Raw genomic sequence first — 288,358 nt, forward strand, 5'->3', positions numbered from 1 at the left:
ACAATGGATGTGAATAGTTTATACACTTCCATTCCACATTCCGAAGGTATAGAAGCTATGGAGTGGTTCCTATTGACTCACAGAGATGTGAACATCAACAAAGTGTTTGCACTGGAACTGTTACATATCATACTTTACAATAATTACTTCAGGTATAACGGACAATACTATTTCCAAATCTCGGGTACTTCGATGGGGTCTTCAGTAGCCCCATCCTATGATAACATTTTTATGTACCACTTTGAGAAAACACATGTACTGGACAACCCCAGATGGCATGACAAGATACAAACCTGGATAAGATATATCAACGACATATTTGGGATTTGGAAAGGTACAGAAGCAGAACTGCTCGAATTTTGGAATTTCCTAAACAACTGTAACCAAAGAATTGGCTTTACAATGGATATCGGTAAACCTACGGTGAATTTTCTAGACGTCACAGTGGAATATACTGGCATGCACATGAAAACTAAGATCTTCCGTAAACCCACAGATGTGAACAGCTGTCTGCATCATGCAAGTCATCACCCTAAACATCTAAAAGACAATCTACCATACAGTCAGTTATTACGTCTTAAAAGAATTACCTCTGAAACTGACACACTACAAGAAGAATACAATACCGTGAAGAAAAGGTTCTTAGACAGAGGATTTCCGCCAGAGACCATCAATAAAGCCATCATATGCACTGAGACACAGGACAGAAACATATTTTTACAGGCCAATCGTAGGAGAGAAGACAAAAATCTGATACATTCGCTAAAATATTCAAGCCAAAGTTTCCAAATTAAGAGAATCATTCATAAAAACTGGAACCTGATCAAATCAGATGAAACTCTATCAAATTTGTTTCCGGACCCGCCCATGATGGCTTATAAACGTGGAAAGAACTTTAGGGACCAATTAATAAGAGCCGAAAGGAGTAAATCTACAACTCAGAAAACCCTAAGTAAACCAAAATGTGGCACTTTCGCATGCCTGCATTGCCAGCATTGTAACAACCTAATTAAAGGAGACCACATTCGTCACCCACATACGGGTAAAAAAATCATGTTGAAGCATTTTGCGACATGCAACACCAAAAATGTCATTTACGCAATTCGCTGCCCTTGTGGGAAATACTATGTCGGCAAGACAAACAGAAGGGCAAAGGATAGATGGATGGAACACAAATCGTGCATCAGGACACAGAACATTAAATCACCAGTCTTCAGACACTTCCGGGACTCAAGACACAACATCTGCCAAATGCGATTAGTGATTTTGGAAGTTCTAAACCCCCTCAGCAGGGCAGGAAACCTACCTAAACTACTGGCCCAGAGAGAACTGTTCTGGATCAATAAACTTGACGCAATGACCCCACTGGGCCTTAATGAGGACTACTATTTAGGACCCTTTCTGTAAACAGGGGTATTGTTCAAATTTACACAATGCTTGTCTATTATCCCGAAATGTGTCTATAAACTACAACAACTATCTAAGACCCTTTCTGTTAACATGGGTATTGTTCTAAATCACACAATGCTTTTCCAATATCCCGTAATGTGTTTATAAATCATGACAACTGTGAGAAAGGTATTGATATTAGATTGTACACCCTTCCGTTTTGGGTTAGACTACTTGTATACGTGTCTATTCTCTACTTTCTTTTTTGATATGTGGATATGTAAAAGTTTGATATTTTAATCTTCCTGATGGTTAACATTGAGACACAACATTGCCCACCAAACCAGAATCCTGATCTTGCTCACTTATGTAGCTCACTAGAATGGCCTTTAGCCGTAAATATCATTTTGTTGTACTATTAGGTCTTTATACAACATCATAATCTTCGGTACCTCTCCTATACACAGCGTAATAGTGAGTCTTGATTATATTCGTTTTCACAAATTCGAATAGCGCGTTACAAAAGTGACGTCATCATTTCACTTCCAGTCTTGTTTACATTGATTACGCGCGGTAGCGGGGGACGTGTCTCTAACGTCGCCCGCGCACGTGCATCTTGACAATTTCTGACATTTCACCGCTCACGCGTGCGCGAGTGACGTCATAATTGTTGTGACGACGCTCGCGCATGCGCGAGTGACGTCACAGCTCTTAGATTCAGTATAAATAAGCGGTCAACGGCGGATGCGGTAGGTGAGCATTGCTTCCTGACCGCGTACCCGCCGTGGACCGTTCCTGCTTCCTGTATCTAATTGTAAGTCTTTTCTTCCTTACACTTTTAGGCTATCTCTCTAGCCTACACAAATTCTAAGCACTTATGCTCTTATTCTCCCATAGGAGAACTGAGCTTCTTTACCAGACTATCTACAGCAACCAGCTGCTCTCTCCCTGCACTTGAATCCATTTTCCTACTAGAAGAAGGGTGAGCTCTTCCTCTCTCTCTCCCCCCTACCTTATATTAAGGTTTTATTTTTATTTTACGCTTGACTATTCCTAGGCATTTTTTACTCTCAACACAGTTTACTTATGTAAATTAAAGGTTCATGATGGGTTTAAAATCTCGATTAATCCGCATTATTGTCAGATATGACACAATACCTATGTACTAAAATGCACAAGATAAATCAAACTATTGCTCTGTGAAAAAATTACACCACAGTCAAGACAGGTCCATTGAGTTACTTGCAAAGGGATGCGCCTCTTTATAAATTATTTTTCTGACTGCTTGCTAAACAAAGTGATGTAATTTGGTTTGCTATTGATTTCTCTTTACTTTCTTTAAAATAACATTAATAAATGTTGGACTAATTTTTTGTAGATTGAAGTGAAAGAATTGTTGAAATACTTATGCCCCTGATGAAGAGAAAATGAATCTCGAAACGCGTTGGGCCAACCTGAAAATAATAAAAAAGGAGAAGATTTCTCTTACTCTAAACCAACAGAATTGTTGAATGTCATTTTTTGAAAATATTGAATTTATTAACACTGTCACTCTACATTTGTTTACACGGTATATGTGGATAAATATATAAAAAAGCCTTTTCTAAATTATCCAGACCTGTTATTACATCTCTTTAGGCTTATTGCCTCATTGACAGTGTGCAGGGGAGGCAGTTTTCCAAGATTTGGATTCCTTTGTGTTCGCGATTAACAGGTACTTGCCAGTAACCTTTTGTCAGGTGAATCATGGAGAGGAAAACAGTAGCTCCCAATCGGTCAATTAGATCGTCTACGCTTGGCATAGGGTAACTGTCGAATTGGGATACTGTGTTCACCTTCCTGAAACCAATAAAAAAAAACTCCACAATTGATCAGGCTTGACGCGGTGGTCCTTCAGAGAGGACCAAGGACTCTGGGATGGTTCGATAATATCAGAGTTCAACACCTTCTTCACTTCCTGTATGACTATTCCTTTTCTTGCTTCATGGATCCGATATGGTTTTAAATGGACAACCTTCCATGGGGGTGTACGGAGGTAATGAAAAACCTCTTTTACTTTTCCTGGTTCATTTTAAAGACATCTGTAAACTGTTCCAACAAGTCTTGTAGATCTTGTTTCTGAGACTGTGGTAGATGGGAAGGAATCAAAGTATTTTCCTCTGACTTTTCTGTTAAGAGACTAGTCAGCACCACTGTTTTTCTTTTTTTTTAATTTAAACTCTTTATTAATTTTATAACACATAACAACCAACAACAACAAAAAAACATCTCACTACAACTGGCACTTTTTGGTGGATTCCGGCGCTACATCTTCTATCCTAATTGGCACACTGGCCTAGCCTCCTCCATCTCTGTTCGCAATGTTCTGCCCCTCATTGTCCATAGCCCCCAGTCTGGGCCCATCCACCTTGCTCATGGCCTCTAGCTTACCCCCTGCTGGGAGTACCTATCCCCCTTTGCCATCAGAAGTTTTAGTTGTCCTCCGGCTCGCCGGGGATGTTGTCACATGCCTTTCAGTGCCTTCAAACAGATCCTGTACGAGTGAGTTCCATGCAAATAACTTGGCCCCACCTTCTCCCCCCCTCTGCATTGTCCTGGTCCACACTGATGTCTCTGAACACATCCATTTATTCAGGTCAGCCCACCACAGTTCTATTGACGGCCCATGCTTGTGTTCCATGCCATTGCGATACAACGCTTCGCCAGTATACACATCAAGTCTTTCATTTTTGCAGTACGGGTCCTTTGTTTGCTGCCCCTTGGGAACAGCCCCAACAGATAGGACTCCGGAGACCAGGACCGTATTTGCATTCCTCCTGCCTCCGCCCTGTCTTTAACAGTGTCTAAGAAGTTAGTTATCCCCAGACAGGTCCAGAACATGTGTAACATATCCGCCTCCTCATCCGCGCAGCGCGGACATAGTCGGGGTTGCTTGCTTCCCATTAGGGACATTTTCTTGGGCGTGAGATATGCTCTGTTTGTGAGGTAGAGCTGCATTTGCTTAAATCTGGCATTCCTAGAGACCTTCTTTGCGTACCGGAGTATCCTGCACCATTCCTCATCTGTGAACGTTTTTTTTAGTTCACCTTCCCTCGCTTGCAGTTCCCTCTCGTTATTGCTGCGTAGGAGCTGTTCATAAAGCCTGGACACTATGTGTTCTCCTTCTGACACATCATACCATTTGTCCAGTTCTCCCACATTCACCTTCCCCTCGTGCAACTTCCGCCATCTCTTATTGATCTTCCAGACCATGCTGATGTACAATAAAAACTGTCCTCTATGAATTTTTTGCTCTTCCATTAGGGTCTGGAAGTCCAACTATTGTCCAACTCTCCATAAATCCCCAATCTGGGCCACTCCCTTGTCCTCCCACTGTGCATGGTATGTTGTTAGGGACTCCATGCAGGTGTCAACTAATCCTGGGAGGGGGATCTGCCTGGAGCAGGGGTCCCGCATCCCTTGTGTTTTCCACGCCCTATCATATGGTCAGGTCCAGTTTGACCATGTTGGGGAGCGGTTTAGTTGTGGCTTCATCTAGCCATAAGAGTTCCCTTAAGTAGTATTGACGTATTGCCGGTTGGAAGAGCAGTGTGTCTATGGACCTATCATCCTGCAGCCACCACCGTACCACAAATTGGAGTTGGCCTGCCAGGTAGTAATGTTCAAAGTTCGGTAGCCTGATATCCCTGATTCATAATTCCTTTGTAAAGTGTTTAGCGTTATTCTGTTTCTTCCCTTGCCCCACAAGAAATCTCTTGCCATTGTGTGAAGTCGATTAAAGAAGGATCAAGGTAGGTTGTATCGGATATTTTTGAAGTAATATAGTAAGCAGGGCAGCACCGTCATCTTCAGTAAGGACGCTCTACCTATCATCCCCAATGGGAGCGTTTTACAGAACTTCGTCTTCCCTATTTTGTCTAGGGCCGCCTCTGTGTTAGCTGTATGTGTCGTCATGGAGTCATCATATATGTCCACTCCCAACTACCAGCATGTTACTGGCGTCCATGAGAGTCCTGGTTGAGGCAGACTGTCGGGAGCAGCTCTCCTTAAGCCCATCAGGGGGAACATCAATGATTTCTCCCTGTTGATAGTGATTACCGACAGTCTGGCGAAGGCCCCCAGGGCTTCCAGCAAGTCTGGCAAGTGTTCCCTCAGGTTCTCGACATAGAGAAGTATGTTGTCTGCGTATATTGAGAGTTGGTGGGACCGTGAATGGTTCTAGAGCCAATATATATAGCATCGGAGAGAGTGGGCATCCCTGCTTCGTACCCCTGTCAATTGTCCACCCCTCTGAAATTTGTCTACCCGTTTTCACCCTTGCTTTCGGATCCCTGTAGAGGAGTCTTATCCAACAGAGGTAACCCTCCCCTATCCCAAAATGACCGAGCATGCTCAGGAGCCAGTTCCAATTAACAGAATCAAATGCCTTAATGGCGTTGAGCGACGCCACCGTGCATTCCCCTTGTTTATGGTTCGTGCTGTCTATCACATGGTGGAGTCTTTGTAGATTCCACATTGTGTTCCTTCCCGGTACATATCCCGTTCGATCTCTGTGTACTAGTGCAGGTATGACGCGCTGGAGCCGATTCGCCAAGGCTGCAATCAGTATTTTGGAGTCCTGGTTTATTACAGAGCTCTGCCTTGTAGGGGCCACACTCAAGGGGTGGCTTCCCTGGTTTTAATATGGGTATTATGACGGAATCCGACAGGCTCTGCGGTAGCTGTCCCCTCTGGTACGCCTCCTCATACATGTCCAGTAATCGCAGGGGCAGTGTGTCTTTGTATTTCTTGTAAAATTTCCCAGGTAGCCCATCCGGACCTGGGGACTTGCCAGTTGGAAGATCGGCTATGACGGCCGTCAGCTCATCCAGCGTGAGGGGTGCCTCCAATGTCTGTGCTTGCTCTTCTGTTAGTTTGGGAATGCTAATCTCCCCCAGGACATTGGTTATGTCCTCCCCCTCTGCCTCTTGGTTCCGGGAGTATAACCTTTCATAGAATCGGGAGAACACTTCATTTATCCCCTCCTAAATCCTCACTTCCTCCCCCTGCTCGTCCTTGATTAAATGTATGGGCTTGTGCCTGCTTTCCTGCCAGGTGAGCCAGTCCAGGAGTCTACTGGGTGTATCCCCTTCCACGTGCAGCCTCTGTACGTACTTCCTATAATCCAGTCACCCCGATTTCTCCCAAATGGTGCTGCACTTCAGCCTTAACGTGGCGAGTACCCCCAGTTCCACTCCATTCACGCCCACTCGCGTTTCCATCCACTCTATCTTCCTTTCCACTTCCTCCAGCTCCGCCAATATGCTCACTCTGAGTCTACCCACCTTCCCAATCGCCGCAACCCTGACCACTACTTTGAATGCTTCCCAGACCATTCCGGTACTTTCCACGCTCCCTGCATTATGGTAAAAGTAGTCATCAATCCTCTCTCTAATGTGCTCTTGGAAGTCCCCACCCGTCAGTGCATCTGCCCTCAGTCACCATGTAGGTATGGGAGCCCCTCTATATGTGTATGCCCATATTGCTATCAGCAGGGCATGGTCTGATAGTGTTTGTGCCTTAATGTTTATGTCTGTGAACTCCCCAAGACTCACCCTGCCCGTGAATAAGTAATCTATTCGGGTGTATATGCCATGTGGAACACTATAGTGTGTGTATCGCCTGCTGCCGGCATCTACCTTACGCCAGACGTCTTCCAGTTCCAGCTGGTCTAGAATCCTCTGCAGGGCTCTGGCCGGCGGTACTGGCGTTCTTTGTTTGGCATCAGATCTGTCCACCTGCGGGTTCATTGTGCAGTTAAAGTCACCTGCCCAAATGAATGATGCTCCCCTTTATGGAGCCAGCTGGGGTGCAATCATCCTGAAGAATTCTGTTGCATCGTGATTGGGGGCGTACGTGTTGATAGGCAAACCTCCTTGTACTCCAGCATGCCATGTACAATTACCATTCTGCCCCCCATGTCTCTTTCTTGTCTCATGAGCTTGAAGGGTACTACCGGGGCAATCCACGTCAGTACTGGCGTAGTTTGAATAAGTTGAACTGTACATTTGTCCTCCCCATTTCTTAGCAATCTTTGCTTGCTTTTCGGATGTGAAATGTGTTTCCTGCAACATTGCTATTTGGACTTTCTCCCTATTCAACCAGGTGTAGAGCTTCAGTCTTTTAACGTAAGCGGTCAATCCTCTGACATTCCAGGTAACTATAATGGCTCTTTCCTGGCTCCTTTGGTTTCGCGGCCCAACTGTTCCCCTGGGCGCTTGTGCTGTCCTGTGTCTTGCGACAGATCCTGTTGCTTCGACCCTCGTCAATCCCCTTCCACCTGGGGTGGTTTCGAACTTTCTCCTCTTCATTTATTCTCATCTGCGTTGCCTCACTGTGATGCACGGTTTTCAGTCTAGCAGATGTGTCTGCAATGCTGGAGCTCCAATTAAACCAGATAGTAGGGTGTCCTGGGATTGTTAGCTGTTTGTGTGCCACTATTAGGTTGGCAAAGACATCCAAAAAGCTTTCTGTGAATGTGAGTTTCTATGTTGGTGGACTATAAATTAGCAGGAAGCGCATGGAAGCAAAACATGTGGTGCTGCTATGGTGCAGAATGGATTCATGATCAAGAGGTGTTATTCACAGGCTCACCTTTGCAGTTAGGTGGTCCATATGCCTGTTCTTTGCAACAGACTCAGCTGGCAAAACATCCATATCATACAGTGATACTGGACGATTGCCACATTACCTTGTTTATTAAACAGGGAGGAGAGAATCAGAAGAACAGGAAAAACAATACACGATTCACTGGAGCACCTGAGGTGGCCCAAGTAGAAATGAAGCATAACCATTCAGTCATAATCCCAGGTTTGAACTAGCAAGGGAATAACACGTTAGTAGAAACATTGGTTTACAAAGGGGCTCACCACGAGTTGGGCGGTAACCCTCAAATGCAGCAGTAACAGTATTACTGCCACATTTCAGGGCTGGCCCTATCACAAGTCTTGCTTATTTACCCGAGCTCTCAGCTGGGGGTAAATATGCCGGAAAAAAATCACATTTTTTGCTCAATTACCCCCGGCGGGATTACCAATGGGGATTAACAGTTAGTGCCCAACCCGTGATCCAGCGGTAATACTGCCGAACCGGTGGGTGCTAACCTTAATAAAGTTGGGCGGTATCCCAGCCGAGATACAGCCCCAACTCGTGATCAGGCCATTGACAATAAACTAACCAATTAAAAAGACCAGGCTCAGGCAGGGAGCGACAAAAGCAGGCTAACAGCCTTGAGGTGAAGGAGAAGAGAAGGAGGGCCAGAAAGAGAAACAGAGCTTGGGATAGGCGAGCTAAGGCTATATTTTAGACAATGGCAGAGAACAGACCCAGATCGAAAGTCATGTGTCTAAAGAGGGTTAAATCTCCGGTAAAGACCCTGGCCAGACACAAAGAAGGTGGAGAGTAGATACAAAGATTGCTGATGTCTTTACATCAGATACTGGCAATAGCCAAACCAGCAGAAATGTAAGGTGCAAGCCAAAAACCTGCTTCAGCTATTGCTCAGACCTTGCTGGAGAAACAACCCAAGTAATCTAACTCTTTCAATGACAGGATCTCAAAGGCCAACTCCCAAGCAAAAGAATTATTCGCAATCTTCAACAAACCCGTCACACCACCAGCCACCGCTGACGAAAAATAAATAAAGACAAAATCTGGTGCGCGAGCATCCAGTCTGCCATGCTCAACAAAATAAAACTCCTCCAAAATAAAATTCAAAACCATTGCAAAGTCCTCCCGAACCCTAAAACTAACAGCCACACACCTGATAAGGATATTGTTTTCTGCCATGCCCAATTCGCATTCAGAAACATCATGGTGCCAGAGTCCCTTCATCTTATCAAAAACCTCAAACCATCTCTCTGTAAAGCCGACATCTGCCCTCCCAAAATCATCAAGGAATGTGCCAATGACCTAGCACCCCTTATTACTGCCTTCATTAACGCATCATTCCAAACAGGTATTGTGCCAAACAGTCTTAAGGAAGCATGGGTGCGGCCTCTACTAAAAAAGGCCACACTTGACCCAGCACAACCCAACAACTAAAGACCAATAACAACTGTCCCGTTCCTCTTGAAAATCCTGGACAAAGCAGCCCACAACCAGATTCAGTCTTACATAGAAGCAAACTCCATACTAGGCAAAAGGCAATCTGGCTTCCGCATCGTGCACGGAACAGAATCAGCCTTACTAGATCTTAAAAACCAAATTTCACACATCATGGACAAAGGCAAACCCGCCCTGCTCCTTCTTCTTGACCTATCGGCAGCTTTCGACCTGGTAGATCATCAAACACTCACCACCCACTTACTCACGCAGCACACTTCTCTATCCAAGCAGCAACCTGGATCACATCCTTCCTCGAAGGTAGAGCCATGAAGGTCTACTCAGACACTGCAAACGCAGAACCCACCACTATAAACTGCGGTGTCCCCCAAGGCTCGTGTACTGCCCCAACCTTCTATAACCTCTTCACGAAACCCCTCTTCGACCTACTTGATTCCATGGGTGTTGCATATACAAACTATGCAGACGATACTCAAGTACGTATACCCCTATCTGGACTCTACCACCAAGACGCCAAGGCCCTCGACAACATCTATGCCACCATCCAAGTATGGATGGCACTCAATGGTCTCTGCCTAAATGGGGAGAAGACTGAAATTCTCATCCTCGGCCAGAAAAACACGATAACAAAGCTTAACCCCCAGTACGTCAGCTTCATAATAGACGACTCAACCATCCCAGTATCATCTTCCGTCAAGACACTAGGGGTTCAGATTGATGCAAATCTATCTATGAACAGACAAACCAGCGCCATAACCTCTGCATCAACGCTCAGCATCAAAGTCATCAACGCCATCAAACCCTACTTATCCGCGCCCAACCGCCTAGCCATAGCGAGAGCAACCATAGGCGCCAAACTCGACTATTGCAACGCTCTCCTAGCTGGCACCTCCACCAAGAACATTCATAGATTGCAAACTACGCAAAACAATGCCCTAAGAGCCGCGCTGAGCATCCCCGGAAGAGACCATATATCTCATGCCAGACGTGAAGCACGGTGGCTTCAGGTCAAAGACCACATTACCCTGAAAATTCTTACCATCACACATAGATGCATCAACAACACCGCTCCCTCCTACTTAGCCGAAGCTATGTCAAGAACCACTTCCACTCGCACCACCAGAGCTTAGTACAACAACCAGCTACACATACCTCGCATCAAGAGAGTCACAGCTGGAGGGCTAGTCTTCTCTTACATTCCACCTAAACTATGCAACTCACTCCCTGCCACCCTCAGAGCTGAAGCCTCCATCTCCGTTTTCCGGAACAACCTCAAGACCACTCTCCTCTACGAGTAACACAACCTCCTACCCTACCATGTCTTGTATATTGTAACATTAACTCAAATGTAATATAACTATATTATAAACCTGTATATATATACTGCTATCTTAGGTAACATTAATGCTCACTATGTAACATATGTATGACTCCTGACCTGTAACTAAGCTTTGTACTGTCATGATGTCCTCGGACTGCTGTGCCCTATATAAATGTGAATAAAACAAAACAAACAAAAAGAAAACAGGAAAGAGTTTGGCCCAGGAGGGTGCCCTATGGCTGATTAAACACATTGTAAACAAAATAAAGCACATATACAAGGGGAAGTAATACTTGCTGGGAGTGCTTAATCTGTGGAAGTGTTTCACATGGCTGAGCCCTGGGAATTTTTCGGAGCACCAGCACTTTTTGTCTCATAGTTTAATTATGATCTGGTGTTTTCGCAAACCTACTTATAGCAGTGTTGCTGTGCAAGTTATCCATTTCCAAAATGACAATGAGACAGGTGACAGCACTGGGTGTTTGCGCCGGTCATGCCAGCACACTGCTCTATTAGCCACCATGATATTGTTGACCCGCTCCTACTTAAATAACTGACGACACTGCCACTACACGAGGCTGTGGAATAGTAGTCACCAGCCGGGCAATGACGATACCAGGTGTAGTGCACTCATTCGTCAGGAAGACAGGCACCCACACATATAATTGCCTGTGTCAGTGTAACGCTGGCTTTGCTTTCCCTCTGTAGCCAGTGACACTCAGTGGACACATGCAGGTCCTTGTTATGCTGGCCCTGACTTTTCTTCTACTATGAAGCCAGCACCAATAAGCAGACCGATGCAAGGCCGTCAATTTGCTAAATCGTTAACACAAACTGGCACACGATGCAATGAGTACCACGCAGTCACCAGTGCCATTAGTGTGCAGAGGAGAAACCGGTCCATAGAGGACAACAGGAGTGTCTCCAGCCAAAAGAACCACTGGAGGGCAAATCCACGAAAAGGGCCACTGCTAAGGAGGGATGCTGTGTTGCTGAGCGGTAATCATCAGTTGATAGGTGTTTGACAGGTAAGTTAATCAGTTCATCAGTTCAGTAATGATCGTGCTGGCATTTGTCCCTCGCTTTAGTGTTTGCGAAGAAAACGTATTTGCTCTATTTTGGTGGACAAACAGTCAAAATGATCCACTTGTCTCCTACAGAATCAGAGGAAAGTGCTAAACGAGGATGATGAGATGATGTTTTTGAGGAAGCAGTTACATATTTGGTGTTTCATTTCAATATAAACAACAACACGTCCTGATGGGTATTTTTGTCATTCCAACATACCAGCAACATATCATCATCGCCTGCAAGAACAGGGCTAACATACTGAGAGCAAAGAAGGAACACTGCACACAATTAATATGCCAATATGTATCAAAACAAAAGAACGAATTGTTCAAATTACTAAAGGAGTTCCAGAACCCAGAACAGATGCAACACCATTATTTAATAGGTTAACTTCAAAGTCTCGATGATCCTCGGTAGCCAGGACACGAGAACAGGAAACAAGCACAGGCATAGCTGGACAGCATCGTGGTGTTCAGGAAAATCTGGTCAGAACAGGTTCTACGTTAATATAAGGGCAACTAAACATCTAGCACTGCAAGAGAAGTCAGGGATTCTTTTGGTTTAGTAGGGCACTATCGGAAATTCACCTTGCACATCTCAGAAGTAGCTAACTCTCTCACCGAATGCTTAAAGCTTCTATGTACAATGAGATATCCTGCCCTAACACAATGGATCTCACCTTCAAGAGGATAAAGAACACGATTGGCCACCTGTCCCTCCTTATAATAACTTACTTTAGCAATTTGTCCCTTCTCCAGTGGGATGCTTCTAAACTTGGGCTTAACGCAGTTCTGTCAGAAGAACTGAACTCGTATGTACAGCAAATTTTCTATAGCAAGTATAAACTCTTCCCTAGGGAAAGGAACTATGCTGCCCTGGAATGGAGTGTCTGGCAACGAAATAGACCATAGCGTATTACAATAGGATCGTCTGGGGCACAGATTTTACCTAATCAAGTATAAAATGCCCCTTACCTAGCTTACCAGAAACAAGGATACTTATTCCTGGTTTCCTCCTGGTGGCTTGGTTTACAACTCTACCATTCCCCTATAGTTCACAGAAAAGGGTTCCTGTAGACAAACATGTAATCTGGAAAGATCCATTATATGCCCATGGGGAGAGCTTCGAGGAAGGGTGGGGAATTTGTAATAACGTTGCCTGTATGGCCCTTTGGGCTGAAGGAATCGGTTGTCATCACCTGCTTCATGATGTTGCACCTGGTTCAGTAGAGGGTGGATCCCTCACCGATATCCCCACAGTGACCATACATTTGTGTCAGGTGCTTATTAAGTTGAGCAAGAACATTCCCCTGTCCAATTTAGGGAATCCCCAAGTGTGTTTGAAGCATTCAAGGCCAGAGTAAGCTTGGAGAGCAGCTATTCCCCAAAACTATCCCATGCAGTAACCTCAGAACCCTCATCTCCCACAATGTGTGCTTACATGCCATTCACACCTTCTAGCCATGTGATGCTTGGTTGGTGGGAGAAATGTGTTTTTCAAGTCCTGGCTATAAAGATGGAAGTGATATTGGATTACCAGAGTAGAGAGACTGCATCCTACATTCCAACATCCGACATGGGTAAATGAAAACAGCAAACACTGAACTCGGCTGGCTGTCAAATTTGGATGAGCAATGCAACACTAGATCGTTAGACCTGGAGTGCTACAGCACCAGCTCCGCTCCTGGTGTCTACAGCGTGTGATTTCAAAATTGCAGCGGGTTATAGTAAAGGCTTGTACTGCGGCTCTGCACAGAAAGGTGCAGAGCTAGAAGAGGGAAAGGAAGCCACAGACAATCCCAGACTTATCAAGTCTCAAGAACAATGAAAGTACAAACATGAACTAGGTTAAGCCAGGGCAGCCCATAGGGGCGGTACCAGCCCATTTTATAAGCTGTGTGAGTGCCTGGGGGTAGAGGAGGTGCTTTTTGGAGAGTTGGAGAGGAAGGCAGAAGGATATTGAAGTAGAGCAGGAGAAGGAGGTCGAGAAAGGTGGCAAGAAAGGAAATGGAGGAGGTAGTGGAGAAGGGTAAAAAGTGGTTAGTGGAGCATAAGAATGTATTAGGTGAATGGAAAGTAACCTAAAGGAGATAACGGATTATTGAGAAGGTAGGAGATTGGATGTGACATCACGAAGAAAGGAAGAGGATTGGCCTGGAGAAACTGGGCATCTCCCAGCTTAATCTCCATGCTGAATCTGTTGGTAGTCTTCACGACCATCAGTCTGGCTTCAGAGCTGCCAGAAGCACGGAACATGCTCTCCTGAACATCCGTGAGGACCTGCTCTCGAACCATGACTCAAACACACCATGTGTTCTCATTTTGCTTGATCTCTCTTCTGCCTTTGATACTGTCAACCATACCATCCTGGGTATCACTGGTCAGGCTCTGGCGTGGCTGACCTCGTTCCTCTTAATTGACCCTCTCAGGTCCAACTGGGATCCTTCCTCTCTGACATCTTTTTCTCTACCTGTGGTGTCCCCCAGGGATCTAGCCTCTCTCCCTGGCTTTTCAACCAGTACCTGGCACTTCTTGCCCACCGTATCTCTGCTCTCTGCCCTAACTTTCAGTGCTATGCGGAAGACACCCAGCTCATTTTCAGGCTACCCTCGGCCTCCTCCTCTCCTTCCCATATCTCTGACTGTCTTTCTGCTATCCAGGAATGGTATGCCGCCAATGACCTCTGCCTTAATACTAGTAAGACAGATTCTACTCATCGGCACACCCACTCCCTCCTTCCCTGCATCTCTCTGACCGGCCTCTCTTGGCCCTCTTCCTGCTCCCACCGGCATGGCAAAAAACCTCAGGGTCATCTTCGACTCTACACTCTCTTTCTCTCCTCACATATCTGACGTCTCTAAGAAGTCACACTACCAGCTACACCTCCTCAGAGGTATCCTTCCTTTCCTCTCCTTCCCCCGGAAGCTCACTGTCTCTAGAGCCCTGGTTCTCTCGAAGCTGGACTACTGTAACAGCCTCTATTTAAATCTGCCTGCCTCTACTCTCCGCCCTTTGCAACTCATCCACAACAAGACTGCGAGACTTGTCCTTGGGCTCAAGCCCAGGGATCGTATCTCTCCAGGACTGAAATCGCTACACTGGCTCCCAGTGGCTGCGAGGATTAAGTTCAAAACCCTCTGCCTTGTCCATAAGGCCTTCTGGGGCCTTGGGCCAAAATACCTTCAACTCTTTCTTCTTAAATATCTTCCTTCTCGAGCTCTTGGCTCATCCGCCTCCAACTCCCTCAGGGTCAGCCGCTTCTCCAAGCAACAAGTTGGGGGTAGATCTCTCTCTGCAGTAGGGGCCTCCCTCTGGAACAGCCTTCCTGTTTCCCTGAAACTTGAGGAGAACCATCTCTGGTTCTGGAAGCACCTCAAAACATTCCTCTTTGCCTCCGCTTTCTCTCCCCCTCTCCCCTGCTAATATTACTGAAACTGCACAGAATCTGCAACTGGGCCATTCACTGATCTCGGCCCTTGGCCCTGCCACTCTCCCCTGCACTGCCTTCCTGCCAACCCCTGCACTACGGGACTGTCTCTGTATCCCTACAGCCCCACTTCCCAGCACTTGTCTGCACTTACCTTGCACTTGCCACCAGCTGGCCCTTATTATTTATCTTGTTATTCTACTAACCCTGTACTGCACTTCCCCTCTCCCTTCCCCTTTGTACTTTTCCGTTCCCTCTACCCTTGCACTTGCGTGATCTGAATGACACCTGGCCTAGTAGGATCGTTGTCTATCTCCCCCTGTTCCCCCCGCCCCTGCCTCATCGCGCCTTGAAACACTTGTGTATAGGCGCATTATAAATGCCATATCATATCATATCATATCATATTCAGGAGGATATTACAGATGACATCTGAGGAGAGGTGGATGAGTGGGTTAGGTTGAGGTTGGAGAGTATAAAAGTATAAGTGTGTTAAGGAGAGGGAAAAATAGGATGAAGATTTAAGTAGGGGAGGACTACAACAAAAGGCCTGAGGAGAAGACCAGAAGGTAGTAAGAACTGAGCAGGCATACCGTAACAATGAGGGGTGGAAGTATAAGCACATGACAAAGCATCTATGAGAAAGCAATGAGACATGGAGGAGAGGAGAGGACAGGAGGTGCAGGAAAGTTACCGTTATGTAGAAGATCATTGCATCTTGTCATGGAGGTAGATGATGGTGGGATGTTGGTCACTAGAACCAGACCCCAGGCATGGAAAGTGAAGAAGTCACCCTGATCCGATCTGTAGAGCAGCTCAGGTCTCCAGCCTCGCATGGAATATTTGGGTCATCCTTGTACAGCAGAGCCATAATGTCTGCCTTTTGTCCAGGCTTAGTGATTTGAGACAGAGGATCAAATACCCGTAATCTACATAATAAAGAGTCAAGAAAGAAGTGAGAGAACACTCAAATCCCCAAGACAGTGTGTGACTGAGAAGGGATGATATAGCCTGGTAAGAGATGAATGGAATGAGGATTATGGAGCCTAGAGTCTTTGTGTTTGTAGCATGAAGGCTAGAATGTTATTTGTGAAGTTATATTGCGCGCGCACTGCAGAGTGCCTGGAGAGTGCAGACTGTTACCTGCTACGTCTCATTGCTGCCCTCGTCTGATTTACAGCAAAGTTTCTTCGTCCTTGCTTCCATGTTGAAATACTTAAATTGGACTTATTTTAGCTCCACCCACCCACCTTGTCATCTGCTACATAACCAGGCAGTCGCACACACCCACGTGTGCGCACTGCGGAGTACCTGGAGAGTGCAGACTTCTACCTGCTATGTCTTGCTGCTGCCCGCGTCTGATTTCCAGCAAAGTTTCTTCGTCCTCGCTTCCACGTGGATATACTTAAACTGGACTTCTTTTAGGTATTTCAATCTTACCTGACCCAAATATTCAACTCCTTATTCACCACAAGTGAATTACTATGGACTAAATGTACCTTATTGTTTCATTATCTAGCCCCGCCCCCCGCCCTGTCATCTGCTACATAACCTGGTGGCTGTGCGCACTGCAGAGTGCCTGGAGAGTGCAGACTGCAGAGCACAGTGTTGCCCGCCGGGTGCCGGGACCGTCATTCCATTAATCTGCAACACTCAGTAACACCCGGATACAGCACCAATGAAAAATCATATGGCAACTTTCCACAATGCCCTCCAACTAACATATGCAGCATCAGGAAATTATACTGAAATCTCCCGGAGGAACATGTCTTCAATCCAACTGCAACAAACAAAGAAGGTACGGCAACTAAGACTCTTGTGACCCATTTAATGGCAGAACTTTCTCACCGAACGCATACTATAACAGACGCTACAATGGATCTTTGTACCACCCCCACAGCTTTGGATCTAGACCAAGAACATGAACTTTACCACACACTGAATGCACCTATATTCTTTCCCTGCCCTCAAACAGCGCAGGCTAGTAATCATGCTGTGGACTCGACTGTAATGCCGTTGCTATACTCGCAAGTGCTGCTGTCCAAACCATTGAGTGATCCAATTATTCCACCTCTATGCACTAGGCAACAGACACCCAAGCCTAAATATTCTATACCGGAAATACAGATGCCCGTGTCCTCAACCCAAATCAACCCAAGTAATGAACAGCATCCGATACCTGACCCCAAATCACCCAATTATCAACCTCACCTGAGCTTTTTCCTGATGAGGGAGCGGCTGGTGATCGGTCGCAACTCGGGTCGGTGGTAACCTATTTCAACAAACCAGCACCATACCCATCCTTTGGTTTCCTGACTAACACCTCTGTGGATATTGCTTTAAATGCAGTTAACTCAAGCATATACACTCTTACTAAGTTATATGAACTACTAGACCAGAAATACCAGAGCCAGACCGTGCTTATTCAAACCTTAATAAATAAGGTGGATTGGGTCGCGGCCAATTTAATGAGTACTCCGGATTGCTGCCTCCCGGTGGATTTAACGACTACGGCGCAGGTTGTCCCTTTATTGATGGTTGATGATAGATCAATGGCCAACTCTACGTTCAATGAAGACGTAATTGATCTTATTGACCTCAATATTAGAGTAATTCTTGCCCCCATCTGATGCTACAGAATTACCTGATCTAACCCCCTTGGTACCAGAGTCACCCTTACCACAAGCCAACATTACAGATCCACCTGATCTGCTTAATCCTGAAATACCTCTTTACCCTATCTTTGGACTCAGACAACAGGCAAACAAAAGAAAAAGAATGAAACCCCCAAAAAATAGAAAAAATATAGGTGAGAATGTACCAGATGTCTCTAAAAAATTTTAAGAAATGCGGCTCCATCCAAAAGAAAAAACTACAATCAAAAAATGAAAAATTGCATATCTAATCTAACTAGTCCTCAAAACTCTTCCACTGTAGACCCGCTCCGGTCCCGTGATGAACCAACCTGTGAGTTGGTACCACCAGCGTGCAAACCAGTTCGCAGATTGGTGAATCAAATGACTGAGTAAGAGGTTCAACAATCTCTATTGAAAATGATGATATTAACCATCCAATTCATTCTACCACCTCACCTCAAGCTTCAGCTACGCAGACAGATCTAATGAATGTGTCTGTTTATACCACATCCTCCCCACCTATCATTAAAAGTGTTCACAAAAGATTATATTCTCTGCCAGGGCGAATGAAAAACAGTCCTTTTGTGTAAATTTAAATGTGGTACCTACCTATTTTAAAACATTAGCTCAAAAACATGCTGAAAATGAGGAGAAGACCTCCCAGCCTAACTATATGCCTAATGATGCAGAAGAAAACCCTACCTTTATCCCTGAATCCTGCAGTACTGAAAGTATTATTCCTGAAACTGACCCAATTACAATTCTAGATGATGACAACCTATTCAACCTATGACAACCTATTCTTGACAATGCTAGACAAATTACAGATGGATCCATTCCCTCATAGAGCAAACATCCTGACTATTTGTAACTCTACTAGCAAATTGGAATATATTAAATCACAAGACATTGATAGAGTGACCTACTTGGATCCCTCCAATACTGACTGAGTAGAAATACAAATTCCTTCTATAATTGTTAAGAACTTTATTCGGCAGACTAGGGATGAATTATTTAACAGAGAAATTCTGAGAGAAATTAGAGAAGCCCTACCTGTCTGTACTCAAACAGCAGGCCAACCTACAGGGAAATGTTCATGTGGACACTAAAATAGAAAACTACTCCACTCAATGACCATGCTGTAAATGTAAAGAGACACAATTATTTCTCAGCAACAAAAAGCCATGATCCCTCTACTTCAACCGGAATCCAGATGGACCTGGCTACACAACCAACCTCAAAACATTACAAATCAAAACCAAAACCATAATTAGTATCCCATGCCTAACCAGTCGCGACAGACTTTTCTTGTGGTATGGAATTCTAGGGGGTTCACCCATCTCCCTATATCTAAAGCTGAATTTCTTAATATATATAATGTAGTCATGTTTCAGGAAACGTGGCTTACATCGGAACTGGTCTGGCCTAACCACGCTGTAGCTTGGACCTCAGCGATAAAACCAACTCAATGGAGACCATCTGCAGGACTGCTAACTGCAATAACTCTAAATTCCAGCCTTCAAATTGAGAAGTAATTCTCATCTAATCCAGGAATTCACCTTGTAATAATAGCCACCTCTAATTCCTATCATTCTTTTTATCCCAAGACAGCACTTGTTAATATTTATTGGAATGCTATAGCTACAAATGACTCCAAATGTATTAAAATTCTTGAATCAGTTCTCAATTCCATATTGTTGGATTCTAAAATGCAGGCAACAATTATAGCAGGCGTCTTTAACATGAATTGCATAGAACCTCACTCCAAAGACATCAATTCAAAAGTAGTCAAATGGACCACGCTAATGCACATTAGACAATTTGCAATGCTAAATGGAGAATACAGTGATCACTCTCCTCCTAATTACATCTGGTCAAGGGGTTTACACACCTCCATAATAGATTATGTCTATATTTCAACCAATGCGATCAAGAGAATCGATACTTTCAAAGTTTACTGAATACTGCAAGCGATCATAAAGTTTTGATGCTTCCCCATTTTGTAGAAACTCTGAAACTAATCTTGCAGTCTGTAATATTAAACCAGGTGCGGAATAGGCTAGTTTGGAAATCTCATGATTTGGTCAAATTAACAGATAGCCTATCACATACCTTTGGGAATGGAACTACTTCAGGCTCTACAGATTATTCAAATCATATCATGGTTCTTATGCAATGCTCGTCTAGTCTTGCTCGTCCGTATTTTGTTCACAAACATACCTACATTACAAAAATTCAAGATCTTAAAAAGAACTTGCACAAAGCTTTGAGAGCATTCCCTCTAGCATCTCCCAAATCTTGCAGAACTAATCTCAAAACAAAGTATAAAAATAAAATAAAACAGATCATAGCAACATTTAAACAAACCCAGGCAGAACAAATGCTGACCACTATGATGTCAAAATCAGCGGACGAAATTTGGAACTTAATTAATGATTCAAAAATAAACACTCCTCATTCTTTATTACTCAATACAGTTGACCAACAAACCTGGATGACCCACTTTTCTCGACTTTTATATAACCCATCAATACAGCCTTTGAATCCTGCCCTAAACCAATAAACTTGGTTAATATGATTGAATATGATAAAGATGATATTGTCAAAATAATGAAGAAACTAAGTTCGTCTAGAGCCCCAGGTCCGGACCTATTATTTAACCTGACATTAAAATCTAACCCAGACGAATGGGCAGAAATTTTAGATATCATCTTTTGACAAGTGCTAGTGTCAGGCATTTTCCCCTCCTCATGGCGTCAAGCTATTATAATACCGATTTTTAAAAAAGGGATTAGGAATAACCTAGAGAATTATAGGCCTATAGCGCTCCTTGACGCTCCAGGAAAGATTTTTGCCAGGATCATCCTTAAATTATTCCAGACATGGCTTACGGGGTGCCGTAATATAGATAGACATCAATCTGGTTTTATAAAAGGCGTAGGAACTATTTTGAATTTAACAATTTTAGCAGCCATTAAAAAACAAGCGAGTTTAACCAAACAATGCGTGATTTTAGCCTTAATTGATTTTAGACAAACATTTGATACAATCTCACGAGACTTACTCTGGGCTAAATTGTCCAATGCAAATTGCCCGGCCCACATTTTATATTTGATATGTTAATTTTATTCGGAAACCTCGATCAGAGTCAAACTCACAACTGATGGGATACTTTCAAACCCAATTTTAACAAAAATAGGTCTAAACAGGTTTGCCTGTTTGCATCAATCTTATTTAACTTTTATATAAACAACATTGGGAATTCAATGAACTCAGTTTGGGCCTTCAACCGAGACAAGGACAAAAAGAAATGGTTACTATATGCAGATGATCTAGTGCTTTTAGACAAAACGCCTATAGGACTTCAAAGTAAATTACTAGCACTAGAACATTATGCACTTACTAACTCTTTATCATTTAACACAGCCAAGTCTAATATCCTAATTTTCCATCACAAACACCCCAAAACAGGTTTCAAATTCAAATGGAAACTAGGTAGTAAATCGTTGTCACAGTTAACACATTATATATATCTTGGCATCAGTCTAAACACTTATTGCTCTGATCAGCCCTGTACAATTTAATTAAGAAAAGGAATGATGCTACTGGCTACACAGGGGATGTATCATAGAATGAAAGTAATCCCCATAATTACTTACTTACAGAGCCCGCTCCAAACCTCCACTCAACTGCCCAAAATGGGATATCTTAGAGGGTTTGTATTGGAAAACAATACTTAGCCTCCCAAGCAGCACACCATTGCCATAATAAGATTTGAACTTGGAATAACAGCTTTATCGATCATTGTCTCTTGGCAATATCTGGCTGCTTATCGCAAATGCCTAACATCCTGGTGAACTAACCGTCTATATCTACTCAGAAAATGCCAAAGAATTTGAACTATTATCCATCTTTGCTTACTTGATATCAAAGCGAACAATATTCCTTTCTTGATGTTGTTATCTGTGATATTTATATAATATTGAACATGTGAACCACCTTTTTTTCACATTGAAGTATTATAACCTAAGAAATGATGGGAGAGATCTTGAGAGTCAGAAATTGAATTGTAATGTAATTTAATGAGTTAATGTAATCTTGAAAAAGTTGAAATAATCAACTAATACAACTTTCAATAATTACATTTGAAAAGAAGTTATATTTCCCTTATTTGGCCCACTTGTATAACGATCACTAATAAATCTGTATCGTTACAAAAAATGAAACGTCTGTGTACGTCTTATATTGATCCTGCTGAGCTTCATGATAAGTAACACCAGCAGACTCCAGCACACCAGATATCTGAAAAACTAGCCACACATAGAAAGTAACAGGTATCTTGCTAGATCATCGCCTTAACTTACACGTCCATCATGCAATAGCACCCGAAATCTCAAGATGGCTTTCATCAAGTCCCTCATGAAAAATGTCAATGGAAACTCAGAAGAACGAGCCAACTATTACTGTATATTCAACATTCCATCCCATGCTAAACAACTGCTGCAGCTCTGCTTCTCAAGAACATAGAAAGAGATGCTGTGATGGCTGAGTGATCAACAGGGAACTTGAAGCCAATGTAGTAAGGTTCAAGGGTTTTTATTCTAACAACAAAAACCCTAAGGGACTCATTCAGTTCGTTGTACACAGCGGTCTGCCTACCTTTGCTCATGTGCTTTTGGTCCCTCAATGCAATTTTTATCATTTGCACTAAGAACCCACAAAACACTGCTCAGCTTGGGGAAAACAAGTTAAAACCCTTATTTGGGACGTCATAGAGCAACCAGTGTAAACAACTTTTACAATTTATGCTTGGCATTTAGAATTGATCCATTTGAAATATGTCTGCTTTTAGCAGGTGCCAATGTCACGAAGAGTCCATAGAAATCCTATGCAATAATGCCAGAATGGAAATGAAATACTGGCACTACAGCATGTGTTCTTTGGCAGTCAGTGTACATGGACAGGTGGAAACAGTAATAATGTTCAGTGCCCTTGCCTGCAAAAATAATCAAAGTGCCTCAAGTTGTGATAACAGCTGCTTAATCTGGTATAAACTGTTTACTCCAGGTTTGTAAACGAGTATTTTGACTCAGGGGACTTGCAAAAAGAGCCCATAAGAGATTAAGTATAACTAAATACATATGGTGGAGAAACTCAACAAGATCTTTAACTCAAGCTGTCTAGTGGAGTGGAGTCCCTCAGTCTTCCCCTCTCTTCTTTAGTCCCCACCTACTGGTCATCAACATATCACTCACATTCCTAAAGGGATTAAGTTCCCCAGCATTTATTTCTTAGCTCTTGTATTTCGGTGCTTGGATTTTAGTGTAGTTGTTAGGATGTTGTTTTCTTCCAGAGATGTAGCTGGCCTCACAAACCTTGGTGGACTGGTTCATCTGCCATTGGTTTAGACATCAGACTTCTTGAGATCTTGCCAATGGTTGCGTTTGTTGTGGAATTATCAAGTCCAACTCCAATTTTTCAGTTCCTCAGTCTCTCCTAGCATTGAGTTCTTAACTGCCTTTTCAGTGGGCTGCCCCTTGGCTATGGCACCTCTTCCACCACAGCTGCCGTTCTCCTCTTTGGGATTGGTTGTTCCCTCTTTTCCTCCTAACATTTCTCTCTCATTTCCTCCTTGAAGGTGTGCCAAACTCTGCTCCCTTCTTCATCCCATATCCTCTTCTTTTTTACCTTGCCAACCATTCTTCTTTGAAGAAAGACTTCTTCTCAACCACACCTCCTGTTATGGCTTTCTACTACCACCTCCTGCTTCTGGTGGCTCCTCCCTCTCTCCTTTCTTATCCTCCTCCACATCCTTAGTGGTTCTCTCTTACTATTCCCTTTTATAGATCTCCCCTTTCCTCTTTTTCTCGGCCACCTCTTTTCCTCCTCTCTTGTTCTTCACCAGTTACTACCTTCTCGGTTTACTTTTCTCCACTTCCTTTTTGCCTCCCTTGTTCTCCTCACCTCCTCTCACTCTGTGTGCTTTCCTTTGCCTCCTGTCCACCTATCTTGCTCGTCATTACCTGCAGCCTTCTTCCTCTCTATTTCTAGTCTTGTTCACCACACACTCTCCTCACCTCCTCACCTCCAAGTCCTAACTCCCACAATCTTCCCCACAAGTTGCACCCTTTTATAGGTCAATGGGCCCTTCACAGAAAAGGAATTGATCATGCTATATTAAAGTGTTGTTTGTTTCAGGTGAGTCTCCTGATTGGCTGCCTCAGCAAAGAATAATACAAAACGCCCAGCTGCTTCAGTTTCCCTCCCAACAAGGTTCCAAAACCCGATGTGATCCTGGAAGTCTGGCATCTTGCAATATTTAAGTCTGTGACTATGAATGGGTTGCAATGCTGACACTGGCAGCCTGTCTCCTCCATCTGTATCACATGCCGTCCACCCTGCACAAAGCTGTTCCCCAATGAACTTGCAAGGTGAACTTGCAAGTCACTTCACAGGGAGGTGCATGAAACAAACATTGTCTCTGTGTGAGCCAGGAGTGAAGATTTCTGTCATAATGTTCACAGGGATCAGTCCCAATTTTTCAAGTAGATAAAATCATCGGGTCTATTGATGACTCCTGGTGTTTCTGCTTCTGACATTGTCTTTCCACTTTGGTTGTAACACACAGCTGTCAGGATCTCGAAGTACTTTAGTGAGACATGGGTTGCCTTTACAAACAACATAACTTTACACATGAGCTTACTTTGCATCATTATTATCTCAGAGTCTTTATAGGAATATACAGGGTGGTCCCTGTATTGACTAAGGTCTTATAGCACAATAGGCTAAGAAAGTACTGAGGAGCCTCCATCTCCACCATTTAGCAGTGATGGGACAAGTGTCAGATAGTGGGTGATGCTCCCCATTCCCCATCATTCCCCGGTCCCATCCTGTATCCCAAAACATAGAACTTCATCTCACAGCATAATTAATAATTCTCAGGTAGGTTTTAGGGCATTAGTATTATTGACACTGATGCTGCTATTAATCTCAGGGTGACCAGGCCAAAGGTGCATCTGTAGACAACAATTGCACCCTCAACCTTCTTGACATACAACAACCATTTGTTCAAATCATCCACAATTACCTTAACAATCAATTGGAAAATGGTGCCCTGACCATCATAAACTACAACAGATGGCATCTTTCCTCTACGAGAGGAGTGAGACCAGATAGCACCATTGCAAACAGACCCACATGCCGATTGCCAGAAGGATTCAGTCTACTTCTTTCTCACTTTTAAATGGCACTGCTCCTGAAAATCATTCAAGAGCACAACTTTCATTTTCTCACCTACAGAGAAGATGCTCAAATCAAGTTCAACCTTAAACAAGACACCCATGATACACAGAAGTAATTAAGCAATTTGCTCACACAAGCATACTATGACACTAAACAGCCTGAATCTAAAAGTCAGGAAAACATCAGTACTAATACTGTGCACAAAAGAACATAACCTCAAAACCATCACATAGCCAGTGGGCATAAGGCCACAAGCAAGTGTCAAAAGTAGTTATTAACCAGGAAATCCTGAAGAGCACCACATGGCTTTTTAACAAGATATCATATGCATTTCCCTCATCATCTGCCTAGTTCCCTTCAGGAAGGCTGGACTACTGTGGTGGCCTCTAAGGACGACAGGACGCTTAGATGGGTTCTAACCGTCTTTATTAACAAGACAAACTAGTGGGCATAGCTTGTCCTTGAGCAGGGCAGGGGAGTTACTCACAGTTCCAGTCTGGGCCTCCCAGTTACTTCCCTGGAGGCAGGGTGTGCACATGGATGGCACGCTGTAAGCTTCCAGGGCCCCCATGCGGCCTCCTGTGGCATTGGATTTATGCCCTGGAAGCTGGACTGTATAGGCCTCTCTGGGCCTCATCTATGGTGGCTCCTTATCAGGTGCAGCGCTGTCTGCAGACCGCTTGGTCTGGCACTCCGCCAACTCAGGCGGCAACGTTCTCACAACGTTCTCTTGTGGAGCGTGGGCTTGCGAGATCTCGTTGTATCGAGATCTCGTGAGATTGCGCTCCCGCGACCACGTGACTTCCCGCACACCCCCTTGGCTGGAAAAAGGATAGATCGTCATTCCATGACAAAGTCTGCAAACTTGCTGGGTTTCCTTTTCTCTCTCTGAGGTCTGCCTTGATCTGGAAATGGGACAAGGCTGCGGGCGCACTCTTGGGGAGGTGCGGGTGATTCAGGTTCTCCTTGTCTTGCCCTTCGCTGTGACTCACTGAGTGGGGTTGGGGAGTTGCCGCTTGAGAACTCGTCGCCGTAGGGTGACTCCGAGGCATCTCTTCCTGACTGGCGAGGCTTTTCGGATGGCTCTTGTTGGTCTGGGTCTTCTCCAGTTTCCCAGTGTGGTTGCTCAATGGATTCTTTTCTGCGGTACATGGCCACCCTTTCTAGATTCCATTTCCTTCTGTCGCTGGTGCAAATGTGGTTTGACCCTTTCTCAATGACTTCTATGGGACCGCTGTATCTGGAGCCTGTTGAAGTGTCTTTGTGAGGGAGACGTATCTTTACCAGGTCGCCTTTGTTAACTGCTGTCTGGCGAGTGGCTTGACGCATGTCCCCTTGAGCCTTCATGGCTTCTTTATTACGCTGCATACGAAAAACCACGTCTTCCATATCCACCTCTTCGTCAGCCCTCACTTGATGGAGCCAAGATGGTACCAGTGTGGATGCTGCCCTTCTCCCCCTTAGCAGATGGAATGGTGAAATGCCAGTGACGGTGTTGGGGGTGATGCGGTGGGCTGCGACAGCCTCCTTGACCGTCTTGTACGGGTTTAGGCCCGAGGCATCCATTAGTTGCAGCGCCCCTTTGATGAAGCGGTTCGCCCGCTCGACCAGGCATTTGGCCTGTGGGTGGTAGAGACTTGCTCTCCACTGTCGAATGTTGTTGAGCTTGAGGAATTGCTCCATTTCTCGAGAGACCAACTGGACTCCATTGTCCGTCACAATTTCGTCGGGGAGGCCTTCGCGCTGGAATATGGTAGTGAGTGCTTCGATGACTGTGCTTGTGGTGATGTCCGAGGTGAAGTCAACTTCGACCCACTTGGAGAAACAGTCGACCGTGACTATCCCATATTTATGTTCTGGCGGCATGCTGTCCAGAGGCCCGATGAAATCCAACCCTAGGTTGCGCTACACCCCTTTGGGGACTTCGGTTTGCAGCATGGGGGCTTGTCTCACAGCCAGGCGCGTGTCACTATTTGTGCACTCATGGCACCTTTCCACCATTTGTCGTATGTCCTGATCCATGCCTGGCCACCAGTAGGCGTCGCTGTGATGCTGGAAATGCATCGGAGGGACAGGGCCTCCGTATCCTTGTCCTTTACTGCTTTTTATCGTGTTCTATCGTGTTTGTCGCGCAGGGGTTCGTGTGGGACTCCTGGCGGTGCAGCTCTCTCTCTTGGTTTGGTGAACAGACCCATGGGATACCCTTATGGCACCCATGGGTAGGGGTGCAACCCTGTGCCCCTAGTATGTGTTTTTGGGCACCTGTGGGTGGCCCGCAGAGCAGGGTACGGGCTGGTGGCAGCTCTGTGCTGAAATGACTGGCCCTCCATTTTGGGATGCCCAGACCCTGTCATTGGAATCAGTAGATTCCTGATGGAGACAAAATGGCCCCCATGGCCTCTTGCATTCCATCGCATGTTACCTTGATCTTCCCGAAGTCCTGGCAAGCTCTGCCTCTGTCCCTTCCCCCTGACTGGCTGTTGGGTGGAAGTTCCATATATGGCAGTGTGGGGAAGTGCTGACTAGACTGGCTGGAGCCTTCCCAACAACTGTATGTTGTGGGTACGCCTGTGGGTGGGACCTGGGTGAATGGAGTGTGTGACCAATACGCATTCTATGTTGTGGGTTTCTAGTATCTGGTGGTTGACACAATGACTGAGACAGCCCTCCCCGAAACCAGTATGAATGCAGTATGAAGTGTTGAACGGCTCGGTACTTGTCCCAATACACATAACTTGTTGTGAGTGTCTGGAGAGAAGTGAATGGCCTGAATGCGCTGTGTGCCTGATTGGTTGCCTGCCTGCATGAATGCCCTTTGCAGTGATTGGATGCTTCAGTGTGACCCAGCGGAATGAATGGGAGATCAACAGTATATATGGGGACCTCTCACTGCTAGGAAATGTTTTCAGAAGTGTTCAGAGCTGAAGTCCAAACTACGAAGAGTAACTGGAGTGAAACTGATACTTGACCTTGAAGCTGGAAGAGAAGAATTGCTGTTGCTCTCCTTCGCAATCTGAAAGCTGCTGTGTCTCCAAGGACTGACCCAGAGAGGACCTGTTAAGGCGCCCTCTTCCCAAGCTACGAGGGACCATCGTGCAGCAGCAGATCTTTGCCAAAGCTCCCTGGTAGACAGACCTTCGACAGGCTGCCGACCCGATACGGGGACTGCTGCAGAACTCCAAAGAGAAGCACCCGGACTGTTGTCTGCCATTGTCGACGACCGCCGTCGCCGACTGGAGCCGCCGTGCTCCCGCTTGCCTAAGAACTTCATTGATCCAAGGACGGTCTCGTCCGCATCGTCACCGTCGTATCCTGCTGGAGAAGGCCTGACCGTCGATGCGCCATGGCCTCCTGTGGCATTGGACTTATGCCTTGGAAGCTGGACTGTATAGGCCTCTCTGGTCCTCTCTGGGCCTCAGCTATTGTGGCTCCTTATCAGGAGCAGCGCTGTCTGCAGACCGCTTGGTCTGGCGCTCCGCCAACTCTGGCGGCAACATTCTCACAATGTTCTCTCACGGAGCGCGGGCTCGCGAGATCTCGTTGTATCGAAATCTCGCGAGATCATGCTCCCGCGATCACGTGACGTCCCCACAACTACACAAAGGGCATCTGCCTAGGACTTACACAATTACACTTCAGATGGATTCATAGGGTACAGAATCCGCTCCCAAAGTACTATTATTAATTAGTTGGTATCTTAGTATCCATGCCTATTAAGTTGGAATTAGGCATGGATACTAAGATACCAACGAGTGCCACTGGTAATATTTACACTAATCATTAGGGTACAAATATTAAGTGGAACCTAAAAAAATATAAGATAATGTCACACAATTTACCTGGCCTTTTCGAGTCGGTATATAAACATGCCTATTCCCTTAGCGGCAATGAGATTGAATGCATGATTAAAGCCATTACGGACGATGTTGGCTCTATGAAGGGAAGTCCTAAAACTAATAATGGAAACAGGATCAATCAATCTTTTGACGAGGAGCTATTGGTGGTAAAATGTAAATACCGACGCTCTCTTCGGTTCTTGCTAAAATCCAATATGGGGTCCATCGAGATCACTAACGAGAAAAAGCAGTTCAAAAATGTTTTTTCCAATTGGTGTAAACGTAGAAAATGGTCCAAATTAAACACCAAATGGCAGACCATGCTTAACACCCTTCAACAAAATTGAGTCTAGTGAGGTTTGGAAAATCTTGAATAATGTAAGAAATGTGAACAAAGCCTGTATTCTGAACTCGATAGGAGAGAAAATGTGGACTATGCACATTAATAACACCGTGTATAAGAGATTAGATAAGAACTTCCCAAGACCCTTTTGTAGAGAATGACCTCTCTCCTTTTCCATCAACATGATTGAGTCCATTATTATTAAAATGAATAAATCTCGAGCCCCTTGACCAAATGGACTTGCCACCGTTGTATTGAAATATGACCCTGTTACATGGAGCAATGTATTGTTCAAGTTGTTTACCAGTGTCTGTCGTGATCGTTGTATCCCAGATTCGTGGAAGAATGCCATTCTTATTCCGGTGCTTAAAGCAGGCAATAGATCTCTTCCTGAAAATTACCGACTGTTGTCGATCTTAGACTCCACCGGGAAAGTTTTTTCAGCTATTGTTCTAGAATACCTGAATGCTTGGGTTCATACCAACCACCTGCTTCATCCTTTTCAAACCGGGTTTCAATGTGGCACTGGTACTACCCACAATATTCGTGTCCTAGATGCCATAACTTCCAACGCCAAATCAAGCACTGGGTCATCTGTTTATGTAATTTTTGTTGACTTTAGGTCAGCGTTTGATAGTGTTGACCGAACCAAACTGTGGGAAATTTTGCTGAAACTAGCCTGCCCCAGTTGGCTTGTTGATACACATTTTGATCTTCATGATAACAACACTTTGCAAATTCGTTTAGATAACGAGGGCAGCCTGACACAGCCGATTAATGTGAATAGAGGGTCAAACAAGGCTGTTTACTGGCTGCCCTCTTATTCAATCTTTATCTAGCTGACCTTATCAGACGCCTTGTTGCTAAAGCTAAATGCCCTGCTAAATTTGAAAAAGTGTTGATATCTGCTATGCTTTATGCAGATGACTTGGTGGTAATTGATCACACTATAGCCGGTACGAGGGCAATGTTGGAAGAACTTGGCTGTTTTGTAAAAGAACATTTAATTAACAATTAATTTGCAAAAAACCAAGGCCATGTTGTTTTCCCGCAAAAAAGTCAACAGAGTAAAAGTAGAAGTGTTGTGGGGTAATGTAGAATACACTGAGGTATACAAATATCTAGGTGTCTTCTTTAATTGCAAAATATGATACAGGTATCTTATAGAGAATAAAATTAGGAGGGCCAAGCAAATCACTATGATGGTGTTTGAAGTTTGTTAAAGAATATGCTGGGTATTCACTAAAAGGTATTCTTACATTATATCGCCAATGGTGCACCCCGGTTTTGACTTGCGGGTTAGAAGCCATTACTATCTCTGACCTTTCTTTGCTTGACAGGATCGAAGGTTTATTTTGGCGTACCATTCTGAGAGTACCTCGTTCGTGCCCCATCCAATCCAATACATTAGAGTGGAACTCGGCCTACAATCTTTGAGATCCACTGTGAGACAACAACGTGGCCTCCTTAACCTTAAAGCAATGTGACACCCTGAGAGTGAACTGCTACAAATTATCATTAATTCGGCTAAAATAGATGTTCCTACTTCTAGGAGCAAATATTTATCCAGCTGCTGCAAATACTTTGAAGAATTACAGTGGGTGGCAAAAACGAACCCATGTGTTTTTTTCCAGCTATCAAAAAAGCATTCAAAGCCAAAGCAAAGAGAGTTCACTGGGAAATTAATTTTATTTGTATGTATGAACTGAAAAATGTTAAACATATTGAATGGATTGTGCATGAGTATTATATGCCTCAAAGATATTGAATCTGTTGTCCTGACCCACTGGTACGATATTTTAGACTATTAATGCGCACCAATCAACTTCTGGTGAAGTCTACCTTTGGTTCTCAGTGGAAGATTCCTGAAAAAGCGAGATACTGTCGAATGTGTCTGGACATAGATGAATGTGAGACTGTTAGGCATGTACTAACTTCATGCCCAGAAAGACGAAATCACTATGGGCCTCATTAGGACTCCGGCGCTAAACCATGGTGCTATTAGCACCATGGTCCATGCCGGAGTCCGCCATGGCGGAATGGGGAATTACCACCCCATTCCGAGGTTGACGGGGTGGTAATTCCCCATGCCGCCATGGCCCTTCCCCATTCCCATTTTTGCCCCATAGGGCTAAATGGGAATGGGGAAGGCGGCAATTACGGTACCGCGAATTGCGGTACCGTAATTGCCATCAAGGTCCCTTTGCGGGTCCCTACTTTAACGGCTGGTCTGGACCAGCAGTTAAGGTTGGGTCCCGCAAAGGGACCTCGTAATTAGGCACTAAGGGCCTCATTACACGGAAGGCGGTAATGGTTAACGGCCACCGTTAATGGTAATGGTGACCGTTAACCATTACCGCCTTACTACGAGGTCCCTTAGCGGGTTGGTGCTTTAACGCCTGCTTTTTGCAGGCGTTAAAAACCAACCCGCTAAGGGACCTCGGAGCTAATTACGGCACCGCAAAATTGCGGTGCCGTAATTAGCGCCTTCCCCATTCCCATAGAGCCCTATGGGGCAGAAATGGGAATGGGGAAGGGCAATGGCGGAAGGGGGATTTACCGCCCCTCCAACCTTGGAATGGGGCGGTAAATCCCCTTTCCGCCAAGGCGGTGCCGGTATTTTACCGGCATGAGCCATGGCGCTAATAGCGCATGGCTCACCGCCTTCCGTGTAATGAGGCCCTAAGTGTTTAACGGCACCACAGCCTTTTACGACGCCGTTAAACACTTAGCGCCTGGGTCGCAATGAGACCCTACATGTTGAATTATGGCAGTTTAGTCCATAACATGAGTTATATACAGTCGGAGGAATTTTGGGGATGGTGCCTGAATGTGCAATCTGAGGCAGTCTATATAGCGTGATATCGGTAAGGGGTTTACGGCAGCGTAAACAGCGCCGACCCTTACCGCCTGAGTACGAGGTCCCTTAGCGCCATGGCGGATTTAACACCTGCTTTTAGCAGGTGTTAAAATCCATGGCGCTAAGGGACCATGGAGTTAATTACGCCACCGTAATTTACGGTGGCGTAATTAACGCCTTCCCCACTCCCATTATGCCCTATGGGGCAAAAATGGGAATGGGGAAGGGTAAATGGGGATTGGGGATTTACCGCCCCGCCAAGGTCGGAATGGGGCGGTAAGTCCGCCAACCACCATGGCGTAAACGTAGTTTACGCCATGGTGGTAAAGTCACGGCCCAGGCGGTAACTTACCGCCTGGGTCGTAATGAGGCAGATAGAGTATGGAAAACCTTTCCACCTAGAAATAATGAAAATGTCAATGATAAATTGGTGACGACATGTGATAATTATGATTCAAGGTAATTATCACCTCATTGTATTGTATTTATATTTATGCACTGTACTTTTGTACTGCAGTATGAATGAGTGAGTATTTCATATTTATTATGCTCTATTTTGCTAATACTGTATAATGAGTTAATATGTGATTGATATGAAATGTATGTAAAGTTGTAAAGTTTTATAGATTGAAAACAACTTAATAATAAATAAATAAAATAAAATAAAAAATTATTAATTAATCAGTGGGAACACACAAAACCAAAGCTCTGATGTACTATATATACTTGCTACCAGATGCAAGATACAGTTTACAGCATTATGTATATATAGCACAAATTGCAATGCAGGGCAAGCGGCCAGATTGCATCTAGAACAAATCCATTGCAATGAACCTAGTAACATTGAGGTATGCAAATACTGCATTACTCCTGGAACCACCTTACAACCCTAAAGGTCAAGAAAGGCCCTCTTTTGTCCATGTGGTGAATAACTTCTGAAACTCCCTATCCAAAATCATCAGATACCTGCAACACAGGTTTTCATTGAGAAAACCAGTTAAAACATGTCTATTTACAAGGATGGGCAAAAATTAGGATCCTACCAAACTCTATGATGAAACCGCAGTTTTGGGCCTTGAAAACTACAAAGACTCAAAGAATTATCCACATGAATAGGTAGACAAGCAGCAAATTTGTATAGCCTACATCTGTAGGAGATTTAGGTGGTACAGGTTTTCGGTTGGTGCCATTTTCAAATAGCCCAGGAATCACAACTCAGGCCCCTGCAGAAGAGATATGATAGTGTGTATGTGAGACAGCGTTGAGAAAAAACTAATGGAGAGGTAACTTAATATTTGTCCAGCCCGGGCAGTGCAAGGGCAGGTAGTGTTGGGACTAATTTCTAACTTCAAACATAATTAACCTACTCATTCCTAACATGTAATCCATTAATATAATTAGTGTTTAGAATTGGACAGCTGAGTCCATAGCACAGGGTGCAAATCATTGTTGCAAACATAGGGTGCAAACTGGGGGGGTGTAAATGGGGCTGCACGCACAAAGCTGCTTAGAAAATAAATGCAGAAATGAAAACTGGGCACATTGAAGCTCAAAGGCAATGGTGGAAAAGAAGAGAGACTTCTGGAAGGTTTGGGGAGGCTAGGCTGTGCCGGAGGAGGTGTCTGATTGATGTATGACATCAAAGCCAGGGCAGGGAGATCATATACTTTATTTAAGGGGATATACATGAAGTGGGTTGGCACAGAGAGGGTTTAAAAAGAAGACCCAAAGAGCAAGGCAGGGCTTTTGTTTTTTGATTTGCTGTCCAAGGAGAGTGAAGGAAGACTGTAGAGAGAGGAAGTAAATTGGGTGTGATCGGGGACAGACAGCCAAGCTGCACGTTGCTGAGAGGCCTCCTGCAGCAGAGAAAGGAGGGTGCCAGGGTTAATCCGAGCCCAGCATCTGAGGAGAACATTACCTCATGTTTGTATGTGACAAAATATAGTGGGATAGATTCTGTACATGGGAAGTCAGTTGCAGGCTGGAGAAAACATTGAAAATAGATCAAACGTCCACAGATAACTCCATGTTCACATTCCAAATTCTCTTGTAGGAGACTTTGTAAAAAAAAGAGTTTATGAACATTTTTTTGAAAATGTGTGAAATGTAGATTAACATTGCATTCTGCTAATTTTCACTCTCCCTCTGTATTTCTAATGGTGTTTTTGTTAAACTGCATTTTGGGCTGTGACCAGATTTTGAACAGACTGATCAATGCCAAAGTGCGCTATTATAAAAAGAAAGGTGTGTGGCTGATCATTGTCTAAGTGTCCTTCCATGATAAAACGTCATGTGTTCAGTACTGCATCAAGGTCCGAGAATCTCACCATGAGGACCCTGATCGAGCAAGTATTACTAGCTGATTCCCCATGTTATAAATACACATTTTTTCAGGTGACCTGGTAAGTCTACTCCGGGTAATTACCGAGCAATCCAATATAACTATGGCAGAGAAATTGTTAATTTAGTGCAGCACTTGGTCCTGCGTTTGTCTTGGCTAAGGATCCTGGTAAAAAAATAATATCAGTTAGCCTCGTGTTCTTGGCAACCTAGCAATCCTCACAAAAGATATCCTACAAATGTATGGGAGAGAATGCGGGCAGTATCTTGTAAAGCAATTGCTGGGTGTGGCTTTGCATAGCATAGTCATATTGTGTTTTGCTAGGTGCACTTTCAATTTTGTTTACTTTGTTATTTTCCACAAGAAGTATATTGCGTGAGGAAGCAGTAGTGATTGTGCCACACAGGATTTCTCTTCATTGCCTTGCTGGCACTAGGTTCAAATATGATGGAGACTGAAGTTGAATTCACTGATCTATGTAATTATGCAAAGGCGAAAGCATTCGCCTTACCAACGTGGTCATCTGAAACACTGTCAAATTGGTGGGAAAGAATGAATTCTGAAATTAAAAAGGAAGGTTTTAGTGAGAATTATGCTTAAGGGAGCATTCTACAGACATTTCTTGCCCAGCTCTTTCAGGCAGGGGACCGGAAAAAAGATGTTGAATGTCTCACTTGCTTGTCTGCCAAGCTTTGGTTTTCATTCCACGAATGTATTAAGTTGCAAGAAGAATACTTTGATGTGAATGCTGAATTACAGTGTGATTTGGCTGCAAAGCGCAAACGACTGTTACAAATGGAAGCACATTTTAAACAGAAAGAGCTTGATGCACAGCTGCGAGCCACATATGATGATGTCAGTGCACAGTTGATTCAGAAAGAGAAAGGCCCTCATTCCGAAGTTGGTGCTAGTCATAGCGCTATTAGCACCATGACTAGCACCAATACCGGTACCGCCACCTACTTGGTGGTATGGGGACGTACCGGTCTATTCTGACCTATGCCGGACCGGTAAATCCCCATTTGAAAAGCCATTCCCCATTCCCATTTGAGCCCCCATAGTACTTAATGGCAAATTGCGGTACCGTTATTGACCCCGGTATCCCTTTGCGGGTCCCGTCCATAATGCCTGGTAAAACCAGGCGTTAAGGGAGGGACCAGCAAAGAGACCTCGGAATAGGGCGCAAAGGGATTACCGGCACCAGAATCATTACCAGTGCATAGTATCCCTTTGCGCCCAGGTCGTAATGACCCCCAAACAGTTTTCAGAGAGTGAGGAAGAGATAATGCACTTAAAAACTGTTTTGGATGCTGTTCGAAAAGATAGGGATCTAGCAAATACTGATATTCAGACACTCAGAAAGGGTGGTAGTGAAAAAGCAAAGGAATTGCAAGTGATTGACGATGAGATTTTACGACTTATGGATGAGAATGATAGAAGAGTACAAGCGTTTGATCATTACAAAACACAGGTTACTAAAATGCAGGGAGAAGTTGTTCAATTGAGACGAGAGAATTCTGCCCTTTCCAGTAAAACTTAGGATCTCCAAGCCCATTCCAGGGTGGTGAGATGAGAATTCAGTGTTAGGGATGATAAGAGTACAGATCTGTTCTTGAATCCCTGTAAGCAGCAGGACATTACTCTGGGAAGTGAGCAAGCTGTTGTTCAGTTGGCAAGAACTGGCTGCTCTCCAACGCTGGATCCTGAGTCTGCCATCCAAGCACGTAGAAAGGGGGCCCAAAATGACCCATCATGCAGCAATACACAAGACAGTAGATCATGCAATGCACTAAAGATAATTAAGTCTATCAAGCTCCAATCAACCGTTTAAAAGGGTGAGATACCTCAATCAAGGACCACCTAGAGAGTATAATTTACAATTTTCAAATTCCTGAAATTCCCAGGGCCAAATATGGTAGATTATTCTATTTTACCTGCCATTCTGCATCCACTAGTCTTATTCAAGGCCAATATGAGCAGCAGTATCTATTTTAGGAAGATTTTGAAACAGAGATTAGAAGGCATGTCTCACTGTTTGATTCTATTCAAGAAGCAAAGAAGGAAGTGTAATGCATGTCCACCCCGCCAAATGAGTCTCCTTGTCAGTTCCTACAAAACCTAAAAAGGGTTTTCTTCCATCGTTATGTGGCCTATGACCCTCACTTGGCAGAGTGTAAGACTGTTTTCTTTTAGGGATTACAGAGAGACATTGGGCCTCATTACACGGAAGGCGGTGAGCCATGGCGCTATTAGCGCCATGGCTCATGCCGGTAAAATACCGGCACCGCCTTGGCGGAAAGGGGATTTACCGCCCCATTCCAAGGTTGGAGGAGCGGTAAATCCCCCTTCCGCCATTGCCCTTCCCCATTCCCATTTCTGCCCCATAGGGCTTTATGGGAATGGGGAAGGGGCTAATTACGGCACCGCAATTTTGCGGTGCCGTAATTAGCTCCGAGGTCCCTTAGCGGGTTGGTTTTTAACGCCTGCAAAAAGCAGGCGTTAAAGCACCAACCCGCTAAGGGACCTCGTAGTAAGGCGGTAATGGTTAACGGCCACCGTTACCATTAACGGTGGCCGTTAACCATTACCGCCTTCCGTGTAATGAGGCCCATTGTTTCTCTGCTGGTGCATGCATTTAACAGGGACAAATCCTTTGAATGGATCAATGAACAAGACACTCAGAATCTATGAAATGTTCTCCCATGACAATGGAGAGGCTAGGAGTAAGGAACTGAAGCAGAAATCGAAGGAATCTACACCTGCAATTCTAGAGGTGAAATCTGGAAAGATGCCAATAGAGACAGCTCAAACTCAAATAAGGAATAACACTTCACAATCAAAGGGGTGTGGCCTCACAGAGGACACCACTCCAAACACCTGGGTTCCAATCCATAAATCTGAGTGGCAGAAACACATACATTAGTCCTCTGTATCTTGGTAATTCTCCACAAGGCGGGGTTTCTCTGTGATATGCCTAATAACACCCATAATCACATGTATAATGGGCCACTCTAGGCATTGGGGGCCCAGAGAAGGTTTCACCCTGCCACAATGGTATATGGCAATCAAGCGAGACCAAGATATGTAGGTAGATTAATTGAAAATGGAAGTCAACAAAGGGAACAATTCTAGGCACATGAAAGTCAGAAGGTTAACTATGCACCTCTACAATATAGTCAGTCCCCACTACAGGCTGGCCATGGTCAAAGGACAGGCACCCCATGCTCCCCACCTCCTGTGGCGTGGGAATTCAGGGGAAACACAAACATGAGTCAGTCTCCTGAAAGGTACCAGAACATGCATGATCTGGGTGAATTCAAACACTACCAGCCTAGAGCACAGAGGGCTGAGTTCAGGGATATGGACAGATTCCAATGCTTAGAGGCACAAGTTAAAATGTTGTCTGAGCAAATAGGGAAACTATGTGCAGTACAGAAACAACAGTCAAATGAAGGTGCAGAATTTTGCAGGAGTGATCTTGCACTGAGGGACAATAAGTGACTAGTTAGTCATAATTGCCATGATGAGAACACAGATGACCATGACTTACCTTTGAATGACCAGACTGATTTGCTTAGCGATTTGAAACCAAGAAAACAAACAAATGAAAATAAGGTAGGGGACAGTAACACACACAAGAAGAGGGTATGATTCAACTTGGACCGGAACCAGACCATTTAAGTGTGTCAAAATGAGGAAAAGGAAAGGAAAAATGAACAAGCATAACCAAAGAGCGAAGGATTAGAAGGCAATCTAAAAAGAATTGGCAACAACGTGACAATGATGAGGTACATGCCGTCAAACACATGATAGTTTGTGCCAAAGTGGACCATTGCAGGGTTAATCATACACTGAATGGGAAACAAGTGACCATTTATCCTTATTTGATAACCAAAATACTGTACAAACCTCTACAGAAATGAAAATGCCCCAAGAGACAGGTGCAGGTGAGTCACCTGAAGAATATTTCAAGCCTCAGATATATCAAGAGGCAGAAATGACAGGTACCATACAAAATGTAGATAAGTGTCACACACCACCTTAGTGTCACACCACTACCTTAGGCTCCATTTACTTCCTGGCCTTGCGCGCCTTTCCCCTTATCGCCTGACTCTACGTGCACTGTTCTCCTTGCATTCTTAGGGTTTCCTCTTCCAGCTGTTAACTTTACTTATGTTTCTCGTCTTTCTTCTCTATGTCTCTCCCTAGTGGTTACTATTGTATTGTATACTATTGTATTGTGTGCATTTCTCTTCTTACTTCTCTTGTCCCCCGCAAGTGGTTACTTGTGTATTGTATTATTGCTCTGTCTACCTCTCTTTAGGTCCTCCCCTAACTGTATTACTTCTGCTACTGTAATCTGCGGTGAGTGCACCTCGTTCTCCCCCTTTGGTCCCTTTGCAGATGGGGAGCAGGTGCAAGTGGATCTAGGTCACCTGGCCTAAGCCCCGCCCCCTGGTGCCTTCCTGCCTGGTGCTCTTTTTCACCACTTAGCAAGCCCCGCCCACCTGGTGCCTTCCTGCTTGCTGCTCTTTTTCACCACTTAGCAAGCCCCGCCCACCTGGTGCCTTCTTGCATGCCGCTCTATTTCCCTACTTAAGGAGCCCTCCAGCCTCTTTTCCTTTCCAGATGGGGAGCAGGTGCAAGTGGATCTATGTCACCTGGCCTAAGCCCCACCCACCTGGTGCCTTCCTGCCTGCCACTCTTTTTCACCACTTAGCAAGCCTCGCCCACCTGGTGCCTTCCTGCTTGCCGCTCTTTTTCACCACTTAGCAAGCCCCGCCCACCTGGTACCTTCCTGCTTGCTGCTCTGTTTCCCTACTTAAGGAGCCCTCCAGCCTCTTTTCCTTTGCAGATGGGGAGCAGGTGCAAGTGGATCTAGGTCACCTGGCCTAAGCTCCACCCACCTGGTGCCTTCCTGCCTGCTGCTCTTTTTCACCACTTAGCAAGCCCCTCCCACCTGGTGCCTTCCTGCCTGCCGCTCTTTTTCACCACTTCGCAACCCCCGCCCACCTGGTGCCTTCCTGCTTGCTGCTCTTTTTCACCACTTAGCAAGCCCCGGCCACCTGGTGCCTTCCTGCTTGCAGCTCTGTTTCCCTACTTAAGGAGCCCTCCAGCCTCTTTTCCTTTGCAGATGGGGAGCAGGTGCAAGTGGAGCTAGGTCACCTCGTCTAAGCACCACCCACATTATTAGCCCTGCCTCTTCCTTTCTGCTCTGAACTATTAGATCAAGGGCGTCTCTCGCCCGGGCGTCTGCAGTGAAGGGCAGATGAAGAAAAGGGCAATTCCTGTTTGGACCTGTTTGGACCAGGAGGACCCAGGGCCCAACCCCTCTCTCAGACAGCAGGTAAGCATGCACCAACATGTGTTACCCCCTCTGTCCCCACAGGCCATTGCCACCTCCCCTGGTCCCCCTGTGATGTTCCCTTGTGACCCCCCCTTCTCGCACACAGGTGTTGCCTGTTTTGCTTGATTCTTCTAACCTGCTCCCCCTCAACCTCCTCCAGCCTACTTCTGCAGGAGTCTGTCCTGACACATTCTGGTTTCACCATCACCGTCTTGTGGCCAATGCTGGATTTGACTTTATGGACTTCATTCATTCACGATGCGTCACTCTTTCTCAACTCTCATGCTGGACTTTCTTTGCATCTTGTACTCATGGTGGCCCTGAATCATGCTGTTTCCATCTTCATCTTGTATCCTGGCTTACAGCATTATGTGTTTCTACTGACTTCTGCAATTGTATTCGCTCTCCACTCTTGCTTCTCCACTCTTTTTGACTGCTTACTCTCTGTTCTCTCCTCCTTTCCCTTCTCCCTTTTCCTATCTCCTCCACTTACTTTCTTCTATGCGCTTACTCTATCAGAATTGTCCCTGGACCTAATATGATAGCAACCTCGTCTGTTTCCTCCACCCTCCCATTACTGTTTCTTCCTCCCCACCCCACCCAGCACTATCTGAAATGTCGTCAGGCCTAGTATGATAGTTGCTTGTTTTGTTCCTCCCCTCCATTTCTGCACCCCTCTCCCTCACTTTTTGTTTTTCTCCAGCTCTACCAGAAATGTCATCAGGCCTAGTACGGTAGTTGCCTATCTGTTTCCATTTCATTCCCACTCTCCCCCTCCCTTCCTTATCTATGTCTTAGCTCTTGCACTATCTGAAATGTCGTCAGGCCAAGTATGATAGTTAATTTCACATCCTTACTGTTCATGGCCTGTAAGAATGTCATTGGATTTTCCCTTGTTCCCTCCCTTGCCTTGAAGTGCTTTGAAACACATTGTGTATAGGCGCTATATAAATAAACTATCATATCATATCATATCATATCCCTTTGTGTGTCCCTAGTGTGTGAACCCCCACACCCTCTTGCTTGTGCCGCCTCCTCTTCCTACTTCCTCCACACACTCCTCTATGGTGTTTTCAGTCTCCCCTATCTTCTCTAACTGCTACCCTATCTCCTACTCTATCCCTCTCACTAAGTCTGGTATGAAGAGGTTGAAGAGGGACATCCTGGTCTCCAGCCCGGACCTCCCTATCGCTGATACCTACACCACAACAGTGCTTCCCCCAGACAGACCCTTGCCGACATCCTCTTTGTCATTCCAGGCCTATGGACCGCGCATATGGTCTCTGTTCTCTACCCTTTTTCCTCCTCTCCCATTAATGGTGGCACTCAGTGCGATGTCCTCCTGGCCCCCTTCTACTCCTCCAAGACCATCATTAATGTCTATCTGAATGCCACTGTCTTGGTCCAGGGCCCTCAGCCCAATCTTCTTGTTTTCAATAGGTGTTTCCAATGTCTTATGAGCTTCCTTCCTTCTCCTGCTACTGCTTCCTACACCTCTCTGGCTCCTTTGCTACTTCCGTTTTAAGGCACCTCCGCAGGGTGTAGCTCAATCCTGTACCCCTCCATGAAAGTCGTTCAAATGTGTCAATCTGCTCCACGTTGCTACTATCAACTCTTGCTCTGCTGTCAAACACTCTACCAACATCTGTCTATTCCTCAAAGAACTTGACCTGGATGTCCTTGGTCTCACAGAGACATGGTTCACGGCCAGCTATGTCAGGGGTTTTTACACTCTCCTCCCTGATGGCTACAAAATCCACTCTGAACCCACTTAAACTTGGTAAAAAGATCCGAACCATACAAAATGACAAGATCATTCACCGGAGGAAAATACGAGGTTATCTGAAATCATCAGAAGAGGATAAAGAGGGGGAATGACAAGGCAGATCAATTAACCAAAATTGGGGCTGTGACGGGGGAGTAATTTCCGATTAAGCACCTACTTTGTGAAATTCAGGTGGATGCAATAACACCTTCCAAATCTTGGGGGATAGTTGATCCACTGTTGGCACAGTGGAGTTTTGATACTCCTGACCAGGACTTTGTCAAGGCATAAAAAGATGCCCCCATTTTAGACCTATTATATAATCATTTGATAGATACAGAGCAACATCCTCTGACCAAGAAGGACTGCAAAGGGAAAGAAGAACTGGGGGTGTTATTAAAGAACAAAAAGAGAATCCGATTACAAGATGGGCTGATGAATCGGGAATCTGTGTCAGGCCAAATTCAATGGGTGGTACCATTGTCATGTCAGGGACTGGTGCTTCACCATGCCCATGACTGCAGTTTACAGAGTTTCCCAGAATATATTGTAAATCCTAAAAGAATATGCCTGCCGCACATGTCCCATGATGTAGAGTTATATTCAAGGGGATGCTTGGTGTGTGCACAGTTTCAACCTACTTCCCCAACACATAGAGCACCATTAATGAAAACAGATCCAACACTTCCATGGTCAGATCTCCACATTCATTCTATTGGTTGTGTGCAAGGATCAGCACAGGGAAACAGATATATGTTGATGGTCACTTGTTTAATGTCCAAGTGGTTGGAATGAATTCCAGGATAGGACTGCAGTGCGCAAACAGCAACCACCTTTGTGGTGAATAATGTTTTCTCTATGTTTGGTTTACCTTAAAGAATAGAATCAAACCGTGCAAGTCATTTCACCAGCGCAATGATGAAAAAGATGTGGCAAATTCTGGCAGTGAAAAGGAAACCACACATTTCCTATCTGCCTTCTTCTTCTGGGGGTGTGGAACATTGCAACTGATCAATCACTTATATTTTGAAAAAGTTTGTTGCTGAAGAAGGATCCAGTTGGGATTTGCGGCTCCCTCTAGTGCTAATGGCCATTAGGTCCACACTGTCCAAATATACAAACCTCAGTCCACATGAGATTCTAACAGGCAGGAACATGGTCTTGCCACTACATTTGTTAGACCAGACCAAACAACAGGTTCTGACAAATGCAGCCATGATTCACAAATATGTGGAAGAGCTGAGGAAGCACTTGCTGCATGCATTTACGTTTGTACAACATAACTTGGAAAAAGCAGCTGACAGTGGAAAATCATACTGTGATAAAAAGAAATCTGTGAGGGAGTATGAAGTAGGTGATCATGTGTTTAAATTCGATTTTGGGAAAGGTGCAAAAGAATGCATCATTTCTGGCCGATACAAAACTGTTGACATGTTTTCACTGGTTGTCTCCAGAATTTTGATAAAAGAAGGAGAGTTGGCTGTGGAACAATTTGTCCATGTTAACAAAATCAATCCATTTCACCCAAAACACGAGGTGAAATGACTGGAGCAAGCTGAAGAAACCAAAAAGGGATTAAAGGTGTATTGGTTACACTGAAGGCAAAACAGGAACATTGATGGCCTTTGCTCTGGAGGGATTCATCATCGCAGATAAGGTGTGAATGTAAATATAAAGATACGAGTGGAAAAAGGGGGGGATAAAACAGGTGAGTATAGGTGTATGGAAATATGAGTGAAAGGTATGTGAATAGGAGACAAAACAGAGTAAAGGTGGAACTAGACTGGTAGATGATCCAGATTGATGTTGGATTAGACAGATATGTGTTTCAAATTGATGTTCACCTGGTCACACTAAATTATTATAAATCAAAATATTAATGTTCCATGATTAATCCAAAATGTTTATTTCCAGCCAGTTATACAAGGAAATGTTATGGTTTTATATTTCTGTGTTTAACCCATGTTCAACTCATGTGATTCTTTCCAGGTTATTATAAAAACTACACGAATTGTACAAATGTGATTGGGAAATATTGCATATATATATTTTATTTAAACAATTTTTATTATTTCCAACTTAAATAACAACCAAACAAACCATACAATATAACAACAAGTGTGCCTTTCCATCTTCAGTACAGTTTCATGTTGTTTCTCCCATCCCCAATCGCTCCCCCCCTCTCCAGCCTACCCCACATCACGCCTTTCCACTGCTTCTCCTTCTTCTCCCCCTGAAGAGCTATCTTCCTCTGGGCTTGTCTGGTCATGCCCAGATAATGTAGCAATTATATGCCTCCAGGCTGCCAATGTGTCCCCTTCTTCCTCCCCCTTCTGTTCACTGCTTCATTCCACACTACAGTTTCGGCATCTGCCCATTTTCGCAGATCCTGCCACCAGATTTCAACTTTCAGTCCTTTGCTAGCTTTCCAGCTCATAGCTATTCTGCGCTTTGCTAATTTATAAGCCAGATCCTTGAGTTTACTCAGGTGTTTCAGTTTGCGCAGCCTGGGGAACCCCCCCAACATCCACGCCCACAGGGACTCCACATCCAAATTTATCTCTCTCTCCTCCAGAAGGTGGGCTACCTCCCCCCAAAATCTCCATATTTCAGGGCATGCCCAGAACATGCGTATCATACCTGTGTTCCTCTCCCCACATTTTGGACATGTTTGCGTGCCTGCCTTTTTAAACTTGGCTATCTTCCTGGGGGTCATATATGCTCTGTGGGTAACATATAACTGAATCTGTTGTAGTCTCACATTCCTTGATACTTTCTTGTGGTATCCCTGTGCTCTCACCCACAGTCCATCTCCCATTGCTTCCCCGGCTTCTTCCTCCCAATCTCTCCTTGCTTGGGTCACCTCCTTCCCCACTCTAGACATCAGCAGTTCAAATATGCGGAGACCTCGTGCCCTCCTTCAGACACATCCTGAAATGTTTCAATGGCGGTATTGGGCTGTTGGGTCAACACTGTCTCTGGCCATATGCTTTTTATCCTCTTCACCAACCTAGCATATGTAATTTATTGCCCGCGGTGCAAGCCGGTGTCTTCCACTAGTGTGTCAAACTCCACCGCTATCCTATCTAGCCACACATCTCCCAGGGTTGCTATGCCCATCGGTTCCCACTGTCTCCTGATCACCTTTCTCTTTTGCTCATCCTCCTCTATCAATTCCACCAATGGCATCTGTGGAGAACACGGGCATGGGTTCTCCATTACCTGGCAGGCTCTTTGCCACATTTTCCAGCCCAAGTCTAGCAATCGCGTCCCTTCTCTCCACTGCACCTTTGGCATCCATATCCACTTGTTCAGAAAATATGATTTACATCCAGACTTCAGCAGTATAGACTCTGGTGTAGAGTCCTGTGATAGCCACTTCGCTACATATTGGAGTTGGCTAGCAAAATAACATACCTCAACATTGGGTAATCTAATGCCTCCTTGATCATATGGGTTCTGTAATTTACATAATGCTACTCTATTTCTGGAGTTGTGCCAAATGAACCCCCTATATATACTCTGGACTTTGGCAAAGAATCGTTTGAGTATCATGCATGTTATGTTTGCAAACAAGTGTAATAGCCTAGGCAGTACCACCATCTTCAACAGTGCCACTCTTCCCATCATGGTCAAGGGGAGCTTGGCCCAAAACACTATGCTATTTCCAATCCTAGACAATGCCTTCTCTGTGTTTTGCCTGTTTTCAGCCTCAACCTTATGGTGCACATCTATCCCCAAATATCTAAAGGTCTCAGTTTCCATTTAATTTGCAATATCAGCAGTTCTTCCCGCCGTAACCCCACATATCTACCCAGGGGGAATGTGCACGATTTCTTGGGACTCACTGTTATGCCAGACAGTGCAGCGTATCGCTCCATAACTTCCAAAATGTGCTGAGGTTTTCCTCAGGGTACCTCAAGTACAGCAGCATATCATTTGCATACATTGATATCAGATGTTGTCCTCCATTCGTGCTGATCCCTACTTCCCCATACGCTTGCCTCAAGTATATCGCCTGGGGTTTGAGAGCTAGTATAAAAAGCATCAGCGACCAAGGGCATCCTTGTCTAGTGCCCCTACTAAGTTTCCACTGTTCTGACATAGTCGCCCCGGTCCTAACTCGAGCCAACCGACTACTATACAACAGTCGGACCCATTTCAAATATGAGGGCCCGACTCTGTATTCCTTCAAGGCTGCCACTAGCCAGGGCCACTTGACCGAGTCAAAGGCCTTCACTGCATCGAATGAGACTACTGCTACCTCTTGAGAGTTCCTTCTGTCTGTTCTATGACGCAATGGAGTCTCCTAAGTTTGTCGGATATACTCCTGTGCGGAACATACCCCGTCTGATCGGGATGTATAAGTCTATTGATCATAGTCTGTGCTCGGTTTATTGGGTTTAAGTAGCGGAATGATAATCGCCTGCTAAACGCCTCGTTCAACATTGCGAGCATCGGGGGTAGCAAGTCTTACCTGTATGTTTTGTAAAATTCACTTGGGAGCCATCCGCCCCTGTAGCCTTATTAGTGGGCAGTAGCTTAATCACTTGCTCTTATTCCTCTTATGTAACTAGGGCCTCCAAGTTCTCTTTTTCTGCAGCCTTCAGTTTGGGAAGATTAATCTCTGCCAATGTCTCCAGCGCCTTCATCCCCCCCCGGCAGCGTCCGTGTGAAGTTGCTGGTAATACTCCAAGAAACATTTATTCACCCCTTCCTGCGTGTCCGATATCTGCCCATCTATCCCATGCACTGCTCTAATAGTTTGTCGGGGGTCTCACTTTTATATAGCCAGGCTAATAATCTGCCTGGCTTATCTCGTTTCGCATGTTGCCTCTCTACATATTTCTTGTAGTTTAGGTTACATAGTCTCTCCCAGTGATCCCTAAACTTAAGTTGTAGTTGGCATATGGTCCCAGTCTCTTCTAGGGAATTCACCCCCTCCTTCATCTTAGTCTCTATTCTCTTCTGTGCCTCATGCAATTTCTGTGTTATGCCACCCAGCAACCCCTTGGGCTTGGAAATCGCAGCCCCCCTCACTACCACTTTAAATGCCTCCCATAGTCTGGCAGCTGATTCAACGCTCCCAGTATTGTTAGAAATACTCTTGTATTTCTTTCCTCAAGTTTTCCCTGAATCCGGGATCTTTCAGTGCCTTGGCTCTTAATCTCCATGTCGAGATCTTCGCCCTAGGAGCCAGGTACTGCCATGTCACTATCAATGGTGCTAGATCCGAGAGGACTGCATCCTTGTATTCCGCTTTCACCATTTCCCCTGTCAACTCCGAAGCAGCAAATATGTAGTCTAGTCGGGTGTGTAGATTCTGTGGGGCAGAGTAGTGGGAATATTTTCTATTCTGTGGATGGTGCATTCTCCACACATCCAATAATCGGAAATCACTTAATAGGGCTCTCAAGGCCTTAGCCACTGGGGTAGGCCTCTCAATATTCTCACCTGAGCTGTCTAGCTTGGGGTCCAATGTGCAGTTGAAGTCCCTCCCATATAACTGCCCCCTCAATATATGGACTAACCTTGGCGTATAAGGTCCTGAAGTACCCCATGGCATCCTCATTCGGGGCATACACATTGATGATACTCGCCTCCTTGTTTTCTATCATCCCTCTCACAAACACCCCCTCCCATCCAATTATATGGTGGACTGCAACAGCTTAAACGGGACATGTTGCGCTATCCACGTTATTACCCCTATGGCAAATGCTGAATACGTCACTCCTATGGTGGTCCCTTTCCATTTCCTCACTACTACCTCCTGTTTATCTTTGGTCAAGTGAGTTTCTTGTGACAGGGCAATGTCTATTTTCGGTCTCCTCAGGTACATCATGACCTTATTCGGTTTCAAGTAATTATTGAGCCCCCTGACATTGCAGGTCACTATCCTAAAGTCTCCCATTTTATCCATTTCCTACACCTCCCGCTTCCACTCCTGACCTCCTCTTCTTGCCCCGTGCATTGTGGTTGTAGGCTCTCTTTTCAACAACTCCCCAAACCCACTCCCCTCTCATCCCCTTAACTCCCCAAACCCCATCCCCCCCCACCTGAACTAGCCCCATTCTCTTCCCAACTCCCATCCCAACTTCCCCTAACTGTCACCCAGCTCCATCCCTGGATCTCAGGCTATCCCGCAGCTAGCCCTTTCGCAGTATAACCGCTACTCGGAGCTTAGCAGGAGGATACTGTACTACTAGTATATTGACTAAACTACCTAAGGGGGGTGATAGTGTGCCTCTTGGCGCTGCATGTATAATGCCCCACGTGTGTCTCCCACATTGAGCTAACAGTATGTCGCTCAGTCTACTTCTCTATTCATAGCATCTTTCCCAGGCTCGTTAAATATGCTGTACTATAATCAAGTCCCAAAGTCTATTTCTTATACAACATTACAACGCAGGAAAGTACAGATGCACTTATCGGTTCCACTCTCTGTGTCAGATCCTTACTCCTCTTGACAGGCGCAGAGGCAGCACAAACTCCTCCCTCCCCATTGGGTCTTGGCACCTGGGAAATGAAAACCGCAGGCCACCGCAACCCTCTGGGGAAAGAGGGCTAGGGTTCGTTGAATGGATGGGTAGAGGGAGTTCAGGATAACCGGAGAGAGGTTTAGGGTATCACAATGGATGGGAAAGGGGGTTTCGGGGAAATATGCTCCTCGGCTCCAAGGCTCCTCTTGCGGATGGTTATAGGCGTTGACTTCGCACACACACTTTCACACTAACATCACTCTCACTGAAATTCTCCTTGAAGGCCTTTGTACTGGAGCCTCTGACCAGCTTGCACCTAGAACAGTGTTCTCTAGTATTGACTGATTTTCACACTGCCTTCTCAAACATGAACAGTGCCCTCATTACTTCATGAAGGTAAACCCTACCAACCTCACATCATATCGTGGTTGTCTCCCCACCAATATGCAGATTATATGTTCCCCACCACACCCTGTGCAAAGTCGCAACAAACAAATAACATGCACACGAGGTGCTAAAGCACTTAGCTCAATGTTCTGTGGAGTTCTAGGTCCTTCGGCCTTTTCGGGTGGTTGATAGGCGTGATATGTCTCACCGATCCGATCAAGCAAATGAGCTGAAAATAGCAAAACAAAGTCAGTGCACGTGCGTGCGGAATTGCCGTTCCAACGGAACGTTCCCTAAGGGTTAAAGATCTGTTAACGGTGCGGTTGCTTCACCGCCAAGCTAACTCCAACTCTGGGTTAGTATCATGCTTTGCATGCAATAATGTCGTGCCTCCGAAAACGTCAACAGTATAATTCCTCAGTGTGCAACACGTTCACTCCCCACGGGAGAAATCAGCTGTCTAAGTAAAAGACTTGTACTTAGCTCTTTCATGTACGCGGGGCCGGGGGTAGAGCTGGCGGGCGGTGCCCCGCGTAGGCGTGCCTGCAGGAGCTCGAGGGAAACACGTCCTCTCTCGCCGATGGCCAGGATTACGAGCGCTCCTCCCTGGGCGCGGCTCGCGCATGCGCAGTAGCGCGCGTGTGGTCCTTTTCCTCCCAGCAGGCCCGTGAAGCGCATGGCCTGCTGGGCAATGTAGTCTCTGGGCGGTTCTCCTTCCTTGGGCCTTTGTTCTGCAAAATGGAAGGAGAACACGCCTGGACAAGGTGGTTGGACTCCCCAGAGCCCTCTTAACTCCCCCCAAAACCCCCAAAACACTGCCAATTGCCCCAGCCCTGACAGTACTCCCCCTCCCTCCAGCAGGTCCTGGTTTAGTGGGGTGTAACACATGAAATTGGCGGAGGAGCCGAGGAGCATGAACATTACTAGCGGGCTCCCATGAGCGGTCTTCCGGGCCATACCCCTTCCAGTCCACCAAATACCAGAGTGATCCCTGTTTACGGCGTGAGTCTAGGATGTTGTGGACTTCATATTCTGGAATGCCATCTCTCAAGACCGGAGGAGGTTTCTTGGATGTTATAGAAGCTGGGGCTGGTTTGAGTAATGAGATGTGAAACACCGGGTGTATTTTCATGGATGGGGGTAAGATTAACTTCGCTGCCACAGGGCCAACCAGAGCTTTAATCGGAAATGGGCCAATGAAACGAGGGCTAAATTTGCGGGAACCCTGTAGATGAAGATTGCGTGTCGAAAGCCACACTTGATCCCCCACCTGGTATGGTGGACTTGGTCTCCTTTCTTGTCAGCATGGTGTTTGTAAGTGGCTTTAGCGAGATTTAGACTGTGTTGCGCAGCTTGCCAGATGCTTTCCAAATGTTTCTGTCTCTCCCTGACTGCCGGAACTTCAGGCACTGGTTCATGTGGCACAGGCTGAAATCGTGGGTGGTAGCCATAAGCACAATAAAACGGGGTGACCTTAGTTGATGCATGCACGGCGTTGTTGTAAGCCAGTTCGGCCAACCAAATTACTTCTGCCCATTCGTGTGTTCTTTTCCTTGAGTTAGATAACGCAAATATTGTTCCAATGTCTGATTAAGTCTCTCGGTTTGACCATCTGTTGCTGGATGGTAACTGGTGGACAACCGAATCTCAATCCCTGCTGTTTTGCAAAAAGCCTGCCAGAATCGCGAAGTAAACTGAGGTCCACGATCTGAAACTATCCCATACGGTATACCATGAAGCCGTACCACGTTCTGTAAAAACAAGTTTGCTAACATGCTGGCTGTTGGTGTGCCTTTGCACGGTATGAAATGAGCCATTTTGGTTAAGTAGTCCACAACAACCAGTATAGCTGAAAACCCCCGACTTGGTGGCAATTCGACAATTAAGTCCAACGATACCGTGTGCCATGGTGCCGAAGGAGTTGGAAGGGGTTGCAACAGACCTGCAGGTTTTCTGTGCTCAGTTTTGTTTCTCAAACAGGTTTCACATCTTGATATATATTGCTTCACGTCTTTTTGTACACTAGGCCACCAGAAATGACGCATGATTAGCTCCTTGGTTTTCAGTGTTCCCGGATGACCCACGAAAGGGGAGTCGTGGCACCACCTGATGGCTTGTTGTCGAAGCGGTATAGTAGGTAAGTATAGCGCTCATTTGTGAAATGGTAACCCTTCCTTGATAGTTTGCTCTTGATTCCTGCTAGCCCATTGCACCAGATCTTGCGCTGACATGGCTTTTCGGATTTTTTCAAATATGGCGTCTACCACCACACTTCCAATTATTCGTGCCGGGTCCACAATTGGTTTGGGTTCTTCTATGGTCTTTGATAGAGCCGAATTTGCCTCCGGATACCTAGAGAGTATGTCTGCTTTTCGATTTTCTACTCCAGGTCGATATGTGACGACGAAGTCGTATTCTGAGAACTGCATGGCCCACCTGAGTTGTCTTGGACTAAGCGCCCTGGCGGATTTCAAGAATTGTAAATTACGATGGTCGGTATAGATGGTAATGGGATGATGGGCTCCCATGAGGTGATGACGCCACTCATCGAAGGCCACCTTAATAGCCAACAATTCCTTGTCCGCAATAACATAATTTTGTTCTGCCGGTAACAATGTTCGCGAATAGTAAGCGACTGGGTGTAATTGCCCATTGTTGTCACGCTGCGACAAGATAGCACCCACCGCATAACTAGATGCATCGGTCTCTATGACGTAAGGCTTAGCAGGGTCCGGATGCTGCAACACTGGTGCTGTCACGAACGCTTCTTTCAAAGTGCGAAAACTTGCTTCAGCCTTTTCGTTCCATTGAAACGGAACTCCTTTTCGTAGTAGTTGTGTAATGGGTTGGACCTTCTTGGCAAAACCGTCAATAAACCGGCGGTAGAAATTAGCAAATCCTAACACCGTTTGAATGTCCTTCACTGAACTCGGAGAGGGCCAGTTGGCAATGGCCTGCACTTTCTTTTGATCCATTGTGATGCCTTGAGGTGACAGGATAAATCCTAGGAATTCAACTGTGGTTTGATGAAATTGGCACTTCTCAAGCTTGGCATACAACTTATGTTCCCGTAGCCTCTGTAAGACAGCCTTCACATGGCCCTGATGTTCAGCAGCGTTGCGAGAATAGATTAAGATATCATCGATGTACACGATGGCAAAGACATCTAAGTAACCACGTAACACCTCGTCTAAAAAGTGCTGGAATGCTGCTGGGGCGTTACACAGCCCGAAGGGCATGACCTGATATTCATACAGACCAAACTTGGTCCGAAAGGCCGTTTTCCATTCGTCGCCCTCTCTGACGCGCACCAGATGATACGCGCCTCGCAGATCTAACTTCGTGTATACGGTGGATCCTCGTACTTGGTCCAACAACACTGGGATTAAGGGCAACGGGTAACGGTTTTTGATGGTAATAAGATTTATCGCTCTATAATCGATGCACGTCCTCAGGTCTCCCGTCTTTTTTGGTATGAAAAACAAAGGGGAGGATACCGGGGACGTAGAATGTCGTATGAAGCCGTTTGCTAAATTGGTTTCGATGTATTCCTTCAGATGTTCATTCTCGGCTTCTGTGAGTGCGTATATTCTGCTACAAGGTAGCACAGCGCCCGCTTCTAGGTCTATGCGACAGTCAAATGGCCTGTGTTGTGGTAAAGTCTCGGCGGCCACCTTACTGAAGACATCCCGATACTCTACATACTCTTCAGGTAAAACCACTTCTGTGCTGCCTCCTACGTAGTGGGGACGACACTGCCCCACACTGCAATTAGCCTGGCAATGCATTGACGAGAACTGCAGAGTTCCTGCGGCCCAATCCACGGCTGGATTGTGGAGTCTTAGCCAAGTTAGGCCCAAAATGAATCCAAATTGTGGTGCAGAAATCACATCAAACTCAATACTTTCTTGATGTCCCTTCCCACACTTTAATTGCATGGGCTGTGTATGCTGAGTGATTGGGCCTGAAACCAACGGTGATCCATCCACTGATTTCACTTGCTCTGGCTGTTCTTTAGTTACCAATGAAAGTCCTAGTTTTTTAGCTACTTGATCGTCTACAAAATTACCAGTGGCCCCTGAGTCGACCATCAGTGACACTGGTATGCGCCTTCCTTGTACTTCCAGATGGCCAGCCAGCATAATGTGAGCTGACGGAGTGTGATGAACATTTGCTAGCATCTTTGGGGTATCTTCAGATTCGCTCGCCCTCACCCCCCTCACGGACGAGCTGGGGCGTTTCCCAACTGGGTTCCTTTGGTGGATGGTTTATTGGTGCATTCTCGGACGAAGTGGCCCGACTTTCCGCAGTAAAGACATAATTTCTCTCTCCTTCTTCTCTCTTTCTCCTCCTTAGTTAAGGGGCCTCGTATGGTTCCAATCTGCATCGGTTCCTCGGTTCCCTTCTCGGATAACTTGGAGTTTTTCTGTTGGTCTAGCCGAACCATAGGCTTACTGTCCCATTTACGACGGTCTTGGCGACGTTCACTTTGTCTCTGATCTAATCGTAATGCCAGATCAATCATGGTGGAACAGTCTTCTGGTTGGGGGTCTACTTGTGCGATTAAATCCTTCAAATCCTCCCGTAGACCCTGATAGAACAGGGCCATTCTCTTTTCCTGGGGCCAATCAGTTTCCACAGCCAATCGATTGAAAGCCGTGACATACGAAACCAGGTCTCTGCTTCCTTGCCTCAGTGTCAGCAATTCTCGATCTTTAATCAATGTTGCAGCCCTACGGTTGAATATTTTACCGAATTCATCTACAAAGGTGTCCCAGTTGTACAATAAGGCATCGTCTTTGCGAACCAGTGGTGTTGCCCAAGAAGCTGCATCCCCCGTGAGATAGGATATTACGAATGCTGTGCGGGCTTGTGCGGTTCTAAAAATTCCTGGCTTGGTCAAAAAATGCAACTGACACTGCATGATGAACTGGCTAAATTTCTGTGGGTCCCCATGGTATCTTTCAGGTGCAGCAAGGGGCAGGGATGGTTCCGTGGCTACCTGCACTTGTACTGGCACTGGTGGGGGTTGTCTGGGCAAGGGCATTGCTTTGGCCTGAGTCTGGATAGTCAGGGTATGGACTTGACCTGCTAAGTTCTGATAGTCCTGCCTGGTTTCTGCCAATTCAGCCTTGAGGTCCTGGAGAAGGGCTACTACATCTGCCATGATTGTGCTGCCTAGGCGCCGAAGAATACGTGGGCTCGTAATTCTGTCAGATCCTTACTCCTCTTGACAGGCGCAGAGGCAGCACAAACTCCTCCCTCCCCATTGGGTCTTGGCACCTGGGAAATGAAAACCGCAGGCCACCGCAACCCTCTGGGGAAAGAGGGTTAGGGTTCGTTGAATGGATGGGTAGAGGGAGTTCAGGATAACCGGAGAGAGGTTTAGGGTATCACAATGGATGGGAAAGGGGGTTTTGGGGAAACATGGTCCTCGGCTCCAAGGCTCCTCTTGCGGATGGTTATAGGCGTTGACTTCGCACACACACTTTCACACTAACATCACTCTCACTGAAATTCTCCTTGAAGGCCTTTGTACTGGAGCCTCTGACCAGCTTGCACCTAGAACAGTGTTCTCTAGTATTGACTGATTTTCACACTGCCTTCTCAAACATGAACAGTGCCCTCATTACTTCATGAAGGTAAACCCTGCCAACCTCACATCATATCGTGGTTGTCTCCCCACCAATATGCAGATTACATGTTCCCCACCACACCCTGTGCAAAGTCGCAACAAACAAATAACATGCACACGAGGTGCTAAAGCACTTAGCTCAATGTTCTGTGGAGTTCTAGGTCCTTCGGCCTTTTCGGGTGGTTGATAGGCGTGATATGTCTCACCGATCCGATCAAGCAAATGAGCTGAAAATAGCAAAACAAAGTCAGTGCACGTGCGTGCGGAATTGCCGTTCCAACGGAACGTTCCCTAAGGGTTAAAGATCTGTTAACGGTGCGGTTGCTTCACCGCCAAGCTAACTCCAACTCTGGGTTAGTATCATGCTTTGCATGCAATAATGTCGTGCCTCCGAAAACGTCAACAGTATAATTCCTCAGTGTGCAACACGTTCACTCCCCACGGGAGAAATCAGCTGTCTAAGTAAAAGACTTGTACTTAGCTCTTTCATGTACGCGGGGCCGGGGGTAGAGCTGGCGGGCGGTGCCCCGCGTAGGCGTGCCTGCAGGAGCTCGAGGGAAACACGTCCTCTCTCGCCGATGGCCACGATTACGAGCGCTCCTCCCTGGGCGCGGCTCATGCATGCGCAATAGCGCGCGTGTGGTCCTTTTCCTCCCAGCAGGCCCGTGAAGCGCATGGCCTGCTGGGCAATGTAGTCTCTGGGCGGTTCTCCTTCCTTGAGCCTTTGTTCTGCAAAATGGAAGGAGAACACGCCTGGACAAGGTGGTTGGACTCCCCAGAGCCCTCTTAACTCCCCCCAAAACCCCCAAAACACTGCCAATTGCCCCAGCCCTGACACTCTGTCTGTCATCCGCTCCTGCTGGGCAGTTCTGTGCATCCAGCCACTCTGCCGCATCCCCCGGAGTCTAAAAAAATTGCCTTATTCTTGTGGAGCACCTTCAGTTTTGCTGGGTACATCAACATGTATTTGTAGCCTGCGTCACGCAACCTCGTTTTAATCGCCCCATAGTTCAGTCGCCGTCTTTGTACCAGGAAGGTGTAGTCCGGGTACGCTGTGATGGTTGCTAACGCTCTGTTTATTGTTCCCCCTTTTCGAAAATGCTCCAAGATCTTCTTGCTGTCCTTATAATTCAGTATTTCAGTGATAACTGGACGTGGGTGGGCTCCCGATGGCGGCCTCCTGCCCAGGGCTCTATGCACGCTTTCAACCACAAACCCTTGGGTGACAGCACCTCCCCTGATTTCCTGTAGTTGCATGGTCTTGACATAGTCATTCGGGTCCAATCCTTCTTCCCCCTCTGGGAGTCCCACAATTCGTATGTTGTTCCTACGTGCACGCCCTCCGCTTCTTCTGCTCTGTTTTCTAGATTACACACTTGCTGTCGCAGTGTATGTATTTCCGTGGTGTTCGCCGGACAGGTGGTCGTATTTGTCTTTACCTCCGTCTCTAACTCACTTGTGCATTCTACCAGCGTCCTCACGTCCTGTCGTAGGAAATTGACGTCCACCTTCAGAGCGTCAATCTTAATCTCTTCCAGCGAGGCCTTTAGTTCAGCCATTGCAGCATCAAGCTTAGCCTCCCATGATGCCTTGATGCCTTCAGGTCCGCGATTGACTCAAGTATCTGCTGGACATTTCGTGTCAGGATTACCTCGCTCTGCAAATGTTGCCCTTTGTTCTTGCCAACCTCTGTTGTCTGTGGTGAATTGGTAAACTCCTCCATCGTTGGCTGCTTCCCCTTCACATTAGTCAGTTTGGAGGCCATATTGGACCTGGAAGTGGTCTCTCCGTGTGGGACGGCCAAATGGTTTGTATCTCAGTGCTTCACGGCGCCTGGCCCAAATCTTTAGACTTGTGCTCTCAAGTCTGCGTGATTCGCAGTGTGAGAGTGTCTCACTCCATGTTGCCTGAATTCCACTTCTGCCGTGATTGCCTCAGGTGTCCAATGCACTGATCTCAGCCTTCCATTATGTCATCTCTGCGCCCCTGTGCTGAGGTCAGCTCCTTATGTCCCTTGTCAATCTGCCCTCAGTGTGTCCTTATTGTGCTCTTGTGTATACTCAAGGTGCCACTGTGTATGGTTCATGGATCCACCACCACCCTCAAATCCACAAGCTACAGTTCCATGCTCCTGCGTCTGCCGCGCCGTTCGCCCAGTGACTATGAATCTAATCACTTCCAGTGTGGGTTCTGATCATGTGTCTCCCTGCAGCCATTGCTATTAGCACCCGAGCCTCATATCGCTTCTCTTTTGGCTTCCCTCTTCCTTTAGTGGGTTGCCCGTGTTGTGGTTATGTGTATTCCCCACTACGTATGGCCCCACTATGTTACAGCTTTCTGGCAGTCACATTATTCAAGTGGGTCCCAGCACTGCCCCAGCCTTCTGTTATAGTGGCTCTTGTAACGTGAGCTTTCTGACCACGCTTACACGTCGGAAAGTCCTGCTTGTCAGTGTGCCCTTGATGTCATCGGTGCTTAGGTAAGAAAGTGTCTCCCTGCCGCGCGGTTACTTGATTGGGTGAATTAATAAGCTTATCAAGCTCCTCCGTTGCTTGCTCTGTGTTCTGTGTGCTACTGTAGCAGGTGGTTAACTCTCCTCAACGCTCTGTGCGGCACTGGGTTACAGCAATGTATCATGTTCTGTGGGCACTCTTGTCTTTAGTATACCATTTCCTAATCACACCAGGCCCATTACACTTTAAGCACCCTGCTGGCTGGGGGCCGCTTGGCTCATACACAGGGGCTTGTTTGTCAGCAGGCTTGCCTACGCTCCTGAGTCAGGACGCATACCATTACGTGCCTGACCCGTGCCTATGTTGGACAGCTTCTCCGCTTCCTCCTCACGCAGCGTTTGATTTGGCCTCCGAGCTTCTACACACCGGCGGTCCATCTCCAGCAGTCTGCAAACTGCTCCGCTCCACAGTGGCACGCCGCAGGGACCCAGCGTGCCTCACCCGCCAGCCTCTTTTGACCCTTTGCAACGGTGCTCAGCCCTCCAGAAATCTCTGCACTAGTCTCGTTGGGTTGCAGGCGTTCTTGCTCCGTTCCGCTGCAGATCACTGAATGTGATCCTCAGTCCCTTTGTTCTCGGAGAGCAGCCATTTTGTTAAGGCATCTCCGGGACCAGTGTCCAGTTAAAATGTCGAATGAATAATTTCAAATGCATTAATTTCGAAAAAAAAATGTCTAAAAAATGTTTTGAGAATATTTATTTTTTATTTTAGATGTTTTTGTTGGGGTTTGGCTAGAAAAAAAAAGGGTTATTAAAAAAAGGGGGGCTGAGGGGCATCCCCCATTAAAAAAATGTTTACTTTTTTAAAAAAAAAATCGACTTTTTTTCGACATTTTTGATTCGAAATTAATGCATTTGAAATTATTAAATTCGAAAATGTCACTATAAATCGCCGGGAACTTGTCGCCTTCCTGTTGTACATATCTTCCTCTGGCATATCAAATCTGGCACTAATGTTGTGCACTGCCTGCAGCATATGTTCCCACTGCCGTAGGTCTGATTACATGGCCTGTACACCACCTCTTTCTTGCGAGCCTTCCAGGATTATATAAGGATCAGCAGGAGCCACGAAGATTCACAGTTTATCCCATGGCTAGTTAGCCACGCCACCAGGAGCTATTGCATATATAATGTTGTTTAATCCACATTCCTTTTTAGGTAAACTACAAAAAGAATGGAAAATGAATGAGTTTGGTGTACTTGGTACTTAATCTGTCTATTTCGGTTCTAATCTAGATACTAACCGCTTCCCTCACCAGCGCTCCTGGAGCTGAATATTGCGAGATTGGTGGCCCCTGGATGAATGGGAGTTCACTGGACAAAAGCCCATGGACCAAAGAAGGGGAAAAGATGAGCGACTGGCAAGCCTGACGGAAACCCCAAATGCAGTGGATGAAGACTTACTTCCACGTCAAGGAAAGCTGTTAAATGGACCAGTTTAAGGGAGTTATCTTTTTGCACACAAGTTAATATTTCATTGTTCCTCATCTCTATCCATTTCTCACAGAGTCTTTCTTCAACGCAAACACTGATTTTGTCGTATTTAACTCTAAGTTTGGACTATTGCTGAGGTCATTCACTACTAAAATCTACAGGAATCATTAACAGCATGGACAAACTTTTCTGGCCATCCTGGTTCCTGGCAGGAGTTAAATACATCAAGGATCTGATTGTGGAAGAAAGCTGGGTCCCCTTTGCCCATTTGCTACATGATTTTGACTTGAGTGATTGCACCTATGCAGAATATAGACAATTTAGGGGAGTCATTGCTGCCAAAATTGAATCCTAGGCAATTGATGACTCTGAATAGAGCATGGACGGCGCTGGAGCTTTGCAAACGTGCACAACATACTGCTGCCACAATGTATGGCACACTATTATCCGGTCACAGAGGTGTCCCTGAGTTGGCAAATATCTGGGCTGACGAGCTAGGTGAAAGAATAGATCAGGACTGCTGGCGGCGATGCTGCAATGATGTCTGTCTGGTCATTCTGGATTGGGGCCTGAGAGCATCCCAGACTAAGCTTCTCTTCAGAACCTACTGCACTCCGGAATGCATGTTCAAGCGACATCTTATTGATAGTGACCAATGTTGGAAATGCAAAATGGTTAGGGGTTCCTTGGGTCACTTAATCTGGACTTGTCCGAAAACAAGGGACTTTTGGAAAGGCTTTTGTGAAAGACTGAGTCTGGTTTTAAACAGCTCTATTACAATGTGTGCTTCTATTATGATTGAGATGTATCTCCTTCGGTAGATGTGCCATTCTGCAAAAAAGTGTGGCTTCTCTGAGCTTGTATGGTGACCAAAAAAATGATTCTAAAGGTATGGAAGTCAGCGTCCTCACTGTGTATTGATGACTGGATCCACATAAGAGAAGGCCATCTATAATCAGTGAGCTAAAGACTTGATAGAGTCTCTCCCACGGGTTATTCACCCAAGAACAGGTCATTGGGCTGTGTTCGTGCTGGCAGAGAGATTCCCAGAACCCCCTTATGTTTTGCATAAATTAACTTTGGGTCTCACCCTAAGTTACCAGGGCAATCCAGACGTGGACCCCTTGCTCACTGTTCTTAGAGAGGCACAGCTTCACCTCACTGATGATGCCCAACAAGGCTGAAACATGAGTATGTGGTTGCTGTTGGTACTCTTGTTTAGAGGAGAATTGCCTAACATTTCAGTGCTGGACTGCCCTTGGGCAGGACAAAGACTGCTATGAGGGGACATTTCTTCTCTGTGAAAGGGACAGTGAGCTAAAGACTTGGCAGAGTCTCTCCCAGGGGTTATTCACCCAAGAACAGGTCATTGGGCTGTGTTCGTGCTGGTAGAGAGATTTCCAGACCCCCCTTTTGTTTTCCATCTATAGGCAGGCTGACAAAACTGACAGGTTTAGAGACATTTAAGGATCATTTCTTGAGACATATGGTTGGTGTATCTCCTATGTACCATTAATTATATTTGTGTTTTTTTTCTCTCCTCTTTCCATTATCTCTCTTCTTTTTCTTCTTCCTTTGCTTCATTGCTAAGTAGATTTAGTAAGTTCATATTTGATTATCAATTTTGTTTGCTCATCTTTAATTCTGCTTTGATTGTTCGAATCTATTGTTGTCATGTATCATCTGTTGTTTATGATTTATAAAATAAAAAATGTTAAGAGGCAAAAAAACAAAAAGAAAAACAACGTGGACAAACATCACAATGTTTTAAAACTTTTATTTTTTTCTTTTCAGCAAACGGACTTGGTGTTATTTGCGAATATTAATTCACTATTGAGATACAAGATAACGAAATAAACAAAAAAAGAAGAAAAAGAGTTAAAAAGAAGGAAAAGATTTTTTTAAAAATGATCAAAGTGGTTATCAAAAACAAAGATAAAAATACAAAGAAAAAAGAATTCAAAATCAACTCATACTTAAAGATCGTAATTGCAAATTGCATGATAACTAATGACATTAAAACCTGTTATTGATAGATTTTGTGAACAATAACTGATAATTTTAAGTTAAAGGATGAAAAATGATACATTCTTACCAATGCACCCAAGATCACATGGTTGGTGGACTGAAGGCTCCAAAGAAACTAAAATGCAGGAGATATGTAGGAGACTTAGGTAGTGCACATTTTCAGATGGTACAAATTTCGACTAGCCCACAAATCACAACTCAGACTCCTGCAGAAGAGATATGATAATGTGTATGTGAGACAGCAATGGGAAATCATACACACCAATGGAGGGGTAACTTGGGATTTTCCCTGTCAGGGCAGTGCAAGGGCAGGTAGTGTTGGGACTAATTTATAACTTATAACATCATTAACATACTAATTCTTAACATGTAAACCATTAATACAATTAGTGTTTAGAGTGGGACAGCTGAGTCCATAGCACATGCTGCAAAGCATTGGTGCAATCACAGGGTGCAAACCGGGGGGGTGTAAATGGGGCTGCACACAAAGGCTCTGCAATGCTGCTTAGAAAATAAATGCAGGAATTAGAACTGCTTTTGCAATGGGAGACGTGACTGTTAGAGAACATGGAATGTGCAGAAATCATTTGTTTACACAGTCCATTGTGTTGTGAGCTATTAGCACAGAAAGTTAGAATAAAATGTAACATATCAATTCCGGTGCCCATTGAAACAAACCTCTGCTCAAGGTGACGGTGGAAAAGAATAGATTTGTCTGAAAGGTTCCAGGGGGCTTGGCTATGCCACGGGAGGTGTCTGATTGATGTAGTATGCCATCACAGCCAGGTGCAGGGTGATCATATACTTTTTGTAAGGGGATATACATGAAGTGGGTTGGCACAGAGAGAGTTTAAAAAGAAGATGCAGAGAGAAAGGCAGGGCTTTTTAAAAATGTTTTACTGCAGAAGGAGAGAGAAGGAAGATTGTAGAGAGCGGAAGTAAATTGGGTGTGATCGGGGACAGACAGCCCGTTGGTGAGAGGCCTCCTACAGCATAGAAAGGAGGGTGCCAGGGGGAATCTGAGCCCATCTGCCGTGGACACAGAGGCCGTTCCTTGTTAGTGCTGGAAGCACAGATCCTTTCGAGCATTTTGTTAAGCAGGTGAGAATATTACCTCATGTTTTAATGTGACAAAACATAGTGGGATAGTTTATCTACATGGGACGTCAGGTGCAGGCTGGCAAAAACATTGAAAGTAGGTCAAAGGTCCGCAGATAACTCCATGTCCGACGGCCACATTCTCTTGTAGGAGACTTTGTAAAAAAGGGTTTCCAAATATTTTCCACAACGTGTGAAATGGGGATTAACTTTGCATTCTGCCAATGTTCACTCTCTCTCTGTATTTCTAATGGTGTTTTGTTCAACTGCCTTTTGGGCCTTGTCCATATTTGAAAAAAGACTGACAAACACCAAAGAGCGCTATTATAAAAAGAAAGGTGTGTGGCTGATCATTGTTGATAAAAGGACACGAGGGCCCGGATAGAGTGAGTATAAATGCAAGCTGATTACCCATATTATAACTACATCATTTTTCTGGTGACCTGGTTAGTCTACTCTGGGTAATCAACTAGCAATCCAATATGACTATGGCATAGAAATTGTGCATTTAGTGCAGCACTAACTCCTGTCTTTGTCTTGGCTAAGGATTCCAGTATAAAAATAACATCAGCTAGCCCTGTGTTCTTGGCAAATTAGCAATCCTTACAAAAGATACCCTACACACCACAATGCACTCCAACTTCACTTTCACCATACCAACACTATAATGAACCCATAGAGGCAATAGACCACAGCCCATACACTATGGATACCAAAAAAAACATTCTCTGGCTGCCTTATTATACATTGAGGTGATCTACTGAGCCCAAATTTGCCCTATATACCGAGACAAACACTAACACTCAGACCCCACCAAGAGACACCAATGCATAAGACATACCTTAAATGTGCTGTGTGCAGTCATACTTCTCTGCTGGGAAGCACTAGAGGTAGTGCCCATTCCCTTGTTAGGGCCAAAAACCCTAGTATCATCGTGTTGGTGTTTGGACAACCCATGCCTTAGCAATGTCTACTTTCACAGGGATCACTCTTGATTGGACAGGATCATCATCATGTGCCCAAGGGTCATTACTGGACCAAGAGCTTGAAAATGTATCTTTCTCACCATGCTTGTTTATTCTACAGTTGTCATTGTTTGCTGCAACTGTGCACAGTCATGTCACCCTGCTTTGCAATGCTAGTGGCAGGAGCCATTGCGTAGCGGGGTCCACAAACATCCTAGTATCATTGAGTCTGCATACGGACATCAAGCTCAGTGTCCCACCCACTTTCAGTGAGGGCCACTGTTGATTGGACAAGATCCGTTATATAGGTCTGCATCATGTGACCCAGCATCTAGTTCTTGATTAAGTATGGCTGGGTATTCTTTGAAAGTTGTCTTTTAACAGCAATAGTTCTACCCCTGTTTGAAGATCAAAGGGGCAATGAGAGCACTTATATTAGAAGACAATGATGTGCTGTAAATTTGTTATTTTACTTCCACCTGATCCTAATAGCAGCACCTCCCCAGGCACCTCACAATATTCTAATATTCAGCCCTGCTCAGGACCCAGAAGTAACCCCTCCATAGCTATCATAAGTTTTAGAAATGCTGGTACGGATTTTAAAAAGGTGTCTGCACTTTCTATTTGTGGATGAACCTCTTGATCTGGTAGCAGTCACAGAAACTTGGTTTCCCCAAGATAGCACGATTGTTGTGGATGAAATTCAGCTACTACCCAGGTTTTCAACTTTTTGTAAAAATAGGTATGGTAGGGGTGGTTTTTTAAGAACACATGTCTTATATTGGTACATAATTAACCATCAAACTTTGAAGGCCACCTCAATAGTAGACTTGGATAGAAGTCAAATATGATCTCTGGATTCCAGTACTTTTGTGAGTATCAAGTGGCCCAAGCTAAAAGTACCTCCTATAATGAAAGAATAACCAATGCTATTTCTAAAACGAAGGAGCTCTTTGCTATCCTTAGAGAATTAAAGTCACCAGTACCACCAGTGGAGGTCTGCAGCAATGATAAACTGGTGCTTGAACATCCAGAATGCCCTATCCGACAAATAGCACTACTTCAATCTAAAATTGAAGCTAAAAAGATGACTATCCAACCCGCCCAGCCACCCCTTATACCCATCACTACCTCAGGCTCAAGCAGAGTAACCCAATTTTAATTCACAACTGCCACAAACGCAGATGTCCTCAAAATTATCACCAGCCTTAAACCCTTGAGATGCCAAGGTGATGCATGCCAGGCTACAGTCATCATGACTACCCTTGTGAACTCACCCCTTTCATTACAAACCTACTAATGCCTCCTTTGCGAATAACACTGTACCAATCACTCTCAAAAACGCTTGGGTACTTCTGCTACTGAAATTAACCTTTTCTAGATACCAACACATTACCGGCCTATAACAACTGTGCCATTCTTATTGAAAATACTAGACAGAGTAGCCTACCTACAAATACAAAACTACCTGGAGTCTAACAACCTCCTTGGTCTACGACAATCTGGATTCTGCCCAAGACACGGGGCAGAAACCACCCTCTTGGATTTAAAAATCCTAATAGATGAACTAAAAGACAAAGATAAACTAGTTCTATTGCTCCTCCTTGACCTTTCTGCAGTATTCGATCTCGTCAACCACAAGATATTATGTAATCGCCTATTCTTGGATGCTCACTTCTCCCCTAATGCAATTCGATGGATAAAATCATTCTTGTCAGAGAGAACAACAGCGCCAAAGCTCAACCAACCCCGGTCACCTGGGGAGTACCGCAAGGCTCCTGCGTCTCTCCAATGCTACACAATATTTTTACTAAACATCTCTTTGATCGCCTGAATGATTTGTGTGTCACCTACACAAAGTATGCAGATGAAATCCAAATCCTCATCCCCAACACTGGTGACCATGTCACTGACTCTGCCACTCTCAACACCATCTATGTAACCATCTAAGCATGGATGGCTCACCATGGCCTCTGTCTGAATGACGAAAAGAGGAAGTTGCTCCTCAAAAGATCACAACTCCATCTCACCAAACTAAACAACACTTTTAAAACCTGCAACAGTGACAGTAACATTATAAAAGTGGCCAAAGAAGTGAAAACCCTTGGATTCTACTTGGACACATCACTCACTTTAACTAAACAAGTTAATGCCACTGCATCAGCAACAGCATAAACCTGCAAGGTCATCAATGCTTGCAGACACTTCTTGTCAATTGAGAGCTGAATTACATTGGCCAGAGCCCTCATTCTGCCTAGATTGCATTATTGCAATGCTTTCTATGCTGGCACCAAGATCCAAAATATCAAAAAGTTACAAGTACTGAAAACAATGCCCTCAGAGCGGCGCTCAACATCCCCAAAGTCACACACATCTCCACGAGTAGACGAAATGCCTACTGGTTACTGGTTCAAGAATGCATCAAATTTAAAACTCTTATCCTGACACTTAAATGCCTGCACAAAGTAGCACCAACATATATTGCGGAAAAAGTTGCCAGATCTCAATCTAAAAGGCCCACCCGCTCAGCTAATATGAACCTACGAGCCACACCTAGATTAAACCTACAAAAAGCAGGACACAGTAGTTTCCCCACAATAGCTGCTAAACAATGGAACGCCTTACTGACCAAACTGAGAGCAGAAAACTTTTCTGGACCTTTCATAAACGGTATCCAGTCAAAATCTCGAAAAAAAAGTCGAATGACAATAATCTCGAAAAATAAATCTTGAAAAAAAAAAGTCGAACTCCCTCTTTTTTAATTATATATTTATTTTGGGGTTTGGGAATTTAAAAAAAATGGGTAAAAAAAAAAAAGGGGGGGTTGGGGGCCTCCCCATTTCGAATAAAAAACGTCATTACAAATAATTCGACTTTTTTTTTCTCGAGATTTTCCCTATAAACCTTCATAACCAAATGAAAACCCACCTCTTCTCACTAGGACCATGTAACTAACTCATCTAACTGTATGATTCGATTTAATGAAGATGTCAATAACCTGTACTTTGCTTACCTCTAACTAATTATGAAATGCACCTTATACTCGTCTCATGTAAAATAAGCGACCAGATGCCTCTGGGTTAGGCGCGCTGTACAAATGGCAAATAAATCAATAAAATCTGCAAACTTTAGAAGCTAAGAATTCTTTATGGGGATTTTAACTGGTATATCAACTATGTCTATTCTTAAACTTGGTGAATATTTTAAGCATTATGCAAGCTATATCTAGACCCACTCATTCAGCAGGCCATTTTTTAATTGTAATCTTAGATTTTAACAAGGATTTGAATGATCCAGTATGCTTACATTTTTCATGGTCTGAACATGTTTTAGTAACATTTTCTTGTATTGTTAGTCAGCGAATAAGAAGCTGCTCATTCATCTTGAAACCTGATTGCAAAATGTGCCATAAATGTACTTGTATTGCACATAGTACTTTTGATGAATAATATAATGTTCTTCCAACTATCTGGACCTTCGCTAATTAATCCTGATGTTTTACTTTCTCAATTTAATAATGGAAGTACTGGGTAAATATGCACCTCTAACACAATTAGGCCATTCAAACGTAATATAAACCCTTAGTTGTCTAATGATAATCTGTCTTTAAAAAGAGAAAGTCCACATTTGGAGCATGCTTGGAGTCTCAGACCTAATCCGTGTAAACTACATTGTACAAAATCAAATCTGCATATAAAAGGCATTCTTGCAGCTAAGAAAACTCACTATGCTCTTAGAATCTATTAAGCTGATTTGAATAGTTCAGAATTGTTCGAAATTGAGCAGAAACTATCTTTGCTAATATGTGATGGGGTAAAAGCTATCCCAGCACCAAGGTTGCATGATTATTTATCTACATTTGTATGTCTAAAATGACTACTATTCAGAGTTTGATAGCAGCATAGCCTATATTGTCAATTCTGCTATTCAACCATTCAAGATCGCAGAGGAGATGCTCCAGCAAAGATATTGATGGTGCTGCTTACAGAGAGGAAGCTCAATGGACGGGGAGGAAGCAGCCAACTTCCATCCTGAGATGTTTCCCACTTGGGTCCCCGCACAGTTGGTGCTGTAGGCTTGTGGCTCCGTGAGGCAGGGAAAGCTGAAAGGGTGGCAGAGGAAGCCGCAAACATGGCTTAGGCTGATCCCACCTGGCAGTGAGTGTGGACATGGGGCATATGAAGGAGATAAAGAGTGGTGGTGAAACTGCAATCACCACCCACGGCCACAGACAAACACCTCTACCCCCTGATCTCCTCACACTAAGATAGGGCACAGCCTTGTCCCAGTGCCAGTGGATTAGACCTGTTGAGCTCTGGAAGGGCGTGATGAGAAGACAACAAGATCTTATTAACCACGACCCCATGTGTACCTAGTGCAGTCTGCAATATACCCCACTCCATAGATAGGCATGGGGGACAACGTATATTATAGGCCGGTAGATTGCAGGCTCTTTCCATCAGTGTTGGGGCCTGAGTGACCAGAAGTGGAAAATAGACAGTCTCGTTCTCGCCATCTAATAACTGGTCACAGAGGTGAGGCTTTACTCTTGAGAAGGAGGTGGCTTCTGCCGCTGCTTGGAGTCTTGTGGCTGTCCTGCCCACAGACTATTAATTTGTATTCACTGACGTTTACAAGGATCAGGCACCATACATATTCTCCCCCTGGGAAGTCCAACCCCCGAAGCATACCTTGTGGGCCCCCGTTCTTGTTTTCAGAGTTGGGGGGTGTTGGAAGGTTGATGGAAAGGAACTCTAAAGTCCCAACTTGATGAGCTGGAAATTGGCGCTACAGGAGTATCATTATAAAGAGTCCCGTGTGGGGCTAAGTGGAGCAGTTTGCCCCACCTTGGCAGAATCAGCAGGGTACACGATGTTGACCAAAAGAGGCAAGGTGTCTTTATTGGAGGAGGTCAGGGCAATCAAGACTGATAAAGGTCACAGATTGGATAAGTTGAACCGAAGTGTGGACACAATGGAGGACAGACTGTAGAGTATTGAGACTAACCAGTCCTCGGTTGAAATTTTGGAAAAGCAGATTTCTGAACTCGAAATACTAGAGGAGGAAAGGGACCTTGAAATACGAGAGGAGGGAAGGGCCCTCAAAATGGACAATTTTGAGAACTGAGAGAGGAGGAACAACCTCATATTTCATGGATTTCCCGGGTCCGAAGGTGAAACAGAAAATACATTATCCAGGCTATAAAGGAGGTGGTTAGGTTTATATTTGGGAATGAAGTGACCAATTAACCTACCGTGTACAGGGTGCAGAGGGCTGGGGGCAGAGCCAGAGGACTACGATTGATATTGGTTTGTTTTCATTACTACGAAGAGAAGGCCAAAATCCTGGAAGAGGCCAGAAAGGTGAATTTCATAAACGACAATAATGCTACGATCATGATTTTCGAGGACCTCTCCACGTTCACCTTGGCTACAAGGAGGATGTTCTCTCCACCTACGCAATGGCTAAGAGGGAGGGGGATAAGGTATTGATGATGATTCCACTTCTAGATGGCCTTTGAGAGTGGAGGACATAAATATAAAATGGAGTTTGAGGATATCAGAGGGTCTATGGCAGAATTGTTGGACTCGCCTGGAGATCAAGGCTAGGAGTCCAAAGGATGTACCTCAGAGGAGTCTAGGAGAGGGAAGACGAGAGACAGGAGGTGCATCCCTGGTTTGAGGAAATTTAAGAAACTCAATACACCTCTCGCCGATAGACCCTGCGTCGTCTGCTGGTCTAGAGGACAATGGCCCTCATTACAACACCGGCGCTAAACCATGGCGCTATTAGCACCATGGTTGGTGCCGGTGTTGTAACGAATCCACCATGGGGAAATACCGCCCCATTCCAAGGTTGGCAGGGCGGTATTTCCCCATTTCCCCATGGCCCTTCCCCATTCCCATTTTTGCCCCATAGGGCTCAATGGGAATGGGGAAGGCGGCAATTACGGTACCGCAAATTGCGGTACTGTAATTGCCTGCTAGGTCCCTTTGCGGGTCCCTACTTTAACAGCTGGTCCAGACCAGCCGTTCAGGTTGGGTTCCGCAAAGGGACCTCGTAGTAAGGCGCTAAGTGGTTAACGGTGCTGCAGCCTTTTACGGCGCCGTTAACCACTTAGCGCCAGGGTCGTAATGAGGCCCAATATCCTTTGACAACTGTTACTTATTGTTATCCTTACACTTTGCACGCTGGGGGATTCAAAGGCATGGAGGCCCACAAGGTCAAGCAACTCTAAAGTGAATCTGGGGAGCGTGAAGGAGTCTAGAGGCAGTATTGTGTGATTTGGAAGGGTGGGCAACAGGAACCACAGAAGGCGGTTAAGCAGGGGGCTCAGGTAAAGGGGTACTGTGGATAAACACCCCGTGGTACCAAATGCGTTTGGTGGTTTGGTCAGGAGCCAACTCTGGCTGTAGGTCCTGGCTGGATGCTAGGTGAGACAGAGGGGAAAGAGTGTTTTGGTTGGGTAAGGGTGTTGGGATCATTTTGGGGGAATGCTACAGGGGTTGGCATGTGATTTTGTGAACTAAACAGAGTATGGACAGGGTTAACTTGCGTATAGATTGGAGCTCATATAGATTTGATGAGGCACAATATATTGGGGCATCTTGAGTACTGATTGTTTATCTCCAATGGCTAGCAGACTGAGAGTGATGACAATTGGGTCTTAAATGCCAAGGGAATTAACTGACCTAAGAAAAGATTGCTGGTGATTAGAGAGTTTACACGTTCCAAGTTGGACGTGCTGTTCCTCTAGCAGACTTACTAGTGGAAGGAGAAGGAGCACCCCCTATTATCAAAATGTATTGGGGAATTTAATCATACCTCGTTCATGGCAACAGAAAGAGAGGTGGCAATCTTACTGTCCAGTCGTCTGAGTCTGGGGGTGGAGAAAGTGCTCAAGGACCTCAAAGGTCGCTATTTGTTTCTGAGAGGAATGATTCAGGGGAATGTTTTGAATCTGGGCAATGCGTATTGACCGAATGAAGGACAGGTCTTGTTCTGGGACAAACTGAAGGAGAAACTTAAGACCTTTGTGCAGGGCCCCCTAATAGTGGGTGGGGATTATAACACAGTCCTTGAACTGGCTAGGGATAGAAAGAGAATGTTGGCATCAGGGTGACAGAACAGAAATAGGAGGACTCCAAGAAATGTCAGCAGATGAACCGGGAACTGAGCGTAGTGGACTCTCTGATCCCCTTGTCATGCGGTGACCCACCGTGTACGTTATAGTCTCAGGTCCATAACTCTTTTTCAATGATTACCATATAGCAATAGATAGTAGCTTGTGGGACCATATTTCTCTCCTTACCAGAATTAAAGGGAACGTTCACTTTAATGATAATGGAGAGCTGGCACCAGGTACTCTGTGGGAGGCCTTTAATGCAATGATTAGAGGGAAGCTAATTCGGATTGGTTCCCATGAGAAGACAGAAAGAATGAAACAGGATGAAGACCTGAGAAGTAAAATTGCACCAGTTCAATCGGGAGGGGCCCGACAGAGAACAGTAACTCCAGAACAGGCAGAGAAATTGAAAATGTATAAAGCTCAGCTCAAAGATCTAATGTTACTTGACCCATAGAAGAACTTGCTATTTCTCAAGTAAAAGCATTACGAGAAGGGCGACGCAGCGTACAGTCCTCTCTCCCTTTTTTCAGGGTTGAAGATTAATACATGCAAATCTTCCATAATGGTGTTACATAAACTGGATTTGTGCCTGGATCACAGGAGACATACTTAATATAGGGGTGGAGAAAAGCACAATTAGGTACCAGAGTATTTTTCTACTGAGAGATCTATCAAAGCTCTCGGAGTTGAACTTTGACCCTCTCCTAGAGATTTTCAAACAGGACTTACATAGGTGGGGTCCGCTCATATTGTCATGGCATGGTCAGATGACAGCCGAAAAGATTAACGTGCTCTTATATATTTTTAAGGCTCTCCTGATGAAGCTTCCGATAGTTATTTTGTGAACCTAAAATCAGCAGTGAGCAGGTTTGTCTGGCAAAACAAGGGTCCTAGGAATAAGAAGACCACTCTCACCCTTCTGAGAGCATCTAGAGAGTTTGGTTTCCCCGACTTTGTCTTGTATTTCCTAGCGGCCCAATTGAGAGACCTATTAGAGCACATGTGAGACTATCTAGGGACATTTTGGACATATCTAGAGGATATGGATAATCACCCGGAAAAAGTGTGAGATCTATTATGGGCCCCACAAAAGGCCATACCGAGAAAACGGAGGGACCTCCCGACACTGGGGGTGTTGTCATCTTTGTGGAGGTGAAGTGGGTTTAAATTATCCTCATGTCCGTCGCCCATGACATTAGTGTGGGGTCCTTCTGTGGACCTAGAGCGGCTGGGTTATCTGGGTTCACAAGCAAGGGATTATAAAGAGCTGGACAGCTGTTTAAAGATGAGATCCTCTCTGACTACGATTTCGTCAGCAAAGCAGAGAAAATATCACAATTTTAAAGTATCTCTGTCTTAGGGGTATTCTCACAGATCAGAAATGGGGAAACAATTAAAAGCACGCACTCACCCCGTTTGAGACGGTGATAGATTCCTCAGACTCCAGGAGAGGAATTGTATCCAGAATGTATTGGGCTTTGATAACGACAGACGTAGTATATAGACAACATTTCACAAAATGCTGGAACAAGCTCGGAAAAGAGATTTATGAGGAGAAATGGGGCAGAATAATTAGGATTATGTTTCATGGAAACGTCTTTAGAGCAGCAATGGAGCACAATTTCAAGATATTGCAGTGCCGCTACAGTGACCCACTGAAAATGCCTGAAAATATTCATGAGTGCCTCTCTGCTATGTCCAACGGGATGTGGGGGTATGGGTTCCCTCTCTCATATGTGGTGCCATTGCCTAAAAGTGCAGGGATACTGGAGGGACCTCCTGGAGTGGGTGACAGAAGTTACTGCAAACAACGAACTAATGGATATCCTAGAATGTGGTAGGTCATGTTTATGGTGGGAATAGTGGCCCTGGCCCAAAAGTGGAAGAACACTGGCATGCCCGGTCACTCAGACTGGCTGCAGAAACGTAAAGAAATGTTCACAATGGACAAATTGACGTCTATGGTCAATGACTATATAGGCTCCCTTAGGGAGGAATGGGGGCTAGTGATACAGAAATCGTGCTGGGGCGTTCATTAGAGAAGTACTGGGAATACAAGTGGCAATTTTGACCTGGATCCCTACCTGATTCTCATGATGTTGACAAGGAGATGGGACAAGAAGGTTTGAGATTGGGTGAGCGACTTGCTGGATAGCCTTGGGAGGCACTGGAGGAGGCATATAATATTGTGGGGAAAAATCAGAAGGTCTAACGGCATAAGGACCCTGAGGGCATGAGGGGGCTTTAAGGAGGTAGGACAGTTGTACACAACTTATTTTTACAGAAGGTATAGCCTAAAAATGTGTAATAACAATTTTAAATGACTTGTTCCAGTTGTGGAGTGGGGTAATGGGGTGGGGTGGGTTGTTGATGAAGAAACTAACTTTGAGAAATAATTGTAATGGTATGGAATGTTGTTTTTATTTCTGTGGATATCTTCAATAACAACTAAAGTTAAAAAAAGAAGAAAAAAAGGTAGATATTTACTCAGACTCCCAGTCTGGGTTATGCACAGCAAGGAGCACTGAAATGATTGTCTTTCTGACATGTTAAAATCTGCTAAACCTGCAGGATGGGCTAGGCTACTGTCCTTGTTTCATTAAATCTATCAGCAGCTTTTGTCACTGTAAACCAAGAGGTGCGGATACACTACCTGGCCCTCATGCTTACCATGGCAATCAAGGGCTTTGCATGGATTCACTGTTTTTAAGGCGAAGAAACCAGAGAGTTCCTTGCTCGACCCTCAAACCATCTAAAACTCGCCCACCATCAACTCTTTTTTTGACAACAAGATCAAAATGATCCACCAACACAAAGACACCAACGCCACAGCTGACAGTAAACTACACATCCCATCTCACAAAACCACAACTACCTGAAAAACTTTCAAGACACTAACTATGGAAGACCTCACTGCCACCTTAGCATCCTTCAAGGCCACATTGTATGAGGACGACATCCTCCATGCCTCCCTACTCAAGGCCCATCTGACTGAAGCACTCCTCCCTTACTTTATCATCATCCAGTCATTTCTAACTCAAGGCACCTTCCCCACAACTTTCAAGACTGGATAAATCCTTTTGCTTCTTAAGAAAGGAACGCTGGACCCTGATGATCTCATCAACAACAGCTCCATCACCCATCTTCCCATTCTTGGTAAGATCCTTGAGAAAGCAGTAGCCACACAACTCCTCCAACACATTGAAGCCAATAACCTCCTTCATTCCTACCAATCTGGCTTTGGACACAAATGAAGCACAGAAACTGCTTTGATCAAGGTGATCGAAGACACCCTTAAAATCCTTGATGATGGCCATCCATGCCTCCTAGTTCTCCTTAACCTCTCAGCAGCATTTGATACAGTAGACCACCAGACACTCAAGAACAATCTACACCACTGCATGGGGACTGGCGAGATCACCCTCAGCTGGTTCAAATCCTACCTGGTGAATCCCAAACGGTTCATAAAAATGGATTCTTCCAGATCACCAACTCTACCCATCACCTGTGCAGTCCCAAAAGGTTCCATCATGCCCCGCCATGAGCTTTACATAGAACTGCTCTTAACCATCATCGCTCAACACAACATCCACATTCACCGATACAAAGGTCTGCCTCAAGATATCCTCCATTGAAAACATCCACAGGCTCATGACCTGACTCACATTGATCTAGTCCTGGATGGCCAGTGCTTACCTGAAGCACAACCCCTCCACGTCTGAATTCCTCCTGCTGGCCAACAACCCCCAACACCCTAACCTTCAGACCTGACTCTCTACCATGACCACCTGTACCTAGTCCCTTGGGTTCAACATCGGCTGACACCTCACATCCAAACAGCACATAGAAAGGAAGACACAAACAGCCTTATCCCAACTTTCTCTCCTTTGGAAAATCAAGCCCTTCATCCCAGAAAACAACTTCAGATCCCCTGTCCAAGCCTTCGTCCTCTCCCACCTAGATGGTGGCTATGCCCTTTTGGAAGGCCTTCTGGTGACCACCCTGGCACCCCTGAAATGTGTGCTGTATGCTGGAGCAAGACTCATTACCCTGACCCTCATAAAACTGCACTGTCTCCCACTGCAAGGCCATATCATCTTCACATCCTGTTGCAAGATCTACAAGGATATCATCCCAAAGTCCCCAAGCTCCCTCACTGAGAAACTCAGCATCTCCATAGGCCTACGATCCACCACAAGTAAGGAAATGTAAAGACTTGAATTACAACGGTGCAGGAATGAGAGAACCAGAGGACAAGCCTTCTCAGTCTATGCTCCAAGAGTCTGGAACCTGGTCCCTATCAACATTACACTAGCCCATCAATTTTACAGCTCAGGAAAGAGCTCAAGAACTTACTCTTCAATGAATGGCACCTCCTTAACACCTAGGCCCACACACCCTACACTCCCCACCTTACCTGAGACTCTTTGATGTGCTCCCTTCTGTCTCCACACCTAATTGCTTGTTGATCTCTTACTGACAATTGACCACCCTCACACTCCCCTGTTCACTCCTTGCACCTTTTTTCTCTGCATTCCTCACTATGTTCTTTCCCCTGTGATTGTAAAGCGCTCCGTTGCTTCCCAAAGCTTGGTCGGCACTCCATAAATACCATAATAATAATAATAAAGAAAGTGCAGTTAGGCAATTACCTATTCACTTTGTTACCTGTGGTGTTCCTTATGGCTCACACCTCATTCCTCTGTTATGTTTCCCTTGCTCCAGCTGGTAGATTTCTTTGGTCCTCTTTGTCATCTCTATGCTTATGACACCTCGATCCTACTTGCTCTACACAGTGACTCAGGAGAACCTGTGTGTGTGGCTGAATGTCTGGAGGCGGTGCAGCGCTCTATAGAGGGCAACTGGCTTTCCCTAAATGGTGATCACTTTGAGGGTCTACTCCTTGGCTGCGCCCATTTATGCCAAACACAAGTCCTGGTGGAATTGGTTTGAAATCTTGGCGTCATATTTGAGAGCAAGAATTATTTCTGTCCCCCCGTTGATGGAGTAAATGGGGATGCTCATTAGCATATTTATAACATCAGGAAGGTCCGCCCCTTGTTGCACATAAAGCCCTGGGTTTTACTGGTACAGGCAATTTCAATATCCAGACTGCCTGTTACCTGAACATTTGTAAAACATGACAAAAATAAAAACAAAACTGAAGGAGGTGACAAAATCGTGCAATATGTACCATTTTTCATTTACAAAAATCTAATAAAATGTCTCCGGCCTAGCTGCTTCTTGGCTGGCTTTAAATGCATGGTCTTCTGCAATGCTGAGGTCCCATTCCGATGTGGAAGATGCTTAGTCGTTCTGCACTATACTGTTTGTCTGGGATGCCTGAATGGTCATTTCCTGGTTGAACATTGCTGTCGAGAATAGCGTTTTGCCAGAAGGCACGCCTGGAAAACGAGCAGCTTAGAGTACAGGGAAGTCCTCTTTGGAATTTTCTTGCACTTCATATCAGAAAGTGCAATTAATGAATTATCTTCCAAAAATGCATTCCTATATGCAGTAATTACCACATGTGGTAAATGTCGAAGACTAAGGAATACTGTGAGCTAAATGGGGAATAACAGAAAGCATGCAGACCGTGGAGGGCACCCCGTATTTACCAAATACAGTAACACTCAACGAGCTTGACAGTGTTACTGAAGTTAATAGTCAAACTCATAAGCATGCTCGTAAATATTTTATATTTATTTTATTTATTTAGATTTGTTTTTACTTCCTTAAAAACTTTAACAAACATGTTAACAACAAAAAATGTCACTGTCAATTAATTTACTGTAGATTAAATTACAATTTGATTTAAATGTCATCGTTCACTTCAATTCCCATAGTATTATTACTACAAAAATACCAATAAAACCTTCAATCAACCTGGTTAATAAATAATGAAAACATACAAACAGACATTACATTTCATCATTAATGAATTGAGAGGTAACAAAAACGATAAAACCCAGGCAGTTAGTCTAACACAGTCACACTTATATGTATCTGTGACTTTTCATTTAGTGTGACTTACTCCAACACTAAGTCATTCAGGCTTTTAGATATTTCACTGCCTGTAGCCATGCACCTTAACTTGCGACGTGCAAGGAATCCGACCTCGAGTTGAGACAATAATTACAGAAATCTCCAGTCTTTATTGTGTCGTAACTATGTACACATTTTTCAAAAATACACGTGTGCACTGATCCTAGTATCCTGCATTTGGTAAATATGTGTTTCGCTGGTTCCGGTTTATTGAAAGATTTACACATTGGACGGTACCTCAACATTTAAGTTGAAATAGCTGGATGGTTAAAAGGAGAAGCTGGTTTGTACGCAGAAGCAACCGATGGATCTGAGTTTTCATATATCTATGAGTCACGCTTGTGGGATGTTTTTACCCATGCATCCAAGCCCTACCATAAAACTGTGCATTACTGGCATTGAAAACATCATGATGGCCAGAACTCCCCAGAGAGTGCACAGGGAAAACATGAAGAATAGGCTGCCGCCCATTTTTGCCTATGTTGTGAGCACAGGAGGGCACTGCCTAAAACCACCATTGGGCTACACACAAAGTAGCCTGAAACCATTGGGAATGGCAATGCTGATTTTCAAAAGAAACCCAGAACTGTGGGGAATTCATTTTCTTAATGTCAAAAATGGATGCAATACTGGTGCTCACCACTATCAGAAAGCCAGCGTTTTAAAACCACCAGACTTTTGTGTAAAACTGAACAAATGAACCCAAACCAGGCCAAGGAAAGACTTGCTAAGAGGTGGATACAATGTAAAACTATATTCTGAAATTACTTGAAGGAAGTAATTATTTAATGTATATATAAAAAATAGCTGGGGATGTCAGCATCTTAAGTGAATTTGGGTTTAAAGCCACTAAAATCGAAATGTTTAGAATAAATGAGTGACCTACTTGTGAGTGTCACATAGGTTGCAATTGTTTAAATGTCATAGTTTTGAACTTAGAATCAGCATTCTAGCTGCATGTGCAAAAATTGTAAGTTGGATTTGAATGTAGAAAACTGGGAACTAAAGTGACATTTAGCTAAATTCTGCCTGACAACTACCCCCGACAGGAGAAACCTGCTCAGCCACTCTTCCCAGGCCTAGCTGCATCCTGCTGCCCCTGCCAAAAGGAGATGACACCTCTCTGATTGGAGAAGGGGAGGAGCACCTGGGCACTGCAGGAAGTTGAACAAAGCCCTGTCCTGGACTCAGGCAAATGTTATATTGGGGGGGTCATAAAATGGCTTCCTCTTGGGAGAAACTGGGAGGGGCAGTGCCTGTGAGGCCCAGCTGAGCTTGGGGGAAGTGGATAAACCAGAAATTCAACCATGTGCTTTGGAAAACCACACCCCTTTTGGGGCCAGAGCATGATTTTAAAAAGATGGATAATTCACAGTGCGGACTTGTCAAAATTATATAAATAACATCATCATTTTTGTGATTTTTCTGTGCACATTTTAAGAGGTGTTAGGACCCTGTGGTATGTTCCTGGGGATAGTAGCGGAAAAAAGGGTTGTTACTCCAAATGTATGCATGTTAAAAATCTGACACTTTATCATCTGAAACCCATATCCCTGGTGCACATCTGTGTAAAATCTGGAAAGGTTTAGAGGTTGTTATCTGGTTGAAAAGGGGAGAATTCTGTCATAAGTGGACACAACATCGTACAAAGACAGGGATTGGATGGTTTGGTGCTACAGAAAATATGTTAACTGGACCTATAATATTAGAAACATGGTACATAGATAAATATGTATTTGGGTCAGAAATAGATTTGTGTGCAATTTGACAAGTGGAGGTTCCTCTGACCATAAAACCTACAGCATCACTCTGACACTCCATTTCTTTCCCCCAATCATGGGAGAGAGGAAAGCTTGGCCAATGATAAGTGAGAGGGGCAGGCTTAGCTAAGCCCAAGCACACACCCATTTTTCAAAACACCTAAAAGGAACATTGAAACCCAGGTAGAGACATTCACTTTCCACTTTCTTGCGGGACGCTTTGCCGGGAGACTTCAGACTTCACATCCAGAGATCCAGACTTCAAATCCATCAATCTCCAGAGACCAGAAATTAACTCCAGAATTTGTAGCAGAGAGGCCTGAATCCACAAGCTGAATCCTCTTCAGCAGGCCTCAAAACCAACCAAACTATTCAACAGCCGGGCGAGCTGTTTGAATTCTTTGCCAAGAACTTTTGCAAGAACCTGTAGCAGTATCCAGAAAGCAGTGCTGTACCCGGAACCAGAGAGAACCAGAGACCAGATTGCTGTGAAGAACTGCTAACAGAAGTCCAGCCAATCCTGACCCGATCGGTGACGAGGCCCATTCCTGTCCAAAATATAGTGTGAGTACCCAGCTAGCACTGTGCCAAAACCAATCTCCTAGGTAAAATAATCTAATCCAAACTATTTTAGCCTATTAGAACTGCCTCCTAGAATCGTGTCATTCTGTCATCCTTAAACCTGAAAACTGTCATCTGTCATTCTGAGCTTTAAAATTTCAAATCCGAAAAACTACCTTTACTAAATCGGCCGTACCTCTGGAACCAGAGCGAGTTTTGACTGTCATCTTAAAGCTAAGATTCTAAGCTTTCCAACGAGCCTAGAACTGACTTTCTACTCCTTATTGTTCCTCCGTAATTACGCTCGACACACGCGACTAAATATGCCGCGATTTGACATTTTGCTTAATTTCAGCCACGTGTAAAAATATTTGTCCTTGCTTTCCTTTGCTAAAATTCGTTTGCAACCTGACAATCATTCATAGAGCATTGCTAAAGTGATCTTGAACTAATACAAAGTAGCTGTCACACACCCTGAACCTCTAGAGGGAATTAAAATCATTTTAGCATATTTTTCACTTGTTTGCATACGACCTTTAAAGTACATCCCTGTTGCTCTAAGCTTGCTAGGGGGGGGAACTGAATTATATTTGATTGCATTCCTGAGAACTGTGTGCTTATCTTCCATCTCTTTACATTGCATAAGGGGGCGTGGGGGTTAATTGCTACCAGGGGAAAAAGTGATTGCATTGTTTTTGTTGAAGTCATATCAAGTTTATTTTCTGTACCGCATTTTCATTCATCATTGCATTGTCTTTGAAGGCATAAAAGCATTCTCAGCTACTTTATCCTCTCTATATCACTTCTAAGCCATCAAAAGAGTGTACCACTGTAACATTATCCATTGTTGACCACTATCATCTTCACCAGTGTGACATCAAATATCAATTTATTTATAAAAGTGTGATATATAGATATATTGTTTAATTTTCAAATAAACCTTTTAAATTTGCAAAACAAACCTACTTCTTGGCTCAGCGGGGTCGGGGGGATTCTGAGAGAGGGGTGTTATATAAGGGTTGTCATCCAGAGTAAATGAACTGGACATATAAATACATCAATAAGGGCTTCCATCAGCATCCCAGACTAGGCATTGACTTAGCTGTAGTGTTGAATTGAAGTCACTTACAAAGTGGGGGCTCGTCCGGGATATTCTGGATTAGAATTACCACTTGTGCAGCTTAATACAGTGTGTCAACTGACCGGATTCACATATCCGGTTAGATCACCACGCTGTTTTACACTGTGAAAGCACCCCTCAAAGGAACGCTCTAAGGAAACGGTCTGTTTTGCAAAATAAAATACAAACTTCTGTAAGTCAGGAAGGAACTCAAATTCCAGAATGACGACACTGGTATACATCAAAATAGCCAGAGAGCACTTCTTACATAAGCTATTTGTGAGAGGTGAATGGACTGAGCAGGGCCAGGATGCGTGGTTGCAGGCAATCACATGACAGGTCACTGCAACTGGGTTAGATATCTGGAGAGATCAGGTCCCTTACTTGTGGCCCTGAGTGAACTATACATGGCTCCTAAAGCTAAAGATGAACACGACAAGATGGTTAGGATAGCGGCATATTTGTATATATATATGGGAGCCATGCAGGACAAATGTGCTGAAGGCCAAGATCTGGCAAATAGGCAACAGATCGCGTTAGAGAAGGCCCAATCTGACCTGGTCTCTTCTGAGCAGAGGATGCACAGAAGCCAGGAGTCAGAAAATGAGAGCAGACAGTATCTCATTAAAATCAAAGAGGACATGTGTATCCTGCAACAGGAAAAGTCTGACCAGGATACCAGATTTCTGGCCTTGCAGAAGGAGTACCAAGAAGGTTTGGACTCCCTACTGCAGAGCTAGAAAAGGCAGGAGCAACAATTAGATTTCAATAGGGCATGTGCTGAGCAGGTAGTCACCCTGCAAAGCCACCTAGATAGGGAAAAGGCAGAGAGCAATAAACTGATCCTGAAAGACCTGGATACCCAGGCAGAGTTTGATCAGGAGCGCCAGGAAGCTGGTGCCCCTCAAAGGCAAAGGGACGACCTGGCGGCACAGATGCAGACGGTCAGGAAAGGGACACCTTAGGCCAGGAAGACTGCCATTTAAAAAGAAAAAATGAAGAAAATCACTTGGCCCTCCAGGGGCTGGGTGACCTCCAAAAAGAGCATCAGAACATGTTAGAGCACACCAGGAGGGTGGAAGAGGCTCTGACAAGAAAGGAGCAGGCCAGTAGAGATGGGACTCAGGAGATAACCCTCCTGCAGCAAAGACTGGCCCAGTACTCCAGGACCAATCAGGAGGCATAGAGAGAGAATGAGGCTCTCTGCCAGCACAATGATAGGCTCCAGCAACAGGTAGCCATGCAAGAGAGACTGATAGAGTCTAGTAAGGCCTTAACTGGGGAACTGAAAGCGCAGGCTCTTGCATTGCAACAGGCAGCAGGGGCTGATAGAGATGAGGTTGGCTGGGAAAGGGAAACATCTGAGCATAACCTCAGGAGCCCTAGTACCAGAGGCCTTCATCTCTCCCAGTCCCTGGACTCTGCCACCCCCATGTCCCCTGGCGCACATGAGTACAGGGCCATAGGGATGGCAGATTACTATCCAGCTAAAAGGATGGGGCTCATAGGCCAGTACCACCCAGGAATGGATGGGCGGGCATCCTGGTATGGGCACCTAAGTACAGTGCAATTTAGTGGGGAACCCCAGGAAAGTAGACCCACTAAGGGCATCCTGAAAACCTCTGCCCAGTTAGGTCAGTGGGGGGGTACCCATTAAATCCTGGTAGCAAGGAGGGATCTGAAGACTCCTCTGAGCGTCACAGGACACAGGAGACGAGGTCCCAACATTCTGCCAGCTATTCACAGGCTCGCAGAATCCGGGAAAACCTGGAAGATCAGACGGGCACCTCTGGGAGCAGTGCTTCTGAATCAGAGGATGAATGGACCAGGGTTACCCGAACCAAAAAGTCCAATAAGGTGAAAAGGGCCTTGCTTAAGGACCCCTTAAAACAGATTAAGGCAATCAGGAGTGTTATCACGCCTTATCATAAGAACGGCAAGTATTCTGTTTGGGAACACTTGGAGCTCTATGAGCAAATGATGGAGACTTTCCATTTGAAGGACAGCAGTAGCTGCATCAGGTACGTCAAATGGACATTCTCCCCTGAATACTCCAGTTTCTTTGCGGGGCTGGAGGACCAAAACCATTCAAGATGGTCCACATATGGGGCGGCCATCTTGAAACATTTTTCTGTACACAGAAATCCCCAAGAGGCTCGCAAGGCAGCCTACAATTTGCAATGTGGGGAGGATCAGGCCCCACAAGAATGTGTGAAAGAATTGAAGCGTGCCTTTGCGCAGACCACCAGAAGGCTGCGCACGGACAGCAGAGAATTCATCAACACATTTTTCCATGCTCTTCCCAAGTACAAAATGACCCAGCTCGTGAGAGATTTTCACAAGAAAAGATCTTTAGACTGGGTCATTGAGCAAGCCACCCGGATCAATGAGGTGCAGAAGCCCATAGAAAATAAAAGTAATGCGCAGAAAAACCCCAAAACCAACAGCACCCCTGCTGCTGCCAAGGTGGCAGAGGTAAAGGTTGCCCCCGTTTTAGATTTGGAGATGGGGGGCCTAAAAACCTGCCTGCACCAAATAATTCACAGCCCAGAAGGCCCTCGGGCCAGAAACAGACAGGGAGTCGAGGAGGTCGTCCCACAAATGGGGTCCCCTGCTCCCCTGACTATGTAAGTCCCCGCTACAAGGGAAACCGACCAATCCTGGGTTATGTGTGGACTCCTCGAGCCCAAGGGGGGGATCCAGCCAAGCACCTGACCCAGGGAAATTCCCTCCTAACTTCCCACAGGAGGGCAGAAATTCCCCAAACACTGGGCAGAACTTTTTTCCAGGTATTCACAAGGTTTCCAGCCGCAAAACCATTCATCCTTCTTTCCCCAATTGCCTGAGCCCAGACAACCTAATCCGGGAGAGGGGAGGCCAAAGGTGGAGGGGTACCCAAATCTTCCCAACCTGGGGTATTACCAGAGAAGCGATAGCTACCCTTCCCGGGAACAGCCCAGGGGAGAAAACAGTACCCCGTATCAACCTGAGCGGGTTTCCCAACTTGAGCGCCAGGTCCAAAATATGGCACTGGATCTTGGTCACATACTGAGGGCTCAACAGAACCCTCAGATGAGCATGCCACCGCAAAATGCCCAAAACTCTGGACCTGGTGCTCCATAACAATGACGGGGGCAGCACCCCAATAACCCACCGGTTCCCAGGGAGGAGGCACAAGGGGAAGAGGGGTGTAAAGCCTTGGAGGAAGCTTCCTTCCCAACTTGTAAACAGCCCCTGGAAAACCAGGAACCGGAAACAAAATCTTCTGCCCCTGAAAGCCTGCCTCCGAAGGAGCAGAGGGGGGGCTAGGAGAAACAAAGGACCCAAACAGACCCACTTTGTGGAGGAGGTACAGGTCTTCCAATTTGAGGGAGAGGGATGCTCAGAAGATCCTGGGAAAAGGATCTTCTCCTTCAGAGATGGGGGAACTCCTCCCAAGGAAAAATGGGTCCCAAGAGATTCCAATCCAGACTGGGTAGATGTGGGGAGTGAGCTGTCGCCGCCCATCATCCTATCCCAGAAGCAACAATACCAAAAACCCCTGGTTCAAACCCATCCAGGTGACTGCCTCCAAAAAGGCAGGGGCGGCCCAGAACCGGAACCAGGGAAACCTAAAACCGAATCACAGACTGGGTAGATGTGGGGATTGAGCTGTCGCCGCCCATCATTCTATCCCAGAACCAACAATACCAAAATCCCATGGGTCAAACCCATCCTGATGACTGCCTCCAAAAAGGGGGGGCACGGCCCAGAACCCAAAACCATTTCCAGTTGCCAACTTTTTCTTTCAGATTCCCCAGGCTCTTCACAGAATTCTGCCCAAATCTCTTCTCTCGCCATGTCCAAAACCAGAAAGTTAGCCCACCAGTTGTCCAAAAATGTGCATTATCTGTGCCCCCTTGAGGAGAAGGAGGGAAGATACTATGCCCCGGTACAAGTACAGGGGCAGGGTACAATTGTGGCACTGGTGGACACTGGATCCCAAGCTACCCTTCTGTCCAAAAGGGCCTTTGATGAACTAAATGCAGCAAGGGGGGAGAATTACCGTATTCCTCTCACCTCTCTTCCTGGACAACTGCAGAACTTTGACGGAAAGGAAATTCCCGTCAAGGGGACTGCAGATTTGGACATCAAAATTGGGCGACACAAGGTGAAACACCCGGTCATAATAGTAACTCCAGAGGGCACCCCTTGTTTACTAGGGAATGACCTCCTGAGAAGGCTGTCACCCCTAATAGATTGTGTAAACAAGGTCCTCTGGACCCAGACTAGCCGACCAATAAAATTAAAACAGAGTGTCAACCATGTTAGTTTAAACGCCACGTGCCACATGGTTGAACAAAAATCTGACCAAGTAGAATTTCACTTCCAGAACCACCAAATTCCAGATGTGACAGTAATAGCAGTAGGACAACAGACTGGTGATGGTGGGTCCTTGCTATTTCTGAAAATCAACCTTCCTTCCAGTTTAGGGTGGTATTCCACACTGGAAGGAAATACTCTGAAATTCTTTACCAATCCACAATCAGACACTCCCACTCCTATAGTACAGAAAGATGTGAAATCAGCTCAGAGCCTGGCTGATATTCAGCAAATTGGAGAGCAGTTGTTCATCCCTGTTCAGTTAAATGATGGGAAGGTCTCTGTTCTCGCCCGAGTGTGTGTGAAAAACGGTAAGAGCTTCATCAGCGAAGCCATGTTCCGCCAACTCCCAAAAGATCCAGCCATTCCCACATTCAAACTGATAGACAAATGGGAAATGGACCTGGAAGCACCCAATTCCAAACATCTCCTGCCAAGCAGGTGTATGCTCAAAATCTCCATTAGCAACAAGAGCATAGTCCATAATTGTTGGGTCGTGTGAGACGTCACTGCCGCCTTTTACTTAGGCAGTGACATTCTCAATCGCTTTGCCATTAGTTTGGACCTAATAAACTTCAAAGCTTGGTCCCGATGAGTGGATAATCCCATAGGCTTTGATGATCCAGAAAAAGCATTTAGGTCAGCTCAATTGCTACCTTATGCAGTTGATATTCAGCTTAAAGAGGAAGTCACCATCCCGGAAAGGACCCGACAATTCTCCCTGGAAGTGAAAGTTAAAAGAGGACAAAAATTGAAAAACCCTGATGCTTATATTCATCTAAATGCTTCTCTCCAACAACAATGGTTAGGGGTAAACCCAACACCATTAGTCAACATAGAACATGACACCATTCCAATAGAGGTGGATAACAGTGACTTAAAGAGTATTACTCTAGCCGCAGGCACCATTATTGGAATGGCGGTTGATGACCGACATTTCTCCATTGATTTAGGAAATTAACTGTTAGGACCAATCCCCAAGGACTGTTTTGACAGTGACAGTGATGACAATACAACACCAGACAGGATTTTCACCCGGCATTGGGGAAACATCCTGGTGTACACTTCTTGCCCTTATGGTAAGGAAGATGTGACTTGTGACTTCAGGAGGGATGAGGTGATTTTCCAGGTTAATTAGGGCTGCCTTTCCCACCTGAAGCCTCTAGTCCAAATCAGCACTCTGACCAGGGACTTCTCCACCCAGCTGGAGGAGGCCGCTGAGATAGCTAAGACAGAAGTCTTTCCAGGCTTCAGGCAGATGGTGGAAGAGAGAGTCAACCTAGCTGATGCCTGTGTGACTCTGGAACAGAAGCAAAAGTTGAAACAAGTTTTCTTGGATTTCCAAGATCTCTTTGCGGTAGACTCACATGACTGTGGTTGCACCGACATCCACACCACAACAATTCCCACGGACCCTGGAATGACTCCAGTGTTTGTGAAGCAATATCGTAGGCCTCTCGCATCCATGGAGTCTCTTACTGAAATAATTAAGAACCTTGAGTCCCGGGGAATAATCCGTCCAGTACACAGCACCTTCAATAATCCGGTGCTGGGAATATTGAAGCCAAACCGCCAGTGGAGACTCTGCGCCGACCTTAGGGAGCTCAACAAACGGGTCCATACTTCCCGATGGCCTCTGCCCTACATTGACCAAGGGCTGGCCCAGATTCAGGGGTCACAGGTATTCACAGCAATAGACCTGACCAATGGATACTGGACCGTGCCTGTCAGTAGGGAGGACCAATACAAACTGGCTTTTACCTTTGGGGGAAAGCAGTACACATGGACCCGGACTCCCTTCGGATACCTCAACTCCGGCAATGAATTCAACATTTTCCTACATAAGGCCATGCCCGACCTGGGTGCGAGGGGTTACCTGGCTTATGTAGATGATGTCCTCATCAAAAGTTCATCTTTGGAGGAACACATAGCAGAGATCCGTTATGTTCTGACGCAGTTGAGGGCCGCCGGAGCAAAACTTTCCTTTCAGAAAGCACAGTGGTGTAGAACCCGTGTTAATTTCTTGGGGCATGAGATTACTCCTCAGGGTCTCTGTCCCCAGGAAAAGAAAGTGGAAGCACTTCAGAAACTGAAGGATCCCACAACTCTGCGGGAACTAAGGAGCCTCCTTGGACTGACTAATTACAGCAGAAAGTTCATTGAAGGCTACGCAGAGATCACTAGACCCCTGATTCATCTCTTGAAGGGGGTGGGTCAAATGGGAATGGGTTCCAGAACAATCCGAGGCAGTAATACAACTCAAAAGAAGCCTCTCACAAGCAGCTTGCCTAGCTTACCCTGTCAGAAACAAGGAGTTTTTCCTGGAGACAGGGTTCTCTAATACGTGCTTGATGTCAGTATTATACCAAACGCATGACAAGGTCAACAAAGTAATCTCCTATGCGAGCAAAACTTTATCCTCTGTGGAGGAAAAATTCAATGATTGTGAGAAGGCACTCCTGGCAACGGTGTGGGCATTGAAGAATTACTGCCCGTTCATCCAGGGGGAACACATCATAGTGGAAACTCCACACCAGCCTCTGCAATATCTCCAAAGTGACAGAATCCGGGCCGGAAATGTGAGTAATTCCCGAATTACTTCCTGGATTCTTTCAATGCAAGGCTTTCCTGTGGAGGTCAGATATGGCCAAAACAAGAAGAGTCCCCTCGTGCAAGGTCTGGCTGACTTGCATGATTGTGCCAGAGAAAACTGTCTCGAGGACGAAAGTCTAAAAATCAAGGACAACATGGAGGCATACTTTAATTCCCCACACAAAGTCTTTAAAGAAGACAAGTGCGAGGGAATGCCCACTGTGTATGTAGATGGATGCTCTTACCATGTTGACAACAACAGGGAGAAAGAACTGGTGGCCGGCGTAGGGAATGCATGGGTAAAGAAGTTTCCAGAACCCTCCGCTGGATACAAAATTGGTCCCCGAAGTAGTCAGGTGGCAGAGTTGATGGCTGTGCATCAGGCCATCCTCACTGCTGTCCAACATCAACTCCACCAACTGGTCATAATCACAGATTCGGATTATGTATGGAACGGGTTCGTGGAGCACCTGGTTAATTGGAAAACCAGAGGCATGTTATGTGCTAATAACAAACCCCTGAAACATGGGAAGTTAATCCAAAATATTGATGATCTGGTCACATTGAATGGGATGACCATCTACTGGAAAAAGATCAAGGGTCATTCCAAAGTAGAGGGATCAGACAGAACTGGAAATGACTTAGCTGATCAGCTGGCCAAAACCGGGGCCATCCAAGGGGATCTAATAGAAATAGAGTCCCTGTTGGGGGAAATCCAGGTCACTGCTATGACTAGGTCCCAGACAAATGCTCACAATGACCTTTCAACTGCACAATAGAGTAAGGAGACCCCTGATGCTGATTTGATTACGGCCCAGAAGGGGGATCCAATAATTGGTAAGTTTTACCAACACATTGAGGACCCTGAGAACTTTCCCCTGACGGATACCGATTACATTGGAAAGGAGGACCTTAGAGTGTTGATGAAATGTCCAAAGATGTTCCGAATCCAAGACGGTTTGTTGGTAAGGAAATCCCAAGCTGGCCATGATCAGTGGGTGGTTCCTACCTCATTCCGAAGCCTGATGTTAAGTCACGCCCATGATGCGGCCACCGCCGGTCATAGGGGGTTTCACACAACACTTGAGATCTTAAGAGAGGTTGCATACTGGCCACACATGGGGCAGGACTTTGACCAATACTTGAAGGGGTGTCTTGTGTGTGCACAATTTCAGCCATCATCCCTCACAAACCGTGCACCTCTCCAAAAGAGGGCGATGACACTGCCATGGTCAGATTTGCAAATCGACTTCGTAGGCCCATAAATTCGCTCATCTAGAGGAAACAAGTACATGTTGACCATCACATGCTTGTTTACCAAGTGGGTGGAATGTCTCCCGGCCCCAAATTGCAAGGCAGAAACAGCAGCTGCCTTGATGATTAACCACATCTTTTCCCGTTTTGGTCTACCTCAAAGGATTGAGTCAGACAGGGATAGCCACTTCACCAGTGAAGTAATGACAAAGATGTGGGAGATATTGGGGGTCAAAAGGAAGCTACATATTGCTTACAGGCCAGCTTTTCCTGGGGCAGTGGAGAGATACAACAGAACCATTGTGAGCATCTTAAAAATGTTTGTGGCAGATTCTGGGCCAAGTTGGGATATCCGACTACCTCTGTTCCTAATGGCCATCAGATCTACCCCTTCATCTGCTACTAAAATGTCACCATTTGAGTTGATGACCGGATGCAAGATGATGCTTCCCCAGCATTTGCTCTACAGGACCCAAGAGCAGACACTGATAAATGCCTCCACAACTCATGAGTATGTGGAGAATTTAAGGAAACACCTTCAGCATGCTTTTGCCTATGCTCAGCGGAATCTAGAAAGATCAGCTGGTAGCATGAAAACCCACTACGACCTGAAGACCACCAGGAAGGAATATACTGTGGGAGACCGGGTCTATCTATACAATTTCCAAAGGAACCAGGCCAAACAGCGAGCATTTTTGCCTACATGGAAGGGACCGTTTGAAATTATAGACAAAATCTCCCCTGTAGCTTACAAGATCCGCATCCCCAAAGGCAGTTCGGCAGAGGGGGAAGACAAGTGGGTCCATATAAATCAGCTAACGTGTTGCCATCCTAGGCACACTCTGCAACAACTGGAGGAGTCCTCTGCAATACCAGAGGGGGCCGCTCCAGATTAATTCAGTTCCCATCCTAAAATATCCCACATATAGTCTCTAAAATATTATGATTTGAAAAAAAAAATGTTCATGTTATATCTTGTTTTTTAAAACAAGACTGAAAAATGTAACCGGATGTATAAAATTTATGTGTTCGCCACACCATTGATAGTGGTGGAGAAATGTCTACGAATAGGTATTGCCGCTTTTGCTTTATCATCCTAGGAGAGATGAAACTATGGAGACTGACCAGGGAAGGTGACCTGGGGACCAGGAGCGAAGATCCGAGTGGCCAGGGGTACAGCCCAATCCTCCCATCAGGACCAGCAAGGAGAACTGATTGATCGACTGGAGGGAGGAAAAGATGCTGAACTGTGCCATCTACGGAATTGGAAGAAGATGAGGCGAACATCCCAGATCTTGCGAGTTCCATCAGTGAAAGATCAGAATGGCCATCGCAAGAGGGGGGGCTTTTGGGATGTTTTTACCCATGCATCCAAGCCCAACATAAAACTGTGCATTACTGGCATTGAAAACATCTTGATGGCCAGAACTCCCCAGAGAGTGCACAGGGAAAACATGAAGAATAGGCTGCCACCCATTTTTGCCTGTGTTGTGAGCACAGGAGGGCACTGCCTAAAACCACCATTGGGCTACACACAAAGTAGCCTGAAACCATTGGAAATGGCAATGCTGATTGCCAAAAGCAACCCAGAACTGTGGGGAATTCATTTTCTTAATGTCAAAAATGGATACAATATTGGTGCTCACCACTATCAGAAAGCCGGCGTTTTAAAACCACCAGACTTTTGTGTAAAACTGAACAAATGAACCCAAACCAGGCCAAGGAAAGCCTTGCTAAGAGGTGGATACAATGTAAAACTATATTCTGAAATGACTTGAAGGAAGTAATTATTTAATGTATATATAAAAAATAGCTGGGGATGTCAGCAGCTTAAGTGAATTTGGGTTTAAAGCCACTAAAATTGAAATGTTTAGAATAAATGAGTGACCTACTTGTGATTGTCACATAGGTTGCAATTGTTTAAATGTCATAGTTTTGAACTTAGAATCAGCATTCTAGCTGCATATGCAAAAATTGTAAGTTGGATTTGAATGTAGAAAACTGGGAACTAAAGTGACATTGAGCTGAATTCTGCCTGACAACTACCCCCGACAGGAGAAACCTGCTCAGCCACTCTTCCCAGGCATAGCTGCATCCTGCTTCCCCTGCCAAAAGGAGATGACACCTCTCTGATTGGAAAAGGGGAGGAGCACCTCGGGACTGCAGGAAGTTGAACAAAGCCCTGTCCTGGACTCAGGCAAATGTTATATTGGGGGGGTCGTAAAATGGCTTCCTCTTGGGAGAAACTGGGAGGGGCAGTGCCTGTGAGACCCAGCTGAGCTTGGGGGAAGTGGATAAACCAGAAATTCAACCATGTGCTTTGGAAAACCACACCCCTTTTGGGGCCAGAGCATGATTTTAAAAAGATGGATAATTCACAGTGCGGACTTGTCAAAATTATATAAATAACATCATCATTTTTGTGATTTTTCTGTGCACATTTTAAGAGGTGTTAGGACCCTGTGGTATGTTCTTGGGGATAGTAGCGGAAAAAGGGTTGTTACTCCAAATGAATGCATGTTAAAAATCTGACACTTTATCATCTGAAACCCATATCCCTGGTGCACATCTGAGTAAAATCTGGAAAGGTTTAGAGGTCGTTATCTGGATGAAAAGGGGAGAATTCTGTCATAAGTGGACACGACATCGTACAAAGACAGGGATTGGATGGTTTGGTGCTACAGAAAATATGTTAACTGGACCTATAATATTAGAAAAATGGTACATAGATAAATATGTATTTGGGTCAGAAATAGATTTGTGTGCAATTTGACAAGGGGAGGTTCCTCTGACCATAAAACCTACAGCATCACTCTGACACTCCATTTCTTTCCCCCAATCATGGGAGAGAGGAAAGCTTGGCCAATGATAAGTGAGAGGGGCAGGCTTAGCTAGGCCCAGGCACACACCCATTTTTCAAAACACATAAAAGGAACATTGAAACCCAGGTAGAGACATTCACTTTCCACTATCTTGCGGGACGCTTTGCCGGGAGACTTCAGACTTCACATCCAGAGATCCAGACTTCAAATCCATCAATCTCCAGAGACCAGAAATTAACTCCAGAATTTGTAGCAGAGAGGCCTGAATCCACAAGCTGAATCCTCTTCAGCAGGCCTCAAAACCAACCAAACTATTCAACAGCCGGGCGAGCTGTTTGAATTCTTTGCCAAGAACTTTTGCAAGAACCTGTAGCAGTATCCAGAAAGCAGTGCTGTACCCGGAACCAGAGAGAACCAGAGACCAGATCGCTGTGAAGAACTGCTAGCAGAAGTCCAGCCAAGCCTGACCCGGTCGGTGACGAGGCCCATTCCTGTCCAAAATCTAGTGTGAGTACCCAGCTAGCACTGTGCCAAAACCAATCTCTTAGTTAAAATAATCTAATTCAAACTATTTTAGCCTATTAGAACTGCCTCCTAGAATAGTGTCATTCTGTCATCCTTAACCTGAAAACTGCCATCTGTCATTCAGAGCTTTAAAATTTAAAATCCGAAAAACTACCTTTACTAAATCGGCCGTATCTCCTGAACCGTTTGTGCTAGGAGCGAGTTTTAACTGTCATCTTAAAGCTAAGATTCTAAGCTTTCAAACGAGCCTCGACCCGACTCCTTATACTGCCTCCCTAATTGCGCTCGATGCACGCTGCTAAATTTGCTGCGATTTGACATTTTGCTTAATTTCAGCCACGTGTAAAAATATTTGTCCTTGCTTTCCTTTGCTAAAAAATCATTTGCAACCTGACAATCATTCATAGAGGATTGCTAAAGTGATCCTGAACTAATGCAAAGTAGCTGTCACCCACCCTGAACCTCTAGAGGGAATTAAAATCATTTTAGCATGTTTTTCACTTCTTTGCATACCACCTTTAAAGTACTTTGCCTGTGTTTAAAATCAGCCCTGTTGCTCTAAGCTTGCTAGGGGGGGAACTGAATTATATTTGATTGTATTCCTGAGAACTGTGTGCTTTTCTTCCATCTCTTTACATTGCATAAGGGGGGGGGGGATCGCTACCAGGGGGAAAAGTGATTGCATTGTTTTTGTTGAAGTCATATCAAGTTTATTTTCTGTACCGCATTTTCATTCATCATTGCATTGTCCTTGAAGCCATAAAAGCATTCTCAGCTACTTTATCCTCTCTATATCACTTCTAAGCCATCAAAAGAGTGTACCACTGTAACATTATCCATTGTTAACCACTATCATCTTCACCAGTGTGCCATCAAATATCAATGTATTTATAAAAGTGTGATATATAGATATATTGTTTAATTTTCAAATAAACCTTTTAAATTTGCAAAACAAACCTACTTCTTGGCTCAGCGGGGTCGGGAGGATTCTGAGAGAGGGGTGTTATATAAGGGTTGTCATCCAGAGTAAATGAACTGGACATAAAAATACATCAATAAGGGCTTCCATCAGCATCCCAGACTAGGCATTGACTTAGCTGTAGTGTTGAATTGAAGTCGCTTACACATCCAACACGTTTGTATAGGTCCGCAGGTCCGATACAGGTACATGTATACAATTATTATTCCAGGCCCACAGATCAGCCATTCTTTGTAAGTATTTTTTGAGTACCTCATAGTTTATGCAAATTCAAAGTCTGGGGGCAATTTATACACTTAAAGAACTCCACATTCAGATCTTCAAAGTTTCTACCAAAGCTTCTAAATTTAGTGTCTTAGCTTTCCCCTATTGCCACCAAGAGAGGTCATACCAGGGCAGTCTTCATTTGATATAGAGTTGTCTCTTTCTCAGCAGTTGATTGCTGAAGGAGACCAGTCCCAACTCCAACCTCAGGTACTCCATTGGTGCCAAAAGAAGCCCTCCAATCGGTAGAAGCCGGCTATGCCCCCCTTTGTCATTGCCTCTATACCATAGAGCACAGTCAGGCAAAAATACTGTGTATAGACAGTCAAAACGCCCTCAACAGTATACCCCGCCATCTGTTTAGCAAATTTGGAGAAAAGATGGGTACACTGCTGGGCCTTTCTGCTTTTTGCCTAAATTGGTTATCAACCTTTTCACTCTTTTCCAGGCCCAAATATATATGGCTGTCAACATACTCAATACTGCCCATAGCTGTGATCATTTCTAGTCCATGTACTTTACTTCCCATCATCAACATACTCTTCGGGCTTCATTATAAGATTGCCAGTAACCCACTGGTGTTACCGGGGGGTTACCGGCAGTCTCGCCTTACCATTACTGGTGCCTGATATCCTTGTGTTATGGGACTCAATGGAATGGGAATCCCTGAATCACAGGCACTGCTGCTAACATTGTAGGTGATTCAGTGACTTCACTGCTGGAAGGGGCCTGAACAACCGGCAGGTCACGTCTGCCGGTTGTTCAGTGCCCCTACCGGCAGACTCAGAGAATGTTGGTCTGGAAAATGTGCCAGTGCATGTTGTTGCTGGCACCTTATTTCCTGACCGGCATGCTTGTAATGACCCTGTTATTCTTGCTTACGTTTATTACCAGTTTATTTTCTACTGCAAAGACCTCCAGTTCAATTAGCCTACTTTTCATGCCCCTTTAGGTATGCTCAACGATCACCAGATTGTCCGCATATAACATGCTGGAAAATCGGGCTATACCCACCTTTAGGGGACAATTGACCTTTGCCAGTAATAGAGATGGCAAGTCTGCCAAGTATAGATCAAACATCTGTAGAGCCAGCACACAATCTTGCTTAACTCCACCGTTTACTGCAATCTGTGCAGACATACTGCCTTCATTGTCTAAACGTGCTGGGGCATATCTGTTGGTCTGTAGGAGTTTCATTACATATAATAACCAGCCTGGACATCCCATATACGGTGATTTGTGCCATAATATGCCTACATCCACCATGGACAACATTCTATAGTTGCCTGGTGAACGTCTATCCCATTCTTAAAGACAGGTACCAATACAGACTGCTGCCATGCTATGGGGATGGAATGTTCTACACAAACTCTTTCAAATAGCAGCTCTAGTATCTTTGCCCACCCCTTTGGGTCCTTTTTGAGTACTAGGTTTGCCAGGCCATTTGGTCATGAAGCCTTGGAACACTTTAGCTTCTCAATGGGCAAAACTATGGGCCTCATTACACGGTAGGCGGTAACCATGGCGCTATTAGCGCCATGGTTGCCGCCGGTACCGTACCGAGTCCGCCTTGGTGGATGGCGGAATTACCGCCCTACTCCAAGGTGAGCGGGGGCGGTAATTCCCCAATCCCCATTTACCCTTCCCCATTCCCATTTTTGCCCCATAGGGCTCAATGGGACTGGGGAAGGTGCTAATTACGGTACCGCAAATTGCGGTACCGTAATTAGCTCTGAGGTCCCTTTGCGGGTCCCGTCCTTAACGCCTGGAAAAACCAGGCGTTAAGGGAGGACCCGCAAAGGGACCTCGTAGTAAGGCGGTAAGGGTTTACCAGTACCGGTGCCCTTACCGGTACCGGTAAACCCTTACCGCCTACCGTGTAATGAGGCCCTATATCCTCATACGTCGGTGCAATTAGTAATCACTCTACTATGTGTGGGTTGAATGGACGAGGTTGTTCGACAAAGTCCTTGGTCTTTCTCACATGTCTTATCCAAACCTCCTCTTTGATAGGATTGATTATCATGTTCGATGTATTACCCTTTGCATCGGATATGTGCCAAATCGACCGTGTGTTCCTACTCCTAAGCACTCTATGCATGCACTGCCACTGCACTTTCTTCATAGACAGCTTTCAATTCCTGAGCTATCCTAGCATTTTGCTGTCCTTGCCCGTACTAACTTCTCTTTCATAGAGCCAGTCGTATTTCTCAATTTCCTTAGTTCTCTCCTACGTTTTCGCTTGGCATCATTGATTACTACATCAAATACATCTGTGAGTTCTTTATGCGTTGTGTCAAGATGCTTCCCTTTGCATGCCCCCGCCCACTGGCCACTTGCTTTAACAATCTTTCACGACTGAGCATGCGAATTTTGTGACGAGTAGCATAAGAAACAGTGGTTGTAGCCTTATTTATATAGTCTAATGGCCAATATATGCGATTTTACGCATGGTTGGACTCCAGTCGTCCATTACAGGTAGGATCAAATTATTTGTCTCTCATTCCCAGAGTCAAAGAAAGTATTGCATAATCGGTACTATCGCTGGGTATAATGTCAAGCTCTAGCACTCTTTCTAGAACTGCATCTTTCAGCATCTTTCCACCCACATCTCTGTTGCTAAATTGGATCTCCACTGCTAGAACATCAGCATTGCTTTCCTTTGATGGGATTGCAAAATATTTTAAATCAGGCTTAGCCACAATAAAAAGTCCCCCATAGGGCCATCCACGAGGATATAACTGGAAACCATTGCTATAAATATCAGACACCGACCACGTTTCTTGTAGTAAAAAGTCATTGTATTTTGGAGAGGGCCTAAGGATCCAGCTTCGGATAAAACATGTGCATGGCCTCTAGTATTCCAACAAGCCACTTTAACAGTTAATTTCAATTCCTTTTAGGCCAAAAGCGTTTTAGCCATTCCCGTCCTGCGCTTTTGCTCTTAAATTCGCTGGGCCTCTCTTTTAAACTGCCCTGGCATAAGTGAGAGTAGCCTGCAACTAGGATAATTGGTACTTCCCTATCCAGCACATATCCTGAATTAGTTCATGTGGATTGATGTGCACATATCAAATAAGCAATTTCCAGCAAAAAACAATGGATATGAGAGATACTACCATTATTGTAATCTAGCAGCTTGACAAAATCGAAGTCACTTGAATTTAGCACTCTCAAGGAGGGAATTTTATGGAGACTATGTAATAATTCAGAACGGTTGACCCTCTTCTTTGTTAAATCTGTCGGGTTTATTTCAATCATAAAATCCCTGCATCCAAAGACTTCTTTACCTTCCCTGACCTTACTGTGTTCACCCTATTTGAGGAAGACGCTTGTATCTGTCGTCTACCCTCTCCAGTCTTCTCATATCTGGTTGTTTCTGTGGGGGATCTCATTGGGTTACCCTGAGATGAGTCACAGTAGGTTGAGTTGTTGTCTTCTCCCAGTTCTTCTATGAGCTCCGTATGCTTGTCCTTTACAAGCCAGCTTGTCAACGTTCCTGTAGCCTTTTGGATCCTTTTTTTGCGTCTAGACTTTGGGCCTCATCACGAGTTGGGCGGTAACGCCGGCGGTATTACCGCTGGTGTTATTAGCCCTACTGCCAACCCCCCCGGTGCTATTAGCACCGAATGGCAGAGCGGTTAGTGCCCATTCCCCATCGGGCCCATTTGGGAATTCTTCATTCCCCATTGGGCCCAATGGGGAAAATGTGCGCTATTACCACTGGCGGATTTCCTGCCGGCGGTAATAGCACCAAAAATCAGCAATTTTGCCGTGGATTTCCCCCCAGATCCCCCCAGCTCATAGCTGGGGGGAAATCCACCGAGGCCATGATCTAGCAGACCCTTAAATGCAGCGGTAATAGCGTTACCGCCACATTTAAGGGTTATCGCCAAACTCGTGATGAGGCCCCTTATATTTGATTTGTGGTCTTCCTTGATTTGGGGCGGGTGCAGGTAATGATAGTAGAATTGAATTGTTATGAGATGTGCTGTCAAGAGGATTAATAGTATGGCTGGGTTCACCCCTCTAAACTGTAGAAGTCCTGAACTCACGTTGGAGTCTGTGTGGCTTACATTACTGTTTGCCGTGTAGTTAGATTGCCCAGGTTCCCCCACACCCCACCCACTTCTGATTCCGGGTATAACACTGGTAACGCTGATATACATTGTGTATACTCCTGCACAATAGGTAAGAAGGGAGGGGAAGGGTCACCGGTGGGGTCACTGGTTCGGATGCTATTAATAACGCCGGCCCCTCATGAATAGTCTCATTTTGTGAGCGTGACTGAATTTTGCATTGGAGCAGTAAATAGATATTTTTCTGTTCTGCCATTAAAAAAAGGGGAAGTAACTGTGACAGTATATCTTAACCTGGTTGTTTTGTAGAGATTTTTCATTAAATAATAAAATAATAAATATCTTATTGATGCACACAGGCCTGGTTCCTAGTCCATTGTAACATGGGGTGTTTGTGGAGGTTGAGTGTTAGACTGGTTGGAGGCCGTAGTATACTAAAGAAATAAAAAGAGTTTCTTGTGCGCCACATTCATTGCATTCATTGCAGGGGAAGGAGTTCCCTGGCTTGCGTGTGCTGTGTAATAAACTGTGACAATGGCTGTGTACAACTCATACACCTGCTTCAACGCACAATTAAAAAACAAACCCCTAAACTAATTAGATGCCAAATAACTTAACCTGGCACATGGATCAAGGGTGAACATTACTCCCTGAGAGCAGCAATGATATGTTATTTTATGTTATGTTATGTTATGTTATTGTACAGGGTATCACTATAGCATGGCTTTAGCATTTGCCCCGGGTCTTCCAAGTGAAAAGGTTGGGTTCTGAATGGGTTAGAGGGGACAGGGTTGTGCATGACAGTTCAGCTGTTGCAGTTGTATATGTGTGAGTGTGTGGGTGTTGCTGAGGTTGGTGTGTAGTAAGCTGGCGCCCATTGTCTGTGTTTCTGTACGGTTATGCTGAACTGAAAAAGTGTTGGTGATAGCATTTGCTCAGTAGGTAGATTTTAAAGTCTGTGATGTATGAACACAGGAACGAAAGTGGGGAGTGCTGAAAAGAGTTGCATGTGTGCGGGAAGGAGACAGGAGATTGAGAGAGTTGAATGTTAGTTAGAGATTACCGGGGTCACACTGGGCCATAAAATTGTCTCGGGCACCAATGAAAAAGTGGCCCACAGTTGCAAATGGCTATTCATTCCTAGTGCGACACGGTTTGAATAGTACGCAAAGGGTGAATTATTTTATGAAATGTGGTGCAAATTGTGCCTTTTAAAGAATATTTATTCAGCAACACTAGTGAAAACTGCTAACCGCATAATGAAGTATCTCGTCAAACTGGACCACATTTGCCACAAAAGTGGTTCAATTTGATGAAAAAAAACAACTGGCCCAAACCAGTATTCTGCGTTTTTGGTTCGGCCATGGGCCTATTGCCCTATAGTCCAGTCCGAGCCTGGAGATTACTATAGCATACCTTTCAAGGTGCTCCATTGATCTCTGCCATCATACCGATCGCCAGCCATTGGGTCAGTGCTCAATTACACATCATTCATCAGTTCACCCCCAGCATAGTGCAGTGTAGTGCATAACAATGGAGCTTGACAATGCACTTCAATTACATCCAAACCCGAATCCAGTTAGCATTTTCGGGCATATTGTAATGAGGTGCACTACATGGATTCTTGCAGAGTTGAACGGAGTCTAACGCAGGGTGAAGCATTACAGAGTAGCTGACCTACAGTGATATACTCTCCACAACAAATTGGGTGCCGAAAGGTCAGAGTGGGTTGTCCGTTGGGTTTGGATATGTGGGAAGACTGAGGGGATTGCCTTGTAGTGTAGCTTCTGTGGCATGCTGCAGCATAAGATAACATAGGAGGTAGCAGTGCAGTATGAAACAGTAGCTTGACCTTGTGATTTTATTGTATCAGGTCTTGTTGGGGTGTGTCAAGTGAGCAATGCCTTCTCATCCCACCACGTAGTAGGGGGGTGGGGCAATACATTCAACAGAAATGCTTTGTGCACCTGCCTTGTTGGGTTGTTTTACACTATAACATTTCTGAGCCACGAATAGCAGCATACGGGGGCGTGTCATATTTGGAAGAAGTGACTGGTGAAGGGAGAATGTTATATAACCTGAACCATCATAATGTGTGCATTGAATCCTTTAATGGTTTGTGAATTGCTGTGCCTGCATTTGTGGGCAAACGATATTCCAGTGCTTGCGTGCATGTGCCTGTTTGTGTGTGGTATGTTCTCACACGTACACTTGTCCTCACCTAGCAGCAGCTGGTGCCCTTCCCTGATTTAATTTGTTAGTTGGCAAAGGGTTACCTTTGGTTGAATGAGTGAGTGCATGCTTGCGTGAGTGCGTGAATGTGAGCCTTTACAGAATGCGCAATTAGTATTCCTGGTTGTCTGTGTATTAGTGAAGTTGGCTCCTGTTTTATGTTATGTTATTTGTCGCTTACACTGTGCACATCACCACTGTAGTAGACTTAAAGCCCCAAAGGTTTTCTGTGTATAGGTAATTCTGATCCTGCCTAAGGTGGCAGCCAGACCGTGGCTTTACCAGAAACCCCTCCAGCCATCAGCAAGACAGGATCCGATATTATAATGTAGTCAGTAGGCCTCACCGTTACTAGGAACGTGACCACATCTACAGGCCACCATGCGTCCTCAACGTGACTTAATGTAATGGCACCACCACCATGGTAATGGCCTTCATGATAATGATGATAATGATGTGTTATTTATATAGCGCCTTAATCCAAAGCGCTTTGCAGTGCACATATTTACATACAATATCACCCAACCGAAATTGGTACTCCTTTATCGACCTCGGAAGTATGAAAGGCTGAGTTGGCCTTGCCGGGATTCGAACCTGCGACCTGCAGATCACGCTCAGATCGCAGCAGCGAGCGCTCAACCCGCTGAGCTATCTTACCGGCATCATGCAAGTTCTGTAAGCCAATAAGGGATGATCTCATCAGTTGTTTTGATTCATTTCCTTCAAAACCCTGAAAACTATACAACCATCATAATGACTGCTATCACTCACCCTTATGTTTTAATGCACCTGCATGTTGTGGGTTAAATCTGTACGTGTCTGTCTACCTGACCTTTCCCGCTTGTCCCCTTTGCCTCTCTCCTGTGCGAGTGATGTGTCGACAAATCCATTAGGTGCCTGAACTCGGTAGGCTGGACTGCTTTACCTGAATATTGGTGGGGTCAAGTGGTGTGTTTGATGTGTGTTCATGTTGTGCGTGATAGGAGAGGTTTACTGGATGAAACAGTTGCCTGTGAGCAGGCTGGTGTTAAGGATTGGGAGGGGATGAGTGTAAGGTTTTCAGCAGAGAATTTGGCGAGTGAAGTTGCTTGTGAGCAGGTTGGTCTTAGGGATTGGCAGGGGAGGAGTGTAAGGTTTTCAGCAGAAGATTTGGCGAGTGAAGTTGCCTGTGAGCAGGCTGGTATTAGGGATTGGCAGGGGAGGAGTGTAAGGTTTTCAGCAGAGGATTTGGTTGCTTGTGAGCAGGCTGGTTTTAGGGATTGGCAGGGGAGGAGTGTAAGGTTTTCAACAGAGGATTTGGCGAGTGAAGTTGCCTGTGAGCAGGCTGGTTTTAGGGATTGGCAGGGGAGGAGTGTAAGGTTTTCAGCAGAGGATTTGGCGAGTGAAGTTGCTCGTGAGCAGGTTGGTCTTAGGGATTGGCAGGGGAGGAGTGTAAGGTTTTCAGCAGAAGATTTGGCGAGTGAAGTTGCCTGTGAGCAGGCTGGTGTTAGGGATTGGGAGGGGAGAAGTGTAGGGTTTTCAGCAGAGATTTGGCGAGTGAAGTTGCCTGTGAGCAGGCTGGTGTTAGGGATTGGGAGGGGAGAAGTGTAGGGTTTTCAGCCGAGGATTTGATGAGTGAGTGATTATAGCGATGACGGGAGATTATTGACATGGTTGGTGGGTTCCCCGGCCTGCTACTAATAGTGGTAGAAGTAGTACAAAATATAAGTGCAGGCCCTGTCATGGTAATACAAATCCAAAATCAATACCAAAACTACAAGGTAGTAAAAAAAACAGAATACAACCAAAATAAACAAAAAATAGACAACCAGACAGAATAAAGAAAAAATTGTATACAGCAGTGTTTTTTCAGTCGCTACTGAAAATTAGGTGGAGCCACGGAGCTGCAAGTGACTATACTCATTAATCAGAACAGTTTACGGTTACTTGGCTTCAGCACAAAGGGAGCAATGAGTCTTATTTTATTTGGATTTATTTTTTTCATTTATAAAGCAGATTGTTGAACATACATAGTTACGAAAAGCAGTCAGGTTATACATAGGTTACGATATGTAGTCAGAGTAGGTGTAGGTACATTACATCACAGGTGCAGGTAAGGGTCGGAGCGGATGTAGTTTAGTTGTAGTGCCAGGTTTTCAGAGCTTTGAAAAATGGCCAGTATGATGGTTCTGCTCTGAGGGAGGGTGCAGTGAGTTCCACTGTTTGGCTGCAGTGAAGGGAAAGCTTGCACCTCTGGCTTTTTCATGCCTAACTTTGGGATGTCTGAGGCGGTGGGCGTATTGGGTTCTTATGAGTGTGGAGGAGGAGGCTCTCCTGATCTTTTGGGAAAGGTAAGAGGGAGCAGTGTTGGAGAGGTATTTATGGGTGATGGCCAGAGATTTTAACTGGACGCGATCCTTCATGGGCAGCCAGTGGGCTGCTCTTCTGGCTGCAGGTGTGTTCTCTTTTAGGTATGCTAAGGGTCACTCGTAGTGCGTTATTTTGATTGACTTGAAGTTTCTAGAGGTTTTTGATGGAGGTGCCGGCGATAAGGACATTGCAGTAATCTAGCCTTGACCCTATGATTGCCCTGGCGATGGTGAGAGGAGAGGAAGGGTTTGGCTGCGTTCAGTAGGATGCTATGGAGTTAGACTGGTGAGAGTGTGTCATCGAGGTTAACCTCCAGGGTCTTGACTGATGAGGAGACCGGTATTCGGATGTTGTCTAAGGCTGAAACATGTTTGGGGATGCTTGTGGTCTTGTGCAGAAGGGATGTGACTTAGCAGTTAGGGCTGGACTGCTCCTTTTGGGGGTGGGACCAAGCCTGATTAGCATATGATCTTTCCCCTTCTGTAATGGCTTGGCAGGCACAGGCTGGTGGTCTGGAGGGTTGCCTAGAGCAATGCCAGTGGTTAAGATTGATTCTAAACCTTCCAGCCATCATCGCTTGTGTTTTGCTAAAGTCACCCTGAGTGAGACGGGTATGCCTAGAAGTGGGTCCCGTGCCTGTTGAGCCTAGAGACCCAAGCTACTCCTCACTGATGAGGCCCAACAAAGCTGAAACATGTTTGGGGATGCTTGTGGTCTCGTGCAGAAGGGATGTGACTTAGCAGTTCAGACTGAACTGCTCCTTTTGGGTGGGACCAAGCCTGATTTGCATATGGCCTTTCCCCTTCTGTCATGGCTTGGCAGGTGAAGAGCAGTGGTCTGGAGGGTTGCCCAGAGCAATGCCAGTGGTTAAGATTGATTCTAAACCTTCCAGCCATCATCGCTTGTGTTTTGCTAAAGTCACCCTGAGTGGGACGGGTATGCCTAGATGTGGGTCCCGTGCCTGTTGAGCCTAGAGACCCAAGCTACTCCTCACTGATGAGGCCCAACAAAGCTGAAACACATTTGGGGATGCTTGTGGTCTCGTGCAGAAGGGATGTGACTTAGCTGTTCAGACTGGACTGCTCCTTTTGGGTGGGACCAAGCCTGATTTGCATATGGCCTTTCCCCTTCTGTCATGGCTTGGCAGGTGAAGAGCGATGGTCTGGAGGGTTGCCCAGAGCAATGCCAGTGGTTAAGATTGTTTCTAAACCTTCCAGCCATCAACTCTTGTGTTTTGCTAAAGTCTATATAGAAGGCCGCCTATGGGTCATTATGTTTTTTAAGTATTGCAGGGATACTACCAGCAGGATTTCGGTCTTGTTCCCATTTAGACAAAGCCTGTTAGCTTCCATCCAGGTTTGGATAGTGGAGTATACTGTGTTGAGGTTTTTAGAGTCTTGTACATAGTCACCGGAAAAGGGGAGGAGGACTTGGGTGGCATTGGCGTAGTTGATGTGGGCTATGCCGATGGCATCCAAGATGTCGAAGAGCAGTTGCGCGAATATGTTATTAAGTGCGGGGGGGATGCAGAAGCCTTGCACATTCCTCCAGGGATACGGATGGGGGCCGCACTAGCGTGTTCTAAGAACTTTCATTACTCTGCTTCAAGAAACGAGGTGATCCATTTAGTCGCGTCAGGCGGGATGTGGGCCACGGTGGTGAGGTGGTGGCAAAGGATTTTATGGTCCGCTAAGTCAAAGGCAGCTGACGGGTCCAGGAGGAGGAGTAGCACCGGTTTGCCACTGTCCCTGATCTCATCCATCTGTTTTTTTAATTCTAGCAGCATGGATTTGTTGCCATGGCCGCGGCGGAAACCGGATTGGCGTAATCATAGTATGTGGTGGTTTTCAAGGAAGTGTTGGACCTGCAGATATGCTGCTCTATCTAGGATTTTCAACGGAATGGGACTGTCGTTATGGGTCTGTAGTAACTGAGAGCGAAGGGGTCCAGGGAGAGTTTTTTGAGGATGGGACGTACCCATGCTTCCTTGAGGCTGGAAGGGACCACTCATGAGTCGAAGGAGGCATTTATGAAGTTGGTAATGAGGGGTGTTAGTGCATCCGAGCAATCCTTTATGATTGAAGGTGGGCAGATGTCCCCTTTGCACTTGGAGGGTTTCAAGTTTTCTATGATTGTGTGTACTTCTAGTTCTGAGATCTCTTTGAAGTGGAACAGAGGGATCTCAAGTGCCTGCAGGCTTACCCCTGGGGTTGAGATTGTGGCTGGGTGGGGTGTGATCAGGTGTTAAGGATTTGAATTAGGCGACACACACCTTAGTCTCGACCCAGTATGTAGTGTACGATTGAAATGCTTATGTTTATGTAAGATTCAATATTGAGATGATGCATCGCTCATATCACACCCCGTTTTCAAATTCCCTGGGTCACAATGGACCATGAACCAGGCTGGTTGGTAAAATATAATATTTTATTTTTTTATTGGAAAATTATAAGATATCAAATGATTTTCAATACGGGGGAGCAATCACCAATGCGGTGATAATAACAATATGAATGTAAGCAATGCACTTAGTTAACCTTCTACTGACACCTCTACAAAACACCAGGGAATAGGAGCACGTTTGGATTTTAGGCAAGTTAGAATTTCCCCCTGCAAGGTTCCCTCAACCCACAAATAATCAATACTGAGTGGATCAACAGAAGCAGCAGGTAATCAGGAATGACGAATTGAAAACAGAATTGAGATCCGACTTTCCCTCCCCAAACAAGAAAAAAACATACTTTAAACCCTGGCAATGCTAAAAATGACACTCGGAAATGGATGAATAAATGAATGAAGGTGTGTAAAAACCTTGAAACAAATGTTATCCTCACAACAGCAACCATGTAGAAGTACAAACAATCACAAGCAATGCATAACTAAGAGCATACAGTTAAAAAATGAGTGACAGGTTTTAAAACATGTTTGCAGCAGATAACACATTGGAAAATTAGCAAACTTTGCAATTTCTGCCTGAAATTACCCAAACGGTTTTTAATAAAAACAGTTGAAATACTGTATGCGGTTTTTATGTTGGAGTGTAGCTATATATCCTAGGTATACGATGGAGGTGAAATTAGGTCTCTAGCTGGTAAATTGAGTGAGTTATGCATATTAGAGTGAGGTGCGTTTTGAGTAAAATAAAGCAGAGAAAAACCGAAAAGCGGCTTTAAAATGGATTACACATTTTTCTTAAACTGGATTTAATGACTAAGAAAAAGAGAATGCCACCAGTGAATCTCCACAGTTACGCAGCCGTTATAACCCTTCACGTGATGTACCCATTTCCTTTATGGAAAATTAATTTATTTAATCACAATCGCTAATGGCTTATGTTCTAGCAAAACAAAAATGAAGGGAAAATTGGCGCTAACACTAGGAATCAAAGGCAGGATTTCACAGATAATACTGACAATTTTAACAAGATATCGGTTTCAGAATAGGATAGCTTAGAGATTGGGATAGGACAAAGCGAGGCAAGCTATACTTTGAATTTCTATGGGTTCTTATTGATACTAACAGTCCACTTTTTAGTTTTGGTATATTGGACAGTCAACGCTCTGGTCACCACACGGATCTAGTCTAACAAATGACAGGTGGACAAAATCAGCGGGACAGGATCAGCTGGGCATAAACTGGTTACCGGGTAGTACTTCTGGTCACTGGATAAGATAGGGCATCCGGTTAGCAGGCTGGCAGCAGCATGCAGTGAGTGGCAGCAAGCCAATCTGGATCCGGATGCCAAAAGTACCACTGTTTTCTCCTTATTAATGGGAGATTAGTGGGTTTTGAATATTATAGGCCTTGCTGGAGCAGGATCAGCAATGCTTGGGTTTTGCAATGGGCCCTGGAGTAAGATCAGCTATGCTTGGCCTTGTAGTTGGGATCTGGAGTCTGGATAGATGATACAGGAACTGGACGCCGGTGCAGGAAAATCAGGAAGAGTGTTTGTCTAGAATCTTGTCTGGAACCCTTATTTATAGTGCAAAATGACATCATCAAGGAAGAGGCTGGGCAGGGTTAACTGTGCATGCCCCTAAACGACTTGGATTGGGCAGGGGTGCCAGCCTCTGCCTTACTCTCAGCTGGTTGGATTTCTAAGGGAAGGATGTCAGGTTTATAAGGTGAGGTTGACAAGGTCCAGAAACTCCCACATTTACTTTACTGAAAATCCGATTTTGCCAAAAACATACATCTATACACTTCCAATCTCTTGGCAAATTATACACACAGGTTCCATGTGATGTGCAGCACAGATCAGTCCAATCCTCAAGTCTGTGCGACCTCGTTTCGCCTCGTTTTGAATATATTTTGGTAATTTTACACATGGAAGATTTGGCCTAAAATTCCACAATTTTACACACGGATGCAAATTATCCCCAGGGATGTATGTACAAAATGTTATGTTTGCGACATTAATACTTTCCTTGGAATCGGTCATATTTTGTAACTTCTGTTCCCCATGCAGCAATGAGTCCTACCAAGTTTTAAAAGAAAGCCAATAAAATTAGATTTGAAATTGCGAACATTTAACATTTGTACTAATTCTTGCTGCAGTGATAAAAAGTCTTTAAAGTCTCTTTATAAATAGTCTTTGTAACCAAAAGAGAGTCCCTTTGTTGGGTCATTTTTTTTTTCGTTAACTCAACTTCAACTGCAACCAAATGTTATTTCCTTCCAGGCAAGGTAGGGGATTCTCATCTAAATTGAAGGTTTTATTGCCCCTTACACTTGACAGGTTAGTGTCCCAGGACTTCTATTGTCCCAGCCTGAAGCGCAGACGAATGTCTGACGAGTGTGTGAACTTTCATTGTCCTAGCCCATACAAAGTTTTTCAAGCTGGCAATTTTCACGTACGCGTACGTCCTGGATTTATGGTGTGTCTCCCTTCCTTGGGGAAGTTTCAAGGCTGGCAACTGGAAAGACTGGTTTTTCTGAGAGCTTGCAAATCCAGCCCATGTGTTTTAAACTCTTTAATTTCTTCTTTTGGGTCTTGATTTAAAGCAACCTGATGTGTGTATTATCACCACTAACATAAACCCTTTACATTGCTAAGTAAGCAGGCTTTCATTAACAATTTACTTTTCAACAGGCCAATTTTTCTTCAGTCAGCAAAGCCCATTTTTCCACATATCTTAAAACTGCTAGCATTTCTTCCTTTAATATCAGTTTGGCATCTGTCTTTCCAATATGGTTTACACAACAGTCTGGACAAGGAAAAGTTCTCCATAGAATTGACACGTGTACCTAAAGCTCTGATTCCTTTTCAAACAGTGATGTTGAATCTTTTTTAGTCAAAGTTAAGTGCTTTTCTGTGTTTGATGCAGTACAGCTTTTGTTGGTTTTCAGGATTTGGTTGGCACAGCCTGCCATTCTGGAATAACGCTTAGTTTTGCTGAGGGACAGTGAGGATATGCATGGGCAAGGCAGGGCCTTATTAATCACAGTGGTTGGAGGAAGCACAGATGGAAATAGTGTCAGAACAGCATTTTTAAAGGATGAAAATGTTTCATTTTGAAGGGGAATTTTGGGTTTCCCGCCAAACAGTGCTGCCTTTTCACTTGATTCCTTTAATGTGTTTCAGAACACACTGGCATACTCTTTCAGTGTGTCCCCTTGTTTCATCTTGTCTGAAGTGTGCTAGGCAGGATGATGCAGCCATCTTTTTGTTGCTTTCAAAACACATTATTAAGGTCCTGGTGCACACAGCAGCCAGTGCAGCCAGGTTTCTGTTTCTTGCGCAAATGCAGCATACTGATGTGGGGCAATGCCGTTGAGTGTGTCACTATATCCCACACATCCCCCTCCCGACTTCTCCTGGGCTTTCCAAGTCAAGGGGGGTCGGGCAAGTAGGATTTCTCCATGGGACCCAGCAGGATCAGGCAGGTATGAGTCCCTCTTCCATCAGAGAATGGTGCATCCTGCTCCTCTTGTTGTCTCTGGATGGAACGTGAACGATACCCACTTCTTTCCCTGGGATCTTCCTTTCATTGTGTGGAGCGACACATCCGGATCTCTTTTGGTTTCTCCCTTCCAGGTTGCCAGGGAGGGCCTCCTTGGTTGCTAGATAGGCGCAACAGTACAAATCTATGAGAGAGAACACAAACCAGTTATGACAATTTCCCACTAACTGCCAAATTGGGTTGACAGCAGTGGGATACACAGGCATTTAATAATAACAATTGATAGTGAAGGAAATGCTCACTGTTACACGATCATATTTATAAATCCTATTGGCTCCCTTCTGGTTTTTTTTCCTTATTCTCGGGTTTCCGATGTCTCCTCTGTTGGATTCTCTCTGGGCTCCTCAATTTGTTGCGAAGTGTGCCTAGGGTGACAACTCTTTAGCTGATTAATGTGGACCCATTTCTCTTCTGTCAATTCGCCTTTGGGGATGCAGATTCTGTAGGCGGCAGGTGAGAGTTTGTCTACAATTTCAAAAGGTCCTCACGAGCTTGGCAAGAATTTGCACTCTTTCATCTAGTTCCTTTGGAAATTGTACAAGTAGACCATGTCTCCTACTTGGTATTCCTTTTTAGTTGTTTTTAGATCATACTGAGTCTTCACCCCTCTGTCGATCTTTCTAGATTCCGCTGAACGTACGCAAAAGCATGTTGAAGGTGATTTCTTAGGTTCTCAACATACTCATGAGTTGTGAAGGCGTTAATCAGTGTCTGCTCCTGTGTTCAATAGAGCAGATGCTGAGGTAGCACCATCCTTCGTCCACGCCACGCTCACCTGGGTCTCTGCAGGAACAATGGATTCCTCCGGTCGCTTCCTCGCATTACCCCTGGGCTGGAAAGCTGACCTGCCAAGAGAATGTGTGTTTTAGTGTATTGTCTGGGAAAAAGGTGCTCCAACCCTACCTCCACCTACCCTGTGTCTTAAGTGCAGAGTATACCCTTGTTTTGGGCGTGGCTCACCTTTTGCTTTAGTGTAGCGCGCTCTCCATCCTGCATATACAGGGACACAGTAGTCTGGGGGTCTGGTGCTAGTTGCTTCACTGGGTTCAGGTTGAGGGTGAAACACACTCTTTACAGTATTTGCCCAGTTACTGCACTGGGAATTGATTGCAAGTTCAGATGCAGGTAAGTTCAACTGCGAGTGGAAGTTAAGTTCTATGATGGCCAGTTACTTCACTGACTATGCATTTGTAGCGTTAATGAAAGTTCTTTGTCTTTGGAGGTTTCAGAAATGGAGCAGCTACTGGATGCGGCCGTGGTGAGGAGTACTCTGCTCAGCTTGCACACGGAGGTACGTTAGAATGGAGCGCTGGTGAGACACGCAGATGAGGAGCTTGCTTTGATCGCGAAGAACAAACAGGTGAGGAATCCACTGGAAATCTGGGCTGCGGTGAAGCGGAAAACAGGTAAGGAGCCGATGGAAGTCTGGGCTGTGGTGATGCGGAAAACAGGTAAGGATCCAATGGAAAATCTGTGCTGCAGTGAAGCACGAAACATGTAAGGACCAATGGAAGTCTGGGCTGTGGTGAACGTGTGTTCAATGCTACAGAGTGCACATGAAGCAGGGGCTAGTTCTTGGACGTGGCTTATATAGGCAGCCACGCCCATACACTAGCATGTGCTACACAGTTCCACACAGTTCCTGGATGTTACACCGGCATCCATGTTGGAGGTACAGGAAGTAGCTGAATAATAAAGGCTATGCTAAAACAAGGCTATGTGAGTGAGGTACACTCTATGACGGCCTCAATGAGTCTTTTGCTTGCCAGGCCTTTACCCATTTAGCCCCTATGTGTGCTTTCTGCCTTCCCCCATGTGTTTGTGATAGCGTGGAGTGGGCCCCTATGCTGGTTCCCATGACAGTCCTCCCCCTCAAGGCCCTACCCAACGGTGCTCTTCCTGGTCCGGGTTTGGTGGGATTATCCTGATGAAATGTACGTAATAACCGGGGGCGTGGATGTTCTCACTCGGTTCCCATGACCTATCCTGCGGCCCATATCCTTTCCAGTCTACCAGATAGTATAGGGTATTTCTTGTTACCCTAGCGTGTAGAATACTTTTGACTTTGTATTCTTGCTCGTCACCCTCTACCACTATTGGAGCCAGGGGTATTTATACTCGTGTCCCAGGATGCACAGGTTTTAACAGTAAACATGGAACAACGGATGTATGTGCATGCAAGATGGCAAGGCTAGTTTCATGGCTACTGGAGAGATTACAGCTTTGATTGTAAAAGGGCCTAAGAATTTAGGTTGAAATTTCCTTGGTCCCTTAAGTGCTATATATTTTGATGCCAGCCACACAAAGTCTCCTGCCTGATAGCTTGGGGCCTTCTTTTGGTGTTGATCAGTGAATCATTTCTGTGTTTCCTTAGCGGTTTGTAAATTTGTTACTGCCTCCTTAGCTGCCCTGGTGATATGTTCATGTAAGGTCTTGACTGCTGGCATTTCAATTGTTTCGGGTGGATCGTATATGTAAGTCCATGGGTTCCGGCCATATATGGTATAGAATGGAGTCAGTTGAGTAAACATGAGTTGAGTTGTTGTACTCGTATTCTGCCATCCACAAGATTTTCATCCAAGCATGGTTTGTTTGGTGCAAAAGACAGAGGAAATATTGCTCCAGGGTTTGGTTTGTGCGTTCATTATGTCCGTCGGTTTGCGGATGGTGGCTGGTGGACAACCAGACTTCTACTCCTGCTAGAATACAGCATTTATTCCAAAACTGTGACACAAATTGACTCCCTCTGTCAGATATTACTACAGATGGAACCCGTGTAATTTCACTATGCGCTCTAGGAAGATCTGGGCTAAAACCTGAGCTGAAGGTATTCCTTTCAATGGTATGAAGTGGGCCATTTTGGAAAAGAAGATCAACCACCACCAAGATGGTGGTGTACCCGGAACAGGAGGGCAGATATGTGACAAAATCTATTGACACAGTGTGCCAAAGAGCGGGGGATATAGTCAGGGGTTGTAGCAGACCGGCTGGTCTTCACCTTAATGCCTTGTTCTGAGTGCAGATATCACACGAGTTTACGAAGTTGATGGTATCATTCTGCCAAGTTGGCCACCAGTACTATCTCCTTATCTTGGCAAGAGTTTTAGCCCCTCCAGGGTGACCTTCCAAGGATGAACTATGATAACTGGTGAGAACAGCCTCCCTAAGAGTATGCGTGGGTAGGTACAGACGTTCCTGGAAATAGGGGAGGTCATCTTGTACGGAAAAGTGCTCTCCTTTCTGGTTCCAAGTCCTCAACTCTTCTTCAGGAATGCTGATCTTTACCTCTACGTTGAGCGTATCCATTGGTGAGAGAGAGCTTCCGCAAACATCTAAAATGTTATCACTACTACATTATGTCTTCTGGATCTGGATTGCAGTAGGCCTTTTCTCCTTTGCCGAGGCGAGATAACGCCTCTACTTTGCCGTTTTTGACTCCTGGTCAATAAGTGATTAAAAAGTCATACTCAGTTAAGAACAATGTCCAGCGAAGCTGTCACAATGATTGGGCTTTGGCTGAGCATAAGTATTGTACATTTCGATGATCTGTTATGATTGTGATAGTATGCTTGGCTCAGAGTAAATAGTGTCTCTACTCCTTAAGGGCATTTTTGATTGCTAGTAGCTCTTTATCCGTAATTGCGTAGTTTAATTCTGCTGGGAAAAAATTTCCTTGACCAGAACGCCACAGGATGTAAGTGGCCAGTTTCAGGATTCCGTTGGTATAGGACTGCCCCCATGGCTACACTGGAAGCATCAGTCTCCACGATGTAAGGGAATTTGGGTTGTGGATGCTGTAATACAGGAGCTGATGTGAACCTGTCTTTCAGTGCTCGGAATGCTTCTTCTGCAGCAGGCGTCCATTCAAACCTTCGATGTTTATGGAGGAGAGAGGTAATTGGGTGTACCAAGTGTGAAAAACCAGGTATGACGTGCCGGTAGAAATTTGAAAAGCCTAAAAAGCTTTGTACCCCTTTTAGTGATGTGGGTGAAGGGCAAGTGAGTATAGCCTCTACCTTTCTGTTGTCCATTTTGATGCCTTGCAGAGACAGCACAAACCCCAAAAACTCCACCTCAGTGACATGGAATGAGCATTTTTCGAGCTTAGTGTATAGATGGTTTTCGCGTAGCTTGCGGAGTACAGCGCACACATGTGTAACATGTTCTTGTAGGTTAGACAAGTAGATGAGGATATCATCGATGTACACTATTGCATACACGTCAACCTGATTCAGTGCCCGGTAGTCAATACATGTTCGGAGATCACCCTCCTTCTTGGGAACAAAGAATAGGGGGGAAGCTGCAGGTGATTTTGAGGGACGGATGAAGCCATCTGCTAGGTATTGGTCCAGATACTTCCTTAAGTGGGTATTCTCTCCCTCTGTCAAAGCGTAGATCCGGCTGCATGGTACTTGGGCCCGAGAAGTAAATCGATTTGGCAGTCGTAAGTACGATGAGGGGGAAGTGTATTAGCTTGTTCCTTAGCAAAGACGTCTTGCTATTCCTGGTATTTGGCAAGTAGGGCTCCTATTGTTCCTAGCACAGGTATCGACTTGGGTGACCGGAGTAACTGGTGTACAGAGGGATGATGCTTCTCGTAACAGTGATTGCATTGCTTCGAGAAAACTAGTGTTTTAGTTCGACAATTTATTTGAGGGTTATGAGCCTCCAGCCAGGGCATGCCGAGAATCACCTGGAAATGTGGGGCCGCGATGAGATCAAACTAGATTTCTTCTTTATGACCGTCTTGACAGAGCAGTGTGACATTAGCAGTACAGTGAGTAATGGGGCCGGAAAGTAGTTGGGAACCATCTACCGCTATCACGTTGTCGGCTGTTGTCTTTGGGCAAACCGGTAACCCAAATCCGGCCAGCAGTTTTGTGGTCCATGTAGTTGCCAATGTCCCCACTGTCCACAAAAGCCTCAATTGCATGCATCTTGGACGAGTGTTGTGGGTTGATGATGATAACTGGAATAGCAAAGTGGGAGGTCTGTGGGGTCTTCACTGCACTCGACAAACCAACCTCTATGTCTACCGGGCATTGAAGTTTTCCGTCTCCTCTGTAACTTTGTTGCCATCAATTGACCCTACTGTCTTCCGAGGCGGTTTTGCTGGACAATTACAAATAAAATTATCTGATTGGCCACAATGCAGGCATAGTTTTTCTTGCCGCCTCCTGTCTCGCTCTGACTTAGTGAGGGGACCTCATACTACACCTAACTGCATAGGCTCGGGATGCACTTCTGCTGAGGGGCGGGCTGATGTCTCTTTGGGCCGTACATAGAACGTTCTGCCTTCAGAATGGCACGATCAGTCTTCCGGTTTGTAACCGGTGATCAAGCTGGAATGCTAGGTCGATGTACTCTGCACAGCCATCTGGAGGATTCACTACTTGCGCCAATACATCTTTTAGTTCTCCGCGTAAGCCTCTGTAAAACAAGGTGATTCATTTTTCTTCAACCCAATTTGCCTCAGCCACGAGCCAATTAAACGTGGCCACATATGCCAGGAGGTCATGACTACCCTGTCGGAGAGATAACAACTCATCGTCTAAGGCTTGACCTTGTGTGTGACAAGCGAAGAGCATTTCTAACTCATGATGGAAACCGGCATAATCGCATAGCAAGGGGACATCCCTGTTTACTAACGGGACAGACCAATCCGATGCATGGCCCCCTAGATATAATAGCACAAAGCCACCTTAGACTGGTCTGTAGGGAACAATCCTGGTTTACACAAAAAGTGTAAATGACACTGATTCATACATTTTCCAAATCTCTTTGGGTCTCCCACGAATCTCTGGTGGTGCTAGTGGAATATTACCTGGGATTACCACCTGTATGGGGGTTACGGATTGAGACTGTGGTATTGGGGCTGATGTAGCGCCCCCTGGTAGTGGTGACAGACCTGCCTGGGTTTGGAGTAGCTGCCAGGCTATCTCGTCAGTTTTGTCTCTATTGAACAACCAACTCATGCCTCAAAGCGTTGGTTTTGGCGTGATCTGCATGTACCTCCACCCGCAACTCCCCCAGAAACTGGGACAACTGATCTACTTCCGAAGTTTCCATTGCTCAGGCAGAGTGGTTTACGGTAGGCTTTGTGTTCTGTCATGCTCACCTGGGTCTCTGCGGGAGAAATGGATTCCTCCGGTCTCTTCCTCTCGTTACCCCTGGTCTGGAAAGCTGACCTGCCAAGAGAATGGGTGTTTTAGTGGGTTTTCTGTGAAGAAGGTGCTCCAACCCTCCCTCCACCCTCCCTGTGTCCCAAGTGCAGTGTATACACTTGTTTTGTGTGTGGCTCACCTTTTGCTTTAGTGTAGCAGTGTAGCGCGCTCTCCATCCTGCATCTACAGGGGCGCAGTAGTCTGGGTGTCTAGTGCTAGTTGCTTCACTAGGTTCAGGTTGGGGGTGTCCTTCCGGTGAAACACGCTCTTTACAGTATTTGCCTAGTTACTGCACTGGGAATTGTTTGCAAGTTCAGCTGCAGGTAAGTTCAACTGCGAGTGGAAGGTAAATTCTATGATGGCCAGTTACGTCACTGGCTATGCGTACGTAGCATTAATGAAAGTTGTTTGTTTTTGCAGGTTTAAAAAATGGAGCAGCTACTGGATGCAGCCGCGGTGAGGAATACTCTGCTCAGCCTGCTCCCGGAGGTAAGTTAGAATGGATGCATCTTTGGTTGCACGGGAGTCAGCGCTTACTGATACTAACTTGTTCCTTTTCTTTTGCAGGTCGGGTCCGGAGCGCTGGTGAGACGTGCAAATGAGGAGCTTGCTTCGATCGTGAAGAACAAACGGGTGAGAAATCCACTGAAAGTCCGGGCTGCAGTGAAGAGAAAACAGGTAAGGAGCCGATGGAAGTCCGGGCTGCAGTGATGCAGAAAACAGATAAGGATCCAATGGAAAGTCCGGGCTGCGGTGAACATGTGCTCAAGGCTACAGAGTTTACACGAAGCACGGGCTAATTCTTGGCCGTGGTTTATATAGGCAGCCACGCCCAGACACTAGAGTGTGCTGCACAGTTCCACACAGTTCCTGGATGTTACACCGGCTCCATGTTGGAGGTACAGGAAGTAGCTGGATAATAAAGGCTATGCTAAAACAAGGCTATTTGAGTGAGGTGCGATCTATGACTGCCTCAATGAGTGTTTTGCTTGCCAGGCCTTTAGCCATTTATCCCATGTTTGTCCTTTCTGCCTTCCCCCATGTGTTTGTGTTAGCGAGGAGTGTGCCCCTATGCTGGTTCCCATGACAGTCCAGTCATCAGCGGTTTATAGTGATAAAATCGAAAACAAAAAGGTTTATTCGAAATGGGGGGTTCCCCCCAAACCTCCTTTTTTTGTTTTACTCATTTTTTTATTATTCCCGGACCCCAAAATAAATATATAATTTTAAAAAAGGAATTCAACTTTTTTTTTTCGACTTTTTGTTTTTCAATATTATGACTTTCGGCATTTTTGTTTCGAAATTTTGACTGCACACTGTCATCAGCTCAAATGGAGAAATCTTAGTTGCAGAAGACCGTGCAGATCTGATGGCCATCAGGACAAGTGGTAATCGGATGTCCCAACTTGGCCCAGAATCTGCCACAAACTTTATTTAAATACTCACAATGATTTTATTGTACCTCTCAACTCCACCACTAAAGGGCCGATGGCATGCAATGTGAAGTTTCCTTTTTACCCCAAGTATCTCCCACATCTTTGTCATCACTTCTCTGGTGAAGGACTACCTCAGTCTAGCTCAATCCTTTCGGGTAGGCCAAAACACGAGAAGATGTGATTGATCATCAGGGCAGCTGCTGTTTCTGCCTTGCAATTTGGGGCTGGGAGACATTCCACCCCTTTGGTACACAAGCATGTTACGGTTAACATGTACTTGTTCCCCCCTAGAGGAGCGAATCACGGGCCCGATAAAACTTACCAATAATCAAATCCCCTTTTTGTGCCGTGCTTAAATCAGAATCTGTGGTCTCCTTACTCCATTGGGCAGTTGAGGGTTCATTATGAGCATTTGTCTGGGATCTAGTGATAGCAGCGACCTGGATTTCCCCCAACAGGGACTCGATCTCGAGGAGGTCTCCCTGGATGTCTCTGCTTTTAGCAAGCTGATCAGCTAGGTCATTTCCTAGCTGACCTACGGCTGTTGCTCCTTTTGGTCTCTAGAGACTTGCTTACTCTATCTCATATGAACTTTATACACTTTTATTTGACCAGCAGTTTGGCTCTCACAGATGTTTTCGTCTTCTTCCATCTAAGAAGAATGTCCCACCTTCAGAGCTTATCCATGTATTCCCTTTGTGCTTTGTGCTTATCCTTTTAAAAATAACATCTGAACTTTGGGCCAATCTTAACTCATCGTCGGCTCTGCACACAAAACTGTTTTCCTTTGTCTCCTAATTCCTGCAGCCTCGGCCTGTCTCGAGGTAGCTTGGTTAATTTCAACATGAGCCAGTGTCCATTTTCCCAATACGGCCATCCTTGCCACGTTATATATTCCACTATAGCAAGTTTTTATACATTATCTTTCTACCTTGCGTTACTGCTTATTTACAGTTATTGGTCAGTTAGTTACTCCATCTTCTTTAGATCCATGATTAGTTTAACTTTAGGTTAATTTTACTCTTAATGCTCCAGTTAAATTGTTACTTTGGGGTTTCATATAGTTTCAACATAGATCCATGTCTCTTCTTCATGACACCACTTTTCTTTGTTAGATTTCACTTGAACGTCCAGCCATGATATTCATTGCTGCATTCTGACTTCTTGGCAAGCAACATTCTTTCTCGCAGATTTCTTCCATGTGACATCCTTCCACACTTTCAGTGCAAGTGTACATTCTGTATAGTTGACTGAGTGCATAACGTCGATGCGGTATAGGAGTGATGCAGTGGTCCCCATTTATGGCTCGTCTTTAACTGTTCCAATATTACAGCAGTGAGTCACGGAAACTGGCAAGAAAGTGTTTACCTGCTCCTCTACAGCAGTAAACTACCTATCCCCTACCTATACACTGATGATATGTCAATGCTTGTTTTTACCAATACTTCAGTGCTTATGACTCAAGTGGCTGAAGGCACATTTGGATAAGACAGTTTATTGCACCAGTGACTTATTTCTAGCTATTATTAAGCCATTTACTCTCAGAAGACTTTTTTGAAAATAACACTGGCAGGCCTTACATCGCACACACTTTGATGTTACTACTTGATAGAGCCAGGGTACGACTGGGGCATATCATTAGTTCGAAATGAAAAAGTGTTGCAAAGCTGCAAATGGAAATCCATTCCATCTGTGATAGATTGTTTGAGTAGTACCCAAGGGGGAGTTTGTGTTGTATAATGTGCCACAAATTGCACATTTTAAAGATTATTTGTTCAGTAATACTGCTCAAAACTACAAGCTGCACAGTGAAGTACCTCATCAAACTGATCAAACTGACCCAGTTTGGTAAAAACAATGGTCCACTTTGACCAATATAAGTGTCCCACGCTGGCAGGTTGGGCCTGCACTTAAAGTATTTCCCTATTGGCCAGTGCAAGCCGGGATAGAGCTAGCTCAAAGTGATACCAGGAAGATGTGTTTTGGGCAGGAAGGGGCAGATGATTGGTGGCAATGGCTGTGGGCATTAGCAGGGCCATGGGCAGTCAATGGATGGGTAAACAACCAAACAACATCCACAGGCTGTGCGCCCCTCTTCACATCACCTCAACCATCAATCTGTACTCCAATACAATAGTTGCAGTTTATAGATGGCAGCACAATGTAGGAGCCAAAACTAAAATGGACACCCGGGGCCAGATTACAGAAACTTTGCACCAGTGCAAGTGCAAAGTTTGCACGGTATTAGTACTAGGGCAACATTTGCACTATTTTTTAAAAACACTGTGACACATTAAAAACCATTGCACCTCGCCAAGTGCAGTTTGGCATATTAAAAGCACCAGGGCTAAAATTGCCCTAGTGCTAAAAAGATACATTTTTTATGATATGATATGATAGTTTATTTATATAGCGCCTATACACAATGTGTTTCAAAGCGCTTCAAGGCAAGGGAGGGAACAAGGGAAAAAACAATGACATTCTTAAAAGCCATGAACAGTAAGGATGTGAAATTAACTATCGTACTCGGCCTGACGACATTTCAGATAGTGCAAGAGCTAAGACATAGATAAGGAAGGGAGGGGGAGAGTGGGAAGGAAATGGAAACAGACAGGCGACTACCGTACTAGGCCTGACGACATTTCTGGTAGAGCCAGAAAAAAAACAAGAGGTGAGGGAGAGGGGTGCAGAAAGGTAGGGGAGAAACAAAACAAGCGACTATCATATTAGTCCTGACGACATTTCAGATAGTGCTGGAGGGGGGTTGGGAGTCAAAAACCAGTAAGGGGAGGGAGAAGTTTGCCCTAGTGCTAATACGGAGGCAAACTTTGCCCTGATGCAAACATATAGTGAAAATGCATCTTTTTTGCATTCGGGCAGTTTGAGCTAATATGCCAAACTGCTCTGGCCGAGTTGCAATGTTTTTTTAATGTGTCCCAGTGTTTTTTAAAATATGGCAAACTTTGCCCTAGTGGTAATACCTTGCAGACCGTGCACTTGCATCGGTGCAACGTTTCTTTAATATGGCCCCAGGATGGAATCAGAGGAATGTAATATCAGAGTAGGGCATGGAATTCTCCTTTGAAGAACTCAGTGTAATTCGTTTTGTACCCAGGGAGTGTGTGAGCATTATTTGTGGTCTGTCTGGGGACTCTGTTTTTGTTACATGTGCATGGCACAGCTGCAGCTAATCCCTTCGGCTCATGGCCCAATCTCTATAGCTGGAGATGAGAGCCAAGCTGCGCAAAGAGAGAATCCAATGGTGGGAGGCGCTTTGCTTCAGAAAAAAAGGCAAGTGCAGCCTCCATAGCCTTTAATCCCGGATGGTTATGGGCGCCGACTAAAAAGTGAATATATTTACGGCTCCGAATCCCAATTCTGTACATTCATCCCCACTCGCTGCATTGCGTATCCTGTAACAGCTGTTTAATTAATTGCTTGAGCAGCTGCCTAATACATCTTATTTACATATAGAATTACAGAATAATGGTTTTCCCTTTGCGTCAAGTGAGGTTTTAATGTCTTCCTGCCACGCCTCACGGAACCCGGGTGCTCAACAAGAGCCAGAGTTCAGCGGGCTGGTGGCGGAGTCTAATTTTTCGAGGAGGCTGTTTTTGTCTGCTGCTGCCTCGCGTAAGACAGGGACCACGAACAAGTTACTCCCTAGCCCACATCAGGAACTCTAAGGAAGCGCTTTAGTGACACAACAAGCCATTTTAGTAACGATATGTCTATTTTTTAATGACTCCCACTCCCACCCGCCCAAGCTTTGCGTGCGCATTGTCATGATAGCTGTGGATTCGTCATTGACAAGGAACGCCGCGCAGCGAATCCTGCCAGGGAGCAGTCAGGCAGTTGATTACAAAATACACCGCGAACCGGTCGCCTGTGCGCATGGGTGATCCGGCCCCACTAAGCCTAATTGTGGTGGCAGATTTCATTTTCGAAGATTGCATCCTTGAAGAGCCTACAGGTGGTGCAGCATGGCACTTCCCTCTGTGTGTGCGACGCAGGATGTGCGTGCAACGCGCGGCTAAGCTCAAAAGTCCCAGCCGAGGGAGACTCCAACAATAACGGCCAACTGACTACTTTGGCAAAGCGACCCTGGGAGTTCATGCACCGAAGGAGAGGTGGTGTGCTTCTTTTGAATCACGGAGACCCAAAAGTAAAGGCAGAGAGTTGTTTGCTTTGCAATTCAAGGGCAAACAAGGTTACTGTGAAAAGGCAAGACTGTTTATTTCTTCAGAATCAGAAGAATGTAACAGTTGGGTACTTTCTGAAGGTGTGGTAAGTCCTCTTATCACTGCACATTTGTGGTGACGTTATCATCAGCTTAGACCTACCCTGAAGTCTCAGAAATGTGCCTTTCGTCTGCCTTGTCCTAGGGAATGCCAAAGTTGGATGGGCTTTTTTAGAGTCCCCAGCCCAACTGAGCAGAGGCACCATCCATTGGACTGATCTATGGGTCGATACTCTTTAGCATTCAAACAGCATGCCCAATGACTCATGCCAGGCTGCATGCCTAGGAGATAGTTCCAGGCATGGGGACGTCATGGTGCAGCACACATCTGTGCTGCCCAACCCTGCCAATCTTACTCCATGCCGAGGTGTCCTCAGTGTGATCTTCTGTAGACAAACACTGGTCTTGAGCTTTGACAAGTAACAGTGGGCTTAAGGTGAGAGGCAGAAAGACATCACTGCTCTTGCCTGCTTCAATGCTCACGTGGGGGATGTCGCATACAGAGTGAAAATGTGACTGCTTGGATTGTTTTATGTATACTGGATGCAATTTTTCAGTGATTCTTTTACTCTGCCAGTTGAAGTGAATGTTACTATGGCCGTTTCCTTTTTTCTTTGATGTATGTTTCATGGGTATCCTTTAATCCTTTTATCTGGTTCTCCTCCCTTTGTGTATTTATATTTGTGTTGATTTCACAATCCTCAGGAGTCTGAATTACAACAAAATTACAAACGTCTCTTCAAAGCACCCGGTGCCAGGATGTCATCTGCGTACGATGTGGCCTTGAGGGATGCTATGGTGGCAGTGAGGTCTTCTATAGTGAGTGTCTTGAGAGTTGTCCAAGTAGTTGTGATTTTGCGGGATGAGTTATGTAGATTGCTGTGGCGTTAATACCCAATCGGGTTGGCTGGATTGGGTGTTATCGGCCCTGGGGTCGAGTTAAAGGTCTGTGCAGAGTGAGGGCCTTTTGAGGAGGGCCCCAGGCCGATAAAATCTGATCCAGCACGCTGGAATGGGTGTTAAGGACATTTGCACCCGGGATACCAAAGCGGTAACCATGGTTGTTAAAAAAAAAGCCATTTTTATGCATTTGATGGGACGCTGCGCACATCCCGTTCAATGAATGGAAATACTGTCCCATGATGGCCACCATGGATTTAGAAGGCGGGGCTCCATACAGAACCCCTCCTCCATTTCCATGGCAGCCACAGATCTAGAGCAGAAGCGCAGCAGTGGCGGCGGCAGAGGGGCCATCACTGACAAAGAAAACAGGTAAGTGGGATGGGAGTGGAGGAACAAAAACAAATTTAAGATAATGGAGGGTGGGGGAAAGATGGCACTGTGGGTAGGAGAAGCAGCCTCCTAGTTCCATGAAACGTGGGCTGTGATTAGCAGTTTGAGCCTGCGAGCCAATCTTCCCTGCATAGGAAATTAGTGTCTTGTCCATCGGAGAGAAAGGTTGAACGTAGAAAGGGTAGACCCTGCTCAGACTTTAACTCGCTTACCACTTGACCCAGCAGCCAGTTCTTCCCTGGTCACACCAGAACCTATGAAGATTGGGGCAGCCCGGGGTCCCCTTTCTGACGAAAAAGAGCCCGCCGAAGAAATAAAGGGTTATGTATATTTTGTGGGTCAGCTACATGTTTACTGTGACAATGTCCCTCAGCCCATCCTAGATGGCAGGGAAATGCCAGCTCCTACTCCTAATGGGGAAAGTGGTTCAGGAGTCATCAGAAATTCCATCAATGCGATTATTTTCCACAGTTCGCCCTACACAGTCACATAGGACCCCCCTGTTGAAAATCAGGATCTCCCTCTGGTACACAGAGACCTTTTCCTGGGAAGTACCTGCCATGGTCGATTCAGGTGCCACCAGAGTCTTTATAGATCACTCCTGGGCTTGTATTGAGAATCCTGTGGCTCTCCCTGTAGAGGGCGTGGATGGTAGATTCTTGGAAGAAGGTACGGTCAAGGAAACACCATTGACTTTCAAATGCAGATTGCCCAGCAGCACGAAATTGTAGCCTTCGATTTGATCAAGGTAGCTCATTATCCTATCATATTAGGAATTCCATGGCTTACTCAACATAATCCCTAAATCAACTGTATAGCTCGTACCCTTTTCCTAGCTTCAGAACATTGTTCCGCTAATTGCTATACTGTTACTAGTCCACCCAAGGCAAGCTGCGGTGGGCAATAAGCTAGATAAGAACAATGTTTCTCCCCTATCTGCCATTCCCATGAAGTACTCTAGGCACGAATATGGGTTCCAGAAATAAGCATCCAAAACTCTACCACCACATTGAGTGGAAGACCTCCTTCCAAATGCTACTCCTCCCTTCAGTAGAATGTATATTCTCTCATCTTCTGAAAAAATAGCCTTAAAGGCTTATCTCGATGAAAACTTAGAATATTCTCTCATTCTGGAATCTACTTCCCCTGGAGGAGCTTCTTTGTTTTTACCACAGAGTTACGGCCCTGTATTGACTACAGAGGACTAAATCAGATCGCCCACAAGGATAAGTATCCTCTACCCTTGATCCCTTTGATCCCTGACATCTTAGAAGCTGTTAGAGGTGCCTGCATTTTTATGAAATAGATCTATGTGGTGTCTGTCATCTTTCAAGAATCCAGAATGGTGATGAGTGGAAGACAGCTTTTAGAAAGCTCTTTGGGCATTATTAATTTTCTGTAATACCCTTTGGCCTTGCTAACGGCCCTGCCGTGTTCCAACGATTTATGAACCTCTTGTCCACTGACTTACTAGAGCACTCAGTCATCATCTATCTAGATGATATTTTGGTCTACTCTAAGCCATGTGAGGAACATCAAAGGCATGTTGAAGAAGTGTTACTCAGACTAGAAAGTAATCATCTATGAGCGAAGCAGAAGAGTATCTTTGATGCTACTTCAGTACCACATTTAGGCTACATTTTGTCACCTAATGGCATAGCAATGGATCCTGTAAAGTGAAAGCTATACTGGAATGGTAAGCTCCTTCTAAACATAAGGATGTGCAACTATTGTTGGGTCTAGCTAATTTTCATCACAGGTTTATACAAACATTTTCCAAAAAAGTGTTGCCTTTAACTACCTTATTGAAGAATGGACATTGGTTCTCCTGGGATAAGTCGGCTGAGGAGACATTGACTGTTCTCAAAGAATGCCTCACTAAAGTTCACATTCTGGTCCAACCTGATAACAAGAAACCATTTATATTAGAGACCGATGCCTCATGTAAAGCAGTGGCAGCGGTCCTTAAGCAGCTGCAGAATGATCTGATGGAACATCCTTTTCCTTCTTTTCAAAATCCCTTGAAAAGGAGCTGCTTGCCATAAAGTTGGCATGCACTGAATGGTATAATCCTTTGCTAGGCACGCTGGAAGTTATCAAAGTAAGAACTGACCATTGGAATCTGCAGATATCACAATCGTTTGACGGGCAGAACAGCAGACAAGCCAGTAACTCTTTTCTCCCAGTTTCACTTTCTTTTGACGTACCTTCCAGGTTCTAAGAATATAGTGGCTGATATGTTGTCACAATGGGTCAGGGCCACAGTAATGCGATTTCACAGGGAGAGAAAATGCTTCCTTCCTCTACTTTCATCATGATGATCGATTCGACTTTACAAAAGATTTGCTCAGAACTTCTCAACAGCCCTACAACTCATGTCTTTTGTGACAAGTGGACTTCTAAGTACAAAGATGGCTTGTTTAAAGGCTCCCAATTTTGTATACCCCTATTGCCAGTTAATTCACATCTTTTGTCACTGTTTCAAGACACTACCATTGAAGGTAATCGTGTAGAGGGTACCACCTACAAAGTGTTGGCCTGCTAGTTTTGGTGATCAGGTATGGACATGGATGTTGAACAATATATTACCACCTGCTCCCTCTGTGCTCAAACAAAGGTTCCAAGACAACAACCTGGGGATAAACCTCTGCAGCCTAAATTACCCTCTAAAAAATGTCAAATAATATCTACAGATTTTACTGTTGACCTTCCTCCTTCTGAGGGTAAAACTGTCATAATGGTATCCTTGGATACCTTCACTAAGACGGCTCATTTTACATCTTTGGAGAAACTCTTTTCGACCTCTCAAACGAGTAACACCTTCCATAGCGACATTTTCACACTGCACAGCCTGCCCGAACAGATCATCTCAGAAACAGGGACTCAGTACACCTCCAGGTTTTGGTCTGAAGTTACCATCCACAAACCAATGGCCATACAGAGTTAGTCAACCAAACACTCAAACAGTACCTTAGATTTATTGTCACAGCAACACAAAACAGTTGTGTTTCTTTGCTACCCACAGCAGAATTATCTTACAACAACTGCTTTAATTCTTCGATAGGGATGAATCCTTTTTTTGAACCTTTGGCTTTTATCCCTCATGGATTCCTGTCAGTCTTCCCTCCAGTCTCTTGTATCTGCTCTAGACTAGCTTCTTGCCAATCATCTAAAGATCCAACAGCAAGCAAAGTATAAACTCCAAAAAGCTAGAGAAGATGCAAAGAAATATGCCGATCTCAAACATAAAGATGTGATCCCGTACAAGAAAGGGGACAAAGTATGTTGTCGGCTCGCCATCTGCTTACCCACTGGACACTGGGGACATTTTCACCCACATAGTTTGGTCCTTTTTCTATTGAAAGGGTTATTAACCTTCCGTTTATATCGGTGTTCATCTTGAAAGCGCACTATCTCAGTTTTTCACAGCTATTTGTTGAAGCCTTAGAAATATGATTCACCTCTTTGTGTCAGTGCAACAATCCCTCCTCCTGTTTTATGTCAACAACAACTTGAGTAAAAATTCCAACAGATTTACGATTCCAGGTACCATTTTTGCATCTCTAATACTTCATTGATTGTAGAGTGCTTACCTTGTGAAAGAACCTGGCAAGATGCATCTCATGTCCATGCTCCTGTTTTGATTAAACATTTTCATCTTTGTACCCCTTGGAAATCTGGTCCATTGTGAGCTGGACGCAGGCAGGATGCCAGACTACCTCCTCGTCATTCTTCATGGTTGCGGTGGCGATGGATAGCACCCATTTCAATATGGCAGCCGCTCGTTTCCATGTTGACCTTCCCAAAATGGCTGACATCACACAGCGTCAATGGAAACACGATGCAGACCAGCAGGAGAGCTCAAGTAAGCAGTTCACTGGTACAAGATTCTGGGGCACCAACGCATCTCAAATTCTTATCCATTGCAGTGACGCTTTGTTCCTTGACTCAGTCTCCTTGTCCCCATCTTCGTTGTTTTCCTGCCTTCGCTGCCCATTTTCCTTCCTCCTGATTACTCCTGGCTTCTGCTATTGCAACCCCTGGTTTCCTCCTATCTGGACTCCACTGAAGCCTCCAGATATTCCTGTGAACTTGCTGCTTCCACTATCATCTCATCATCAGGGTTTTTGTCCTTAGTGGGGTATTTACCCTGGGCTTGGATCTGTCCATAGGAGCAGCCTTTTTCTCTCCCTGTTCTATCAGGGGACAAGGTGGCTCCCTGAATGGACAGTCCCTTTCTCCTCACTGATCGGACCAGGAGGTTGAATCTAGTAAGGCGTACAACTGACACTATCAGCCCCAGGAGATGATAAAACCATCAGGCTGTCATTGAAGCTCTGTACAGCAAATGAGCAGCAGCTCCACATGGTAAAAGCCTCTCTTGCATCTTTCTCTAGGCAATTTCTTAAGGGGGCAGCTTGGGTCTGAACTCGACTCTGTAATATTTGTAAGAATGCTGTCTAATTTAGCCTGAGGGAAGTATTGCTGCTCTTGCAGTAGGTATATTTTTAAAGTAAAGACAAAACACATACAATTATGAAAACAAATGCACATACACACTACTACACAGATAGTAAATGATGTTTATGTCCATTCTGGTAGTTGCAGCAAAGTGCTGCTTTTCTGTCACAAATAGAGAGAATTAGAGACATCACACTCTGTGTGGTGAAATTGGTGGAGGAAAAAGAAATCCGTTAAAATATTTAGGAGCTGAGGAATCTGTGCAGTATTTTCAGTGTAGTTTAACATATGACATTTGAAATTAACACTTAATTTTGGGGGAAGTAGGGTGGTTTAGATGTGTTATACCACAGGCCACAGAAGTGCTTGTACAGTGGTAGGTGCACAAACACGAACATTAACAGGTTAAGAAAAAAATGCAAAATTGAAAGCTGAATGGCAGCACTTAGCAAGGAAAGAATCAGAGCATGCAATGTATCGGAAGCGATCATTGTATCATAGCTTATGCAGGGCAGGAGTGAAGGAAGGAAAGATCGAGAGAAGTGTAACATTTTCTCGGGGCCATAAGATGCTGTGCTAAGCAAAATACTGTCCAAAGGTCACTAAAGCCAGGGGCTGTAAAATTACATGAGCTGACACGAGGGGTGTTGACAGATGATACCATGAAAGAGTCTGAGAGATATTAGAGAAAATGTACAGAAGCATTTGAAGATGACAGGGGCGTGGCCAGCAGCCATGTTGTGAGGATGATGAATTTGCAAGCTCCTGCTTGGTTCTCTAAAAGATACGCCTGACACTGCTTAAAATCGATGCCTGAAAAAAAGATTGGTGAACCGGAATGGTGTGGGCACAGGAATATTGTTGTGCCGCTGCGTGAATCTTTCATTTGGTGCTGAAAAGGCACACATTAGGAAGCTGGTCGTGGTGGGCAAGATGCCAGTCGCCATGTCGGGAGGGGCCAAGTGAAGTTCTGATGTGCCCAGTGGACGAAGGGGAGAACGACTCCAGGCATGGGTGAGTGCCTGAGAGCGGAGTAAGGACTGGAGTTGTTGGGAAATTGGAAAGGTTTGAACTTCACGCGCCATACCCATGACCAGGGGATGGACACATCTTCATTGAAATTTCTGTCGCGTTCACAAATTGCTACAAATATTACAATATTTATGGTAAATGGGATACGTGTTACATTTAGGTGACTTTGGGCCTCATTACGACCCAGGCGTTAAGGGTTAACGCCGTCGTTAACCCTTAACGCCTATTCTGATTTTAACGGCTGCTTTTAGCATACGTTAAAATCCATGGCGCTAACCTGCCATGATGCTAATTACGCCACCGTAATTTACGGTGGCGTAATTAGCGCCTTCCCCACTCCCATTATGCCCTATGGGGCAAAAATGGGACTGGGGAAGGGAAAATGGGAAATGGGGATTTACCGCCCCACTCACTTGGAATGGGGCGGTAAATCCGCCATACACCATGGTGTAAATGTAGTTTACACCATGGTGGTAATGATGGCGCAATTAGCGCCTGGGTCGTAATGACCCCCTTTGTGTTATTTTGTGTAGAGGCGATACATTTGTAGATTTGCATGTACGCAGAAACATAACGATGAAACATTGTGACACAGAGGGCCCCTCCACACTCAGGTGAAGCAGGCGATCAATATGTGCATGTGGAGTTTAGCTGTATGAATGGCGGTCATAAGAGGAGATCATAACAGGTATAAAATACACACATAATGGTATATATGTATGGGAAGTATTTTTTCGAATTTAGTAAATGATATTAAATATATGAGGTGTGGTTGCTCTATGTATCAATGGGAGTTTTCGCAATCATGGCAAAGGCCTGTCAACAGTCAGGGAACAGGTTCTGTAAGCTGGTCAATGGGATGGTTGTGGTCCGTTTGCAGATGGCTCAAGTGCTGGAGGGTGAATGGAGGATATGATCTCTGGTAAACAGGAGAGTTCATTTTTGTTAGGGATAGGCATTTATGAAACCCGGTGGGTTGTTTGAACAGATGGCTTCACCCAGGACACTTACAGAGATCAGTAGTAATACATTTCAGAAGAGCGATTGTTTTATCAGAGACTGGGCGGAACTCATGTGAATAGGAAGGGTCAAAATTGGACACTGGACAAGTTTGGGCAATGTGGTTAGCAAACACGCATGGGTTAAAGGGAATCTACGTGTCTTTCTCCCATCTTCATGTGCTTAGGTATTTTTAGGGCAGGTCTGTGTGCATCATTAACAAGAATTTTGCTATTTTGTAACTAAGAGGCAAGGCTGTCACCAAATATGGAGAGGTTTTTGGGAAGGGGTGTGTTGAAAATGCAAACCTTTTAATTATACGTTTTAGGGGATTGTGTTATAATGTCTGTGTCCAATGAACTGTGTGGGTTTTAGATTTCTCTGTACAGGGAAATCAATAATGTTTGTGGGATGCCTTTCTAACGGTATCTGGGGGAGTGTATTAACTGTTGCAAACTGTATATGATATGTGTTCTTAGTGTGGTTCAGAGAGACCAGGGCTAGTTTGACTGTTAGATGTCATCTAGGCCCCCTCCCGGCCATTGTACAATAAACCTTCCTTATGGACAAAAGGCACATTTACTAATTTTAGAGGTGGGCCTAATTTGGGTAAAGGGGTGGAGCTAAAGGTCCAAGCCTACAGAGTGGAGGGGATGACCAATGCAGTGGTGGTGTGCGGAATGAAGACAGAGGAGAAGAGGCCTGCGCCCCTGTGACTGCTGTGTGTAGGTGAGGGGCCTGTGGTAGTGCACTGAGGGTGCTGCATTAACAAAAAGCTACTTGATGGCACAGTGAGTCAGGGAGGAGATCTGTGTGGTGTCCGTGTAGTTGCAGAGCTCGGTGACTGTTGTCCCTAGACCTGGCATTGATTGTGCACCCCCACTGAGGCACTTAAGGTAGCGTCACCCACGGTAAGCCCAGCTCCAGCATTTTGAGATCCATGCGGGCACCATTGGAGGTCAGACACATTCTTAGAGACAGTGGTCTGCTTTCTGGCACCCAGTGCGTAGCAATTCCTTCCCGATAATCACAGCAAAGAGAAGACTGAGGGAGTGTGGACGCCGGCAAGAAAAAACCTCAGGTTGATGTCCATAGAGTAGCCTTAATGTCTAGCCCGGCAGAGGGGAAACGCAGTGTTAAATATAAAACAAAATAAACGGCATAACACTGGAAAACAGAGCAACACCCTGGTATGAGATACTTGGCAAAGGCATGGATGTTAAGCCCTACCCTCCCCAGCTGTGAAGTTAAGTGCCAGGGAGAGACATGCTGGAGCATCCTACAGCAGGGGCGGTGGGCATACTACAGGTCCTGCAGAGTCATAGACGTTGGAGACCAACAGTGGGGTATGCACGGTACCTGGAAGCGAGACAAAATCACATTGGGAACAGCTGGTGCTTAGTGACGTAGTACCAGCATACAGTTCCTTGCGGCCCTGGGTACCTGCTGGGGGCAGTTGGTGTGTGCCTTCCAGCTGTGGTGCTCTGGGGCAGTTGCTGAGTATATAGAGCATTGGCCAACACCTGATGACATTGACAGAACACATGCCTGGCCGGTCTGGAAGTGGTAAGGCCAAACAGACCACAATGGAGTCCTATGACTGTGGTGCAGACAATAAGATGGCACCTCAGGTCAGACACAAGGAGGCACTGATACCTGAGTTATCAACACAGCAGGGCAGAGGTGATCAGCAGATCCTGCCTGCCATTGCTGCCTTGCAGGCATGCCTAGAAACTAAAATTGATGCTGTCATGATAGATGTGGGTCTATTCCGACAGGACGTATGCACCTTAGCTGATAGAACTGGAAAGATTAATGCACAGGTACAAGACAATACATCTAGTATCCAGACTATACAATCTGAAGTCAAGGAGTTGAAGCAGAAATTCAAAGTTCTGGAAAACAACTGGGCTAGATGAAATAATGTGCAGATACTTGGCCTGCCGCAGGGGGCGCCGGGTGCTGGCCCTACGAAGTATGTGGAGAACATGCTCCTACAAGAGTTGGGTCCCTGGGCGTGCACACAGGGCTTTACAGTAGAGCAAACATATCGATCCCTAACTAAGAAACCCCCACTTGGGGTGCCCACAAGACCAATTATCACTAAGAGCATTAACTATATAGACATGGAAAAGATCCCACCATTCTCCATGGAGGCATGATCCAAAGAGCATCCGCTACATGAACCATATACCCTGATTACACACTCCAGGTCCAAAGGCAAAGGGCTCAGTACAGCCCCACCAAAGAAAGGCTCCGGTGGGCTGGATTGAAGTACATGCTGGTCTACCCGGCTCATCTCAAAGTACTGCACAAAGGCAGGCCCCCTTTCTTTGACACTCCCGAAGAGGAGCACGCATGGATGAACATGAAGAAAATGGCCCTGATAGCAACCATGTAGATATGGAGATGGGAGGAGATGCAGTCCTACCTGGAAGATGCGCCCCTGGCATGGCGGACCACAATAGAGATAAAACAGCACTCTAGGTCGGAGATTACAGGTAGAGGCGTGACACATAGAAGTGGCCCAGGGGGAGCGACTGAGGTGCCATTTGGAACGTTGTATTGCAAGGCAACAGGAAGTTCTTCAAAGCAGGAGGGTGTACGTTGGTGGAACATTGCACCTCACCATTGTGTGTCCCCCACAGAGGTTAATTGCTGAGACCCCCCCAGTTGAAATTACACTTTAGGATACGAGTTTGACAGCATCCAACCACTGCGCCCTAACTTGTGCAGCTGGGTTGGTGCTTGCGGGTTTATTACGAGGAGCAGATATGCCTCTGCAGGCTATGCATTGCTGGGTGATTGTTAGGAGGAGTTTGGGGTGGAGGGGAGTTTAGGAGTTTGTTTGTTTTGCCTTCAGAAATGTCTGTGTAGTTCACAAAGGGGGTAGATAATAAAAGGACTATGGGTTAGCACTACCCCTACTGTAGGGATGGCATACTCATGTTATGTGAAAGGGAAGAGAAAAGTATCATCCCGACCTGGCTTCCATTAGTGGCTCCCAGAACTCACAGAGTATGGCGGGTGGCCTGAGATTAGTAACCCAGAACGTAAGAGGCCTCAACAGCTTCATTAAAAGAAATAGAGTGCTGTCATACTTGCCTAGACACAGAATTGAGATTGCAGTATTACAAGAGGCGCAGAATACGTTGGCCAGGAAATGGAGAGGATACACCTTGGGCTCTACTTACTCAGCATATGCTAGGGGAGTCCTGATATGGATGGTACTGTCAGTGGTTAAGGTTTTGCAAACTAAAACGGATGATGAGGGCAGAATGGCCCTAGGGAATGGCTACATTAAAAACAGAGAAACATGTATAGCCAATATGTTTCGCCTAACAATGATGCCACTACCTTTTTCTGCTCGCTATACCCTTGGCTCAGTCCCTACAGTGGGTGTGTCTGGATATGGGGTGGCGATTTCAATTTCACCATCGGTTCCACCCTGGACAAATCTGATAGCAAGTATCTGAGGCCGTGCCCACATACTAAAGCATTGAATACTCTCTTAGGGTCTTTCCAGTTGACTGACATCTGGCGGGTGATACACTGGGAGGCCTGGGGTTACTCACACTATTCTGCCCCACCCTCATTACACACCTGGCTAGACAATGTGTTTACAGTAGAGGTCTACAAACTGTGGAGTACGCCCCCCAGGGGGGATCTCCCACATCCCGCGGGGCGCGAGGACCCAGCATGAAATGTAAAATAAAACAAAAAAAAATAAAACAAACATTTTCTATTTTTTTAATGGAGGAAATGGGGCAGCTCACATGGTCAGATTGGAGCATAACAGTGTCTCAGGCACCAATGAAAAAGTGCCCCGCAGTTGTAAATAGATATTCATTCCTTTAGTCACAGACTGTTTTAATAGTACACAAAGGGGTGTTTTTTGTTAAAATGTAAGCACATTGTGATATTTAAAGAATATTTATTCAGCAACAATGGTCAAAACTACTAGCTGCTTAGTGAAGTAACTCATCAAACTGGCCCACATTGGCCAAAAAAGTGTCCTATTTTGACTAGCCCACACTAGCATTTTGCATTTTTTGTACGGGCATTACCCTATTGCCCTATCGGCCAGTCTGAGCCTGATGGCTCATCCATAATGGACGAGGGGGTGTGCATCCAGTGGTCCCCTCACTCATTATGGAGGAGCCGAGTAGTCAGCTCAGTGAAACATTGAGCAACATAAACATAAACATAAACATTCCCTGCATTTTCCAAGCTGAGGGAGTGCTACTGGGCTGGCTGAACTGTCAAAGGGAAGCACTGTTTCCCTTTAATGGTTCAGTTCAGTTTCCCAGCCGCACATGCTCACTGAGCCATTGGAAATGCTGGCTGGGGCAGTGCATGTCTGTATGTGCGAGGGGGAGCTCCTGCGCTTCCTCGCACATAAAGACAAAGCAGTCTGGAGAGGGGGGTTTTCAGCACCCGCGCTCTGGCCCCTGCAGAAGGTACATTTATGTTAATTTATTTTTTATTTCAATATGTGTATGGCTGCGTTTATGCTTGTGTAATGAGTGAGTGTATTGTGATGGGTGCTCATGTGAAAGATAGAGTGATTGGTGTGTGAATGTGTGTGTGTGTTTGTTTTGGTACGTTGAGCTTATTTTGGCGAGTGAGGAGTAGATTGGGGAAGGAGGGTTGTACAACAAAGGCATTTTTAAAATGCCTTTGTTGCACAATCCTCCTACCCACCTGCCAAACTCAGCTCTGCTTCTGAGGCACTGTGGATCCCAGGGGACAGGCATGGTATTTTTTACTGGATATCTATCATAGATGGCCACTCACAAATATAATGCTTTCCCCTTGGCTCTCCAGCGCATTGGATACACACATAATCATGCTGGTTGTGTTGGGAACTGTGGGGCCCTCTGGACAGGGATGGTATCTTTTTACTGAACATCTATCATAGATGTCCAGTAAAAAATATCATGCCTGCCTCCTGGTCCCCCCAGCTCCAATTGCAAACTGTTTGGCTTTTTACCCATTTTCTTTTAAACGTATGCTCTGAAATGCAACATTTTAACCCATTCTTTAAAAAGAATTCATTGGGAAATCCCCACCAACCCCCCTTGATTGGTTCTGGCTCCCTCACTGCGAACGGTTGCTATGGTATATCTGGTGGAAGTATTTATGCCTCTCCACCAAAGAAATTATTCAGCCACCACTGGCCCTGGGAATGTGCTGGGAGCAGGGTGAGGGAGCCCAGTGACTGTGGTGGGAGCAGGATGGGCGGGAGTATTGCAATAGGGGTGGGAGCAAGGTTTGGAGAGCACAGGGTCAGGGGTGGGTTTGGGAGAGCACAGGGACTGGGCTAGGAGTGGGATGAGGGAGTCCTGCGACTGTGAAGGGAGCAGCTGGGGGAGCCCTGAGGGACTATACTGGTAGTAGAGTGCGGTGATGGCGTGCGATAGTTCATAGCCATTTGGATCTACTGTCCATTTGGCATTTTTGAAGGGGCCTGGCCTGCCCACATTTTGCTTGGGAGGGCCCAGGCCTAAAAAATGTAAAGACCACTGGTTTATAGGAAGAGAATATGTTGCGGAATTTATCAAGGCTGATTAGATGGCCCGTGTCCTGTCTGATCATCCACCACGTCTTCTCACGAGGCAGAATGTGCCACCCAGGCCACTGACACCGATGTGGAGACTGAGAAGAGAAGCGCTGCAGGATGATACTTTCAGGGAGCATGTACGGAAAGTAATTAAACATTATTAAGAGGCCTTCAAGATTATGTTTAGGAGGGAGGCTATTAGTAAAATAGGTGGCATACAAAAAGACATAATGCTTGACCTACCTAGGGCGGAGGCTGATCTGGAGGCGGCAGAGCGAGAAAACATGGGTGCGGCAGTTGCGGTCCGAGACCTGACAGAGCGAGACAGAAATGTATAGCAGGTTGGGAAAGGCTGGGCAGGTTTAATTATGCCAAATACACCGAAAAACTACATGAAGGGGGAGACAAATTGGCTTTGTCGGAGCAAGGTTAAACGGGAAATGATTTGCTCTTTGAGGATGAAAAAGGTGCCACCCGGAGTACTCAAAGTGAAATTAACAATACTTTCTTTAGATATGATAGCTCTCTGTACTCATAGAATGCCCCTGCCCAAAACTCTGACCCTGAGGAGGCTTTGTCCTTCATTAAACTGCCCCGCCTGAGCATAGAAGTGACGGAGGAGTTAGACGCCCTGGTCACTGTTGAAGAACTACAAGCTATGATTAGGACACTTGCATAGGATTTATGGCTTTGTAGGCACAATCTGTCAAGGTGACAGAGATAGGTTTTGCAAATAGTGATTTAAAGCAAGGTGATGGAAGATAAGTCACGTCTCAACTGAATGGTGATTACAAAAAAGCCATTTAAACCACTGGTTCAGTATAGAATTTAAAAATACTCAGATTGAAGACAGTGCCAGATATACTTTTGTAAAAAGTATTTATTTCATGTAGCTCTTTGTATGACACGGGTTTCGGCTAAAATTATTAGCCTTTTTCAAATACGGGCTGAATGGCTGTATATTTTCGAAACATAGGGCCTCATTACGACCCAGGCGGTAAGTTACCGCCTGGGCCGTGACTTTACCACCATGGCGTAAACTACGTTTACGCCATGGTGGTTGGCGGACTTACCGCCCCATTCCGACCTTGGCGGGGCGGTAAGTCCCCAATCCCCATTTACCCTTCCCCATTCCCATTTTTGCCCCATAGGGCATAATGGGAGTGGGGAAGGCGTTAAGTACGCCACCGTAAATTACGGTGGCGTAATTAACTCCATGGTCCCTTAGCGCCATGGATTTTAACACCCGCCAAAAGCGGGTGTTAAAACCTCCATGGCGCTAAGGGACCTCGTAATTGGCGGTAAGGGGTCGGCGCAGCTAACGCTGGCGTAAACCCCTTACCGCCAGGGTCGTAATGAGGCCCATAGTATTTGTTGTGTTCTTGAGTAACTGGGTTCAATCCCTGGAAGAATATCTTGCAGTGCCCTTGCGCTCGGCTTCATTCGGTGATGATTAGGACACTGCCTACTGGCAAAGCCCGCGGGCAGATGGCCTGCCAAGTGAATTCTACAAGGAGTTTGCCGACGAACCAGCCCCTCCGCTCTTTGAGATGCTATTAGAGGCATATGAAATGGGTTTGCTTCCCTTAAGCTTGAGAGAATCAGTTATAATACTTATCCCCAAGCCACACAAGCATCAAAACGAGTGTGGCTCTTATAGACCCCTGTCCAAGGTAAACCAAGATAGTCAAATACTTACTGCTTTGCTGACAAGTAGACTGAGACAAGTGATTGGAAGTCTGAAACACTCGGATCAGAAGGCTACATCTCAGGTAGGAATACCTCCCCGAATTTGAGGTGCTTACACTATATAATTGACAGAGCTATGTCTCTGAAGTAGCACTATGCTGTTGCGTCACAAGACATTACCAAAGCAGTTGACTCTGTCAGATGGGACTGGCTATGTGCCACCTTTTGACGGTTTGGCGTTGGGCACAGATACCTGAGGTGGGTTAGGTTGGTGTATACGGCACCCAGAGTCAGAGTAAAACTGGACGTTGCATCTCAGTAGGATGGGAACTTTACATGGGCACCAGTGCTCTTTATTCTTGCAATAGAATCAATTGCGGCATTCTTCAGGGAGGAACATGCAGATGCAGGTATACAGGTAGACGGAGTGACACACTTGATCTCCATGTGTGCAGATGATAACCTACAATATATGCTAGAATTCTGGACCGTTTTGCTGAACTCTCAGGCATTACCATCAGCCGGGAGAAATCATGTCTGTTTCCATTGGCAGGTCTTAGATGGATAGAAGAGAATAGAGCAACTCCCGGCGCTGGAATTAAGCTGGGCCGCTAACTCCTTCTGATCCCTGGGCATAGACGTGTATCAGGATGTCAGGGTTGAACCTGAGCACAACAGGCAAAGCCCCCTCGACGAACTGACAAAATCAATAGACTTTTAGGGCAGGTTGCCTTTATTGATGATGGGCAGAGTGGCCTTCTTAAAGATGGTTGCCCTGCCCCGGCTATTATACTTCTTCATGAACGTACCATATAAAAAACCTAAACAGTTCTTTTGCAAATTTGACATTATGCTTAAGGGATTTCTATGGAGAGGGAACAGACACAGGATGGCTTTAAGTACACTACAGAGAACTTATGAAGCAGGAGGAATCAGGGTGCCACAGTTTGATTTATATTTTTAAGCTGGTCAGCTGCAGTTTGTTGTCGGCTGGTTGTCAGATGACCCAATGCTGGGTACTGTGCTCCTACAACCTACCACAGGGCACTAGTATCTGAAGGTCTTGTAGGTGCACGAGTTGCATCTTGGGAATGCCCCACGCCTTATACTGTTGGGTAAAATGTTACGGTGCAGGGCTTGTAAGGTGCCGGGCACGGCGGACCCCTTTACCCCACAGATCCCCCTGGTTGCCATTCTAGCTGGGAAGCCACAGGGTGTGCCATGTATCTGTAGGCACTGGGAAAGCAGTGGAGTCATTATGGTGTATGACTTGCTCCATGAGGGGAAGTTGATAGGCGTTGAGACACTCTGAGAGCAATCCGGTATGCATAGGTGACCATTTCTGATGTATCTGAAGCTGATGATGAATAGCTAAGGTCCCAAAGTATAATAAAAGTGATAGAAAGGAAGAGCCAGGCTATTTCTTCCAACAGAACCCATTAAGTTTGCATTGTCATCTTCACTGTACACTTCTTGCAGGTCTACAGTCTAATAGGATCCGTATATCTGAATCTCCCTACACCAGAACCCTGGTTCAAGCAATATTCTTTTGTGATGGTGGGCAGAGCAGTATACCATATCTGTAAACTTTCAGGAATTACAAGGACTCATAGAAGAACCCATTTATTGAACCCAAGGACTTGGCATCTTCGCTTCTCTTTATCCCAGAGTAGTCTACAGCTGTCCCATGGAGAACTTTGAAAGGTAGGAATAATCATTGTGATATTGACAACACCAACTATGCCACCATCCTATCATGCAGCATCTCGGTGTGGGTTACCCTTGGCTGGCAAGTAACAAACATACAAAGCACCTTTCAAAAAGCAGTCATACCTTAGGCTATTTTCTCAGCACTGAAAATGGACTCATTGCACATAGTTGCAAAGCAAGTACTAAGCACATGTAGTGGTTTGATTTTGCACGAATGCCATCTAGTGTGGTAGGGAGTCTTGCATTAAGTCTAGAGGGGCCTAGCAGTCTTCACATGAGAACCTACTCACCGAGCATCTGGAGTCTTGTTTTGGAGGTTCCAGTAAATACTTCAAATCAAAATTCTCAAATGCACTGCTATTTCATTCCTTCTCAAGCAGTGTATGATAACATGCTCTACTTTAAACCAGTGCAGCACCCTTCACACTTACGCAGAGGATAAGAATGAAGCACACACATATACGTCCGTGTACTTCTCAATAACCCATACCATAACTTTGAAAGCGAAAACACAGGAAGAGTTAAGGGGGGCCATCCCAGGTGGATGCAACAAACCTATAAAGTCCATTGTATCTAGTGACAAAGAGCATGGTGTGGCCAGTAGTAGGTTATCTAAGCCAATTCTTAACGATGGGGCTGGTTTGATTGACTCCTTGATTTTATTTTGTGGCCCACCTTTACTGATAGAGGTCTTTGAGCACTGGTTATTTCACTGCCCAAAATTAATATGATTCAAAGAATAATTGATTTCAGACACATGATTTCATCTCATTTGGCACCAGAGAAGGCACACAACAACTTTCTGGGCTCTCTTTAAAATTACCAAGAACACCAGGGTCTGGAGTTAATGCTTGTGCTAACTATCAGATAATTTGGTCTCAGTCAAAGAAGGGGAGTGACCTTCCGCAGTATTCTCAGGTGTGCAAACCAACAATGTATTACAAAATTAAATGTAGGCTTCATTTAAAGTAAACTACTTCTTTTTTAGTGGGAGTTCCTTCATTTTGTGGCAGCAAAGAGGATTCTTTCTGTTTTTAAACTTTTTTCAGTTAGGGTCAGTAAACAAAAAAAAAACCTTCCCCAGCAGGACCTTTGGGAAAGCAGGCATGACCTTTTTTCAGAAAATCGGCATAACCTTTTTCAGAAAGCAAGCAATACTTTTCCTTCAGACTGTCCACATGAAGCCCTTTTTTTCTTCATGCGTCACAATACGAAAAGATAGGGGATGTAGATGGAGGACAAGAAGAAACAAGAGACCTCAATAATGGTGTCTTAGATCAGGGACATTGATAGGCCAAAGAGGCCAGGTGTAGCTGAAGTGACATTGATTCGCAAAGAGGCCAGGTGTAGCTGAAGTGAGCGCATAGGTCCCGTCACTACCCCTTCATCCAAGCTTGAGGTGGCAAGTCAGGTTGGAGTAAGAACTGTAACAAGATAAAGGAGATCATTTTGATTTCCTTATTCATGGGTCTTCTGTCCCTAGTGGTGGTGTATTCACCAGCTATGTAAAAGGGAAAGGTTAAAGGAGCCCTAACCTTCAATACCTACCACTTTCAAGACCAGTTCATTTCCAGCCACTAATGTATGGCAGATTTTCTGGATAGACAAACTAGAATAATCTGTGAATCATTTACATTAAGGGGCGGGGCTTTATCTCATTTTTTTTCTTGCTACCGTTCCAATGTATTTCATAAAAAATGCCAAGCTTGAAAACATTCTTTCAAAGATAAGACCAATTTGAGGACAGACTGTTCACAGGGACGTCATTTCACCAAAATGCCAGGGGTAGTGGAAGTGACATCATATGGCCCTGGGCCCCTGTTGACATCAGAGGAATTGATGTCACTTGAGCCCACCCTCAAGTGACATCACAGGAAGTCATGGCAGACCTTCATATTAATTTGTACTTGTATTTTGCATTGTATTTTATTTGAGTTTTTTATAGCGCTTTACACCAAAGCGCAGCGCATAAGGACATAAGGTCAGAAAACGGTATAATAAAATGAAAAATTAGGAAACACAATCTGTATTGGTAACATGAATGAAGTAGGTGAGACCTCAGGGAGTCGCGAAATAAGGAAAAGACATGATATAGAAGAGGGAGGAAGAGGAGACAGAATAGTATTAGTCCGAAACAGGACGGAAATTAGAAACAATTGAAAGATCAGCAGAAGGTTTCTTTAAAATCGGGATAATGGAAGCGTGTTTGAAAGAGGATGGAAAGGTTGAGGTAGATAGACAAATGTTAAACAAAGAAGTGATGTAAGAAATAAGAGAGGGATGGACTTTAGGAATAAGTGCCGGTGGAATGGGAACCATTGGGGAGGTGGTTGGGTGGGCCAGGCCCAACAAGAGAGAGGTCTCATTGGAGATTGAAATGTAAACAGGTAATTGACTCCTGTGGGGTACATTTAAGGCCTTTGCAGAAATTCCCTTAAAACAAAAAAACTGCATGGAAATAATGCAGAAAAACAGGAGACCTTTTCTTTCCATGGCACATATGTGTGGTGAGCACTAAACACAAGAATGCCACCAAAACAAGTGCTCTCCATTGTTTTACCTCCATCTGAAATCATCTGAAAATGACCTGCATGCAGACCGGCACCACATTTGCTGTTCTGTTTTCTGAATACTAAAGCTGCACACATGACGTCCAAGACGGCTTTGCGATTTGCTCTTGCGTTCATTTTAAAACATCACAAAGTTGTGCCCTTCATGGAAACACACCCTGGCATGCTTTACTTCAGCTGAGTACCAAGAAGTGAGGCAACACATTTCCAGAACAGCTGATGTACTGGGAAATCTCTTGAAAGGCAAATAATTCGGTTTTAAATGCAAACACGGCTTGTGTTTTCTTTTTATATAAACCATGGCACACAAACTGCAGTAAATGAAATAAATAACACAGTGTTTCTTTTTCTCCTGTAAATTTCAAAGAAATGCGTGGCAGTATATATCTCTGTGTCCAGAAGCTGACCAGATCTGTAAAAGCACTCCAGAAGGTTAATTAACAAAAAACTGTGTGTTGTCGACACCACATTGGTAAAGTCAAAATGAACTGAAATTAACACACGTGTGAATTTACTCTTCTGAAAAGAAGGAAAATGCTGTTTAAAAATGAACTGACAAATGACAGTGTTGCTCGCACAGAAACAGTATTTTATATGTGGGGTGGGCTTGCAGTGACATGGCTAACTAAAATGTACATTATATTTATTCAAAAAAATATTTGGTTACTGTTAAAAGAAAGAAAAAAAACAACTTTGAAACCAGCAGAACAGGGCTGGCCCAGTCACTTACTTCAAAGGTGCCCTGCCTTCCATGACAAAAGAATTACCTCCACATGTGAACCAGCCCACATGGGCACATGAAAGGGCAGAAGTGTGGGAGTTTGCAGCCTCGTCAGACTGCCCAGCATTCCTACCAAAAGGAACAAAGGACCTAAGGGGAACTAGCATTTTCACCAAGAGGTGTGAATTCCTTTGACACCCCTCCCCATCCCAACTGCCTATCTTCAAAGGGCGTCATGAAAACCATTTGTTCAAACTGAACCAGGGGAAGACAATTTGGCTTTGGGGGTTGGAAAGACCACCCACACATGTGGCTAATCCAGCCCATTGAATTTAATAGAATTATTGTACATTACAACATTTGTTTCAGCACCCTAAATAAGCAATAAGTCTATATTATGCCAGTATTTTATGGGATTTGTAAACAAGCAAAATAAGACCCAGTGCATGTTGCTAGCTCCTGAGGAACTGGAACGGCAGGAAAAATTCATTTCTGGGTGAAGTATAAATGATACCGATATAAAACTAGGTGAACATATGCAAACTCATTGTGGGCATATGTGTAGGCATTTGTAGTATTTTAAATATTATGTGTCTCCTGAAAATGTCAAAATTGTGCAAAAAAGCAATGCTATCTTGCACAGAGTTGGCGATCAGACTGTCCTATTCCCTGTGAAACATGGAATATGCATATCTGTTTCTTATGATGGTGACAAGGATGGATTTGAGGTTTTGCTCCATAACTTATTTTTGTTAAAAGTCACTTTTGGGAGACAAAGGAAGTCATAAAATCACACACATAAAATTATGTCAGTTCCCCTTAACCAATCAGCCCTGAGGGAGGAGGGAACTCCAGTAGCCTGTCCTATCCCAGATGAGGGGTAAGTCCAGAGTACTTTCGCCTAGATTGTAAAATTTTATGATGTCACTCTGGCCATATAAACAGGAGACAGCGAAACACAGAATATTCAAAGAAATCAAAAACCCGATCTAGAGGCATCTGATTCCATCCAGGCAGGAACATCCAGATCCAGGCAGAACTATCCCTCCAGATCCAGCCATACCCAATAATCCAGGGAGAAAAGAGGAAAGGCAGCTGACCCATCCCACTGTCCACAGTAACCAGACCTTGAACAGCTGATCCTATCCATGAGAGCCCTGCTGTCTCAGTGACCAGATCTCTTGACCCTGCTGTCCCAGTCACCAGATCCCTTGGCCCGCTGTCCAGAGACCTCACTGCCTGTCCAAAGTCCCAAACGCACTTTACCTTGTAAGTATCAGCTCACCCAGTCCAAAAAAGCTGTATATCCTACTCTCTTAATTTTGCATCCTACAGAAAATACCATTGAAATTCCCATATTGCATACCCCTCTCTTTTGTATCCTGCATCTCTTATTCAAATTCAATTGAAATCCTATTTCAAATCCCAGATTGCTAGTATAATCTGTTCACCTTTTCCATATAAGCATCTGTGTTATTTTCTGTCTGCTAACATATTCCTTATGATAATTATTTCAGTTATCTGTGTAAGTCCTTAGTAACATTTTAAAATAAAATATTTAATTCCCGAAGAAGGAGGTACATGGTGCATGCTGGTTAAAATTCAATACTAACCCCCTTGCACACAGTGTCTTTCCTTAATAATATAATCATTAAAATATAGCTTCAGTAAAACCTGTCATTGTACAACCAAAACCGAATTTGCATGTGTATTTTGCTCTTCTTTCAATTCCGATTTGCACTTTTCCCATAAAACCCAAACATAATCCCATTAAGAAGATTCCCTTTCCCTCAATGTCCTGTCTGTTATGTGCCTTTGTTTCTCATCCCAAAAATCCGATTTCTGATTTTGACAGCTAAGCCCCTTTTCTCAGCTGCTTGTCATTTTAAAGCCTGTGCAAAATAAGAAGTTGCAATTAAGCCATGTGTGTTTTCTTTCTGCATTGTTTTCTTCCCCAAATGATTTTCTTACCTGTGTCAAGTTGCTATGGTGCCTTGTTCAGTAGTCTGTAAGCTTCCTTATCATTTAAGTGCAGCCACACAAACCTCTGTCGTAGCTATCATACCGCAATTGTAAATTGAGATACAAGTAACAAGTAAAATCTGAGTATATCATTTTGCTCCTTGTGAAGCTTTTCAATTAGTTTCTGGTCTCCCATCTTGGGGTGGTGGGTTGAATTTAAAGCTCGATTTGTAGGTGTTTGGTGGAAGTGTTGCAAGGGCAGCGCATAATCTGTGTGCCATCTGTCATTTTGAAGAGTGATTTTGCTTCTTTTTTTATCATTTATTTGTAATTTCGACAAAACAGCAAAGAATGATTTTCCTTCTGATTTCAATTAAAGGTTTATATAGATGATGTTAGGAATTCTAATTAATTGTGTAGTAGTCTTGTTGCATTGTATACTGCCACACAGCGGTGGCTGCTGTCCTAATTTTGATTTGCTTGTTTTTCTTTGAATTCAAAAAATTAATAAATATATCATTATTACACACCGGCCTGGCTCATAGTCCATTGTGACACAGGTTATTTGTAAAAATGGGTGTGAGAGGGTTGGGTGCCTTTCCGAAGTAGAATCCGAGGATAAAAAAAGATAAAAAGCATTTTTGTTTCAGTGGAAAGGGTCCCTGGCTGGAGTGTGCTGTGTTCTAAATGTGTTACACTCCATAGGAGGTGAAATAGGGAGAATAGAAGTTGGTTGCAAGATAGAGGAGTCAATGGCATAGCGAAAGGAAGACACCTTAGAGGAGAAATATAAAGCAAAGTTTGAGGCTGATAAAGTAGAATTAATAGAGTGATCAGGAGTAGGGGGATAGAGAAGGTGAGAAAGAGTTTGAAAAAGACATCTAGGGTGAGATGACTGAGTGTGCAAGAGGTCAGAAAAATAAGACTGTTTACCCGAAAGCAGACAATCATCGTAAAGAGCATGGTAGGAAGAATAGGAGCTGAAGTCAGCAGCAGTCTTAGACTTCAGCCAGCATCTTTGAAGACGACTGTCAAATGGCATAGATGTGAGGAGAAAGCCAGGGTTGTGGAGGTTTACGTGAAGGATAGAACACAGAGACAGGATAGAATGTATCAATTGATATATGTATGTATTTTTGTTGAGGAACAGTGAGGAACAGCGCGAAGAAGAGGGGTTAGATACAGCCTTGTCGGCGGACAGGGTTGCAAAGGATGAATTGGGGGGCTGAAATACAAGATGAGACAAAGTGAGGAGTATTAATATTGCATAAGTTACGCCAGGATTATGACAAAGGAGATGAAGAAGGGGAAACAACAGAAAAGAAGGTTGGAAAAATTAAAACGGAGAGAAGATGGTGATCAGAGAGATGGACTTGAAGTGAGGATACAGAGGATTTAGAAAGAGGGGAGGTAAATATAAGGTCTAAACAAGAACTTGAGCTATGAGAGGGAGGAGTGGAAAGAGGAGCAATACAAAGAATTGAAAGTAGTGGAAGAGTAGAGTATTCCTGAAGAAAGGTGCAGATTAAAGTCTCCCAGGATATCAAAGAGGTATTAGAAGGTCAAACGTAGGACAAAAGAGTATCAATGTCCTCGCAGAATGAACCAACCTGCCCAGGTGGGCGATAGATAAGCAAAAATGAAAGGGAATAAAGCACAGAAAAAACAGTATATGAAAATTCAAAGGAAGAAAAAGATGCAAGAGTTAGGATTGTAGGACTAAGTATAAAAAATGATGATACCAGTGTCTCTACCGCAGGCATATAGAATTGGGGTATTGCAAAAGAGGTAAGAAAAGTAAAATAAGTGGCAGGAATCGTGGTATTATAGGTATTGTAGGTGGTACTATAGGATGGTATTCATGTCCCAGAGAAAATGAAGCTTTTGTTGCAAAAATAAATCAAGGATGAGGAAGATTTGTTACAGAGGGATCTAGCATTCCATGGTCCCAAATTGATGGGGATAATGTTAGAGGTACAGGAGCGATAGATCAGGTTAGCAAAGTTCTGAATAGAAATAGGTTGCTTATTACCCGGAAAACATGAAGGCATCATGCGCTCTGGGCAAAGAGTACCCGTGAATATGGAAAAAATGGATATGTAGTGGACCATGCACAAGGATGGAACAATGATAGTAACTAGATAATGAACAAACTTGGTGTGCTGGCGATGGAAGAAAAGGTAAAATAGTCAAGTCCTGCATCTGAGAGGATAACAAATGGACATGGCGAGGGGATGAAAATTCCTGCATCAGGCTGCACCCTTCCGTGGACAGCCACAGACAGTGTGGTCTTGACTTATCCTGACTTCGTCTGTGCTCCACCCAGGCCGGATGCTATAACAAAGCCAGTCCGCTGGATTGGCGAGTGCTGGGGGTGTGATTACACATGTCACTTGGCAACAGGAGATGCTGGTATTATCACCAGAGGATCGGGCAGGCAAGTCTACTTGATAGCTGTACGCCGGCACAGCTGATGGAAATGGAATGCTTGCACACACACTCCAACCAGGCAGATGGAAGCCACACAAGTCCTGCAATCCAGCAGAGGGTAAGTGATGTGAGCAACTGACCCTGCAGACAGTGAGGTCTTGACTTATCGTGACATTGCCTGGGCTTCGCCCAGGCCAGATGTTATTACGGAGCCAGCTCCCGTGGATTGGCTGGGGCTGAGGGAGTGATCACACATGTCACTTGGTAACAGGAGATGCTGGTATTAGCACTGTAGCAGCGGGCGGGCAAGTCTACTTGATAGCTGTAGGCCCGCAAAGATGTTTCTAACACCCATGTTTCCAGGCACTGCAATTTCAGCCAGATATAAGAACCAAGGAACAGAGGGAGGCGAGATTCGGCCACAATCACACATTTGGGGAATGTCATTTTTCAGATCCGACGTGGATTCTATATGTGAAACATACATAATGCAGCACTTGTGACAGGGTAACCAAAATCTCTAACACAGATAGTGTATGAAACATCTATGATATGATATGGCATTTATAACGCACCTATACACAAGTGTTTGAAGGCGCAACAAGGCAAGGGAGGGTAACAGAGGGAAGACAGAGACAACGATCTTACTAAACCAGGTGACATTGAGATTGCGCAAGTTCAAGGGAGGGGTGAAGGGGAAAAGTGCGAGGGGTAAGGGGGAGAGGAAGTGCAGTACATAGGATAACAGTAAATAAATAGAAACAATAAATAGGAACAATAAATAAGTGCTTCCAGCTGGTGGCAGGTGCAAGGGTAAGTGCAGGCATCCGGTACTGGTAGGGGGCTGTAGAGATACAGAAACAGCCCCAAAGTGCAGGGTTGCCAGGGGGGCAGTGCAGTAGTGCAACTGGTGGGGAGGGGACCTGGGCCCGAGATCAGAGGGTGGCCAGGTGACCAGTGCAGTTTAAGCCAGGAGTTCAGCAGGAGAGAGGAGGAGAGAAAACACAGGACGGTCTTGAGGTGCTTCCGGAAACAGAGATGGTTTTCCTCAATTTTCAGAGAGGTAGGGAGGGGGTTCCAGAGGGAGGCCAAAGCCGAAGAAGGAGATCTACCACCAACTCGTTGCTTGGAGTAGCGACTGACCTTGAGGGAGTTGGAGGCGGATGAGCGAAGAGTTCGAGAATGAAAATATTTAGGAAGAGAGAGTTGAAGTTATTCAGCCCCCCGGCCCCAGAAGGCCTTGAGGACAATGTAGGGGGTTTTGAACATAATCCTCGCAGCCACTGGAAGCCAGTGTAGAGATTTCCATCCTGGAGGGATACAATCCCTAGGCTTCAGGCCAATGACAAGCCTTGGAGTCATGCTCTGGATGAGTTGCAGAGGGCGGAGAGTAGAGGCAGGCAGATTTAAAAAGAGGCTGATGCAGTAGTACAGCCTAGAGAGAACCAGAGCTCTGGAGACAGTGAGCCTCTGGGGGAAGGAGAGGAAATGAAGAGTACCTCTGAGGAGATGCAGCTGGTAGTGCGACTTCTTAGTTAGAGATGTGAGGAGAGAAAGAGAGCGTGGAGTCGAAGATGACCCCAAGGTTTTTAGCCTCACTAGTGGGAGCAGGAAGAGGGCCAAGAGAGTCCAGCCAGAGAGACCTTAAAGGAGGGAACTGGTGTGCCGATGAGGAGAATCTCAGTCTTACTGGCATTAAGGCAGAGATCATTGGCAGCACACCCATGAGAAAATGTTTTTGAATAGTGTGCAGTGTGTTTTTGAGAGCCTGAGTCTGCCAGGGCCCTTTCAACTGACACACGTCTTTGCCGGAGTCTGTTTTCCACTGCCATTGCTGCTTCCGGGAGGAAGCAGCTTAAAACACCCAGCACACGCGGAGCGCGCGGTGTGCACAGTGTGTTTTGGTGTTTGGGTGCGAGGATGCCTGACACGGGAAGGACGTTGCCAAAATCCGGCCCTCACTATGATTGCTCCCCTCCCCCGCACACCAGACTACAGACGCGCTGTTGGAATTCTGTGTCTACAGTAAAACAACTGAGCACGACGACTGCTCCTGAAATCACGATGTTGACATCTGCACACTTAAGTACCAGCTACGCAAGTAAGAATGAAATTGTTAATGGGCCCAATTGTGCCATTGCCAACACAGAAGATGATAAATGTTTGGCATTAAGCCCTGTACTGAGCCCCGCACAACAACTGACATTTGGCTCTGATTCGTTTTCGCTTCCGGAAGAGCCTCTAAACATTGTTGCTGGCCCTTCCTCTCCATGCTCTCACAAAAGCCTCACAAGCCCCCCCGCACAATCTACACAGCCTGTAATATTGATGCTACCTGGTGGGGAGGTGGTGAGCTTGGGAGTGAGTGGAGAGGTGGGCAGCGGTCCATTGGTGCTGCCGGGGGCCCCGGTGGTGGAGGGGCAGTTGGCAGGTGGGGCCCCACCCAGGGGGAGTTGCACTTCTGATGGCGCTGCTCCCACTGATGGCCTGGGGAACACAGTGGTCGCCTGGATGAATGAGACAGAGGGTAAGCTGTTGTGTGGTGAGGTGGTTGAAGGACGCAGGGTGGATCCTGCTGGCTCCGCCTACCTGAACGTCTTTCTCCCCCTCCGAGACTCTTCCCACGCGTGTGAATGTACCGCCGTCCACACCAGCTGTGCAGACCTCAAAGCAAATCCCAACACTGCGAATCTCACGCAAACTCTTGAAGCTATAGCGGAGATTGAGACTGAGCCCCTTGCAACTCTTGTGCCTCAATTGCGAGTTTTAGCATGGCGCTCGCACAAAAAGGCGAACGCAAATCAGAACCCAATAGAGAGCTTTACATCTGTTGAATGCACAGCACCATCTGACGCTCCACAGAACTTGGAAATTGCTCTCAGTGAATTTGAATGAAACTATGATAAAAGAGCTACAACCGTTGTTGATGTCCTCAATGTCAATCAGGATTGCCCCTTTTTTAAAGTTGTATGAGCAAATCAACGACAATGTCAAAGACTTAACAACTCTGGTGGCATTAATGAATTCAAAACTTGTATACTTGGAAAAAGACTTCATTCTTTCAAAAAAAAATCCAATGGTGATTCAGAAAATAAATTTGAGGCACTACTTGCCACAATTAACAACCAAAAGGAAAACAACAGAATGGACAGAAAACTACTTGCTGAGATTGCAAGAGAAGTGTTGAGCCTATTTCAACCCAAACCGCGATGTGATCAAGAAAAAAGTTGGCCTAAGACCACAGGAGCTGATGTCCAACACACTGCCAGAACTTGCACACACACCAGCTGGCGAGTAGAAACTGTAACCTCGCAAGCTGTATCGAGAAAGTTAAAAACAACAACTTGGACGAAGAAACAGTACAACCATCATCAACAAGATACAGGCAAGTTGACAACTCGCCCCCTTGCTGCTCCGTCACCTCTCAAAAGCCATCAGAAAGACATAAAACAAGTCTTAATGATGTGATAAAATCCGCTAATATAACGATTCCACAATCCCCTGCGTGTGGGATCCCCATGAACGAACAAGTAGACTTAACAATAACAAATGATCAAGATATTTTTTTAAAAGTGCATCTTTTGCAAGTATTTTGGAAAGCAGTAAAGGAATTGATAATCTTGCAAGCTTGGATCCTCAAAATCCAACAACTTCGACGATGACACCAAGGATAACCATTGATCAAGTGTGTCCTCAATCGCCCATGATAAAACCTATTGAAAAACACAGTCAAATATTTTCTATACTCAAAGGAATCTCTGAACAAAAAGCTGACGACAGCATTAAAAAACGCCCTCAAATAGAAAAAAAAGAAAAACCAACGAGTAATAAAACAATGCAGATGCAATGACTCCAAGGTTGCAAGAAAGCAAACGCAGTCCTAGAATGCAGGGAACACATGCGGCCCCAGTAGAGAGGGCATAAAATGAGAGGGGGCAAGCGCATCTTAGGGTGCGAGTGACTGCACGTTATCAGGTGCAAGTCACCAAAAGTGCACAAGCACATTTCCCAATTCATTGTCATGCTGGTCCCTTCAATATATGCCAGTATAAAAAAGATTGTCACGCTGGTTGTGCCCATACATTTCTGTGCTGGCTCCACCAAAATATGCTAGTATTCCCATATAAGAACATACTCATTTTCGCTCTGAGGTGTTTTTCATAGTATAGTTAATGGCACTAGGGCCAATGCGGGCTCTGCCAATATATGCCATTACTCCTATGTAAGAAAATACTCCCTTTGGTATGGCCATCGAAAGTGGCATATCACAATAAGAAAACACGTCCGAGCTGGTTCCAATGTAAGCCAGTCTAGACCCATAAGAACACTTAACATCCTTGCTTCATCATAGATGTTCATGTAGAGGAGGAGCTAAGTATCCCTACCAGAATCTCCGCCCCCATGTTGCCTATATTTTGGGAACCAGAAATTGCAACATGTGCAGTCCCAGTGAGAAAGCCTGTACCGCAAAGAATTCTTGAAGCAAGGTATCCATTGAGAAAGCCCTATATGCATGTACAAAGAAATAAAGTTCTTTTGGAAGAAGTATGAGAGTGAGCAAGAAAGAAGATTGGTGACATCATGCGAAGCAGAACTGACACACCCTGAAAAGATAGATAAGACAGAAGAACATAAACTTTCTATAAGATCTGAAGAGGTTGTGTCGAAGATGAGCAACATTTCGGGGTTGCGATAAAGATGCTCATGCAAAGAAATACTGAAGAAAATGCAAAGTCATTTGTACACTTGTACAGATGCAGTAATGCAAGTTGACAAAGTGACCTTAAGGCTGGCTATGTAGTGAATAGTTTGTGGCGATGCGCCAATGTATATACACAGGAATGTATAAAACCTGGATGTTCCACGATGCACTTTAGCAAAGCTTGAAACACTCTGCATGGAAAGGATTTTAGTGTAGCACAATTGGAAAACAGCTAATGGCAAAGTAGAAATTCAAGAAAGCCTTTGCTGGCCCAGCACCAAGAGTCGAGGCCACCATGAGCCTGGTTGTCCATCAAGTAGTTAAAATGAACGTGAGAAAGCAACACACTTCTGTTTGAGGTGAAATGGAAAAACACTGAAGGTGCCAAGAGTTCATCATTTAATAGTATTATATTCAGCAAAGAGCTCAAAAACATGGTCTCCAGACACATGGTTTTATGAAAATACACATTGGGTAGAGCTACACCGAAACCAGAAGATAAGACCATGCCATACTTCGTTTAATTCTGCAAGGCCAAGTTCAAAGCCTTATTTTAATGGCAGACCGCAAGAGTGATGATAGATGTTGGGCTAATTGGGTGGGGAGTCATGACCACGGCGACCCTCCCAACACCTGGAGTGGTCGCCTGCATGCTGCTAGCATGTGGAGAATTCCAGAAGGGTACAAGCGTGCCAACCAATTGTAGAGGGCCACGTATCAAAGAGCCCTATAGTTTGTGTAACCAATGAATTGTTGTGTATTTTATGACGATGAAGATGACTTGCACCAGAGGAGGGCTTAGTGGTCCACCTGATGTTAGAGACCCAATCTCTACACCGTTATTATGCAACATATACTTAGATGTTCCCTGTAAGACTATCACATCCCCAGGTTTTTGTAGTTTGCCACGTAGTGTGACATCAATGATGACGAATTTTGACTATAAAAGATATGTTTTTCTGAAATGTATTGAGAGCTTGAGAGAGCGTCGGATGATGTCCGTTGTAACCTCCCTGTTTTAGATAATTGCAAATAAAACAGAACAAAGTTTAGCTAACATCCTGAGTCGGTTTTGATTATAGATGTTTGAGTAAATTCTGCATCCCCATACATCTCTAAGTATTGCTACCTCGTCTTAAAGGGCCAAGTCTAAGCGTTCACTCAGTTAATAAAAAGTCATGCTATAGTAAGACATATACAGGCCACCGCACCAAAATGTCAGTCGAGTGAGGCAATACTGCTTATCACGCTTGCTTTATCAAAAATGATGTGTAATACATGTCATGCCACAGTAAGCAATGGCTAGACTGGCTGTACCAAAATGCCAGTCTAGCCAGGTAATGACAGACATGAATTGACTTTGCCCGAAAATACTAGGAAATCGTGCAAAGTTAATAAAAGATTTGTTCTTTCACCCACCCATACCTCTCCTCTCACATTCATTTGGTTCCATGTCTTAAAATCGCAGCAAAGATGGCAGTGAAAACAAAATATTGCGGCAATAATGCAGTGGTTTTGCCGCCACAATCCTGTAAAGGAAGCGGGGGACACCCCCGCAACCCTAGGACCCATTATACCATTTAAGGGGAGCGGGGGACACCCCTGCAACCCCTGCTCCCCTTAAAAGGTATAATGGGGTACACCTTTACTGGGTCAAACCGCAGCATTTTTGCCGCAATTTGTTTTAGCGGCAACATTTTTGCAGTGATTTTATTACCTGATACCATTCATTCACACTGCATTCACCACACAGGCATGCACCCACCCACCCACCCAGATCATTCACACACACAATCACATTCATACCCATTCACCCATCTGTCCCTCAGCCATATACCTTCTGTGGTAGCTAAAGTGGCCCCTCCCCAAGGGACGCTTTGGCCTCAGCTTTGGCCAAATAAGGAGATTAGACACAGACTGATGGGTAAACCAAGCTTCTTGTATTAGATAGAAAATACACAGCATACAGGGTGATTAGCTGATAAGCAGGCAAATGCAGCAGAACAAGTGGTAGGCAGTCAAAACTCTGAACTCTCAAGGTACAGCCCTTACAGTGCAGGTTACATAGCATATCCTATGCAATCACTAATATATTATAGCATTTGCCCAATGGTGGGAGATACTTAGCATGAAATTGAAGACATTTGGCAATAGCTGTCAACATCCTACTTGTGACATTTTAATGAAGCCTTGCGTGGACATGGGCTGGGTACATTGTGTTGTCATATGGATAAGCAGTATTCGCATATACACTATTGTTATCTACCATATATGGTGCTCATGCTATTCTTGTAGAGAGAAAACAGAAGAGACAGAGTCTGACATGTCCCTCTGCTTGTTACAGGGTCTTGGTCCAATCAGTATCAGGAGAGGTTTGGGCATGCCATAGGAGCGGAGTGCAGAGGTATGCAGAGTGAAACAGAGGGAAAGGCAAAATTGAGGATCTGAGGGCTAAATGTATGAGAGACCCTCATAGAGTACAGTAGAGTACCGTACAATAGCATAGCATAACAATCCTGCCAAATCAACCCCCATCTGGTCATCCCTGAGACAGGGTGTAGACCTCAGGGAGCAGGATTGGGGCATAGCATCAATCACAGATGCCCAGGTACACGGGTGACCTAGGGATAGGGTGGATAGGGACAGGGATAGCCACAGAAAGAATCTGGCTTCAGAGACATAGATCGTCAGCCTCTAAGGTCCCAATTCAAATATTCATACAATTCGGCGCCTGATATTTGTCCTAACACATCTACCATTTCCTGTTCATTGGAGGTGTCTTTGGAGTCGTCCTCATTAATTTGAGGTGACTCTATTTCAAATGGCAGCAGCCTGACCTTAGCGGGCAAGTGAGACACCTGTTTAGCACAGCATGACAGAGGGTAGACAGGAGAGATGATGATGCAAAAGTTCAGAATCCCTGTAAGAATAACGATGACATATGCATAGAGTTGGAAGAAATCAGGTGAGGCACTGGCACATTCAGCTGGCCCCCAGACCCCTTGGACTGGAGGACTTATGCACCTAGACTCTAGATGCACAGCATTATTGTAGCTGCTTGGTGACAAAATGTTGGAGCGTGAAGGGCAACCCGTAGGAGGCAAGTGTAACAAAGTTTTGAGCATGACGGGTCACCGGTAGGAGACAGGTGTAGCAAACATTTGAGAGCGATGGGTCACCCGTACGAGACATGTGTAGAAAACTTTTGAGAGAGATCGGCCACCCGAAGGAGACAGGTGTAGCAGTGGTGTGATTCTGGTAGACGTGGTTCTCCTACTGATGTCAGGTGAGATAGTGGCCACACTGCTTAAGTTGTACCTCAAGACCGATAGTGGAACTTCATCGTCAAGGACTGCTGAATGCAGAATTACCAGGGTTTTAGTTACTGGGACTCCAGTGGGCAGCTGAAGAGAGGTGTTGTTATCCTGTACCCCTGCAAATTGCAGTTTTGCTGTGTCTTTGGTGCTGTCAGACGGGGGGGTTGTCTTTGTCCTGGATCTCTTGCTGTTCTTCGTCCTCAATTGGAGGTGCTGTTTTCACACACTGGCTGGCGTGGACCCAGGAGTCATGGTTTTTACAGCGTACTGTGGTGTGGGTTGTCAACAGGATCTGGAAAGGACCCTTCCAGCGAGAATGCTGGGATGATTTTTGCTGATGCACTTTCAGTACTATCCAGTCTCCTGGCAGGGGGCTGTGGCACAGCGTTTCAGGTGGTCGAGGCAGAGCGTCATGGATTTGCTGGAAATGAGAACTGACAACAAGCATATGTGTTTTGCAATATGAAACAAGATCCTCATTCAGTTGTCAATCACATAGTTCAGGAGAAGGTGGTGGAGTAACTGGTATTGGCCTCCCCATGGCCTCCCCATGGTTATCTCGTGGGGGGAGAGGATGTGTACTCTATTTACATTGTTTCTTATGTTCATGAGTACAAGATGGAGGGTACCAGGCCACTATAGGCCTGTTTCCTGGCAGACCTTCGCAAGGTAGAGCTTCATATCGAAGTTTTGGCATTCCACTGGCAAAGGCTGTTTCTTAGACACTGTAATGGAATCAGCATATTTACAGGGGTAAGCCTCAGTCCATCCAGAAAATGTGTCTATCATTACAAGCACATAGTCGAAGGAGGCACACCTTGACGTGCAAATGAAATCGATTTGGAGATTCACGAAGGTGCCATAAGGTACTTCATGTGCCCCTGGAGTGGTTTCATAGGCTTTCCAGGTTGAGTGTGAGACATGTTGGACAGTGAGCACAGTATTTTTAAGCATTTGAGGGGAATTTAGGAGCAAACTAATATGTCTGAACCTCTGAGGTCATTTTTCCCTTGATGCAATGGGACAGAAAGTGAGCAACATATGCTAGATGCGGTAATAATGAGAGTGGGGCCACCAACTGGCCCGAGTTATCACACCATACGGGGGCCCTCAAATGAGAGGAGAACAGGGGCACCTAATCAGGAGCCTGAGGGCCATGGAGGGACACATTTTCTGCATTGCTGTCAGCCAGCATGTTACCCTGCAAGGTGCTGTCAGAAAATCAAGTGCAGGCCTTACATTTCACAATGTCCAACTCGGTCGGTAGAAGAATGGCATTAAGCAGTGCTTTAACATAAGGTGCATTAAGAATAGGAGTAGCTCGGCCAGTCAGGTAAACTCTCTGTTTCCAGAGGGTCCTGCAGTTGTGTGAGATACGAAAGGCGCACTGTGAATCAGTGTATATAGTGACTGTGCGTTGTGTGGCGATCGTGCAAGCCTGTGTGAGGGCAATGAAATCTTCTAACACTCCAAAGGATGTGCAAACGGCAAAACCTGCCTGTGTAGTACCTGTTGAATCTCTAAAACAAGAACTGGCAACAAAGAGAATGAGATCTGTAATGGGGTTGGGAATATACTTGAGGTCAGTTCTTGGTGATGATACAAAGTCAACTGCTGCAAGGCAGTTGCGTAGGTGACCATCATAAGGTTTAGGTAGGAGGGAGACCGGATTGAGTGGGGCACATCTGATGAGAGTGATGTTGGTGGCAGAGAGGAGCACATTTTGATGTTTGGTGAGACATGCATCAGATAGGTGTTGTGTTTTTAGCCTTGAGGATGAGTGCTAATGCAGTTTGGTACTGCTACGTTTATGTGGTGTGCTAGGGCTATGATGTTAGCTTTTGCAAGGAGAAGGGCAGCGGAAGCTACCACTCTGAGACATTTTGGAAAGGCAGAGGCTACAGGGTCTACCTGCAAGATAACTAGGTTCCCGGGGAATGTAGGTCCCTGTGCTTCTGTGTGAGCATGCCGAAGGCATACCCCTCTTTCTCATCACAGAACAGGGTGCATGATTCAGAGTAGTCAGGAAGGGAGAGGGCCAGGACAATGGTGAATATCTATTTATTGGATCATAGTGGAGCTGGGAAGGCAACATCCCGGAGGATACATTAGCTAGCATATTTCATAGAACTAGTCAACGTCACAAACATAACGAATCGCATAGCAATACAAGTAGTGACATTATTAAAAGCACCCTGGGAGCATTTAGGAAGTCATAAAGCACAATATTCACAATGGATCGACAAAGAACAAGAAAAGCTCATCAATTACAATGAATTCAAGTATAAATAACTGTATCACACTCATCAGATCCCGGCACAACGTAATCAATAAAAAGAAAACACGGAATCCTACTCCTTAGATGTCATGATCAAATACAGTCTATCTACTAATCCATGGACCATGTAGAGACTGGGCCACAGCAAGGATACAAGCTTCATTAATGTGTTGCTCTACATGCCATCAAGGTAACCAACAGGTTATGAATACCAAGATCATTACTCCTGTGTTTCAAATACAATGTTCTCAGGCTGGCATACATCCAACATACTAACATACCATGCATGCTCATCTCGCACACCTCCGAAAAGTGGGGAATATGGTAAGGTGGTGCACTGCAACATTGCTAAGTGCCCTCAGACATGGTAAGATGTCACACCTGAGCATAAGGTAAAGAGTCTGTGCCAGTTTAGGTGTCAAGCAGTCTAACGGTCATTCGTAACCTATTACTTATATGCAATCCCATTAGCTTTTACACAGAGGGGAACTCAAGCTCTTATTATAGCCAAGGTAGGAGAATACATCTTTACCATGTTTGCACCAAGGCAAGGTACTTCCCCTAACCTGATTTAGCACGTCTTGTACAGCAAATAACATTTGCATTAAGAATATTTACACTGACGTGACACCAGTGTGTAATTATTTTTTTTTATGTGGAGAAGTGAAGGTTGTCTGAGTGGTGGGTGGTTTACGGGAGAAGGCATTTTTTCTTATACTCTCCTCCAGGCACAAAAACACACCTTCGTGCATTCGCAAGAACACTTTGTCATCATGAGGTGCTGGATGAGTTTTCTTACTCATGGTGGATCATGTAACATTGCTATTGAGTTGGGTGTTTGTCGGACTTGACCTTTTGCTTCCAATCTCACCTTCCAAGTTGCTCATTGCCAACATCATTGTCATTGCTAAAGACTCCTTTAAGTTCCACCTTCAAATACATTGGCACGTCTACTGATGAAAAATGTACATCATTAGAGCTGCTTTGATGTTGATTGTACATTGTTCCAGATTAGCTGTCCTCATTGCCACCTCTGCCTTTGTCACAAGGTTTGTCTAAGCCTTGTAAAGTACAAACAGTTATTTATTTATTGGATATTTGTAAGGTGCCTATACAACAAATGGTGTTTCAAGGTGCAACAAAACAAAAAAGGGGAAGGGGGACAAGGGAGAAAATAACAATAACGGTCCAACTAGGCCTTGTGACATTCGGATCATGCAAGTTCAGTAACAAGAAGTGTGAGGGAGAGGGGGGAGTGTAGGTCAGCACGAATGCAAAGTACTAGGTTGGGAACAGAAGTGCAGGGTAAAGAGGAGAGAGTACAAGTGAAAAGGGAGGGTGGAAGAGAGGGCCACGGGGGCTATGCTACAGGGGATAGGCGAGGGGGGAAGAGGGCCACAGGGCTAGGTGAGTGTTGAGGGAAGGGCAGGAGGGCAACTGACAGACAGTGATTGCATGGGATGCAGGGGGAGAGAGGTCCACATGCTAAGTGCAAGGTGGGGGTGGACTGGGTGGGGGGGCTGGTGCCCTGTAGAACCCAGAAGGAACCAGACAGCCAGTCACTGCAGCAGATGAGGATGCTAGCAGGGGAGTGGGAGAGGGAAGCAGAAGAGAAAAGGATGGTCTTGAGTGACTTCTGGGACATAAGGATATCAGGCTCAAGCCTGGCAAGGGCAGGGAGACCATTCCAGAGGGAGGCTCCTGCGGAAGAGAGTGATCTCCCTTAACTCTCTGCTTGGAGAAGCATCTGATCTGAAAAGAGTTGGAGCTAGAAGACTAAAAGGGCTCTAGCAGGGAGGTATTTAGGGCGAGAGAGTTGGATTTAGAGGGGTCCCAGGCCCCAGAAAGCCTTGTGGATGATGCAGAGGGTCTTGATCTTGATCCTAGCAGCAATGGGGAGCCAGTGGAGAGATTTTAGGGCTGGAGAGATGCAGTCCATGTGCTTAAGGCCAAGGATAAGTCTTGCAGCCCTATTCTGGATTAGTTGAAGGGGGCGAAGGGAGGATAAAGGCAGATTGAGTAAGTGGCTTTTGCAGAAGTCGAGTCTAGAGAGTACCAGAGCTCTGGAGACATTGCGTTTATGTGCAAAGGTGAGGAAAGGAAGAATGCCTCTGAGGAGGTGCAGCTGATAGTGGGCCTTCTTGGCAAGGTCTGCAATGTGAGGAGAGAAGGAGAGAGAGGAGTGAAAGATGACACCAATATTTCTTGCCTCACAAGAGGGTGAGGGGAGGGGGCCCATAGAGTGCAACCAGAGTGTAAGAGAGAAGGAGGAGGCTGGGGACCCAATGAGAAGGATCTCAGTCTTACTGGCATTAAGGCAGAGATCATTGGCAGCACACCGGGCCTGAATAGCAGTCAAACAATCAGGGATGAGAGAGGAGGAAGAGAAGGAAGTAGAGAGTAGCTTGAAGGAGTGTTGTGTGTCGTCTGCATAACACTGGAAGTAAGGAGAGAAGGAGGAGATCAGGTGGGACAGAGGGGCGAGGTAGATGTTGAAAATCCATGGCGAGAGGATAGAGCCTTGAGGGATGCCGCATTTGTAGAGTGTGATAGGTGAGAGAAAAGGGCCCAGTTGATCCTCGGAAGGTCGGTTGGCCGGTCATTTAATATCTTCATGATTATCTCTCACACGCATTTACACTGGCTCCATATAGTATTTTGTATTAGTTGAGAAAACAAAACTCTATCTGGGTCTGTAGTTTCACATCTATTGAGAACTATATTTCTAAAACAGGAACAGAATAATATAACAAGTCTAAGCAACAAAATGGAGAATACGATTGATGATATACTTGAAAAATAAAGCAATTAGTAAAATGAACCATCAGTTAAAAAACAATACAGAGAATAAAGCAGGCTAACTAGAGTTTAACAGAAATATTTAAAAAATTAGTATCGTTTTAAGCATTTTCAGAATTACATCACAGTTGGGAGAGATTTTATGCTATCTGTAATAGCATTCCAGCATTATGGCTTCAGTACCTGGAAAGCTGGCTGTAAAGTGCACCTTTAGTTAAACCCAGTAGTCTCTGATAGAAGTAATGATTTACATCTCCAATTTAGAAAGCCATCATAAATGTAAACCCTTTCCCATAGGTATAGGAGAGACACTAATGAAACCAGATTTAAAGGTCAGTTGTTATTTATAAAAGCATTTTGTGTAGGCATGGGAAAGTCACTTGCGAGGCACCGCCATAGTGGTATTAACCACCCATTGATGGTAGCAGATGCAAAATGGTGTGAGTAACTGAGTATCTAATAGCAGTGCCTGGAAAAAGTTTAGAACATATGCACAACCCAAAGAATGTGTTAAACAGGACTTCAGTGGCTTTGCTAATGTTTGTTTTTAACATAACTTCAGTAGCATGTTTACTACTCAAATTAAGTAATTGGGCTTCATTACGAGTGTGCCGGCCCGGATTCCATTCCACCGGTAAGCTTGCCTGTACCATTGTATCCGGGTTGTGCTCGCGGGTGCCTTTCTTTCTGTCAGGTCTCAGCTGGCGGAATGAAAGGCATGAGCGAGCACAGCATGCCTGTAGCACAGGCACCGTAATGATTGGTGCCGGTGCTACAGGCATCCCCATTCCCATTGAGCCCTATGGGGCTCCAATGGGAATGGGAATTACCAGGCGCAGAAGCCTTAAGTAGTACTGCACATTTATCATAACATTCACAACTTGGGCATCTGCATTAAGTGATGCCTCAATTGTGACGTCGTGTTTTTACTTTTCTCACTGTTTTTATAGAGTGTTGGTCTATGCAAAAATGTGCACAGGCAGTTCCTAGTTTTTCTCTCACTTGGGTTGATCCAAAGACAAGGAGTTCAGTCTTCTCAGTATTAAGACATAGCCCATTTTCTGCCATCCATGTTCATATTTTTTCATATATACGGACACAATGAAGCAGGCATCTTTTGCATAATCTCCACTGAGCCTAAAGATAAGCTGAGTGTTGTCAGCATAATTAGTAAAGTGGAGCCCAATAGAAACTAAGAGGTCACACAACGGATGACAAAAAACATTAAATAGGGCGGGGGATAAACATGCCCCTTGAGGAGTTACACATGTGATGGTCGCAGGTTTTGAGAAAGCATTTCCCCAGACAATGTTGGACATCCTGCTGCTAAGAAATGCCAGAAACCATTCAACTGTGTTGGCAGAAGAGTTGCCGATTTCCTCGATTCTCATTAAGAGTTTAGAATGATCTACAGATCAAAGGCATCTGAGCGATCTAAAAGCATCAGCAGACCCGATTTGCTTTCGTCCATGATGTCTAACATTTCCGTTTGCAGATCAAGCATCAAGTTCTTCATCCCATGTGAAGTCCGAAAGCCTGATTGTCACTGGTGTAATATGTCTGACCTCTCCAAATGTCTCTGGAATTGGGTAGCAGCAACTTTGTCAACTACTTTCAACAAAAAAGGAACATTAGTGATGAGTCTAAGATTGGAGAATTTTGCAGGATCTAGGTTAGGTTTTTTTAGTAGTTGGGTGAGAGTTAAATTTCTTAAATTGTCGGGCACATCGTTATCAGAGAATGAGGCATTTATAAAACAAGTCAGCAAAGGTGCAAAAGTATCTGGATGTTCTAAAACAATTTTACAAGGGAGTTAATCTGTTTGACAGGTTGTAGGGTGCATTTCTTTAAGGGGTTGACGAGGGACTCCACAGTAATAGCTTCAAACGAAGAAGGAGGCATTTTTGAAGCTTTGCATTCAAAAACAAAACTTTGGGAGGTCGATTTTTCATTAACTTTTTTCCTTTTATAGATGCTACACTGTGCTTTATAAACTTTGTCAGCTAAAGCTTTCTAGACTGCCTCGCAGTCCAGATTGTTAGGATTAAATTGTTTTGTCTGAGCTTTAGGTTTTTCGAATGTCCTGATGATCTCAAAAAGATTCTTAGTTTTATTTGCAAAACTCGAGATTTGAGAGTTGAAGAAGCCCTTTTTAGTGTGAAAGATTTCCATCCAGTAGTTTTTCTCATTGGCTTTCCATTTCTCTTTGCTCTCTTGAGTTTGCGTTTTTATCCATAAGCGTTCAGCTTTCCTCTTTTCTTGCTTCAGAAAGGTGAGTTGAGGAGTATACCATTTCTGGATATTTTCTATTTCCCTGAATTTCTTCTCTTTCAGAGGTGCTATCTGGTTTAGCATTTTGTGAGTACATTGAATATAACTTAATGCCACTGAAAAGGATGAATCTTTATTAGAGGTAGAGGTCATCAGTTGATTAATGTATTTCTACAAGTCATTTAATTACATTTTTATTAAAATTTCTACTTGTTACTTGTTGTAGGTTATTAATCCTAGGGGCATCTCTTTTTGGGAGAATAATGTCAAAGGTCACAGTGTAGTGATCTGACCAAATACATGGTTTGATGTGGAGCATTTGTAGGTGTAGGTTTCTAGCAGCAACCCAGTCGAGGGCATGTGTGGGCCCCTCTAATTTGCATAAATAGTGACTGTGATATCACAGAATGAGTCTTTAGTACACAAAAGTGCCATGTGAAGTTAGACTAAAAACATGTTGCCATGCGTAAGGTAGTAGAGAAATACACTGTATCGTCCAGTATATGAATTATGACTATTAATATGTACCTATGTGGCAACATCAGAGGTGAGGCTTTTTTGAAGCAGCAATGTGAGCTGAATATCTTGTACAGACTTCTAATTTTAGCGGATAAGGCATAGTGTGATCAAATGGTTTGCCCGGGAACAAACTCACTTTGTTTAAATTGCAAAGTCGGCATTTGAGAGCAGTATGCAAGTCAGGAACTTGGGTCCATCTCTTCCCAGATGTAATTGGTAGAAAAAGTTTGCAGCAGTATTTTTCAAACTTTGGTTTGGAAACACTGCCTGACTGTGAAAAGCATTGCAAAAATATGGTGACTGTGTTTTGTTAACTGAAACTAACTGCTGTTTTTGCAGAGGTTTCACAATTGTTTTTATTTTTATGGTATGGATATTTGTTCATATTGTCCAAATTAGCAATATGCTTTTATTTCAGAAGCTACAGATAAATATGTTTTTACTGTCAAAAAAGAAATAATATGCAAGCAAATAATAACTACGTTTATCAAGTGCTGCACACTACAAATTGAGAAGGGAGTTTCATTAATACACTCCCTTGGCCTTGAGTGGAGGGAGTGAGCAGGCCCAAACTGTATTCTGGGTTCAGGAATAGCAGGGGACCCTATAGCAGAATATTGCAAAGGCAACTCAACAGTTTAGGAGATGTTATATGTGTATACCTTTCTGTAAATCATATGACATTTTTCCTATTCATGCTGCAAAATGTGCTGGAAAAAAATGTTGTTCTGACCCGTGGATGAGTACAGGTTCCTTGCTTCACTCAGTGTGGGATCTGTTGCCTCCATAGCGAAAATCAAAAGCAAGGACCCATTAATACACACTTTGTCCAATGGGCCTTACCCTTTGAAAGAAAGTTCACAAGAAAAAAGAGCATTGGCCTTTCAGAAAAAGTAATCAACACCAAAAAAATAACCTGTGAGAGGAAATGTTCCAATAAGTACGCTGGGAAAGTATATAAGGTGTCCATCTTTTAAACCCCACAACCTGTAGTGAAATGGTCCCTGGAAAACAAAACCCCACAACCTGTAGTGAAATATTCCCTGGAAAACAAAATCCCAAAATGAGACGTGTTTTTTTTTTATAAATGGGCATTTCTCCCAACAAAGTAAGATCGTTAGTTACTGCACAATGTCACACCAATGGCTGGATATTAATTGCCATTATGCACTGGTTGGTACAACTGACCAGTGGTCTCCACTAGAAAAAAAATCCCACCAGAGGAGCTTGCCACTTTGATAAAATTAGCATTGCAAAGCGCATTTAGATGGGGGCTTCACCCATGCAATTGTGTCAAACATCTTGACACATTGAATTCTAAGTCAATATGGCTTTACAGAAGCAGCAGAACCAGGCAACACACCACACAAATTATAGTCTGCGTCTAGTAGGGCTCTGGCACCCCCTGGGCAGTGAAACCAAAAAAGTGATGATTGGAAGGTTTTGAATTAATCTGAACCACTGGCGTTGCTCTGGGCAACCTTCCACACCACCGTTTTTTAGCCCGTCTGCGCCATTGCAAACGGGGTCCAGCCATATGCAAATCAGTCAGGTACGGCCACCAATGGGAACAGCCCTGCCCGAACTGCTAGGGCAGGTCCCCTCTGCACGGAAACACAAGCAACCCCAGACATGTTTCGGCCTTGTTGGGCCTCCTCAGTGAGGTGCAGCTTGGTTCCCTATGGCACAATGAGCAAGGGACCCACATCTGGGCATACCCTCTCTCACATAGGGAGACAAACTGAAACGAAAAAAGTGATGGGTGGAAGGTTTTGAATTAATCTGAAATACTGGTATTGCTCTGGGCAACCTTCCACATTACTGTTTTTTAGCCTGTCTGCGCCATTGCAAAAGGGGTCCAGCCATATGCAAATCAATCAGGTACTGCCACCAATGGGAGCAGCCCTTCCCGAACTGCTAGGCCAGGTCCCCTCTGCACGGAAACACAAGCAACCCCAGACATGTTTCGGGCTTGTTGGGCCTCCTCCGTGAGCTTGGTTCCTTATGGCGCAGCGAGCAAGGGCTTGGCAGGCTGAAAAACAATGGTCTGGAGGGTTGCCCAGAGCGTTGCCCGTGGTTATGATTAATTCAAAACCTTCCAGCCATCAACTTTCTGTTTTGCCAAAGTCACCCCAAGTGGGACGGGCATGCCTAGACGTGGGTCCCGAGTCTGCCGGACCTAGAGACCCATGCTACTCCTCACTGATGACACCCAACAAGCCTGAAACATGTCTGGGTATGCTTGTGGTCTCGTGCAGAAGGGATGTGACCTAGCAGTTCGGGCTGGACTGCCCCTTTTGGGGTAGGACCAAGTCTGATTTGGATATGGTTTTTCCCCTTCTGTAATGGCTTGGCGCGCTGAAAAACGATGGTCTGGAGGGTTGCCCAGAGCTTTGCCCGTGGTTATGATTAATTCAAAACCTTCCAGCCATCACCTTTCTGTTTTGCCAAAGTCACCCCAAGTAGGAGGAGTATGCCCAGCCATGGGTCCCGAGTCTGCCGGGCCTAGAGACCCAAGCTACTCCTCACTGATGACGCCCAAAATGGCTGAAACATGTCTGGGTATGCTTGTGGTCTCGTGCAGAAGGGATGTGACCTTAGCAGTTCGGGCTGGACTGCCCCTTTTGGGGTAGGACCAAGCCTGATATGCATATGGTTTTTCCCCTTCTGTAATGGCTAGGCAGGCTAAAAAACGATGGTCTGGAGGGTTGCCCAGAGCTTTGCCCGTGGTTATGATTAATTCAAAACCTTCCATCCATCACCTTTCTGTTTTGCCAAAGTCACCTCGAGTGGGACGAGTATGCCCAGACGTGGGTCCCGAGTCTGCCGGGCCTAGAGACCCAAGCTACTCCTCACTGATGACGCCCAACAAAGCTGAAACATGTCTGGGTATGCTTGTGGTCACGTGCAGAAGGGATGTGACCTAGCAGTTCGGGCTGGACACCCCCTTTTGCGGTAGGACCAAGCCTGATTTGCATATGGTTTTTCCCCTTCTGTAATGGCTTGGCAGGCTGAAAAACGAGCTTTGCCCATGGTTATGATTAATTCAAAACCTTCCAGCCATCACCTTTCTGTTTTACCCCCCTGGGCAGTGGCATGTTATATGGGTTCTAAGCTTCTCACATCCATATTGCTCCCAGAAGCGGATGCCAAAAAGTCTCACTTCCTGAGAGTAGCTACACACAGCCACCCTCCTTCATCTTACATCTTTTCCATGCAGAACCTCTCAGAAGCTCTAGGTGGAAATAACATTTGATTGCTTAGACAGGCTGTTATTGCTGAGTGCCTATATTTACCTACTGAGAAGTCAGCTTTTATAGCATGCTAGCTGGGGTACCTGGTGTTGCCCGTGTCCTGATCGAGCGGTGTCTCATGTGCCCTGGAGGATGTTGCTCTTGCCCTCTCGTCGGCAAGTCTTGCTTCAGTTTGCTCTGGTGTCTCATGTGCCCTGGAGGATGTTGCTCTTGCCCTCTCGTCGGCAAGCCTTGCTTCAGTTTGCTCTGGTGTCTCATTGTCCCTGAAGGATGTTGCTCTTTTCCTCATGTCAGCAAGTCTTGCTTCAGTTTGCTCTGGTATCTCATTTGCCCTATAGAAAGTTGCTCTTGTCGTCTGGTCAGCAAGTCGTGCTGCTGTTTGTTGTTGTGTTTCAGAAGCTCTTGATATTGATTTGCGCTTTGCATCAGAGGAAGCTTTTCCAAGTGATGTTTGTTTTATATGTGGCATGTTTCAGTAGCTTAATGGCTTCAGCACATTTGAGAAAATGTCCAAGAAAGATTGATTGATTGTGCTCTCTTCTTGTGAATGAACTTAAGTAAACTGTAACCTTGCCATTTTGCAAATTTGGAGAGGTGTGATAAAAAAAAATATATATTTTTTTTTTATTCCCGTTAAAATGCTTTAATAAACAGCTTCAAACTGTATACAGTAGTAATACATTTTAAAGGAATAACCAACATACCAACATATTGAACATTTTGCTTCAGACACTTTTCCAAATTTTGCCTCCTTCTAGTACCTGCTGTAGCGAATCGGGGTGAGCATCAGTAAATTAGGGTGTCTACAGAGTGAATTATTGGCATCCAAACATAGACTACAATCTTGCCCCAGACAAAAGAGGAATCCATGCAAAATTTGGTAGACGTGGGTTCAACAGTATGGATTTGTATAGCCGGACAAACATACACACACACATACATACATTCAACTTTATATATACAAATATTGAAAAATTTAACACGTAGGAAGCCTAAGGGTTGTGAAGTCCTCCAATTCGCTCAGGATTCTCGTAGTACATCCCAGCAAGCATTCTTTCTAAGGCATTCACAATACATTTTGGTTGTGAGTTCCCTGCTCCCTTTCCTCTCCAGCATTTTGGCTTTGCCCTTTTCACCGAATTCCAGCCGGAGATTGTGCCAGCATTTCTTGAGGTCATTGACCTCCCTCATGTTAACAGCCGCATAGTTCCCTTCCTTCCTGCAGGCTCTCATGCCAAAAAACACCAGTGATCCAAGTAACTTTGACTTATTGACGATGATCTCGTTCATGAGTATTTCAATGCATTCCTCCAAGGGTCTACCATTCTGCTTTAAAATAAATCCATTGATGTTTCTGAGGCCGAATTAAAGACTCAGATGTGTCCTTTCATATTGTTCTTGTAATGTTGGATGACATCCTTAACACTGGCTTCATGTATGTGCAGACGTTTAGATGAAAACCTAAACGCTGGCTTGATGAATGTGAATTATTTTGTATTCTATTTGAAATGAAAGCTGCATACATTACTTGTGAATTAGGCAGATTAGAAACTATTGTTTTTCAGGTATGTTCACGGGTTGGGAGCAATATTGAATAAACGATCAAATACGATCATCACATATCAGTTGCCATAGCTTCAATTACTAGGAAAATCCGGTTCCATGTGTTAATAATCCCACAAAAATGGCGCCATATTTTTGTTGCAATATTAACCCATTAAACCTGCGGGGGAAACCCCTGCAACCCCCATATTATTTTAAAAGGAGCGGGGGACACACCCGCCACCCCTGCTCCCATTTAGCCCAAAAATTATCCCCACTAATAATATCGCCTATGGCTGTTCCCAACGACCATATATATGGCAATATTATTGGTTGGGATAATAGTACCTGATACCAAAAATCTTTGTCAAAGCAAGTCTTGAATTTCATCTTGCAGGTGTGTTGTTCAGTCTGCAGCTGTTTTTGCCCCAGATGATATTTCCCGAATGTGGGATCAAATTTGAGGCAGGAGAAACCTGAATAGAAACTCCTGTCCTGTTTCTGAGTAATTATCACACCTAATTAACTTCCTGGTGAACCTCATTCTCATTTATTTATTTATTTATTCACATTTGTTAAGCGCACAGCAGCCCGTGGGCATTGTGGCGCTGGTTACAGTAGAAGTTCATATCTTAGTTACAGTAGTCACGTAAACACATACAGTATGAGGTGGCATTATGGCGCTTGTACAATAGGTGCAGAAGGCATAGCTGTGAGCAAGTACATACGGTGAGCTAACAGTTAATTGAAGAGTGTCATTTTTAGATTTTTGCGGAAGGCATGGAGAGAGGTTTCAGCTCTGAGGGCTGTGGGTAGCGTGTTCCAGAGCTTAGGTGCCAGGTAGGGGAATCCTATTCCTCCTGCTTTGGCCCTTGTAATTCGTGGCACTGTGAGTTGGTTGGTGTACTCTAGTCTGGTGGGTCTGGTAGAATGTGTTCTGACTAGAGTGTCTGATAAGTAAGGGGGTGCGGTAAGGTTAATGCATTTGTGTGCGGTGGAGAGAATCTTGAAAGTGATTCGGTCTTTAACTGGTAGCCAGTGAGCATTTTTTCATGCTTGAGAAATGTGATCTCTTTTAGGAATACTGAGAGCTGCTCTGAGGGAGTTGTTTTGAGTGGTTTGGAGTCTGGCTAGGTTTTCTTTTGATTTTCCAGCTAGGAGTGAGTTGCAATAGTCCAGTTTGACTCCTATGCTGGCTCTCGCAATGGAGAGGCAGTTATCTTTTGTTAGAAACGGTTTTATGGCGTTGATCAATTTGGTACTCAAAGCAGAGGCCGATACAATGGCGCTAACTTGTTTATCCATAGATAGAGTAGCATCAATGTGGACTCCGAGCATTTTAACTGAGGATAGGACTGGGATGACACAGTTGTCAATGCAAAAGTTTTGATAGGTCGGACCCAATTTGGCTAGTGTGGATTTTTGACCTAGGATGAGGATTTCAGTGTTATCCCTGTTGAGGCATAAGCCATTCGTGGCCATCCAGGCTTGGATTGTGGAATAAATTTGTTGAAGGGTAAAGGTGTCTTGGAGATAGCTCCCGGTGAGGAGAAGGAGCACCTGCGTATCATCAGCATAGTTTGTGTATCTGATCCCAAGTGCATCCAGTTTATCAAAGAGTGGCTTTGTGAATAGATTGTAAAGCGTTGGGGCAGTACAAGATCCCTGGGGAACACCACAGTGTATGAAAGTGGGTTCAGCGTTTGCTATATTGGAGAACACTTTCATGGCTCTGCCTTCTAGGAAGGAAGTGATCCACGTTGCTGCGTGCTTGGAGAAGTGCGCTGCATGCATGAGGTGGTTGGTGAGGGTGTTATGGTCGACGAGATCAAACGCTGCTGAAAGGTCTAGGAGCAGGAGTAAGGCAGGTTTACCCGTATCAAGGATGGAGGTGATTTGGTTTTTCAGATCTAGTAAGGCGGTTTCCGTTCTGTGTCCTTTGCGGAACCCTGATTGTCTCTTTCCAAGGATTGAGTTGGATTCAAGGTACAATTGGATTTGCCTGTGGGCAGCCTTATCTAATATTTTATGAAGAAATGGGACGGTTGTAATTGGTCTGTAGTTATTAGGTTGAGAAGGGTCTAGTGTAGGTTATTTATGAGTGGACGTACCCAATCCTCTTTGAGGCAGTTGGGGACTATACCTGTTTTGAATGAGGCGTTTATGAAGGTGGTAATTAGAGGAGCGAGTTGCGCAGCACATTCTTTGATGATTTTTGGGGGGCATACATCGCCCTTGCATAGCGATGGTTTGAGATGTTTTAGGATGTCTAAGACATCTATCTATGATATTTCAGCAAAGGAGAATTTAGGAGGGTTATTACCTGTGCGCTTAGGGTGGGTTTGCTTCTGGATCTTCTGTTTAGGTAGTGCTTTGTAGTGGTCAGAGATTTTGTTCTGGAGGAGGTCTATTTTTTTTAGCATGGCAGCTTGTATGCTAGCGTACCAGGCTGCATCTTTAATGATTTCGTCAGCGCAGGTGGGAGGTACTGTTAATTCTTTAAAGATGGTAAAGAGTTCTTTGGATTGTGAATTGGCCAAGGAGATTCTATTGTTGTAGGATTTTGATTTGGCTTTGAATATGGAGTCTTTGTATTTTTTTGCGATGTTTCGGAAGATATCTTTGGTGGTGTCACAGGTGTTAGCCTGCCAGGTTTTTAGCGCCTGACATTTGGAGTTGCGCAGATTTAGGAGCTCTTCTGTGAACCACGAGTTAGAGTGGAATGATTTCTTTTCTTTTTTGTTTTCTAACGGTGCTACTGTGTTGATGGCGCTGGTTAATGTGTCTCTGAATAATTCTGCTAGTATGATGGGGTCAGGTGAGAATGGTGGCGCTAGGCATGGGAGATTGAGATAGGCACTGATGTTCTCTGCAGTGAGTTTCTTTGCACTTCTGGCTTCTGTAGTCGGTGCTGGAGTGGTGGGCTTGGCGCATGGTGTTATGGGGATGGTGAATTGTAGGCAGTTTTGGTCTGTCCATGGGAGGGCAGCATTGGAAACCATGTTTGTGTCGCAGTTATGGTCTATAATCCAATCTAAGATGCGACCTTTTGTGTGTGTGTGAGATGTGACTTTCTGAGAGAAGCCAAGGTCACTAAGGTATTTTGTGAAGGATGTGGCAGTAGAAAGCTGTGGCCCAGGTGTTACTAAACTAGAGTGGTTACTAAAACCCCCAGCTCAGAGAAGTGTCTGCACATATAACAGATCATATCTGTCATATAGGAAGTTTTGGGTCGGTATGAATAAAACACACATCATGTCAAGAAATGTTATCCTGCTGGGATAGTCAAAGTATGCTCTCACTACTCTTCTCAAAGAAAGATTGTAGTGCTTGCCTGTGAGATACTTACAGTTTCCCTTCTAAAGGTGCCCATACATCAACCACAAGTGGTTGAAACGTTTATACTTGTGTGTGAAGAAGGGTTCCTGTAGTACCAATTACTTATGTGGTGGAAAGACAGATTTCTGAAGGTGGAGTCAAGGCAATCCCTCAACAATTGACTATTTCTTTGAGTAGATGTTTACTCACTGAAACGCAAGGACCAGTCCCTCATCTCGATTAACTTCAGCCTGCCTACACAAGCCATCTGATTCTCTGATGTCTGTGTACTTGATTGGGGTAGGAATTCCCATCTCTTTTCACTCCCCTTCATGTGCTGTCACTTAGACTTTTCCTAGAGATTGATGAATCTGTCATATCTTTTCTGTGTAGAGGCGTACATGTCGTTTGTCTCCTGTTTTCTCTTTATCATTATCGTTTTCCTCTCTTCAACTGGCAGTTACCTATGATGAGCTCTTGTGCGATTTGCTCTCATTGGATGGCACATTTGTGATAAAGATGGACCTGTTGCCTTGATGGTTAACATCAGGAACACATCAAGCGGTGCATAGTGCTTGGTGGCTAAGCCTGAGCATCAGAACCCTCCCAGTGAATGACAAGCTGCAATGAATGCCATTTGGACTCAGAGCAACTTGTGTCCCTAGGAGAACCTTTAGAGCCTTGTGGATAGCCCATGGTAATTTGTTTTTTTATGAAGACTGCTTTTGATTGATTGTTTTTGATTTTGATAAATCACTGTTAAATCCATCAAAGGCCCTAAAAATGGGTATGTGAATGCTTGTTATTTTTGCAGACTCTCACAAAATCCTGAGACATTGGGCTTCATTATGAGACTGGCGGTAGCCGTGCCGCTGCCGCCGGTATCAATTTTTGTGGCGCACTGGAATGGGCAATTACTGGGTCATTACGGGCCTGCCAGACCCGGTAAATGCTCATTCCCAGGCACCAGAAAAAATGACTCCCCATTCCCATTTGAGTCCCATTGGACTCAATGGGAATGGGGAGGCCGGATGCACCGGCACCATTAGTGAATGGTGCCGGTGTATCCGACATGGTCTGTTTGCGGGTGCTGGTCCGCCCACCAGGTCAGACCTAGTGGGCATAAAGGCACCCGCGAGCAGACCTCATAGTTTTCTGGTCCGGTAACAACGCTACCAACAAGTTTACCGGTACCAGTGTTATTTTATCAGCAAACTCATAATGAGGCCCATTGAACTCTGACACCCCATCTTAGAATAAGACTAAGCCAACTCACTGTGCAAGGACCCAATGCTGAAGCTCAACTGCCTTTTGGATCTTTAGTCTCCAACTTTACTAGAGACTAGTTTGGTATTTATAATTGTGCATGATGTTCAGAGACGTTATTTTAAGCAATGGCTTTCCTAGGTTTTATGGACCAACTCCCAATTTCACGGTGTATGAAAAGCACCATAGTACTGATACAGATATCACGTCTGTTCCAAAGGTGCTGGGTGTGTGCATTGTAAAATTCTACAGTCTATATTTGAAATGCCTGCACTTTGTTTTTATCATCTATTCTTCAAGAATAGTGCAGTTGTGAAAACTCTGGTTGTAAGTCAACACTCAAAAACGCAACAGCATATCATGATACAAAATACTGGCATGCACTTACGTTTTGCACTGAGCAAGAACTGTGGGTGAAACAAAGAAAAAGCTACAGAACATGAGGATAAAATTCTAGACTGTCTAAACGAAGCACTGCTCATAATACGTGTGAGGAATTTGGCCATCCGCAGAGGGAGTGAGCGCTCACCTGGAATATATGGGGTATATTTTGGGATTATAGCTAACTTTGTGGTATTGTTATTATAGTGGTAGTACCTCCTGTGGTAATCTGTGGGTGTATCTCTTTTACATTGGTGATACTGACTTCAAAATATTACCTAATCACTGTTTTTACCAGGGTTACTTCTTTCAACAAAATACTGGACATAGTACACCTAGGCCAACTGTTTAAATTCCCTGTGAGATTTTATGTACAACCCCACCAATATGCCCTTTCGGCTGATCTTCACAATTGTAAATAACTTTGAAATAATGCACACTCATACACATTCTAACTGGAGAGTTCCCAGCAGATATTTCCTCTGTAGCATTTATTATTGCACATTTGTCCCCCTGTGCTCTTCAAATAAAATGCCTGACTGCCACAAAAATGCACCAGAACACCAGGTAATTTGTGATGTGTTTTTTGTCGTAACAAATAAGCTTACCAAGTCTACATAGCAACAATTATGCATATGACAGATGTGTCAGTGCAAGTATTTTATAATGAGAAATGGCACATTTCAGAAATAGAATGAGCTGTGACCAGTCTTATCAATCCAACCTTGTAAGTGAGGAACTTGGTGAGAAAAAGAAAAGAACAAAATCACAAAGACGTTCATGTAAATTTGAAATTGCATGCACTTTTATCATTGCCGGCACCTACAGTGACATGACCTATTTCTTTGACTAACTGATCGCCAGGCACTTTAACCCCCGTCACCTTTCACCTATATTTACCCTGAAGTTGGTGATATATCTTTCTCATCTGAAGGGGGGAATCCCCTCAGGGCTAGACACAGATAAGAACTGCCATGGCACCAGGAAGCCTGCCAGCATCGAACTCTGTCCTGCAATTCATGGTCCCTCTCAGCACAGTGTCCAAGGATGTCGGCCTGCCAGCTCGTTTTAGCCCAACATTCGAGAGATGTCTGCTGCAGCTACACCAACACAAGTCCTTTTATTAGTCCTTGCTGCCACTCAAAAACGATACCTCCCATCTAGATCCACCCACATCACCCGATCTGCTCAATGTATTTTCCCCATTGAAATAACTGCATTGCTGACCAACACATTTTACATCTCTTCCCTTGCTTCTTGGCTCCACAACGATTCTTTTCAGCCGACCAGAATTTCATATTGTCATCACGCACCATAAAACTAGCTTGCATGTTTATTTTTCCATTGAAACAGATCCCCATGCATTTCAAATTTGGATTCAGTATATTTCCATATAAACTAATTTGCACTTAATGTTAAGGACATGGCACATGTTACTGGGTTTGGATTAATTATATTAATGTATGTTAGTTATTATGTTAAATGCAATTCAGTCAATTGATATATCGTCCTGAAATAAAAAAAATGTTAATCATATACTTTGCATTTCTGAACTCTGTGCAATTTCCATTATGCGCGCACCAGTTGCATTGGCAACATATGCCTTGCCTATTTCTGCATTTCTATTTGAAACCCCCACTACAGCTACATATGCTACATGTGCAAGCCCCTGTAATTCAAAGCCCCTGTAATCAAAATTCCTTTAACCCATTAATTCCTACAGCTGTTTGTTTTATTTGATAAATGAAAATGAATGATGGAAGAATAGCCTCTGGAAATGTGTGAGGCTATTCCACACATATTTCCTCTGCTCACCGCACAAAACACATAGGGCCTCATTACACGGACGGCGGTAAGGGTTTACTGGTACCAGTAAGGGCACCGGTACCGGTAAACCCTTACCGCCTTATTACGAGGTCCCTTTGCGGGTAGGTACTTTAACGCCTGCTGTTTAGCAGGCGTTAAAAACCAACCTGCAAAGGGACCAGGTTGCTAATTACGGTACCGCAATTTGCGGCACCGTAATTAGCGCCTTCCCCATTCCCATAGAGCCCTATGGGGCAAAAATGGGAATGGGGAAGGGCAATGGGGGAAGGGGGAATTACTGCCCCGCCAACCTTGGAATAGGGCGGTAATTCCCCTTTCCACCAAGGCGGTGCCGGTATTTTACCGGCATGGACCAAGGTGCTAATAGCACCTTGGTCCTCCGCCTACCGTGTAATGAGGCCCATAGTCTTGTGTACTCCGGGAGGACACCGCCTAAAGGTGCTGTCCTCACCTGTCATGTCCAACAGGAATGTGACAGCCACAGGTACATCAAAGCATCTCAAGAAGAAGGAAGGCACACTTTCCTGCAGCCATGGACAGCCTAATTTAAATATGACAGGCTCTATGGATCTACTTTCTCTTTGTCTAATCCGGCTGGTGACAGTGCATACTAATGAGAGATAATTGAGGCATGCCTTGAAGTGGCTTGGTGGCCAGAACACACCACAGGAAAAGCGGGGCTAAAACCAGGGACAAGTCCTAAAAATTAAAGTGGGTGGACTCATCAACAAATGCAATGGGATGTGATGTCACAAGAAATTAGCATATCAAGGTGAAATATGCACATTTCTTTAAATTGGCTTTGCATAACCACCCAAATTGCACAGGACGAGTGACATTTTCCTCTCATAAAATCAACACATACACACAACCAAGAGAGGATATTTTCTTCTAATAGTGTTTTTGAAAACATTAAAAGGTGCACATGTTTTAAATTCCAAGAACCAATACAGCTGTTTTCTGTGGAATTTGGAGTACGGAAATGACACATTTCACCTTCAGTTTTTTGTCATTTTTTATCAGGTTATAAAGTGCAGTGGTGAAGTGTCCGGCCTGCAAACTTGATGACTTTGGCTTGATCCTGATGGTCGGCTTTAATACATATATTCAAAGAGGACATTCAATGTTTCTCATTTTAGCTGGGGGGACTGAGTCCACCCTCTAAAAAAAGTGGGTGGACTCCGTCCCCCCACGTGTACCCTCGACTTGAGCCCTGGCTAACACCCCTTTGTTATGCAATGTGTCAGCTTGAAGCTAGTTCCCACCTCTCAGTATGAAAGGCAGTGAATGGCCTGTCTGGGTCCATCAGTTACGGCAGTTGTCCCTGCAGAGCGGAACTCTTTTAGATGGGAGAAGTATGTGATTTGAGGGGGACAGGAAGTCTGCTCTCATTACAAATTTCAAGGGAGACCTGTGTTTTAATCATGAGTCACAGAGGACTCAGTGAAACATAGAGACACTTTGATCTACAACAGACAGGAAGATGGGTGGGACTTAAGTATATGTTGTCACCCCTTCCCTCTCCTGTTGCAGAGCACTCTGGTCCTGACCTCATGCATAATAGAAGATTGTTGGTAGGGACCCAGGATTGGTTCATTAAGGTAGATTTAGCCTGCACCAATCACTGCGGCCCATTTGGCTTTGAAAGAGGGTTGAACCCCTCTAATAGAAGATCATTCGATGACTTTGAAAGGAGTAGGAAGAAGGACTCATTTGGACCCAGGCTGAAGGTACAGTCTACCTTACATCTTCCGCCAGTGAAGGAAGGCCAGGATTTCCCAGCGGGAAGAAATATCCCACCCCTAAACATCTCACAGGGAGCAAAGGGAGATATCAGATTCAGAGGACCAGACTCAGAGCGTACCCCTTTAGGTTCTGCCAGAAAGCTTCCTAGGTGGGAAGTGCCAGAGAGTATCTGAACAAAGGACAAGGCTGTTGCCTGCAACCTCTCTCCAGAGCTTGGAGCCAACTGCCATGAAAGGATGACACGAGCCCTGCAAAGAAGCTAGGGTGAGTGCGACTCAAGCATCAACCAGCATCCATCTTTTAAGGACATTTTTGAGACAGTTGAGCCCTTGAACCGGACACGGCTGCTCCGCTGACTGTTGTCATGCCGCAGTCACCGGAGCCATCTAAGATGCCTCGGCCAGCGCTGCAGATCCGCCAAGCAGGCCAAAGCCAACGATTCTTGGCCCTGAGCGCTGCGCTGGCCAGCCTGCAGCCATCCATTCAGCCTCGCTTGCTGAACTGCCTGCCACCTAATACCCGCAGCTGTCTCCTGCCACAAACTCTGTATTAGGAGCTGAAAAGCATTCTGGAACCGCATTGATGCTGTTGAGCATCAAGAACTTCTTAAGCACCAGGTACGTTGTGGTTTTGGCCCCTGGTCCTTCTCCGAAGGCCCCTAGTTACAATTACGACACTTTGCCCCTTGGTGTAGAAACCATATAACCTTGAACAGTTAAGACTGATTGCTTTACCGATTACCCTCCTGTCAGTATCCAGAGTGCATCCCTTTCCTTCGTGAAACTGTCTTTCCTCTGTGTTCCTTTACACTGTGGGTTGTATTGTGTAGTGTGCTAGAACTGTCTGTTGTAATAATAATAAAGTAGATATTTGTATACAACCTTGACCTGACGGTCCCTTATATCATTGGGTAATAATTGTACTTTCGCTGTGTTGCAACTAACCAACGATCCACGACCTTGCGGAGATAAGCCTGCCGTTCCGTCCATGTTACCAAAATTGGACAAGGAGCTTTATAATTGACTTGTGTTTCCAATCTGTTTGGGTAGCTTCTGGTGTACTGGAGGGGTGGGGCTGATTGAAGGTTTAGAACCGATATTCATCCCTGGGCACTGGTGCCCCAAAAGTTGATTCATCATAATAGGCTACCAAGGAAATGGATTAGACTCATAGCATAGTTCACAAAAATATAGGAGCCCATCTAGTGGGAATGGGCATGGCTCAAACAGCCTGTATTTTGGGATGTATCCCACTCAGGAGGGCCTACAACCATTCTTTAGCTCACTGCACCTTTCACAGAGGAGCAATGCCAATCAGCATCTTGGTCTGGCCCCACCCACAAGGGCAATCCATCACATAAATCCTAGTCATTTGTCCTATGAACAGGAATACCAACGCCACCACAGAAACACGTTTCAGCCTTGTTGGGCATCATCCTATCAGCTCATAGCCCAACCAATCTTGCTGAGTGGGGCAGCAATCTGCCATGTGAAGCGCTGCCCCACTATCAGTCTCTCCGCCACAGCGGGGACTTATTAGAAATAGTTAAGGGTCCAGATTAGGTTAAATAGAGCTAAATTCAGGATCCTGAAACGTGTTTAAAAAAACCTCAAGGGACTGTATTCACTAGAGTAGCAATCTTCATGATGCTACCCTGACATATCCTGCAATACACCCCTGCTTTGACGACCCTGTTGGGGTTCACCCTCATATTTGGTTTTGCTGGAAGTGTGAAGCATGTATGTGTTGCTCTTGGGTTGCATGTATTTTGCTGTGTGCCTGCGTGAATGTACAGAATCAAGTTGCACTCCATGGCGTGGTGTCTCTGTGCACAAAGTATACATACATGTTTTGCTAATGGTGTCCTTGTATGTTTGAAAACTTTCAGCCATCCCTGCACTGTGCACTTATGTTTGAAATAACGTGAGTTCATCTCTCCAGGCATTCCAAGCACAATGGGGGTCATTACGACCTGGGCGGTAAGGGATACTGGGCACCGGTAAGGAGACCGGTTCCGCTAATCCCTTACCGTCCTATTTCAAGGTCCCTTGGCGGGGACCGTAAGGAACGTCTGGTCTGACCACACGTCCCTTACGGGACCCGCTAAGGGACCAGGGCGCTAATAACGGGCTTGCAAGTCGCGAGCCCGTTATTAGCGCCCTCCCCATTCCCATTGAGCCCTATGGGGGCTCAAATGGGAATGGGGAATGGTTTGTTCAACGGGGACTTACCGGTCCCGCCAGGGTCGGAATGCACCGGTAAATCCCCATTGAACAACACTGGTGCCGGACCCGTTATTAGAGGCAGCCATGGCGCAAATAGCGCCATGACTACCACCAATCTCAAAACGAGGCCCAATGTCTACAGAAATAAAGCGTGTTCTGACAACACTATATTTCCAGAGACACATTTTGTATCCCTTCTCATTAGATCGAATTCAAGTTCACTCTTATTTCAGATAGAAATCAATTCCACAAAAGCAACATAAAATCATGACAGATTTAAACATATTAATCAAATTTCACAATTACAACAAATCTACCTAAGTACTTCATATTATTCTCTGATTCTTAAAGCATTATTTCAAAATGACTCCGTGGCGTAGCTTTATATCTGCACTGCTGGGGAAGATTACTCCTCTTTGGCTTGGAGGTAAGAGGTATGTACATGTTGTTGCTGAATGATGCATATTTTACTGTGTGTGCATGGGTGCATAATCAGAGATAACCTGTACTCCTTGGCACGGTGTCGTGGCACCCAAAATTTGACTACACTCTGTGCCAATTGCAGACTTTTTTATGCCAGCAACACATACACGTTGTGCGAGTGGGAGCGCTATTCAAACTGAATATATTAGGGGTTGTTATGTGCTTGTGTATTCATAATCCACAACATTTGTCCAAACGGTAGCCATCTTCGTGTTAGACTCGGGTTGTTAATTCAACTCAGCCAATTAGCAGTAATAGAGTTTGCATGGGGAGGGAGGCGAGGTGCTATTGAGGACTGGAATGATGCTGTGAACAGGAATCGGGATGGATGCTCTTGATTGATGATTGGATAGCAACTGTGTGGAGCTGTCTGGTTGAGGTGCTTAGGAGTGCACACAAGAGGTGCAGAGAATTCAGGTCTGGAGAAGACAAGGAGGAGGGGTTTGATAGAAAGCATTATGGACTCGTAAGGGAAGCAGGCTAGTATGCAAAGCAGAGGCCATCGGGATGTCTACTGTGCTTCTTTTGGCCCCCTAACCAAGGTTATTTGTTCTGGTATCTCTCTAAAACCATCTTTCAAGCTGGCTGAGGGCCGTAGATGCATGCACACTTATGCACTAAAGCATGCAGGCAGAGATACACGCTGTGACACTTCGGGTACCCATGCATTTCCAGCGTGCACGTAGGTATGGCCTCCGCCACCCGGCAGTCATCGCACGCTAGCAACGCCACCTCCCCCTCCTTCCACTCTTGCGCATATTTATGTTATGATTTACAAAGCCGCCTTCAGACTGCCTGCTCTTTCTGTGGATATTGATCAGGCGCCGGTGCGCATGCATGATTCAAACTTTCTGGGCAGCTCCTTGTGCCAGATATTGATCTGCCTGGCATTATTTGTCAATTACAAAGGTGTCTTCCCTGCAAGGTTCTCCATCGTGAAATCCAGACGTTTATTTCAAGGCATGATGTATTGACATTTCGTGGAATACTGATTTTTGTGCATTTGTCAAACCTCAGGAAATGTCACCGTGTCTATTTGGCCCGTGGAAAGGGAAACAGTAAGCCCGAGTATCCCTGTCGCCAGCCTTCAGCACATAATGCGAGAGACGCATGTTTCTCTCATACTATGCGCTCACACGCCCTATTGGGGCCCAGTCCTTTTTTTATTGCCACCACACAAGTGTCTGGATGTTCATGCCATGCAGTGCCCCAATACTCAATTTTGAAACCTCTGATATTCGAGAAAAGCCTCGTTGAAATGTTCTTTTTTTGCTTAATATTCCAGAGAGTAGATTGTATAGTTTTCACTGTAATCCTAGAGCATTATGCTTGAACAGCTGTAAATAAAATGTTAGAGACAGTGAGAAATTAGTAGAGAGCAGGGACTTTGGGTAGTGGGAATTAAAGTAATGGATAATTGAAGAAATTAACAGATTTCTACATAAACGAATCAATTGTTACACAAACACATTGGCCCTCATTACGACCCTTGCGGAAATCGGAAAACGATGGCGGAAATGCAATACCGCCATCGAATAGCGCTCGGTGCGACTATGACCCGTCACCGCAAAGTACGAAGCCATTAGCGACACCGTAGTGAACGCCAACGCTAACTGCACCAAGCACGCGCGCGCGCGCCATGCGAAACCGCAAACACCACCATGGCGCAAGGGTACGCCAATTCCGACCCTAGCGGACATGTACCTAACGCCATCAGGCATGGCGTAATGTACCATTCCGCCATGGTGAGAAGTACGGCATCGCGAATCAACCGTAAACGGCCCCACTGAGTGCCTGTACACCGCTCCCTGCCCACAAAGTACAACTCCCCGTAGGTGCAATGAAGTCACAATGCAACCATTGAAATGTACAAGTCACCCATGCATGGCAACGAACAAAAGAAACACAAGAGGGGCCAATGGGAGCTGCAGGGCACAGATGGCACGAATACAGAAGCCATCCCAATGGACATGACCACAGTCCCCTACCAAGAAACGCACGCAAACACAGGCACCTGTGACCAGCAATATTCCTAGAATCACATCATTCCACCAGTCCACCTGGCTGACCGGCATCTGTTACACAAAACCCAATCCCCCGCCCCTGAGCATGACAACATTCAAACTGTCATATTGGCAGCCCCCATCCCTGACCTCACGGGCTTAGTAGGCAAACGCGCCCAGTACAGTACCACGCAACTAAACTCCGAAGCTGGAACCCAATGCAGATCTCCTCACAATACATCGCCCCCCAAATAGGCATATGCCACATCACTTGCAAAGAAAAACGCTACACGGGCCAAATCAGAATAGAAATTTTATGCACATCAAAGTCACCAAGCCCATACAGCCATCAGGCCATGAACTCCAAAACACTAATCACCATTGTGGGCTGCATCCGCAAGAAATGACCAGCCACTACTTGTGTGTCGCCCTGTTCCCCCATGGTACACAGAGCCACATTCACGTACGAAAAGGCAACATGGAAGCGCACAGAACCGCAGGGCCGTCCCAATGGGGAGGCACTAGTCCAGCTGAAAGGCCGAAATGTTGCTCCGAGCCACCAGTACTGCGTAAGGGCATGTGGGCCATTGGCGATCGTCCCATAAGATCGTAATGCTGCTCCACTGATTAACACGAAGCAGCAGGTGTCGGGAGTAAAACCCATCTGCAGGAGTGGCATACAGATGGCAGTGGCAAAAGGGGAGGAGATACCTGTCAACCAAAAGAAAAGAAAAAGAACAGAATGGCCATCAGAACTACATTCCAACAACTCACTTCAATGATCACACGAAATCCACAGCCATATGCATGCTAGCCCACTCCAAAGGATCATCACCACCCCAAAACCACTTGCGACTCATAACCATCTATATCGAGGTGCAAACACCATCACAAACGAGTGTACCTGTGCATGCGTCTGTCAAAACAGAATCCATCAGATGGGAATGTTAACGTGCATGGACACAAGTGTCTGAGGGCGCGTCGAGACAGGGAGGGCTCAACAAGGCCAGATAGACGATGGTCCCACTATGGCAGCCCTGCATCACATAGCGTAGGGGAGGCGGATAGATCCCAAGAAGCCCTGTACATGGCAAACTCTGTATCAAATCACCTGCCCATGCATCCATTCATCATTCCCTCATCCCGGGATCAAAACGCCTGAATAATTACTCACATAACATTAGAAACATCCATTGAGTCTGTGCGTTATGCAGCCTGCAAAATCCACAGTGCCCCAGCCCGTAATTCCAGTGTTGTGAAGTAACATGTATTTGGGAACGGCCGGCCTCATCGCCCACGTAGCTATTGCGCATCCCAAACTATTCATATCAATCATTGCTTCCTCGCCATGGGCCCTGTCTCAAGGACATTGAACAATAGAACGTTATATTTGCAGTCAGACCTGTGGGCATCTCCTCGCCGCTAGCTGGAAACCGAAAGCGTCGCCCTTCGAATTCCTCATTTGCAACATCACGTCGAAAAGGCATCTGTGGCCGTTTGAAATCACTAATTATTCCATCGAGTGCGGCTGTGTGTGAAAATGGCAACTGCCTTCACCCACAAATGGGACGCCCCGCCCGTCGTTGCAACTCGGTACAGTGATGCATGAGGGCCCACCGTTACTCGAGTACTACGTTCCACTGACCCTTCACAAGTCTGTTCGCGACTGCACAGATAGTATGTGAAACAATGGGACCACAGCAGAATGAACATATCAACCAATCTTACACGGCCATCGGGTACAAATACATGATTGCAATAGCAAGATGCCATTCCCCAAATTGCAGCGTTGTGCACGGGACGTGCTCGGCCAAAGGGGAGAGCAGTTTGCACAGGTGGAATTAATCACCACAGGTGGAGGCCATACAGCCTGAAAACACATAAATTGCACAGCCAGTCTCCTCCCACAACCACACCGAAATGCTACCGGCAGGACTCGCGATGTTGGCCCTGGGGGACCTGATAGCACTGCAAGTGCTCCAACTCCAAGAAGAAGACGAACACCAACTACAACCAGCCGCACGGAGGAGACGCAGGAGGAGGAGGAGGCCAAGGCAGGGCCAGCAAGGCCCACCAGCACAGCCACTACCACCACGCAGGCAGCCCGCAATCCCACGCCTCCGAGCACATCCGTTCAACCTCACTGATGAGCAGATCCACACCCTCTACCGTCTGGACCGGGACACCATAGCCGCCATTGTGGACATGACACAGGCTGACCTTGTCAGCATGATAGATAGCCCAACCGCCATCCCACCCCTACTGAAGGTGGTGTCTGTACTCCACTTCCTGGCCACAGGCACCTACCAGCACACAGTCGGACAGTTGCATGGCATTTCTCAGCCACTGTTCTCACGGACACTATTTCAAGTGCTCGATGCCCTCCTGCAGCACGCAGACGACTACATCTCTCTACCACGCTCGGAGCAGGAAATTACCAACACAAAAGTGGGATTCCATGCACTTGCCGGCATACCGGGTTGCATTGGTGCCATCGACTGCACCCATGTGGAATTGGTCGTCCCACATGCCATGGAGGCCCAGTACCGCAACCGAAATCAATTTCATTCCCTGAATGTACAAATGGTGTGTGACTCCAACAGGATCATTACACATTGTTGTGCCCGATTCCCTGGATCAACCCATGATTCTATGGTCTTGAGGAACTCTACAATACCACGCTACATGGAGCGACACGCAGGGAACAGATCCTGGCTACTCGGTGAGTCTCATTACATGCATGATTATGTGGGGTATGTGAATTGGCAATGACCTGGCAGGAAGGGGGGGGGGGGTGCGTACGTATCAATGGCATTCCACATCATACGTTTCTCGTCCACATACAGGTGATGCTGGATATCCACTGAAGAGATGGCTCCTCACACCAGTCCGGAACCCACGGGAGCAGCATGAGGAGGACTACAACCATGCCCACTCACGTACCCGTGTAGTCATTGAACAGGCATTCGGCCTACTGAAGACTCGTTTCCGCTGCCTCAGCAGGTCTGGCGGGGCACTCCTGTACCGCCATGAGAAGGTTGCAAGGATGGTCATGGCATGTGTCATGCTCCACAACATGTGCGTACGTAGAAATGTGCCCATGCCCCCTGACGCAGAACTGCAAGCACCTGATGATGGTCATGATGAGGGTGGGGATGTGGCAGCACCTCATGGAGTCTGCGAGGCACCGGAGGCCCGTGACATTCGTCAGCATCTCATTGATGTATGCTTCTAGCACTCACGCCTGGTGGCTGATACATGGACACGGGACTCGTGGCACTGCGTGTGTCTGGGACATGCACAATATGGACTGTACGCCTATGATGGCCTAGTACACACAGATCAATGTCCACACATCTCATTGGTTGATCATGCACTTTTTATGGCATATGTGATGTCATGTTGAACACCCTATCGACCCGCCACCCAAGTGAGCCCAACACACCCCCTCCACCCTCCTACCTCCCCCCCGAACACCAGTGTCCAAAGATGCTCATTGTCAGTGGGCTGTCGCTATTGCAAGCCCCCTCTGCGGGTATCAGGGGCACCCCTGCCTGTGGAGCGCAGGTTCCTTCCAGATCTACGTTGGGGGCTGCCCTGGACGGAACTTGCAACGGATGATGTGTCTGCCTGCTCACGTCCATGCATGTCCCTAAGGGTTTGCGAGAGCTCAGTGAGCACACGGCGCACTGCGGCAAGTTCAGCACATACGTCTTTGGACGTCGCATGCAGTTCCCCCCTCAGGCTCTCGGTGCTTCTCTCCATTTGGACTCTCAGGCTCTCGGTGCTACTCTCCATTTGGACTCTCAGGCTCTCGGTGCTACTCTCCATTTGTGCCCTTAGCGTCTCTGTACCTCTCTCCATTTCTGCCCTAAGTGTCTCAGTTGATGTTTCTATGTCTGCCTTAGTGCCCCCACATTCATCGGCATGGTCCTTGAGGAGTGTGGCCAGTTGCTGCTGTTGTACGATTAACTGGTCGAGGGACTGTTGCCTCTGCTGGGCCATGGCCATTTGCGGGGGTGCCACAGAGGGGCTGTTGTCCTCATGTTGCCTTGCCACAGGGCTTGTGGGGGATGGCCAGTCGTCGTCTTGTGGGTGCCCCTGCGTGGTATCCTCATGTTGTACGGGATGGGACAGACAGGGGGATTGGGACAGGTCATGGATGGATCTGACTTCGACATCCCCGTTTTCTGTGTCCGAGCATGCTGCCATCAATGGGGTGTCACCTATGGTGCTGCTGCCACCAGAGGCAGTGCCTTCTGTGGCATCCATTGGGGGGACCTGTGGTGGTGGTGTTGTGGGCATGCTGGCTGCTGGGGTGCCTGTTGATGTTCCCTCCTCTGTGCTGCCACCTGATTTGTGCTGCTGCCGTGTCTTGATGCGTGCAGCTGAGGTGGAGGGTCTCTGGCCGTTGGTCTTGGCCCTCTTTGCAGGTGTGCTGGTAGGGGTGTCCTGTAGCTCGTCGTTTGGATCGGACCCTGTGGTGGAGTAAAGGAGGGCGAGGGTTATTGATGGGTCTGTGGGAATTGGAATGGCATTGTATCACATGCTTTGGGGTGGTACCTGAGGGTGATTTGGGTCGGGGCCTTGGAGGTGCTTTAATTTGTGTGTGGAGTGAGGGTGCAGTTGTTTGGCAGCCTGCAGTTAGGGTGTGCCTGCTGCACGTGTAGTGCGTGTATTAGGGGTTTTTAATTATTTATGTATTTATTGTGGGTTTTAACGTGCGCTATCAGGCCGATGTGTGTGGACGTTCTCCTGGACATGTGTTTCTGTTGCACTATGTGGACGCATGGTACTTCACATGGATGGACTGTGTGGATTTGGCATTGTTTTATCGGGCCCACCTACCTGAATCTTCGGATGTCTGCACTCCTTTCTCCATCCCTCCGACTCCCTCTATGCTCTCCATTCCGATGGTGGAGGCACAGATTTCTTCCCAGGGGGTCAACTTGATGGGTGATTCAGGACCTCCCCCGGTGGCTGTGGCAATGTTGCGGTTGGCAGAGAGTATGCTGCGGACGCGTATCCGCAGGTCGTCCCATCGCTTGCGGCATTGCTGTGGGGTGCGGGGTGCGGTCCCCACCGCACTTACCCGCTGTGCCACCAGAGCCCATATGGTCTTCTTGTTTGCAAGTGCCGTTCTGGTCATTTGCGTGGAGAAGACGACGGCAGCATTCTCCTGGAGGGTCTCTGTTAGCACGGTGAGTTCCTCACGGGAGAAGTGGACCTGCCGCTTGCGGTCGCACGCTTTCTTCGCTACTTTTCCCATTTTTCTTGGTTTCGCTAGGGTGGGTGACGGGTTGGGGTGTGTTTCAGGGTAGTGATTTTAGTGGTTGTGTGGTTTTAGTGGTTTTATAGGTGTACGGCGGGATGTTTCCCGTTCCGGGCCCATGTTTTTACTTCCGTTTCCGTATATTTCCGGTCACCGTACTTTCCGGTAGGCGCACACTGCGGTGACCGCTAAGAGGGGTGGCGGTATGGCACCTAGGGCGCCGTACGGCGGCGGTGTGGGCCGTTTTGGGGTCATTTCCGCCATCGCGGACTTTGCACTTCCGCCGTGGCGTGGTGCTCGTGCCCGATGGGTCGGAATGGGCCGCACTTTGCTCCTTCGTGCAATGGCGGAAACGCTATTTACGCTGTGGCGCTCCGGTCAGTCACTTTCCGCCAGGGTCGTAATGAGGGCCATTAAGTTGTAACAAAAAGTAGTGATTTCCTAAACAAAATGTTATATGGAAATCAGAATTTTGTGAATGAGAACTTTTTTGGTGTTTATTGACCCTGATTTTGTAATGCTGCTTGACAAACAAACAGCCCGAAGTGCAGAAAAATGTAACCACGAGACCACTGGTACTAAAAGGGTAAATGTAATCATCTAGAGTGTTTCAACACCAGACAATACTTGGCTGACCCTAAATGTCAGTGTTAAACAAAATTGAAAGCTCTGCCTTTTGGGTAGTTCTGATATCAGAACTATTTCCTTGATATTGACGATCGCATGATGGACCAAGACTGTGCTACAGAGTCACAGCCCAATGCCCCCGAACAGGAAGCTACTAAATAAACTTAAGAAACAACCCTAAAATATAAAAGGCCCAAACGCGATAGGCACGTCTTATAAAAAAGGTTTACACATCATATTTTGTTTCCTGTTCTCTCCTTTTTTATTCCAATGTATCTAATTATAGAATTAATACAGACAAAAAGCTTTCAACAAGAAACATGCAAGTTCAATTTGAAAAAATGCTATTTCTGAAATAACTCTATCAGCAATTGACAAATAACAGCTTTATCTATTTGGAGTATTTCGACTGAAATTCGTCCGAATACCAACTGAAAGCTGAACTTTTTTGAAGCCCTAGTTTTGACTTTGACAAGGCACCCTTGGTGGAAGCTTCTCAAGGATCCCCCATGGTGGAAGCCTGAGGTCCGATCTATGGAGGGGACTAGGTGGTGGCAGTTGTTCAATTCCAAACCCAGATGAGGTTCTCTGTGGCCCAACATAGAGGCTCTGCACATCTCCACAGTCCAGACATTCACATATGTTCACACACTACATACACCCATACATACAACTCAATGTTTTGCACAATCTTTCCCTAGGCTACACCTATTATATATGTTTGTATTATCCACCTTAACATTCCTTCAATGCTTAGACCGTAAGGGCACTTCCCATTGCATTTGTTTCAACTGCTCAATGTTCACCCATTTTCTCCTTGCAGCCTTAGGTGAAATCTCCCCATTAGAACATGTGGCCTAGCATGTTCTCTTTCCCTTTCCCAATGATGTGGACCTGGCTGCATGCATGCAGAAGACATCCTTCCCGATGCTGCTCTCTCTCACCCACAAGGTTTTCTGATGGCTGAACTCTTCGACTCGTCACCAGCAATAGAGGCTAATCCTCGATTTGACCAGGAAGAACCGCCGGCAGGCGGATCGCCGGCCAACCGAAGGCCATACTAAGGCCCTGTTTTGCCCCAGGTCCCCCACTTCCAGCATCCACCTCGAGGGGCGAGGGCAGGAGCCCCCCCAGCCCCACAGCCCGCAGAGGATCCTGTCGAGGAGCGAAGCGTGCATCGGACCAGGGCCTGCCTGACCCTGTCCATATAAGTGCCTGACTCGCCCATGCCGGGTGCATCGCGGCACGAAATCGAGGCTAATCCTCGATTTGACCAGGAAGAACCGCCGGCAGGCGGATCGCCGGCCAACCGAAGGCCATACTAAGGCCCTGTTTTGCCCCTGTTTGGCGCATGTGAGCGTAACACCCACTCTACATCCCACCATAAGATTCTGCTGTATTGAGGCCTCCTGACAGACCCACTGAAAGAGTCTAGTCTAACCGTGGGACAGCCTCCGTGATGCCGAGGAGGAAGCAGTACTTTCTAATTGCACTATCTGGACTCAACCCAATGTGAGTAAGCATAACACTTTTAGCTGCTTAGTCTACCCACGATGCGCATGTGAATGTCTACTGCCTACTGCTAGAATATACACACACCTTGGTGAATTTACTCTTGCTAACTATTTGTTACTCATGTGCATCAGCCTATTGCTACTGTTCTCGTGCAACACATCGCGCCACGCCTACTAGTGCCGCTGTAATCATGTTGTACCCTCTGGTCGCTCATTGACCACAGTAATTGTGTTGTGCCCCTGGTCGCTCATTGACCACAGTAATCATGTTGTGCCCTTTGGTCGATCATTGACCACAGTAATTGTGTTGTGCCCTCTGGTCGCCCATTGACCACAGTAATCATGTTGTGCCCTTTGGTCGCTCATTGACCACAGTAATTGTGTTGTGCCCTCTGGTCGCCCATTGACCACAGTAATCATGTTGTACCCTTTGGTCGCTCATTGACGACAGTAATTGTGTTGTGCCCTTTGGTCGCTCATTGACCACAGTAATCATGTTGTGCCCTTTGGTCGCTCATTGACCACATTAACTGTGTTGTGCCCTCTGGTCGCCCATTGACCACAGTAATCATGTTGTGCCCTTTGGTCGCTCATTGACCACAGTAACTGTGTTGTGCCCTCTGGTCGCTCATTGACCACAGTAATCATGTTGTGCCCTTTGGTCGCTCATTGACCACAGTAATTGTGTTGTGCCCTTTGGTCGCTCATAGACTATAGCAATTGTGTTGCCCATGGTCATATATTCACCACACTGCCATCTGTACGAGCCCTATGATTACTGCAACTTAACACTATGTGCCTGACCTCATTTTCTAGATAACAACATAGCAGACTTAGCAGTTACTTTGCCTGCACTACACCATAACTAAAACTCTAGCCATCTATCCAGACACAGGACGCTTACACATTACACAATGCTCCTTATACTATCCTACCTAGTATACCTGGCCTCCTCACTCGCCCCATGGGAACATCTCACCATGTCGCCTCTTATAGCAACTACAATACAACACTCCACTACACAATATAACATAGCTGACAGAAACCTAAGATTACGAGCAAGACTACCCAGAATCTTTGATCCGCTCATCAAATACGAAACTAACACTACTCGAACCAAAAAAGAACCTACTCGCAAACCATTCACCCATAACCACGTTAAGCTCAACAACTACCAAACTAATAAAGAAACAATTGCCACTCCCAATGCTGCAAAAAATACTGCTACACATCTTAACCGCACACCTAAACTCAAAGGAGCCTTAATAAACGCTAGATCCTTAGTCGCCCACGCCATAGAAATATCGGAAGTTATCCTGACAGAAGATTACGACTTCCTAGCCATTACAGAAACTTGGCTACATGAGACATCAGGCCCAGCACTATCCCTAGCTGTGCCCAATAATTACACTATCCTCAGATCAGATAGGTGCGGAGCTCGAGGTGGAGGACTAGCCATCATCGTCAAAACTAAACTCCAGATGAGACTCACCCCCTCACCAACCATTGAATCTTGTGAGATAATGTCCACCAAGACACCTACAGCTAACTCACAAACCCTTAACATTCATTTGATATACAGACCTCCAGGTCCAATCAAGAATTTCATAGAAGACTTAACTACCATCCTATCAGAAAACCTTAAAGATACTACTCAATCAATATTACTAGGCGACCTCAATATTGGCTTCAATGATATCAACGACTTACAAGCCACAGCAGCCTCCAACACCCTAACAGAACTGGGCTACACACAAAGAGTGCTTGAGCCCACCCATATCAAAGGGAGAACCCTTGATTGGATTGCTGACCACAATTGCAATATAGCCACTCTCACCATCTCACCCCAAATCTGGTCAGATCACCATCTAATCTCATTCTCCTTGGACACTGCCACCCCCAAACTGCAACAACCATGTGCACCTCCTGCACTTACCAGAAATAAAAAAAACATGACACTAGACAAACTACTCCCCGGCATCATGCCCACTTTGGTCGCTCTACCTGACAACCTTAACCCTAACAGCCTAGTGGAAGAATTTAACAATATCATGAACAAAACTCTTGACAACATCGCACCACTCAAGCTCAGAAACAGCAAGCCAAAGAACCACCTGAACAACTGGTTCACCCCTCTCTTAAAAAATCTGAGATTAGAAAAAGGAAATGGGAAAATACATGGAAAATTAACCCCAGCCCAGAAAATAAACTGAAACTAGCTAAAATCTCTTCTCATTACAAAAAAGAAATCATCTTAGCTAAACAAGAGACCTACAATAACAGAATCACACAAGCCAAATCAAGTACTAAAGAACTGTTCGCCATACTCAGAGAACTGGAAAACCCAATAACACCTCAAGACAACTGTCTTAAAGATAAAAAGTGGTGCTCCGAAATCCAGCAAGCCCTCTCTAACAAAGTCCGAAACCTCCAAAAGAAAATAGAACTAAAACGTGAGACCCTAGCACCCAACATATTACCGCCTATCAAGACACTTCCTAACTCCAAACCCACTACGCAATTCCACTTCTCCAAAGTCTCCATACTAGAAGTAGAGAAAGTAATACTCGGTCTAAAACCGTCCAACTGCAAAGGAGACTTATGTCCAGCACAACTCATCAAAGATGCCGCACGAGATCTAGCACCATTTATCACCAAGTTAATTAATGCCTCCTTTACCACAGGCATTATCCCCAGTAACTTAAAAGAGTCCTGGGTGCTCCCACTCTTAAAAAAGGCTACTCTAGACCCCACCATACCCACTAACTATAGACCTATTACTACGGTACCATTCCTTCTGAAGATACTGGATAAAGTGGCATATATACAAATCCAGAGTTTCCTGGAACAAAACCAACTACTAGGCTCCCGACAATCTGGCTTCCGCCCTCTCCACGGCACAGAAACTGCATTGATTGACCTGAAAGCCCAAATAGACAAAGTAAGAGACTCTGGAAAACCAGCACTCCTCCTGCTACTAGACCTATCGGCCGCTTTTGATTTAGTGGACCATAAAGTCCTATGTAACCACCTAGATTCAGCAGCACACTTCTCCACTGAGGCTATAGCATGGATACAATCCTTCCTCAGTGACCGCACCATGAGGGTCTTCTCACCTATAGCAGCTGCAGACCCCATCCCTATTACCTGCGGCGTGCCACAGGGATCATGCGTTTCACCAACGCTATATAACATATTCACTAAGCCTCTGTTTGATGATTTGGACCTTCTGGGTATCACGTATACCAACTACGCTGACGATACCCAGATCCTCCTCCCACTCACAGGGGTTTACGAAAAAGATCTAGCAATGGTGAACAAAATATACAGCATCGTTCAGGCATGGATGGCAACCCATGGCCTATGCCTGAACGATGATAAAACTGAGCTTCTTATCCTAGGCACCGCACCCCTCATCAAAAAACTAAGCACAAACTACTCTTCCTTTATCATAGATGGGAACTGCATACAAGTTGCCAAAGAAGTTAAAACATTAGGGATCTACCTTGATTCTACCCTATCATTTTCCAAACAGGTAAACTCCCTAGCTTCCTCGACAGCCTACACATGTAAGCTCATTAGAGCAGGAAAACAATTCCTTTCCCAGCACAGCTGTCTAACTTTAGCCAGAGCCCTTATCATCTCCAAACTAGATTATTGTAACGCACTGTACATAGGAGCCAATAAATCTATCATAAACAAAATCCAGATACAGCAAAACAAGGCCCTCCGAGCGGCATTGAACATCCCCAGGAGAGAACACATTACAGTAATAAGAAGGAAACACAAATGGCTCTCCACCCACGAGAAAATTAGACTCAAAACGGCATCTCTCACATACAAATCTCTACACAACAAAGCCCCCCAATACCTTAAGGACAGATTCACCAGAACACACCCCACAAGACAAACCAGACTTGCCTACACCAATCGCCTACAAGTACCACGCTTTAAACTGACCACCATAGGCGGAGCTAGCTTCCCAGTCAAAGCTGCTCAATTGTGGAACGAATTACCCACTACTGCGAGGCTAGAACACTCCTTTTCCAAATTCAGGCAAATTGTAATTAACTGGCTAACGACAGCAACTGCTAATTGAACCCATGATAATGCTCACGCCTGTTTGCTACACAGTATCTGCATCATACGATTGTAAACCTGTATTGTAAACTTGCACCTGTAACTGGTAATTTCTGTAACTGGTAATGTCTGTAACTTGTAACTGTAACCTGTAACCTATGCTCTAAGCTGTACATATTCTTACTTTTTGCGCCCTTATACTTCAGGGTCCGGTGCGCACAATAAATTCTAAACAAACAAACAAAACAAACAAATAGGAGACAAGGGCATATTCTCTGTGTTAGAAATGCAATCTCTGCTTGTCTCGAATGCCGAAGTGACATGCTCCGAGATGGAAATGGCTGCTGCAACTTGAGTCAGGCTGTCTTTTAGCATGCAATTTATGATTTCCTCTAGGTCTTTAGGACGCTGTCCATGATAGAAAAAAGAAGAATGGAATGTACTGTAAGAAAGGTGGTTCATATATAAACAGGGTGCTAGTTAATGGAAAAGAGAACAAAGTTATGGCTGGAACAAGAAATGTCCTCAGAGGTGGGGGGTGGGCTGTATCATAAAACGGGGAAAGTAGGTGTGTCATTGATGTGTAGTAGAGTAATGCTGTTTATGTGGGATGTTGTCGCTCCCGCTACAGTTTGTTCCATGTTGCGAACAAGGAGAAGAAGGTGGTGCACACAAACACTGGATAGAGACAGCAAAGACGTTAAAGACATGCCGTTGCATCATGAAACATCCATCACGCCTAAATGCTTTAACAGGATGGCATTTCGGGCATTACGAAAGAGAGGGCACTTGCACATTTAGCCTAAGCTGAAAGAGTCAGTGAAAGTCCATGCCTGGACGGCATCACCAAACTTTGCCCAGCTCCCAAAGTTGAAGGGATATTGAACACAACCTTCATCATGGAAAACATTGTCTGCAGGGCATTGGATGCACTTGTGTGAAAAGGCGTTGTGCCCAAGGTACCTGTACACTCTAGATAATTATGGACAACAGACCAACACATTTGTCAGTTGCTTCATTCTTGGAGTGTCAGTAGCTCCATTTGGTTAGGGCTTCTCTGGAGTCCCCATGTTAGTTGAATCTTGCTAACAAACCCATCCACAAGGACACGCTGTTGGCATATGAAAGCGATAGGCACATGTACCTTTGTACGACATTTTCTGTAGGACGAGTTGTATGGTAAAAAGGTGATACCTGTGGTCATTAATCAGAATGTGGCTATAACAATCTTTTGAGCCTGCACCCCATAATCCTCATGATTGGTTTTATCTCCCCACCACTATGTTTTTGACCAAGACAACTGCTATCATTTATTTGACCTGTCGCCATTTAAATTTGAGTCACATTTTGCCAAGTAATTATGAAATAAATAGAAAAACTTAATATTAAGAATTCAGTTGTTGATAATTCATTCACCAGACAATGCTTGCCGCCAAACATACCTTGCACCACATACTGAACAGCAAGCATTACGGCCGCCTTGATTACGCAAGCCGGGCATCCTGATGGCTTTGAACAGCAGCATCTCCAGGAGATTCTGGTGCCAAAATGGCGGGGAAATGCGTTGATAAAAAGGCTGGATTGTGAAACAAAAAAGAGTAGCATGTCAAATGTTGCTCTTAATAACAGTAGAAGGTGGTGACCTGGTAAAGGGGGATATTATACATTAGAGGATAATCACAGTTGGTAAACTGCAAAAGGGGATATACATTAGAGGATAATCACAGTTGGTACACTGCACAAGGGGATGTACATTAGGGCTAATCACAGTTGGTACACTGCACAAGGGGATGTACATTAGGGATAATCACAGTTGGTACACTGCATAAGGGGATGTACATTAGAGGATAATCACAGTTGGTACACTGCACAAGGGGATGTACATTAGGGATAATCACAGTTGGTACACTGCACAAGGGGCTATACATTAGAGGATAATCACAGTTGATACACTGCACAAGGGGATATACATTAGAGGATAATCACAGTTGGTACACTGCACCAGGGGATATGCATTGGAGGATAATCACAGTTGGTACAATTCACAAGGGGATAGGATATTCACAGTTGGTACACTTCACAAGGGGATATACATCAGAGGATAATCACAGTTGGTACACTGCACAAGGCTGTCGCTCCAATGTATTGATTGAAATGGCATGCGTTTCCCAATAAACAAGTGCTATCTTAAACTCATTGTTTGTGGTGTCAATGAAACAATGCTACTGTGTTCATTGTGCAGTGATTGCCGGGTGGTTGTCATTCTGCAGTCTTGGCTTGAACTATGCACATTCATTTTGTTTACCTCAAGAACACTTCAGAGCGAAATTACCTTTCAACCCTGGCACAGTTTCTAAGTAAAAGATATGCACGGTGTCCTTGTTGATTCCCTGCATGTGAACTATCCATTTCACACGCCCTTCGGTCATAAAAATTGCTGCGCTGTCCAGTGCTGCACTTTTACTTTTGTGTTCAGGTATGTACTTTTCTACTTGGAATCGTGCTGTAGAAACCACTTATGCAGTGCATGCACTTTTCACAATACGCACTGCTTTTTTGCCGATGTTGGTGCATTTTCCAACAGTGATAGCTGTACAAATCCTGATCAGATACACAGTAATAATCCTTACAATGAAAGGACAGAGACCAATGTGCCTATGAGGTCATTTTCACAATATATTTACATTTAAAGGCGTGATATGTTTTTCACAATGAAGAGATTGCATGTCCGTGGCACTGTTGTACAATACTTTGGATCAGTGGGCTTTCATTCTGGAGGTTCCTGTAAGTGCTACATCAGTAATGCCAGTGGGGGCATTGAAGAATCATGTTGGATGTGGTTGGATTAGGCAGCTCTTTAATGCACTTAGGCATAAGGAGGGCTGCTGATGAGGCCTGGTTCAGTGGCTTAAAGGATTCTGTCTTTCCATCCTCAATAATTTATTTTTCTTATTTTTGCAATGTGAAAATAATCATTTATGAACCCTGAGTTGACAAAGGCCACATCGTTGCCCTCAGATTAAGAGGGGTGGATCCATTGTTGTCTGACCCATCGAAGTAAGCTATTTTTAATCATTGCTGATCGCCAAATGTTTGAATATAATATAGATCATTTAATCTGGATAGTGTTTGAAAGTGCTATTAAAAACCTACTTACATCCCACAGTAATGGTTTTCAGTAGGTTGTTCGGGAACAAGGTTTAGAGGAGCAGGTAGGCGCTATCTTGCCAGCTCCCGCCCGCTCCCCACTGTTGTACTAGAACAGTCGGAGAAAAGCAATAAATGGGACCTCGTGTATTCCTATACCACATCACATGTATGAGAGATGTTATGCACTCGGACAGCCATACAGAATGTACCCTGGCACTGAAAGTGTGGAAGGATTTCGCCTGCCAAGATGTCAGAATGCATCAATGAATACTATGGACGGACATTAAATTGAAATCTGACGAGGAAAATGTGATGTCATAAAGAAGATACATGAAACTCTGCTGAAAAGATATGAAAATACTTAAAAGTAACTATGTAACTGAAGCACTAAAAGTAACGTGCCTAAAGCTAAAGTAATCATGGATCTAAAGAAGATGAAGGAACCTACTGACCAATAACTGTAAATACAAAGTAACGCAAAGTAGAAAGAAAACGTATAGAAGCTTGCTATGGAGGAATATATAACGTGGCAAGGACGGCCATAGTAGGAAAATAAATGCTGGCTCACGTTGAACTTAATCAAGCTATCTCAGAAACATGCCAAGGTTGTAGAATAAGGAGATGCAGAAAAACAGCTCTGTCTGCAGAACTGATGATGAGTCAAGGTTTGCCCAGAGTTAAGAATGCTATTTTTAAAGGATAAGCACAGAGCACAAAGGGAATACGCGGATAAGATCTGAATGTGGGACATTCTTCATAGATGGAAGAAGAAGAAAACATCTGCGAGAGCCAAACTGCTGGTCGATTAAAAGTCTACACAGTTCATGTGAGATAGAGTAAGCAAGTCTTTAGTCTCTAGAGGCCAAGAGGAGCAATAGCATCCTGCATAATTAAATCAAATAGCAGAAAAAGAAGGCTTAAATGGACACATTTGTGGTCTCTTCACACGTGACTAGAAGTCGAAAACAAAGGCTATTCATTAGAGGCTTAAACTAAGATAGTGGTGTGCTCAGACTCCCTTGAATGTTCCAGGACAGTCAACAAGCACCAAGGTAAACTACAAACGGAAGACTTTGGCTTATGGCCTACCGATGAGAGATGATGAACTAATTGGGAAAATGGGTAGTGGTCTGATGGGATTCAAACACCTAAGCTTTGTTTCACGTACTTGCTTCTAAAGAGCCAAACGTCCAAGGTTGGTATACTATGCCAACCAATCAGTGGGGTTGGGCGACAGCCTAAAGTGTAATGTAGCAATGATCAATCCACTGTTGTTTTGTCCCATAATCAGTATGATACATATTTAGTGGTAGATCAATGCGTGCCCTACAGATAAGGGGCAGCCAATGAGGTACTAATCCTTATATGTTGTATAAGTAGATATGTTCCCCTTAACCAATCCCTTCCCTTGATAGGTTTTGTATTTTGGCCCCTAGAATGACATCATAGCTGACACATATTGGTGTATAAGACCTCTATGTAATCAAGCTGATGTGTGAATGTGCATGCATCAGTCCGATGTCTGCCAGTTTGCCCTGCTTTATTACACTGATAATAAAATAGTACTTTGCCATATTCTTTGAGTCTGTCCAATTATCTGGTCTGAAATCATTATTTGTAATTCCATCTAGCACAAAAGACGGTTCAAGGTGCTAGAGCACAAAGGCATCTATATTCTCTTTCTGTAGAAACTTGGGGGTGGCTGTCCCATTAAAGGCAGCAACCTGGGTGGGTGTGCTAGAATGGGTCAGAGTTAAAGGCATTCACATATGTGATACCCATGGAAGTTGTGTTCTGGGTGAAGCCATAGTGGGCAGGCCAGTCAAGCCTATTAGACAGGGTGTCAAAGGGAGGGTGCATCGAAGCCACTGAAAGGATTGCATCTGAATGTGTGGTGAAGAATGCAATCTGAGGAGCACTGCCAGTCATTTTTAAGGGTGCTGGAATGCTGTGGTTTAAGGCATGCTGCAGAAGGCATGAGTTATCGCTCAACTGGTTCTTCTTTGATAATAATAAACTTGATGTCAAAATGGCTTTGCCCCGCTACTTGATCTGTGGAGTGTAGCATGTTTGTCTTATTGGGGTAAATTTGGGGTTCGGCAGTATTTTCTTACTGTAAAAATGTTGGCGGTAATTTGGTGGTAAATTAGTCTTGCGTTTACATTGGGGATCTAGTGATGAGCATAGCTTTCTTCCTTATATTATAATATCTCCCAGTGGTCAATAGAGAGCCTTGGACCTATGCATCGTTATACCCCACTCATTTTATATAGGGCGCCATCTACAGTTTGTGGCTGGTATCACTGGTTTATCTACATCCAGCGATCTATGCTTCCTCAGGTATCACTGGCTTATCTACATCCAGTGATCTATATATTATATCAGATTCGTTCCAAACAACATGCAAGGAAGGTACACACACACACAAACCTGCTTTATCACTGAATATTATCAGCTTATTCTGGGTTGTTATTTTACCTGCGGGGGCAAATTGACAAATTTACTACTGAAGAGAAATGGACCTCCCCTGTACTGTATACTTTATAGGTATATAAATAAGTTCATAGATGCAAAGATGACACTAAACCATTGGTTTTTATATATTCTCATTATATTATATACAAATACAATTCACAATTATTAGTTCTTACCATGAATACATTGCATCATCATCTGGAAAACAAAAGAAAGAGAATACAGAAAAAACAAGCCTTTTAAAACCTGGGTTCACTTTCCCACATTCTGAACATGACGAAATAAAGATGCAGGGATTTCCTATCCTGTCTACACTGCACTACAGCTCAGTCATCCATGCGACTTTACACAGTGACCTCACTTGTACATATCTCCTTACCAAAAGTGTTTCTTTGAAGTCCCTCCATGTGACCTTGTTTCACTCGCCTCACAAAGACAGGCTCAGTCAGCACGAACGGCTCCTGTAATCTTGTGTGTCTGGGAAGCGCAGCGAGAAACTCTCTAGCCAGCGCACTGTGACACCTTGGACTTGTGTCTTCACAGCCCAGTCAGCCCGCACTAACTCTCCTCCTCCGTTTTTGCCATTAGCAAAACTCGGATCATTTCCATATTGACGTGGCATAACTTCAGACACTTTCCTCCAATCAGGTTAAAAGCATGTTTTCAACACCACCCTTCAGTTTTCTAACAATAAGCACCTTGCTCTCTGAGCAACTGTTTCAATTTGTTTCCTGCTGCACATACTTTCTGATTTCTGCAAACTACACAGAAAGAGAAAAGAACAAAACATGCCAGTGTACATTTAAAAACAAATTATAGCAGTGCTACCAAAATATGTATTTTCACCTCATTTTGCACATGAGACTACATTATAATGTTAGGGAGTTAGAATTAGTGTTTAGTAAATGTTAATGAAGTTAGTAAGTTATATGATGAATGTAGTCTCATATATAAGGCATCACAGAAAAATGGGTGCACTTTATTCTCTGCAGTTTCAAGCTTGGCTTTGCTGTGTTATAAATTCTATACCATGCATGCCACCAGCAACATATTTACATGTTATACTGGTAACACAAAAATAACTATATGTGTGTGCCATATTACTGCTGGCAATAACAACAAAAACTTGCCACTGCATTTGCAATAAAAAGTATGTAAAAGGCTATATATTATTTTCTTACATTTCCCTCCTTTTCCAACAATTATTGCTACCCAAATCCACAATTGGAGGAAACCCAAATTGTACTTCTCTTTTTCCATTATATGAATCACAGTTAAAATAATAGCAACTTAATAAAATGAACATTGAAATATTTCATAAGAAACCACTGTTTGATCATAATAACAGTAAAACATTTCCCAAATGGGTCCATGAGTCCTCATACACGTGTGCATATGTAACTTTTTTTTTTTACGAAGTGTCCATGTGTATTCAAATGTCTTTGTTCAATTGTGACATCAATATTTTAAGTTAAAATAATACAATAATATACTAAAATATATAAATAAAACAAATAACTAACACAACTAATTAAAATAATTAAATAAAACAATAAAGTTGTGGGACTCCATCGCCCATACTTCCAGTCACATTAGATAATCTTCTTCATCTCCAAGGCTGCGCAATTACGTTTAAATCATCATTGTTCCATTAATGATGTTCGCTATCTTTATGATCGCACCTCCAAGATGTCCTGATCATCAATTCTTCATCATTTGGTTTATTCCATGAAACTCTTTCACCGTGGCAATCTTGGATTCTTTTCCAAAGAAGTCATCTCTTAGGGCGTCCAGGTTACTTTGTCTTCACTTCCATATTTCAGTCGAGAGGCATTACTTGAGCTTCATTGTATTTTTTAATTTTTTTATTTTATTTATATATGTATAATGCGCCGAAAGCCTGCAGGCATCAGGGCGCGACAAAGACACAAGGACGGAAAGGTGACAGGACAGAACAATAAGGAAGAGAGGAACCAGGCTCTACATGAGCTCAAAGTATTAAGGGGTTTCTTATTTGAAAAGCGTGGTTTTCAACTGTTTTCTAAAAGATATACAAATTGCTTTCGAGCCTAAGGTTCCGAGGAAACTCATTCCAGTGGGAAATGGCCTTCATCCCGTGGACTTCAGGACTCCATCATCTCCTGTGTCCTCCGGTCCTGTGACCTCCGACCAAAAGTGTTAATTAGTCGTTCTAAATTAAACAGAAAAGAGACAGATTAAGTACATATATCAATTTCACCCTTTCTACCATAAAAAAAATAGTCCAAAACATTCCGCTTCATTCTGAAACTAAACACACGTTAGAGAGAAAACAAACATACACAAAACACCATTATACATTAAAATATATTTCAACATTGTATCATAATAATTCAATCTGCTTCAGCCCCTTTTTTCAATGTTTACCATCTATGGTGTTTTCATCTACCTTTATCTCTCTAATCTCTATAATAAGGACCGCATTAATTTTATTATTTCTATGATGTGGGATACCATGCAAACAATCACTGTGTCTTCCCGTCCATGACTTCAGGGTACGTAAGCTGTTTCTACTTGCTCAAGTCTCCTGATTTCATGTTTGGGATGACGGGGCTTAATTTTATTAACATGAACAAATTGCTCTGTTACCATTTCACCCTCTGTCTTCAATATTTTGTAGTCTACTGGAGATACCGTATCCACAATTTGAAAAGGCCCTTGCCAGGCCACCAGAAATTTAGAATTTTTATGTTTACCTTTTCCAAAATGAAATTTACATACCTAATCTTGTACGTTATTCTCTTTCATAGATGTCTTTCTATCATAATATGATTTTGCACTGTCAGCTGCTCTTTCCAAATATCGCTGCATAACAGCAAATGCATGTTGTAAATGCTTCCTGATGTTCTTCTACATATTCGTGAACTGTAGATGCACTTACAAGGGTCTGTTCATGTGTGCTGTATAATAAATGTTGTGGCAGTACCATTTTCCTTCCTGTCAACACCTCATGAGGGCTGATACCTGTTGCTTTGGCAGGAGTCGATCTGATTGCCATCAAAACCAGGGGCAATCGTAAATCCCAGCTGGAACCTGCCTCTGCTACACATTTCTTTAATATCTCGACAACAGACCTGTTGCAACGTTCACCATTCCCAGAAGAGGCCTGTCGGTATGCAATATGAAGTTTTATTTTCACCCCCAGTAGCTGCCACACATTACTCATTAAAGTGCTTGTGAAATGACTTCCTCTGTCTGATTCTATTCTTTGTGGTAACCCAAATCTTGAAAATATATGATTTACCCATAACATAGCTTCGGTTTGAGCACTGCAATCTTGTGCAGGAATACACTCTATCCATTTTGACATCAAACAAACCACGCTCAAAATCTAACGGTTCCCTCTACTCGACCTTTTTACAGGCCCTACATAATCTATTTGCAAATCGGACCATGGCAGGGTTAAGCTTCTTTTCATCAGTGGAGCTCTATGCGCAGTGAAGCGAGTTTAAATTGGGCACATAATAGGCACCCCCTAGTATATAATTCCACGTCTTGGGACATTTGTGGCCAATAAGCATAATCCTTTAGGATCTCTACCATTTTTTGTGAACCTCTGTGTCCTGCAGGTATTGCATCATGTGCATGGTGTAGCATTAGCCCTCTGAATGGTAGGGGTACCAGCCACTGTATTTGTCCTGTTATGGATTCCCTGATCATGAGTTCATCCTGTAGTCTAATTCGTTTTTTATTCTTTAACAATACCCTCAACTCTTCTTTTCCTGTACAATCATTCTCAGTTAAAGTATGTTGTTCGGGGTCCATCAAATGATTATAATAGATCCCCAAAATTGGATCATCTTTTTGTGCCTTAATCAGATCTTGATCTGGTGTATCATGACTCCATTGCACTAATGGTTGTTCTACCTCTTTTGGAGCCTTAGAGCGTGTAACTGCACCTATCTGTATTTCACCAATTAAGTGTTCAATGGGTAGCAGCTCTCCCATCACAGCCCTCAATTTTAGCTAAATGGTCTGCTTTATCATTTCCCTCCTTATCTTCTCCTAGAGTTTTTAAATGTCTATGATTTTTCCTCCAATATATTGTTAAATCATTCTCTGAGACTAATTTGTCTATAGCCTGTATCATTTTTCCATGTTTGAGGAACTTTCTATTGTATGTAAGCGTGCCTCTTGCTTTCCAGCCAGGCAAATATTCCACAAAGCTATTTTGTGCATAATCAGAATCAGTCACCAGGACAATTTCACTGAATTTATTATCAACTGCAGTAGTAATTGCTTTATAAATGGCTGCCAATTCTGCTACCTGACTACTCCTAGCTCCAATTCTCATCCCTATACTAGGAATCCCTTCACATTTCAACCAGACATTTCCTATTCCTGATACCAACTGTTTTTTACTACCATTTTCAATTTGAAAGGCACAACCGTCAACATATACAGTTGGTAAATTCTTGCATGTCTTTTCATCAAAAGCTGTGTGTGGTGATTGTTCAAACTCCTGCAAACTAGATTCTACCTCTATTTTGCTTGATGCACATTCAGCTGCACAGTCATGTAAATCCGCTAAACCTTGAGCAACTGGGCTCTTTTTATTTTGGCCATACCTCACTTCTACAGGAAAGCCTTGCAATGCCAATGTCCATGAAGTAATTCTGAACTGTGCTAGGGTGCCTGACCTAATCCTTTTACTCTGTAAAAACTGCAATGGCTGATGATTTGCCTCAATGATTACCTTTTCTCCTTGAAGAATGAGGCAGAAATGTTGCAACGCTCACACAGTGGTCAAAAGGGCCTTTTCACATGCACTGAATTTAACCTCAACCTGAGAAAATGCCTTACTTGCATAAGCAATGGTTTTGTGGTTCAAATCATGTTTTTGAGATAACACTGCTGACATACATTGTTCAGTGAAACTTATTTCTATAAAGAAATCCCTGTTTTTATGGGGTATGCTAAACATGGTGCCTTAATGAGACATTCCTTTAATTTAGCAACTGCCTCAGATTGCTCCTTTTCCCATTTCCAGGGCGTATTCAGCTTCAATAGTTTAGTTAATGGTTGAGTAATTTCAGCATCATTTTCAATACATTTCCTGTTATATCCTGTCATTCCTAATAAACCTTTTTAACTTTTCACATTTCTAGGATCTTTTAATTTCTGTATGGCCTCCTCCTTTTTCTTTTGTGGATTTACTCCATGTTCACTTACTTCATGGCCTAGGAAATCCACCTTTTTCTTGCACCATTGTGCTTTCTGTAAATATACTCTGGCACCCGCCTTTTGTAATTGGCCAAGTACATGTCTAATTTCATCAAAATAGCTTTTTAAGTTTTCATTTCTTATCAGGACATCATCCACATAAACTATAGTTCCTCTTTCCGCTGCTTCAGGCATAGCCTTTCTAAAAAATTTGCCAAATTCACTCCCACTATTGACGTACCCGAATGGTGTTCTAGCCCATGCGTATTGCATTTTATCAAATGAAAATGAAAACAAATTCTGAATATCCTCTGTCAGTGGCACACACCAATATCCAGATGTGAGATCTAAAGTAGTAAATACCTTTGGCCATGCACCTGAGCAAGACCTTGATCAATGAATGGCAGTGGCCATCTGGACACTGGCACTCTTTTATTTAACCCTCTCAAATCTGCACACAGACACCATGGACCATTTGGCTTTAACACACCCAAAATAGGAGTGTTGGATGTGCTATGAATGGGTCTGATAATTCCCAGAGACTCCAAGTTTTTAATTATTTATGCCAATGACTCTAAACATGCCAGTGGTAATCTATATTGGCGCACAAACAGTGGATTTCTACCACACCCCTACGGTAATGTGGCAACATATAAATTAGTTAGGCCGCAATCATATGCATCTTTAGCAAAAACATCTTTAAATTCCATAAATATTTTCCTCAATTAATGTGTATCCTTATCACTATCACATGCATCTGCTAACAAAATCTGCTCCTCTACCATTTTTGAAAATTCTGGGAAATCCTCCCCTCCAGTGGAGCAATCTCTGTGCTTTCTTCCAACTGTGGGGCTGTGTCTCTTTTTAAAGCTGCCACTTTTCAATATTTTGGCTTATTAGCCTCCACTTCAATGTGCTGATTTTCTATTTCATTTTGATTTAAGTCAAATACTATACAATTCTCTTGGTGACAGCACACTGTCTCATTTGAATCATAAGGATACACAGATTGAATTTTAAAGATCCCTTTGGGCTGAGAATCCAGATATTCTGGCAACACATCCTGTGCATCTACATATCTCTCAGGAATATTTCCAATCACCATGTTATTGAAATCTGCAGTATAATGTGATTTTTGTATGGCCATTCCTAATAAAGAATTTTCCTCTAAATGAATACCCTGACACCCTTTATTGTTCACCATAATTTTAGCAGATCCTTCCCCAACATCTATCAATGGGGTGTATTCATAATCCAGGCCTTGTTGCTTCATTGATTCATTCAAGCACACAAATACATCAGAATCTTTAATTTGCTGTCCATTCTTACACTTTATTGTTATAGTAGCCTGCTTGGTGAATGCAGGAATGGTAACATCCTTCTTCACCTGTAATTCAATTGCACATGGGACCAGTTGTGCGCAATGATAAGCCTTTCTCTTTCTTCAAATTCAGGTGCAGGCCCACCTAGTCGGGACCATATTTTTTGATTAAGGAAATCTAACACCATACACATTATGTGCATGTTATCATTGCCCATGTAAACATCATTTTGTGTTCCACTCACTATCCACACATTGTGGTAAATGGTTTTTTGTCCAATATTATTCTTTAGCATGCTTATTCCTGCAATTTGGTTTTCAAAGTCTGGATTGTCCAAACCAGAAACATATTGATTTCTAAATCTAACTTTTGGGATGTCCTCCTTCTCCATTATTTTCTGCAGTAATTTCTCATTAATAAAGCTCCTTTACTGTTCAAGCGCCAAAGTAGCTTTTATCACTCTAGAATGTTCATTTATACCAATGTGAACCCATGGCTGCTCATTTTCCATGTGTATTTCTGCAAGGGTGGTAATGTTTTTATCTGTGTCTGTTTTAGGAATAGTATTCGGTTTGCATTTCTTTTCTGTTAAATAGAAACGCAATGTGTGTTCATCTATTTCAGTTTGCCATTTCTTCCTGGGATCCAAATAAATCTGCACAGATTGTTTTTCTTTTTCATCTTCCATTTTATCCTGACACATCAAAATGACAGTGACGCTAGGTACACAGCTATTCTGGAGGTATACCTCCACTGCATCATTCGTTTTGGCAATGTTGTGGCATTCATTTATACTGCTGTTTTGTGATTTTATTTTCTTAGGTCTTAATGGTTTTTTGGTTAAGGACCACTGTACTCCATTTACCCCATCTATGAGAGGAGACCATCTTTTCAGGCAATGTGCCCCCATCAAAAATGGAAGTTCACAAATAGATGTGATCAATACTTCTTGTTTCATTCTATGTTTTCCTATCTTTATGTCAACCTCAGTGACACTCACAATAGGCACCTCCTCACCATTAAGGTTATGCACTGGGCCATCGCTCTGCCTCACTGTGATCTCATTCTGTGGAGATCTCCCTTCATTGATACTTTTTACCAATTCTTTGGACATAATTGTGGCCTGTGCGCCTGTGTCAATCATTGCAAATGTATTGCACTTCTCTTCCACAATAATGGGAGCATAATACCTGTCTTCAACTTCCTCTAATACACACAAAAAGTGTGAATTCTTACTGATGTCAGGACTCACCTTTCTCAGCCCCTTCTCACTTTTGGCTAAACACATTGGTAAACGAAAGGACATTTTTCACTCCTTTTTGTCCATTTTCGTTTGAGAAGCCTTACTCATTTCCCCATACTCAGAGGTGCTTTGGAGTGTGGCCACTGTTTGCCCTTCCACCCGGGGATCATCAGAGTTCACACTACAATTCTACAACTGAATATGCATAGAAACATTACTTGGCAATTTGTCATTTTCTAATTTTGGGCATTTGTGGATATTTGACATGGAATCACTCTTTTTAACTTCCTCAAAAATCTGAGGCTCAAAGAACTCTTCAGGTGATTGATCTGTACCCTCCTTTTGAGTACTTATTATTTCTGCCTGTATTTGGTTAGTGTTTTGATTGCCTAGGAAAAGCGTTCTAGCATCCCCACTTACTCCCTGTTCAACTGCATTACTAATGCATGAGTTGTCTTTCTTAAATCTGTCCCTTTGTTCTTTTGGAATTTCATGTTTTCCTTTTTCATTTGTGCAAATCTCCAACGTTTGATTTAACTCCAGGTTAAACCCAACTTCTTTTCTAGATCTATTTGCAATTTCTGTCACATGTTCATTTGCCGGTATTTTCCTTTTAAAATCATTAAGCATCTCAGAGTCATTATGCAGAACTATATCAGGGCAATCTGTCTTTTCAGCATTACAGGTATCATTAATTTTTAGTCACTTATCAGAAGTCACCCGATCATTACTATGGCCTTCTGCCCATTCCTTTGATGACTATTTTTGTGCCGTACAGAGCTTTCCTATTTGTTCAGCCAACATTTTCACTTGGACCTCGAGACACTGGAATCTTTCCATCTCTCTACAATCTTCTTTCTGTGGCCTAGGTCGATATTGGTTGTTTTCCCCCCTGATTGAATCTATTCTGATATCTCTCAGGAGAATAATTTCTATTGGGGTTGTTTCTGAACTCTTGATTCATATTTGTAGGTGAGTGGGGTGCAACCATTCTTTGGTTGTAGTCCCCTGGTGATGGTGATTCATTGTATTGACGTGGGGCATAATTCATACTCTGCCTCATGTCCTGTCTCTCATTTTGTGAGTATTGTCCTCTATGCTGAGTCCCATTTTCAGTTAATCGATCCACATATCAGGGTTTATTCTGGTTACCATATATCATGGTGTTAGGGTCAAATCTGCTTTGTGTCCCCAATGTCTGGTAGGGACCATTATTTCTTTGATCCTGACTTTGCCTCTGGTTATTGTTCATACCTGACATATCAGGCCGATATCCTGCTCAGGGTCTGTCTCCTAGGTACCTAGGGCTAATATAGCTCTCCCTATTACTAGGATCATGTGGTTGAAACATTGGTGCAGGGAGTTATAACCTCTGTTGATTACCCCCTTGTTCAGGTGTCATATTATTATTTCCTGGACTTTGAGCGGACTCAAGGAACATTTAGGCTGACCTGATCTCCATCACTGTTGCTGAGGATTCTTTAGATTGTGGTCTAGTGTCTTTCATTTTATCACTCTCTTTACTCTCTGTACTTTGGTGTACAATCCATTCAAGAGACTTGTCACGGTCAAATTCACGGACTAACTGTGATATGATGTCTTTCTGTAGCCCATAAAAGTAGGCATTTTTAAATTCATTGGAATTGGGGTCAAAAGATACATCAAAGCAAGCAAAAGCTCTTTTTAAGTATTGCAAAAATTGGTGAGAGGACGTATTAGGCCCAGCTGTAATTGTGTAAGCAACTTTCTTCACCTCCTGTAATGATTGGAAAGGAGAGAAATGACGTCTAATTTCTTTTTCAAACTCTGCCCATGTCCTATTCTGCTGTTCATTTACTCCCCTAATGATACTGGCTGTGGGAGTGTCCAGAGTTGAATGAAAGTATTGTCTTTATTGTTCTTTAGGTATCTGGAGGGCTTTAAAGATGTCATGCACCGCTTCTAAGTGGTCCTCTATACAGCACTCCCCTCCTTTTTTAAATGGTTTGATCAGAGCCTTGATTGATTTCATTATTTTAACAGGGCTACTCGTTACTATGCATGGAATTGCACTACTTTGTGATTCAACCCTTGTTTTAGGTGTATGGGATTGATGGCGGCCCCCAATGGGTGTTTCAAATCCCCGAAGGGCGCTGCAACCAGGTTCAGTCACCGGCCCAGCCACTGGGGCACTAGTTCTCTGTGCAGAAATAGAATTCACCTCAACTCCATTGAATGGGGTGCCCTGTCGTCTGTCCTGGGACCTGGAAATGCATATTTGCTGTTCCAAATCCTTTTTAATGAGCCTATCTGCCTCCTTACGCAAATAGTTGTTTTCATAACTCATCTTATTAATTACCACTTGCATATTGCTCATTTGTATTTGGCATTCATTGTATTCTTTGTCTCTCTTGTCTCTTTCTTGAAAAATTTGAACCATTTCCTGTTCAGCATTTTGAAGATCACTTTCTTTCTCAAAATGTTCTTTTTGTAAAATCTGCATTTCCAAAACAACTTCATTTTTATCTTGTCTAATATGATCTACCAACGCTTTCAAGTGTTTTAATTCTTGTTCACTATCCTCAAACTGTTTCTTTCTATGGGACAATCGAATGTCGAGATCTTTACATTTTGACTGCATGTCCTTTTGACATACCTCTAGCTCTGCTCTTTATTTTTCCTCTTGTGTACTAGCTCCATCTAGTTCAATCTTTAGCCTGCTAATCAGTTTGGCATCATGTTCTTGCATTTGCAGCGACCTATTTAAAATGAACCATGTCTTGGCACATAGCCGTATCAGACAATCTTTCTCTGCATGTTTATCAGCAATATTTAATAATCTCAAAAGACAGACCTGAATTATGCTACCTTCTGCAAAAATGCTGTCTAATGGTTCTTTCTGCACTTCACCATAAATGCGGTCATGCCATTCTGTGGCATTATTTGATGACCATGTTCCATGTACATATAGCTTTGCTTCCAGATATTGCACTAACTCTGGGAATGTGGCCTCCATTTGAGACATTCTGAAATTCACTTCTAGTGTCACACTGCTCTCATAAAATGGGTTCTCTTTAATGCACGTATAGTAGTGTGAGACAGACTTGCCACGCCCAGTAGGTGCTCTACAGCCACTTTCCCGGCCAACTCACCATATATGTAGGCTATTTGTCTTATTGGGGTAAATTTAGGGTTTGGCAGTATTTTCTTATTGTAAAAATGTCGACGGTAATTTGGTGGTAAATTAGTCTTGCGTTTACATTGGGTATCTAGTGATGAGCATAGCTTTCTTCCGTATATTATAATACCTCCCAGTGGTCTATAGAGATCCTTGGACCTATGCATCGTTATACCCCACTCATTTTATATACTGGCCGAGTCTCAAGTTGAGAAGCTAAACAGGGTGCAGCGTGGACATGTCACTCGGGTGCCAATGGGTGTTGCTACTGTCTCACCACCTCTCCTGCATGGCAAGTCTGCCAAGATCCGAATGTTGTTTGTGACTCTTGGCAGTGTATCACTCTGCTCACATGTCAGTGAAGAACGCAGCCACCTGAGAGAATTTGTGTGAATAGAAGGACATACTGATCATTGACAAATCGAATGGCCTCAGGTGCCTCCAATGGTTACATCTGTCTTAGGGTCACTTGAACATAAATCACCCTGAGAATCCTCCAGGCCCTGGCTGGGGTTGTCACAGTTGCCTGTTCCCTTCAGAGCCCTAAGATCGGACCCCAATCAGAACCATTGCAGGATCCCTGGATGTGGCATGAGGTTTGTTGTCAGTCCATCTTGGCACCCCCACCCACCCCCGCCCTTCTTTGGGAGGGCAGGAACCCTGCATGCTCTAGGGTAGCCTAAAAAGACTCTACCTGCAGAAGCCGACTATGCCATATGTGGCTGTCTATGGTGTCATAAGGCAGCTTGGGCAGAGTGGCCCTAGAGCCTAGGACTGGTGACCACAGCTAGACACAACCCCTGTCCCTGTTGGCTCCCATCCACTAGGGATCTGGTGTACATTAAGACTAATTGTTGCTATAGGAAAGTCCCATTAATGTTTTCCTTTCAATTTCATATCATTCTTTCAGGAATCCTAATGGCTTATGTGAAAGGGTAAAGAGGGTGCCAGGATGTAAGGGTATCATGGACTGCCTGGGATGCTGTTGTACTCTAATATTCTTACATATGTAGGGGAGGAGTGGTCCAAAAGACCCCCCCCGGCCTACATCTCCACCCCAGGTGAGGGCCATGGCTCATCGGGCGTCCCCTCCTTACCACCTGGGCCCAGGTGGTGGATGGCTCACCTGCTGAAGACATTGCCCACACGTATTGATTTTAGCTAAGCCTCTGAAACCATTTTGTCTAATGAAGACGGTGTGAGCGTAGCGCACTGTAGCGCGGCCCCCACCCTAGGAGAGTTTCAATTATCCCTGTTGCCGCAGCACCCTGGCAGATCCGCTGTGAGCACGTTCCCACAAACAGGACGGACATGAGCTAGCATAAGATACTAACACTGTAACATTTCACCGTCCGCAGTGTATCACTGCTCCCAGAATGACCCGGTCAGCAAGGCCTGGGTGATGGGACGATCTGTAGAATGGTCATCTGATGAAGGCAGAAAGGTACCCAAATATGAATGTCAAAAACCACTTCTAACACATGTATCCTTTCCATACAACCACTTTTACCAAAGAAAACTGTAAAATTGTGTAATTATTGTACATGACCCCAGCCATGAAGGACCCGCACCCCTGCAGGGGTGTGCAAATAATAAAAGCATTCCGGGGGAGTGTTCCTTATATGTATCATTGAAAACCGTACACCCCGCGGTCCTGCGCCATAACTGAACTAATGCTGCTAGAGTACACAAGAAAACAAATGTAACCATACAGGGGGCCCCTGTGAAGGGTGTGCGAGAATGCACTCGTCACGCGTGTATGTTCAAAGCCCCTTGCGTGCCACCACCACACATACGGTGGCGGTTCATTTTCTATGTACTACACCAACCGCAATGCTACCTCACTTACTGCAAGATGTATATGCATATAGCTAAATACGGTAGTTGCCAAAACATAGTGAATGAATAAGGTGCTCAGACTGAATCAGCGAAGTGAAATGTATGTTCTTCAAACAGATATTATAAAGTATTCTAATGATTGTGATGTTTTCGCCTCCAAAAACCGGCAACACGCGAGGAAGATACCTTTGTAAATATGTGCAAGGCCATTTCCCCTGCCACCCTCCGGAGACTGCCAAACATGAGAGCAGAGGCCCGCGCCACGCTGCCCCGCCTCCCCCAACTAGACTGGAGCCGCTTCAAAGATGTGTAGCCCCCTCTGCAGCACCCAAGGCCACGGGCCGCCACCTGCATTATTTACAGCCCAGCAGTAAACCTCTGCCTGAACCCACACTTCCAAAGGCACCCCCTCGTAAACCCCACAACCCACCAGATCATCTCAGACTTATGGCCCTGTGCAATCAGGACACCCAACACTGTGGCAACACACAAGCGGCACATTTATAACTACATCTAACAAGACAGGGAGGCTTGTACCGTCCGTCCCATGCCCTGAAGCTTAGCCCCTCAACCTATGGCTCCGGTCAACAGGACGCTGGTAACCATGCCCTGACGAATGACCATTAGACCCCTCACAAGGTGCATTCCTCCTGTGTTGCATTAACCTGTAGAATAACCTATTGGAAGATTTACTAAAGGAGATAATATTGCAATGACTGAATGACTGCGGTGTGCATGGCCTAGGGCAAATAAGTCAGGAAAAGACATTCATCTCTGACACTGGCCGCGATGGCACAACAACACCGTCCGGATGAACTCTGCCAACCTGCCAGGCCCAGCCCAACCCACGAGGCTGACCAGTGACGTTCTCCAGCCACGGCCAACCACATCGCAGAGGCACCTATAGTTAGTCATCGCCACCCAATACCATTGAACTTGTGCCCCCTATAGTATGTAGGTTCTTATGACGTTTTTTGTAAATATATACGCCTGTCTTTGCTATTGTCAGACAGAGCGCTCTCGGAGTTTGCAGAGTTCTTTGCATGCCATATTCTGATTGATAAACTCCCATTTAAGCTCACCCGCACTCTGTCTTGGCCTTATTCCCTACTTGGGAGAGTCCTTCATTGTCTCTCATTGCGGGGAGGATTGTGCTGGCTGGGGACGCTTGCCATCAGTGGTGACCCCGAAAGCGTGATTATTACTATTATTTTTTCCCGATCTAACATTACCGTCCCCTTTTGGCACGAGAATCTCTGGTCGAAAAGGTATACGCACGGTGAGCCGGCTCCGGGAGGCTGGCCGCCAACGGCGACCAGTACACTAAGAAGTGCGCACTCAAAACAGAGAGGGTACGGGATCCCAGTTGAAAAATCCCCTTTCAGTACCGCTCGCCGGAGCCGGGGCTGACTGTTGAGCTGACGGCAACACTGCCTGGACGGACCCAGTTTCGGAGACTATCGGTTCAAGACGGGCACGTGAGTATTGAGTGCGAGCGATTGTAAAGGGAGTGGGGGAAGAAGTGTAGGACAGGGAACGAAGAGATCTACTAAGGATCATCCTAAAATTTTCCTTGCTTTTTCTTTGCATATGGCCATTAGGATTAAGAGGTGAATAAGAGATAAAAGTGACGGGAACCTAGCTCCGAAAGGGGGTGGAAGGCGGCGCCGCATAGTGCTATCTTGACTAGTACTGGGAATATATGAAGAAGTGGAATATAAGAGAAAAAGTGTCCAGCAAAAGGGGGCACTGAGAATATATTAGTGACCGCTATTACTTCTTTCTTTTCTTTTTCTAGGGTTAGGGGGAAAATAAAAGAGAGATTAGTACAAAACTCAGGGAGAAAGTAAGAGGGAAAGAGTCCTACTATAAGAGGGAAGAGCAGACCAATATATATATATATATGCGCATCCATACATCCGAATAAGAAGGTTAGGGACAGCCGGCTAGGGAGGAAAGGGAGGGCAGCTTGAATTGTGAACAGAGTGTTACCGGGAGGTGTGTGCGCCTCGTATGTGTCAGACGACAAGTTGATGTTGCAAGTGTGTAAAATGGCTATAAATGTATAGAAATGGAATGGTCATGGTAAGTGTGACCGGATAGAACTTTTCCAAGAGAAAAACGACAAGGTGGAGTGAGTGTGTACCTATTTGATTTCTGGGTTAATGTTGTCGAAATAACTGATGGTTTTGCTCTTGTATGTGCCCCCCCGAAGAGAATTGAGAGTGTGTACAGTCAGTTTTGTATTGCGCAGGTAGGGGGGAGAGCACAAAGGAGCCCATTATTGAATGTGAGGTAAAAGACGAAACACATATTGGTAAGAGGTTTATATTGTAATTGTGGACACACAGAAAGAAACAAGTACTAGGGAAAATACACAAGATGGGGGCCGAAACACCCTTATCACATATTTGTAAGAATTTACCAGGCTACGCGGAGCGAATCAAGAAATATCATGACCAATGGGTAACCGAGTTGAAGGGGGAGGGGTTACCCCAGATATGGCCCGAGGGAGGGTAATTTGATAAAAGTGTTCTGGATATGGTGGCCACATGCATTTGTTTGAAGTACAAGGGGAAGCAGTTGCAAAATAGGAGAGAAGTGTTAGATCTCTGGAGGTTATTTGAAGAGATACCACCGCCTAAAGCACCAGCATTAAATGCTGACCACCCGTCCACCACCGACAATCCTCTGATGATACAGAAAGATATTAAAGAATTATCAAGTGTAGCGCCACCAATAGAGGTAATAAGTTTGTACCCGATATTAAACAAGCCTGTGCCCGCAGAAGGGTACAGTGACCCCACTTACGTGCCTCCCCCGACAACTACTACACCCTGCCGGCCCACGGCACCCCCGCCATATGAAAGCACAAGGGAGCGAGCCCAGGCAGGTACACAAAGGGTGGACATAGAGAAGCTCACAGATGATTTGCAATCAAGACTTTCAATAGCAAAAGATGAGCTCTCGAGGATAAAAGACATATGCGAACAAACCGCACTTAATGCAGCTAGATCAGGGCGCACGTCTAGAGCGCCAGGTGAGAATAGAAAACCTGAAGACGGGTGGAAAAAGGGCGAGATACTGTTCAGGATTGAAGAAGAACCGACACGAATAATAGAAGTAGGGACACGAGAGGGAGATATTGAGAATGAAGAAAGGCCTATGGGGGACAGAGAGGAATTACTATGTGATATAAGGGACGATTTAGAAGAAAGCGACAGGTTGAGCATGGCGATGGGAGGGGGAAGCGAAGGAGGGGATGGTACATGTTCAATGAGAACACTGGATGATGAATGGACAGGGCGATTAAGGAACAGGGTGGGGAAAATGGCATCACTGGGGACGTCAGCAGCCAAAACGGGTCCGGATGCAATGACAAAAGGAAGGCTACAGCTCCCATTGATACATAGGGGAGGAGGGAGGCCGAATTATATCCCATGTGCTCAGATGGATAAAGCCAATTTATTAAAGCTATTGCCCCCGCTATCAGGAGGGGCAAGTAAGTGGATATACGCCTTTGAGAAGCACACTGCCGGGGTACCCCTAGCAATAGGAGATGTGAAAAGCTTGCTTGTATCAGCAGTGGGGGATCAGGCTGAGAGAGTATGGGTCAAGGCTGGTTTCCCGGGAGTAACATTAGAGTGCGACCGCCATGATGGAGCCTCCTTTAACACAGTGCGTGCAAGGGTGTGGGATGCCTTGCGAGAAACGTTTCCAGATACACCAGACTTACAGTCAGTAATGCAGTGTACAATGAATGATGGGGAGGAGGCCATGGATTACATTTTTTGGGTCCAAGAGATGTGGAGAGCAGAAACGGGCACGCCCTGGTATCAATCGACATCTTTATTTTATTTCATTATAAAAAGAGGGCTCCCCAAAGAAGTGCAAAAGGCGCTCGACAAGATAGCAGGTATTGAAGCGAAGGGATGGCCTGAGATTCAGAGCATAATAGTACACCATTGTAAGAGAATAAAGGAAAGGGAGAAGGAGGTGGCACAGAGGAGATTGGCGGACGAAGCAAAGCTAGTGCAGACAAAGTATGTGAAGGTCGCAGCGGCTGTAGCCGTGCTCCCACACAGCAGGGAGGGAGATGAGGAAGAGGAGGGGCTGATAGCAATACAAGGAAGGGTGGCAACTAATTGGGCTGGAGCAGGACAGCGGCAGTGGAACGGGCAGGAGAAAGGCGGAGGTCCGCAGTGGCAAGAGTGGACCCCTCGAGGGGGACAAGGTGCGTACAGGGGCCGAAGAGGAGGTGGACCGGGATGAGGGGGAATGGGAGGAAATGGATGGCAGGGCCCTAGAGGTGCACAAGGGAGTTGCTGGAACTGCGGAAGATGGGGGCATTACTCTAAGGAGTGCAGAGCCAGACCCAGCAACGGGTTCCAAGAGGTAGAACAGTATGGCCACCCCCACCCGGGGAGCCCATATGGCCTTCCTATGGGACAGCAACAACTAAGAAACCCAGGCCAAGGTAATGCTGAGCAGCAACAGGGGCACCAGAATAGAACACAGAACCGCCCACAAAATAATGACAATATGCAGTACACGCCAGGCAACCCTTTCGCGACAACGGCAAACGGGGCCCCCGCACCAGCACCCTACAATGGCATGTCAGTGGTTTCAGGAAGTATCTTTAATGAGGGGGGGCGATGAGACACCCCGCATAGGACAGCCCACAGAGAACACTTGCGTGTCCAGTTCTATCTACCACCTACAATGCAGCAGAGGAACCATTGGTAGGGGCGCAGATAGGAGACAAGCAGTTCATATTCATGGTTGATTCGGGAGCGGAGAAATCATGTATCCGGGAGGGCCGCTTCCCGTTATCTAACAGGAAGTTAGAGACGCAGGGGTTCTCTGGGGCTGTAATTGAAGTTCCTTACACAGAAGCTTTGGATGTAACAGTGGGAGGTAAAACTGTAAAGACACCCTTACTGTATTATGAACACTCACCAATAAATTTATTAGGGAGGGATCTCCTGAGTAGACTTAACATGACCATATCATTTACTGAGAGAGGAATAGTGTGTTCTACACCCGGGATATGCCCCTTGCGTGCAATGTTGGTAGTGCAAGCCTACACAACTACACTGGAAGTACGAGGGGTGCCGGAAAATGAGGAAATGTTTATTGAAGGGCTAAAGACATTGGCCCTCATTATCCCAGAGCTAAGAAAAATGGACTGGAGGATCCCAGCAGAGTTCCTCTTCCGCCCCATAGTGTGCCCCGACACCGCACCAGGATCAGTGGTATCATTAGACTTGCACGCTGTATAGGTATCAGCGAAAAGGATCGCTGTGATTGGAGTGGATAGGGAAGGATGTGAGTGGCGTACAGTGCTGTGTACAAATGCCAACATCGCCCTACGAGAATTAACAGATGAGGACCTCTTTTCAGACACAGAAGGGGATGGTGAGATAGTAATGGAAATAGCGATGCCCTGTGACATTTTGATTCAAGCCAGAGAAATCCCCGTCCAACTAATGGCAGTGGTAGGAGCACCGCCGTCCTTTTTTGATGATGACATGAGGCTCGTACCAAATAATTTGTGGACGACAGGCCCCCATGATGTAGGGCTGTTGCATGGAGTCCAACCTGTGGTAATAAAGCTAAAGCAAGGGGCAATTTTACCCCGAGTGAAACAGTATCCATTGTCCCGTGAGGCTGAAGAAGGGATAAAAGAGACCATAAATGCACTACTAGCGCAAGGGATAATAGTGCCTTCAACCTCCCCATGTAACACATGTATTTATCCAATCAAAAAAGCAAAAGAAGGGTCTTGGAGGATGATACAGGACTTACGCCCCCTAAATGATGTAATTCAGAAAGAGTTCCCTTTGGTCCCGAACCCTGCATCCATATTATGCAGCATCCCGAAACTAGCATCACATTTCACAGTAGTGGATTTGAAAAACGCATTTTTCTCAATACCCCTCGCTGAAGAGAGTAGATACCTTACAGCATTCACACTGGGGGGTAAAAGGTATGAACACTGCAGACTACCACAGGGATACTGTGAGAGCCCGAGCATATTCAACCGCATATTGCATGAAGACTTGGGGAACCTATCAGTTAAGAGTACAATCATTCAGTACGTAGACGATTTGCTAGTGTGTGCACAAAACGAAGAAACATGTAGAAAGGATTCAACAACGCTCCTGACACTATTGGCCAATAAGGGGTACAAGGTGGACAAGGAGAAATTGCAGTACTGCCTGATAGAGGTCTTATACCTGGGACAGCTGATATCAAAAGATGGAAAAAGAATAATTCCCGACAGGGTAGAAGCGATAAGATCAGTAGCGGAACCCACAACAGTGAAAGAGATGCAGAAATTTTTGGGAATGTGCAACTATTGCCGAGCATGGATATTAGATTATGCAGCATACACAAGACCCCTACTACAAGCACTCAAAGAAGCACAACAGGAAAATAAAAAGATCGAATGGTCAGAAGAAATGAGCAAGTCATTCAAATCATTAAAAAGGTTAATTTCAAGCGCTCCAGTGCTAGCCAACCCTGATTATGGACGCAAATTTTACCTATTCTCACACTGCAAGGGAACACTCATGACAGCTGTCCTGACACAAAAGACGTCCCTAGGACACAAGCCCTTGGCTTACTATAGTGGTACTTTGGATGCCGTAATGCAAGGCCATTTCGCGTGCGAGCAATCGCTCGCTGCAGCCGCATTCGCGATTGAGAAAAGTGCCACAATAGTAATGGGTTGCCCTGTAACATTGTTTGTGGAACATTCGTTATTTGCAATACTGGAGAGGTCAAAAAGCACACTGACAACACAGCGGGCAACAGCTTATGAAATAATATTGTCCAGCACCAACATCCATGTGGTGAGATGCAAAACAGTAAACCCTGCGACATTCATTACAGAAGCATGCACACTAGAGGACATGCAGGACCACGATTGCGCAACATAAACAGGAGAAAAAGGGGAGGACACAGTGGTGTGTGAAAACGCTGTAAGCGAGGGGGAAGTGTACTTCGTGGATGGGTCTGCATCGATTGATGTGGACACGGGAGAAAAGCATGTTGGTATGGCGGTGGTAAGATTGGAAGACGGTGAGTATGAAACATTAGTACAGTACCGCCTCCCGTCACATTACTCTGCACAAGCAGCAGAACTGATTGCGCTCATAGAAGCACTACATGCAGCAAAGGGCAAAGTGACAATATACACAGACTCAGCTTACATGACGACGACAGTACATGGAGGTCTAGCGAGATGGGGGCGGAGGGGATTTCGGCGGGCAGACGGAACACCAGTACAGCATGCAGAATTGTTGACAGAATTAATTGAGGCCCTACAAAACCCTACTGCAGTAGCAATAGTTAAGTGCCAAGCACATACATCCAACACAGACGTTGTGTCTTTGGGGAACGCGGCAGCGGACGCTGCCGCCAAGGAGGCTTCCTATTTTCAGAAATATGAAGCAGGTGAGCACATGCTGCAGCACAAGACAAATGAAGAGCCCCCAGAAGGGTACAATATGATGCCCATATCACAAATACTAGAACTACAGGAAGGAGCTAGTGAAGACGAAAAATTGATGTGGACAAAACGAGGGTGCAGCAAGTCGGGAACAGACTTACTGTGGCGGCAAAATAACTCAGGAAAAGTGGTAATGCCAATCCAGTTACTAGAAATTGCGTTTCAACAGCTACACCTCCCTGCACATAATACCAAACAGCATATTGCAGCAGAAATAAAGGAAGAGTGGTTTGTGCCCTGTCTCCAGGAGCACGTATCTCGATTAGCAATGGAATGCACAACATGTCAGATCTACAATTCAGGAATGACATTACGCACGCTCCGGGGAACAATTCCTAGACCCATTGGCCCATTCAGAGAACTGCATATTGATTACGCGGACATGGGGGAAAGGTGTAATTGCGCACGGTACATGATCGTGGTTGTGTGCCCATTCTCAAGGTGGGTGGAAGCAGGTCTGTGTGCACGACCTGATGCCAAAAGTGCTGCAAAGTTCCTAGTGAGGGAAGTTTTCCCGCGCTGGGGAATTTGTGACGTGATTCGCTCAGACAACGGTACTCACTTTGTGAACGAACTTTTCAAGGAGGTCACTACATTATTGGGAATAAAACATAAATTGTGTTCAATTTATCATCCTCAAAGTAATGGCGTAGTAGAAAAGATGAACGGACTGTTAAAGGGCAGGTTATCAAAACTATGCTTTTCATTGAAGAAGAATTGGATCTACTGTCTGCCCCTTGGGCTATTTGAACTGAGAAATCAGCCAAGTAAAGATCACCATTTGTCCCCGCACGAAATCGTGACTGGGAGACGAATGCACACAGCACACTCTCCGCTGCGCGAACACTCAGATGCACACAGGAGCGCCGCGATATTGGGAGAAGAATTCACAGACTATTTGAAAAAATTAACAAGGGCAGCACGCGCAATATCAAAGCAGCTCTCCCCACCCTTCACTAGAGAGGAGGGGAACATAACAGGGCCTGCCACAGAGCCCGAGCAACAGCTACAGCTAATGCCGGGCGAGTTAATTTATGTCAGGAGTTTTGTGCGTCGATGGAATGCACCACGGTTCCACGGCCCATACGAGGTAGTGTTCAGCACGCCCACAGCTGTAAAAGTGAAGGGCTTGAGGTACTGGGTACACCTGAAAGATGTACGAAGAGCATATAGTAATGTGCAAGAGGAGACAGATGAGGAGGCACAGACAACAGCAACCGATTCAACTGAACAGAATGTCTGAATATTAACTTGTGTTTGTGCGTCAGCAATGAACGTGAATGGGAAAGTGACTGATGAAGTATTCCTGCATTCTCTTTTTATATATTACTGAAGAAAAAAAAAAAAGTTTTTTTTTGTTGGACTTATATGTAATTAATGAAGTGATAAAAATTATGACATGTTTACACCCTTGTCTGTGAATACCCTTCCCTACAACCCTACCCGCTTCCATTACCCGTCAATATATATATTGGCACTAATGGTGCCAACAAAATGTTTACATGCATGCACTTAATGCACTTTTATATCTCAAACAGGAACTACCATGGCATCTAACAGGCAGCCTGCAACGGATAGAATTAGTAGAATGAGATAATTATTAAATGAGAGATGCAGATATTCGTATGAGTGCGGATTATCTGTGTGCATTACGATGTTTTTTATGCTAATGTTTGGTCTGGTTACATATTGGTTTGTAGCGTTCATCTCTATCGAGATGAATGAGGAGGGAGGGATTAACAGCACTGGGATTAACAACACCACTGGGACCAATGTAACTGCAAGTGTCAATATGAGGGAAGGTGATTTTCTGGTATGGGACGGAACTAAACTTGTATGGGGTTATCACACCACACCATCCAATGCTGTCATATCAGAAAAGAAAGAGCCACAGGGTGGAATGCAAAACAACACAGTGTCTCCACCAGTGATGTATAGGTATAATGCTCGCAGTTTAAATGACCGAAACCCGTCTGCCATATCGTGGTTGTATGATACCCCCACCAGCCAACCTGCCCCTGTCTTAAAAAACAACCTGCAAGATAAACTCAGGGACGAAGAGGAAAAGATGCTGGCAGCACATGAAGTCTTATACGATGAATGGGCAAAGGGGGGCGGGAATGAGAAAGGGGGGTCTATTTTTTCCCTCGCCCAGGAGGCTGGGAAGTACATGAGGAATAAAAACAACAGACGGAAAAGGGACACCGGGAGGAGGAAATATGATGAGTATTATGGGTTAGGATTAGATAAAATGGAAGACCCCCGACACCCCCACCAGACAAATAAGTGGTATGCAGATATGAGTGCCACCGCAAAACAAACAACAAATGAAAGCTGCTATGTCTGCTCCCTTATTCCTCATGCTTCAGGTACACCCAAAGTATTGCTACCCAAAGAGTTGCCAAGTATAGATGCCCAATGTCTCCTTCATCTCACGTTATGCAGGATTAAGAACACCTTCCAGGCACATGAAGTTATTTTTAAAATGCTGCAGAACGAGAAAACTTGCTACCCAAAAACGGCAGGAGTGGTATGTCTGGAGGAACCATTTTTTGTAATACAAGGGACACTTTTTTCAGACAACAAGTGGAAGGATGAAGAAGTAATGTGTAAAGCTGAAGCACTGAGAGGTGTGGCACCAGAGAAACTGCAGTGGATAGAAGAAACATGCACACCAGTATGGAAGAAACACATTTCAAAACTAACTTGGGTAACCGCCATTGAAAAACCCTTCAAACTACAGAGCGAAATAGACTATGAACTATGTTTCAAAAGAGAGGGGAAAACTACCATGGGAACAAACAAGAACTGTAACAAGACCCTCACCATCCCAGATCTGAGAAAAGTGACAGCGGCCCTAATGGACACGTAATGGGTATGCGGCAATCAAGCATACCTGCACCTTCCCCCGTCCTGGAGTGGCAGCTGCTCAATGGCCATTCTGCACTCAGCCCTAATGGTAATACCAGAAAGCCACATCGATGGAAGCAAAAGGACACAGGAACGCATACAACAGAGTGCAGCCCAGCCGACTGCGGAGTCACAGATGTATGTCCTGTCTTCCGGAAACAAGGGAGAGGTGCTGACCCGTAACAGAAGAGCATCAAATTACATATCAAAGGCGTCATCAGAACTGTTGGCTCAGATCCCAGACAGATATCGATTGTTCAGCTCAGCAGAAACATTCTTCGCCTCACTCATCTCAAGTGTCCAAGCAAGGGCAAACGCAAAATGGCTCCAGATATGACACTGAAGAAGGGTTCAACGTAATCAAAGTGGAACTAAGGGCTTTACGGCTGATGACAATGCAAAACAGGTATGTCTTGGACCTATTGACGGCGATGGATGGAGGTGTTTGCCGGAAAATTGGAAGTGCCTGTTGCACTTTCGTACCTTCCGAAGATACAGAAAACGGCTCCCTGTCCCATGAGATCGAAGCAGTACACAACCTAGGAGAAAAAATGCAAATGGAGGGTGGAGCAGAAGACAGTACGTGGTTCGACAACATTTTCTCCTGGGTCCCCTCATGGCTTGGAACAACTGTGAAATTTTTTATGCCAGCTGTGGTGTTCCTCCTTTTTATTTTTTGCCTGTGCCAGGTGGGTCTTCGATGTTGTGCTAACGCAGTACCTAATGGTGCAATGATGATGGTGACAATGGGCAACACCCGTGGGACAATGCATAACATGCAGGAAGTGCAGGTACAAACAGGAACAGATAACACACCAAGATATCAGCTGGTGCCTATCTATCACGACAAAGATATTGTAGATAAAGCATGGCACACCACCATTAGAGAGCCCCGTGTACTAGAATGGTACCAAGAGGTGTGGGTAGATCTGGCGGGAGATGGCGGATGTATATACCTGACTTGTACCCCCAGATGAATATGCCAGAAGAGGGGAAAGCTTACGGGGGGTGTGTAGAGCATGGATGCCCATAAAAGGCACACCTGCATGGGATGAGGCAGTGATGGACGAAGCAGAATGCAGAAGGCTGGAGGAGTTAAAGTATTCGTTACTTAAGTAACGAAAGGGGGGAAATGTAGGGGAGGAGTGGTCCAAAAGACCCCCCCCGGCCTACATCTCCACCCCAGGTGAGGGCCATGGCTCATCCGGCGTCCCCTCCTTACCACCCGGGCCCAGGTGGTGGATGGCTCACCTGCTGAAGACATTGCCCACACGTATTGATTTTAGCTAAGCCTCTGAAACCATTTTGTCTAATGAAGACGGTGTGAGCGTAGCGCACTGTAGCGCGGCCCCCACCCTCGGAGAGTTTCAATTATCCCTGTTGCCGCAGCACCCTGGCAGATCCGCTGTGAGCACGTTCCCACGAACAGGACGGACATGAGCTAGCATAAGATACTAACACTGTAACATTTCACCGTCCGCAGTGTATCACTGCTCCCAGAATGACCCGGTCAGCAAGGCCTGGGTGATGGGAAGATCTGTAGAATGGTCATCTGATGAAGGCAGAAAGGTACCCAAATATGAATGTCAAAAACCACTTCTAACACATGTATCCTTTCCATACAACCACTTTTACCAAAGAAACCTGTAAAATTGTGTAATTATTGTACATGACCCCAGCCATGAAGGACCCGCACCCCTGCAGGGGTGTGCAAATAATAAAAGCATTCCGGGGGAGTGTTCCTTATATGTATCATTGAAAGCCGTACACCCCGCGGTCCTGCGCCATAACTGAACTAATGGTGCTAGAGTACACAAGAAAACGAATGTAACCATACAGGGGGCCCCTGTGAAGGGTGTGCGAGAATGCACTCGTCACGCGTGTATGTTCAAAGCCCCTTGCGTGCCACCACCGTCACATACGGTGGCGGTTTATTTTCTATGTACTACACCAACCGCAATGCTACCTCACTTACTGCAAGATGTATATGCATATAGCTAAATACGGTAGTTGCCAAAACATAGTGTACGAATAAGGTGCTCAGACTGAATCAGCGAAGTGAAATGTATGTTCTTCAAACAGATATTATAAAGTATTCTAATGATTGTGATGTTTTCGCCTCCAAAAACCGGCAACACGCGAGGAAGATACCTTTGTAAATATGTGCAAGGCCATTTCCCCTCCCACCCTCCGGAGACTGCCAAACATGAGAGCAGAGGCCCGCGCCGCGCTGCCCTGCCTCCCCCAACTAGACTGGAGCCGCTTCAAAGATGTGTAGCCCCCTCTGCAGCACCCAAGGCCACGGGCCGCCACCTGCATTATTTACAGCCCAGCAGTAAACCTCTGCCTCAACCCACACTTCCAAAGGCACCCCCTCGTAAACCCCACAACCCACCAGATCATCTCAGACTTATGGCCCTGTGCAATCAGGACACCCAACACTGTGGCAACACACAAGCGGCACATTTATAACTACATCTAACAAGACAGGGAGGCTTGTACCATCCGTCCCATGCCCTGAAGCTTAGCCCCTCAACCTATGGCTCCGGTCAACAGGACGCTGGTAACCATGCCCTGACGAATGACCATTAGACCCCTCACAAGGTGCATTCCTCCTGTGTTGCATTAACCTGTAGAATAACCTATTGGAAGATTTACTAAAGGAGATAATATTGCAATGACTGAATGACTGCGGTGTGCATGGCCTAGGGCAAATAAGTCAGGAAAAGACATTCATCTCTAACACTGGCCGCGATGGCACAACAACACCGTCCGGATGAACTCTGCCAACCTGCCAGGCCCAGCCCAACCCACGAGGCTGACCAGTGACGTTCTCCAGCCACGGCCAACCACATCGCAGAGGCACCTATAGTTAGTCATCGCCACCCAATCACATTGAACTTGTGCCCCCTATAGTATGTAGGTTCTTATGACTTTTTTTGTAAATATATACGCCTGTCTTTGCTATTGTCAGACAGAGCGCTCTTGGAGTTTGCAGAGTTCTTTGCATGCCATATTCTGATTGATAAACTCCCATTTAAGCTCACCCGCACTCTGTCTTGGCCTTATTCCCTACTTGGGAGAGTCCTTCATTGTCTCTCATTGCGGGGAGGATCGTGCTGGCTGGGGACGCTTGCCATCACATACATACCCAAATTAAACCCATAAACCTCTCTTAGAATCCATATCAGTTACATCCTTTTTAAGTGCACACTACTGTACTTAACACGTGACAGGCTTAAATCCTGAACATGCTGACTCAGCCTTTCATCCATAGGAGGTTGATACACTGAGTACCATTACATTGTGTAACAGTAACACCTGTCTTTAGAGGACTATGAAACTGCAACAGCGTTTGTAGCAGGAGCTGTAGCAAAATCAATTGCATACAGCTAACAAGATAATTTAGCAAGTTATGAGCTCAGCTATGACTTCTGTGTTCAGCCTGTCAGACATGGGTTTGAATTAGGTACCAGGAATGATATCAGCCACTGGATGCAATATCGGCTCAAAAGTGTATTGATGAAGACAGCCATCTTAGTGGAGTACAGACATGGTTTGAACAACTGAATGTTAATGAACACTGGTGATTGAATGGGATCTTAAACAGTATGAATGAAATATTATCCCCTAGGAGACGGCAAATTAAACCAGGAGTCAAGTCATGATGAAGAATGATCATATAAGGCCACCTGCATGTTTGAAAGTCTGTAAGTTCAAATTCAGTCATCAAAATGCTCTTGCAATCCCTTTCAATCTTGATGCCACTGAGTTTGAATTCAGTGCCGTAAGGCCAGTGTAATCCCTCAGTTGCATCACCTGCCATTATTTCCAAACCAATGAAAACAAGCAACAGGACCGCCTGGTTTGGTTGGGAACTGTTTAAAACCTGAGGGCATCCTCACATATAATCCCCTTGAGACTTCTTCTCAGGTGGCCAGGTAAGGGCCATCACTCTTGGATCCCAACCCTGGGGGTGGAGAAGTGAGGGAGGATCACCTGAGTGGAGAGTCCTTAGGGTTTGGGGCTGAGATGTCCTCATCCTCAGGCGAGACACAGTATTCCTCACTCCCTTCACTCAAAGAATTCCCTATCCCAAACGCAATCATGGGATATTGTTACCCCTGTCCCATTGATAAAGAAAATGATAAGAGATCTCCCTGGTTATCGAGGTAGCAGAAGGAGGGGGAAAACGAGAAGGATTAAAAGTTGGGTACACACAGGTAAGACATGGTATCCCCCTCTCCCTGTGTAAGACCAAACTAACCCTCCCCTGACCTTTATAAATTACTATAAAGCTGTTCCCTTCATTTCCCCACATGTGACACTTGACAGTACTGGGACAAGGAAGATGTGACTGAGTGTAGTGAACACTATACCATTTCACCACTCTAGTACTGGGACAAAAAAGATGCCATCAGAGGGTTGTAAGTGTCAGGCATGTCCCCTTAATCAAAGTCAGGCAGCCTCATTTTAGAGGGCACACCTGCAACCTGTTAATTGGCTGCAGATGTATAACATAAGAGACAGAGAACACCAAACGGAGGAACAGGGAAGCCTGTTAGGGAGAGACCAACAGGGGACACTTGTTAATATGAGGCGGCATTGTGGGACAGGAAAAGGAGACAGGACACTGGCATATATCCTAGAGGACTTGCGGCACCAAAAGCAAGTGAGCTGTGTCATTGCTGCAGAACTGGGAGCCTCTGTAATAGAGGGCAGGCAGCAGGAGCTGCGAGGAAACCATGAAAAGAAAGGACACAACCCGCATCCATGAAGAAGCATTCCGGTTGCTGGCATGTTGAGGAGAACACACGGCAGATGAGCTGGACTCGTAGCGGTGGATTTCCTGACTCCAGAAATGCAGAGGAAGCAGCGGGAGCCACTGAGAGGAGGTGCCTGAAGCAGATGAGTGTTGTGGCGGGCACTTGAGCACCATGGCACTCATATTGGACAGAAATTAAGTAACAGCCTGCGAAACAAATTGGGCAAGGCGAGCAACAGAGAACCGCCTAAGTGCCCATGTGAAAGTGAATGACAGAAAAGGGTGCAAGTGTGAGAGAGCGCCATGATAGTGCGGCAAGGCCAAAGACTGGCAAGAAGTGTGTGACATATGATGGCAGAGCCACAAGGCTGACAAAGGGAAGTCGAAGAGTGTAAAGCAGCAGCAAGAGCCGAGAGGCCAATAAATAGGAACTAAGTCAAGGTGATTTTGTTCACAGGAACTAGTGCCAATGAACCTCTGTGGGCTGAAGATCCCAGGCACCCTGGTTGCGTGACCTGTGATGGGTGGATCATGTGGTCTGACAACAGCGCCTAGAATGCTGAAACCAGAGATATTGTGCAAAAAAAACAATACGAGCACTGTAAGTGAACTGGTGAGGCAAACCAGAAGGAGGGCCAAGTGGACCCTGAGTTGTGTGAAACCCCTTAGAAAAGACTGAATCAAGTAGAAGTGGTGAAGATACAGTCTTGGGGAAGGGCAGCCTGAGACTTGGAAACTGCATGCGTTGTCTTGAGACTTTTTGCAGAATGTTCTTATACTTGGGGAAGGGGAGCTGAAAGCGAGCTGGGAGCTGGAAAAAGCACAGAATTTTGAGTTGAACACGTTTTCCTTTATTACTAACATACCTACACACTTGTTAGCTTCAGTTGTGAGGGCAAGTATAGTTTTTGGACACAGAAAGACTCTCTGACACCGACTTCCTTATTTTTATTCAGGTAGGGAAACCCCACCTTAGCATAGAGCAAGTTAGGCCTTCTACCATCCTGACATTTAAGTTAATAAAGTATTTTATTTTGAACTTTAACTCTGTTGTCTGTGTCTTGCTTTATGATGCCTTCACAGTACCATTTATGGAGGTTTATTGAAATTAAGCAAAAGTTGGTTTAAAGGGCTTGTATCGAATATTCTCAGTCAAACAGGTAACATGATGCAGGTTTATTAAGTATAATCTACAAGCCCTGCTCCAGGTAACCTCTTGCTGATCTCACCTCCAATAGTTCTCTCTCTCCATGTACACTCTGTGACACTCTCTAACATGCTTTCTAAACATTCGAGTAACCATGGTGCAGGAATAAACACAACACCACATAAGCATAAAACTTTAAAGATACAACACATCTCCCTTCCCTATGCTACACATTTCTACATGGTAACTTTCTTCATATAATAGGTAAACTATGTACACACACATGTTCTTGATGATTTACATTCTAACATTCTACAAAGGTACAGAAAAGGCAGAATTGCCTAATCCTTGCATGCACCCCATGATGATTCACGCACGCTTTCACAACCCTTATGTTGCACAAATATCCATTCTCCAATCTTACTGCACCTCCCAACACATCCCTTACTCTTTCTGGAGGCCCATACATGACCCATTGTTTTAACCTTCATCTTCCCAACCTTCACCCTCACCACATCACCCCTCTCAATCTCTGCTCTCATGACACACTTTATCTTGTCATACCTTTCCATTGCCATCCCTTTCACAAAAATCTCTCTGTCTCCTACTTGACTCCAGATACATAGATAGCTGCTGCTACTAATAGGTTTCCAAATGAGCGTCTTTTAGTTTGCTCATTACCAATCCAACAAAATGTTGAAACACTAGGTGTTACCTTCAACTCCACTCTCTCTATGATCCAGCGTATCAATGCAGTATTCAATTCAACTAAATACCATCTAATGCTGCTAGGAGAGCTGTGCCCATTACTATCAGGGCCACATTGTGCTAAAATTGCTGGAGCTATAATCGGCCCTACACAAGACTACTGCAATGCTTCACAAGCCGGCTCTCTGAATCATGTAGTCAAATCTCTCCAGGTTTTCCACAACACCACAGCACGTACTAATGCTCCTGGGCACGCATACATAACCACGATTTGGATGATTAGTACATTGGCTTCCGATCAGGGCCAGGATCATATTCAAACTCTTTATTGCATATGGCTTTCCATGGAGCTGCCTACTATCTTTCAAGAAGCAAACGTTTAAATACATTCCTGCTCAAGCTCTTAGATCCGGTGCTTCTTTACCGTTCGCACTCCACGTTTCAGCCCACCCTTGGGTGCGGCCATGTCTGTTCTACCCATGGCAGCAAGCACTGGAATCTACTTCCTCTTGATGCTCGATGTACTGTGAAGCTCTGGGCTTTTCGACAAAAGATCAAAACGATCCTGTTCTGACCCCAATTTATACTTAAATTGCATGGTTGTTGACAGTGCTCTTGGATGCCTGTACTCTGTAGTGCCTTATCAGTAAATGAAACCAAAATAAAAAAGTTGTTGGGTGAAAGGTGTTGAATCAATCAAAGTCATTGCCATTGCTCTGGGCAACCTCCCAAATCCACTGTTTTTCAGCATGCCATGCAATTACAGAAATGGAAAAAATACATAGTAAACATAAATCTCCCCTTTCTTACAGCTGACTGCAGTCATTTCTACTTCATAATTGGAATTTGAATAATGATACATGGTTATTTGTATTGCATTGTTTTCTTAGTTTCCTTGGAAGCCTTGTTTTTCTGCTCAACTGGGCGATTTCACCTGGGCACATCCCGTTCTCTTCCTATGCTTATGCTTGTCTATCTCCAACACCGAGGTAAAGTTCCTAACAATGTATTGATAGAGCCTGCCACTCTCATGGAGACACATTCCTTGAATTTCCAGGTCCCTAACTAGGACTAGTATGCAGAAAGATACTGGCCAGTTCGTTTATCTAGGGAGACTGAAATCATGAGGGGTTTGGCTCAATGGGCCCTTTCTCTGTTTGGAAATGCTAACACAGAAACCAGCATCAACATCAGAAATGGTATTCTGCGGACGATATATTATACCCTTGGTGAGCTGTCTACTACTGCAAATGGAAGGCTTGTTGCAGAATTGAACATCAGGAATTGAAGGCTTGAATAGAACTTCCGAGTGGATATCACATTGGTTAAGGGCCCACTGCTAAAGTGAGGCAAGACTGCACTTCACACATTTAAATCCCTGCTAAGCTACCTAAGTCCTTCATCCTTTCCAAGGTCGATACATTGCTTTCCATTTATTTGAGTAATAAGAGACATTGTTGCAGAACTTTTTAGCAGGAAGAATCCAACATGAAGCGCTAAATACAAAAAAAAGTATTCTTTTCCTGAATTTCGTAGGGCCTTTCTCAGAGATGTGGTGGAATTCTTCCAGAGCTTAAGTTCGATGATTATAAAGGTCGTGCCCCAAAACAGACAAGGTTTCTGTTGGATGCTGATCACCGGTAACGCCCTGATTGAGTCTTATGAAGACCATTTAGCAGGTATAAGGGTCTTTGATGACAAAAGTCTTCATGTGAAAACCAAAGCTTTTTAATCAATTCTGTTTCCATCTCAGAAGCAATTACAGGCAATGGGGCTCCTGGTTAGATTGCCGTTTGTGCGAGAGCCCGGTCTAACAGCTCTATTACAGAGAAGTTGTAGCTGCTATGTCCCATAATTAAATAAAGCACTTGCAATAGTAGGGCCTAGCGGGGATTAGGCTTCTGGCCAATTAAATCCTGCTGGACATGTGCTGGGACGGCGCACCTGAGAATATGACATTGGAGGTGAGTCTTACAGCTAAGCCCACAGATAAATGACACGGAAGACCCAGAATCCATTTTCATTCTGGAGTTCCTCGCTTCAACCACTGGGGACGGTCAATGCCAAGAGCAGGTGACCACAAGAAGGGCAGGGATTTCATTACATCTATGCCACTGAAGACGATTTCTATCGTGAAGGCATTTTAACAAAGCAGATCATATTTCATCCTATCCTCATTGATGTTTAGGGCTTCAAACATGTGCTATTCGTCTGAAGGCTGTGGGCGACTGCTGAAGAATATTTACCAATCACTGGAGATGAAAGGAGGTAGCCCTTTGCCTCAATGAAAGAGGTAATTGGTGTCCTGTTGGAGTTAAACAGCCAAGGTGAATAAGTTTAACTTTGTGGGATCCAACAAGTAGTGAAGTGAGTATGGGAACAGAAAATACCTCCATTGGCAACTGTTGTTCTTCCCTCCAGGAATGGGGATATCCAGGTGAAGGTTGGGCTGTGCATTGCCATTATATATTTGGGGTCAGTAGGCTTCTGCCCAGCATATCCTATGCAACAATTCAACAGAATGAAGACCACAGCGCTTTTCAGATTTTCTGCCTTGAAGATTAGCTCTCCCATAAAAAAAGAGGGTTGATTAATTGCCACTAGTGCTCTGAATCCTGATTAGGACCTGTGTATTATAATTGCCTATGCTCACTGCAGCTTTAGAGTTCATTGACCAATTTTCATTTTTGTTTTATCATTTCATTCTGAACTCCTGCTTAGATAAGTTAACTGTTAGAAATGTGACCAGAGTCAGCAGGAAATGCAGGGACCGTTTTGAGTCTGGAGCTGTACCGTATCTCTGGATACATTTAGGATATTTATTGAAGGTTGACCTAGGGTTTCTATGTCATCCTTGATAAGGTTTGCAGGGCACAGGAAACATGGCTCTGTCAAAGGTTGGTGATGCTGACAGATGCAGATTCAAGGTAGCTCCCTGGGGTCACTGATTCTAAGAAGCTTTAAGTATTCCATCTGTCGTAATGACTGCTGATGATCTTGTCTTGGAAGAAAGTGACAAGCACAGTATCGACTTCTGAGTGGGAATTAATTGTTAGTTGTAGGTTTGCTGGATTTACTGTAGCTCCCGGAGGCCTCCTTAACTTTATGAGGAGTCTCAGTGATACCAGTTTGGTAAACGTTCAGTATTTCTGTCAAGTATCTACTATGAAATCTTGGCAACCATGAGTATGGATTTTTCCAGCAAGATTGCCTAGTGCAGAATGCATTGTATTTTCTTTTTTCACTCTACATTTACTGTACGTAAGTGTATGTACGTAATTACTGTGAAGAATGTATACCATGTCGTGTTCCTTCTACTTTTTCTGTAGGCCTGTAGAGGTTACATGCATGCAATAATTGCTTATAGCTGTAAGAGTTCTTTCAAAGAAGCATCTACTACCAGCATGCCAATAAGGGATGCAGAAGATAACAGACGTCTAAAGTTACTGGTAGACATGTAACAGTGCTCACTCACTGCTGTGCAGAGCATTGTTATTATGGACTTACTTCCCGATCATGTACACATTTGTTTGTCTGGTGAAGACAAAACTGGGAATGGTGGCAGGAGATTTGTGCAACAATTCATTTTTTTCTCCCTATTGGATTTGAATTCTTGCAAACCTTGCACATGTCTTATGCTCTTCAATGATCGCCCTAATTCTGACATTGGAAGGTGCGGATTAAAAAGGTGCTTGGTGATGCACATAATTGCATAGTCAAGCACAACTATCAACCAAGGCCTTGTTTCATATAATAAACAGATGTGAATAGATAGACTTCAATAGATGCATCACTTATCACACCAGAAACCGATCTGCAATTTCTAAAATGGAATCTATCATCAATACCTTGAAATGTCTGGCTTAGAAGTATTTGATGTCCATGAAAGACTATATTTGGTGTGTAGAATTGTGAAAATATGAGACAGCATGATCACAACGAGACCCCTTTACTCAGAACCTTTTGGATCCTGCTCTCCAAAATCCAGTCCTCTTCCCTTGATATGTGGTTCCACTTTATTTTGTCCAAGAAGAATCTATTTGATAGGCTTTCAATTGGATAAACTTATCGATAGTTCCAAATGATAACTCTGATAAGATAAGCACTCCCCAAGCATGGAATGTACCCTCGAGAATGGAAATAGTTGCACCTGTTTTGTGTAGCGCAGAAATTCTTAAGACCATTTTGGAGCCTGTGGTGTGTTCCAAAATGAATATCTGGGGCTCTGAAAAAGGAATTTCCAACGAGTTTTTACAGAGTAAATTAAGTTTATAATTTTACATTTCTGTAGATAATGGCAATCAATACTTTGCTGACAAACGGGAACCTTTTGCCTATATGTCTTCCTTTTCTGATCCCCCAGACAGAAAGCGGCTCAGGGATCATGAAATCCCAATCTGTTACTATTAAGATGAGTCTTGCTTTGGATTTTGGAATGCACACCTAAATTAAAGCCATAGCCATCTCTTAACTTCCATTTTATTTTTGAGTTCTAATCTGCTTTTCAAATCATTTTTAATTTGTTTTTAGTTTTGGCAACGGTGGTCCCCCTTACACACCACCTCCCTTGCATTTAAAAAAAAATGTATTGTTTCTGCTATCAATAACCATTCATTTCTATCCCTTTCTTTCCAGTACGTTGAACAGGAGAAACTAATGTGACTAGCATAATTATCCCTAATAAGGAACACCACTTTTTTACTTGATGACCCTCCCAACATCACCCATTCGACTGAGCAAAGGAGAACTTCCAGGGTCATGGGTCCCAATGGTCTGTGTGGAAGGATTCAGTGTGAACACAGGCTGCATCCTGTGTGTATGCGATACCATTGTTGATATATGTGATGACATCAGCGATGTTATGTACGTTTTTGCCACTAGACAAATAATGTGTACCCAATTGCCAGGTTTTTTTTAGTGCAGGACTGAGGTGACAGTGTCAGCAATCTCTTGGCAAACTCACACCAAATGTGTGTATTCTGTTCTCATATCCTTACAAAATGAACATTACATCTACACTGCCAAAGGTTTTCTCCACTAGATCTTCCACCTGGTCTAGCTGTGGACTCTAGAAGCAACCTCTGTTTACCAGATGACTCATCAGAGCGTGCGCGCTCACACACACACGCACACATACACACACACACGTATTCCTCTTTCACGGCAGGTTGATTTGTGACCCAGATCACCCATTCTGTAAGGCTTGATAGAAAGAGGTCGATGCCTGCTAATGTGCCAGGATATGAAAGACCCACCTTGAAACCACTCACCTGGCTACCAGTGAAGCAAAGGATGCACTTCAAAGTATTTTGTAACATGCAGTCGTCCCCTGTGTCTGCAGCCCAACTACTTCTAGAAACCTTCCCTCCAGATGTTCCCGCCTGGACTCATAATTTCAAACGCAAATTGTAAGGATGAAGGAAACAGAGGTCATGGAGGGACATGGTACAAACATGACAACTTTCTATGGTCTCACAACCAAACAAAAACCTGAAAGATGCCCTGTTTAGACAATGGTTTGACTGTTAGAAGACAAAGAGGAATCATCCACCCTCCCAGAGGGTGAGTGGCCTACCTGCCTCAGTGCTTACCATCTTCGGGCTCAGCAAGTATTTCAGAGCAGATTCTGGCAATGGAGGACACGAGTTTTACAACCAAAGCTGTGAAGCGAAAGTCAAATCTTGCCCTCCATCTCTGCTTACACTACGATGAAAACAGGCGTCAGCTATAGCTTTCAAATGGCCACATGAATGGTCCTCTTCAAAACTCCTAAAAACGTTGCTTTGATCAATCCACGAATAGTGCTGGATTTCCCTGGATCCAAAATCAGACAGAAATGGATGGTTCCAGGGAAACCGAAAGCCCACGGTGGGCCGCTATACCACACTGCACGTGTAGAGATCAACCGTTTCCAGGGCTCAGAGACTCTGTTCTAACGTGTCTTTAGTTTGAATCACGATTAACTTACGATGACTGCAGACATATAAGTAAAAGGGTAATTGAAAGGGACTATGGTTTGTGCAATCTCCCTTCAGAAACATGAATGTTGAACCAATAGAAATGGGAGTCGTGACTAAAGCTACATGCTGCGTTAAGCAATGACCGTAAGCAGGGGATCATATCATGCAATTTCCTTCACTGAGTTTATTTCAGGCTGATATTACTGTTGTAAAACCCTGTGTACATGCTTTTTATGCTCACATGACTCTGCATATTGGCATTTGCAATATACAAAATACTATTGTTTTTTTTTTTGCTACCTCCGTTATTTGTCACCCACTCCAAACATTACCATGTATCAAATATTCATATTCAGTGTTTATTATTGATATTCACCCATAAGCAAATAGTAGGATTATCTATCATTAATGCATCTCCTAAATCAGTAAAAACATCATAAAATACTTGTGTCTGAACAACCCCTATATACACAACATTGATAACAACACATTTTAAAAGGACACCTTGTACACACCTGATGCTGCAATATTTATCTACTGAACCAGACAAATCTCTAATTGCATAATAGACAGAGACTTTAAGATTGTGCATTTTTGAGGGCATGCAATAGGAGGATCAGTGGTGACAATGCAGCATTAGCTACACATATGAGTAGGCATAATATGAGTCCCATTGTCTTTATGCTGATCAATTTGAGTACATGATCAAGAGCTCTGCAACTGCACATTATGAAAAGGGACCAATCCTAACAATGCACCTTAAGCCGCAGAAACATAAATACACAACATTGCACTATGGGAATGTGTTATTAGACAGAACTAGTAACCAGCAATAGATTTGGTGGAGCAATTTCAACAATGTTTTGATAATAACAGAAATCTGCAGGCGCATATTAAGTGCCCTTGAACTGGTTATGGAAAAACTAGAGAGGAATATGTGCTTAATTTGGAATCTCTGTGGTAATATTGCAATCGTTAACCCATTTGTAACTAAGATAGGTAAAGAGGCAATTGTTAAGGTTATTAAAAAGCAAGGATGGCAATATATGGAAAAATATAAAGCATTGTGCGCTTTGAATATAAAAAAAAAAACAATGAAATAAATCCATCATTGAAGATGGACGCCGCCATAAAGAACAGCCGTCCAGGAGCAGCACACGAGTAGCAATCGACCTGATTGGTCGGAATGGCCCCCAATTACAGCTGATCCAGTTCGCCAGATGGCGCAGTCAGGAGCATCCAAAGGCAGCATCACAAGGCTCCAGCAGCTCTCTGCTGCGATCCGCCCATGCACAGATCGTGTCTCCTAGGTGCAAGCATCTCAGCAGGTATGCCGGTTACCGCATCGGACTCAATTTGCCATACTGCTTCTAGTGTGAGCAAAGTCACCCGGCTGTATTGTGCCCACGATATACTTCTACCGCTGCCCACCGCGTTCCTCGCTGCTGCCTGCACACCACTTGGCAGCTGTAGATCTGCTCTCACTGTCCATATACAACCCACAATATGCAATGCCCCAGTGATTCTGAGCCTCCCTCCTCTTTCTCCGAGCCATGATGCGGACAACCATTGTCGACCACCACTCTTAATTAACCGAGTTGTATTCGCTCGGTCATGCGCAGCGAGTATGACTGCCTTGGGCAACAAGATCCCAGTACCTAAGGCCCATGCCCCCTCAAAATGTGGGCCGTGAAACAGCTGGTCCCACCTTGCATGCAACCAGAACATGGTGCTAGGCCTCGCCTGCTGTCAGACTGCATTATACCCGTTATGCATCATAGACCCGCCTGAAACTATATCACCTTGACACTCCAGGAACCAGCAAGGCTTGCAACCCTCCCCACCTTCTGCCAAGCAAGCACATTCACCAATAATCAAGAACTCTCCCGCACAATCTTCATTCCACCCATGACCAGCAGAACAGCCCACCTACTGAGACTTGCCACAAGAAATAGAAGGCTGTGTTATTAAACATGCCAAACCAGCCTCTTCAACAGCCCTCCCCTACTAAGTGGAGAAATAGGAGTCTATGTACCAGAACCCACTGTTTTGCTTCACACAGGCTACCCTTAAGGAACTTGAATACTGCCCTCAGACTGAAAAACAGGAGCATACCTATAGACCTAGATAAGCCCCATAAGACCCCTCACCCTGCACTAAGCATGTTCCATGGGGCTAGTGCCCTGTTTATCATCAGTGCCCGCCACCCTACCTCAACCAAGAGCCACTCACACGCGGCATCAACCTCCAGGACACCTTGCACTTTACCATCCAAGCCACCCAAAGAACATATCTCCAGCCCTCCATGTTCGCAGACATTAGGAGGCTCACCACCCCCAAACCCCTCATCAACACGGCCCTTATAAATGCTATATTGATACATGCGCATGCCCTCGACATCCATGACCTCATCGCAGTCAAAAATCTTGACCTACTGGCTGTGAGAGAAACTTGGCTGCACCAAGCATCTGGCCCTGTCCTATCCCCAGCTATACCCATTGGCTTCACAATCCTGAGTACTGATAGACTTGATGCTAGACTCCCTACACATAAGGCCCATTGCCCTACCTAAGGTGGACAACGTTGAACTGCTCTCTGTCAAGCACTCAGCCTTGTCTTCTGACTTCCTTCCATACCATGTACCGCCCTGACCCTATTGGATCCTTCAAAGAAGACATTCAACAAACTATGGGAGCCAACATCCAGCCCACTTCCAGAGGTAGCAGACTTGAACCTGGGACTTAATGACCCGTCGGGCCATCATGCCACTTCATTGGCCAATTCCCTGTCTGACATATGGTTCAAGCATTGCATCAACTCACCCGCCCATAACAAAGAGAGGACACTGAACTCGGTGGCTGACCGTAACAGTCAGATCATCACCTTAGACAACACGCCATTTCCATGGTCTGATCTTCATATACTTTCCTTCACCTTCTCTCCATCTAAGTCACACCAGCACACACCACAGGCCTTCCCCCCACCTGGAGTCGCAGTGACTGAAAAACAAGTAAAGAACTCCTATGCCCACACTTCACACCACTCCTGCGAGAGAACATTGTCACCACAGACCAGTACGCGCCAATCAGGCTTCAGACCTGGACACAGAATTGAGTCAGCATTGTTAGATCTAAAAAAACAGATTGACAGTTTTAGGAAAAACAGCTATCCTCGTCCGCCATGAGCTATCGGCCACCTTCAACCTAATAGACCATAAAACCTTATGCAACCATCGTACTGCAGCGGCTAACTTCCCCCAAGAAGCCATGTCCTGTGTTGCTTCCTTCCTTTAGGGTAGATCCATGAGAGTCTTCTCAGACTTGGCCAATGACCCCCCCCCCCCCCGACAACAATCGCTTGTGGTATCCTGCAAGGGTCCTGTGTCTCTCCTGTGTCTCTCCTACCTTCTATAATTTCTTCACCAAGCCCCTCTTTGACTTCCTGGATGGGCTTGACATAGCCTACACCAACTATGCCAATGACATCCAAATCCTCCTCCCCCTATCAGGATCCTATGAAGATGACTCTCTGACCATGAACAAAATGTACTCAACCATTCAAAAATGGATGACTGAGAACCATCCCTGCCTAAACGACAACAAGACAGAGATCCCAGTGGTAGGATCACCAGCGATGCAAAAGAAACTCTCCCCCAATACTCAATATCTTGATCGACGGTATCAAAATCCAACTGCAGTGTCTATGAAAACCTTGTGAGTCCATTTAGATTCCACTCTCTCCTTCACTAAACAAGTCAATGCAATTACATCCTCAGTAGCTGTTAAAATGGATTTCTGAACTCTGACCTGGAGGGGCAGAGGTTCAGAAGGCCAGCCTAGTTTCTTGGAACAGGGTAACCTCTGGACAAGCCAGACCAATCAGGGTAGCGATGGCGGCAGTCAAGACTAAGTCTCACGAGGGGTGAGGGTGACGGAAAGACCTCAATGTGCACACAAAGCAAGGACACTTACAAATTACTCCAGACAGGTGTTATATTAAAAATATAGACACATTTATTACAGGGCCTTTGTAACATCGACCATAGCAAAGAATCACAATAATACTAATGTAAACCAACACATCACAATCAATACAATATATATACAAGACCGAGGGGTCTAAGGAGTACATAATATGTAGACCACCTAGATGGGGAGGAAAACAGGCAGTGCAAGTAATCATTAGGCCCAGTTCGACATCTGAAATACACCTAACTAGGAGGAAGTCCGAGCCCTACGAAGAGAGGAGGCTTATGCTCAAAAGTACCTGCACGCGCTGGTGCTAATGGACAAAAGAGGGCCTCTTCGAATATATCAGGCAGTTCAGGAAGGTGAATGAAGTGATGCAGAACAAGTCCCCACTACTCAAGCAAGGCCTCCACTTGTGGGCAGAGGCAGGGTGAGAGTGCGGGATAGAGTCACTATTTCGCAACAGCGGTAGAAAAGAAATGGGCTCCTGTGTGAGGGGCCACCGGTTGGGGTATGGACTACTCACCGGTCCACGACACAGGCAGACCCAGACTTCTCCAGTTCAGTTCACGTTGCTGGCAGGTTCAGCTGCGATGATCAGGACGTCTTGACACCGTGTAGATTCTGTGCAGCAGGATGCAGGGTCGAGGGTGTCCCAAATGCAGCGGACGTGCTCAGGTTGTTACCACAGCAGGGCAACACGGCAACAGCGTTTACTCTGGTCCGGGCACACTCGTCTCACTTCAGACCTGGGAATGCCAAGTGTACGAAATTTGGTGTGAGGGTGCCGTGGGCGCAGAGCAAGCAGTAAACCAAGTTTGGACGGCTTCCCCGAAACGGCAGCATTGACAGAACAAAGCGTCCTGTGTAAGCTGGTCAGCCCACTTGTTGGCCCAGGGACACTTCGAATGGGTCGGAGCGCCTTCGCAGACCTTCTAGGACGATCAGATGCAGAGGGGTCTCGCAGGACGACAGCGGCTCAGGGTGCCAAACCTTCCGCGGGTCACCAGCGGTTCCTCGACTCAGCTTCTTGTTGCAGGATACTTGGCTCCTTATCCCTTGTTCGGTGTGAACTCAGGAGATCGACATGGTAGTGGTGTTTTCAGCCTCCTCTTATCCAAAGTTCCCTTCGTGCCAAAACGGAGAGGACCCAATGGGAGATCTGCTCACAAATACTCACACCATACGTGGACCTATCACGGACCACGATGGTCCCAGGCATTCAGGACACTCCAGACTCTCTGGCACCCAGGATGTGTATTGGGACCAGACATTCCAGCCCACATCCTGGAGGCACACACAAGGCATGCGGAAGCCCGCAAAAGCTTTGGGGTTTCGCGGGAAAGTGCCTGACCAAATAAGGACTGCCCCGGGTTGGCTCGACCTGGGGAAGGTGAAGGGGCAAGATGGTCAGCAGACAGGACAAAGAACCTCGTGGCATGGCCATTTTGGAGCCAGGCCACTCATTTGTGCCAAACGCGGTAAGAGCGGATAACATGGCGAAAAAGGGTTCAAAACACAAGAGAAACGATAGCTGCCACCAGTCCCGTCCGTGACACACTTGCACAGTTCATAATAAGTCCAGCGAGAGTGTCTAGGGCCTTTGGAATGACTAGAGACCCAAGAGAGCGGTAATGTAAGTTAGGGTGCACTCTTGTTTTATGTTGCACAAAAGCTGCAACATGAGGAAAGGACTAAGGGAAATGAAGTCTCCCAGTACTGACTGTCTTAAGGGCATGTCAGTTTCCCCATAAGAATTGAGCGAAAGCCCAGAGGAGTGTGGCGGAAGGCTGCGCTTCTCTGGCAAAGTCTAGATCAGGGTGTAAAACAACAGAAAAAAGTTTGGGGGTTGCCACATGGAGGGAAAATTGCATACAATCATGAAATCTTGCCTAACAGTAGCATACATGGCCAAACTACTAAACACAGTCAGACAATTCTTGACCCCATCCAGCTGCCTCACCATAGCTCACTCAATACCTGGAGCAAGACTTGACTATTTTAATGCCCTCTTTGAAGGCACATCTAAGAGGAATGTATGCAAATTGCAGATAATACAAAATAATGTGCTCCGTGCAACACTAACCATTTCCAAGATAGATCATATATCTGCTGCTAGAAAGGAGGCACACTGGCTGCCAATCCAGGAAAGTATCAATTTCAAAATCCTCACCATCACAAATGCCTTCTGAACACAGCTCCCAAATATCTGGCCCAGAAAATCATCAGAACTGACCAGTCTAGACCAGCTAGGTCCACACATCTACACTGCATTGCACTGCCAAAGATCAAGCACACATGAGGAAGAGGTGCCAGTTTCGCGGACGTGGCAGCATCTCACTGGAACTCCCTCCCACACACACTAAGAGCAGAAGTCTCTCAGAAGCTTTCAGGAAAGCTCTTAAAACCGGCCTTTGTGCCTTACTGTTGCCCAGCTGAACTCAGACTTGCGTAGCTAAGAATCTGTTACTGTATCCACAGTGTGTCTGTTTTTTTGTTGGTTGTCTGCTATTTTCTCCCAAAATATGTACCGTGTAACTGGTTCGCAACTGTGCCTTGATGCCTCCAGGCTTAGGCACTTTACAAATGCAAATAAATATATTAAAAAAAATAAGGCACTTTATACAACAGAATTGTGTTTCAAAGCTCCAATGTGCTTGTGGTTTTTAAAGAGTGTCACACAAAATGTACACGGGTGCTATGTACATCATTGTGAACATCTCACTTAATTTTACATGAAGTGAGATTGCACTATTTATTTCCATTTAAATCAATGCTTTTTGATAACACTGTAACAAATCAGCCCCTTTGTGGGTGTTTGCAGGACAATAGATATAATTTCTATTGGAAACTCTCAAACTCGCTAATCAGAAGATGCATTCAGTTTAAGGAACAGCCTGGACCCTTCAGAATGAAAATCTCCCAGTCAGTAGGCCCATCCAGATCTGCTTCTATGAAGTTTGCAGGCTCACTTGTGGACAGGACCCATCCCATGAAACTGGCATCTTCCTTTCTGCAGCCCTTAAAGTTGTCTCTCTCTAATTCACCCATACATAATCAGAATCTCAGGTGGTGTTCTTTCCTGCAGCTTTTCCAATGTCAGAACTTCTATCCCCTCTCTGGTCGCACTTTAAAATAATCCAATATGGCCATGTTAATGGCATACTTACTTCATACTATGCAAGTGGGTAATCTTTCCAATGGCCTGCCTTTTAGTCCAACACTCCTATCGAATACACACCCCCAATCTTCATTGAATGATTATGATTTCTCTACTTGCAACAGACAAAGGGGGGGCCAATCTACATTTAGTATTCTTGACTGCAGAATGGTTTTTGTTCTATCATTTTTGGTAGCACTCTGCAATAATAATAATATTAGAATTGCTGTACTTTGCTTTCTGAGGCACATGTCTGCATATGCTGCATACATCTGTGCTTAAAATAATAATAATTGTATTCATTATTAAAAATAACAGAGGATGCAAGTTTTGTGTCAAATCGAGGGGTATCAGGCAATAATATCCCCATATATATGTTCATCGTGTATAATGTCACCGGGAAAAGGTCATGGCGATGTTATATGGTGCAAATTAACAAGGGGGGTCCTGGGAGTCCCTCTGCCAGACATTAGTCCTGGTTACCAGGGCAGGACAAAGACTGATATGTTTGGGATATTTTTTCTATGTGAAAGATAGTGAGCTAAAGACTCTGGGTAAGTCTCTCATAACAAGGAATAATGTCTGGCAGAGGGACTCCCAGGACCCCTTTTGTTAATTTGACACTATATGGTGACCATATATATAGGGACAGGGGCAGGCAGGGGTTGCAGGGTTGTCCCTCGCTCCCCATGAAAAATAAAAAGGGTTTGGGGTTGCGGGGGATTATTACATGCTCCATGTAATAATGTCCCCACAGAAAATGGCAATTTTTCCGCAATTTTTGCATGGTGATATTTTTGAGGGGTCATTATTACATGGAACCAATTGAGGAGGAGACAAAAAACACCCAGTTCCATGTTTGAACCTGGAAAGGTTACAGAGCTATGAGACAACATTGTTTCCATATGCAAGTGCTATGTCAATTGTATATGGTGCATGGATCCCTAGGGATTGCCAGTCTAAATTTTGTTTCTGGGTTAATTTAATGTATGATGCCAGCAGGCCTCTCAGCAAATGATTGATTCGGTTATTGTGACAGGTTCCTTTGTTCACATTCCATTTGGTATCAAATCGAAGAGGAGAATCTGAACTTCAAAACACACCTAGTCCTAGGTGTCTACCTGGAGAAGTTCCACAGCTATGAGAAAAAATCAATTTCCATATGCGTGTGTCATGTAAGTTTTAAATGGTGCTTAGTTTCCTAGGGATTCCCAGCGTTAGCTTAATTTCTGGAGTATTGAAACTCATGATGCCAGCGGTTTCTCAGCCAATGACAGATTTGGGTCATGTAACAGGTCCATTTGTTGAGATTTCATTAGAACAATCATTTGTTCTATCTAATGGAACACAGTGTCAAAAGGTAAGCACTCTAAGTGCAATACTATATTCTTTGAAGTCCAACCAGAGCCCTAATTCTCTGGTCACTTGACATGTTAATCTCTGTGAACACCATGACATGAATCTACTTACTATTGATATGTTAGCCTATATTTATAACAAGATCTTGTCCTTAAATGGGCTTGTAAAGTTGAGGGTTGCTCATTACTCAGAATGTCTGTTACCAAGTCTGTATGTCCTGAGATTTTATGGGTTTTCATGATTAAAACACACAATAAATATTTGCAACCTGAGAGGCTATAGCTAGTTCCCTGGGAGTTGTAACCTCCCACTGGTGGAAACCTGCATACAAGACTGAAGTACAGTGTGTTGATCAGTGATTCACTATTTGCATTGCCCCAAGTTAACTCAGGTCTATGAAAGGCCCACTCAATTCTATTGCAATGACATGTTAACTAGTACATAACACTGTACTTTGCCATGCTTTGTAACTCTGAGCACATCCACAATTGACAATTTAAATAAATCATCATCTTTTGAATAGAATTTCTCTGTTGTATAGTGTAGAATGTCCTATAACATCACAGGAGTTTTTATTTGAGTATGCTCATGTTAAAGTTTATTTATGCAATGCATGTTGTGTTCTTCTGTTATTACATTTCTGACACATTTGGGCCTTGGTATATTTGGATTTGCCATTCCATTGCTGCAGACACAGTTTTCCATTAACACTATTCAGAATTAGTATTTGGGGTGAAATATACTCAATGCCCAATATTGCTCCTGGGATGATTGTATTTGGAACACTATCTACATCATGTTTAGGGTGCTTCTCTCAAGAAAGCATGTGACTGGTAAAATTGTGAATGAAAAAAAATGATGCCTTCTTTTTCTGCCTCTAACTCTACTTTGAGGCAGTCTCAATGTCTTGTATCAGGTGCTGTCCATTGCCGTCCGTGTGTCAGCACAATATTGCTCAACAGTTGAATTGATTCTGCAATGTTCACCGGAGCAGCAACAACTTGAGCAGACAACTCCTGCCCACCACCCTGGCTGACCATTAGGCCTCTAGTAACATACTACAATGTAAGGCAAAAAGAAGTTTGAAACCCCAGACAACCCTTCCGCCAAAAAACCTAAACAACCCCTAGAAGAATTGGATGCTACAGCTGGGGATGCGTCCAGCACTTCAGATGTTGTTGCCCTCCTGAAGCAAGTTGCCAGTAATTTAGTGGACATTAAAGCTACCCTCTCTGACCTGTCTGGTAAGGTCCATAACCTGGAGCAATGAGTATTGGATGCTTAGGAGAAAACTTCGAAATTTGGAGGGGGAGGCCTCTGGCAGCTATAGAGCCTACACAGATCTGAATGATGAATTGTGTAGACTGCACCTGAGAAATACGCAGGTTGAAAAGATGGCGAGAAATAACAACCTGCACCTTCTGGGGGTTCCTGAAAAACCAGATGATGACCTGGTTGAACTCACTTTCCAAGTACTGAAAGACTGCCTGCCTGATGGTGATCTGCGGAAAAGTGATATAGATGTGGTGTTCAGGGCTGGCAGAATGGATACCAGCATGCCAAGACAAATCATCATTACTTTTGTCCAGACTTCAGTTAAAGAGGCCCTCCTACAGAGATATAGATGCACAGGATCCCTGACCTGGTGTAGTGATGTGGTTCTACTATACCCTGATTTCCCCAAAGAAGAAGCAGCTAAAAGGAGAGCCTTTGGTGAGGCAAAACACTTGGCAAGAGAACGTGGCATTAGGGGTTCCCTCATGAAACCTGCATCGTTAAAGCTACAACTTTCTGAATTCATCTGACTGTTCTAGCCATGAACTGATCTCCTCACTCTGCTTCAATCATCATCACAGGAGCCGTTCAATACGTACATTTTGAGATCCGTTTCTAATTGTTAACTTTTTTTCCCCTGGATGTATTATCAATGTTTTACAGCACACCAAGAGTTAAAATGGCATCCTTTCCTGATGGCCCTTAATGGCTTTCCTTGGTCCCACCCTACCCCAGCCTCTGGGTTCCAGTGCACATTTTTCAACATGAGTATCACTCTGAACTCAGTTGACAACGCGTAATACGGGCACTGTGCTCTGTGACATGCATCATTTTTTGATTGTCTCACCGGCATGTTCTCCTGTGTGGTTGCCAGACTATGCTGTGTCAATGAGCAGAGGCCATTTCCTGTTTTAGGAGGTGCTGGGATTGGCTCTTCAAGGGGCTGGCTCAGCTGAGGTCACAGGACTTCTATTTCCAGGTAATTTCCTAGGGCTTTTAACGTGTGTTGAGACGAGTCCCGAGTTGCATTGCGTCCGGGTTCCCTCCTTATGCGGGCAAGATTCCGGCTTTGGGGATTATCTGTGTATTTCTTTCTGTATTTTGAGACGGCCCACACTGTGCTTACCCTGGGCATGCTTTACAATTATCCACATGGAACTTAGGTGGTATGTGCTTCCCTTCATTGAGTGTGCTCTCTGCCCTACTGTGTTTGTATCTCACATGAGAAAAGCGTTTTGATTCAACACACAATCAACATTGTATATTCCACGAATTGTATGGTGCCTGTTCCGCATTTACCTTCATGAAGGCATTGGTGTACTCCGGGGCTCTTATAGCAAATACATCTTGCTGTTATGCATTGTCAGGTGATTTGATTTTTGAGTATGTATTCTCTGCACTGACTGCCTTGGATCACAATAGATAATTTTTTGATTGTGGGTTTGGTGACATGAATGTACCGTTGCTACTGGAAGTGCTAAACACATTTAAATGTCCCTTAAGGACAAGCTTTTCTAATATGGATGGGTAGAGAGCATGTTCTTAGTGCGCAGACCATATCACCCTGATGTTGTCGTCTAGGTGGTGGGGGAACGCAACTGAGTATGGTGTGATGTGATGTTTTTCTTTTAAATGCGTACATATGATAAAGGGTCAAATGGGTGGGAAAACTTGTGGAATGTATTTTTAATTGGTTACTTTGGGTAAGTGTAGAGTTATCTGATGTCGATATCTATAATGCACAAAATCCTAGAATTGACATAGTATGTGCTAACTGTTTGGTGGTGGAAACATGTTATAAGTGTTTTTAACATTTCTTTTCTTTTTCCTGCTTCTTACATTGTTGCTGTGCCTCCTGGTGATTCATCCACTTGTGTTGGCTAGCAGGTTTTTCCTTTTCACCCGTACCCTTTGGATTTTGGGTTTTATTTTTCATGAATTATTGTTTTTGGTTTTTTTGTCCTTTTGAATATTTTTGCAAAGATGCCATCTTTGAACACAACAAAAACTGACCATTTGAATGTTATCTCATGGAATGTAAATGGTTTAAACAATCCAGTTAAACATACAACGGCATTGTCCTATGTGAAATCAATGTCATGTGATATAGCCATGCTTCAGGAAACCCATCTTGAGATGCCGAAGGGGGTAATTTAGGGAAGGTTGGTTGAACAAACATATTTCTCAACATTCATAGAAATAAGAGAGGGATTTCTATATTGTTTAGGAAGAACTTGCCTCTACAGGTCCTCTCTAATAGTTTGGATGCAGAAGGTAGGATTGTATCTGTGAAGGTCCAAATCCAAGAAACTGTAATTCCACTATGCTGTGTGTATGCCCCTAATGCTGTTTACCACCTGTTTTTTCATGAAGTGGCACAACACTTTCAAAACAACCAGGTGTCCTCCCTCATTTTGGGGCAAGACTTTAATCTTGTAATGGATTCAATGCTTGACTGATCAAATGGTGCAAGGTGTAGAATACCAATGCAGAGGCGACAGTCTAGGAGCAATATGATTGATGAGTTTCACATATCACACATTGTGCCTAGAACATCCAATAGAAAGGGCTTATGCTTTTCCTCCGTAAGCCATGATGTTTATTCAAGAATTGATTTCTTTCTTACTTGCTATGACTCTGACATTGGTCTCATTGGAATCACTGACCATGCACCTGTGTTTTTCCGCCTCTTGATGCATTATACGCTGACTAAGACCTTATTGTGGTGGATGAATATCTCTTTCTTACATAATGAGCAGACAAAGGAAGAGGTTGTAAAAGAAATTGATAGTTTTATTGAAATAAACAAAACTGATGAAGTCTCTATTTTCTCTGTCTGGGAAGCACTGAAATGCTATATGCAGCAATACCAGATGTCAAAGACTGGTCGGTTCAGGAAGGAGCAATAGGAAGTGATCAATAGGCTTTCCATGGAGGCGAAGCTTCTTGAACGGGACTATGTGGACAGCAGAGACCAAGAAGTACGATCAGAACTGAGAAGGAAGAAATATGATTTGAATAAGATCATTTCTGACAGAGCACAGTATATATTGTTCAGGCGTAGGATCAATTACTTTGGAAATGGAGAAAAGACTGGGAGGCTACTAGCACACAGGTTAAATGTGGCAGAAAGCGAGAGGACAATTGTGGCAGTAAGAGATGACCGCGATAACCTACTGTTAGCACACAAGGAAATTAATATTGAGTTCAAAGAATTTTATGAGCATTTATATGAATCTGAATCACGGTGTGGGCCCGAGACAATTGCCTCTTTTTGAAGTCAGATTCAAGTTCCCAGACTACCAGAACATCTTGTGTCCCCATTAGAAGCCCCAATCTCTGTGGAGGACATCCGGTTCACAATCTTAGGACGAAGGGGTAACCAAACACCCCGGGTAGATGGTCTCCTGGCTGGGTTCTACCGGATAATGCCCGAAAGTGCACTTGAACTGCTACGTGATGTGTACTCTGCAGCACTTGTGAAAGGAATGTTACCGACCTCCATGAGACTTGCACTGGTGACTGCCTTGGTGAAGAAGGATAAGTCTCCCACGAGGTGTACAAGTTACAGACAAATTAGTCTGATAAATACTGATTGTAAATTGATAGCAAACATACTAGCTAAAGGATTGGAGACTGTTGTGCCAATACTGATACATGAGAATCAAGTTGGTTTTGTAACTGGGAGATCTGTGGGGAAAAACATGCAGAACTTACTTTTCACCAACGACGAAGGCAATAAGATGGAGGCTCTGGTGGTGGCAATCTCACTTGATGAAGAGAAGGTCTTCGACAGGATAGAATCCTGTACCTACTTGAAAGTCTGAAGGCGATGGGATTAGAACCAACCTTTCTGTGTTGGGTATGACTACTGTACACGAATCCAACTGCAAGTGTGCTCACTAATGTATTAGTCTGCGAGTCGATTTAGCTGTAAAGTGGGAGAAGGCAAGGTTGCCAGCTTTCTCCATTGTTTTTTATCCTAGCAATGGAACCACTGGTGATAATGCTATGGGCAAACTGGGGCATATGTGAAATTGGTAGTGTTGAAGGTTCTGGCAAGCTATGGCTTTCTGCAGATGATCTGTTGGTGGTGGTGCGTGACCCTGAATCAAGTATGTCCTAACTGATGGATGATATCTGGATCTTCTCCGATGTTTCCGGATACAGGAATAATTAGAACAAGTCCGAGATTCTTCCAATCACCGGGTCATGCATGCATCAAGTTTGACAACATGGATTTTACTTGGTGTGCAGAATGGATAAAGTACCTAGGAGGCTGGATTAGCCCTGAGGTGAAATCTTTGCCTAGAATCAACTTTGTCTGCTTAATATCGGAACTCACAATGTATACTGATTAATGGTCACTTCTGAAACTATCCCTGTGGGGCAAGGTAAATTGCATCAAGATCAACACTGGACCAAGAGTCAATTATGCCCATCCATGCTTCCGCTGAAAACATCCAAACAGATATTTAAGGAGCTTGATGCACTAATGCAGACATTTTTGTCAGATGGCAAACATTCTAGACTTGAACTGAGGAAGATGCAGCTACCATTGAAGCAGGGTGGTATGAATTTACCAAATTGTTTTGAATAGCATCTAGCTTAATGTTTTGTTTATTTTTCCTTTCTAGGACCGAATACCTGCTCTGGGTGTGTCTACTTAGCTCTGTTCTTAAAAATTGCATATAATTGAAGTGAGCCACTATCTGTGGCTGTTGTCCACAAGGTAGCATTTCGTCCTGAGGAAGACGGGCATCAACTGGAAATGCGGCTAGATGTTTCCACGCCGTCGAAACTACTAAAACAATCTTTTTCTAAGTGTTAGGTTGACTTTAGAAACATTCCATTTGTCCAACACTAGGCTAGTTGAAGAATGGCACCTCTATTCAATTGTTTGCATATACTGTTTTACCAAAATTAATATTGCCAACATTTGTGACTGTATATTTTATAGGTACTGCGCAGACATGTGTGGACACCGTTTTCCTTCTTTGAGTGATCTCCTTCACTCACCTTGGGTTTTCAGGTGCCTTGCACGCTCGCATGCGGTGTGGACCCTTTTAGTGGGCTCGCCTCTATGATGTAATAAATGTATTCCTATTACTATGTACTTTTTGTAAAATATATTGATCCAATACTTGGTATAGGCCTATATAGCCTGAATATGAATTTTATCTAATTTGTTATACAATAATAAAATGACTATGTATTTTACACTCATGTATTAGATTCCAATTTTGTTCTGCTTGACAATACTTTTGTTTGATTATTGCCACTGTTTCCCCTTGGCCGGCGACAACGGGGACACTCATCCTTTGTTTCAATAAACTACTTTTTAGAGCATATTGGTCACTCGAAAGAATGTTTAAAATGGGTCTCTCATATAATGACCAGTGCTGGAAGTGTAATCCATCAGTAGGCACTTTGAGCCAATTACTTTGGTTTTGCACAAAAACAGAGAATTCTGGGAGGGAGTACATGAGCGGATGGGACTTGTGCAGCAGTGTTCAATCCCTAGAAAGGCTTCATTTCTGATACTTGGGGCTGTTACCCTATTAAAAGGCATGTCTTTTCCTAAAAAAATGTGGGTAGTAAGAGGTTGTATGCTTTCATAAAAAATGATCCTGTGTGCGTGGAAATCCCCCAACTGCTTTACCATGTATGATTGGGTGGAGAAACTGTTGACTGGGTCCACGATCAAAAAGGCAATTTCTAAATATAGAGGAAAATCAGATAAATTCAATGATCTCTGGGGCCATTTCCTGGATACCTATGGTTAAATGTTGTGTTAATTCATTGCTTCATGACATATGTACAATTTGAATGTCTACTAAGTGTATTGTCATTGTGATCTGGTTTCATTGCTCTTGGGTGGGCAGTAGGCATTTCTTTGAAACAAGATAGTAAATGATTGATGGGTGTTTTCTTTTCCCTTTGTGTCCACAAAGATTTCTGATATGAATAACTTAACCTGTAGGTTTACATTGTACTATTGTTTATATGCTTTGCTTGCTTACATATGTATGTATTGTCGGGGTGATTATCCCGTGGTCGGCAGATCGGTCCGTGGACCTCTGGGCTGGGGAGGCCCCAACTCCTCCGTGTCCCCAAAAATGAGTATGAGACACACACAAGGAGCAAGGCTGAGACTGCTGTTTATTTCAACGGCAGGGATGTGTTTCTCGTATGCATCCGAGAAAGTGCACCTAACCTCTCAGATGGGCTCGCAGGCCCTTTTTACTACAGTATGACGCGCTACCCGTGTCACTTGGGAAAGTTAGTACAAAAACCTATTGCCACTCAGGATTGGTTCTTCGAGCGGTAGGGTTAGTATGGTTAGCATATAGAGAAGTAGGTAATTGGAAGGAACCAGATCAGGTGGTATACTTGGGCTGTCCCTAACATTTGTTACTTCAGAATTGCAACAAGGGGACCCTCGATGATTGGCTATGAGTAATGGCGTCTGTAGTGAGCCTCCCTGTGTTCTGATTGGTTCTCCCGCGAGCCCCCAAGCCTGGGACCATCGTTTTTCCCAGCTTGTGGTGTACCTGTCTTTAGCAACAATGTGCAACTATGTGTTTGTGCAGACAACGGACAGGTCTGCTCATAGGCTCATAAGTGAGTCGTTCCCATCACTGTAGGTGTCCATCTTGCCGGTTCGTTGTTGCAACCTGTGAGACCCTGGCGGCTTCTCTGTCTCGTAGGCTTGGCACCTTGTCAGTTTAGCTTGGTCACGTGTAGAGAGACCATAGCTGGAGCAGAATTATAGGCATTTGATTTTATATTCGATGTCTGGAGGCTTGGCATTTGCAGGTGTAACCTTGGCGCTGGGCTCTCGGCATGCGGGTTGCAACATCGTGGCTTTGGCTGCAGGCCCTCGTTAGGGGCTTGTGCTGCATGTCAGCACTTGTATTTCGTTCTAAGAGGGTTTTCGTTTGCGAGGCCTCGGCCTGGGGACTCTTGCTCACGGCCTACTCGGGCCTAGTTCATGGGTAGCGCTACATAATCCATAGTACGGTGGTAGTGGAATGACAAATCATCATATATAGCACTAGATATACATGATAGCGTCTCATAGAGATAGGTGGCGAGGAAGCATCAGCAAGCATAAACACAATCTCTTCTGGCGTCTTGCGTTTCTGCAGTGCTGTAGAAGACCTATGTGAAAAATAAAAACGATGCACGTCCGTGGGTGTGACGTCATAGCACTGAGGATTTTCTTCATGTGGATCGGTGTGTGATTGGTCAGTGTGCATGGTGGCACGTGTGCTATTGTCTGTTAGCTATGTCGTCATGGCATCTCTAACGATGTGTATACTTGAAGCCGTTGTTCTAGTCGAGTTCATCCATGCAGCAGATGTCGTCATCAGCCGTGCAGGCTGGTGTTGGTCGTACTGGTGGGCATACTCCTCTTATGTCTAAGTTCCTGAACCAGGGTATTTTGTCATCTGGCAGGTAGGTAAATTCGTCTTGTGGAGGGTGTCTGGGCCATGATACCCTAGGCCATGGTCTGGATGAGATTGGGTATTATCCCATTCTCCCACTTCAGTCCCCCCTCTGGTTGACTTGTCGACCACAAACTCATCCTTTTCCTTATCTCCTTTTACTCTCCATATTTTAGTTATTCCAGCCAAGTGTCCATAGTGGTTTACAAGATCTTCAAATGACCAGGGTTCTCCACCTTCACAGATGATGGATGTTTGTGATTGTCGATAGTCTGTTTGCGCAGCCACTCTCTTTCTTGTATTATCATATCTGTGTGTTGGACGTCATCAGCCGGAAATAAGGCGTGCATGCCGGCCATTTCTATCATTTCATCCACTGAGCGTGCTTTTCTAGCCTTCCAAAACTTTATCACAATCAACACTGCGGCACTCAATATTATTAAACCTACTAGTAGTTTTAGCCCATCTAACAGCCACAAAGGCATCCATGACCAAAGAAAGGAAAACCAGCTGTTGTCCTTTTTCACTCATTTACTCTCTTCCTCCATTTTAGAGTGCATCAGGGCAAGTTGGGATACTGCCTCAGTAAGTGTTCCATTATCCGCGTCATTAGTTGGGATTAACGTGCAACATGATTGTCCAATATTCACGCAAACCCCTCCTTCCATTGCCGTGAGGAGATCCAGCACATACCTGTTCTGTAGTGCTACCATTCTTATTGCTCAAGCTCTTCTTTGATTGCGTTGAATCTGTTGACTGTCAAATATATTGTCATCATCATCATCTCCCACCATGTTATCTGAAGCCATTTTGCATTTGCGTATGCCTGTAGTACGGGGTGAATTATTGATGAGAAGAACGTTGCCGCTCTACTGAATAGTCTATGTTCTGGTGGGATGGAGGTGAGTGCTGTGAGCTTTTCCCCCTGTCTTTTTGCTCTTGAAAAGACATTATTGTTGTTGTTCTCGTCAGCTACTGCAACCTTCAGTGACCTCTTCTTCCTCTTGTTCCCTTCGTCCATCTTGGGGAAACTAGCCAAGTTTACGTGTTTCTGAGGCACAACTTGTGATGGGATGTTGATGTGCACCATGGTGCATACTCCATTCCATGGGGAGGGCAATGTATGGTATGCCTTGTCACCGCAGGCCCAATAGTGATCCATTATAACCGCTGTGCCCGCGCCCCCCTCAGGTATCACCACTATGTCTTTACAGTTAGTGTTATACCGTACATCCACATCTTGTCATGATGCCTACCCCCGGTGACCCAGACCAAGTCCAGCAACCCCGGAAGCAGGCATCAAGTTATTCTAAGCAAGCCCAACAACCCCTGCTAGGGGCTATTTGGGTGCAGTCCTGGCGCCTATGGCGCCAGGCTCATATGGAGAGTCAGTCCTGGCGACATAGGCGCCAGGCTCATAGATTAAAACTTACCTGATGCAGACCATGCTGCAAACTCACCTGATGCAGACCATGCTTCAAGAGCTCCAAGCCAAAAGAGGCTTGGAAGGGACTACTTTACATAGGGACTATTTTTTTTTTACTTGGGTGGGGCTGGGGAGGAATACTTACCTGGGACTACTTTGGAGGCTATTTAAACCACGCCCGAAGAGCAGCACAAGCTTTGTGTTATTCTGCATCCAGCAGCGTAACGCTCACCGTGCCTGCAAGTCTGCATCCAGTCTTCTGCCACACCCGCCTCGAATCTGGAGCTCCTAGAAAAAGGGAGAAAGAAGGAGAAAAGGTTAGAACAAGAGCAATACCTTTGATCCTTACCTGAATTCCCGATCCATCGCGCCTTCGAGCTGGAAGAAAGAAGTTATTTTATGCGCGTCGCCTCGCCTGCTGCAGCGCCGTGCTGAACTCACCGACCTTCGCAGCATCTTCACATTCCACTGCATCCTTCTGCATGTTCCTGCCGCACTAAGGGGAAGACAAGAACAGCAAGGTGAGCCAAGGGAATACACAGAGGAAATATTCCTCTTCACGGATCGGCGCAGCTTCCACAGCATCCTCGCCGAACCCCAGCCCCTAAGGGGAAACAAAAGGACAGCAAGGTGAAACAAAGGGACAAACAAGGGGAAACCTCCTCACCACAATAGACTTACCTGATTTTACCACCAGAGGCATTATTCCCCGAGACTTCATACTTTCTCTCAGTGCCTGAATAAGGTGGAAAGCAACAGGTTACATATGGACATTATTTTATCGAACTGTGTTGGATAATACAAATCCTTACCTGAATATTACCGGTTGCCACGAGGAACTCTTCGCTAGGGTCAAGCTGCAACCTGCAAGGAATCGGACAGAGTGAAAGTCAGACATTTGAACTCTTACGAACTACATACTTATGGCGTCTTGCCGGGACTCTCAGAGTCAATATTGTTCTGGAACTCACCAATTCCGAGCCGGTGAAGCAACTGGTTATCTACGCGGACCTGCGCTCAATGCAGGATGGAGAGCTCATCTTTCCAAACCATCAGGTGAGACTCTAAGAGGGGACATCAAAGGTGATCAGTGGAGAGATCAGCGGGAGTGGGGGGGTTAGCGCTCAACTCCACGGGTGGTTAATTCCCTTTCTCCATTTGCAGAAGTATATTCCTATGGACCAAGCAAACGAAGCTAGGTGGGCCAGTCCAGTTGCGTCACATTGGTGGAGACTGCAGCTGTCAAGTTCAGATCGATGCCCCTGTGGGAGCCAGGTGAGCGTAACACAACTCCTTTGTGTTGATAGCACAATGTGGGTGCAGTCAGTGGTAGTATTCTTACTGGGTCTTCATCCATCTCCATCCACGTCAACATTGGAACATACGTACCCCACGTCGTCCAACATCTGTCATTGTGTTCTTGTATGGTGGTAGTATTTTCTCTTGTTACCATGCTGCTCCCTACTACTCCTATCTCCCATTCATTGTTCATATATACTTTTCCAGTTATTATTATGAGAGGCCTTTACCAACACCCTTGTTCTCCTGGAGTTTCAGTTGCATACCAATCGCATGGCAGGTAGTCCAACATAACCTTCTTTGTTTCTCCTTTATCGGGGCCGTCCGTCATGTACCTGAAGGCTTCAGTATGTAGGCTTCTCTTGTGGTAGGCCAAATATGTTTTGAGAAAATTATTTTCGTATGGATACGTGTCCCTCGTTTTCCATTCAATTCTCACCACCATCCCTTGGCAACGTCCTCTTCGGTGGGTACAAATGTTCTTGATGCACTCATGGCGTACGGAATTAATGAGCAGACGTAGCAGTTGTCCTCCGTTGTCTGCTTACCAATTTTGGTCATGGGCTTAGTGCTGAATCTGTAAAATATGTGTTAATTTCCCTCTCCTCTGCATATGTTCTGCGTTTAACTCTACTACCCTTACTTCTAGTACTACTTGTACCACCTGATACTGTACCTGTTGCAGCCGTAGGAGGGGGTATGTTAGTTCTGGGTACAGCCATAGTTTGCAAAGCATAGGTGTTCTGCCAGACAGAGGCAGCCAATAGCCCAATGATCACCAACACACCTAAGATCTTTATTACAGTCGCTAATTTCACTGGAAATTTGCTCTTACATTTGCTGCAGTCCTGCAGCTTATTCTTGCGACATTAAAGTTGCCCGCCTGAACATTCTGAAGGTATGCGTTATCGTGGTTAGTACCGTTAATTAAGAACTCCCTATCAGGTAATCGTTCATTGGCCAGGCGAAAAGCTGTTCCCACATTAATCTCAGAGACCTATCCCTCAGAGCTGGTAGGTGCTCGTGAAGATGGGGAAATGATTGTCCCATGGCCAAAACGAATGCTCTGTAATACACACGTACCCTCCTTCTTTTCAGATACTTTGTTCTCCTTATGTGGTATAAAAATTGATGTGATAGGGCTTCAGGGTTATTATCATCTGTGGGTAGCATTTACTCCTGGGCAGAACACCACGTTAGTTATTGCACTTTCTAGATAATACAGTAATATACTGTACCTGCATGTGCGAGACAAAAGAGGGAGAGAACTTACAAGTGTTCATAGTAGTGTTTGCCACATTCTACTTCATTACATAATGTCCTTTACTCAGTGGTGGAATGGGCAAGGCGGGGCTGAGCAGATGTTTGTTTTGTTTGGGACCTTGTAACCATGGGATGGGCTAGGGGTGATTGTTGAAAATCTATTGGTGTGTCCGTGGCTAGGGGAAGGTCAGGGGTATAGTCACAATAGTCCTCCTTGGCTGTTGCTGTGTCTTTGTCTGCCGATGGTGCTGCAGAAGGTGTCGTCTTTGCGGTGGCCCTCCTATCAACGCAAGGGTGGGTCTGGCCGTTGTAGGGCTTAACGTCGTGAAGATGGGTCCATGTGTTTTTGTTAGCCAACTTAACTGCTCGAGGAGCTACTGCTTCTGCTAAGTGGGGCCCAGTGAGACGTGTGTCGTTCGTTTTACGATTAAAGTTGCGGAGGAGTACACTATCGCCTTTTGCTATGTTACACGGTCCTTGCTGTTCTTGTTCTTCAGTTGCTTCTTCTAGTTGGGTGTTCTTCGACCCGCCCCGCGTGCACTCGAGCTGTTGAGAAATAAAGGTGACACTAGTAATCAAAGAAGACACATATTGATGCATTTCATCACCAAAAACAGTTGCAGTACTTTCACAATCAGTTAGTACCCTTGAAGTCATTAATGGAGGCGCATTTGACGACCAGTTACCACCTCGTGGGGAGTGAGGTGGTGGTCGGACCCTGGTCTGTTCCTCAGTGCAAATAGTGCCAAGCGGAGACAGTACAACCAGCTCTTCTTGGTTGTCTGCTGAATCTTCGCTATTTCTTCCTTCAGGAGGCCATTCAGGCGTTCACTTATGCCATTGGCTTGAGGATGATATGAACATGCAAACTTGTGCTTAATTCCTAGGAGGGCAGTGATGTGCCAAAATATTTAGTTTGCAAAGTGTGGGCCGTTATCTGACCGTAGTACTTCGCAGACGCCCCACCTAGGGAAAACCTCCCTCACTAAAAATTTGGCAACTCTGAAAGCATCCGCGTGCGTACAGGGCCCACCTTCGATCCACCTCGAAAATGGGCATACCACAACTATCATCTACCTGTGTCCTTGACATACATTGATCATGTCAACGTAGTCAATGTGGAGATGTAGGAAGGGTCCTTCTGGCCGGGGTACAGTACCTTTTATCACTTGCATCATGTGACCGGCTGTAAACTGTTGGCATGTTAATCAGTTGCTGATGAAATTGGTAACATGGGAATATAAATCAGGACAAAACCAGTCTTCCTTAATTTGTGCTGCAATCATTTCCTTTCCTGCATGTGCTGGATAATGTAACTGAGTAAATGCTGTTTTTAACAGTGCTAGCGGCATAACTACCTTTCCAGTGTTATTTTGACGCCATAGTGCATCTGTGGGAGATATTGTGCACCCTCTTTTTACCCACAGCTCCTTTTCTGCCATTGGTGCAGCTGCCTGCAACTCTGTGTTGCAGGGAGATGGGTGTACCCATCCTTTAACAACATTTGCCTTGCTATAGACCTCCCTCTGCCTCTTCCTGATTCTGGGGGAATCCGCATCTCACCAAAATATGCAGCATGTTTTGCATGTGCGTCTGCTACTTCATTACCTTTCATTACCTTAACTTTCACTTAACCAATGCTACTTCTTGGGGGTCGTTAATTACTTCTATTAATTCGGCTAGTAGGAGGGCACGTTGTATGGGGGTACCATCAGCTCTTCTAAAACCCCTCCTTTGCCACTTAATTAATCCCGAGTGCACAGTTGATGTTACATATGCACTATCAGAGTATATAGTAACTTTCTTGTCAGAACTTTCTTTCAGTGCCAAAATCAGCACCACCAACTCTGCTGCCTGGGCCGAATAATGTTGTGGTAGTTGGACACATTTCACCAGGACATATAGCAAATCCTCCGTCATTCTAACCACTGCTGCTCCCGTCCTCCTTACCCCGTCAGTCTGGTCGATAGTTGATGACCCATCGGTGTACAGTATCTCACCCTCTTTTAGGGCATCCTCCTCAACCTTCCTTGTGCAAGAGTACATTTCTATTGTCTGTGTGCAATCATGGGCATAATCGCCCTCTTCAATTACTTCTGCTATGAACCTGGCTGGATTTACAGTACTACACCTGACAATGGTCAATTCTGGTCTGGATAGGATTATTTCGTAACCCGAAGCTCTTTGCATGGTCAGTGTAGATTTGGGCTTGTTCAAATTTGCGAATAGTGCATGCTCAAAAAATGAGGTGGTGGGGCACCCCATTGTTATTGATGACTATTTTTCCACCGCAAATGCTGCCGCGGTGAGACCTTTTTGGCATGGGAAGTGACCTAACATTACAGGGTCCAAGTGGCCACCGTAAAATGCTATTGGTTTGTGCCCCATGCTCGTTTTCTGAGTCAGTACTGCCTTCGTCACTGCTGAGTAGCAATGTGAAAAGATGAAAAATTGTTGCTCATAGTTTGGAGTGGCTAGTACGGGTGCTGAGGATATGGCATGTTTCAGCTCATCGAATGCTTCTGTCATTTCCCTTGTCCACTTTAACCTTTTGTCCCCTTTCTGTGCTTCCCTCAGTGCTTCGAGCAGGGGTCCTATGTATGAACTGTAATCAAAAACCCATGTTCTGCAATAGTTACTTAAACCCAGGAATTGTTGCAGTTCTCGCACCGTTTGTGGTTGTGGTGTGTTTCTTATCGCTTGTGCTCTCTGTGGTGCTTTGTGCCTTCCATGCTGGGCAATGAGTTGGCCAATATATAGTACTTGTTCCTGGCAGTACTGTAACTTTTCCTTGTCCACCTTGTATCCCTTTTCAGCAAACACTGTGAGCATTGTTATTGAATCTTCCCTGCATCTCTCTTCAGTGGTGCTGAAAATCATTATGTCATCAACATACTGCAGCTCTGTACTTTCCATTTCAATGTTGCCTAAGTCCATCCGTATAACCCTGTTAAAAATTGAGGGTGATTCACATTACCCCTTGGGCAACCTAGTATGCGTCCACTTTGAGTTCCTATAAATGAAGCTTGTGAGATCCTGTGAGTCTGGGTGCAGAGGTATGGAGAAAAAGGCGTTGTTTTAGGTCAAACACAGTGAACCGTCATGCCTCAGGTGGTATTCCACATAGTATTGTGGCCGGGTTTGCTGCTATAGGGTACTCTGCCTCTACAATGTGGTTCCAAGGGCCTAAGGTCCTGGATGAAACGCCCAGACCCTCCTTTCACCTTGCGTACTGGGTAAACAACCGTTTATTCTGATGGTACCAATATGCCGTTGTTTATCAGGGCTGTTATCGTCTTGTATTTGCCCTCATCTGCTTCCTTTGATAATGGGTACTGCTTCACTCCTGGTAGTATTGCTCCCCTTTTCAATTTTATTTTAACTCCCCCAATGCTCTTTATGCAGCCCACGTCATATGGACTGGTGGTCCACAAAGATGCTGGAACCTTCGCCATGTCTTCCTCATAGAATGGTACTTTGGTAGAAGTAGGCTCTTATAGTGCCATTGCCATTTTTAGCGCTACTTGCTTATATGCTACTCTTAGCCAGATGTCGATACTCATCATGAACACCATCTCCCCTTCTCCTCTGTCGTCTGAGAAAAGCTCTTCGTCAGACACCTGCGTGAGCCTGCACCCCTCAGCCAGTGCTATTACTGTTCTCCATGCCCTGCCTTCCCTGTCTTGGGCATGTGCCGCGATGTATTCTGCAGTTGCCATGATACTCTCAATTCTCACTGAAATCACCTTCCCTTCGGGTTCATCTGCTGGCGTCTCGGACCTGAACAAATACGCTGCTGGTCTCCTCCAAATCTTGCCCTCAATCCCTGGCATCCATGCAAATGCCATATCTGTTCCGTATTGAAACATTTTTCCGTCTATTGGGTCAGCCCGAACTACTGTTTTACCACAGTAAGCAAACAATATTTGTCGTGCCGTGAGCATGTTTATTCCTGGTGTGGATCAAATTATGCCGTTCTCCATGAAAGATATAGGGCCTGATCACGACTTTGGCGGTAACCCTTACATCCAGCGGTAGCGCTATTACCGCCAGATTTAAGGGTCTGCCATATCAGGACTTTGGCGGATTTCGCCCCAGCTCTTAGCTGGGGGCAAATCCGCTGAAAATTTACGCTATTACCACCGGCAGGAAATCCGCCGGCGGTAAGAGCATGAATTTTCCCCATTGAGCTGTAAGTGACTCCAATCAAGCAATCCCACTAAGTCAGTGCCTTGGCTGGGATGCCCAAGGGAAGCCCTTATTTATATATTTTTATGGCAAGTTATAATCTGGATATTGAACCCTTGTATAACACCCCTCTCTTAGAATCCCCCTGACCCCACTGAGCCAAGAATTAGATTTGTTTTGCAAATTTAAAAGGTTTATTTGAAAAATTAAACAATATATATCTATCACACTTTTACAGTAAATTAACATTTGATAGCACACTTGTGTGGATGATAGTGATCAACAATGGATAATGTTACAGTGGTACACTCTTTTTGATGGCTTAGAAGTGATATAGAGAGGATGAAGTAGCTGCAAATGCTTTTATGGCTTCAAGGACAATGCAATGATGAATAAAATGCAGTACAGAAATAACTTGATATGATTTAGCAAAAGATAATATAATCACTTTTTCTCTGGCAATGCACTCCCCCCCTTTATGCAATATAAGGAGTTGGAAAGGAGAGCACACAGTTCTCAGGAATCTAATCAAATACAATGCGAAATTCAGTTCCCCCCAGCAAGCTTAGAGGAAAACATGTATAAATTGGAGACACAGGCCCAAAATGCTTTGAATGTGATGACAATGAAGTGAAATGATGCTAAAAATGCTTTTAATTCCCTCTAGAGGTTCAGGGTGGGTGATATCTAGTTAATATTAGTTCAGGCTCACTTTAGCAATGCTCTATGAGTAACTAGCAGGTTAAAATAAATTTTAGCAAAGGAAAGCAAGGAGCTGCTGATTTTTACACGTGGCTGAAATTGTGCAAAATGTCAAATCGCGGCAAATTTAGTCGCGTCCGTCGAGCACGATTACAGAGGCTATAAGGAGTAGGAACTCGGCTCTATGCTTCTTGGAAAGCTAAAAATCTTAGCTTTAAGATGACAGTTAAAACTCGCTCCTAGCACAAACGGTTCCGGAGATACGGCCAATTTAATAAAGGTAGTTTTTCAGATTTTAAATTTTAAAGCTCAGAATGACAGATGACAGTTTTCAGTTTTAAAGATGACAGAATGACACAATTCTAGGAGGCAGTTCTAATAGGCTAAAATAGTTTGGATTAAATTATTTTAAACTAAGAGATTGGTTTTGCAGAGTGAGTACTCACACTATATTTTTTAAATAAGCCGTCAAGGTCTGGTCAGGTTGGACGGAACTTCCGGCGGGTGGTTCTGAAGTCCCGGCTATCTGGGTCAGCTCTGCTCTCTGGGTCTGTCAAGCACCGGTTCTGCTCACAACGGTCTGGTTTGTGGTTCTCTCTGGTTCCGGATACAGCACTGCTTTCTGGATACTGCTACAGGTTCTTGCAAATGTTCTTGGCAAAAAATTCAAACAGCTCGCCCGGCTGTTGAATAGTTTGTTTGGTTTTGAGGCCTGCTGAAGGGGATTCAGCTTGTGGATTCAGGCCTCTCTGCTACAAATTCTGGAGTTAATTTCTGCTCTCTGGAGATTGATGGATTTGAAGTCTGGATCTCTGGATGCGAAGTTTGAAGTCTCCCGGCAAAGCGTCCCGCAAGAAAGTGGAAAGTGAATGTCTACCTGGGTTTCAATGTTCCTTTTATGTGTTTTGAAAATGGGTGTGTGCCTGGGCCTAGCTAAGCCTGCCCCTTTCACTTATCATTGGCCCATTTCTCCCCTCTCCCATGATTGGGGGAAGGAAATGGATTGTCATCATGATGAGGTCTGTTTATGGGTCAGAGGATCCTCCCCTGGTCAATTTGCCCACAAATCTATATTTGATTCAAATACATATTTCCCAGATACATAAGTGGTTGACATTACATGTACATATTACAGATGAATTAAGACAGGTCTCTGTTCAAGCCCCATGTTCCTGCAAGCTGCGATTCAGAAATGACAACATTTTGCGCTTTTTGGTCGGTTTACCAATATCGGACATTTACCAAAATTACACAAATGTGCGCAAGGAGTATGGACATTAATTGATGAAGTGTCAGATTTTTAATATGCAGACATTTGGAGTAACAACCTTATTTCTGCTACTACTCCCTAGAACATACCACAGGGTCCCAAGACCTCATAAAATGTGCACCGAAAAATCACAAGAATAATGGTATTAATTATATAATTTTGACAGGTCCGTACTATGAATTATCCATCTTTTTAAAATTATGCTCTGGCCCAGATGGGTGTGGTTTAGGTTCCAAAGCACGTGGGGGAAGCTTCTGTCTGTCCCCGCCTCCAGCTCAGGTGGCTCCCAGAAGCACCGCCCCTCCCAGTTTCTCCCAAGAGGAAGCCATTTTACGACCCCCCCAATATAACATTTGCCTGAGTCCAGGACAAAGCTTTGTTCAACTTCCTGCAGTCCCCAGGTGCCCCTCCCCTAACCCAATCAGAGAGGTGTCATCTCCTTTTGGCAGGGGCAGCAGGGTGCAGCTAGGCCTGGGAAGAGTGGCTGAGCAGGTTTCTCCTGTCGGGGGTAGTTGTCAGGCAGAATTCAGCTAAATGTCACTTTAATTCCCAGTTTTCTACATTCAAATCCAACTTACATGCAGCTATTTTTTATATATACATTAAATAATTACTTCCTTCAAGTCATTTCAGAATATAGTTTTACATTGTATCCACCTCTTAGCAAGTCTTTCCTTGGCCTGGTTTGGGTTCATTTGTTCAGTGTTACACAAAAGTCTGGTGGTTTTAAAATGCCGGCTTTCTGATAGTGGTGAGCACCGGTATTGCATCCATTTTTGACATTAAGAAAATGAATTCCCCACAGTTCTGGGTTGCTTTTGGCAATCAGCATTGCCATTCCCAATGGTTTCAGGCTACTGTGTGTGTAGCCCAATGGTGGTTTTAGGCAGTGCCCTCCTGTGCTCACAACATAGGCAAAAATGGGTGGCAGCCTATTCTTCATGTTTTCCCTGTGCACTCTCTGGGGAGTTCTGGCCATCATGATGTTTTCAATGCCAGTAACGCACAGTTTTATGGTAGGGCTTGGATGCATGAGTAAAAACATCCCACAAGTCCTCCCTCTTGTGATGGCCATTCTGAACTTTCACTGATGGAACTCGCAAGATCTGGGATGTTCGCCTCATCTTCTTCCAATTCCTTCGATGGCACAGTTCAGCATCTTTTCCTCCCTCCAGTCGATCAATCAGTTCTCCTTGCTGGTCCTGATGGGAGGATTGGGCAGTACCCCGGGCCCCTCGGATCTTTGCTCCCGGTCCCCGGTCGTCCTCCTTGGTCAGTCTCCATGGTTTCATCTCTCCTAGGATGATAAAGCAAAGCGGCAATACACATTCCTAGACATTTTTCCACCACTATTAATGGTGTGGCGAACATATACATTTTATAAATCAGAAGATATGAACATATACATTTTTTTTAAAAATTAGGAGACAAGAACATATATATTCAAGAATCACAGAATTGTATATGCTATATGTGGAATATTTTAGGGTTGGAACTGAATTACTCTGGAGCGGCCCCCTCTGGGATTCCAGTGGATTCCTCCAGTTGTTGCAGAGTGTGCCTGGGATGGCAACACTTCAGCTGATTAATATGGACCCACTTATCTTCCCCTTGTGCCAAATTACCTTTGGGGATGCAGATTTTGTAGGCAACAGGGGAGATCCTGTCTATAATTTCAAAGGGTCCCTTCCATATAGGCAAACATGTTCGCTGTTTGGCCTGGTTCCTTTGGAAATTGTATAGATAGACCCGGTCTCCCACATCATATTCCTTCCTGGTGGTTTTCAATTTATAGTGCGTTTTCATACTCTCAGCTAATCTTTCTAGATTCCGCTGAGCATAGGCAAAAACATGTTGGAGGTGTTTCCTTAAATTCTCCACATACTCATGAGTTGTGGAGGCATTTATCAACGTTTGCTCTTGGGTTCTGTAGAGCAAATGCTGGGGAAGCACCATCTTGCGTCCAGTCATCAACTCAAATGGTGACATTTTAGTTGCAGATGAAGGGGTAGATCTGATGGCCATTAGGACCAGAGGTAGTCAGATATCCCAACTTAGCCCAGAATCTGCCACAAACTTTTTTAATATGCTCACAATTGTCCGGTTGTAGCATTCTACTGCCCCTGAAGAAACTGGCCTGTAAGCAATATGTAGCTTCCTTTTTACCCCCAGTATCTCCCACATCTTTTTCATTACTTCACTGGTGCAGTGGCTACCCCTGTCTGACTCAATCCTTTGAGGTAGACCAAAACGGGAAAAGATGTGGTTAATCATCAGGGCAGCTGCTGTTTCTGCCTTGCAGTTTAGGGCTGGGAGACATTCCACCCACTTGGTAAACAAGCATGTAACGGTCAACATGTACTTGTTTCCTCTAGATGAGCGAATTACAGGGCCTACAATGTCGATTTGCAAATCTGACCATGGCAGTGTCATCCCCCTCTTTTGGAGAGGTGCACGGTGCGTGAGGGATGAAGGCTGAAATTGTCTACACACAAGACACCCCTTCAAGTATTGGTCGAGGTCCTGCCCCATGTGTGGCCAGTATGCAACCTCTCTTAAGATTTCAAGTGTTGCATGAAATCCCCTATGACCGGCAGTGGCCGTATCATGGGCGTGACTTAACATCAGGCTTCGGAATGAGGTAGGAACCACCCACTGATCATGGCCAGCTTGGGATTTCCTTACCAACAAACCGTCTTGGATTCGGAACATTTTTGGACATTTCATCAACACTCTTAGGTCCTCTTTTCCAATGTAATCGGTGTCCGTCAGGGGAAAGTTCTCAGGGTCCTCAATGTGTTGGTAAAATTTACCAATTTTTGGATCCCTCTTCTCAGCTGTAATCAAATCAGCATCAGGGGTCTCCTTACTCCATTGTGCAGTTGAACGATCATTGTGAGCATTTGTCTGGGACCTAGTGATAGCAGTGACCTGGATTTCCCCCAACAGGGACTCTATTTCTATTAGATCCCCTTGGATGGCCCTGGTTTTGGCCAGCTGATCAGCTAAGTCATTTCCAGTTCGGTCTGGTCCCTCTACTTTGGAATGACCCTTGATCTTTTTCCAGTAGATGGTCATCCCATTCGATGTGACCAGATCATCAATATTTTGGATTAGCTTCCCATGTTTCAGGGGTTTGTTATTAGCACATAACATACCTCTGGTTTTCCAATTGACCAGGTGCCGTACATAATCTGAATCTGTGATTATGACCAGTTTGTGGAGTTGATGTTGGACAGCAGTGAGGATGGCCTGATGCACAGCCATCAATTCCACCACCTGACTACTTCGGGGACCAATTTTGTATCCAGCGGAGGGTTCTGGAAACTCATTCACCCATGTGTTCCCTACGCCGGCCACGAGTTCTTTTTCCCTGTTGTTGTCAACATGGTAAGAGCATCCGTCCACATAGACAGTGGGCATTCCCTCGCACTTGTCTTCTTCAAAGACTTTGTGTGGGGAATTAAGGTATGCCTACATGTTGTCCTTGATTTTTAGACTTTCGTCCTCGAGACAGTTTTCTCTGGCACAATCATGCAAGTCAGCCAGACCTTGCGCGAGGGGACTCTTCTTGTTTTGGCCATATCTGACCTCCACAGGAAAGCCTTACATTGACAGAATCCAGGAAGTAATTCGGGAATTACTCACATTTCCAACCTGGATTCTGTCACTTTGGAGATATTGCAGAGGCTGGTGTGGAGTCTCCACTATGATGTGTTCCCCCTGGATAAACGGTCGGTAATTCTTCAATGCCACACCGTTGCCAGGAGTGCCTTCTCACAATCGTTGAATTTTTCCTCCACAGAGGATAAAGTTTTGCTCGCATAGGAGATTACTTTATTGACCTTGTCATGCTTTTGGTATAATACTGCCGTCAAGCACGTATTAGAAAACCCTGTCCTTGTTTCTGACAGGGTAAGCTGGGCAAGGCGCTTGAGAGAGGCTTCTCTTGAGTTGTCTTACTGCCTCGGATTGTTCTGGACCCCATTCCCACTTGACCCCCCTTCAAGAGATGAATCAGGGGTCTGGTGATCTCTGCGTAGCCCTCAATGAACTTTCTGCTGTAATTAGTTAGTCCAAGGAGGCTCCTTAGTTCCCGCAGAGTGGTGGGGTCTTTCAGTTTCTGAAGTGCTTCCACTTTCTTTTCCTGGGGACAGAGACCCTGAGGAGTAATCTCATGCCCCAAGAAATTAACACGGGTTCTACACCACTGTGCTTTCTGAAAGGAAAGTTTTGCTCCTGCGGCCCTCAACTGTGTCAGAACATAACGGATCTCCGCTATGTGTTCTTCCACAGATGAACTTTTGATGAGGACACCATCTACATAAGCAAGGTTACCCCTCGCACCCAGGTCGGGCATGGCCTTATGTAGGAAAATGTTGAATTCATTGCCGGAGTTGAGGTATCCGAAGGGAGTCTGGGTCCATGTGTACTGCTGGCCCCCAAAGGTAAAAGCCAGTTTGTATTGGTCCTCCCTACTGACAGGCATGGTCCAGTATCCATTGGTCAGGTCTATTGCAGTGAATACCTGTGACCCCTGGATCTGGGCTAGCCCTTGTTAAATGTAGGGCAGAGGCCATCGAGAAGTATGGACCCGTTTGTTGAGCTCCCTAAGGTTGGTGCAGAGTCTCCACTGGCCGTTTGGCTTCAATATTCCCAGCACCGGATTATTGAAAGTGCTGTGGACTGGACGGATTATTCCCCGGGACTCAAGGTTCTTAATTATTTCAGTAAGGGACTCCATGGATGCGAGAGGCAAACGATATTGCTTCACAAACACTGGAGTCATGCCAGGGTCCGTGGGAATTGTTGTGGTGTGGATGTCGGTGCGACCACAGTCATATGAGTCTACCGCAAAGAGATCTTGGAAATCCAAGAAAACTTGTTTCAATTTTTGCTTCTGTTCCAGAGTCACACAGGCATCAGCTAGGTTGACTCTTTCTTCCACCATCTGCCTGAAGCCTGGAAAGACTTCTGGTTTGGCTATCTCAGCGGCCTCCTCCAGTTGGGTGGAGAAGTCCCTGGTCAGAGTGCTGATTTGGACTGAAGGCTTCATGTGGGAAAGGCAGCCCTCATGGACCCGGAAAATCACCTCATCCCTCCTGAAGTCACAAGTCACATCTTCCTTACCATAAGGGCAAGAAGTGTACACCAAGAAGTTCCCCCCATGCTGGGTTAAAATCCTGTCTGGTGTTGTGTTGTCATTACTGTCACTGTCAAAACAGCCCTTGGGGATTGGTCCTAACAGTTAATTTCCTAGATCAATGGAAAAATGTTGGTCATCAACCGCCATTCCAATAATGGTGCCTGCGGCTAGAGCAGTGGTCTTCAAACTTTTTTGGCTCGGGCCCCCCCTGAGCCAAGTTTAGGCAGGCCGGGCCCCCCTAAAAGTGCTGGATGGACAGTATGTAGAAATCGCTATGAACTTTTGCGTGCCGTCACCGCACCCTACTCCCAGTACAGACTATGGGCTCTCCCACACCCTACTCCCACCACTATCCCAGTGCTGCTGCCCATCCTGCTCCCACCACAGTCCCATAACACAAACATACACACATCCATACACATTTAAATAAAAAATAAATCGCCATAAACGTACCTTCTGCAGGGGCCTGCGTGTGATTGCTATAATGCCCCGCTCCAGGTTGCTCTGCCCATATGTGCGAGGAGGCGCAGGAGCACCCCCTCGCACATACATACATGCACTGCCCCAGCCAGCATTTCCAATGAGCTATGCAAGGCTGGCAAAGCAAAACACCCCCAACGTTGCATGGTTCAGTGGTCATGTGCGGCTGGGGAAATTAACTGTCAAAGGCAAACAGTGTTTCCCTTTGACAGTTCAGCTGGTCCAGGAGCACTCCCTCAGCTGGATAAAGCAGCTGAGGGAGTGCTCAGTGTTTCACTGCGCTGGCTCATCGGCTCCTCCATAATGGGTGAGGTGGCCAGTGGGTGGATGCCTCATCACCCATTATGGATGAGTCGGGAGGCTTGGACTGGCCTATAGGGCAATAGGGCGATGACTGTACCAAAAATGCAAAATGCTAGTGTAGGCCAATCAAAATGGGCGACTTTTTTGGCCAATGTGGGCCAGTTTGAGGAGTTGCTTCACTATGCAGCTAGTAGTTTTGACCATTGTTGCTGAATAAATATTCTTTAAATATCACAATTTGTTTACATTTGAATAAAAAACAACCCCTTGGGTACTATTCAGTCTATGACTAAAGGACTGAATATCCATTTGCAACTGCTGGCCATGTTTTCATTGGTGCCTAAGACCATTTTATGGTCCATGTGATCTGCCCCCTCCCAGTCCTCCAATCTAAAAAAAAAAAAAAAAAAAAAATTTTTTTTTTTTTACACATTTCATGCTGGGCTCTGGCGCCCCCCCTAGGAGGTGGCTGCGCCCCCCTGGGGTGGCGCGCCCCACAGTTTGAAGACCTCTGGGCTAGAGTAATACTCTTTAATTCGCTGTTATCCACCTCTATTGTAATGGTGTCATGTTCTATGTTGACTAATGGAGTTGGGTTTACCCCCAACCCTTGCTGTTGGTGAGAAGCATTTAGATGTATGTAAGCATCAGGGTTTTTCAATTTTTGTCCTCTTTTAACTTTCACTTCCAGGGAGAATTGTCGGGTCCTTTCTGGGATGGTGACTTCCTCTTTAACCTGAATTTCAACTGCATAAGGTAGCAATTGAGCTGACCTAAATGCTTTCTCTTGATCATCAAAGCCCATGGGATTATCCGCTAATCGGGACTAAGCTTTGAAGTTTATTAGGTCCAAATGAATGGCAAAGCAATTGAGAATGTCACTGCCTAAGTAAAAGGCGGCAGTGACGTCTCGCACGACCCAACAATTATGGACTATGCTCTTGTTGCCAATGGAGATTTTGAGCATACACCTGCTTGGCAGGAGATGTTTGGAATTGGGTGTTTCCAGATCCATTTCCCATTTGTCTATCAGTTTGAATGTGGGAATGGCTGGATCTTTTGGGAGTTGGCGGAACATGGCTTCGCTGATGAAGCTCTTACCGTTGTTCACACACACTCGAGCGAGAACAGAGTCCTTCCCATCATTTAACTGAGCAGGGATGAACAACTGCTCTCCAATTTGCTGAATATCAACCAGGCTCTGAGCTGATTTCACATCTTTCTGGACTATAGAAGTGGGAGTGTCTGATTGTGGATTGGTAAAGAATTTCAGAGTGTTTCCTTCCAGTGTGGAATACCACCTTAAACTGGAAGGGAGGTTGATTTTCAGAAATAGAGAGGACCCCCCATCACCAGTCTGTTGTCCTACTGCTATGACTGTCACGTCTGGAATTTGGTTGTTCTGGAAGTGAAATTCTACTTCTGATTTTTGTTCAACCATGTGGCAGGTGCCGTTTAAACTAACATGGTTGACACTCTGTTTTAATTTTATTGGTCGGCTAGTCTGGGTCCTTAGGACCTTGTTCACGCAATCTATTAGGGGGTGACAACCTTATCAGGAGGTCATTCCCTAGGGGTGCCCTCTGGAGTCACTACTATGACCGGGTGTTTCACCTTGTGTCGCCCAATTGTGATGTCCAAATCTGCAGTCCCCTTGACAGGAATTTCCTTCCTGTCAAAGTTCTGCAGTTGTCCAGGAAGAGAGGTGAGAGGAATACAGTAATTCTCCCCCCTCCCTGCATTTAGTTCATCAAAGGCCCTTTTGGACAGAAGGGTAGCTTGGGATCCAGTGTCCACCAGCGCCAAGATTGTACCCTGCCCCTGTACTTGTACCGTGGCATAGTATCTTCCCTCCTTCTCCTCAAGGGGGCACAGATAATGCACATTTTTGGACAACTGGTAGGCTAACTTTCTGGTTTTGGACATGGCGAGAGAAGAGATTTGGCCAGAATTCTGTGGAGAGCCTGGGGAATCAGGATGGGTTTGACCCATGGGATTTTGGTATTGTTGGTTCTGGGATAGAATGATGGGCGGCGACAGCTCAATCCCCACATCTACCCAGTCTGTTGATTTGGTTTTAGGTTCCCCTGGTTCCGGTTCTGGGCCACCCCTGCCTTTTGGGAGGCAGTCACCAGGATGGGTTTGAACCAGGTGTTTTTGGTTTTGTTGTTTCTGGGATAGGATGATGGGCGGCAAAAGCTCAATCCCCACATCCACCCAGTCTGGATTGGAATCTCTTGGGACCCATTTTTCCTTGGGAGGAGTTCCCCCATCTCTGAAGGAGAAGATCCTTTTCCCAGCATCCTCTGAGGATCCCTCTCCCTCAAATTGGAAGACCTGTACCTCCTCCACAAAGTGGGTCTGTTTGGGTCCTTTGTTTCTCCTACCTCCTCTCTGCTCCTTGGGTGGCAGACTTTCAGGGGTAGGAGATTTTGTTTCCGGTTCCTGGTTTTCCAGAGGCTGTTTACCAGTTGGGAAGGAAGCTTCCTCCAAGGCTTAACACCCCCCTTCCCCTTGTGCCTCCTCCCTGGGAATCGGTGGGTTATCGGGCTGCTGCCCCCGTCATTGTTCTGGAGCACCAGGCCCAGAGTTTTGGGCATTCTGCGGTGGCATGCGCATCTGAGGGTTCTGCTGAGCCCTCAGTATGTGACCCAGATCCCGTGCCATATTTTGGAGCTGGCGCTCAAGTTGTGAAACCCGCTCAGGCTGATAAGGGGCTCTATTTTCTCCCCTGGGCTGATCCCGGGAAGGGTAGCTATCCCTTCTCTGGTAATACCCCAGATTGGGAAGATTTGGGTACCCCTCCACCCTTGGCCTCCCCTCTCCCGGATTAGGTTGTCTGGGCTCAGGGAATTGGGGAAAGAAGGATGGATAGTTTTGGGGTTGGAAATTGGGTGGATACCTGGGAAAAAAAGTTCTGCCCAGTGTTTGGGGAATTTCTGCCCTCCTGTGGGAAGTTGGGAGGGCAGTTCCCTGGGTCAGGTGCTTGGCTGGATCCCCCCCCTTGGGCTGGAGGAGTCCACACATGACCCAGGATTGGTCGGTGTCCCTTGTAGCGGGGACTTACATAGTCAGGGGAGCGGGGGACCCATTTGTGGGACTACCTCTTCGACTCCCTGTCTGTGACTGGCCCGAGGGCCTTCTGGGCTGTGAATTATTTGGTGCAGGCAGGTTTTTAGGCCCCCCCATCTCCAAATCTAAAACGGGGACAACCTTTACCTCCGCCACCTTGGCAGCAGCAGGGGTGCTGTTGGTTTTGGGGTTTTTCTGCGCATTACTTTTATTTTCTATGTGCTTCTGCACCTCATAGATCCGGGTAGCCTGTTCAATGACCCAGTCTAGTGACCTCTTCTCGTGAAAATGTCTCACTAGCTGGGTCATGATGTATTTGGGCAAGGCATGGAAAAAAGTATTGACAAATTCTCCGCATTCTCTTCTTCTCCTGTTAGTGACCCCTGCAGCTTCAAGAGCACCTGCGCTGCTACCCATTCGTCTGGCTCTCTGGTCGTGATGTGTCCCTCACTTCTTTTCCCTCCTTTTTTGCCCATCTCTGAGGAACCGGAGCCTACTCTGCTCGTCGCCTCCCCCCTCTGGTAGCTACCTGTAGCGGTATGTGGTGGAGGGCTGTCTGTGGTGGTGTTTGAGTACCCCTCGGCTGCCATTAATTGTTGCCTCGCTGCTTCTCATAACTCCATCACTGGATCCAGCCCACATTCCTCTTTTTTCACCACCTTCGCTAAAGGCATTTCTTCGATCCTTTCTTTCTTCACTTCCACATCCCGTGTGGTGCCAGGCCCTTCGCCCTCCCCTTTGTTCTTCCCACTGCACTGTGTGTTGCTAACCGCCGTTCCCACGCTCCTTTCTTCTTCCTTAACTCCTTTGCCCTCTCTTGTTTCCTTGCTCCCCTTCTCGTCTGCTGTTCCTTCCATGGTAAACATGCCTGTTGGTCCTGGCCTGGACCCCTGGAACATCCTCCACAAGTTAAACATTTCCACATGATGAGCTAACTTCTTCCCTTTATATGTGTTGTGTATGTGCGACAATAGCGAGTGTTGGACGTATGGGTCAAAACTGCCATTAGGCGGCTATGGTTTTGTCATTTTGTTGTCTGTTCCTTGTGTCCATGCTGTGCTGTATTTGATAGGTTTCTCCCTGTGTGGTGGTAGCGTCTTACAAATATGTTTGAGCGGGGTAGTTAGAGTATTTCCCCACCCTCCGGATCCTGACTCACAAGACATGGTTGTACTTTATGTTATCACTCTTTAATTGCAATTTTCTTTACCTGGCCCCGTAATTTGGGGACTTCCGACTGTCTGCTGAAAGGCAATTCAGTTCACAAACATACAGTCTCTCTTTTTTTTTCTTGATATCACTTGTACGGCCCCCTGCGGCCGCGGTACACGAAGCCCACTGCGGCTGCATGCCTTGTGTGATGTGCTTGTACAGCCGCACCACCTTTCACTCTCTACCTTTTTACCACTGCGCTCAGCGTGACCGGCGTTCTTTGTTCTTGGCCACCTCTCCCCTTTTTCGCCCCTCCCTTATCAGGGGGTGCCGGCATTCTCTGTGCTCGGCCTCCCCACCTCTTTTATAATGCCCCTCTCACTGTTGTTTTACTCCCGGTCACCCCTGGGCCGAGCGAAACAGCAGGCAACCACGGTGTCCTATGGTATCTTACAGGTGACGTCACCAGCCTCGTTACCCTATTACCGGTAAGAACTTTTACACTACTAAAATGCGCAATATACTTTAATTCTTTGACCCCGTCAACCCCACAGATGTCTTCTTGTTACGGCCGGAACAAGGGAACCAACAATGCAACTCTTATAATCGTACTGCGGACGCAGCGTCGCCTCGCGTGTGACACGCCCCTCACCTGGGGATCTTAACCAGCCAATTATCTTCCGTACTCGGCAACACTCTAGCTACCTCCTTGGAGAAAAAGTCATCTACTTAACAAGCTTCAATACCCAATTAGTAGGTATCCACATCTACTCATTGACCTAAAATGCCAATTCTTAGGAAATCCACACCCCTTTCCCTACAAGTGCGCTCGATCTGAACAAATCAGTGCCTTCTAACAATCACATGTGGCGCCTTTCGGCTCCACCCACCTTCCTGCGTGACGCAGTGGGAGACGGCTCTCGTGCCTGTCTGGCCACCGCTCGCTCACCTGTCGTCACTTACTTTTCAAATCCTTAGCACACACTGTAAATACCTCCCGCCACCCTTATCGCAATTCCTCCCCCCTCCCTCACAACATCACGTTGCTTGTTGGGTGTGTCATACTCACCAAGTTCCCTTGATGCGGGGCCGCTCGACTGCGCTCACCCCTCCAAGCGGCTCACCACCTCCCCTCGTCTGGAATCGTCCGGACACTCGCCAACCGCGGGGGGGGGTACTTCTCAATCGTCTCCCGAGGGCCAATATCCGGATTGCGCCGTCCGGTCTTCTCGCAGTTCCGCGATGGTCCTGTAGTCCTCAAAAGGGGGCAGCGGCAGAGGGGGCCGCGCTGCCGGGCCGCCACGTAACGAGAGGCATTGGAATAAAAATGCAAGAGGTAGACCTCAAAAATATCTCAGCAGTGCCTCCAACATGTCGTGGTGATTATCCTGGGGTCGGCATAGCCATCCGCGGACCTCTGAGCAGGGGAGGACCCAACTCCTACCGTGTCCCCAAAAATGAGTATGAGACACACACAAGGAGCAAGGCTGAGACTGCTGTTTATTTCAACGGCAGGTATGGGTTTCTCGTATGCATCCGAGAAAGCGCACCTAACCTCTCAGATGGGCTCGCAGGCCCTTTTTATTACAGCTACCCGCGTCACCTGGGAAAGTTAGTACAAAAACCTATTGCCACTCAGGATTGGTTCTTCGAGTGGTAGGGTTAGTATGGTTAGCATATAGAGACATAGGTTATTGGAAGGAACCAGATCAGGTGGTATACTTGGGCTGTCCCTAACATTTGTTACTTCGGAATTGCAACAAGAGGACCCTCAATGATTGGCTATGAGTAATGGTGTCTGTAGTGAGCCCCCCTGTGTTCTGATTGGTTCTCCCGTGAGCCCCCAAGCCTGGGACCATCGTTGTTCCCAGCTTGCGGTGTACCTGTCATTAGCAACAATGTGCAAATATGTGTTTGTGCAGACAATGGACAGGTCTGCTCATAGGCTCATAAGCGAGTCGTTCCCATCACTGTAGGTGTCCATCTTGCCACTTCGTTGTTGCAACCTGTGAGACCCTGGCAGCTTCTCCGTCTCGTAGGCTTGGCACCTTGTCAGATCGCCTTGGTCACGTGTAGAGAGACCGTAGCTGGAGCAGAATTATAGGCATTTGTTTTTGTATTCGATGTCTGGAGGCTTGGCGTTTGCAGGTGTAACCTTGGCGCTGGGCTCTCGGCATGTGGGTTGCAACATCGTGGCTTTGGCTGCAGGCCCTTGTTAGGGGCTTGTTCTGCATGTCAGCACTTGTATTTCGTTCTGAGAGGGTTTTCGTTTGCGAGGCCTCGGCCTGGGGACTCTTCCTTGCGGCCTACTCGGGCCTAGTTCAAGGGTGGCAGTACATAATCCATAGTACGGTGGTAGTGGAATGACAAATCATCATATCTAGCACTAGATATACATAATAGCGTCTCATAGAGATAGGTGGCGAGGAAGCATCAGCAAGCATATACACGATCTCTTCAAGCGTCTCGCGTTTCTGCGGTGCTGTAGAAGCCTATGTGAAAAATAAAAACGATGCACGTCCGTGGGTGTGACAGTCCGCTACGTCATAGCACTGAGTATGTTCTTCGTGTAGATTGGTGTGTGAGTGGCCAGTGTGCATGGTGGCACGTGCGCTATTGTCTGTTAGCTATGTCGTCATGGCATCTCTAACGATGTGGATACTTGTAGTCGTTGTTATAGTCGAGTTCATCCATGCCGCAGATGTCGTCATGAGCCTTGCGTGCTGGTGTTGGTCGTACTGGTGGGCATACTCCTCTTATGTGTAAGTTCCTGAACCAGGGTATTTTGTCATCTGGCAGGTAGGCGAATTTGTCTTGTGGAGGGTGTCTGGCCCGCGATTCCCTAGGCCATTGTCTGGATGAGATTGGGGGGAGGGTATTATCCCATTCTCCCACTTCAGTATATGTGCTCTTACCTTTCTGTGTTAAAAATAAAAATATTAAATCCTCAAAACAGTTGAATCATATGTGTCACACTTGAAGAAGTAGCAAACTTTTCATTGCCTCTCGCTTTCAATTCAGGCAGTTGTCATTTGCCTGTAAGTCCCCCCACATTGCTTGCCTCCGCCAACAGTGGTTTAGAAGTAGTTGAGCCTGATAAGGTAGCTGCTCCCATAACTATTTAATTATTCAAACTTGCACCGCTGAATTTTCTGCTGTGGTGCATATCTGTGCAACTATTTCTAATGAGACAATTGAAAATTCTGTATTTATGGGGATCATAGTTCACTTATAGGAGAATAGACAATTTGTCAATGGTTCATTGAATAAGATGCCGTTCTTTGAAAATATGAAATCTACTAATTTACTAACAAAATGTAGCCGTTCCAATGAAGCAAGATATAATATTGACATATCGATGTTTGATGATAATATTGATCATACAAGCTCTGTACTTGAGGTCCATTCCTCTGCAAGTGGCATTAAGAGTGAACGTGGTGCATGTAGATCCTATATGATAGACCTCTATTGAAGATAGTCAAAAGAAATGCGCTCTATAATATAAAGATAGGGTGAAGTGGTCGAAATATAGTCACAAATTACAATATAATGATTGCCTGGTAAAAAATTAATTGAAGCAGCATAAGAAATCTAATCATGTCCACAAGGGGCACCCTGATGAGAGTCTGTACGACCTGATTAACAACAAGATTAAAGGAAAGGCAGGTTCTATGAAGGAAGTTAAAGGACATTGTATGCTCTAGATGCAACTTGCTGGAATCAAATGATATTAGAAGATTGTGGGCCCTTCAAAATTAAACTGGTCAAATTCCAAGGGTGCAAAAGGCAAAATTCACAGCATAACGATAACATTCTATCTCACACAGAACCATCTTTCATTGATGCTAGTATTCGTTAATAATTAGCACCTGTATGTTACAAGGATATTGAAGTTGAGACCGACAATGGAAGGTCAAGTACCAAGTCCAAAGCTAATAATGTGTGTAAAGGCTCTGACAGGACAATTATGAACATTTTAAGTTTATTTCTAAATTGTAGTTAGTCTCAATAAACTCTCACTCATCCTGTTCCATCTTATACTTCAGCTGCGAGTGATAGTGCAGTTTTTGAGTATGTGCAATTATCGGAAAAGCACCACATCATGTTCTTCATTGGTCCATTTTAGTTCCCATGTAAATTCTTCCTTAGATATAAAATTGTTTAAGCTGGGTTTTGGGTGCAAAAATTATTCCTATGAAAATAGATCATGTGCAATGTGAGAACGGCTAGTTAAGACTATTAACAGGGATGGAGAACCACATTAAATAGCACAGTAAACAGACTTAGCCCAATCCATTATCATAGAGTGTCACCAGGACATGGCACAGTTTGACAGAGCTCAGGCACCTGGCATGTATACTGCCAATGCCCAGCCCTCGTGCGTAAAATTATGAAGGACATGTGCAGACTTGAACTCCGCTGGTGCAGGAAGGAAAGAACCAGAAGACACGCCTTCTCTGTCTACAGCCAAGACTCTGGAACCTCCTCCCTGTCAACATCAGACTCGCTGCCTTGCTTCTACTGTTCAGGACAGAGCCCAAGAGACTTCAAGTAATGGCTCCTCCCTAACACCTAGCTCCACACACCTTCCACTCCCACACTACCAGCAACTGGGTCATGTGATCCCCACTGCTTTCTCCCCTGGTTGCTTGTAGATCCCTTGCTGACTAATTGCCCACTTTTCCCTCACCGTGTTCTTCCCCCTATTATTGTAAAGTGTTACGTTGCATCCCAAAGCCAGGTGCACGCTCAATACATCCCCTAATAACAATAATAATAATAGTAATAATAAGCATTATTATAATAATACAAAGAACTTAAGTCACAAGCTCCACGGCTGGCAGAAACACTGGGGTCCCTGACAGAAAGAATAGAGAGTGGTAATCTCCTAACACACAGGGCTATGTTGTTTAAATGGGTGGCACGCATCACCCACCCACCCCCATCCCCAACCCTGGCAGTGGCAGTCGAGGTTTTCGCCACCAGTGTATGGGGAGTATTTCAAAGCAAGTAAAGCCTAGCCAAAAACATAAACTGGAAGAGCTTAGCCACTGACACACAGCCTTTCTGATAGTTGTTGCTAGGTCTGGAAAAGATCAGGGGCTAAGCTAATGTCGGGGCTGGGAGGCTCGGGGCTAGCTAGCATTTTGGTTGTAGCACCTGAGCGTCTATCCAGGGCTACAACCAAAAGACCTCTGGCTATAGCCCCTTCATCCCCCCTAGCAACGCCTAAGCCGCTGGGAAAAAAAGACTGCTAGAGTTCAGCCTCTGGCAAGTACACAGACTAAGCCCAGAACAGGACGCATGGGCCCGACATAGGTGATTACATACGTTCAACCCATGGAATCTGCGTCGATAGTTTTCGGCTCTTATAACACAGTCAGACAATACTAGCGATGGCAGTATGTAGTACCTCCCACTATGAGCAAACACATTCTACGGAGTAGGCGAAGCATATCATAAGAAACGCTCTGTGGTTCACGCCATAGAAATGTATAGCTCCCAGGCCCCTCAAACATGAATTGACAAGTCCTGGTCTGCTCACTGCTGACAGAACTCACAGGTACTGTATACACAATATTTAAGGGCCTAAGTGGCACTCACGAGCCCCATTATTATGGCAGCTCCGTGTTACTGACTGCCTTTGTGTGTCATTTCTGTATAAAAGTTGAATTTTGTGTCCAAAGTTTCCATAGTTACAAGGAATTTAGCAATGCAAGAAAAAAAGCCTTTACCTGAGACCTAACAGAAAAACATGAAACTATGAAAAAGTGGGCGAGGAGAACAAAGCGAGTCGAACCACATCCATTTTGAGCCGCGCTCTTCTGCACTGCTTTCGTTTTGTTGACACAGAGAAATGAAATACACAAAGCTGACAAGAAGTGAACAAACAAACTCAGAAACATGCCGTCTGCTCATCTCAGGAATTTCCCCCAGGAGCTGAGTGTAAGAAGCGAAGATGCAGACAAATTAAGGGAAGAGCGAGCGAGAGGCTCAGGGGCCCGACATGACTTCGGCGTCATCCTTTAATGCTAAGACGAAACTGACGCTGGGCTGCTGATCCCAGCCTCTCAGATCCCAGGCGCGCAGCGGGGGAGGGAGGGGATTATGTCTGTGCACAAGATGCAAAGGAAGGCGTAGATCGTGCATTAAGGCGAACGTACGTGTAAAATCAAAGCCCACACTCCATGCGTCAATTTGTTCATCAACAAATGCAGGCGTTTGGGCGGGTGGGGGGGTGGTTCGGTGGGAGCCTTGTCTGCAATGGATACACAGTGAGGAGAAATGGAGTGGGGACAGATGCAGGGCTTTAAGTGGGATGAGAAATCGAAAGAGGGCCCTCTTTTGGGAGCTGGCTTGCGGGATGGGCGCGACCTAAAAAAGTGCACAAATCACAGTAAGGTACACAAGCAAATATATAAATGATGCATGTAAGCATTTATATATGTTTATGCGTGCCTTACTATGGTTTGTGTACTATGCAAGCCATCTTTTATAAACATAGAAACATGTTACATATTTCTGTGTTTATAAAAGATGGCTTGCATAGTACACAAACCATAGTAAGGTACGCACATACATTTATAAATGCTTACATTTATATATTTGTTTGCGTGCCTTACTATGGTTTGTGTACTTCAAGATGGCTTGAAAAATACACAAACCATAGTAAGGTACGCACACAAATATATAACATTTATATATTTGAGTGCATATTTTAGGTTTTGCATACTTTTCAAGCCATCTTTTTTAAAATATTTCTATGTTTATAAAAGATGGCTTTTAAAGTACACAATTCAAACTATCTTTTATAAAGCTTTGACAACGGACAAAGTCTGATTCGTCTTTGTCTCGGGAGGATAACACAGGTTCAACGTGCTTGCCGTGGAAGCAAAACAATGCTGAGCTACACATGTTCAATCCCCGGGTCCGTGCTTAGAAACCTCTGGGATTTAAGCACGTTATAAATAACCAATTATAATTATAAGGCTTCATAAAAGATGGCTTGAATTGTGTACTTTTCAAGCCATCTTTTATAAACATAGAAATTAACACAGGGTCCTCAGGTTTGCTGAGGGTCAAAAACGCCTCGCTGACCTGCGGCAAACGAAAGGACAGTGACTTCCTATTGTGAACCCTTGCATGAGGGGTCACAGGAGGAAGGTACAGTGAGTGACAGAATTGCCAGCCAGCCACATCTGTGGCTGGCTGGCACTTCTGTCAGCTTGCCTGACTCGAAAATGGCGGGCGCATATCCCGTTGCGGCTGTGGCTGCAGCAGAATAATGTGTCCCGCCAATGTTGTGGTGGCACCCGGGGGCCCTATCTCAACCCCACTTTTTGGAGACTGGCCATGGCCCACTTAAAGCAGTGGACAGATGTAGTCATGTGTGATGCATGCTGGGATAGAGAAGATAGAGAGAGAAGGTGCAAGTAGTGAAAGAGGGCAGTGGGTAGGAAATGCTTGTCAAAATGAGAAGGGGTGCAAGCAACAGGTGGTCTGGAGAGAATGCAGGTATTACCTTCTCATCTGTCTTCCTCGTCACAGTTCTTGACATAAAGCAACAACTCTGACGAGGATGACTGAATTTATAAAAATTAAGATTACTTTTAATAATATGTCTATTACCTCCATGTCTCTCTTCCTCGTCACAGTACTTACCTAACAGGATCTGCCTCCCATTCAGGAACTTTTCTCTCTTTGGAGGTATATACCTACTACATACCCACAATCCTTAGTGCAACAGGGACTGGCTTCTCTTTGGACCGGGGCTCTGGGGACCGACATCCAGTGCTATTCTGGGTGGCTTATACAGCGGGGCGACGGCAGTCGTTCTGCAATGAGATGGCTTCCAGACTCCCAGCAGAGCTTGGGGTTCTGGTTGAGCCAGGGATACCACTGCACTCCTCAAACCTCTGGCAGGGCTTCTTAGTTCCTTGCCCTGATATTTTTCCATGGTCCTTGCTGTGGGTCTCGGTTACCCACAGAGACCCGCTGTCGGCGCAGAGTGGTCTGCTATGGCTGGAAAGGGGCTAGTAACACCCTGCCATCTTGGTCTGGGGCCGATGGTGCTTCGGCCCAGCTCAAGTGGCCATTCTTGAATAGAGGTGGACCTCCTTCTTTGTACTCCTTCAGTTTATGCAACACATCAGGTGCAGATTGGTGGCTGCCATTTGTCCTCCTAGGAGATGGGGATTGGCTGGGAGAACATTTTGGGCCATATTGGTTGCTGGGTAACCATGTTGGGTGTCTCCTTAAGGGTTTGTCATACACTATGGGATGTGGCTCTCGTGTTCTCCCCTTTTTGTTACCTGCCCTGTAAACATACAAGGGGAAACATACTGAGAGTCCAGAACGGTGTCATGGGAACAAGCTCAAGAAAAAAAAGATGTAATTAAAGTTTTCCTTTATCTGAAAGAGATTAAATGCCTCATAAAGAAGGCCATTGAGGAGTATGAATGTTCCAAGAAAAAATGGAGTCCACAGTCCAGTTCCTTTTCTTCTTCTTCTTCCTCCTCTTCCTCCTCCAAGTCTGCTCCTTCTTCCTTGGATCCTTCTCACTCTAATGATGAAGCTGAGGGGAAGTACCTGGCCAGAGATCAGGTGGAAGCAGTTATCTCTTAGGTTTGGGACTCCATGGGCTTCTCTGATCCTGTTGATGGAGACCGTTTCTCCAATCCCATGATCCGGCAGTGTAATCACACCCCAACATTGAGCCTTCCCCTGATCTCTGACATCAAGGCCATTACTAGTTTTTGCGCTTTCCTTGCCTCTTCTTAAGGACTCTAGGCCAGCTCAATGCAGACAGCACTGAGTAGGCTGCCGGTCACATGACCAGACCCCTCCACTAATTTTCACTGGCAACCACCAGCTTTCGTGCCTTCCAAGCCTCTATTTAAGGACTTTAGGCCAGCACCAGGCAGAAAGCATTGAATAGGCTGCTGGTCACGTGACCAGACCCTGCCACTCATTTGCTCCACCTATCTTCAATGTCCACCTATTTGATCAGTCCTCCTTAGGCATCCTCATCACTGGTGTCCTCAGAAAAGGACTGGAAATGACAAGGACCTCACCTGTTTGTGTCTGTTCGGGCCTGATAGGGCCAAGGACTTGACCTGCTATCATGCATTTCACCTACAAACTACTTGCTACTACTGCTATTCTGCAAAAGACATCACAACGTTTCTCCTCTCTCCACAGCTGATCCCCACTTTTGCTAGGGTTCAAATCGCCAAGTGCCATCGGCAGCCCTGGCAGGCTGCCCTAGCTAACCTCCTCGATGTTGCCCTTGCGCCCATCCTACTCCCACGGACCACATGCACATGCCCTCTCATGTTGATCAATGCTCGCCCAGCAGTTGCTCACGCTGCGATTGCTGACGTCATCTCGTACAACACGCTGGATGCCCTGTTCATCAGTGAAACATGGTTTACCCCATACTCCCCACATGTTTTCAACATCCTCCTACCCCAAGACTACTGCATCCAAAATGCCAACTGGCCAGGAAGGGTTAGGAAGCGGAAAGGCAATCATTCACAGGATCAATTGGCAATGCTCCATCATCCCCCCTCCCAGAACAAGCTCATTTGAATCACTTGCCTGCCGGTTCCCTCTGTCGCACAAGGAATCCATGACCTTCCACATCATCTACAAACCACCTCACAGTAATGACTTTCAATACAGGCATCTACAACTTTCTCTTCTCTGCAAAATTAGCACATTCTAGTAATGTCTTTCACTTTGATAATAACATCCCGAGTCACAGGTTGACGACCACACTTGAAGCATGCTTTTCGCACTGACCACTTCCATGGTCATTAAGCAAATTGTGCTCTCCCCCATGCACAATAAAGGCAACACCCTAGACTTACAGCCTCATTACATGGATGGCGGAGATCCATGGCGCTATTAGCGCCATGGTTCATGCCGGTAAAATACCGGCACCGCCTTGGCGGAAAGGGGAATTACCGCCCCATTCCAAGGTTGGCGGGGCGGTAATTCCCCCTTCCACCATTGCCCTTCCCCATTCTCATTTTTGCCCCATAGGGCATAATGGGAATGGGGAAGGCGCTAATTACGGTACCGCAAATTGCGGTACCGTAATTAGCTCCCTGGGTCCCTTTGCGGGTTGGTTTTTAACGCCTGCAAAAATCAGGGGTTAAATTCCCCAACCCGCAAAGGGACCTCGTAGTAAGGCGGTAAGGATTTACCGGTACCGGTAAAATACCGGTACCGGTAAACCCTTACCGTCATCCGTGTAATGAGGCCCTTAGTCTTTACATCATCCCCCTCATCACCTGTGCATAGCCTATCCCACTTGACTGTTCTTACCATGCCTCCATCCCATTATCAGTCACCCACTCGACTGCAGCTCACAAAAGTCAGGATACATACCTCCTTACTCAATGCTGCTCATTCAAAATTTTCCCAGTGAATGAGCTAGAAGCAAACTTTGGAGACTTCTACACCACAAGGAATACCTCGGGCCTCCTGGAATTACTCTGAAACTGTTGGACACTAATGCCCCCTTAAAATCCAGCAGGGCTAAAACCAAACCATCCACCCCATGTACACCCCTGAGCTAGCCTGCAGCAAAAGCTCAATCAGAGCACTATAAAAATGGTGGTGCAATAACCATAATTCGGGAGACCTCACACACCTCAAATCTCTGGTCAAATCGTGGCATTCTGATTACGAAGGCCAAATCTTTACTACTCCACCACCAATGGAGCAGCCTCTAATAGGAGCAAAGCCCTCTTTGTAATAGTACAGATTTGTACCAAACCCTCACCCGACCGTGAGGTACCAGTAACTCAGGAAAATTGTGACAGAATCAACATAAGACAATACCAGACAAAACCAGAGAGACCATCGAATCAGCCTCTCACTGCATTAGCATCCCCTGCACTGAGGCATGCACACTGCCGACTCTAGTCTGAATTTGCTCATCTCTTTTGCCTGGATATCCTAAAAATGATGGCCTCCTTCAAACCTACTTCTTACTCCAACAATATACTTCCAGCTTCCACACCATTAAGCACTGGGCAGGCCCGGCACTTAATGCGCTCCTCAGAATCATCAATGCCTCCCTCATGGAAGGATTAAGACCATCAAGACTGGTCTCATATGAGTTCTTTTGAAAAAGAAACTTAAATCCACATGGAGTCTCTGCGCACTCTCCTCAAAGATCCCAATATAGCCATCCACCAATACACAGATGATATTCAGTTGTACACAACAGTAAATAGCGCACAGGACATCATCATGAATGTGGTGTGCAGCATGCATGTGTCCAATGTTAGGTTTGTTGGAAGCTGATATGCTATATATTTTGGATTATATTCTGTGAAAGTGGGAGTTGATTGTGTTGAATGAGTTCTGAGAGTGGAAGGAGCGCGATCTATGTATCACTCCTGCAAATGTTGTCTGTTGTGGCAACACCCCTCTCCTGTATGTTAGTGTGTTTGGACTTTCTCAGACGAAAGTTTCCCGTTTGGCTCTGCTTCAAGGTTCTGTTGCACCCGGGTCCATTAGGAGGCAATCTGTGGTTCCCCTCCTATTTCCCCACCAGTATGGTTGATATGTTTTTCTGATGGTTTGGTTTACGTCAGAGTGTGGAGGCTCTGTATCTGGATGTGGCGGGTCCATATGGAAGGATGTTGTTAGTTGTAAGGCTTTGGGGTGTAAAAGCGAGATGTGTTTTGTGTCTGGATACGAAAGGGAGATGTTGTGATGAAGTGTGGTATGTGTCAGGGTATGAAAGGGAGATGGTGTGGTTTGTGTCTGGGTATGAACGGGTATGAAAGGGAGATGTTGTGATGAAGTGTGGTTTGTGTCAGGGTATGAAAGATTGTAATGTAGTCTTGTGATGTGATGCCACTGGCCAGGAGTGCTTGCTGTCAGAATGTTGATGCATGAATGCAGCTCAGGAGAATGTTAAGTTGATCTGTGAGTGAATGTTCTGAGAGTGTCAATTGGGGGCCTGAGCTGGGGTGATAGGATGGCCGGCGGGTTTGTTCTCCTATTATGTAACTCTAATACCTTCCCTAGTCACTATCCTGTCCTACAGTCACTGTACATACCAACATTTCCCTTTCATACCCAGACACAAACCACAACTTCTCCCTTTCATACCCTGACACAAACCACACTTCATCACAACACTCAGTTTACCATAAATGGTGAATTTCTGGGGGGTTTCGGTTTTACTTGTAACCATAACATCCCTTTAAACACGTTTTTGCACTAAATTTCATAGGTTTTATTTAGAGAAAATTAACCCTAAAGTCCCTTTAACAATGAGTTTTCACTGAATCTCATAGGTTTTTATTAGTGTAACTTAACCATAACATTCCTTTAACAAAGTTTGTTCACTGAATTTCGGGGGTTTTTACCAGTGCACCCTAATTTGCTACAACTTCCTAATATTATACTTACCCCCAATATGACAGCATTTTCGGCCAATGTACACAGTTTGAAGATAAAACTGAGCCATTCCCCACCTGCTAGCAACATTTTGAAAACTACTCTAAACTTTTTATGACTTTTCCCACTGTTTTGGTATTCGCCGATGTTCACAAACGTATGACGTCTTTGTGGACTTTCTGGATAGTGTCACGTAACCGTCCGGCATGAAGACGTGTTCGCGAACGGGTTGGCACTTAGAAAATTGGTCGGTGCTTCGCAAGCAATTTGAAACTGCATTTTTAGCTGATCACGGAAGTTTAAAGCTAAAAATGTACCTTTACGCAGCTCCTACACCTATTCTTCCGTATTATCCATTTGCAATCTAGGACAGGGCACATACTTTCAAGAATATTAGCACAACTGCTATTTATCTTTAGAAATGGCATCAGAGATTACTATTCCTTCTCCCCAGGAGCCACCACCATCACCAGCAGCACCAGCTCCAGGGCCCAGACAACAGAAAAAGCGCAATAATGCAGAAAACAGTCAAAAGGACCAGGAAGATGAGGTAGATGAAATGCCTACCTCTAGCACCCAGAGAGAATCATGGGTGTGGCAGATTTTTACCACCATTGGGGGTGTACCAAAGGCCAAGGCTGCCAAGGAATTCACTGAGTTCAACGTTGTACTCAGTCTCAGACAACCGGGGCAGCACCCCTGCGGGACCACCTCCATGCGCTGCCACACCAAATCCAAACACCAGAATGCTCTCAGAAAGGCTGTTCCTTTTTCAGGAAGTATTAGGCTGTCTTCCTCTACCTCATCTTCCTCAACCAATACTGCCACCACACAGGCTACTTCTATGTGGCAGAAAATCCCACCAGCTACCTTGCAAGCCATGAAAGAGTCTGTTTATCCATATCTTTCCAAGACAACAATATTCAATATATACTGAAACACACCACTCTGCAGAGGGAAGCCGTTTCAAAATGCTTTCAAGGCTGAAATCAATGACCATGAGAATCAATGCCCTCTACTTTATATTTAACACATGCACAACAGTCCCCCTATCCACCAGCTCCTCCATATCAGTGGTTGGTGTCCCTTCCCTTATATCCCTCCCCCACTTTACTTCTTAACTTCCAAGACAAAAAAATACAAAATCAAAGCACACATACAAAGGTTTCTTTAGGAACTACCTTTCATAGTTGAAAAATAGAAGTAAACAAAAATAAGCTTATAGACTTGATCTACTTTACATCTTTCAGTAAAGTGGTTAGATCAATAAGATTCTCCAACATTCCCATTAGCATGTTATGCTATGCTAATGGAAATAATGTACAATTGTATACTAGAGAGAAAGAAAAAAGCACAGAAACAATGTTCTTTCCCACACACTTTCTCTAGGATACAATCACAACCTTAATCCATTGACCTTCATGACTATCCACGGTCCCTGCTCTCCCCTCTCCACACCAGGTATTATTAAAAAACCTGATTGCACGTGCCCAGCATTTCAAAAGACAGCACTTCTACCCCTTTTAGTGTTATATTTGTAACACTCCCTCATTGCCTGCTTAAAAAACAGTCACACATATATCCAGTAACCAGTTAAAAAACTATACATATAGCCCTATCAACGTATTAAACATCCACACACCACCTGCCACTTAAATTATTCTACAAATCTTTTGCATATGCATTTCCCTTGCTTATCCAAACAATTGTACACACTGCTGCTATAAATGCACATATTCACTGTGCAGTCAAATAAGTGCATAAATGGAAAGTGGAGTAGGGATTAGCAAGTGCTGGTAGGGGCCCAGAAGGAAAGTCTCAAAACATTCCAAGGTGGGACACCACTATCTACCTGCTGTGCCTGAGGAGTCCCAAGGGTGTGCTACACAGCCACCAGGCGGTAGACCCGCAAGGGCTGTACTCGGGGTTGTCTCCTGGGGTCGACAAAATATAGGGCCTGGAACCTGTGAGGTTCATGAGGGACCAGGCTGCCAGTCTTAGTGGCAGTGGTAGGAGTTAGCAGGGAAGAGATTAAGTAAAACAGGAAAACACAAGCCAAGATTGCAGAAGTTTCTGGAACTTAAGGAAGTCCAGCTGAAGTATAAGAGGAGCAGGAAGACTGTTCCAGAGGCACCGGTCGAAGAGACAGACATGCCCCCACTCTATGTTTCAAAAAGCATTTGACAAGCAGAGTATTGAAGTTACAGCAGAGGAGGCCTGTAGGAAGGAATTATTTAGGGAAAAAAAGCTCAACAGTCCCAGGGCCCAGAAAGGCTTGTCAATCATACAAAGGATCTTGATTTTCATCCTTGCAATTAGCCAAAGCCAATATACACATTTTAAGACTGCAGTGATACGATCCCTCGGCTTGATGCCAAGGACAAGTCTTGCAGCCCTATTCTAGATTACCCTGGAGGAACTCAGACAACAAAGGGTGAGGTTAAGGAAGAGGCTGCTGCAGTAGTCCAGCCTTCACAGGATCAGGGCTCTACAGAACTTTATCTTCTGGGGTAAGGTGAGTAACGGTACATTGCCTGCAAGGAGGTCAAGCTAAAAGCATGGGCTTTCTTTACAAGCTAGAACATGTAAGGAGTAAAACAGAAAGAGGACTTACAGATGGCCCCAATGTTTTCGGTCTCACAGTATGGTGAGAGTAGAGGGCCCAAAGACAGGTACAATGCAGATGTACCAAAAATAACTGTAAGCTCACTAGCCTTACACACAGCCAAGTTTCTCTTGGCAAGAAAACCTTCACAACAATAGGCATGATATACCACAGTGGTGCAACAACCACTTCAGGCCCCTATACAGCGTACAACAAAAAAAGAAGTGTTTGGTTTGAATGTAACAACACCTCCATTACTCCAAAACATAGGTTACCAGCAAATCTAACACATGTCTACTTAATATTCCTTCAACCAAAATGTACTCACTATATTAGAATATGCCAACAGGTATCTAACTACTTCAAAAATACCCTTCATTGCAATGCACTTCAAATACGCCATCACAGTTCTTGTAACTGTAAAATTTCTTGCAAAGTCTAATATAGTTAGAATACACCAACAGGTATCTAACTACTTTAAGCATTCCCTTAATCACAACACAATTCAAACAAATATACTATCACACTTACACTCACATCATTGTAATAGTTTTAAAAAGAATTATTGATGTTTTTTTCTCCCAATGTCCCAATGATTACTTCATGTTGATACAAAAACAGTATAGCACACACTAATGTTCTATCAAACATAGTACAGAGAATGCACTGTTTATGAAGGTCAAAAAGAGTAAATGTATATGTAAAATTGTATGCAATAAAGCTTTTAAACTATCCTGCTTAACAAATTATACCGTTTTTTCACAGAAAAATAACCAGAGATTCGAGCTTTATTATTGTATGAAACTAAGTAACCATAGCAAGTATAAATACATACATATTCATAAGTACTATTCTCAATTGTACTACAATGATAAATGCCATATCCACTTCAAATATATCATTCCACCATTTTATTTTTTTATTTGCGTTTTTAAAGCACTCAAACAGCCTGAGGGCATCGATGCACTGTTACAGGAAGTATTTGTTTTTATTTGTGTAGTTGTTTGTCTTAGTTGCTGTTTATAATGCACTTAAATACCCACAGGTTTCTAAGTGCGGACCCAGGGTTCGAACTGGTGTTGTTTTGTGTCGTCTTGCTTCCAAGGCGAGCATGTTGCCGCTGAGCTATCCTCCCGGGACACATTCGGTATACTCCCAATATATTAGCTATATATCAGTTATAATTACACAAAACACATATTACTATAGTGTGTGTGGCTAGTGGCCTATGGCCATACCGCCAATAATCTGGCCACTGGCCACAACCACCACAATATAATTAAACCATATAACGTGCAATACACCTTCAAATATCAAGACCCAACCAGAAACCCCTGCAATTCAAATGATGTCCTCCGACTGCAAAATTGACCGCAGATTCATCAGCACCTGCACACATTTTTTCACCTATAAAAACAGCTGCATGTCATCTTTATTCCACTCCCTCACCCTTTCCAGGCCCTCTTTTGGCCACCAAATAACCTCCAAATGAGTTTTCCAAACTTTTTCCCCACTGTGCTATACATTAAAAAAAATATGACACACCTCACGCTTTTGAGCATCCAATCAGCGGACACGTATGATATCCGTGGACACCACCCTGCCCCCTGATTGTCCAGACGTGTCCACAAACGCTGAACAGGGAAGTGGGTCCGAGGACCAGACCTTTGCATCAGACTTTTCTTTTTACCTAATTTTTGCCAATTCTTTTTAAAAAAACGACTGGATGGATTTACACCAAATTTATAAAAGCACGCTTTTGGGATCAAGCTGCCGTTCCTGGCACACACTTGGTGAATATCCATCCCGCTGTTTCATCTGTAGGTGTGAACAAAAAGTTGTTTCCATTGCATCTATGAGGATTTCCACACTTTTTGGAAACACCCTATAAATGTACCACCCATCAGGACAAACCACACCAAACTTCCAAGGTGGGCATATACTTTTTTTTGCAAAGTTTGGTGAGGATTCATCCATTGGGGGCCTCCCAAAAAGTGCTATTTCTGAGATGAGATAGCTGCAAGGCTGCTACCACAGACCCTGTAATTACATTTGTTAGTATGGCTTGATTCCTATACCCTTGACCTGGACTTTCACAACCTCGTAATTTACAGATACCCCTCCTCCCACCATCGTCTTCGAATCCCCCGCTAATGGCAAAGCTACATGACTGCATCATTGGTTTAATGCCAGCAGCGTAGATAGAATACATTGTTGTTATCGCCGAACAGGCCAAACGGAACAACAGTTAAACGACCGCAGCTGACATTACTACACTTTATTTCTGCTGATCGGGTTATTTTTCCTTAATGTGATTGGAAAATAATATCTGTTCAAAAAGTATTGATAGCGGTTTCCTCCATTACATATGCAGTCAAATGCAAAATGTCTTCCGTAGTTAAGCCGGTTTTGTGCAATCGCATTTGAATTGCTGGTTGAATGGACAATGATTTCATGCTTCTGTGTGATTCTATTACCATAGATCTCCAAATCTAATTACGCAAAGATTTTCATTTGATTTCTTTTTCTTGATTTGACAGTTTTATTCCGTGTAACTGAAAATGCAAATTGGAATTAAAGTCACAATGAAAATAAATGCTGTGAGTTAATCCCCATTTCCTTGTGTCTGGCTGGCTGCTGTCTTAATCAAGCATGCCTCCCTCCAGAGAAAGCCTGGCTATGTACAGACAGAGGCATGGATGTGATTTCTCTGTCTGGGGGGAAGTAATGGCTTCCTTCTGCTCTCCCCCTTGTAAGAAACTGTTCTGTCGCCATTGCCCTCTAATGGTCATTCCTCTTTCAATTTCTTTTACTAATTTCCTGTCTTCTGACAGTGCTTCCTTTCCCTCCATAAGAGAGAAGCAGATGACTGTTGTCACGTGGTGTAAGGGGGAACGACTAGCTTGCCACGTAAGCAGAAAGAAAGTAGCAACCTCTTGTGTGAGAAGGCACAGGCATACAAGGAGAGATGCGTGATTGATGCGTAAATCAGTTTATGGTGGTCATGCTCCAGGTGAAGCTGATTGGAAAAAAAGGGGAGTAGATGTATTAGCCGCCATTTTTTCTTATCCACCTCATTTTGCTAAATTGGCATGGAGTAGTTGGAGAGTGGGGGTGGACATAACGTGCCCGCCTCCATTTCCAGCTCTGCCATGCAAATGGGGGTGCATTAACGACAGCATGGATTTTTCTATTGGTGTTAATGCAATGAATTCTTATAAAAACAAGTAGATTCCATAGAAGTTCAAAGCTAATGCTACCTTGAAAGCATAACTTTACACCTTTCCACTAACGTGGTGGAAAAGTGAGGGATGAAGGTAATTAATCATGTGTGTGTTTTACACCTCACGTTTTCAGCACGTGGTTGAAATAAGGAAAATTGGGCCAGGAGAAACTATTGCACAAAAGCACACCAGGAAGCAGACCTGTCTGTCCAGTGAACATGAGAGTCTAACATAACACCCTCCCCTATGACCCTATTGGGCATTTAGTATGCCACTCTAGCACTCTATGCCTCTTCCTCTCTCATACTTCATCTGCAGCCTCTTCTTCTTGTTCTGTCTTACTCTTTGCAGGTCAGTTTAATTCCCTGTATGAACTGTACAGAGGGGACCACGTCTGTTTGCACTTCTGTACAAAAGGTCCTTTCGTGCAACTGTGCCCCTTTCCGACACAGTGGACATGCGAGGAGTGAAACATAGGGGAGAAGCCTTTACTCTTCACTTGTCCACCATGCTAGTGGAAAAGAGTAAATACTTGCAGCAAATAAAGACTGCCCAAGGTATTTACAATGGATCCCTATGTAAACTGCCCGATGTTTACAGGGGGTAATTTCTGGCGTATTCTATAGCAATCCATTACATTAATACTGGCATGAAAATAAATGCTGGCAGTACAGCACCCTCATTTGTTAGGCAATCATGTTAAATCCTGGTATGCCCACCCCACATCCCAACTCCGCCTTACAATTTCACTAAAATGAGGCGTATTGGAAAAATTGTGATGAACAATTTTACTAACATTTTCCGATCTCTGTCTTTTTCTATGTGTGTGAGAGTCGTATTCTCGGGTGTGTGTTTGCCATGTCGACCACAGCTGTTGCTAACAGCTGCAGGAACAGACAGGGGAAAAAGATAACTAGGGGTGGTGGGGAACTGATTTATTTTTGCCAAAGAAGTTATTAGAACAGAATGAAAAAGGAACACATTTTATTGTGCTAACATTGTAAACTGCCTCATTTGTTATATTACAATATTCAGTTATAATAATCACTTTCAGTATATATTGTATTCATACTAATGTTACACTTGCCTTTCAGAGTAAAGCATGATATCACAGCCTAGAATAACCATATACATTTTTTTATGATGGCATGTTGCCATTACAATATGCATGCAGTATGACAATCTTGCAAAATAGTTCTATGAGAAATGGAATGGGGTGAATAGAACCACTGGAGATTCCTGGATGTTTTGCATGAACTCAAAGAGCATTTTTGGAACTTAAGAATGACCACACATCTGAGAAATAGGCCTGTGATAAAACACATTGGGCGTCATGCTCAGTTAACTGTTCACATCACTGATTCTAACATTATAATGTTTTTAATATTAAGTAATATATATATATATAGTGGTTCAGACACCCTCAACATTTGGATGCAAGGGTCAAATGGATGGGACTGCAATCACTTCCTTGCAGTACAAATGCCATCCTGAAATAAACAGCCTCATTATGCATGCCACTCGGTCCGGTGGAACTGCTGCAAAGGGTCTTTGAGCTAAATATGATTGTAGATTCTCCTGAGTGGAAGAAATTCCATAGAGCAGGTTATTCGAACCATGTTTGCTTTCAGTGAGGGGCGTCTGCGCTCCTGTTAATTGGATTACGACTGAACATTTCTGGAGTCCACAGGACACCATGGGGAATTTTGAGGATTTAATGTGAGTAGCAAATCTGCTGCATTAAAACTTCCAGTTTTTGAGGATAAGTGTAGGACTTAGCGCCAGCAAAATGTTGGAGGTAACTCCACTTCAAAACCAATCTCATAATTTAGCAGTTTCTTAAAAGTGTCAGTACTTCGGTTACAGCAATAAATGTGGTGGTAACAGAATTCCTGCTTCTTATTTCCCACACCCCATACTCGGAATGAGGCCATATGTTTCCTTTCCTTTTGAAGAACATTTGCCAAGTCTTAGGGTAAGGAACACTGTGCACATGTTCTGTTCCCAATTAACAGGCATCCTAATAGAATTATGCATACAGGAAGCTTCATAACTATACATAGGCCAATGTAAAAACTGGAAGGGGGTATCTGTACTCCTGCTCTCCATATGGCTGAGTAGAGGCACAGGGCACCCCAGCCAAGATTCTCTTTTTGGTAAGGTTGGATGAGCAATCAAAGCTTAAGCTCTCAGGAGGTGATGCAGTCTTGTTCTTAAGTACAGTGTAGTCCCCAAGCACGATGGTCCCTCGTAGCTTGGGGAGAGGTCTCCTAGCCAGGTCCTCTCTTGGATCAGTTCCTTGAAGACACAGCAGCTTTCAGATTGGCAAAGGACAGCAGCAGCAATACTTCTTCTTCCAGTGGGCTTCAAGGTTAAGCATCAAGTATCAACTTCAGCTTTTGAACTATTGCCATCAGTGAGAGGTCCCCAGATATACTGTTTGGTCTCTCATTCACTCTGCTAGATCACACTCATGCAACCCATAATTCAGAAGGGCATTCATGCAGGGAGGCAGCCAATCAGGCTCACAGTGCATTCAGGCCATTCTCTTCCCTCCAGACACTCACAACAAGGAATGTGTATTGGGACAAGTACACAGTCATTCAACACTCCACACTGCATTCATACCAGTTTCGGGCAGGGCTGGCTCAGTCTTTGTGTCACATACCAGAGACCAGAAACCCATAGCATGCAGTGAATATTGGTCGCACACTCCATTCACCCAGGTCCCACCCTAAGGGTGTATTCACAACATACAGTCACTGGGAAGGCTCCAGCCAGTCTGGCATGCACTACCCCACAATACCATGTATGGAACTTCCACCCAACAGCCAGTCAGGGGGAAAGGATAGAGTCAGGGCTTCCCAGGACTTCAGGAAAAACAAGGTAACAGGCAATAGAAAGCAAGAGACCACAGGGGCCATCTTGTCTCCTATAAGGAATCTACTGATTCCAATGACATGGGCTGGGTATCCCAAAAAGGAGGATACCCAGAGCACCTTTCAAAGTCAGCATGGAGCTGCCACCAGCCCATACCCTGCTCTGTGGGCAACACATAGATGCCCAAAAACATACACTAGGAGTACAGGGCTGTACTCCCACCCATGGGTGCCATAAGGGTATCCCAAGGGTCTGTTCACCAAACCAAAAAGAGGAAGAGCCGCACCGCCAGGAGTCCCACGTGAACTCCTGTGTGGAAAAAATGACAGAACATACATGATAAAGCAATAAAGGACAAGGATTCAGA

The sequence above is a fragment of the Ambystoma mexicanum genome, chromosome 8, assembly GCF_040938575.1.
Source record: "Ambystoma mexicanum isolate Mex_15411 chromosome 8, UKY_AmexF1_1, whole genome shotgun sequence".
Lineage (NCBI taxonomy): Eukaryota > Metazoa > Chordata > Amphibia > Caudata > Ambystomatidae > Ambystoma > Ambystoma mexicanum.